Source organism: Hylobates moloch, unplaced genomic scaffold, assembly GCF_009828535.3.
Source record: "Hylobates moloch isolate HMO894 unplaced genomic scaffold, HMol_V3 SCAFFOLD_4, whole genome shotgun sequence".
NCBI classification, from domain to species: domain Eukaryota; kingdom Metazoa; phylum Chordata; class Mammalia; order Primates; family Hylobatidae; genus Hylobates; species Hylobates moloch.
Genome location: NW_026652279.1, coordinates 117,376,477 through 117,664,834, shown reverse-complemented (window position 1 = coordinate 117,664,834; position 288,358 = coordinate 117,376,477). Strand labels below are relative to the sequence as shown.

The 288,358-nt window shown below is 33.7% G+C and overlaps 1 pseudogene; it reads left to right on the top strand.

Moving 5' to 3' along the window:
• The first annotated feature begins 104,525 nt into the window (after positions 1-104,525).
• On the top strand, positions 104,526-258,946 carry LOC116467491 (hepatocyte nuclear factor 4-gamma-like; annotated as a pseudogene).
• The last annotated feature ends 29,412 nt before the right edge of the window (positions 258,947-288,358 follow it).

The window sequence follows — 288,358 nt, the reverse complement described above, 5'->3', positions numbered from 1 at the left end:
ATATATAATCACAACAAACAGGATATGAGAGAGAATAGCGTTTCACTTTTATTAACTAGAAATATCATAATTTGACATATTACTCTAAGCAAGAATCACACTTTTGTTCCTCATACATCAAAGAAAGTATTTTATAATTTGAGTAACCCAGATGCCATTTGAATAAAAGATGATGTAGGGAATAAAAGACACTTCACACAGAAATTAAATAATTTCAGAACCATAGAGGTTATACATGATATCTAATAGAAGCCTCTTAGTATATGGATGAGGGAACCGACTCAGTGAGACTGTGCGGCCTGATTAGACAATTCATCTGCATATTGGCAGAGCCATACTTGAATGGAAGGATTTTTATTCTGAAATTCTATCAAAATATATTTATCATTTATATGTCTAATTAATATGAAAGGTATGAATTACTACATTAAAGGATAAATCTTATTGATGCACTTAACAAATGTATAAATATGCCTGAAGTGGTTTCCTCTGTCTAGCTAATTTAAAAGTTGATATTTTCCATAATCCTATTAATTTTTAAGATAGCTTTTTATTGTTTATTCCCCAATTCTGAACTGGGGATTTATAAAGGCAAAGAAAATTCAGGATCATCTATAACATGATTTTAAATTGCTATTGGGTGCTCGTGGAAATTCATGGAATTTTTTTGTTAAATCTGTTTCAGTGAAATCATCATACCATATGACCTTCTTGTTTTTGAAATCTGGGTACCAAGGAAAATCCAAAGATTGGAACCAACTAGCTAAAAACCAAACTAATTGAGAATACTTTAGCCATAACTTAGTAGTCATTTTTTTCTATCATGCTGTCTTACTAAAATCAAATGTATCTGAGCATGGCGATTTATTCATTCATTTGCCCAATACATTTATTGATTGAACCATCAAGTTTTTCTTGAGTGCATATGATGGTCCTTGCATTGTTCTAAAAAATGGGATCTATAGGGCAGTTTTTCTGACTTTCAAAACCTACATTTCACTAGAATGAATAAGTGATATACAGAAAAAATTAATCAAATATATTGTGATACACGTACACAATGACACATATATAAGCATATATTAAAGTGCAAAAGTAATTCCTTTTTATAATGTAGTGCTTGAGTTGATTCCTTTACAAAAACGTGGACCTGAAAATGCATCAAGTTAAATGATTGTTTCTGAGAGGAAGTTGGAGAAAATCGTATACTGAGGTCTTCAGGAATCAGAGAGCATGCTGTGGTGCAGATGCTGCCTAAAGATATAAACCTAGAAATATGAAGACTTTAAAGACTGTGAGGTAGAATGGAAGATCCAATATACACCTAACATGAGTTTCTAAAGAAGTCAATTTTTACAAATAAGGAGAGTCAGTATACAAAAAGATCATACTAGGCAGAATAATGACATCCCAAAGATGTTCACATTGTACTTCCTGGAACCTGGGACTAGTTACCTGTTATGGCAAAAGAAACTTTGTAGATTTGATAATGGATACAGAAGTTGAAATGATGAAAATATCCTAGATTATCATGGTAGTTACAGTCTAATGACCTAAGTCTTTAAAACTAGAAAACCTTTGCCAACCATGCTCAGAGGAGATGTAATGACAGACAAAGGTTTAAAGAGATGCTACGTTATAAGGACTTGACCCATGCTTGCTGGCACTGAAGATGGAGAAAGGAGGCAATAAACCAAGGTAGGCAGATGCCTCTAGAAACTAGAGAATATTTCCTGAGTTTACAACCAAGAAGAAAATGGGAAACTTGGTCCTACAGTGACCAGGAACTGAATTCTACCAGCAACCTTAAATGCATGAAGAAATGACTTCATATCTAGAGTCTCTAGAAAGGAAAGCAGCTCTACCAACATTTTGATCTTAGGCAATGTCAGACTTCTGACCTAGAGAATTGTAAGATAATATGTTTGTGCTGCTTTAATTTGTGAAATTTATGGTAATTTGTTATGGCAACAATAAAAACCAATACAAAGTTAATACCCCAAAACTAAGGCATAGTGTAGCTAACCAAATGATTATATGGCATAAATTTGTAAAGCAAGAATTTACTCCAGAAACCTCAAAGCAGAGTTCTTTATCTTAATAATTTACACTGTGGTAGCAACTATGTCCCTGAAGAGTATACATTGCTTTTTAATAACTAAAATTATTTTTCAAATGTTATCTACAACTATATTTCCCATGAAAATCTCAATGTGAAAATTGTAAAAGCTGCACTTTTTCTAGAAAACAATAAAAAAAAATTATAATTAAAATACTTTTAAATACCAAATATAAAAAATATACAAATATATTTTCTCAAAGATAATGTTTGGAAAAGTAGTAATCAAAGTTACAATTACATGTAATTAGTGATTTATTACAAGTGATTACCATTGAGGGACCTTATTTGATTGAAAAGGCAGACCTACTCTGCTTTAAAAAAATAAAATTTATAATATTGGTATTAAATAATTTCAATACATAGTGGGCACAAAAACACTTGAATTTTCTCTAAGCCAGAATTGAAATACGAAATTAAGTAAAAGGCTCAATTAGCCTTTTAAGAGCTCTAAGTTGGACTATTAATATCCATGAGGGATAGTCTTTGGCTTTTGGGCTAACATAAGCAGGGCATTTTTATCATCTCCATTTATGTATAAAGGTAGTAAACTAAAATTTTTGACCCTAAAATATCTCTACATCAGTGAAAGGACACTAAAAAACGCCTGTCCAACCGTCCAGAAAATTACAATAAGTTGTGCTGTGTCCTACATACAGGACTTAGATAAAAGGTGATATTCAGTGGTGGCTATGAATTACATATTTGTATGTTCTTGAATAACTCAAGCTGAAAGATAATGCTAAAATGATCCCAGATAAGAAGTATTCCTAGAATGTTGATTAGAATCAATTTATACAACTAAGTACTGGCATTTCTACAACCCAGGACCCAATTAAGTAAGCTTTAGCTGTGTTCATTTAAAAACATAGAATTTACTTTTTAGAGAAGTTTTAGGTTCACAGAAAACTTGAGGGGATAGTACAGAGTTCCCATATACCTCCTATGTCTACACATGCACAGCTGCTACAACTATCAACCACCTGCACGAGCCCTGCATTTATTAAAATTGATGAACCCACATTGACAACTTATTAGTACCCAAAGTTCATAGTTTTTATTGAAATTTATACTTGAAATTTTACATTCTACAGCTCTTGACAAATTTCTCGAGACATAACCACTATTATAGTATTATATGGAATAATTTCTTTGTCCTAAAAATCCTCTTCTCTGCCCATTCATCCCTCTTTCTTCCCAGCTCCTGGAAACCATTGATCTTTTCATTGTCTCCATAGTCTTGTCATTTTCAGAATGCCGTGTAATTGGAATTACATAGTGTATAGTCTTTCTGTGTTGACTTATTTCACTTAGTAACATGCATTTAAGATTCCTCTATGTCTTTTTATGGCTTGATAGCTCATTTATTTTTGGCACTGAATAATATTAAATTCTCTGGATGTGCCATAGTCTATCCATTTTACTTAATGAAGGGTATCTTGGTTGCTTCCTAGTTTGGGCAATTATGACTAAGCAGCTATTAATCTAAACATATTTGTGCAGGTTATTATGTGGACATAAGTTTATAACTCCTGTGGGTAAAAACCAAGGAGCAGAATTGCTGGTTCATTTGGTAAGAGCTTATTTAAATTTTGTGTGAATTCTTCCAACTGTTTTTAAAGTGCCTGTATCATTTTGCATTCCCACCAGCAAAGAATTAGAGATTCTGTTGCTCCACATCCTCCTTAGCATTTGTTGCTGTTTTCAGCATATTGGATTTTAGCCATTAAAATAGATGTGTACCGGTATCCCGCTGTTTTAATTTGCAACTCCCTAATGGCAAATAATATTGAATATCTTTTGTATACTTATATGCCATCTGCATTTTTTTTGATAAAGTGTCTGTTCAGATTGTTTGCTCATTTCTTAGTCAGGTTGTTTGTTTTCTTCTTATTGAGTTTTAAGAGTTCTGTATATATTTTGGATAACAGTTATTTATCAGATGTGTTTTGAAATATTTTATCCCAGTCTGTAGTTGTCTTATCTCTTTTAATAATGTCTTTAACAGAGCAGAAGTTTTTAATTTTAATGAAGTCTACCTTATCAATTGTTTTTTCATAGATCATGACTTTGGTTTTGTCATCAAAGTTTAAAAAATGAAATGCCAAATCCAAGTTTATCTGGGTTTCTCCTATGTCATCTTCCAGAATTTTAAAGTTTTGCCTTTTACATTTTGGTTTATGACCCATTTTGTAGGCAGAATAAGGTCTGTGTCTAGATTCATTTTTTTATTTTTTTGCATGTGGATGTCTTTATTCTAGCATCATTTTGTGAAAATAATATTTTTCCCCCAATGTATTGCTTTCACTCTTTTTTGTCCAAGATCAATTGTCTACATTTTTGTGACTCTATTTCTTGGCTTTCTATTCTGTTCCATTGATGATCTATTCGTCTTTTTTTTTTTAGGTGGAGTCTTGCTGTGTCACCAAGGCTGGAGTGCAATGGTGTGATCTCAGCTCATGGCAACCTCTACCTCCTGGGTTCAAGCATTTCCCCTGCCTCAGCCTCCCAAGTAGCTGGAACTACAGGAACATGCCACCACGCTCAGCTAATTTTTGTATTTTTAGTACAGACATGGTTTCACCATCTTGGCCTGGCTAATTTTTGTTATTCTTAGTAGAGATGAGGTTTTACCATGTTGGCCAAGCTGGTTTCAAACTCCTGACCCCAGGTGATCTGCCTGCCTTGGCCTCCCAAAGTTCTGGGATTACAGGTGGGAGCCACCACACCTGGCCTATTTGTCTATTCATTAGCCAATATCACACTATCTTTAATACTATAGCTTTAAAAGAAGACTTGAAATCAGGTAGTGTAAATTATTCAATTTTATTTGACCAGTTCAATATCGTGTTTACTATTCCAGGATTTTTGCATCTTTCTATAAACTGTATTATCAGTTTATTGATATCCGCAAACAACATTCTGTGATTTTGATTGGAATTAAATTGAATATGTAGATAAAATTAGAAAAAACTGACATCGTGACAATATTGAGATTGCTTATTCATGAACATAGGCTAGCCCTTATATTCAGATCTTCTTCAGTTTTGTTCTCATTAGATTTTAGTAGATTTTCTAATATAAATTTTGTATGCATTTTGGGGATGTTTTACCTAAATATTTTACTTTGGAGATGCTAATATAAATAATATTGTGATTTTAATTTTTAATTCCAATTTCCCATTGCTAGGATATCAATATATTTAGTGCCACTAAAACCCAACAATGACACAATTGATTATTAATGTCAGAAAACATAGTAAACAATGGAAGTACTTCAATGAATGAAGATTAAAATATAATAAAAATTAAATACATATTTGTGCTAGTAATAAAAATACAGAGAAATTTTAAAAATAATAAAACAAAGTTTATAGAAAATATAGTTATTATGATTAAAGGTCAATGTATAGGTCACATAGCACATTTGACATAAGTATATGTAGAATTAATGCTCTAGAAGAAAGATCTAAAGGAGAAAAATTGAAAAAAAATGAAAAAAATGGAAGATAAAATATGAAGAGGAAAATATAAAATAGAAAAGTAGGCTTGAGCATCATGCCCAGCGATCATGTTTTCAACCTGGTAGTCACAAGTGGCTTAAGTGGATGGTAATTGAATGAAAGGTGTAGATTCTAAGATTCAAGCCATGTAATTGATTTACATGTATATAGCGTTACAATCAAAACTACAACACATCATAATAAAACGTTAGAAGAGCAAAGAATACAGAAATCATAAAAAAGTTAAAAAGATAAATAATATTTCTTAAACCCTAAAAATATGTTTCTCATGAACAAAAATAAATATCATAAGTCAATATAATTAGGTTCTTGTAATATTTGAGAGGAGGTAGAAGTGATGATTACATTTAAACATTATCAAGTTAAAATGCACGTTAAATTATTTAGATAATCAGATGTCTGGCTTCACCTCAGGAAGTAGAAAGCTACAAAGAAACATTTTCATATCCTAACATGAAAAAGCTGGATAATCTATAAAGCCATAAGTTTTCTTGAACTCACTGGAGTGTCAAGATTCCAAGGCAGTACACTAGCCTGAAATCTAAGGGAATTCAAGATAGAGCATAAGCAGTGGCTCATTTGTGGCAGTAAAACACAACAGAAGTCTTACTTCAAGTAGGTGAGAAGAATCCCATTAAAATGTTTAACAAATTTGTAAAGACTGAATAGAACCCTTAAAAGCTGCAGACATAAGGGGAACTCACAATCACTTGCAGCCTACAAGTTCCCTGGACCTGACCAGGTATATATGATAAAAACTGGGAGAAGGGAGGGAGACCGGAAGTTTTGGCCAGGAGGAGTGGAGTGGCTACAGATGCTTGAAAAATATATAGTTCTACCTGTGCCCTTGTCCTCTCAGGAACAAAAGTCATGAGCCACTGGAGAAGAACAGCAAACTCTTTTATCCTGATGACACAAATGAAGGTAAGATGACACAAATGAAGGTCTGCAATGGGGGAAGGAACAGGCAAAGTGAGGAAAATGTCCCTCCACCCCTGGGAATGTAGCAGAAACATTTCCTGGGCCCAAACCACAATTTTTAACAGTGAGAGAAGGCCACAACCTAAGACTTGGGGTCATAAAGCCTGCCTGAGGCGGGGCAAACCAAGAGAAGAGAGAACACTTCTACCCCAAAAACTGCAATTGCAACACCTGGGAACTGGAAATAGCAGCCTGTTATTAGACGAAGGAGCAAGGGTATGAAGAGTATTTAGAGAGGTGCTTTCTAAGGTGCAGTTTTAAAACTTAGATTGAAGAAGAGCAGTGATGAAGACCCTCTGGCAAACCAGTGTGTATCCTAAGCCCGAGGTAACACTAGAGGAATAACATCGAATGTTCCACTGAAGCTTGCAACAAGAAAACCTAAAGACAGATCTACTCTGGATTACATTGAATCAAACACCCGTGCCAATGACCTAGTAGTCAAAGATAAGTAACCACTAAAATCCAGAAAGTATTCACTTCTGTCTCTCTTGTTCTATATAAAATGTGTCAAAATCAGTTAAGAATTATGATACATTTAACAGCAATTAACTGAACCAGACTCCAAAGTTACTCAAATATTGAAATTATCAGGCTGGGAATTTAAAATACTGTAATATACAAAAGGCTCTAGTGGAAAAGATGTACAACAAACAATAGGTAGGGAATTTCAGAAAATGAACTATACAAAAGTGTCAAAAGTTAAGCTTAAAACAACAGCAAAAGCAACCTGGTAACAGAAACAAAGATTTATTTTAACAGGCTCATCAGTAGACTTGACAGAGTTGTGGAAAGAGTAAGTGAAAAGTTAATTTAAAAAACAATAAAAGGGCCAGGCACGGTGGCTCACACCTGTATCCCAGCACTTTGGGAGGGCAAAGCCGGTGGATCACTTGACTTCAAGAGTTCAAGACCAGCCTGACCAACATGGTGAAACCCTGTCTCTACTAAAAATACAAAAATTAGCTGGGCATGGTGGCACATGCCTGTAACCCCAGTTACTCGGGAGGCTGAGGCAGGAGAATTGCTTGAACCTAGAAGGTGGAGGTTGCAGTGAGCCGAGAACATGCCACTGCACTCCAGCCTGAGCAACAGAGTGAGACCCTGCCTCAAAAATAAAAACAAACAAAAACAATAAAAAATAGCCAAATTGAAAGACAAAAAGAAATGAGAATAATAAAAAACCCCAGAGCATCCAAGAGATGTGCGGCAATATTAAATGGTCTAAGATATACACAATGGGAATCCCAGAAAAACACAAAAAACATATAGAGTAAATATTTGAAGAAACAAAGGCCATTTTTTAAGAATAATGAAAATCATAAAAAAAAACTCAAGCAGAATAAGTACTTTCAACAAAATGTATCAAGAGACATAACATTCTAAATGTTGAAAATTCAAGATAAATTAAATCTATTGCAAGCAATAAAAAAGAAATAAAGATGGGAAACAGCAGATTATATATACAAATAAATATAAGAAGTACAGCAAATTTCTTACTTTAAAAGTACTGGAAGACAGGGTATTGGAATATATAAAATAAAGCAAACAACACAATAGCAAAAAAACTCTGCTAACCCAAGAGAAAAAAATATATATATATATATATATTTTTTTTTTAATTTGAGACGGAGTCTTGCTCTGTCACCCAGGCTGGAGTGCAGTGGCGCAATCTTGGCTCACTGCCAGCTCTGCCACCTAGGTTCACACCATTCTCCTGCCTCAGCCTCTCGAGTAGCTGGGACTACAGGCACCTGCCACCTGCCCGGATAACTTTTTTGTATTTTTAGCACAGACGGGGTTTCACCGCGTTAGCCAGGATGGTCTCGATCTCCTGAACTCGTGATCAGCCCGACTCAGCCTCCCAAAGTGCTGAGATTACAGGCATGAGCCACCGCACCCCGCCAAGAAAATATATTTCAAACATGAATGAAAAATATATTTTTCTCCTTCAAAAATGAGAAAATTCATTACCAGTAGACCTAGGTTACAAAAAACTTAAAAGAAGGTATCATGGCAGAAGTAACATGATTATAATTAAGAACTTGCTTCTGCAGAAAAAAAGAAAAAAGATAATTCCTGACAATAGGTGAAATAAATGTAAACACAAAAGCTTTTAATAAATTATTGTTTTGAATCTCTAAAAAAATTGAGATTAAAATTTATTTATATCTAATTGATTTTTCTGGAGATTTTAGTGTTTATTCCATAAATGTTTTATGTAATTATTAATATATTTGATTGCTTTGCCTTTAATCCCTTTTTGTTATTTTGTTCTCTTGTTCCTCCTTTTTGAACTCATTTGGATTAATTGAGTATTTTATTAGTATTCTACTTATTTTATTTTTATTTACATGGAAATATTTTAGTTATCTGTAGAACTGCTAATCATGTAGAAACTACTCAGCTATATCAGAAGTAAGATTTACTTGTTAAACTGACAGAAGGTTAAGCCCTCACAGTTTATTATGTTACCTTGTTCCTGTATTCCACTGGAATGTGATTAAGTTAGAAAAAGGCAAAATAAAGAAGTGGTATGTGTGTTTGGAGGGATGAGTGAGAAGGTGGGTGGAGGAGCTGGTGTGAATGTAAGAAGATATTAGTTATAATTGGCTTTAGGGAATAAATGACAATAAAAATGCCCCCATATGCTTGTCCTCCATCCTAAAGACTGCTTACACTTACAGATAAATTATAAAGCCTTACTTATACAAATATTAAAATGTTATTTTCAATTTTTTTTCGAAATCTATGCAATCCTATTATCATAGTAAAAGTGTCACGGCTTGTAAGATTGGTGGTAGAGGAGGATTTTCTAAAATGTAGTGTTTGCTGCATTTTCAAATAATTTACATTCCTTGCTAATGATTCTCTTTTAAAGGTTGTAAAGAGTAGAATGTAAAATGTTTCAGTTTTTAATGAATATACCATACTTCATCTACTCATCGATTCATGAACATTTGAGTTGTTACCATTTTATTCTTAGAAACTTGGATTAAATATGTGTATATGCACTGATTTTTACTGATAAGCTTTTATTCAGCTCTATCAGTGTTCACATGTTTGTTTCAGGCTGTGTTGGTAAAAGCCCATCCTGTTTGCTTATATTATCAGACAGTCCTCCTCATTCTTCCTTTCTTCCCTTTTGCTCACTGCAGGTTAATTTCTCTCATGGGATTGTGGTTGGTTTTTATATTAACAGAAATAACAAGAAGGAAAACTCAATTTCTACTATACTAAATACTGGAGCCTGGAAATGAAGTTGGCGGGGGAATAGAGGGAGGCATGTGTGAAGGAGTCTAATTTCTGGGATGCAGGGAATGCTACAGGGCTTGGTGCCACAAGCACCTTGTGCCCTGAGCCAGTCTCCAGGGTATGCCCAGTGCTCACTGGATCTCAGTACCTTGCATTCTGCCTGGCACTCACGTGAAAAACCTGCACACAATGACCAAGGGCCAAGGAGCTATCTGAGATGCCATGTCCTGTTGGAGAATTGTTTCAAATGAAATCAATGGCCCTTCCCTGCGTTAAAACAATGGTTTGTTTTGTTTTTACTATAGAATATTTTTATTTGTATGAACTTATGGGATACAAGGGTAATTTTGCTACATCGACATATTGCATAGTGACAAAATCAGGGCTTTTAATGTATGCATCACTGGACTAATGTACATTGTACACATTAAGTAATTTATCATCCACTTCCCCCTCACCCCAAAGTCTCTATTGTCTATCAGAATGTAAGAATTTTCTGTGCTTAAGAAGTTTGTTTGAAGTGGAGTACAAAATTATTTTGTCCACAATGATTCATTTATAGAGTTCTGCAAGGAGATTGGAAGAAAATGTGGGGACTGAACCCATAAGAATATTTTTCCTTCTGTTTTCATCAGGGGGCATTTTAACCATCAGCATTTTTATTAACTTGCTCTGGCTTTGGCATGATTTGCTATTGGAGAGATATAACAGTATTGTTTTTCTTCTGATGGAGACAAAATATTCATTTATAATCCTGCCGGTAAGTACAATGCAAATAAATGGAATAGAGGTCAATTAAATTTTGTCCCTTCTTAAACGCCATGAGTAGAGACATATTCAAAGTTCAATAAGTTAATGTTTTGGAGTTCTGTATGTGGGGAGAAACTTATTCCTATAAGAAGTTGTATAGCAATTGCTTTTTAATAAAATTGATGTATACTTTGAATAAGTGAATGTGCTATATTAACTTGTATTTAGCAAATTATATTAAAGGTATTGAAAATACTTTTCTGAAAAGAGGGTATTAAAAATCTAAATACATACCTATAAAAATAAAAAGAGGGTATTTTATTCATTCTTGTTGATACCTTTTTTCTAGCAGCATAAACAAGTGATAACTGAGTGGCTCTGTTCTCTGTTCTCCTTTAAAAATTTATTATTACTTTCTTTGTGGCTTTTCTGATTTCTGACATTTCTTTTTTTCACTTTACAGTGTCAGTTTCTGTCTCGTGGTTTTATATTTGGCCAAATTTAAGCTCCTTTCTATATTATTAATTCTGTACTCCTTAAACTATCTTTGCATTCATCCCTAAGATTTTATTGTTCACTCTTTACCAAAAATTGAAATTTCTATCCCTGTAAGCTAATCCCTGCTCTCAAAATTACCTGTATTTACACTTATTTTAATTCCAGTAATGGGACCATTTTTGAATAAAGTATTCAAAAATATGTATTCTTGATAAAATAACTCTTTTACACTTTTGTTCATTTTCAAACTGAACATAAATGGGACTATATTAAGGTTCAGTAAAAATATGATTAATGTTTTTATTAATTATTTTTCATTTTCATGCTATTTTGAATTTTTTGCTAACATGAAAATGTAGAAATAAAATACCAAGGTATTAAATAAATTTACATCTTTAACACTCATTTTATTTAAGAAAACTACCCATAATCTACTGAAAATACATCTTCAAAAGATTTTACTCTCATTTAGTAATTTCAATATATTTGGAAAGCATAATATTAAGCTTAATACTTTGCATATTTAGGGTATTCATTTGTGTTTCAGAGTTTTTTGTTGTTGTTGTTGTCAAAGGTCTAGATTCAGAAGGCAAAAGACAAAGTTGACATTTCAGTCGCTGTAATTGCCTAGGTGTTACCATTTATATCTGGGTAATAGCTATTGATAAAAGAAATATATACACCTTGGAATCTGCACGAAGTCTGTAAGCGCATTATGCCACCAATACTTTGCCTAGAATTGTGCATCATCAGAGCAGTAACATTTGTAAATTAATGTGTCCTTTTTCAAGGAGCGTTCACAACGTCTCCATGAGGTAGTTAAATTTTGCCAGTCTAAGATTAAAAGGATCTGGGCCTCACCAACCAATATTTACCTTTTATCCACAGCACCCCCCCCTCACGCCCACCAAGTGATCATCCAGCTGACACCTGAGGAACTTTGATGATGGGGAGTTCATCAGGCTTTGGTCAGTCTGTTAAACTTTTCCACAGCTTAGTGAGTTTATCATAGTTTTCTTGATGCATAATTCTGCCTGCTACAGAGATAGTATTACTTAAGGATGTTTGAAATACAGGTATACCTCAGAGATACTGCAGGTTTGGTTCCAGATCACCGTAATAAAATGAATGTAACAATAAAATGAGTCACACAATTTTTTTAGTTTCCCAATACATACATACAAAAGTATGTTTATACTACATTGTAGTCAGTTAGGTATGCAATTGCATTATGTCTATAAAAGAGCACGTTCCTTAATTTAAAAATACTTTATTTCTAAAAAACGTTAACAAACCTCTGAGTCTTTGAAGAGTTGTAATCTTTTTGCTGGGGGAGGCTCTAATTGAGGGGTGCTAACTCTTAAGGTGGTGGTTGCTGAAGGTTGAATGGCTATGGGAATTTTTAAAATGAGCCAACAATAAAATTTAAGACATCAATTGACACTTTTACAAAAATATTTCTGCAGAATGTGATGCTGTTTGATAGGATTTTATTCACTATAAAACATCTTTCAAAATGGGAGTCAATCCTCTCAAAACCTGTTGCTACTTTATGGAATATTCTAAATCCTTTGTTGTCATCTCAACAATGTTTACAGCATCCACACCTGGAGCAAATTTGATCTTAAGAAACCATCTTCTTTAGTCACCCACAAAGAGCAAATCTACATCCATTCAAGTTTATCACAAGATTGTAGAAATTCAGTCACATCTTTAGACTCCAATATCTTACTATTCCCACGACATCTGCATTTCTTCCCTCCACTGAAGTCTTGAACCCCTCAAAGTCATCCATGAGGGTTGGAATCAACTTCTTCTAAACTTCTGTTGATATTGATCTTTTTACCTGCTCCTATGAGTCACAAATGTTTTAATGTCATCTAGCCAATAAGTTAATTCTTTCCAGAGGTTGTACATTTTCTTTGCTCACATCTATCACAAGAATCATTATTTACAGCAGCTAAAATATTGAAAAATGTAAGTCTTAATGACACCTGAAATTTGAAATTAATCTTTGATCCACAGTCTACAGAACGAATATTGTGTTAGTAAACATGAAAGCAATACTAATCTCCTTGTACATCTCCATCAGAGCTCTAGGGTGATTAGGTGCATTGCCAATGATTATAATATTTCAAAAGACTGTTTATAGCAGTAGGTCTCAACAGTGGGCTTAAAATATTCAGGAAACCATATTGTAAACTAATGTGCTGTCATCCAATCTTTGTTATTCCATTATGGAGTACAGGCAAGGTATGTTTAGCATAATTCATAAGGAATCTAGGATTTTCTGAATTGTAAATGATCACTGGCTTCAACTTACAGTCATCAGCTGCATTAGTCCATAATGAGAGAGTTATCCTGTCCTTTGAAGCTCTGAAGCAAGGCATTGATTTTTCTCATTAGCTATGAAAGTCCTCAATAATATCTTCCAATATGAGGCTGTTTCAATCACATTAAAAATTAGTTTTTTAGTGCAGCCTCTTTTCTCAATCACCTTATCTAGATCTTCTGAATGACTTGCTGCAGCTTCTCTATCAGCACTTGCTGATTCACCTTGTACTTTTACGTTATGGAGATGGATTTTTTCCTTAAACATCATGAATCTGTCTCTGCTAGCTTCAAATTATTTTTTTTTCTACAGCTTCCTCATCTCTCTGAGCCTTTATAGAATTAAAGAGTTAGTTCCTTGCTGTGAATTAGACTTTGGATTAAGGGAATGTTGTGTTTAGTTTGATTTTCTATTCAGACCACTAAAACTTCATTATATCTGCAATAAGGCTATTTTGCTTTCTTATCATTTGCATGTTCACTGGGGTAGCACTGTTAATTTCCTTTAAAAACTTTTCCTTTATGTGACTTTTGGACTGTTTCAGCTTTCAACATGCCTTTATCACTAGGTGTATTAGTCAGGGTTCTCACTCTGCTAATAAGAAATACCCAAGACTGGGTAATTTATAAACAAAAAACGTTTAATGAACTTGCAGTTCAGTATGGCTGGGGAGGCCTCACAATCATGGCAGAAGGCGAATGAAGTGGCAGGCAAAAGAGCTTGTGCAGAGTAACTCCTGTTTATAAAACCATCATATCTCGTTAGACTTATTCACTACCACGAGAATAGTATGGGGAAAACTGTCCCCGTGATTCAATTATCTCCACCTGGCCCCACCCTTAACATGTGGGGATTATTACAATTCAAGGTGAGATTTGGGTGGGTACACAGCCAAACCATATCACTAAGCATAATTATTTTTAACATTTATTTTAAAATGAGAGATGTGAAATTTTTCCTTTCGCTTGAACATGAAAGACTCTTGTATAGTTTTCACTGGCTTAGTGGCAATATTATTGTGTTTCAGGGTCAAGGAAGGCCTGAGGATTGGGAGAAAGACGGGTGAATGGCAAGTCAGTAGAGCTGTCAGAACACAAACAACATTTATAGATTAAGCTTGCTGTCTCATATAAGCAGGGTTCATAGAACACCAAAATAATTACAATAGTAACATAAAAGATCAATGCTTACAGATCACCATAACAGATATAATAATAATGAAAAATGGAGAATTTCCAAAATGCGACACGGAGACACAAAGTGAGCACTGTTGAAAAATTGCTATCAGAAAAACGGTGCCCATAGACTTGCTGAACATAGGGGTAAAGTTGCCAGAAACCTTCAATTTGTAAGATATATAATATCTGAGCAGCACAATAAAGTGAATCAAAATATGAGTTATGCCTGTGGTAAAATCTCAGTGGCCAATTTGGCTCCCATTTGAAGAATTTATGATTACAAAGTATATTTGAAATGCTTACTTATTAGTAGTACAGAAAAGTATATGGAAAATTATGAATTTTGGAAATATTTTCATAAAGGAATTCTGTTATAATCTGTGATTCATGAATGCAACTCACATCTAAAAATATAAAACAAAATTAAGAAAGGAAAATAATGGTACACATAATTAGTTGCTATAGAGGTTCTCACATCTCTGATTTTCCTGTTGTTAATATCTTCCACATATTTGCTTAGTTTTCTTAAACTAAACCAGTTTCTGCATATGGGGAGTTACTTGGATGGCTGTTGCCCTAGATTCTCATGTTTAAATACTTGTACGAATAAAAGTTAAAGGAGCAAACTGAAAAATTGACTTTGGCCTGTTTGGCAATAAAGTATTAAAAGTAGATCCAATTAATCTCCATAAGAGCTCTTGAGTCAGGCTTGGAAGCTTGTGGCCAGGCACTGGCCAATCAAGGCCACATTTTTCCACTGATGTCTATAGATCTGCACCAGAGGTGGCAGTTGATACAAAGCAGAGAGATCAGAACTTCTGGCATACCTGTACTTGAAAGCCACACTGCTGTGCTATACCTAAGGCTAGAATATGGCTTCTCTGTGGCAACAGAGTTCTCATAGTGTTTATTTCTAATTGACATGTTTCATACCGTGTTTGACTGGCAAACCTTTAAATGTATTCCTTTGATTTAACACAAGTAAATCTGGATAAGTGAATTCCTAACTACTGCTTTTGGGGAAGTAGTATTTATAAGGCAGGGATTTTTATAATACAAGATTACAAACAAAGCATAAGGTCTCACGCCCATTACTGAACTATTCATTATTGCCCTTATAACGGTGAACTCTGATTAGATCACCTTATGTTAAGAGTCCACTCTGTGACAAGAGTCAGAATTTATGATTGACAGTCTTCAAAACAATAACGTTTTGTTCTAGACGTAATTTTCTCAAATTTTCTATATTTTGTACTGACAATAAACTTTCAAAATGTACTTTGTAACCATAAAATCTTAGAAATAAAAGCCAAATTAGTCACTTTGGTAAATATCTTTTTACTACTTCGTTTTGTTTGCTAGCCTCTAGATTCTACATCATTAAGGATGCAGTCTATTACATTCACTAATGAATCTCCAGCATCTAGTTGCCACATATCATACAGTAAGAATGCAAAAAATTGAATAATGAAAGTATGAATAAGAATAAATAGAGATGTCTCTACTTCCTTCTTTGTTTGCTGCATTCCCAGTAATCAGGAATGTGCCCCCAAAGCTAAGGTGTTTAAAATAATTTAAATCATAGCTGTTATTTATTTTTCTAATTTTTCATTATGACATGTGTCCTGAAAAAAAAACCTGTAGAAAAGTTGGTGATATATAATATTACATTGGTAGTATGACTAGTATTAAAGCAATCATTACATGATTGGATAATATATAATACAGCATACCATATTATGTAATATTATATGGTATATTATATAATTTGTCATACTTTTAACCTAATGAGATATTTCCAAATGTATTAAAATAAATTAGAAATGTATTTTAAAACAGTCCTGCTTATTATTTACACTTTGCCACAGGCAAGAGTGTCTTTAAGTTCTTACTACAAAATACAAGTCAAGTTTTACCATACTGAGCCATCAAAAGTTTTCAATTTTCTCTATACTCACAAATGTTTGCTTCAACTAGCAGTTCAATTATTTAAACAGAATTATTATGGTAGCTTTTTAAATTGTTCTAGCAAAAAGTCTACATTTTCACATTAAAATAAACAAAAGCAAATAATAATCTACATCAGTAATTATCACAATTTACATAGCCCAGATCTTAGTATTTCTGCTTTGGAAATGTCGATATTTATTATTTCAGTACAATATTTGTCAAAGATTATATCTTTACCTAATATATTATTTTACCAGTAAAGGATTAGTTCAAAATTGCATCATTTTACCATTTTAATCATATTGTTCATTTTATTATGTAGATAATAATGTATACTTCTCTACTATTTCAAAAGCTAGCTCACTTAAATGTTATTAAACCTAGAGACTGCTATGTGTCATGTTCAATGGAATGCAAAGGAATCATAGCACATAGAAACATGCCACACATCCTGTAATCCTAGCACTTTGGGACGCAGAGGCTGGTGGATTCCCTGAGGTCAGGAGTTCAAGACCAGCCTGGGCAACACGGTGAAACCCCGTTTCTACTAAAACACATAAAAATACAAAAGCTGCAGATGTATGCCTGTAGTCTCAGCTACTCAGGAGGCTGAGACAGGAGAATTGCTTGAACTCGGGAGGTGGAGGTTGCAGTGAGCCAAGATAGCACCACTGGGCAACAGAGCGAGACTCTGTTGGGCAACAGAGCGAGACTCCAGCCTGGGAAACAGAGCTGTCTCTAGAAAAAAAAAAAAAAAAAAGTAATACATGGAATTGAAGACCTGCTTTGTATCCAGTAGTCTGAGTATGTATTGCTTCATTGCTCTGAAATAAAAAGCAGAAGTTCTAACTATTTAGGAAGTAACAAACTTAACAAACTATTACTTAGAAGGACAAGCTGATTGATAATGAGATTCCAGCTCCAATTATTGAACCACCATATAAACAAACTATAGTATTAGGAATCAGGGAGATTTTGAATCAGAAAAACGAATATTTGTATTACAGAAGCATAATGTATGCCTCAGATAAATGTAATTGCTAAAGGCCTAAAGAGATGAATATGTAGATGAATGAATGCAATTTGGTTTTCCAAAAATTTAAGATTTTTGTAAAAGGGCAAAAATCTCTCCTCTTCCAAAGTATTAAGCAGACATAGCTTAATAATATGAGTGATTTAAAAGATGCTTTAGAAATGCAATTCATCAATCATCTATTGTTTTCTGATTTAATCTTGCAATTGAGAACATTGAAAGTTCACAATGTCCTACTTTTCCAGGAATTTGCTAGTTCCCTGAAAAGATCGTCTTTCATTGTAATCCATTTCAGAAAAAAAGAGATAATTGAACTCAAGAAATATGTGTATGATTAAAACGCTACAACCCAGAACATTTGGATTTTTCATTAAAAACAAATAAAAATGGTAGATTTAGTTCAGCATGATTATTTTATTCTAACATGAATTATAATTTATGTTATTCCCTTAATGATATTTTCAAGTGCCTAAGCAAGTAACAATTATAGTCTCTTTTCACCACTATAACTTTCTGTTTTGTTTTAATAATAATGAATTTGAAAATTAGCTGTATCCTGTCAAATGCCAATGTCTTCAGTTTTTACTTTTAATGAATAATCTCAGTTTAGTACAGGCATAGGAATAATAATATAAAGAACTTATATCAATTACCTTGTTTTCAGAAATTTATGTATAATTTTAGGCTCACTGGTTAGTCCTGAGAGAAGCAGGGAACAAAATTTTTGGTCACAAATACCCATGTAACTGTAGAACTATATCAAAAGGAGAGATGATTTTAAAAAAGGAAGAATTCACATTTTATATGAGGCAATGAAAAGACTCTTTTTGTTTCTTCTTTTAAAGTAAGAAACCTATACAAAAAAAAAGCTGTGTTAGAGTAAAGAGAGAAAATACAAGGGAGTAGTAGAGGAAGTAGTGTTTATTGAAAACATACCTATTTTGGGCTAAGTCCTTCATAGATGCATTCCACTATTTAATTTGATAATAGCCATGTGAGGAAGAAATGTTATACCCATTATGTATATGATGAAATTATGCTGTTAGAAATCACTAAACATTCAGAACATATAAATGACACCCCTGATATTTGAATACATGGTTGTATGAGTTTTAAATTTTGTTTTTCATTATACAACACGTTTTATAATGTATCTAACTGCTTTACTCCTGGAGAATGAGAGATATATATTCTAATAAACGTCACATAAGACACATGTTATCTTAACATTGAAACAAATGGACTTATTTTGCCTTCCTGCAGAGGAAATACAGGGAGGTTTTGTTGGGGATGGGTAGGGAGGATGGTGGTGGATGAGAGAAAACATACATTTTGGAATTAAAAATTAGTACTTTAATAGCCATTTCAAAAAATCTCAGTGTATTTTAATCTGTTAAAAATTTTATTAATTTTGTTTTCATACATAGAATTTTAGAAAAAGTTGTGGCCGTAAGCCACCTTGTTCTCATTTCATTTCCTCCAGTCTGTAGAATTGTATTGATTGAACACTAAAAGGGTTTTAATCTAATTGGACATTAAGGAGACAATTATGTCTCAGCTTTTGTCATTTAGAGGCATGCATGTAGGGGCTACTCAGAAAGTAATTATAACATCAAAGTTTTTTTATAATTAATACTTGGGCACTGTTATTGTTTTGTTATATTCTTCATTCATCAGGGAAAGCACTTAGTGGTATATCACTGAGGTCACTTAAAAAAAGTAAAAATTCAAATGCTGCAACACAGTGTAAAGAAATATTTTTCAAAGGTAAATTGAACCAAAAAAATTAATAATTCATTACTGCTATCACTAAATGAATTTTTTTTTGTCTTCTAGCTTTGAGATTGACAATATGATATGGAAATCTGATACTAAATCTTATTGAGAAAAGGCGCCAATGGTTTTATGTTAAATTACGGGATCTCTGTGATAGATTTACCTGTATTTTCTATATCCTTATATTAAAGGAAACCGTTTCTTGTAAAATGTATCAGACTTTTTAATCCAATTTGACAATCTGCATTGAACTGGAATATTTATTCCATTTACATTTAATGTGATTGGTGATATAATTGATTTTAAACATACTCTTACTATTGGTTTACTATTTGTTTCATATGTGATACATTTTGTTATTCCATTAATCCCTCTATAACTTCAATAATCACATAATTGTTTACTACAATTTTAGTGGAAATTCTAATTTATATTAGTATACTTGACCTTAAAGATTGATATAGATCAGTAATTTTACCACTGCTTGTATAATGCATTAGAACACTTTATGAATATTTTCTGTCTTCACTAATTTTTAATAGTCACATATCTTGAGTTTAAATATATTTTACATGTAACAAGTAACTATTAGTATTATTTTATTACATCAATACTCATTTAGATTTATATTTGTATTTATAGTCTTTTATATTTCTATAAAAATGGAAAATTTGGGAAATCTATTTTTTTTCTATATTTACATACTTCCATTGGGGATTATTCTTGTAGCAAAAGAAATACCATTAGGAAAGATTCTTACATTTTTTGGTTTCTTAGAAAATATTTTTGTTTAGCTTTCTATTTTATTGATATTTATATGAGTATTATATATAAGCACATATAGTTACATATGTTGACATAGGACAATGTCAGCATCTCAGAATATTCCCTCCTATCACTCCCTACTGATTGCCCTCACCATGGAATAGTCTCTCTTCAGGCTTCTGTAACCATGAAAGTTGCTTTGCCTTTTTTTTTAATTGAAATTCCTATAAACATATTTTTATAGGTTGAGATATTTTGAACTGGGTCTTTCAATGTCATGTGGTTTTATGCAAAAGTAGTTCAATTTTAATTATTACTTTGTAGAATTTCAAAATATGAACCTACATAATATTACTCATTTTTTAAGTGTTGATTGACATTTGAGTTGTTTCTAGTTGGGGCTATCTTGACAAAGCTGTTATTGTTATTCTTATACATATATATTCATTTCTATTCAGTATATAAGTAGGCAAACAATTGCTGAATCATAGGAGAGGCATATTTTTAAGTTTAGAGGATACATCCATGTGTCTGTGTTTTTTTAAGACTGTTCAATTCACACTCCTATGAGCAACATGTTATAGTTTCTGTTGCTCTACATCTTCAGTAACACTTTGGGGTATAGTGAGGCTTTTATTATAAAATTTTACCATCTGGTCCTAGAAGACAGTTGATGTGATTTCTATTTTTTTTTATCTTATTGTGATTTGCTTTATGGCTGAGCATATGGTCAATTTTGGAGAATGTTCCATGCACAGATGAGAAGAATGTATATTCTATGCTTGTTGGATAGACTGTTTGGTAAATGTCTTTTAGGACTGTTGCGTCTATTTTCCAGTTTAAGCCAAGATATTCTTTGTAGATTTTTGGCCTTAATGATCTTTCTAGTGATGTCAGTGAAGTGTTGAAGTTTCCCACCATTATTGCATCAATATCAGTCTGTTTTCTTAGGTCTGCTAGTATTTGATTTATGAATCTGAGTACTCTGATATGGGTGCATATATATTTAGGATAGATATATCTTCTTGCTATCTGGATGACAGAGGAGTAAAATTAGAGGTCAATACAACGAAAAAACTCAAAACTCTCAAAACTACACAAATACATGGAAACTAAAAAACTTGCTCCTTAATGAATTTGGATATACAATTAAATAAAGGCAGAAATTTAAAAAAGAAGATCTTTGAAACAAATGAAAATAGACACAAGATACCAGAACTTCTAGGATATAGCAAAAGCAGTACTGAGAAAAAAGTTTACATGTCTACATCAACAAGATGGAACGATCTCAAATTAACAACCTAACATCACACCTCAAGAAACTAGAAAAACAATTACATGTCTACATCAACAAGATGGAATGATCTCAAATTAACAACCTAACATCACACCTCATGAAACTAGAAAAACAATTACATGTCTACATCAAAAAGATGGAACGATCTCAAATTAACAACCTAACATCACACCTCAAGAAACTAGAAAAACAAGAACAAACCAAACTCAAAGCTAGCAGTAGAAAAGAAATAAAAATTCAGAGAACTAAATTAGATTGAGATCCCCCAGAAAAGAAAGATCAATGAAACAAAAAGTTGGTTATTTGAAAGAATAAACAAAATTCACGGACTATTAGCTAGACTAATGATGAAAACAAGAGAGAAGATTCAAATAAACATAATCAGAAATGATAAAGGTGACATTACAACTGATACCACAAAAATACAAAAGATCATCAGAGGATGCTTTGAACATCTCTATGCGCACAATTAAAAAACCTAGAGGAAATGAATACATCCCTGGAAATGTACAATCTCCCAAGATCGAACCAGGAAGAAATAAAAATTCTGAACAGACTAATAATGAGTTGATGAGTAAGAATTAGTAATAAAAAAAAATCAACAAGAAAAATCCCAGGACCAAACAGATTCACAGCCAAACTGGAAAAAGGAGAGAAAAGTGGAAAGGATTTTGTCTTGTGGCTTAAATGCAAGCTTAGCCACAGTAAAATAGTATATCAGGACATTTTCTAACATTTTTAACTCCAATCTATGGTTCCCAGATGGCATTTAAGGATCCACCCAGAGCCTAGGGACATTTGCGGCTCTGAGGGGGAGAACACAAACCTACCTGGTTCACCAACTGCTGATCATGGAGCTCAAGGTCCTGAAGTGAACATAGGTGGCAGCAAGTAGTGATTACAGCAGGCCTTGGACAAGACCCAGTGCTATGCTAGCTTAAGGTCTGACCCAGCACAGCCCCAGTGGTGGTGGCCACAAGGGGTGCTTGTATAACCACATCCCTAGCTCTAGGCAGGTCAGCACAGAGAGACGACTCTCTTGTTTGGCAGAAAATAAGGAAACAGAACAGTCTCTGCCTGATAATCAAGAGAAGTCTGTATAGAGGGAACATCCAGACCAGACCTAGCCAGAGAAGAATCACCCATGCCAGTGGTTGCAAGTTGAGTGAATTTCTCAGCAAGTTTCTCCACCATAGACCAAAGAGCTCTGTGGTTTTAGATAAACTTGAAAGGCAGTCTGGGACACAAGGACTGCAATTACTGGACAACTCAGAGTGCTGAGCTGGGCTTGGCTTAGAGTCAGTGGACTAGGCTTGCATGAGACCTAAGGGTATATCAGCCGGGAAGCTGAGGGAGTGCTGCTATACCCGTCCCCCAGCCCCAGGCAGCACAGCTTGCAGCAACAAAAGTGACTCCTTCTTTCTGCTTAAAGAGAGGAGAGTAAAGAGGAATTTGTCTTGCTTTTTGGATACCAGCTCAGCCACAGTAGGATAGGGCACCAGTCAGAGTCATGAGGCCCCTATTCCAGGTCCTAGCTCTTGGATGACATTTCTAGACACACCCTCAATCAAAACAAAAACCCCTACCTTGAAAGGAAAGACCTAGCCCTGGCAAGATTTATCACCCACTGAATAAAGAGCCCTCATGCTATGAGACATGCTGGCTTCAGGTGTGACCCAGCACATTTCCAGCTGTGGTGTCTGTGGTGAAAGATTTCATGTGCTTGAGAAAAGAAGAGGGAAAAATAAAGGGGACTTTGTCTTGCGCCTTAGTCACGAGCTTAGATATGGTGGGGTAGAGCAACAAGCAGGCAATTGGGATCCCCAAATCCAGGTCTAGGCTCTAGGACAGCAGTTCTGGACCTGCCTTGGGCCAGAGAGGACCTTAGAGACCCGAAAGGTGAGTGCCTGGCTGGAAGCATTTACTACAAGCTGACTGAAGAGCTGAACCTCACATAGAGGAAAGGGGAGGGAAGAGTAGAAAGGACTTTATCTGTGGAAAGGGGAGGGAATGGTAGAAAGGACTTTCTGTGGCTTGAGTTCCAGCTTAGATGCAGTAGAATAGAATATCTTGTTTTCTTTTTGTATATCTGTTTATGCAGTGTTAAGTTGTAACAGTTTAAAATAATGGATTATAAGATAGTATTTACAAGTTTCATGGCAACCTCAAATCAAAAAACTTAACAATGGATACACATATAAAGAAATAAATCAAATCATTCCATCAGAGACAACCACCTTCACTAAAACGAATCAGGACAACAAGAAGGAAGAAGAAGACCACAAAACAACCAGAAAACAAATAACATTCCAGAAGTAAGTCCATACTTACTAATAATAACATCAAATATCGATAGAATAAACTCTTCAATAAATAGATGTAGAGAGGTTCAATGGAAAAAAAAAAAAAAGACACAATTACCTCATACCTATAAGAAACAGACTTCATCTGTAAAGACTGACAGAGACTGGAAATAAACAAGAGATAAAATATATTTCATATGAATGGAAATGAAAAAAGAGCATGAGTAGCTTTACTTCTATCAGACAAACGAGATTGCAAGATAAAAACTACAAGAAGAGACAAAGACAGTCATTATATAATGATAAAAACGTCAATTCATCAGGAGGATATAACTGTTGTAAATATATGCCCCCAATACTGGAGCACCCAGATATATAAAGGAAGAATTATTAGAGCTAAAGTGAGATATAGATTCTAACACAAAAACAGCTGGAGACTTCAACACCTCGTTTTCAGCATTGAACAGATCTCCTAGACAAAAAAAAAAAAAAAAAAGTCAACAAAGAAACATAGAACTTAATTTGCACTGTAGAATAAATGGATCTAATGGATATTTACAGAACCTTTCATCCAATGGCTGCAAAACACACATTCTTCTCCTTAGTACATGGATCATTCTCAAGGACAGACCATATATTAGGTCACAAAGCAAGTCTTAAAACATTCAAAAATTGAAACATCAGACACCTTCTCTGACCATAATAAAATAAAACTATAAATCAATAACAAGATGAATTTTGAAAACTATACAAACACATGGGAATTAAGCAATATACTCCTGAAAAACCAGTAGTCAATGAAAAAATTAGGAAGAAAATTATTTAAAAGTTTATTGAAACAAATAATCATAGAAAAACAACATACTAAAACCTATAGGTTACAATAAATGCAGTACTAAGAAGAAAATTTATAGCTGCAAGTTTTCACATGAAAAAGAAGAAAAACTTCAAATAAATAACCCAATGATGCATCTTAAGCAATAGAAAAGCAAGAGAAAATTAAAACTGAAATTAATAAAAGAAATAATAAGATCAGAACAGAAAGAAACTTGAAATGAAAAAGCAATACAAAAGGTAAATGAAATAAAAAGTTGGTTTTTTGAAAAGATAAACAAGACTGACAAAACTTTAGCTAGAGTAAGGATGAAAAAACTGAGAAGACCAAGATAAACATGATCAGAGGTTGTAAAGGAGACATTACAGTGGATAGTGCAGAAGTTCAAAGGATAATTAATGACCACTATGAGCAATTATACACCAAAAAATTGGAAAATCTACCGAGAATGGATTAATTCTTAGACACATATAACCTACCACGATTGAACTATAAAGAAATCCAAATAAAAAGGCCAATAAAAAGTAATGAGATCAATGCCAAAATGAAAAGTCTCCAAGCAACAAAAGCCTAGGATCTGATGGCTTCACTGCTGAATTCTGCCAAACATTTAAAGAAGAATTAATACCAGTACTACTCAAACTATTCAGAAAAACAGAGGGGGTAGGAATACTTACAGGCTCATTCCACAAGTCTAGTATTACTGTGATACCCAAACCAGACAAAGACACAGGAATATTGATGCAAATATCCTTAACAAAATATTGGCAAACTGAATTCAACAATACATTAAAAAGATCACATTCATGACCAAGTGCACTTATCTTAGGGATGCGAGGACCATTCAACATAAATGAATCAATTAATGTGTTACATCACAGCAACAGAATGAAGGACAAAAATTATATGATAATTTCAATTGATGCTAAAAAAGCATTTGATAAAATTTAACATCCATCCATGATAAAAACCCTCAGAAACTATGTACAGAAGGAACATACCTCAGGATAATAAAAGCCATAATGACAGTCCCACTGTTAGATTCATACATAATGAGGAAATACTGAAAGCCTTTCTTCTAAAATCTGGAACATGACAAGGAGGCCCACTATCACCACTGTTATTCAACAAGGTACTGGAAGTCCTAGCTAAAGCAATCAGATATGAGAAAGAAATTAAGGTCATCCGAATTGGAAAGGAAGACTCCAAAATATCCTTGTTTGTAGACGATATAATCCTATATTTGGAAAATCCTAAATACTCCACAAAAATACTGTTAAAACTAGTAAACAAATTTAGTAAAGTTGCTGAATACAAAATCAACATACAAAAAGCAGTAGCATTTCTATATGGTAAGTGTGAACAATCTTAAATAAAAAAGCAAGCCCATTACATTAGCCACAGATAAAATTAAATACCTAGGAATTAACAAAAGAAGTGAAATATCTACAATGAAAAGTATGAAACATTGATAAAAGAATTTGAAGAGGGCAGCAAAAAATGGAAAGGTAGTCCATGTTGATAGAAAAATCAATATTGTTAAAATTATTGTTTATTACCCAAAGCAATCTACAGATTTTCTGTAATCCCTATGAAAATACCAATGACATTCTTCACATAAATAGAAAAAAACAATTCTAAAATTGATGTGGAATGACAAAAGACCCAGAATAGCCAAAGATATTGTGAGCAAAAATAACATAACTGGAGGAATCCCAATACCTGACTTCAAGTTGTATTAATGTTACAGAGCTGTAGTAACCTAAATGGCACTGCACTGGCATAAAAATCGAAATATAGAAACAATGGAACAGAATAGAGAACCCAGAAATATATCTATGCACCTACCGTGAACTCATTTTTGACAAAGTTGCCAAGAACATACACTGGGGAAAAGAGAGTCTCTTCAATGAATGGTGCTGGGAAAACTGGATATTCACATTCAAAAGAAGGAAAGTAGATCCCTATCTCTCACCATATGCAAAAATTAAATTAAAGTGTATTAAAGAATTAAATCTAAGATCCCATACTATAAAACTACTATAATAAAACATTTGGGAAAATTTCTAGGACATTGGTCTGGGCAAAAAATTAGTAAGCAATATCCCTCAGGGACAGGCAACCCAACAAAAACTGTACAAATTGGATTATGTAAAGTTAAAAAGCCCCCGCACGGCAAAGGAAACCATCAAAAAGTGAAGATATCATCCACAGAATGGGAGAAAATATTTGCAAACTACTCATCTGACAAATGATTAATAAGCATAATAGGAGCACAAACAACTCTATAGGAAAAAATATAAAAATCTGATTTAAAAATTCAGCCAAAGGTCTGAATAGGCATTTCTCAAAAGAAGACATATAGATGGCAAACAGGCATATGAAAAGGGGCTCAATATTATTTATCATCAGAGAAATGTAAATCAAAACTGTAATGAGATATCTCACCCCAGTTACAATGGCTTATATCCAAAAGACAGGCAATAACAAATGCTGGTGACAATGTGGAGAAAAGGGAACCCTCATATACTTGGTGAGAATGTAAATGAGTACAACCGCTATAAAGAACACTATGGAGGTTCATCAAAAAACTAAAAATTGCTGCTGGGAGCAGGGCTCATGCCTGTAATCCCAGTACTTTGGGAGGCCATGGCGGGTGGATCACTTGAGGTTAGGAGTTCGAGACTAGCCTGCCTGGCCAACATGGTGAAACTCCGTCTCTACTAAAAATACAAAAATTTGTCATACATGATGGCATACCTCTGTAGTCCCAGCTACTTGAGAGGCTGAGGCAGGAGAATTGTTTGAACCTGGGAGGCAGAGGTTGCAGTAAACTGAGATAATGCCACTGCATTCCAGCCTAGGTGACAGAATGAGACACCATCTCAAAACAAACAAACAAACAAACAAACACGACAAAACTAAAAATTGAAACTAAAGCTAAAAAACTATAAAAAATGGAAACTAAAACTAAAAAACAAAAAAAAAACCCCAAAAACTAAAAATTGAGCCACCATATAATGCAGCAATTCCACTGCTTGATATATGTCCCAAAGAAAAGATATCTATGTAATAGTGATATCCATACTCCCAAGTTTGTTGTAGCACTGCTTACAATACCCAAGACTTGGAAGCAACTTAAGTGTACATTGACAAATGAATGGATACAAGCAGCACGGTGCATATATTGAATGGAGTACTATTCAGCCATAAAAAAGAATGAGCTCCTGTCATTTGTGACAACATGGATGGAATTGGAAGACATTATGTTAAGTGAAATATGCCAGGCACAGAAATATAAACATCACATGTTCTCACTTATTTGCAGGATCTAAAAATCAAAGCATTTAAACTAATGGAAGTACAGAGTAGAAGGATGGTTACAAGAGGCTAGTAAAGATAGTGGGGAAGTGGAACATGTGAGATGGTTAATGCATACAAAACATTAGGAAAAATGCATAAAACTGATTATTTGATAGCACAACAAAGTGAATATTGCCAATAATAATTAATTGTACATTTTAAAATAACTAAAAGTGTACAATTGGATTGTTTGTAATACAAAGGACAAATGCTTGAGGAGATGGATGCCCCATTCTCTATGATATGATAATTACACATTGCATGCCTGTAGAAAAACACCTCATGTATCTACAAATATATACATCTACTATGTACCCACAAGAATCAAAACAACAACAAAAAAACTTATGAGATAAAAAATTCACATAAAACCCCCACCAACTTTTTATTTTGGAATTTAAACCCCAAGGTGATGATGTAAGTGGTAAGACACTGGAGAGATAATTAGTCCATAGGGGCTACATTCTCAGAAATGGGATAAATGCCCTTATACAAGAGGCTTCCAGGAAGTTCCTGGTCTTTTCTCTCTCTTCTGCCATATGACGATCCAGCAATTGTTCCTTTGGCCCCTTCTGCCATGTAAGGGAGGACGCTTAGCAGCCACCATCTAGAAGGAACAGGCCATCACCAGTCACTGAATATGATAATATTTTGATCTGAGACTTTCATTCCCCAGAACTATGATGAATAAATGTCTGTCTTTATAAATTATCTGACTCATTATTTTGATAAAGCACTAGGAACAGAATAAGACATTGGATATTGTCTTAGTCTATTTGTGTTGCCATAAAGAAATATCTAAAGCTGGGTATTTTATAAAGAGTAAAAGTATATTTGGCTCATTATTTTGATGTTAGAAGGTTCACAATTGAGCATCTGCAACAGGAGAGGGTCACAGGCTACTTCCACTGGTGATGGAAGGCAAAGGGGAACTGGTGTGGGCAGAGATCACATGGCAAGAGAGGAAGTAAAAGAGAGGGGGAAGGTACTAGACTCTTCTTAAAAGCCAGCTCTCATGCGAACTAATAGAATAAGAACTCACTAATCTCCTTCCAAGGAGGACATTAATCTATCTATGAGAAACCTTCTTCCATGTCCCAAACACTACTAGGACCCACTTCCAATATTGGGTACCAAATTTCAACACGACATTTGGCGGGGTAAATAATCTATATCCAAACTCTAGCAGGTTTAGAATCCCAGATAGACAGATGATAGATAGATAGATAGATAGATGATAGATAGATAGATAGATAGATAGATAGATAGATAGATAGATAGATAGATAGATAGATAGATAGATAGATAGATAGATAGATAGATAGATAGATAGATAGGATAGACAGATAGATAACAGATAGGTATATACTGGATATATATAAAACCTTTCAGTTTGTTTAATATATCATATCTTGGCCAGGCACGGTGTCTCACACCTGTAATCCCAGCACTTTGAGAGGCTGAGGCGGGCAGATCACCAGGTCAGGGGATTGAGACCATCCTCGCTAACACAGTGAAACTCCGTCTCTACTAAAAATACAAAAAATTAGCTGGGCTTAGTGGCACGTGCCTGTAGTCCCAGCTACTTGGGAGCCTGAGACAACAGAATTGCTTGAACCTGGGAGGTGGAGGCTGCAGTGAGCCGAGATCACGCTACTGTACTTCAGCCTGGGTGACAGAGCGAGACTCCATCTCAAAATAATAATAATAATAATTATTATTATCGTATCTTAGATGCTATCATTTCTGTTAGGTATTTCTGTTTTACAGCTAAAAATGTCCTTCCACTAATTAATTTTAAAATGTTTTATTTACTTTTGATTTTTAGTACTTTTAGTATGATGTGCTTAGTCTGGTCTTTATGATTATTCTGAATTTGTGTTATAGATCCTTTTAGCAGTTTTGGACATTTCTTATCTATTAACTTTTCAAATATTGCTTGCATTTTATTATCTTTGCCCTCTCATACTAGAACTCTAGTTACAATACACTGGATCTTTTACTGTTTTGTTAGCTCTGATATGCAATTTTCTATTTTCACTCCTTCTTTTGCTCCATGTATCAATCTATTTTCCACTAATCTATTGTTCAGCTTACTAACTTTTTGTTTTTGAGACAGTGTCTTGCTCTTGTCACACAGGCTTGAGTGCAATGGTGGGATCTCAGCTCACTACATCCTCTGCTTCCCAGGGTCAAGTGGTTGCTCCTGCCTTAGCCTCCCAAGGCGCCCACCACCACGCCTGGCTAATTTTTGTATTTTTTTTTGTTAGAGACGAGGTTTCACCATGTTGGCCAGGCTGATCTCAAACTCCTGACCTCAGGTGATCCACCCACCACAGCCTCCCTAAGTGCAGGGATTGCAAGCATGAGTCACTGAGCCTGGCCCTCTTGAGCTGTTTCTAATTTGCTATTGAACACAAACACTGAGGTCTTTTAGTTTTTAAAATTTGACTTCCAGGATATTTATATGATTTCATCATCCCTGTAGCTAGCCTAGCTTTGCCATGCAAAGCTAGTGTTGTTTATCCTGGTGATGATAAAGATAGAGAAATTTCTAGTCCTTTGAAAGATAAAATGGAGCTAAGATGTACCACCAACCAGAACAACTTGCTTACTTCAAATAATTAAAAAAAGAGAAATAAATTTCTGTCATATTTATGCTAATATACCTTGAGGTTTCTTGGTCTGTGTTCTATTTAACACATCAAATTTCATACATTTAGTAGGCTGGTTATATTATATTTTGGGTATTTTAGTCTGATGATAATAGCTAAGTAGATGCTTTTATTTTTCTTTAATGTTGTATTTTTTAAGACAGAGGAAAACGCATTTTTTTTGTTGTTATAACGTTTTTATATATAGTGTCCCATTACACTTTAATACCCAAATTCTTATTTATGTTAACACATTTAAGTGACGGTGATGATAATGATGACATACTTTCTGTAAAGCTATTTTCATCTGTGCCTTGGAGAATTAATGCAAAATGGCACAGGTGGGTGTATGATAAGCCATTCATTGAGGTACAATACCTGAACTGGTTACAGGTCAGGATGAAATCAAAGTGATCTCAAGAGTGAATCTCTATGGTATACCAGGAAAATCCTGGATCATAATTCATTTGCCTTAATATTTATTTCAGATCTCTCCAATAGGTTTATATTGGTATTTCTTAGAATGTAGATATCTTTTAAAAAACAAGTAATTAATTATAGCAATGTATTTGATAAAAGTAGGTAGAGAGGGGAGTGAATCATACCAAATTTACTTATTTCTCAGAAAAATAATCAGCAGAAAATATATTTCAGCATTTGATATAAATACTTATAAAATTTAAATATACCGAGGAGTTGACACATATTGCTTTACATACTTGGCCCAAGTAACTGATTTTATTTAAGTAATCAAGTCAAGCTTAAATATTGAAAAGCAGTATACAGAAAAAAAGAGTCAACATTTCATCTATATTTGCCATTCAAAAGTATCAATAACATTCCCTTTTTTCTGTCTTGTCAGGTTTTTTATTAGAGATTGATTGTCCTATGTTCTAATATTAAATATTGATGTTTTCATTGGTAATCCCTCATGTGGATTTTTCCAAACATTTTGTAAAATGGTATTGTAGTCTTCTATTGGGACTCACACAGAATACAGAATAAAGGAACTTAAATGGATGAATTAACTGATACTCATCATTCTCTACAATCATAATTATTTTTTAATTTTTTCTGCTTTTAAATGTTGTGAATATTATGAGACATTTGATGTACAGAAACTGGTTACTAAATATTTAATCTCAAATTATTACCTGTTTTAATTTGATTGTACCTATGCACAGTCAAAATAAAATTTAAATTTAATGGCTTTATATAACTACTTTCTATTTACAAATATTTAATATATCAATGTCTTTTATCATTCTGATAAAAAACTAATGTAATTCTACTTTGTCAGAAAATATTAAGGTATTCGTTTATTTTTGTTCAAAATAAAAGCATATCTTAATTTTGAATAAACAGTACATTATAGTTTTTTTCTAAAGAGGACTATTAGTATGAGTTGTTATTTAATACATTGTAGATACAACTGGCAGTATACTGGAGTACTTTTTTTAAATTTTTGAATAAAGATATACAGGAAATTATCAGAAAGATCAATCACTTTTTTATAAACGTGTAGAGATGAGCAGAAAAATTAAACTACCAGCATTTTCTCACTAATAAAATTTCTAAATTTCTGTAAGCTATACTAAGGGAAGAAAACATACTTTTTCCATAGACATTAATATAGAAAAAAAGGCAATTTATCTGTAAATCTCATCAAGAAGAGGAGCATTTTTATTTAATAGTTGCATATGATGATACAAAGGAAAATAACATTTTTATTTTTGCTAGCAAGAATGCATTTTTTAATTTTATGAAAATAAAACTATACAAAGAATGAAAGTAGATGAAAACTATAATATAAATCAAAGTATGAAATAATAAAATGTATTAATTATTCCAGTTGTAGAAGCATAAAATATTATACAAAATATATGTTCGAAGATGAATAAGGCTGCACTCTTGACTGATTAGTGGTGAAGGCGAGGATCAAAATAGAATATCCACAATGTGAAGGTTTGAACCAGCAAAAATGATGCCTTCGTTATCTCCCTATATGGAGGAATTCAATTCAGTGGAGAATTCTCTCAGGAGAAAATCTATGACATAATTTTATCCTAGCAGTAGGCAATTAATCTATTTTATTTTTGAAATGCCTTTTGAGAAACTCACATAAAAAAATTTAAACATAAAGTTATTATTGTTAGCTCATCTATTTGCATCTTACAGAAAAGACTGTAATTGTTTCTTATGAAATAAACATAGAATTTTGTAAAATATCTATCATTGGTTTAATGAGAAGTTCCTTTGCCTTAATGAAAATGGCCTCACTATCATAAGATTTTTGTTTATATCCTACTTATTGTTCAGTCATCTACAAACATTTACTGAACAACTGGATTGCATCAGTGAACAAAAGAAGACTTGCTAACAAGGAGTTTACATTCTAATGAGGGAAGACATATTAGAAATTTTATAAATATAACATTATACAGTATGTCTGAAAATTATACAGGCTGTGGGAAAAAATACAATAGGCTAAGGAGGAAGAAAGTATTGAAATAAGAGATGATGATTTGGTACAAGATTAAATATATATCCATTATTTTATCCCCTTTTTTGTTTTGGCTAATCACATAATGCATCTATGTTTGAGTTGGAGTTATCTCTATAACTTGAATGGATTATCACCATCTATTCATCCCATTCTATGAATTATTTATCCTTATTCTTTAGGTCCTTTTGTGTTGGTATGTTGCTCTTTATCTCTTACTATTTTCTAGGAACTCTTTATCCCTAATACAGAGAAAGACCCTTCGATGTGATACATGATGCTAGTGTTTGCTATGAGATAGATATATCTGATTATATTAAGGAAGTGATAGAGACAGGAGACAGACAAATTCCTGGGCAGACAAGATGGGTCCCTGGTGAAACTTGACCTTCAGGCAAAGGAAAGGCTAAAGCCTGAAAACCAAGCTACCAGTTTCAAATAGTATCCATGGATTGGAGTGAGAATTTCTATCTCTTTCTTATCCACTCTCTCTCAATTGGTTCTTTCTAAATAATGCTTTTTAACCAATTGAATGGTGATTTTTCCAAGCTCTCCCACGGACCAATCAGCACACATTCCCCCATTCTAAGCTCATAAAAACCCCAGGCTGACTCTCACAGATGGCAACCCACTTTCAGGTCCACTCTCACAGCTGAGAGCGTACTTTCTGTTGCTCAATAGAATTATAGTCTGCCTTACTCACTCTCCAGTGTCCACGTAACTTCATTGCTCTTGGTCATGTGACAAGGACCCGAAACTCACCAAACTAAGGAGCAAAAGAGCAGTAATGCTCCTGCTTGCTGAGATGTGGGTGAGAGGAGTAAAAGAGCTGTAAGCCTCCCTCCCACTCACAAAGCTATGGAAGTGAAAAAGCTGCAACAGAAGTACCTATCTGTTTTTGTTTTTTGTTTTAATCACAGTTTTTCTTCCAAATATCTTTAAGTATCCGTGGGAATAATCATTACTCTTCTCTCATGTTATATTAAATGATTACCTATTTTGGTAGTTTTCCTAATATAGAAGCATTCTTGCATCTCTTAAATAAAGCTTACTTAGTATTGATGTCTAATTATGTCAATATGCTGCTGATTTATTTTCATTAGTATTTTCTTTAGGATGTTTATCTAGTGTTCATTAAACATTTGATTATACAATTCATTTTGTTTAATACATTTTCCAGTTATTGTACAATTTTTTTAACTTTTAAGTTCAGGGGTACAAGTGCAGGTTTGTTAACATAGGTAAACTTGTGTCATGGGGTTTGTTGTACAGATTATTTCATCAGCCCAATTTTTTGGAAGTGTTTATCACTGGTATCATTTGTCTCAGACATTTAGGTGCAATTACCTTGTAACACCATCTAATACTATTTTTTTAAAGAAGAGGTATGAAAACTCTGACACCTTTCTTAATTCCAGCTAAAGAAATTGCTCTAAATCTCTCTTCTAATGTTATTTTTGAGAATTTGATTTTACAAAAAGTATTCAATTTAACCAGAATTTCATATTAATTTGAATAGACTTGATTAATTTTTAAAAAACATTTTCCTTTCTGGATGAGATTACTTCTATATCAGTTATTTTATAGTTTTGAACATTCTATTTCTAATGTCAATAAAGGAATTAAGCAAGAAGCCTATACACCAACAACCACTGGAGCAATGTTAACAGGGGAAAACTGATGGATACAATGTTGGTGACAAGTTTTCAGTCCAATATTCATTGTAGGCCATCCCACAAATATCATGGAGGGCTGGATTTCAGAGCCAGATAAAGGAACTGAATACTTAGCTGTGAAGTATCAAATTTGCATTCGAGGCACACTAGTTTCTTTGTGGTAGGAATAGGAGCCACCATTCAATAGTATTATTATGTGGAATACACTTTAAATATTTTTAAAATTTCATTTTCTACATTAATACACTAAGACTCCCACTTCATTGCTTAAATGAAAGACTGAAAAAAAAATCATTGTTGTCTCATTCCAGACCCTAGAAGGAAAGCATTTGGCTTTTCACGATTAAGTACTATGTGATATTTTCATAGCTATCTCTGTCAGATTGAAGAGGTATACGTATTTTCCTAGTTTACTGACAGGATTTCTGCTGAATTTTGTTCATGAGGGCAGAGCTTTCAAGACCTAATTATCTCCCAAAAGGCCCCACATCCTGGTACCATCATACTGGGGAGTAGGACTTCAACATGTGAATATTGATGGGACATAAACATTCAGAATATAGCACCCTTCTTCCTTTAAATATCTTTTAAAAAATTATATGTAATTTTAGAATCTTGTTTCCTGATCATGCTCTCTGTGAATATTTTTCATTCTTCCTTTCCAATCTATTTTCCTTTATTTTTTTCTGCATTAATACACTATCAAGAACTCCCAGTACAATGCTGCAATGAAGAGGAGAAAACAGACATTATTGTCCTGCTCCTGACCTTAGAAAAAAAAAAAATTCTTTTTTTTTTTCCTAGTATGTTTTGTGAGGTATTTCAACTTCATACTCTACAATCATCTACCTTTTTTTCCTCTTATTTACCCACAATTCTACAAATTATTTTATTTCTTTCCATGGTTTTAAATAAAACCATTATGGACTCAACTGTGGGCCCCCCAAAATTCATATGTTGAAGTCCTATTGTGACTTTATTTGGGTAGTAGATTCCTTAAGGAGGTAATCAAGTAAAATTAGATCATAAGGGTGAGGGTCTAATTTGATAAGACTGATATCCTTTTAAGAAGAGGGAGAGACACTAGAAATCTTCCTCTCTCTGATGTTGCACAGAGAAAAGACCACGTGAGAATAGAGCAAGGGCAGCAATCTGCAAGCTGGGAAGAGAGCCTCGGCCAGAAATTGAATCTGAGTGCACTTTGCTCTTGGAGTTCTGGCCTTCAGCACTGTGAGAAAATAGGTTTCTGTTTTTTATGATACCCAGTTTGTGGTTTTATTATAGCATCTCAAGCAAACTAATGCAAATATCTGAACACAAAATACTACATTTCCAGGTCAAGGTCTCTTGAAGAGTCTCAGTTACATAGAACCATCTGCCCATTCGACTACTTTCTAAACATCCTCTATTTATTTCCTCCAGATAAATGTTTTCTTCTCCTGCGTTCTCGATTCCTTTTTAACAGTAATACTACCATGCATTAACATATTACAATATTGACATTAGCCTCTGATCAGCCCCTTGTATTTAAGCATCATATTTTTAATTCTTTCTGAGAAATAAGTCTTTGGCCCCTAATTTAACTTCCATTTTTGTTACTGTCAACAAAGATTAGAATCTTTTAAGATACCATTTATTTGCATTTTTAAAGAGCGTTATAAAAATTCCCCTCAACTTTATTGTTTGCTATTTAGTGCTGTGAGATGAATGATACCAATGCACCATTGTCAAAAATATCCACTGGATTCTCATTCAATGTAGAACAAAGTTTTTAAAACTGTTAGCTTCACAGTCAGTGTTTACTGTGATCCTTTCACTGCCTAGTATTTGCCTTCTCTTCTCCTCCCAGTCTATACACATACCTTAATCTTCTCATGAACTACTACTTATTTTGCACACATAATCTAGACTTTTTCTATTTCCCTACATTTGCTTGTACTATTCCTAAGGTCTGGTTTACATTTCACTTTTTACATTCATCACATGTATTTCACATCTTTATAGGCCCAGCTCAAATCTGAACTTTTCTGTGAAAACTTTTCTATCAGCTTCAGTCAGAATCAAAAGTCACTATTTTAAACATGTATATCTTTTAATAATACACATTGTTCTTATTTGTCAGGACAGATACTACATCTAGCATAGTTTTGGAAAGAGTGTTGGGATTCAATAAATAAGTTGTGAGTTGAGTGATGCTTCATATTAGATTATTTATATGCATATTTAAATTCAACTCTAAATTCATGTGGTTGAAATAGATGTTATCTGTGATACTTTGTCAATTTAAATAATTCCAGTATTTAAATAAAAAGAGGTGATTCAAATTATTTTCTTACACATTTTCAAAATGTCTTTCTGTATGTTTACTATTATTAAAGATTGGTCTATTTTATTTAAATAGATAAACTTATACATTTGAAAAAATATATTATTTTCATTATATATGTTTAATGTCTTTATTGCAAGTAAAAATGATAGAAATTATGACATATAAGCAGTGTTTAAGTTATTAAATAAATGAGTTATGATGTCCTTGTCTGAACATTGTATCTAAGCAATCATAATTCAAATATTTAATTTAATATAACCTCAATGCTGTAATAATGCACAAATCAATATTTAGCTTTTATTAATTTAATACATTTCCATTGATCATTAATTTCAACCTAATTAAAATATTAAAATCATCATACAATGAAGACTGCCTTAAATTTTGGTACCAATCTCATTCATAATGTCAAATTTCCTAATAAAATCTTCTAACCAATCTTCATATAACTACAGAAAAACATTTGTTTTAAATTACCACTTTCAAGTAAACATTTGAATAAACAAATGAGTTTTTATGTCTTGCCTTGAAGGTAAAAAAATTTAAGGATACAGAGGATTAAAAAATTTTTAGAATTAAGAATATCCTTCAATCACTGTCCTTCCTCTATTCCTCTAGAGGTTTTATCTTTAATTTATGATGAAGTAAGCTTTTAATTATTTCTGTACTGAAATGTGACAGAAAAAACGATTGAGATAACATTCATGAAAATGAACACATTGCTGATTATCTGTGTATTTTACAACTTATAATTTGAACAAATTTTGCTAGTAAAACACTACGTGGATTTCAATAAACAAATTAGGGGTAAAATTACTAAGCAAACCTCTTGGTAGTAAAGCACCCAATGCATAGGTATATAAAAATATTATAATTGTCTCATTGAAGAGTAAATAAGAACTTCTGCTTGTTTATATTCCACAATAATAACTGACTTTTTGTTGTATTCGATTATTTATTCTATATTGTTTTTATGATTAATTTATACTAATCAAATTTATAATCTTGCTGCCATGCTTTTATTATTAAAATAGATCAAACAAAATGTTAAAATTTTGAATTTATACTCTACATATATTAACTGAGAATAATAAAAGTGTTATTTATAATCTATTCTATAGTTAATAAATCAATTTTATAAGTGAAAAGGGTATAATTACACAGCAGTAGATTTTGTAAATTATGAAACATCTTTCTTTTATTTACTAAATGTTGCTTATTTATTTCTCATCTGTGGCCATCTTTGACTAAAACTTTGCTAACAAGAAAACTATTTTTTTGTTCTGTGAATACTTACAGATTTCATACAACAGCCTGACACAAGACTACATTCTTCTTAAATTAACTAATTTGCATATTTAATTTCAGCTACATGCTTAGGTTTTTTAGGCTAATCTCATTTTTTTCATGTTTTATTTTTCTAAATATTAGCAATACTAGAACTTCAAACTTTTGTTTTAAAATATATATTTAAGTTATTCAAGGTGAATGAAGTTTGCCCAGCAAAGACTATTATATGGCAATTAATTCGATGCAATTGTCAATATTTTAAAGGTAGATGAAAACTAAATTGTATATTGAGCATTCACACGGACTCATTTTTAAACAAAGATTATAATAGAATATTTTTATTCCCCTCAAAAAGTTATGAATATTATATTTCTATAAAGTAGTGACTGTTGTTTTTACCTTTAAACCATTGCTTATAGTAGTTAATGCATAATTCCCTTTCACAGACATATTGCTATCAAAATTGCTTGAGTCATATCCAGTATTAATATAGTAAGTGCCTTTAGTAGTTTCCAAGCTAACATAAAGGTTATTTAAAAATACATATTTTAATATCTTAGATATAACGGGTACAGCATGTAATGTGCAGTACTCTCAATTTGTCGATCCTCTTGCAAACATTTATCATTTTGAAGCACTTTCGGAGCACTGGAAATAATTCATGTCTTATAAATAATAGTTGATTTAATTTTTTGTTCGTTTGTTTTTTGAGATGGAGTCTCCCTCTGTCACCCAGGCTGGAGTGCAGTGACACAATCTTGGCTCACTGCAACTTCCACCTTCCGAGTTCAAGTGATTCTCCTGCCTCAGCCTTCAGAGTAGCCGGGATTACAGGCGTACACCACCACACCTAGCTAATTTTTGTATTTTTAGTAGAGACAGGACTTCACCATGTTGGGCAGGGTGGTCTCAAACTCCTGACCTCAAGTGATTCACTCTCCTTGGCCTCCCAAAGTGCTAGGATTACAGGTGTGAGCCACTGCGCCCGGCCGATTTAATTTCTTTAGCACTATTTTAAACCAAGTACTATTAATTCAAAAATTAGATAATCTGGTGCAAAAAAAAAGAGGAAAACACTAACATAAGGTGGCACAGTAAATAATTGACAAAGAACAACACAAACTTTTCTCCACATGATGAGAAAGCTACTTCTTTCAAGCTCAACATGCATCTTAGAGACAGCCTGAAATAGATAGGCAGATGCCCACTGAGCTGTGCAAGTCTCTGTTGGAAGCTTGTATTCAAGAGAGCCCAGATATTCTATTAATATGTACTGAATTAGTAAATCTACCCATTTTCCCAACTAACAAATATTAGAATATTTAACAAACAAATTTATAAGTGCTCAGAGCAGTTGCAAATTTTTAATTTCAACTTTGTCCAGCACTCTAATAGCTAACCATTTCCTCAATGAAGTCAGCACACACTAGAGATATAACAGATTTTGGAGGGTTGATACAGCAGATAGGGATGGGGAGCTAAAGAACAGAGAAGTAGTAGAGTGTCTGTATCTCCCTGAACTCTGATCATTCCACAGCATTGGTTTGGTAGAGTAGTCCATGCTATCATGGCCAACATCCTGGCTGAAAGGGGCAATAAATATTCTAAGAACAAGAGCTAGCCTCACCCAGACACTACAGTACATATTTATAAGTTAGCGGGCTAATAAAGGCTTAGACAACACCTAGAAACAAAACGTGTAGCACAGGTTCTCTGGCTCAAAAACAGTGCTTTGGTAGTATGCATACTGGGCGTCAGGGAATTCATAGCAAGGTCCTGGCAACAGTCCTACCAGACAAGAATGCTGACATTAGTTCAGCTGGGTCAGCTGTCTAAGTGAACAAAAAAAGAAATGAAGTTCTGGGATCATCAAGTTTGTCTCTCATTATCTATCTTATTCTTGTAGTTGTATATTGCTAATTGTCAATGCTATACATCTACTTTTGTGAATGTAAGACCATTTATTTATTCATTCCTCTGCTAATGGGTATTTGCATATTTGCAATTATTGATTTTTACTAATATTATTGCAAACAACAATTTAGTGCATGTCTTTTGATATTGTCAATGCTATATGTCTACTTCTCTGAATATAAGACTATTTATTTATTCATTCCTCTGCTAATGGGTATTTGGATATCTGCAATTATTGGTTTTTACTAATTATTATTGCAAACAACAATTTAGTGCATGTCTTTTGATTAACACACACATATAATATTTGTATTGCACTCTTTGGAATGTAATTAATAGATCATATGGTATAAACAAATTCAAGTTAGAAAAATAATGCCAGAGAATTTATCCAAATAGTTGTAACAATCAAGACTCCATCAGCAGTAAATAAAAATTTCAGTGGGTCCACATCATTGCTAAAACTTTCTGTTTTCTGTCTTTTTCACTTTATCCATGTGATGACTGTGGAGCATCACTGAGTTATGATTACTAATGAAGTTGATCACCTTCGTGTAAATGTATTGGCAATTTGGGTATTTTGTGAATTTTTTTCTATTTATTTTCTATTATTTTAAATCTTTTTATTGTTGATTTTTAAAGTGTTTAAAATATATTCTGAATGTGATTTCTTTTAGGATATCTACAGTAAATATCTTCTTCAATTTAAAGCTTTTCTTTGTATTTTCTTGAGGATTTACTTTTAACAACCTTAGTATATAATCTTATATATTTTATATATGTATCTATGTAAAATTTAAATTATATGAAACATATACAATGATTCTTCCTTATACCCTTTATTATATTAAGAGTTTCTCTTTTTATAATTTATTGAGAATTCTTATAAATATTTTAATTTTTCAGATACATTTTTTGTACCTATTAGAATGAATGCTGCTACTTTATTCTGTTTGTGTTTTGAATTACAGTTTTTGATTTTCAAATGTTAAATTAATCTTTCATTTTGGCAAAAATCTCATTTAATTATTTAGGCATGGTATATTCACTTATTTGACTGGCTATTTTGTTTAAGATTATTCACTTTTATATCCAAAGGGCCTATAATTTTTCTTTCATAAAATGCTCTAAGGTACATATCAAATTAATGCTGGCTTCATAAAACAATTTAGAAGTGTTCACATTTCTCTTTTTCAGGAAAACTTTTTTTTTAAATGGTTGTTAGTACAACTGTCCCTTGAACAACATGGGTTTGACTATGCAAATTCACTTCTATGCAGTTTCATTCAGTAAAAGTTATAATGAGTGTGCCTCCTTCTCCTACCTTCCCTTCTACCTCTCCCACCTCTTGTGTCTCTGCCATCTCTGAGACAGCAAGACCAACCCCTCTTCTTTGTCCTCTTCAACTCATTCAACGTGAAGACAATGAGGATGGAGACCTTATCATGATCCACTTCTACTTAATATATTCTCTCTTCCTTATGATTTTCTTAATAACATTTCTTTTCTCTACCTTACTTTATTGTAAGAATAAAGTATATAATACATATAACATACAAAATAAGTGTGTTAATCAACTGTTTATGTTATCAGTAAGGCTTCTGGTCAAGAGTAGTTATTAGTAGTTAAGCTTTTGAGGAATTAAAAGTTATAGGTGGATTTTTTATTGTGTTTGGGGTCAGTGCTGCTTCATGCCATTCAAGGGCCAAATGTTTCATTTCCTTTAGTATTGTGAAAAAATACAATTAAAACAGATAGAGTAAATAATTAATCCATTCTATCAATAGGTATTAGACCAGCTCAAGGCAATGTTTCAGTTTCAGTAAGACTCAAACCATCTCTGGTTTTTCCTTGTTTATTGGTATGGCCCTCATCAACTTTTGAAAAGATGTCAGAAAATTATTTGTCTTCTCAGTTCTGAAAGACTTCTGAAGTTATAGTCATTATTTCCAGAATGTCCTTGCTCCTTCAACCTACCACTCCCCTCACCTTAAGTCTGTTAAATACCTATTGAAAGATCAGCAATTGTTTTGTCTGAGGCCCTATTTCAGAAAGGCATTTTTGTTTTGTTTTGTTTTGTTTCTTTTCTCAACATTGTATAATGGAGGAGGCTTTGCTCTTCATTGCAGAAGCTTTCAGCCTACCTTTCCAGCCTACTGAAATTCTTGATTAGCATTATTTTACTTAAGGCTGGTCTGTTTCCTAAAACCAGAAGGAAGTTTTCACATTTGGTTAAATAAGGAATGCATGTGTTATATAAAAGTAAATTCTATGTAGTTTTCATTTTTTATATATAATCCTTCAATTCTATAACAAAGATAACGAACGTTTTTTAGATTTATTAGATTGTTTATAACTGAGGAAATGATCAGTGAACTTCAAGATTGTCAGTAGAAATCATACAAATTAAAAATAGCTGAAAAACACAAAAATATAAAAAAGGAGAAAAAAGATACAAAAAATACAGAAGACAGCATCCAAGAACTGTGGGATAATTTTCAATGGACTAATGCATATGTAATCAAAATTCCAGAAGTCCAGAGAAAGAATGTGGTAAAAGAGTATTTCAGAAAATTATGGATGACAGTTTCTAAAAATTAATGAAGGATGTTAACACCACAGATCCAAAAATCCCAAGGAATTTGAGATGATAAATGATAATAACAACTACAACAAAACTAAAACAAACTGAAATAATAAAGTAACAAAGATAAAAAGAACGTTTTTTTAAAAAGAAAAAACTTTTATTTTAGATACAGGGGATACATGTGCATGTTTGTTACATGAGTATATTTCACACAGGTAATAAGTGTAGTACCAATAGATAGTTTTTTAACCCACTCCCCTCCACTCTCTTCTAGTCTGTAGTGTTAGTGTGTATTTTCCCCATATTTGTTTGCCCAATGTTTAGCTCACACTCATAGGTGTGAACATGTGGTATTTTGTGTTCTGGTCCTGTGTTAATTCATTTAGGATTATGGCCTCCAGCTCCATCTATGTTGCTGCAAAAGACACGATTTTCTCTTTATTATGACTGTGTAATATTACATGGTGTATAAGTACCACATTTTCTTTATCTAATCCATTACTGATGGGCATCTAGGTTGATTCCATGTCTTTTCTATTATGAATAGTGCAGTGATGAACCTATGAGTGGATGTATCTTTTTGGTATAATGATCTATTTCCCTTTGGGTATATACCCAGTAATGGAATTGTTGGATTGCATGGTAATTCTGTTTTAAGTTGTTTGAGAAATCTCCAAGCTGATTTCCATAGTGGCTGAAGAAATTGACGTTATCACAAACAGTGTATATTTATTTGTTCCCTTTTCTTCACACCCTCACTAGCATGCTGTTTTTTAACTTTTTAATAACAGGCATTCTGAATGGTGTGAAATGATATCTCATTGTGGTTTAAATTTGCATTTCTCTTACAATTAGTGATGATGATAATTTTTTCATGTTTCTTGACTGCTTTTATGTCTTTGTTTGAGAAGTGTCTGTTAATGTCCTTTGCCCATTTTAAATAAAATTATTTGGGCTTTTTTTGCTCATTTACATAAGTTTCTAATAGTTTATAGATATAAAGCCTTTCTTGGATGCATAGTTTGTGAATATTTTCACCCTTTTTGTATGTTGTCTGTTTACTCTCTTGGTAGCTTATTTCACTGTGTAGAGCCATTTAGTTTAATTAGGTTCCACTTGTCAATTTTTTTTGTTACAATTACTTTTGGGGACTTAGTCAAAAATTCTTTGCCAAGGTTGATGTCAAGAAGGCTATTTCTTATAATTTTTATAGAGTTTTTATAGTTTTTTAAAGTTTTTTATAGTCTTACATTTAAAACCTTAATCCACCTTCAGTTAATTTTTGTACATGGTGAAATATAAAGGTCCAGTTTCATTCTTCTACATTCAGCAAGGCAGTTATCCCAGCAAAAATTACTGAATAGGGAGTCATTTCTAAACTGCTTGTTTTTATCAGTCTTATAGAAAATTAGACGGTTGCATTGATATAGATTTATTCCTGAGTTTTCTATTTTGTTGCGTTGGTATATGTGTCTGTTATCCTATGAGTATTATGCTGTTTTGGTTACCATGGCCTTATAATGTAGTTTCAAGTTGGGTAGTATGATGCCTCCAGCTTTGTTCTTTTTGCTTCCAGTTGCTTTGGCTATTCAGCTCTTTTTTAGTTACACATGGATTTTAGAATAGTTTTTTTTTTTTTCTAATTCTGTAAAGAGCGACTTTTGTAGTTTGACAGGAATAGCATTGAATCTGTAAATTTCTTTGTGCTTTTGGCCATTTTACCAATATTAATTCTTCTTTTTCAAAAGCATGATTTTTATTTATTTTTTTTCTGTTGTTGCTAATTTATTTCAACTGTGTAATGTAGCTGTCTTTATAGAGATCTCTTACCTCCTTGGTTAGCTGTATTCTTGGATATTTCATTTCCTTTATGGCTGTTGCAGATTGTGTTCTCAATTTAACTCTCAGCCTGGAAATTATTGGTATATAGAATTGGTACTGAGTTTTGTACATCGACTTTGTTTTCTGAAACCTTACTAAAATAGTTTGTCAGTTCTAGTTGCATTTTGGTAGAGTCTTTAGGGTTTTCTAGATATAGAATCTTATCATCAGTGAAGAGAAATAAGTTGACTTCTTTTCCTGTTTGTATGCCTTTTATTTCTTTATCTTCCCTGATTGCTCTTGTTAGGACTTCCAAGTAATATGTTAAATAGGAGTGGTGAGAGTGGGCATCTTGTCTTTTTCCAGTTCTCAAGGGGAACATTTCTAGTTTTTGCCTTTTCAGTATACTGTTGGCTCTGATTTTGTCATAGGTGGCTCTCATTATTTTGAGATATGATTGTTCAATGCCTGGTCTGTTAAAGGATTTTATCATGAAGGGATGTTGGATTTTATTGAAAGTTTTTTCTTTCTATTGAGATAATCATGTGGATTTGCTTTTGTATTCTGTTTATATGGTGAATCACATTTATTGATTTGTGTATGTTGAAACAGCCTGGTATGCCAGGAATAAAGCCTACTTGATTGTGGTGTATTAACTTTTTGATGTGCTACTAAATTCAGTTTGCTAGTATTCTGTTGAGGGTTTTTGTGGATATTTGCCTGAAGTTTTATTTCTTCATCGTGTCTGTGCCACAAGTTGGTATTAAGCTGATACTGGCTTCATATAATGGGTTACGAAGGAACCCTCCTCCTCAATTTATTGGAATAATTTCAATACATTGGCATCAGCTCTTCTTTGTATGTCTGGTGAAATAGAGCTGTGAATTCATCTAGTCCATTGTTATTTTTGTGGTTGTTAGTTTTTTTTTTAATTCAATTTCTGAGCTCGATATTGGTCTATTTAGGGTTTGAATCTCTTCCTGATTCATTCTTGGGATATTATTTGTTTACAGCATTTTATCCATTTTCTCTACATTTTCTAATTTGTGTACATGGTGTTCTTCATAGTATTCTCTGTGGAACTTTTATATTTCTGTGGGATCAGTTGTAATATCACCTTTGTCATTTATGATTGTACTTCTTTGGATCTTCTCAGTTTTTGTTTTGTTTTGTTTTTACCTAGCTAGCAGTCTATTAATCTTGTTTATGTTTTCAAAAAAAAAAAACAAGTCTCAGTTTCATTGATTCTTTGTATGAGTTCTTGCATCTCAATTTCATTCATTTTTCTCTAATTTTAGTTATTTGTTTTTTTCTACTAGCTTGGGGACTGGCTTCTTCTTTCTTTTTCTAGTTCCTTTAGGTGAAAAGTTAGATTGTTAATCTGAGGTCATTCTAAATTCTTGATGAAGGCATTTGGTGCAATAAACTTTCCTCTTAACACTGTGCTAGCTGCATCCCAGAGATTTTGGTAAGTTTTGTCACTGTTTTTTTAATAGGGACAAACTTCTGCTTTAATTTTGGTGTTCTCCCAGGAGTTACGCAGGAGCCAGTTATATAATATCCATGAATGGTCTGAGAGTATGTTTGGTGTGATTTCAATTTTTAAAAATTCATTAAGACTTGCTTAGTACTAAAGTGAAACCCATGTTCTAGTCTTTTATTTCTGTTAACAAGTGTCACTTGATAAACTGTAATTCTTTATTCTAATGTGTAACAAGTTACCATTTTAACTTCAAGGCCATGAAAATAGTCTCATATTTCATTTTCTTTAAGTTTTGTTGTTTTCTTATTCAAACTTAGAACTCTAGTTCTTGAAAATTTGATTTCATTTTTTGTAAGTAAGGTATCAATTTACATAGTTCTTTATGTGAGTATGTTATTAACATAGCAGCATCTACTTAAAAGTTTGTTCTCTCTTTCCTGCTACTTTGCTCTGCTGTGCTCCACTTTTGCAATAAGTTAAGTGCCCATATGATCTATGTCTAACCTAAGATATATTCTTGCAGATTAGTCTAATTGTCTATCCTTTTACTAGTTCCCCTCAGACTTAATTTCTGCACGTATTTAAAGATAATTTATAATATCTAGGAGTGTAAGTCCTTCCACCTTAGCATTATTTATCAAGAGTTTCTGGCTATTCTAGGCCCTTTGCATTTTTTTTTTATATTATAGAATCGGGTTAGTAATATGCACAAAACAAAACAATTTTTTTTTTTTTTTTTTTTTTGAGACGGAGTCTTGCTCTGTCACCCAGGCTGGAGTGCAATGGCCCGATCTTGGCTCACTGCAACCTCTGCCTCCCAGGATCATGCCATTCTCCTGCCTCAGCCTCCGAGTAGCTGGGACTACAGGTGCCAGACACCATGCCCAGCTAATTTTTTGTCTTTTTAGTAGAGACGGTGTTTCACCATGTTAGCCAGGATGGTCTTGATCTCCTAACCTCGTGATCTGCCAGATTATCTCTTATATATTTAGGAGGAAATCAGTGTCCTCTCTATATGTTATAAAACAGGAAGAGATTTGGGGCCAGTATAATGGTGTTGCTAATTCTAGGATGTCAGTCTCCTAGAGTATACTGCCTGTATCAGTTCCATGTTGAAGTTTTTGCTGAGCCAGCTCATTACCAGGATACCTAAGATGGGAAATGATTAAATCAAATAGGCTCATACATAGCCAAAAGTTTTCATTTTTCCAGGTTATTGGAACACCTCATGATTATGAATTTAGTCTTCATATATTTGAGAGAACTAGCCCATATATACAACTTTTCTCCTTTTGTTCTACTCATGACCATACCACTTTATATACCAATAACTGAGTAGGGATGACATAAAAATATTTATGTCTCTTTTCCCTTAAACTGAATGTATAGCTCCTTGGAGATCCAGCTGAATATGCAGATGATATCCTCTAAACTCTTCCAACTTGAATGGGTCCCAAATTTTGATTCATATCTCTTTGTTGTGAAAGGTTGTCACAGTTATCAGGCCTTTGGGGATTCACAAATGCTGTCAGGACTTTTTGTCTGCCTTTTCTGCCTGGCTCTCCTCTTTGGTTTCTATGTTTTTCCTAGTAATCGGTTGGAAATTTTCTCATTTTCTTAATAATATTAAATTATTTTATAAATGTATCTTACTGTATTTTTACACATTTTCAATTAGAGAATGGGTCCAATAGTCCAATCTATCATATTACAGAAACAGAAGTTAAATCAGTACTTTTCTTTAATCTGAATGGCTCAAGATACTTAGAATAATTGCTTTCTATCTTAGATCTTTGATAAACACCTATTAAATGAATAAAAGAAGGCTCTCATCATCTTTCTTGACTTTTTATAGAAAATTTTCTCTTCATTTCATCATGTTATATATATGTGTACAAAAGCAACTCATGTTAAACCAGAGCTGTGAATTTGTTATTGGTATAGTGATAATGTTGCTACCTTATTGTAAATATTTAACTTATTTATGTGAAAATATTATTAATGACTAATAAACCAGGCAGGCTTTATTAAAATTCATTAGTGTGATATGAATTAACAGAAAAAAGAATTATATTTTCCAGGCTATTTTTTCATTTCCCATAAGAAATTATTCTACATTGCTTTTGAAGATGTAGTATATTAAACAGGTATGACATACTGTTTCAGTAACATTTAAACAATTCAGAGGAAATGCTCTTATTTATATTGAACACTGACTACAAAATATAATTAGCCTATTTCAGAATACATAGGAACAATTTGCTAAAGCTAATCTCTAATTATGTGAAAAAAATATTTTGCAAAGCCTTTCCCTTAATTATGTCTACAGTTGATGAGATGAAGAAAATAAACAAAGAGGATTTAGAAGGCACACTAGTATGTTTAGTATTTGCCTATCAACACCTAGGAGATCAAATGATTTAAGTAATAATTTTAATTTAATACTTAGTAAATGTCTTAAATCTAGCTGAGTTCTTACTTGCAGAAAAGAAAGAATGTATACCTTGGGATAAACCCTACTGTGGACACATGATTTGAAGTTGAACTTCAAGTCAAATATTCATTTATTCTCATTGTTGAAATGAAATGAATAGACACCAAATAGCTTAGTATAAAATGGTATTTTTTCCAATGTATTTGAATGGATTTTGCATAATTTAGTCAATTTATAGTTTTCTTTGAAAAACATGGGAGGGTGAGAAGCTGTGCCATAGAGAATTAGTTACAGTATGTTATCTGGGTTCAAACATGGCTAAGTCACAAAATTCATAAGTAAAGCTTATATCAAAATATTGCTTTGTATGATAATGTAAAAGCCAACTAATCATTTAAAAATAAGTGAAAACGTTGTTAACAAGTAGTAAACATAAATTAATTCATTATTTATAAAATTACTTGCCATTTTAAATAGCCTTTTTTTCTGGTTAATTGAAAAATACTCCATATTTGAGCCAAACTTCTGCAGCTAGTCAGCAAATAAACCAGGTCATGCTTTGTTTTGTTATAATCGTATTAATATTTCAGTATCTGAGATGATAGCCCAGGTGGAAATAGAAAAGCTACAAAAGCATAGAAAGCCAGGTCCAAAATAAAATATAAATTATATTCTCTCTTCCTTTCCCAATAAGATTTTAAATGAGAGATTCCAAATTAATACTTGTTGCGGGACATCAGGGACCCCGAATGGAGAGACCAGCTGGAGCCACTGTAGAGGAACATAAATTGTGAAGATTTCATTTTAATATGGACATTTATCAGTTCCCAAATAATACTTTTATAATTTCTTACACCTGTCTTACTTTAATCTCTTAATCCTGTTATCTTTGTAAGCTGAGGATGTACGTCACCTCAGGACCACTGTGATAATTGTGCTAACTGTACAAATTGATTGTAAAATGTGTGTTTGAACAATATGAAATCAGTACACCTTGAAAAAGAACAGAATAACAGCGATTTTTAGGGAACGAGGGAAACAACCATAAGGTCTGACTGGCTGTGGGGTTGGGCAAAAAGAGCCGTATTTTTCTTCTTGCGGAGAGCCTATAAAGCGACGTGCAAGTAGGGAACAGATCACTAAATTATTTTCATAGCAAGGAATATTAATATTAATACACTGGGGAAGGAATGTGTTCCTCGGAGGAGGTCTATAAATGGCCACTCTGGGAATGTCTGTCCTATGTGGTTGAGATAAGGACTGAGATAAGCCCTGGTCTCCTGCAGTACCCTCAGGCTTACTAGGGTGGGGAAAAACCCGGCCCTGGTAAATTTGTGATCAGACCGGTTCTCTGCTCTCAAACCCTGTTTTCTCTTGTTTAAGATGTTTATCAAGACAATATGTGCACCCCTGAACATAGACCCTTATCAGTAGCTCTGCTTTTGCCCTTTGCCTTGTGATTTTTGTTGGACCCTTATCAGTAGTTCTCCTTTTTGCCCTTTGAAACATGTGATCTACTCCCTGTTCTTACACCCTCTCCCCTTTTGAAACCCTTAATAAAAAACTTGCTGGTTTCACGGCTCAGGTGGGCATCACGGTCCTACCAATATGTGATGTCACCCCTGGTGACCCAGCTGTAAAATTCCTCTCTTTGTACTCTTTCTCTTTATTTCTCAGCTGGCAGACACTTATGGAAAATAGAAAGAACCTATGTTGAAATATTGGGGGCAGGTTCCCCTGATAAATGCTAAAATAGTTCTTTACCTTCTTAGGTCCCAAAAGCAAAGGAACCACTTTATTATGTGTGTTCCCTCATTAAAAAGTGTTTATAGTAATAGTTAGGCAGGAAATCTTTCCAAATAGCCTTTTAAAAGGAAACAATTAGAGGAATTAAGAAAAATTACATCAAGAATACACTTTGCTATAGACTTTTCTTGACAAATTTGATACTGACATACCTCTGGAACCTATTTAAATGTCCTGTTGGCATTCAAGAGGGGAAATTTTCAAGCATTTGGCCCTCATGACATATAACTGCAGATAACATCTACACTTTCAATTTAGGCTTATTCCCCAGAAATGGACAATTGAGAATTCTTTTCTATAAAAAAAGGGATTAATCCTCTAGCACCTGAAATAAGAGAGTCTTATTTTGTCATAAATAATAGAGGAATGTTTTGTCGTAAACTGTCAAATTACTGTGAAAAATATCTTATTGTTTATTAAAGACCAATGACATATATTAGTATTATCCTCTATGTTTCAACTGTGGTCATTTGTATTTTTTGCATTTAAAGTCATTTGTACTTAAAAAAAATCTACAAATTAGAAATTCTATGATATTAGAGCACCCTGTCATGACATTTGAGCTGATTAAGTTTTCCTTAACCCCATTTAAACCTAAGCACTTGCACATATCCACTTGCTGGGAGACTATTTCATATCAGTCTACTCTTCATTGAAAGATCAATATTGACTTATCGTCTACTTCAGGTTCTTTTATTTTGATTCCCTTATTATATTTTACCAGGAGGCTTAAATACATCATGCATATTACCTGTCACTACAAGTATTTGTCAGTATTTTCTAAGAATTTGCTCAGATTTTTATAACAGTAAATGTTACACAGCACGAAGTACAGCTGGACATAACTGTGCTTTAAAATTCTCTCCCACTATTTTGACCAATATGAAGAAAATATTCTAGGTTTTAAGTCTCTCATATTATAAACAACAGCTAAATATAAATTGTAAATATAAAATTTCTATCACCAATAAACTGTTATTTTAGTCATTATACTTGAGAATGCTCTGTTATGACATACCAGCTTTTCAAATATACACAGAAATTCCATACGCTAACTCAGCAACAAACCATGCATCATAATTTCAAAGAAGGTACAAATTCAGTCTTATAGATCAATTTTTAGGGGCAAAAATAAAAATGGAGACACTATGGGAATTGAAGAGTCATTCTCCCTCATAAAAATATGAAAAAAATGCCTGTAAAGAGTAAAAACAGTGAAAAAAAGCCAACAATTTGTTTTCCATTGATTGATTATGAACAATCACATACAATGCACACACACTCCCCACACCATGGTCATTATTAGTTGCCATCACACTGTACATACTATTTTAAAGTTTATTTGGGGGTATCTTTTTCAATTTACTTGGAATACTGAACTATAAGATGTATAATTTTTTTTTATTTTCTTTGGTTTCGATGTGTTATTATTGAATTTAGATGTTTGGTAAAGAGCCTTCCTATTTGTCTTGTTTATATATTTTTGCTTTTCTTTCAGAATAGTGCTTGTGGAATTTTATATTTTTCCACATTCTTATGATAATTTTGCATTGTGATACATCAACAATCTTTGCATAGTCACATAAATAAAACAGTTTCTGTTTAACCAGTATTGTCTTGTCATCTAATCACAATACATTACCAATTAGGACAATTAAAGGTAGGCTCCCAGAAATTTAATATCCTGAGTTCCATGTGATCTCTCAATTAGAAGCCAATTTCTCATGAAAACAATCTGGTGGAAAATTAAGTTGCCATATGCACATATACCAAATAAATATTAGAAAATCAATGATCAAATATCCAGGAGAGGGATGTTCAATCTTTCTTATAAAAAGAAAAGATGAGACTATACAAGCAAGGTTGTAATGCAGAAAGTTCTAACAGGCTTAGCTTCAAGTTTAAAATGAGTGATGAAGATCACATTTCAGTAATCATTCTATGCAGAACCATATCTCTATATGGGAGAGTAGAATGCAATTGAGTTGGGCATTAGAATATAGAGCCAAAAATTTAGCCGATAGAAAAATATTGTGCTCGACTGTAATACTACAAAAAATGTAATACTACAAAAATGTACTACAAAAAATGTAATACTACAAAAAAATGTAATACTACAAAAAAGGTAACTACAAAAAATGTTCAAAGATACCGTATAAATTCATTCTCTCACAGGCTATATACAAGATTTCCCTCAGCTCCACATCTCACCAAATCTTGATTTTTACAATCATTTTAACTATTCTGAAGTTATGTAGTCTAATCACATTTCAGTTTTAATTTGCATTTTTCTGATAACAAATGATTATACTTTTTCAAACAACATGTTAAGATTCTTAAATTAAGATCACAGTTCATGTATAGATTAATGTTGAGAATACATCTTTAAAATATTGAGACTTCTGATCTATAAACATGAGTCTTCCATTGGTTTGTGCTTTATGTAATTTATTCCATTAATTTATAATTATTTTAGGAGAGCAATTGATTTAATGGATTTAATAATTGGTATATGATATTTTGCATGCTACGATAATTATTTAATTATATATCTTATTTATTGCTAATATGTAGAAAAACAATGATTTGTTTAAAATGAAAGACCATTTCTAGAGTTATCTCTCAGCAGTTTAGCTTTTGAAAGAGATTAAATGCAAAACATCTGCATTTTAATTAGTGCATATTTATCTCAACCTGAGCAACCTCATACAATCAGATGCACACGAAGAAGAATGGTAGTCATAGCATTTCCTATTCCAGTCCATGAACACATTATTTCCATGTTGAGTGGTACACTGGACTTCTTCGCATGGCATGAATTAGTCGTTCTCCCTTTTTGTTCACTATATAAGTTATTCAGTGTCATGGTTGGTTAAAAGAGTTACTGTAGTGCTACAGTAGCAATCTGGAAATGGAAAACTGAAAACTTGAGCTTTCAGGAGTGGGACAGGCATTACCAGTTTTAAAATATGAAATGGAAGAACATCAAAGATGAATGTTCTGGAATGGGCAGATCTTAGTAAGTGTGGGTGGAATTCAGCTTTAAATACACATTCCATATCTACATGTGATCTATCAGCATATAAAAAATAACCATATAAGTTTTGGAAAGGCTTAAAATCACTCAGCTGAGTTGGAAAAGCATCAGCAAATTCACAGTGGTCTCGGGATTCAGCCAAATTTAAATTTGCTGAAGAGCTGACTGCTTCTTTCTACTGAAAACCCACTGCATGTAAGTTCCTGTAACATTTGGTATATCACAGACACTTATGGTAGATATATTATTTTATTGGTTTACAAAGACACAATTTGACTTTTAAACTCTTGCTCCATTCCCACTTCACACTTCTAGAAGAAAAATCTAGGGGTGAATATTTCACACCAAGAGTTTTAAGGGGTTTTCAGGTTTCAAAACATTTAGGCTCAGCTATGTACTTGAGGACATGTCTCATGGGTGCACATTGATTTCCACGCACTTTCAGCACACAATGTTTGCAAATGTTGTTGTGGTTGAGTCCTAGAAATAGATGAAGAGAATAGAGCTGAGATAGAGTGGTGGTGGTAATCTCAAGTGATCTTCCCTCTGATCTTCCAAGACTCAATAAATTTGGAATGCAACATTCACACTAAGCAAGCACCAAAGACCAGGGCTGCAGTTCGAAAGGGTGAGATCCCTGAATTGTCACCAGGTTATTGCAGTCAGCAGGCACACAGTGTCACCTCTATGCTCCCATAACACTGCTAAGTGCACAATAGAGAAGATGTAAATATTTATTGTAGGAGAGATAGTGGCGCTCTACTAAGGTAAGAAAGAAGGACATAGTCTCAGTTCCTCTCCTGCTCCTAAACTCCGCATTCTACCATTGGGCTGCAATGAGAAGAGGATCCAATATAAAAGACCTAGAAACCCCGCCTTGGAAGACTAACTAACCCAGCCCATTTTTATAAATAGCTACAAAGTTAATATTTAACCACTTTAAAACACATGGCGAGTTAAAGATTTATTTTAAAATAGATCTCAAAAATATCTATTTACAGTATAGAAAGTGGGGCATGTGCAAACATCTGGAAGGGGAAAAAAGTCAGTAAATGAGCTGAGGAAATGATCACAAGACACCAGGAGCTGAACTGAGCTGTGGTGGCCAAAGGATGGCATTCAGCTCATTCTGGACTCAGAGGTAGGGATGTTTGTGTGGAGGGGGTGTAGAGAGGAGTCCATGTCGGTATCCTTGTATTAAAGGAGGTAGTGATGAAGAAAGAAGCCACTAGAAGAGACCCAGTGTGGCAAGATGGCTCATTTCACAAGATCTCTCACTCTCCAGTCCAGGTAGACATTTGGAGATGATCTTCCCAGTCAAGTCGGCTTCGTAGTAGGAGGAGTAGGGGTGGCCAGAGCCTAGAGATCGAAATCCTCTTAGAAAATACAGTTGAATAGGGAGTAGATAGTTGAAAAAAAAATGAATCAATGTTTTTCACTCCCTCCTTTGTCAGATGATAAGCAGCCATCAGGTGATATCCTTGAGTAAATAGTATCTAAGTGGACTCTCATGCAGGTGCAGCTGGCTGCACAATACCTTGACACCTAAATGGTCAAGTGCAGGTCTCTACTTCCAACATCAGTGCATTAATACTTCCACATGAATCTAGAAAGACCAGTGGTGTAGCCCTTGAAGCAGGAAGGTGCAAAGTCGCGTCCACAGACAAGATGGAAGAACTATGTGGACTTGTTCAACTGATTATAGGGCATGAATTTGTGCAACAGACTCTTTTCACAGCTGTATGGTAATGGAAGGTGCTGAAGCAGGTGAGGCTAGAAAATATGAACACTGGATACAGATGTTGGTGGCACCTGGATGGTTCCAGAAAGTTGCCCAAGATGGATGACGTCTTCTCTGAGCATGCCCTATCTCACATCATGGCTGAGAGTATTGTCGATTTTATACCCCAGGTACCACCTGGCTCTCTGAGTGCAAACGCTGAAGGATATTCTGTTCTAGGAGGGACAAAGACAAAGTCTGGATTCTTCCATATAGTTCCTCCTTATTTCAGGACACTGCATTCCCAGAATATTCTACAGTTATTCTGATAACTGCAAGCAAGAGGAGAAAACAGTGTTGGTCAATGCTATCTAGAGACTTGTCCTTCCATACACATAAAACTACATAAGCCAGAGTCAATAAAAGGAATCTACTTGGTGCAGGCTGAACAGAATCAGGGTTATCACCCACATGTACGTTTTACTGACTGTCATCTGCTTGCTGGGGTGGTGCCTACTTTGACTTCACATAATTGCATTAATTTGAGAAATTAGTCTTATAATATTTTGTGCTCACTGAACTGGGCTTCTCCATGAATCCAGGGAGAAAGGCTACCTTAACTCGCTGTGGCTTCTAGGTTAGAGGCATGGATGTTATGAGAAGCACTGACATCTTGCCCTGACTTATGGGAGCAAGAGAGAGGCACAGCTATCTTTGGAGCTAGGCTGTCTGCATTCTCACTGTGCCTGCTGACTCCAGGAGACCAAGACCAGTGCCCACAATTGACTTTTCATGTTCAGCAATCTTGCTAAACTCACTTTTTAAATCCCATAATATCTTATTAGATTGTTTTTAGATATTAAGAAATAAATAATATTATCTCTATAAATGTTTGTTTAGTTTTTTTCCCTTAATACTCATCCTAAATTTTGCCTAATTTCACTAAGATTTCTGGGAAAATTGAATGGATATGATAATACCAGGATTTTTAACTTGTTCCTAGAGAAAGAAGAACATTTTAGAAAATTTTAATATTAAATATAATGCTTACTGTAGACATTTTGTAGCTCCCACTTATCAGAATATGAAATTGCCTTACTATTGGTCTAAGTGTTTAGTCACAAATTAATGTTCAGTTTTAATAAAAGTTTGTTCTTGGTCTATTGAGACCATAATATAGCATATTTCTTTTATTTTCTCAACTGGGTGACTTTTAAATTTATATCAATTTGTATTTTGTATAATTTTTATTTTTATACTATTCTTATCAGACTATGTCATCTATATTATCCAGGATTCTCCAGAGAAACAGAAACAACAGGATGTGTGTGTGTGTGTGTGTGTGTATGCATGCACATGTGTGTATGTGTAATATATAGGCTGGCATGTCTCAATTTGTAGGGTAAGTCAGCAAGCCTGAATCTGAAGTCCTGAGAAAAAGGAGAGTTGATGGTGTGTTTTTACTGCAAAGGCTAACAGAATCAAGTTTCCAAAAAAAAAAAAAAATCTGATGTTTCAATTTGTGTCTGAAGACCAGAAAATCTAATTTCACAGTTTGAAGACCATCAGGCAGGAAGACTTTTCTCTTACTTGGGGGAAGTTGGCCCTTTTATTCTATTCAGCTTCTAACTGGTTGGATGAGTCCCACTCTAATCAATAAATGGCAATCTCCTCTCCAGTCTACCTATTTAAACATTAATCTCATTCAAAGATGTCCTTACAGAAACACATAGAATAATATTTGACCAAATATCTGGGCACCCCATAGTCCAGTAAAGTTGATACATAAAATTACCCATCATAGTACAATTGTTATAATGAACTCAAAAAAATAAGTTAACCAGTATTTATATTTTTCCATTTTCTTTAATTCAGGTTAAGATTGGCATATATATCCACTTTTAACTTTTTGTAAAATTCAACAACGAAGCCATGGGACTGATGTTTTTCCTGTAGAAATCTTTTTGAGAATGAATTGATTTATGCGTCAATTCTGTCGTTAGTGTATTTTTCTAGGAATTTGCTCATTTTATTAAAAAAATTCAAGGTAATGTGAAAAATATGTATATAATCATCTTATGCACTTTGACTGCCATTAGGATTTCTAGCAATGTCAATTTTTTCTCATATATAATGTTAGTTATTTGTGTCTGCACTATTTTTTCCTTGATGAACTTGCCAGCTCTATAACATTAATAAAGAATTTTAAACACTGAAATGTTGGTTTCAATATTTTTTCCATTTCTGATTTGTTCTTACATTTTATAAATTTTTACAAATACTTTTATGTTATTTCTAAATTTTAATTTTCTTTGATTTTGAGAATTTAGTAATTATTTTCTCCTTGATTTTTAACCTTTTTTTCATCTACTCAGCTAAGCCCACAAATTTCCATCTGAGCATGGCTTTAGCTGAATCTCACAAATGTGAGGTATTTTTTTTCTTTCAGTTCAAAATATTTTCCCATATTCACTGTAGTTTTCTCTTCATTATTGTGATATTTGTAAGTGTATTAGTTATTTTTGAAAGACATGGGGATCTTCTTCATATCTTTTTAAATTGGTTTTTAGATTGATTCCATTGTGGTCAAATGATATTCTTTGCATGACTTCAATTCTTTGAATTTTTTGAAAACTCCTTTAAGGTCCATCTTACGGTCAATTTGTGTATATGTTCCACGTGTGCATGATGACAATATGCATTCTGCAGTTGTCAGATACAGTTTCTTATAAGTCCCAGTTATCATGATTTTGTTTATATGGCTTTTAATATAAACTATATCCTCAAAGTTTTTGATCCTATTCGTTCTATCAGTTTCTGGGAAAAGTTTGTTAAAATATCTAATTATTCCTGTGGCATAGTCTGAATATATATAGTACATATGTATGCATATATATGAGATGCATTATACCTATACACACACATGCAAAAGTATATATAGTAGTTTCTTCTTAAAGTCGAATTTGTAGAAATTAATATAGCACGACCTACTTTCTGTTGGGCATTTTTTGCTTAGTATAACTTTACCTTTCCTAAGTCACAGAAACTAAAACATTTAAATTTCCTTTATATATTAAAACTCCATAATATATTGCTAATATATTATATAGTCAATGCTTCAGTGCTCGTTTATATTCACTTACAGAATTTACTGTTTTTACTTTTCAGTCTGTAGCTACTAGTTTCCATCAGTGATAATTTTCTCTCTATCTCAAGAAAGGCATTCAATGCTTCCTTAGTTTAGACATACTCTCACAGTATTTGTCTTCTTTTTTAAATTTCATGTTTAGTCAGTGGATCTAGAATCTAGATTGGCACTTGTTTTAGCCCTTTGAAAATATACCATGATCATTTGACTCCTATTGTTTCCATTGAGAAGTCACATGTTAGACTTATTTTTATTTACCTGAGGATAACGTATCATCTTGCTGCTTCAAAAGCAGCAAGACTTTTCTTGAGACTTTTCTCTTCCACTATGCATGACAAAAGTCTTGCTATGATATTCTGAGTTATTTTCTCATAGGTTTCCTGCTGAAAGTTTATAGTGCTTCTAAAATAATATAAAAAACTTTATGTTTTAGAAAATTATCTGATTCTTTTTCTTAAAAGATTGTTTGTGCCTTATTTTTTTCCTTTTCTCCTTCTGAAGCTCCATTGTTGAAAATTTAAAATTAATTTCACTAATTATATTCTAGTTTTATTTCGTTATTACTATAGGTTTGTTAACTCCTATTCTTAGTTTCACTTATTTTATCATTATATTATTATTTTATATTGAAATTTAATTTAATTTTTTCTGTATAGCTCTTTCTAATCTTAGTTGCTTCTAAATATATGCTGGAAGTTTCAAGTAATAAACACAAATATTTTAGAATTTATTTCTTAAAATCCCAAGATCAATGATCCCACTGATCTGTTTTTTATTTTTACTATGCAATGTGTTAGACATTGAATATGTGCTGATAATTGTGAAAAATTTTAAAGATAATTTGTGACTTAGAGTGTACTTATGATATTACTGTGATATGTATCTATACTTCTGGAAAGTAGGCAGTGGAAGTAATGGTCCTGGCCATATTCTAAAGAGAGTTTGTGATAATTTTATGCTTGATATCAGTTCCTGTGAAAGATAGTCCTTTTTGATTTACCTTTACTCCTGTAGTAGAATCCTTTGGGATTTCTAATCCAAAATATTAGGGTTTATCAAATCCTTTTCTTTTGGACATTAAAATCCAATTTTTATCACTTTAAGCTCCACACATCTGCCAAAACTTTCATTTATACTCATTCCTGTCTGCAGTCTCTTCTCGAAATAGACATTTCTAAGTGAAAGTTATGTAAAGCTATTGTATGTTTTCTTATTTTCTTAAACTTGAGTCATAATTTTCAATGTCTTTTTCTCAAAAAATTTCAAAAGGCCTTTCATTAATATTATAACTAGTCTTATTTTTTTTCTTACTCTACCTATACATCCTTAGGAAGCATGTATTTACCCTGAATCTGGCAATAAATGCAAAGAGAGGACATAGTGAGGGCATATGGTGAAACCAGAATTTTCTCTTACAAGTTTCTGGTCACACTTTCCCTGGAATGCATTTAGTACCACTGGCATATTATGTGTATGTTAGTCCATATTGGCCACACATTAGTCTATATTCTCCGGAGACCATATCATTCCCATATTCCTCACACAGTCCAGATACATCATTATAAGCCTCTTAGAGGACTGGGGTTGGTAAGTGGATAATTTTAGCAGCATTGCCTAATAATGTAGAAATTCCTGACCCAAAAAACTCAGATAATAGAGTCAGACAGTGACACTGGTATTCAGAGTTCTGTTTTGAATGTGTTGAGTTGAGGTGCTTCTTGGATGTCATAGTGGAGATATTCAGTAGGTCATTGAATAGCTGGCTTGAAAACACAATAAAGCCCAAATATTGCAATAGGTACTTCAAAATCATTAGCTAAAAAGTCATAGTATAAAACACGCTAGTGGATATGAAAATACATTTAGAGGTAACTAGAGAAAGATGTTGAAGAGAGAAAATTGAGCTACACTAGTATTTAAGAGATTCTGTGAAAAAAAAAATATGAGTCAATAAGTGAGTGAATAAGAATGGCCCTGATGGGAAGAGGGCAAAATGAAGAGAAAGATCTCTTAGAAAATGGAGGCTGATAATGGTTCTAGGAGAAGTGAGGGATCTGTTTTATGAAGTTCTCTAGACATATGTGCTAATGTTTATGCACACCTGGACATCTTATTTTTGATTGGAAGGATTAGATAAAGTGAGATTGGTTACATCATTTTACTAAAGGCCTCAAGGCAGATGAGCTGTGTTGAGGACTAAGCAAAATGAAAATGATCAAAGAAATCTATATATTGATAGAAATTTTAGTTTTACCCAGGATAAAATGAGTATATGTAATTGCAGTCTCTTTTGAAAGCAAATAAAGCATAGGGATCCCTTATGTATACTTGTTTTTTTTTTTTCCTAGTGTAACCTGTGGAAAAAAATTGTAACTAATTCAAATCATACAAGTAATTTACCAAAATGAAAGACTCGTGTTCAGAGTGATAGTTCTCAGTAGCAAATTTCCTACCTGTCAGGAAATTGTAGAGTTCATTGATTTTTTTAATATTCTCTAAAGTTAAAAGTGAACATATAAAGACAAAATCTTGTCAATAAGAAAAAGCTCTCTAGTTGGAATACTCCTTAGGGAATACCTTATCAGAGTGAAAGATGATGAATTAGAAAACCTGATAAACTATGATGTATACTAGGATTCATAATATTTTTAACACTTAAAATTCTCTTAGATATCCTGCCAGCATGGAAAGGAAAAAAAACTTTAAAATACTAGACATAATATATGCAATTAAAATTTTGTATGCATATGTAATTTAAAAGATTGACAGATAAATCAGTATGACTAAATATATTCATTTCTACATACATGTAAGGGAATCCTAAATATATGATGTAAAAATTATTTTTTAAAGGGTAACTTTCAGAAAAACCTGAAAACTACTGTGCATTTTAACGTATCAAATGAGAGGTAAATAAAATTTATTGAGTAAGTTTAGAAAATGAATGTGAAGAAACAGATGACTTGAATAAAATTTAAAAATCAATATTTAGAAGGTAAAGGGTGTTTTAAATTATTATTTGAACAAACTCATAAAATTATGTGAGGAACTACAAGACTATAATTTATTATCAACATTACTGGCAATCTTAAAAATAAACAAATTGTGGGTAGCCAACCATTGTCTTGATATTTACGTCATAGGTTAATTTGATCCCTTTCACCTAAAACAAAAGGTGACCCAACTTGACCCCAGTGTCATCTGTGGTCAATTTTAGTGTAGGATAAGTAGCTTAAAATGATAATAGCAACATATTTTCCCAAAAAGAGCAACACTTTTTAGACCTGAAGGTATTTATAGTGTGTAACCATTATGACAATTCAAAGTCTAAAAGAAAAGTTTTTACATGCTGATAGAAGATATAAAAACTAGAAATATAGGGTAATAAATTACAAATTGCTCATCATTGATTTTTTCTTCATTGTGTCTTTCTTGCTTATAAAAATGATTTACATTTTTTTTTCACCCAGATTCATAAAGCAAGTCCTGAGTGACCTACAAAGGGACTTAAACCCCCACACAATAATAATGGGAGATTTTAACACCCCACTGTCAACATTAGACAGATCAACGAGACAGAAAGTTAACAAGGATATCCAGGAATTGAACTCAGCTCTGCACAAAGTGGACCTAATAGACAGCTACAGAACTCTCCACCCCAAATCAACAGAATATACATTTTTTTCAGCACCACACCACACCTATTCCAAAATTGACCACATCGTTGGAAGTAAAGCTCTCCTTAGCAAATGTGAAAGAACAAACTATCTCTCAGACCACAGTGCAATCAAACTAGAACTCAGGATTAAGAAACTCACTCAAAACTGCTCAACTACATGGAAACTGAACAACCTGCTCCTGAATGACTACTGGGTACATAATGAAATGAAGGCAGAAATAAAGATGTTCTTTGAAACCAACGAGAACAAAGACACAACATACCAGAATCTCTGGGACACATTCAAAGCAGTGTGTAGAGGGAAATTTATAGCACTAAATGCCCACAAGAGAAAGCAGGAAAGATCCAAAACTGACACCCTAACATCACAATTAAAAGAACTAGAAAAGCAAGAGCAAACACATTCAAAATCTAGCAGAAGGCTAGAAATAACTAAAATCAGAGCAGAACTGAAGGAAATAGAGACACAAAAAAACCTTCAAAAAATTAATGAATCCAGGAGCTGGTTTTTTGAAAAGATCAACAAAATCGATAGACCGCTAGCAAGACTAATAAAGAAGGAAAGAGAAGAATCAAATAGATGCAATAAAAAATGAAAAAGGGGATATCACCACCAAGCCCACAGAAATACAATCTACCATCAGAGAATACTACAAACACCTCTACACAAATAAACTAGAAAATCTAGAAGAAATGGATAAATTCCTCGACAAATACACCCTCCCAAGATTTACATTTTTCAACTGCATTTTAGATTGTTAACTATATATGTATTTTTCCTCTGGATCAAGATGACAGAGTGGAGCAGAAGCTTACCAAAGCCCCACTATAAATACAGTGAGATGAATATGATCACAATTATGCATACAGGGAATCTCACTTCAAAAGACAGCTCAGGAAGCCTGCAGATGTGTAGAGAGGTTTGGAGTTTAGAAATCTTAGGTGAGATTTGAATGAGAGTGGTATTGAGTAGAGCAGAAAACAAGGATTATATTAAAATATAGCTATGAAATAGTAGATCATCCTTGCCAGTTCTTCTTCATTTGCTACCCTTACACCTCAAATAGGCACACAACAGCAATCATAGCTTCTACATCTGTATTCTACCAATAGCTCCCCTCCACTGTAGGGGAATTCTATTAATAGAGTATTCCCCACTCTCTTAATCTAAATTGGATCCTCCAACAAGGTCATCAAACACCTACCAAACTCATAAGCATTTTTTTCAGGATTAAGACTTAAATTTGAAAAATAAACAAGGATTATCTGTGTGGCGAACAGTTTTCAGTCATTTTTACTCTCCAGGATTATAAACGTTTTTTATGGAAATTATATTCTCTCTTGCTCTCTCTCTCTCTGTGTGACAGTTGTTTAGGTGGCCACTGGTTCAATTTTCTGACACATGAGTGTTTGAAATTACACTACCATTGTAAAATTGGAACATCTCATTTCAGGGAACACATATTTTTGGAATCAGCATAGATCTTACATCTTCAGTTCTCAACACTTTTTTTTTATTTCTCAATGTGTGTTTAATGAACCATTTGTTTAATCACACAGAGTGGGTTGTGGTTATTTACAACTAAGATCATTGATATAAAAATGATAAACTGAATTAATGTAGGCAAGAAAATGTTAAGCATGCTATAGGAAGTTGCTATTTATTATCTAGTCTGTTTGTGGCTAAAGGCAGAGCATATTTATGTTGAATTAAAACATAGAATTCCAGCAGCTTGTGGCGTTCAGTGGCAAAATAGCTAATTAAACTATTACCTGTGGTTACCTAGAATAAAATGTGTATTAATGACGAGAATTTGAGAGATTAAGTCACATCTTAGAACAAAATGAAGCATATAAGTAATTCAAAGCTCTAGGGTGGGCTGGTTTCTTTTATTTTTTTCTGTATAACTTGAAGAAAATGCATGACAAGCTCAAGGTCCTAAATTCTCAGCTCAAAACTAAGACAGACAATCAAGGATTTTAAGCATCTCTCATTTCTTTTTGCCTGTAGGCTGAGACAGATGAAAATCAAACTAAAAGGTTTATCCTAAGCGTTTACAATTTATGTAGGTTGAATTAACAATCTGAAAATGCATCAAATGTGACAGAGCTTTGATAAGGAAATAATAAAACAGCAAGTGTAGGTATAAAGACATACTGAAAGATTTGGCTGTTTTAAAATATACCAAATAACAAGACTCCAAGTCAACCCCTATTTTCAGCTAAGGCATGTCTGATGGGACTATTCCTGCCTTACTAAAGAATCCTAAAACTATTTGATCAAAGCAGTTTCTTGCAGAGAATTCAATTCTTCCCATATTCTCTAGTCAAGAACTCTCTTATTGTCTTCAGGCCTGTAACTAAAATCAGATACTAGCAAATGCATGAAATTACATACTCAAACATGGCAGAAGAAAAAAGCTTACAATCAAACAAGAAGACAGAATTTTGCCAATATATGTATAATTTATTTAAAAAATAGAAAATACAAGAGACAATTGGTGAATATATTGTAAGCATGCCAAAGAAAAAAATGACCATAATTTTTGGTAAAGCTTAACCTACAGTTTTGGATTCCCTAACTAGGGAACCTGAGGTTGTTGTTCTAACTCACACATCTACAATCATTTGCTTGGATATTTGCTCAAATCTTGATTCAAAGATGATCTACTTTAATATGAGGGAAGGAATCTAGAAAATTCTTTGCATATGTAGAGTAGGAAAGCAAAGGACTTAAGAATACATTTGTCATGTGTAATATCTAAAGTATTTTTCAAACTAAGAAAGCCCAGAAAACATTGCCTTTACCAAAACACTGGGGACACCTTTACTGAAGAAAGTACATGCATCTATGAAATGGGCAGGAGCAGCAATTGTGAGAATCAGCTTATTGATGGAGATTAATGTACCATTTGAAATTATTATCAGTTGAAAAGTAGACATTACAGGAATGGGACAGAGAGGTAATCAGAATGATTTGATACACAGGAATCTTTGAAGGTGGCTAATTCATCATAAAGTTCCTATGGCAAACATTAAAATTTTTCCAAATAGATTATTCTTTTATTAATAACCAAAAATTATTCTACGTGTGGCAAGCACTACATCGACATATTTTGGAATTGTTTCTACACCTTATTTCAATCTCTAAACCTGAAATACTTTATAGAATTAGACTGCCCAAAATTGAGATGATGGCAGGTGGTATTGAGAAATAACATTCTACATATGTACTATAAATTATTCTGTTATTACTACCAAATTTCACCTGCAAACATTCACCGGGATCATTATACATTGCTGAAAGGGAAATAGTCAACCCGTGGGGTGAACTAATTGGATTCGGCACTGGCTTTATGGTAATGTTAATTTTTGTGGCTCAAAACAACGTTGTTGCCCACTGATGAGAAAAAGGTTATAGATGTCAGGCAATAAATGGAGTTTTGACCTGACACATAATTGGCATGAGAGGTTGTTAAACCTCCAGTTCCTATATTTATAGTTGAAGTAGTTATACAATATTACCAGAATTGGCATTTTGGCTTCCTAACCCACAAATAATGGCATTTCTGTCAGGAAGAACATAGTGAACCCTATGGAACGACACTACTTTTTCCAAAATAGAAAACCAAAAGCAACAACGTATTCCTGGGGGATACTCATTATTACTGTTGAGTTTTAGAAGATCAAAGAAAGGTGATGATTTCTATTTCATCTCCATGTAACTCCTCTGTTTCACTAAGCAGTACATAGATGAGAAAGGTTTTTAGAAACATAGTGGATTATTACAAGCTTAATCAATTCAATTCAATTGCACCTGTTAATTCCGACATCTACTTTTCCTGAGAAAATTACCACAGAGCTTGATTGATATGTACCTATTGATCTAGAATGTCATTTTGTACCTATCCTAATAAGCAAAGTCTTTTGGGAACTGTGTACTTTCACCTGCTGAGACAGAAGTAAACACTCATAGAAGTACACACTCCCATTGGCTCAAGAATAAAATCATCTCCCTAATTTGGGACACAATTTATTTCACAGAGACTTTGATCATCTTACTATCCCTTAGAATATCACAACATTGGTTACATTGTGACATCATTTTATTACTTGAGTAATGAGAAGTAGTAGACATTCTAAATGACACCAAAGTATCCAAAGTTATAAGTCAAATAAAATGAAAAAAAAGATATGTCCCCTAATTCAATGGTGATTTTCCAGTCCAATTATCTTGGGATAGATATATTGTAATAAATTTTCCAAAGGCAAGTATCAGTTGCTTCACTCATCATCTTTTGTTATTGTAAAAGAGAGTCACAACCCGTTGCATATTTTAGGAATTTGGAGACAACATAGATAACATGTAAATATGCTATGCTGACCCATATATTAGAAAACCTGGAATGCTTCTACCTTTAAGTGGGATCTAGAGCAATGGAAGGCTCTCAATCTGCCTCTGCTGCTTCTGAATGCGACATACTTATCTTTTCTACTTAACCATTTGGAGACATCAGATACACCGTGCAGGCTACATAGTTCCATTCATTGTGCAACTCCAGGAACACCATTCAAAGTTGATTAAAATGTGGAAGTTTCCTCTAGGAGTGTTCAACCTTCACAATTATAAAAAATGGTCCTGACAGTATTATTCATGATGGTTCTGGCAATTATACGGTAGCATAAGATTTTCATTAAGTATGTAAGAAACTCTTAAAAAAAGTCCAAAGTAGATTCCACTAGAGTTTTGAAACAAATCTATGGACTCTTTGGAATAAAATAGTGAACTTTACAAAAAATATTATTAGCCTTTCTGGGCACTGATAGATTCCAAATGCTTTACTCTGGGACTTCAAGTGCTTATACTACTTTGTGGTCCATCTTAACTTGGTATTATCATATCCTTAAATACAAGATTACCTAGCAATATTCAGTATTGAATGTTATAATTGAAATTATGTTCAAACAGTTCTTGAAGGGACAAGTAGATTGCATGAGCCTGATATACCTATCTTACCACTCTTCTCTCAACTTGCACTTATGCCTTCATGGACATTACATATATATAGTTGGATCAAGAAAACAATGTTGAGCCAGCTTATTTTAAAGACAGATTTACAAAATTTTCTAGCACCAGCAAGGAATAAAATGTTTGATATTAAAGCTTGAGTGAGAAGATAGTGGAGAAGGGAAACCTTCTGGGTTGGAGAAATTAATGAACATATCTCACTGCTAACTTTATCAGAAAGAAGAGATGGCTAGAGGTAAGAATCTCTACCAATTGGAGATAATAATTTAATTGTATGTTAAGTGGGTTGGCAAGAGTAATACTGGAGTTTTAATGATGAGCTTGGGTAAAGTTTAAGTAAATGGTCTACTCACATGTTCCAGGAGTCTGATAACTGTGTCCTGTGTAAATGCTCAAGACAACCATCAGCTATGGGGAAGGTGTTAATTATCCTTTTTTATTGCCATATTCATTTGTATAAAGGGCTCATGAACCAAGAGATATTGGAGGAAAGGGCCAAAGTTATACATGTGCCCAACAACATTGACTTCTTACCATGGCTGGAAAAGTTAACACCATTTTTGTAGAGGTGCAATTTGTTGGTGACACGAATCAATCCTAAACGGCACCATATTCTCAGGGAATTAGCTAGTATAGTGGAAATATATTTTGTTTATTGAATATTTATCATTATAAAAAGGCCATTATTGGTTTGAAATTAATATTATCATATAGTTAGTTTTACCTTAAGAAAATTAATGATTGTATTGTTTAATATCTAATCTACCCCCAATATTGATTATGAACAAAAAAAGATTTTGAAGATACAGGGTTGTATACTATTGTTCATATGATTCATTGATCTTAATATGTACTCCATCTTTCAGAAGCAGCTGACTTTGGAGTGTATTGGAATTGACATAAAATATTTAATATTCCAACTGGATGACAATAACTTTTAATTTTTATGTCTTATCCTCAAGAATAGCAACTGACTAATACGGGATGTCATTTTTATTCTTTTCAGCCAGGATGCATGGGTTCAGGAGGAAAGAAATGCAAACGGAAGAGGTGCATCTCACTATCACATTCATGACTTATTTGAAAATGCCTTGTGAACTCTGTTCATTCACAGGTCTTATAACAAAAGAAAGATTGTATACATGAGGTAATACAATAATAATTCCTTTGCAATATAACATTTTAACCAACACATGCCTTTAGAGGAGTAGCTTAAAATGGAATATTTCCTAAAAATTAATTGGTATATCTACAGGGGGAAAATATAGCTCCTGCTAAACAATAGGAAAAGGAAGATTATGGATAGTCATGACTCTCAAGAGCCATGTACTTCTGCTATGTCCCATAGTTACATTTAAGGGAATACCACACCCATCCCATGTAGGCAGAACCACCATTGGCTCAGAAAATCAGAGATGAAGACCTAAAATAGCCTCCGGATAAAGAAGTCTGTGGTGCTAGCAGAAAGCAAAGGACCTGTGGAGCAGTTAAATATACTGTCTAAGGCCTCATGGTCAGCTACAGTGTTGAAGTTATAGTGACCAGTTCTTTCCCCTTTTTTTAACATTTAAAATTACTTGTTTGGTGGCTTTAAAGACCATTAAAATATTTTTGATTTCCAAATGCATTTCCTAATTGGAATATTATTATTTAGATACATAATAATTATAATCGTATGCTTAACTACACAAGCGCACAGTAAGTGGAAACTACATGCTTCCAGGTACTCAGGCCAAAAATCTTGGTAACATCACTCATCGTTCTCGTGTCCTGTGGCCAATCTATCAAAAAAAAAAAAAAAGAAAAAAAAAACTGTGAGATTAATCTTTGAAGTATACCCAGAATCATACAACTTCTTAATACCTTTTTTATTACCACCCAAGTCCACTTCACCATCAACACTCACTGAAACAATCACAAGCCTCTAGACTAGTCTCATAGATTGGCAGCGTGTCAGAGTTTCTTTTCAAAATAGCAGCCTGTATGTTTTTTTCAAATGGTAAGCCAGGTATTTTACTCTGTTTAAAGCCCTCCACAGGCTTACTATTTCACAAAGAATTCAACATAAGTCATCTGACTTTCTATGTAAACGTCTTCATCTAAAAATTCTCCACAATTTGCCTTTCTTTTACCAATCTGATCTTTTCTCCTACAATCCTCTTTCTTTCTCATTCAGCTAAGGGAATATTGATCACTTTTTAGAATTAATCTGTCTCCAAATTTTTATTGTTTTACTTGTGGTTAGAAGGAAAAATATTAATGTCTACTCTGAATGTTTTATTTTTAACTTTTTGAAGGCTAGAGGGAAAAAATTAGCGTCACAGATGAGATTTTTTCCTCCATATCAACTCAACATATTTCATTAAATAGATGTCTGTACTCTGAGATTTAATGGAGCCTCCCATATGAGCAAGGCAAAAGGATATTGGAGAGATATTAGTCAAAATGTGATATAGAGAATACTATATTGGAAACAAATATGACTTTGAGTAATGTGCAGAAATTAGGTTAAAAGTAAGAATTTGGAGAGTTTTTCAGGAAACTTAAAAGATTTCAGATTGAATAAGTAAAAATAGTTTATTTATTTTTACATCTGAAATGAATATTAAAGTCCTTTTCCTCAACATGAGGCAAAATAGTATATGAGGACTGTGATAGATTACATTAATGACCTCAATATTTTACCCAACTATATATTCACAGTCTTCGTTATTTGACTTTGCAATTTATTCCATTTAAAATGCTTAACGTTGTTTTCCAAGCATTGGAAAATACGTTAAACATTTTTCCAGTGCTTGGAAAAATACACCAAGCATTTTAGGCAATAACTGGCTTTAGCCATTGGAATGTTAATGGGTATGAGTTGAACAATGGCAACAAAAGTCCATGAAGTTTCCTTTGGAATTTCTATCTTCTACTACAGGCAATACCATGAGAAGAATTGTTCTTGGCTAGCTTACTGGTCCCTGAAGAAGGAAGAAAGACATGTGGAGCATAGCTGAGATCAGCCAAACCTCCTGTAAGAAAATGCCCAGGATTGCTTGTGTGCCCTAGAAAAAGGTATTAAATCATTTTTCCTTACAAAGACAATTCACAATCTTTACAAACGTATTCTGTGATTAAAGATAAGGTGTTAAATGCACAAAAATTTTGTCTCCTATTTTTCATTTTTTAAAAATAGAAAATGAAACAAAACTTACATTTTAAAGGCCATGATACAGATTTCAGAAAGAAATTTTAAGTGAAAAAACCATTGACTATTTTATTGAATAAAAGTCTTAACGTGAAATGAAGCTTTGTGATAACCAAGGATGATAGCATAGGAAACTCTGGTATTCATTCATTGGGATTATGAATGGAAAGGAAGAGAAAGGGACCTACTAGGTAGGCAGATGAAAAGTTCTCCTCAGAAAGATAAAAGAGACCTATTCAGTGTCTCCTAATTTCTTCCTTTATTTATCTGTTCAGAATCCAGTCTGCTTCTAGATTCAAAGTCTTGCTGTCAATGATTCATTTTCCTCCTCCATGAATTCTGTGCCTATCCTTGCTATCAAGACCTAGTTTAAGCTGGTAGAGATCAATTAAAAGAGCTAGTAAGACATGTTGAGGGAAGAGCTGATGGTATCAGTGATTAGGGGAGCCAAGCAGAATTTTGAATTGATGACTACTCTTGCTGAATATAAATATATTTTGTAATAGAAATAAATTATTTCTGGTTGTTTATATTTTAAAGCACTCATGTCACTATTGCTCAAGTTCACTATTGAAGATATTGACTTTGGCAGGCAAAACAATAAAAGTTTCAACTTGTGTCACACATTGTTGCAATTTCTACACAATTTACTTGCTTTAGAATTCGAACTATTCTTATTTAGGAATGATTTGTGTATATAAAAGAATAAATTAAAAACATGAATGGGCTAGATGCATAAAATTGCTAATAAACAAGTTCTGTGGATGAAATGAAAAGAAATATTTTCATAAGACATTTTATATTATTTAATAGTTTGTTCTGATTATTTTAATGTTATAAATTTGATGATTCAAAATTACATAGATAAAAAACACAAAACAGATTAATTTTAAGGAGTTTTACTTGTCACTACAAATTTAGAAATAGAGAAGTATGGAATAGCAATTTATTGTAATTAGCAAACATTAAAATTCAGAGGCAAATATAAATTATACATTTGCAGTGTCAACATAGAAACTAGGTGAGCAGCTATTTACATTTAAATATATTTATTCATTTCAAGTAATCCTAATTTAATTCAAATATTATTTGCATATTCTTTTGCTCCATTATTGAATTTCTATAAAATAACATACTCATTATTTCTTGAGTAGAATAATATAATATCTTGTACTGATTGTTTAGTAAACATATGTCAGCCTTTTCTGCTACATACAGCACACCTGGAAACAAAATCAAGATTTATATTTTATTTGTATTTATCTCAGTGCTCATAATTAAAATATGTCAATTTTTTTCCTAAATGTATATTTTGAATACACAAGTAAGAAATACATGAATCTTGGTGGTGATTTTTACCCAGGTTTAAATTGTGTACATACATGTTTGTGTCTGTGTTTATGTGACATAGTGCATGATTTTGTGATAGTTTTTACTTCGGTCAAGAAATTTAGGGTTTTTGAAGTTGTTAGCTTGAGTTCTCCATTTTAGTTAGCATCTCTTTTTAATAATCATTAGGATCACGCATTTAGACATCAGGATTAAAGTACAAAATAAGTAAAATTGCATGTGAGTGTTTTAAATGAGGTTTACAATGAATGAACTTTGGTATTTGCCAGTGACTATATAAAATGATCCACTTAAATTTTTGCATTTGGATTTCAGAATCCTAAAAAACAAATACAACATATATTTCTTAATTCGGGGAATGAGACATCTGAAATTTTTTAAGATAACAAGAAATATGTAAATCTCAGTTCAGGGATGTTCACACATGATTTTTTAAAATTATTTCTACCATTAACATATTTGACTTTTATATTGTGCTGATTATTTTCGTATTTTAGCACTTTTATTTTGGCATTTCTTTTAGTATTTCTTATGGGAAATGGCAAAATTAAGAGAAAGGAGAAGCTTATGTTATTTAACTCATATTTAGCTGGGATATTTAACTTATATATCAGCCATTCCTCACCAAGTATAAAATCATATCTGCTAAATTTTGTGCCAAAAAAACGGAGCATAATTAAATGGCTGTAGTATCAAGGGATAGGTACATAAGAATACTACGAAATGTGTCCAGCAGGACAATATGGACACACACAAAATTTACCCAGATGCAAAGCCCTTCTCTCCAAGAACAGCCTTGCAGATGATATATGGTTGATGAGGCAGTTACCTCTTAATGTCAATCTGTGTCTAACACAGGATTGCAACAGCTCTGTGACAGTAGGAATTACATTGTATTTGCCCTTGTATCACTAGGTCTCCCAGTGATGAGGTGAACAATAAATGTCACTTGTTGAATGGTGAACATTCAATAAGATTGATCGATAATTGTCTTGTCAGTTTGAACAAGATCCAGGTTAGGATCGTAGATATGGTGACAAGATCAGGTCATAAAAGAGAAAAATTATGATCCCAGCAGAGATTTATTCTCTGTCATTGTTAAGGGCTTCAGCTTTGGTCTCTAAACTGTAAGGACTAACAAATTGACTATTCAAGGAGTAGGAACAGAAACTTAATTCTAGAATTACTGTGCCAAAATGTGAATAAGGTAAAATATAAATTTGTAACAGCATTGAATAAAAGTTTTCCCCTAGATTTACTATATAGTATGTCTGATCATCTAAGGTGACTCAATGGTATAGAAGCTCAGAAAGTCTGAATGTGTCAAAATGTGTATCCCTGATGAATGTAGGTGGAGGAAAACTGAAGCTTTGGGGCATATTTTCTTCCTGTTTCTGTACTGGTTCAGAAACTCACATAAGGATGATTTGAATGCAGCAAATTTAATTTTCATGTCTTTTCAATTAACTATTGTAGCATTCCCTTTGTACAAGATGACTCTAAACCCAAGTTTTCATGTAAACCTGTTGAACTGGCATAAATTATTAATTGCGTCATTTTCACTCTGAAAAGTGTCTCAGTTTGAATAATAAATGACACATTGACTTTTCTTAAGCTTTATTTTGTTTACTTATAAGACTTGTCTTACCTCCTATAAAAGAATCACATTTCTAGACAAGGATTGTGTATCTTTCATGAAAACACATGATATTATTGTTGATTGCATTAGGCTTTTGATTTGTATTTGCCCGTTCTTGCACTTCTATAAGGAGATAACTGATGCTGTGTAATTTATAAAGAAAAGAGGTTTAATTGGCTATAGTTCAGTAGGCTGTACAGGAAGCATGGCAGGATCTACTTCTGGGGAGGCCTCAGGGAGTTTTTACTCATGGTGGATCTCACAATAACTCACTCGCTCACTATCAGGAGAGCAGCACCAAGGGATAGTGGTAACCCATCCATGAGAACTCCACCCCCATGATGCAATTACTTCCCACCAAGCCCCTCTTCCAACACTAGGGATTAGAATCAACATGAGATTTGGGCAGTAACACAGATCCAAACCATATCACAGTTCAAATCTTGACTCTACTGGTATGTAAGTTTGATCAAATTATTTACCTCTAAACTTTAGTTTCTTCATCTATAATATGAAAATAATTATAGTATCTAATATATAGGGTGATAGTTTTTTAAAAAAATATATGCAGAATGTTGAGCACCATGCTTGGAATGTATGTTACTTAGTTTCAAACACATTTTAGTTATTTTAACACAAATTAATATAACATTGTACAGCATATTTTATAAGTCCAGGAGAAAAGTTATATCTTCAGAGAAAGGGGCTAGGGTTGAGTCAATTAAAAATTCATAGATAAAGGAGTTAATTTAACAACTGAATATGTAGACATAATGAAGATATGCCTACTTCACTTTCTAATTAATTAATTCTACTTTATAATTAATTCTACTTTATAATTAATTCTGAGAGAACATCATGATCTTAATATTTGTCTGGTCTGAAAAGCCAGACAAATATTAGGTATCAGCAAGAAAAAAGATACACCAGTCTTACTCAGGAGCACTCATGACAAACCATAGTATAGAAGCCATTGGCCATTCCTCCATTTTGAAGAACGAAAACAAATAACACAATAAGTGTGCTTTTGAAAACAACGTATCTTGAAGTGCTAAACCATGTAGTCAATATTTAAAAATATTAGGCACATGTAGAGCCATGGGAGTGGTTCTTGAAGAAATTTTCATGAGGAAAAGACGGACAAAACTAGGTTTTAAAATAAATCTTATATCTTGTTTTTGTCTTGGAGAGGAGGTAAATATAGGAGTAAAAATAGGAAGCTTGGTGTATGGGGTGAAAAATAAAGAAATCTATATGGATAAATTGGAGTGTATTACTGGGGAAAATAGTGAGGAATGAGGTTAAGAAAGAAACTGGAGACAAATGCTAAATCACAGTCAATAAAGAATGATTTGTTAAGAAAAGGAAAACATTAGTAAAAATATAAAATAAAAATATACTTAATACAGAAAGTAATAGGTGATTGATATGACAGAATTTCAGAATAAATGAAAATGAGTAAAGAACAATGAGACTTAAATGTCAGAAGTAGGAGGTCATACTTGCTTTTCAAGCTGTAAAAGACAACTCCTGCTCCAGTTTGAACCGTATCTTTTTCACTAAGTAGATGTATATTGTTAAGTATATCATGAAGGATGCTGACTAAAGACACAGTGTTCATTTCTGGCACAACCTCTGGCCTGTGACTACGTTCAATGATGATAATGAATGAAGTGGTGACTTTGAAGGATTCTGCGTGTCAAGTGAGAAAAAAAATGATGTCTGACCTCCTTACATATGCAAAAAATATACCTTCAGAGTACTTCAGTAAGCTGAAAGAAGTGTATCTAGAAGTTCTTAGCATCCATAGTGAGTTCTCAATTGTTCATTCATTGGCCAATGGTAAAATAGTTTAATTCTAAATCAAGGTCTATTATTTAGCCATAAAAAGAATAAAACCCTGTCATTTGCAACAACATGGATGGAACTGGACATTATGTTAAGTGAAATAAGCCAGGAAAAGAAAGACAAATATAGCATGTTCTTACTCATATGTGGGAGCTAAAAAAAAGTTAATTCAACAGCGGTGGTGAGCAGAATGGTGGTTGCCAGAGAATGAGAAAGGTAGTGGATGGAGGTGATTAGGAGAGAAGTTAATTAATGGGTACAAAAATACTGTTAGATATAAGGAATAAATTCTAGCGTTTAATAAGACAGTAGGGTAACTATCATTAACAAGAATGTATATTTCTAAATAACTAGCAGAGAAAATTTGGAATGTTCCCAACATAAAGAAATGATAAAAGCTTGAGGTAATTCATATCATAATTACTGATTTTTTCCTTATATATTGTATGTATGTATTAAAAAAACTATGGCTCCTATAAATATGTACAACTACTGTACAACAATAAAAAATTAAAAGTACATTATCATTAATGACAATTAATTTAACATATTACTTAAGGGTCTTAAACAGTACGTGGTGTATAGTCATTGTTTTATAAATAATAATTATTTTTGCCATTGTCATTATTAGAAAACCTTCAAGGGATAGCATGTGTTATGAGAAAACAAAGTGCTTAAGATAAGATCCTGGGGAATGACAGCTTATGATTTCAGACAAAAGTTACATACACACATATTTACAGGTACCCATTAAACAGACTATCCAGACATTCATTTTATTATGTGCTTTATAATTTTAAATACAAAGGCTGTCTTTGATGTTCTTTGGAAGTAGTATTTTTACTGAAGACAAACTAACATCCTATTGCTTTAAAAAGACATTAAATTTAAGCAACAAACAGTATCTAAAATAATTCTACATTGATCATATAGAATGCCCTTCTAAACTTGCAGTGTGATTTATGCCTTTAGATTTTTTTCAGTAATACACTGTGGATGATCTGTGTTCTTGAATATATTTGCAATAACTCTTTTAACATAGACCAGTAAAGGTATCCAACTATACACGTTTGGCATTTTGTTTCTACAACATGAATAATTGTATCTCTCACCAGTTTAGTAAAAAGCAGTAAACACAAAAAGATAGAGGCTCATATGCAGAGGAGAAATTGTTTTCAATTCAGTTGTAAATATTTAAACAGGATAATTTTTGAAGACTTTTTATTGTAATTACAGTAATTATTGATGCTGAATTTTGTTAGGTACATCTCTATTTTAGTGCTAAAAGTAAGAGTAAAATATGAGTTCTGAGTTTAATAGTCTGTTTATCAGATGTCTCATGGACAGTTCTGTAATGTGGTATCCATGAGGAACAATTGAATCAGCAGTCTTCAGAAAGGAATAAACTGATACAGTGATTGAAATGGTTTAGTAGATTAAGCCAGATTTAGATTATTTCAGCTAATAGAATGTGGCTTTAATTAAATATCCTGAAAATCAAGTAGCTTCTTTTAAATTAGAATGTTACTGATTTAAGTCCTACTTAAATCCAATAAAGATGCAATTGAAAATTCAGATATCTTTTCTTTGGAAAATTCCAATGCAAGGGGAAAACGTATGGCTTAAAATCAAACTTCTAAATTTGTAAAACTCTAAAGAGAATTTGAAATTAGGGTAAACATAAAGATTTATTTTTAAAACTCAAAAATATAATTTATAGATATAAAAAAGTAGCAGTATGCATGGCAAAACCAAAACAAAACAGAGTTTAGCAGTAACTCCTTAAATCCACTAGCAGCTTTTTTTTTTAAATTAAATTCAATTGCACAGGTATTTTTTGACAAACTACTACTTGCACATTCCAATTCAGTTAGTAGGCCTTTGAAAACAGTGTTTATATTAATGCAACGGTGTTTTAGCTTCTATGGCATACAATTGATAATGTAAAATTTCACTCAATCTATAATAAAATACTTTTTATTAAATGCTTACAATTAATTGAATAGCACATCAATAATAGAATTTTGAAAGTCCTGTAGTGAAAAATATATTTATTATATGATTTTTGGTTTTTCTTTATTTATAAAGGTAATATAAATTTTGAATTCCTTTTGTACCCCTACTTTCAACCACATTTTTATTTTTATAAATCTATCTATGTATAGTTGACATATTTGTATATGATTGCTGTACAATTATATCATAATGGGAGAATTTTTAAACTGAAATTGCTTTTTACCTGCCTTCTTCCTATTGTATTAACAGATCAATAAACTTGAATTTAGAAAACTATCACCATGGTCATATTAAAGAGATTAACATTAAGAAGAAAAAAAAATATATGTATATATATTAACATATACTTGTGGTTAAAATATACATCTTTAAAACTGGGGCATTTGAGGTCATCAATTATACTAAAAAGCAAACAAAGAAGAATTATTTTTCTCTTATTTTCAAAAGAGAAAATGTGCATCTCATGAAATAAATTATAATCCATTCAAAAGGAGAGCCCTTTAAAACTACTTCAAAATATGTGCTTTTCTTACGACAAATCTGAAGTAGACACTGGGGACACAAATGCAATTTGAGACATTTCATTTCTACATTACTTATGTAGCCTCTGTTATTAAAGCTTCTCTCATAGTTAAAGAAGAAATGGAGTACTAAACTTTGTGTCAAGCAAAGGGAATAGAAAAACAACCCCAAAACTCAATACTGTTTAGTCCAATTTATGAAGTGATTTGAGGCAGGTAATTCAGATACTGGAAAAACGGTCTTTCACTTAAGTACCTAAAAATCTAATTTAATGCAGTTGATATCTTCATTTCAGCCAGGAAAGCTGTTTCATCTTCATTTTAGTCTAGATTGCTACTATATGAAGTGACAGTGAGTTTACATGCTCTGGTTGTATATTTATTTTCTGAAAAGAGTTGAGATGCCATCATTTTTCAAATTTATTTGCCATTTTATTCCTTATTCTAGGAAGACTCAAAGTGTGAAATGGACACAGTGATCTCATTATTTTAAATTCACTCAACTTCAGAAATAGGGAATTGTGATTAAATAATGAGCACGTCTGAAAACTGATGATGTTAACACACTTCACATTATGTCATTTTAAACGATTAAAAAATATTTACTAAAACCAATTGTTTGAAGCCTTTTGCATAACAGCTACCAAGGCTTGAATAGTTTTTCACTCTTCTGCTTTCTATTTTTGTTTTCACTTTAATCTACTTTTTAATCTGTTTATCTCTTTATATCTCTGTCATCATCATCTACATCTCTCATTTAATAGATAATTTATTATTAAATTATCTCATGCAAAAACACACATGAGTAGTAAATCCTAGAAACAAGAAACTTAACTGTAATAAAAGTGACATAGATAAGCAAGTTCTGTCTACACATATCAGAATCAGAAATAAGACTTAATTTGAGCAAAGAAGTCAGACAACTCAAGTAAAAGAATGGTAGGAAAATGAGAAATGGGTTTTTAAAACATGGAGTGTATCAGGAATGTGTCAGGAAAACAGCGATACAATTTTATTGTGATCTGCATTTCTGTCCATGTTAATTCACACATAATTTATTCCTAAGTTATTTTTGAGGGTCTTTTCCAGCACAAAACGCTTCCTTCGTAATACACTCTGTATTTATTTCTTTCAGGTGTAGTCCAGGCCCTCAGTGCCTCAGGGCTAGCCTAGATTCATGTCATATTTTTTGTTGTTGTTGTTAACGCTTCATCTACCCATGATTAACTGATTATTCTTTTCTGGAATAGTTACACTTTACCCTTAAATGATCCTTATCACTATTCCATCACCAGCCCAAAATTGCTTAAAAAAAAAAAGTGAAAACATGCCTAGAATTCAGATCAATCTCCAAGTTAGCCAATTTAGTACTGATTTTCATTTTCAAGATTCTTTTGTCTCTATTTTCAGATATGTTTCAGATCTTTCATATCTTGAAATATAGATGTCAAATATCAAAACCCTATCATTTTAAAAGAAATGTCACAAAAATTTCAGAGAATCTATAAGTATAACAAGGCATCAACTCTCAACATAAACAAGCAAATAAACAAAGACACTAACATCTAGTTCTTTGAATATAACACTCTGATGTTCACTCCCTGTTGTAACATATTTACTGTTTCATATTCATCATTACTAAGTTTTGTTCACCTACTGGGATAATGTAGTTCATTATTTTCTATCTGTTATTGATAATAATTTTGTTGTACTTCTGGACATGTGATTCTCCTTGAATTAGACATTTGTCAATCCATTACCTGGGAGTGTTCAACAAACTCCAGGCTTAGTTTCCTCCATGTCTGCTAAATCATGTTTTAATAAATGATGTTTATGATTTCCAAATAATGAAATTTTTTGGTGTGGCAATTTCGTTCGTTAATAAAATATGCTATACATACTAGTTGTCAAAGAAAAATAGGTGTTATTATCCCAGGAAGTTTTAAGGGTCAGTGAGAAAAAATATGGTTGGATTTAAAATGATTTGCTTCAGACTAAACAACAAAAAGAAATGAAGAAAGGAAGAATCAAGGCTTTGGATATCAGCTTATTATCAGGGTCGAGTACAACATATTGTGACTGTGACTATTCCATGAGCAGGCATATTCTGTTGTGAAATGAGACTAGTACTAACACAGTTTCTCAGACAGAGATTTAATGGGATCCTGTTTTGAGAACTGTGCTATACAGTAAAAATAATTAAAAATTCAAATAAAATAAAAGAAAAATAGGTAGTAGTATTTTTTTGCTGAGAGAGTATTAAGACTGTCAAATTCCTTCTTGTTAATATCTTTATTGGTCCTGAGCACAATATTCATAGCACTATATATTAAGGTTTCAATGAAATATATATATAATATATATCTGAAAATAAATGTATATTTTAATATATGTATATTTTGTATATCAAATATATTTATATTTGAAATATATATTTTTTTAACAAAAATATATTATATATTCAGTGAAATATACACATTTACATATGGGCATGTAAATTATATCTATCTTTTATATCTAATTATATCTATCTTTTGGATTTTTTTTCAGTTAATTTGAGTTACTACCCAAACTTTCACTATCTGAGTTCCCAAATCTATAGATATTCAGATGGCTACCCACTCTCTTAGCTTCATCAGTAATGTTTTCAGGTAGTGTTTGCATGTACCTTTTGCTACCTACTTTAAACAAGATAATACATAAAAGAATGATTTTTTTATTATGAATTTAATTAATCTAGATTATTTTTTGCTTGACAATGCAAATACATTAGTCTTGCTCTTTGGTGTGTTTTTTGGTAGGGGGAGTTTGAGGAGGTGATAAGTCACACTCAATTGAGCCATCAAACACAAGACTTCTACAGTCAAACTATTTATATTTAAATCCTAATTCCAGTTAACCACTAACCTTGAACAAGACCACTAACTTCCTTGAATTTCAGGGTCTTCATGTAAAAAATAGAAATAGTACCTATCAAATATATTTGCTGTAAAGATTAAATGTAAGTTTTTTTTTTCTTTTGCAGTAGTTGTTTAAAATGTTAACTATTTGGGGTTTTGTGTTTTATTTTTTCATCCTCACCTTTTGTTACATGACAGTTTTATTTTTTTATTTTTTTTTAATTAGTTGGTGGTATGGATTCGAACATGACAGTGAAGCAGGATATTTTCCTGATGCCTTCATGAGCGGGAAGTGTTGTGCATGGGTGCCGGCAGGGGTGAACTGCACTCACTCGCTGCTCCACCCCCATGGGAGGGAGAGTGCATGTGAGCAGGTGCAGGAGCTGGGGCAAGCACTTGTGGGCTCTAGCAAGACTGAACTCTACCCACCCTGCAGCAGCAGGGTGCCTGTGACCCCTGAGGCCCCAGAGGAAGTGTTACAGTGCCCTTTTAGCTTTGCCATTCACGGACGGTTTAAATGTTGGCAGCTCAGTGGAGAGTCAGGGTGAGAGCCTTTTGCACCCACACTCGTAGCAACTGAGTCCTTGTCCAGTGTCCAGGAGGAATAAGGTCACACGAACCACTCGAAAATGGTAAATGTGGGGGATTTTAGTGCTGATTAAAGTGGCTCTCAGTGGGAAGGGGAGCTGAAAAGAAAATGGAGGGGACAGGTAATATTCTTCATCTGGACAGCTGGACTCCTCTCTGAAGCTACACCATCAAGCTGTTCTTCCGAAATCAAGCCACTTCTCTCCAACATCCAAGCGTAGTCTCTGACATCCACCTGCTTCTCTTCTCTCTGCTGGCTGAACCTGGGGTTTATATGGGCACAGGATGAGGGGGTGGGGAAAACAGGGATGTAATTTCTAACTTTGGATCGCACTATTAGGCATTTTGGCTTGAGAGTGGGGACCTTGCCAGGAACCTACCCTCTTCTGCCCAGAATTTCCTTACCTCCTGCTCCTATCAGTAGCTATATTGGGCAATAGGTTTCTAATGTGGAACCTTCTCTAATTAATTAAATTCCAGTAACTGCAAATTTAAATGTTATTGAATGCTCAGATTAAGAGGAGTCTTCTCCCTTTCTCATTTTTTGTAAAAATTATGCTTTAAACCTGTATCATATAGCTATTAATCTCATGAAAGCAGTCACCAGAGAGCTTGAACTTTATCCTAGTTCCACAAATTCTTGGGTGTGTTACTCCAAGCAAGTTAGTTAGTCTCATTTGAATCAATTTTTTCCCCTTACAAAATGTAGATAATAATACCTTTTATATAAGAGGTTCATGGCAAAGCTAAGGTAAGATAATTTATTTAAAGCACATGGTTTGGCAACTCGTATGTAGCAAAATTTATAAACATTGACTTCTAAAATTATTCTAATTTTTAATTAGAGGCCATATAAACTTTAAGCAAACACCTCAGTAGTTTGTACAAATGATGCACAGGCGATGAGACTGGATACCAGATATTTTGATTTATTTTATTTTTTATTTTACTTTAAGTTCCAGGATACAAGTGCAGAACATATGGGTTTGTTACATAGGTAATACATGTGCTATGGTGGTTTGCTCCACCTATCAACTCATCATCTAGGTTTTAAGCCCCACATGCATTAGGTGTTTGTCCTAATACTCTCCCTTCCCTTGCCCCCCGTCCCCTGACTGGCCCCAGTGTGTGTTGTTCACCTCCCTGTGTCCATGTGTTCACCTCCCTGTATCCATGTGTTCTCACTGTTCAACCCCCACTTATGAGTGAGAACATGTGGTGTTTGGTTTTCTGTTCCTATGTTAGTTTGCTGAGGATGACGGTGTGTCCGGAATTGGTGGGTTCTTGGTCTTGCTGACTTCAAGAACGAAGCCACGGACCCTCGCTGTGAGTGTTACAGTTCTTAAAGATGGTGTGTCCGGAGTTTATTCCTTCAGATGTTCAGATGTTTCCAGAGTTTCTTCCTTCTGGTGGGTTCGTTTCTTGCTGACTTCAGGAGTGAAGCTACAGACCTTCACGGTGAGTGTTACAGCTCATAAAAGCGGCGCTTCTGGAGTTGTTCGGCCCTCCCAGTGGATTCATGGTCTCGCTGGCCTCAGGAGTGCAGCTGCAGACCTTCATGGTGAGTGTTACAGTTCATAAAGGTGGCGCGTCCGGAGTTGTTCGGCCCTCCCAGTGGGTTCGTGGTCTCATTGGCTTCAGGAATGAAGCTACAGACCTTTGCGGTGAGTGTTACAGCTCATAAAGGCGGGGCGGATCCAAAGAGTGAGCAGCAGCGAGATTTATTGCAAAGAGCGACAAAGAACAAAGCTTCCACAGCGTGGAAGGGGACCCCAGTGGGTTGCTGGCTCGGGTGGCCTGCTTTTATTACCTTATCTGGTCCGTTTTGACAGAGTGCTGACTGTTGCGTTTACAAACCTTTAGCTAGACACAGAGTGCTGATTGGTGCATTTACAAACCTTTAGCCAGACACAGAGTGCTGATTGGTGCATTCACAATCCTAGACAGAAAAGTTCTCCAAGTCCCCACCCAGCCCAGAAACCCAGCCTGCTTCACCTCTCACTGGCACTTGCAGCGGGACTTCGCGGCTCCTAGCCCGGGCACTCCAGCAGCCCAGAGGGAGCTGGTCCCAGACAACCAACAGGAAAAGAGGGGAAGCAAGAAAGAGACGGAGACCCACCATTGTGGCCAATGACCCAGCAAAGAGGGAACTGCGGTCCATGCACGCGACCCAGCCTCTGATCAAGCCCAGCAGGCGCTAGCCAGCCATGCTGAGTTCGGGCCCACCGAGCCTGTGCCCACCCGGAACCCGCTCCAGCCCACGAGCACCGCACACAGCCCCAGCTCCCGCCCATGCCTCCCCCTCTACACCTCCCTGCGAGTAGAGGGAGCCGGCTCCTGCCTCTGCCAGCCCCAGAGAGGGGCCCCCACAGTGTAGTGGCGGGCTGAAGGGTTCCTTGAGCACAGCCAGAGTGGACGCCGAGGCCACGGAGGTGCCGAGAGGGAGCAAGGGCTGCTAGCATGTTGTCACCTCTCAATGGCTTCCAGCTTCATCTATGTTCCTGCAAAGGACATGACCTCATTCTTTTTTATGGCTGCATAGTATTCCATGGTGTATATGTACCACATTTCCTTTATCCAGTCTATCACTGATGGGCATTTGAGTTGGTTCCATGCCTTTGCTATTGTAAACAGTGCTGCAATAAATATACATGAGCATGTATCTTTATAGGAGAATGATTTATATTCCTTTGGATATATACCCAGTAAGGGGACTGCTAGGTCAAATGGTATTTCTGGTTCTAGATCCTTCAGGAATTGCCACACTGTCTTCCACAATGGTTGAACTAACGTACATTCCCACCAACAGTGTGAAAGCGTTCCTATTTCTCCACAGCCTCGCCAGCAACTATTGTTTCTTAACTTTTCAATAATCGCCATTCTGACTGGTGTTAGAAGGTATCTCATTGTGGTTTTGATCTGCATTTCTTTAATGATCAGTGATGTTGAGCTTTTTTTATATATGTTTGTTGGTGACACAATTATCTTCTTTTAAGAAGTATGTGTTCATATCCTTTGCTCACTTTTTGATGGGGTTTTTTTTTTCTTGTAAATTTGTTTAAATTCCTTGTAGATTCTGGATATTAGACCTTTGTAACATGGGTACATTGTAAAAATTTTCTCCCATTCTGTAGGTTGCCTGTTCACTCTGATGATAGTTTCTTTCGCTGTGCAGAGGCTCTTTAGTTTAATTAGACCTCATTTGTCAATTTTGGCTTTTGTTGCAATTGCTTTTGACATTTTCATCTTGAAGTCTTTGCCCATGCCTATGTTTTGAATGGTATTGCCTAGGTTTTCTTCTAGGGTTTTTATGGTTTTGAGTTTTACATTTAAGGCTTTAATTCACCTTGAGTTAATTTTTGTTTAAGGTGTAAGGAAGGGGTCCAGTTTCAGTTCTCTGCAAATGACTAGCCAGTTTTCCCAGCACCATTTATTAAATACGGACTCATTTCAATACTGCTTGTTTTTGTCAGGTTTGTTGAAGATCAGATGGTTGTAGATGTATGGTGTTATTTCTCAGGTCTCTGTTCTGTTCCATTGGTTGATATGTCTGTTTTGGTACCAGTACCATGCTATTTTGCTTACTATAACCTTGCAGTATAGTTTGAAGTCAGGTAACGTGATGCCTCCAGCTTTGTTCTTTTTCCTTAGGATTGTCTTGGCTATACAGGCTCTTTTTTGGTTCCATATGAAATTTAGTTTTTTTCTAATTCTGTGAAGAAAGTCAGTGATAGTTTAATGGGAATAGCATTGAATATATAAATTACTTTGTGCAGTGTGAACATTTTTACAATATTGATTCTTCTTATCCATAAGGATGGAATGTTTTTCCATTTGTTTGTGTCCTCTCTGAATTCCTTCAGCAGTGGTTTGTAGTTCTCCTTTACTACCTGTAGAGGTCCTTTACTGCCTTTGTTGGCTATATTCCTATATATTTCATTCTCTTTGTAGCAATTGTGAATGGGAGTTCATTCATGATTTGTCGCTCTGCTTGTCTATTGGTGTATAGTACTGATTGTGATATTTGCACATTGATTTTATATCCTGGGACTTTGCTGAAGTTGCTTATCAGCTTATGGAGTTTTAGGGCTGAGGTGATGGGGTTTTCTAAATATAGAATCCTATTGTCCGCAAATAGAGACAATTTGACTTCCTCTCTTTCCATTTTTTTTCCTTTATTTCATTCTCTTGCCTTATTGCCCTGGTCAGAACTTCCAATACTGTGTTGAAGAGGAGTAGTGAGAGGAGCCATCCTTATCTTGTGCTGGTTTTCAAAGGGAATGCTTCCAGCTTTTGCCCATTCAGTATGATATTGGCTGTGGGTTTGTAATAAATATATCTTATTATTTTGAGATATGTTGCATCAATTCCTCGTTTATTGAGAGTTTTTAACGTGAAGCCATGTTGAATAACATCGAAGGCCTTTTCTGCATCTATTGAGATGATCATATGGCTTTTGTCATTGGTTCTGTTTATGTGATGGATTACATTTATTGATTTGTGTATGTTGAACCAGCCTTGCATCTCAGGGATGAAGACTACTTGATTGTGATGGATAAGCTTTTTGATGTGCTGCTGGATTCAGTTTGCCTGTATTTTATTGAGGATTTTCCCATTGATGTTCATCAGGGATATTGGCCTGAAGTTTCCTTTTTTGTTGTGTCTCTGCCAGGTTTTTGTACCAAGATAAAGTTGGCCTTATAAAATGTATTAAGGAGAAGTCTCTCCTTTTCAATTGTTTAGAATAGTTTCAGAAGAAATGGTACCAGCTCCTCTTTGTATCTCTGGTAGAATTCAGCTGTGAATCCATCTGGTCCTGGGCTTTCATTGGTTGATTGGCTATTAATTACTACCTCAATTGGAGAACTTGTTGATCTATTCAGGGATATGACTTCTTCCTGTTGTAGTCTTGGGAAGGTTTACGTGTCCAGGAATTTATCCATTTCTTCTAGATTTTTTAGTTTATTTGCATAGAGGTCTTTATAGTATTCTCTGATCATAGTTTGTATTTCTATGGAGTCAGTAGTGATATCTCCTTTATCATTTTTTATTGTGTCTATTTGATTCTTCTCTCTTTTCTTCTTTATTAGTCTAGCTAGTGTTCTATCTATTTTGTTCATTTTTTTCAAAAAATAAAAAAAACAGCTCCTGAATTCATTGATTTTTTTTTGAAGAATTTTTTGTGTCTCTATCTCCTTCAGTTCTGCCCTAATCTTAGTTATTTCTTGTCTTCTGGTAGCTTTTGGATTTGTTTGCTCCTGCTTCTCTAGCTCTTTTAATTATGATGTTGGGGTGTTGATTTGAGATCTTTCTAGCTTTCTGATGTGGGCATTCAGTGCTATCAATTTCCCTTTTAACACTGATTTAGATATGTCCCAGAGATTCTGGTACATTGTCTCTTTGTTCTTATTGGTTTCAAAGAACTTCTTGACTTCTGCCTTAATTTCATTGTTTTTTTTTTTTTTTTTTTTTTTTTTGGAGCACTTGTTAATCCGTTATGATTTATTAGCTGTACAGCAGTAGATCCTCCTCCCCAGCTTTCAACCCCATTACATATTTTATTACAGGTCTCATGTTGGCGTCCTAAAATAATGAAAAATATCACACAGTACAGCTAAGTACAAAATGCATCAACCTAGGGTCTGATATTGTTAACCCAGGAGTCTTTCAGGGGCAGGTTGTTTAATTTCCATGTATTTGTCTGGTTTTGAGTAAGTTTCTTAATCCTGAGTGCTAATTTGATTGCACTGTGGTCTGAAAGATTGTTATGATTTCAGTTCTTTTGCATTTGCTGAGGAGTGTTTTACTTCCAATTACGTGCTCAATTTTAGAATGAGTGTCATGTGACACTGAGAAAAATGTATATTCTGTTGATTTGGGATGGAGAGTTCTGTAGATATCTATTAGGTCCACTTGATCCACAGCTGACTTCAAGACTTTACTATCCTTTTTAATTTTCTGTCTCATTGATCTGTTTAATATTGACTGCGGGTTGTTAACATCTCCCACTATTATTATGTGGGAGTCTAAGTCTCTTTATAGGTCTCTAAGAACTTGATTTATGAATCTAGGTGCTCCTATATTGGGTGCATATTTATTTAGAACAGTTAGCTCTTCTTGTTGAATTAATCTCTTAGCCATTATGTGATATCCTCCTTTTCTTTTTTGTTCTTTTTTGGCTTAAAGTCTGTTTTGTCAGAGGGTAGGATTGCAATCTCTGCTTTTTTTTTGCTTTCCATTCGCTTGCTGAATTTTCCTCCATCCCTTTATGTCGAGCCTATGTGTGTCTTTGCACATGAAATAGGCCTCCTGAATACAGCACACCAATGGGTCTTGACTTTTTATCCAATTTGTCAGTCTGTGTCTTTTACTTGGGGAACTTAGCCCATTTACATTTAAGGTTAATACTATTATGTGTAAATTTGATCCTATCATCATGATGCTATCTGGTATTTTGCATACTAGTTGATGGAGTTTCTTCATAGTGTCATTGGTCTTTATATTTCAGTGTGTTTTTGCAGTGGCTTGTACTGGTTTTTCCTTTTTCCTATTTCCTTATTCCTATCAGGAGCTCTTGCAAGGCAACCCTGGTGGTAATGAATTCCCTCAGCATTTGCTTGTCTAGAAAAGATTTTATTTCTTTTTCACTTATGAAGCTTAGTTTGTCTGGATATGAAATTCTGGGTTGAAAATTATTTTCTTTAAAAATGCAGAATATTGGCCCTCACTCTTTTCTGGCTTATAGGGTTTCTGCTGAGAGCTCTGCTGTTAGTCTGATGGGATTCTTTTTGTAGGTGACCTGGCCGTTCTCTCTGCCTGCCCTTAACATTTTTTCCTTCATTTCAACTTTTAAGAATTTGATGATTATGTGTCTTGAGGTTGATCTTCTCATGAGGTATCTTAGTGGAATTCTATGTATTTCCTGAATTTGAATGTTGTCCTGTCTTGCTAGGTTGGGGAAGTTCTCCTAGATAATATCCTGAAGTGTGTTTTCCAACTTGGTTCCATTCTCCCCATCTCTTTCAGGTACTCTAATCAATCATAGGTACGGTCTTTTTACATAGTCCCATATTTCTCAGAGTTTTGATCATTCCTCTGTATTCTTTTTTTCTCTAATCTAGCAGGAAGAAAGACTAAGTCAGCTTATCTGCAGAGACTGTGGCTATCACTACCCCTAGGGGCTCAGGCAGATCGGAGTTCTGTCCTGAGCCCCTGGCTGGAGTTGTTGGAGTTCTTGAAGGGAGGCCCCACTCAGTGAGGGGGGATGGGTCAAGGTCAGGCCTGAAGAGTCACTCTGTCCTCAGTCCACCACAGCTCAGGTGTGTTGGGCTGAGGAAGATACTTCTTGGGACCAAGCCGTCCAGCCTCCCTGGCTCCAGCAGGGGAAATGTGCAGCCTGGAGCTATAGAGATGGCTGCCACCCTGGGAGCTTAGTATGTTAGGCAGCTATCAGTCCCAGGGTTGGCTGCTGAGGATCTCAAAAGGCTTAGATCTCGAAGGGCTTAGAGAGCTGGCAGCTGCAGCTATGGTGCTGGTCACCCCTCCCTCCAAGAGCTCAGCAGGCTTAAGGTTAGTGGCTGTTGAGAATCTGCAGGGCTCCATGGTTGGGACCCTAGGCCCCAGTTGCATGGACTCACCAGTGGGCTCTTCCAATCTGTGGGTTTCACAGTTCCTTGGAAAGAGCACATTTTCCAAGGCTGAGTAACACACTCACTCCCCGCCTCCTTTGGCTGTGGGCTGCCCTGCCCCATGTGGCTCTCAGGTGGGCTGCCACACAACACTCCTTTCCTCTTTGTGGGTCACTCCAGCCACCTAGTCTGTTCTGATGATAGAACCTGAATACCTCAGTTGCTGGTGCAAGGTTCACATGTGGTTATGGTTGTTTTCAATGGAAACCTCCTATTCCCACTGCTTCTAGTTGGCCATCTTGGCCCTGCTCCCCAATGTTTTGGTTTCTAACATACTATCTTTTCTGTTTTTTCATACTATCTTAATTAATAGGGCCAATGATTAATCAGATGCTAATGGTTAAAGCTGGGGAACTGTCTGTTGTATTGCAGAGAGTGTATGCTTTGCAATAAGTGAGATCTGGGTTTGATTTTCAGTTCTGAAGATTTTTAACATGTATCTTAGGATTGGCTTTCTATCTGCCTGAATCTCAATTTCTTTATAAGTAAAATAGATTGGGGAGGTGGGGAGTACCACACTTCAGGGTTATTGGAAAGATTAAATGCAAAGTACAGTGAATAGTGTTTTAAATGCTATATGTTAAGGATACCTATGATATCATGAATGATTACAGCATGAATGATTACAGCATTTGAGAAACCTAAATATATATTCCAAAGATATGGAAAGCTGACCAAAGATATATCCGGTTTTCCAGAGACTTTTGCAAATGCAATTCTTACAACTTAAAATATTTGTTCATCAATTATAATAAGGAATAATAATTTTGCATTTAACAACTGTGTAGATAATGAAGATAGAGTTGTCATTTATAATGTAGGGCAGTTTGTGACCTTGGGTGCTTTGTAGAAGCAATTGTTTATGTACATTAAAAAAATTAAAGCATAACAATTTGACATTAAGTACAATATCAGCATTCTCAAAGTTGACCTAACAGTAATGTTAAAAAATACAAATTACCTCTATGAATATTTTAATATGCATTTCCTGAAAACCTGAAGAACCTTAATCTTTTGAGAATATCTAGTAAGGGAGCTATTTTATCCACCTAAGATTGTTTAAAATAAACTTTTTTGTTAGTTTAAAATAAAAATAAATAAATAAATATGGTGCTGTATTCTTAAATGATGCTCCTTCTCCAAAATGAATATAAGGGACACGAATAAAGAATATGTGAAGTTTATGTGTGTACGTGATGATAGCAAGCTTTTACTGGTTAGCATATGTCAGTTTTAATTTAAAATATGTGATAAGGAGTAACATTTTCTAGTCAACACTAGTTTCTCTAAAGCTTTATGTTAGTCCTTGAACTGTAACTATTTTCATTTTAAAAGTAAAGAAACTAAGATTCAAATAAATTAGGTAACTTTTCCCTGATCACTCTGGAGGTAAATAGAAAAACTTGAGTTAAACACTACAGGCTTGATTTCACAGTTGTTGTTTCTTCCATAGTATGTTACAGAGTTGATGACACCGTTGTTTTATATTAATCATAGAATATTTTTTAAAAGTACTTTAAGTTACAACTTAATAAAAATAATTGTGTGAATTAATGCTGAAAAGAAAGGTTTTTGTAAAAATATGCTTAGAGAGATTTCATTAATCATGTTAAGCAGAGTGGGTCGATTTTGATATTGAAAATTATTTCTTCATTAGTATGTATTTTGATTTCCTAGTTAACATGTGTTTGAATAAAGATATGTTACAATGTAGCTTTTTAAAAATAATATTTATTTTAATAATTTAAGGATACAAGTGGTTTTTGTTTACAAGAATGAATTGTGTAGTGGGGAAGTCTGGGCTTTTAGTGTACTTGTCATCTAAATAGTGCATGTTGTAAACAATAGGTAATTTTTCATTCCTCACACCCCCATACATAATCTCCAATGTCCATAATACCACACTATATGCCTTTGCATACTCATAGTTTAACTCTTACTTATAAGTGATAATATGTGGTATTTGGTTTTCCATTCACTTTATTTCACTTGGAATAATGGCCTTCAATTCTGTCCAAGTTGCTGCAAAAGAGATTATTTCATTCTCTTTTTATGGCTAAGTGGTATTCCATAGCACATATAAACCATATATTCTTTTTCTACTCATCAGCTGATGGGCACTTAGGTTGATTCCATAGCTTTACAATTGTGAATTGTGCTGTGATAAAAATGCATGTGCAAGTGTCTTTTAATATAATTATTATTTTCATTTGGATAGATGCTCAGTAGTGAGATTGCTGGATAGAATGTTAGGTCTACTTTTAGTTCTTTGAGAAATAGCCATTCTGTTTTCTATAGAGGTCATATGAATTTACATTTGTACCAGCAGTGTAGAAGCATTTCATTTTCAGCACACTTGTGCTAACATCTATTGTATTTTTGTTTGCTTTTTTTTGTTTGTGTGTTTGTCTGTTTGTTTGAGACAGGATCTCACTTCATCACCCAGGGTGGAGTGCAGAGACATGATATTGCCTCACTGAAGCCTTGACTTTCTGGGCTCAGGTGACTCTCCCACCTCAGCCTCCCAAGTAGCTGGGATAAGAGGCATGCCACCACACCTGGCTAATTTTTGTATTTTTTGTAGAGACGGGGTTCTTCCATGTTACCCGGGCTCAAACTTCTGAGCTCAAGCAATCTGCCTGCCTAAGCCTCCCGAAGTGCTGGAATTATATGTATAAGCCACTGTGCATGGTCTATTTTATTTTTGACTTCTTAATAATGGCCATTCTGATTCTGACAAGGTGGTATCTCATTGTGTTTCAATTTGCACTTCTCTGATGATTAGTAATGTTCAACATTTTTTATATGCTTTTTGACCATTTGTGTATCTTCTTTCGAGAAATGTCTATTCATGTTTTTTCTCATTTTTTAAATGTAATCTTTTTTTTCTTGCTAATTTGCTTGAGTTCCTTGTAGATTCTGGATATTAGTACATTGGAGGTATACTTTGCAATATTGTCTGCTGTTCTGTAGGTTGTCTGTTTACTCTCTTGATTATTTCTTTTGTTTTTCAGAAGCTCTTTAATTTAGGTAGGTCCCATTTATTTATCTTTGTTTTTGTTGTATTTTCTTTGGGAGTTACCGTCATAAATTCTTGGCCTAAGTCAATGTCAGGAAGTGTTTTTCCTAGGTTTTCTTCTAAAACTTTTATGATTTCAGGTCTTAGATTTAAGTGTTTAATCCAGTTTCGATTGATTTTTTTTTGTATAGTGAGAGATATGGATCCAGTTTTATTCCTCTACACATGGCTATCCAATTTTCCCAGAACCATTTATTAAATAGGGCAACCATCCTCTAGCACATTCTTGTGTTTAGTTTGTTGAAGATTGGTTGGTTGTACGTATTTGGCTGTATTTTTCTATTATTTTCCATTGGTCTATGTGTCTACTTTTTACCAGTACCATGCTGTTTTGATTACTATAGCCTTGTAGTATAATTTGAACTTGAGTAGTGTGATCCTTCCAGATTGGTTCTTTTTGCTTAGGATTGCTTTGGCTGTTAGGGCTCTTTTTCGGTTTCATATGAATTTTAGGATTATTTTTTCTAATTCTATGGAAAATGATGTTAGTAGTTTTATAGGAATAACATAGAATTTGTAGATTGCTTTGGGCAATATGTTTGTTTTTAAAATATTGATTCTTCTAATCCATGAGCATAGAATTTTTTTTTGTTTATGCCATCTGTGATTTCTTTTTGTGGTGTTTTATAGTTCTCCTTGTAGAAATCTTTCACCTTCTTGGTTAATTATATTTCTAGATATTTTAAATGTTTTGTCACTATTGTCAATGTGTTCAAGCTCTTGATTTAATTCTCAGTGTGATCTTGATTTGATTCTCAGTCTATGGCAATGCTACTGATTTGTATACATTGATTTGGTAACCTGAGGCTTTACTGACTTTATTTATCAAATCTAGGAGACTTTTGGAAGAGTATTTAGGGTTTTCTAGGTATAATATTATATTATAGTTAGAGATAGTTTGACTTTCTCTTTTCTAATTTAGATGTCCTTTGTTTCTTTCTCTTGCCTGATTTCTCTGGCTAGGACTTCCAGTACTATGTAGAATAGAAATGGTAAAAGTGAACATCCTCATTTTGCTCCAGTTCTTAGTGGAAATGCTTTTAACTTTTCCTTGTTTAGTATGATTTTGGCTGTGAGTTTATCATATATGGCTTTGATTATTTTGAGGTATCTTTCTTCTATGTGTAAATTGTTGAGGGATTTTATTGTAAAGGGATGCTGGATTTTATTGAATGTTTTTTATTTGTCTATTTAGGTTATCATAAATAGTCAACAAAATGCTATCAAACCAAACCCAACAGCACATTATAAAGACGATTTCCCATGATTAAGTGAGTTTAATCAAAGGCATGCAGGGATGGTTCAACATACACAAGTCAATAAATATGATTCACATAAGTAGTATTCAGTACAACATAGTTTTGATGAGAAATATACTACTAACTTGAAGTAAATTTAGAAGCCCGTATAGAAATATTTTTCATTTTTCCCACTTGCTTCTACTGTCATATTCATATTCAACTAGAAGCCTGTTAATGACAATGTTTGTGCCTCCAAAATTTATTTGTTGTGGCCTCATTCCCCAATGTAATGGCATTAGGAAGTGCAGCATTTGGGAGTGAATCTGATTCAGATAAAGTCATGAGAGTGAAACCCTCATGATGGGTTTGGTATTCTTACATGAAAAAGAGACATCAGAGATTCCTCTCTTTGACTTGTGAGGCTACAGCAAGTCATCAGAAATCCAGGAATTGAGTCCTCACCAAAACCAAGTCTTAGCATTTTGATCTTCAGCTTCCCAGACTCCAAAACTAAGATACATATATGTTGCTTAAGCCATCCAGTCTATGATATTTTGTTACAGCATTCCCAACTAACTGAGTCAGAAGTCTACTTTTAAAGTCATGTAGGTGGGTAACATTAAAATGCTTGCAGAAGAATAGAATTAAAAGATAAAGATATATACATTTAATTTTTCAACATAAGCTCCGTCAAGATAAAGAAACTTTATATAAGTCATTTACAATCTATTTAGTCTATCCCTAAAGAACTCAGTGACCTGGGAATTAAACTATGCCAATGTAGTCATTTTTGCATTATTAATTGAAGAAAAATAGGTTTATAGATGTTTTAAGTTTAGGAAACAAAAATCAATCAGAATGAGCCAAATCAGTACTATAAAGTGAATGCTTAATGATTTTTTATATAAACTCTGGAAAAATTTCTCCTGATTAAAAAAAAGAATGAGCAGGATCATTGTCATGGTAAAGAAGGACTCTCTGATGAAGCTTTCCCAGCATTTTTCTACTAAAGTTTTGGCTTTCTCAAAACACTCTGATAATAAACAGATATTATCACTCTTTGGGCCTTCAGGAAGTCAAAAGTCAAACTTGGGCATCCAAAAAAAAAACTATTGCCATGACTTTTGCTCTTTACCAGTCAACTTCTGTTTTGAATGGGCCACTTCCACCTCTTTGTAAATTTTTCTTGAGAGACATTCATTTTAACATGCACGTAAGAAGGACCACTTTGAAGAATGTTTGGGTTAATATTTTCTCCTTTTTATTTTCAATAATGCTTATTTTTATCAAAGTCTTATACAGTGCTAGATGTGTTTACTGAATGGGACATACATCAAGCACTAACACCAAAAATGTTTCTTCTACTTACCACATACAAATTCTATAGTTACTATATACAAACTCTATAGTTAGTTTTGAACATAGACAAAAGTTCTAACATAATGTTGTTAAATGTTTGAGTTTGTTTACATGAGGCAATAAATTAATTGTTAATTCCACAAAATGGTCAGCTTTTGTTTGTCAGAAATGAGCATTTCATTTCTTTTCTGTACCTCTGTTCTCAAAACCTCACAAAGCGCTGAATGATTTAGACCTCCTCGTATCTGAAGCTGTCATATATTACCTAGTGTTTCTTTTTTTTTTTTTCAGTTACAAACTCACAGTGCAACCAATAGTATCACTAATGCTAAGATGATTAAATAGAAATCTATACAAATCTAACAAATACATTTCAATTATGAACAAATAATTCCAACAGTGTATACTAGAGTTATGGGACAACATGTGAATTGCTATGAAGGTAGAATGTATGTGTCTGGATGTGCTGTTTAGTGAAGTCACTATTAAGGAGCTGGTCTTTGGAATAATTCTTCAGAACTAAGCCTTTATCATCAGAAAATGAAGTTATCACAGGCATTCTAGTCATAGACTTATGATAGAATAATGTGGGTTGTTTTTAGTATAAGTTGTGTGTAAAATAGGTACAAAGTTGGCAAAAAAAATTTTTTTTGAAGAACAATTACTTCATTGTAACTGGCTAAATATTAAAAAAATGATCTGCTTATTGAAGTATGCTTAGACATAATTGGTATCGTTTCCAGGACACAAAATAAAATAAGAAAAGCTCAATACATTTAAAACATCAGATTCCCTTTGATATACAAAGTAAGTAATCCAGAGGCATAACTTTTCTATCTGACCTATACATCTCAAGAGACACTATTCCTCTGCCTTAATCATCCCAGGGCCAGGTACAAGGCAACTGGAGACAATCCCTGTAACCCAAAGCCCACTGAAATTAATCATTTAATTAGTCATTTAGCCAATCCTAAGCTGTTTATCCTGCCCTACATTTTTTTTTTTCCTAGAAAACACCAATAAAGGCCCTATAGCCTCGGGCTTTCCTTTTTTTTCTTCTACCACCTGACCCAAATCTTGTGCTTCCGAAAATGCTCTGCATCACATGCTGTGGCCCCTTCTCTGTGACCTGTGAGTATAATATATAATTCTTTTGGCCTTTCCTTTAGGGAATTATTTAAAACCTAGTTTGAAGTTTTCTTCTTCCAGAAACAATTTGTAGTTAGTCCTACCAGTCATTTGAGACACTACTAACCTGGGAGTCTGTTAAATTAAATTTTATCCATGAGGTGTTTTTGACTATGTGGAAGTACAGATTTATACCACAAAATTAAGGGAGGGCTGGCTTCATTATAAATTATCCTGGAAGAAGCTCCAGCACCATTCCATAAACAGAGCCACTGAAATGATAACTCATTTTTATCATTGTATTTTGAATTTTTTCACTAACCTTTTTACAAAGGATATAGCCTATTGAATCCCAAAGTCTGAGTAATTTTGAATTAGATATCTAAAGTTGATTGATCCCTACATTTTTCCTTCCATCTTCTGCACCCTATGGAGTCGTGAAAATACAAGATCAACAAATCCAGGGTTTTTCATGCATTATCAAAATAAAAACTGGCTTTTGTGTCGTGTTGTCTCCCTAACTTCACTTTGTTTTTAAACTCTTATAATTTTATTTATCCTGCAAATTTCAGATTCATATTTATTTCAGACTAGCTAATAAAATATATTATTGGAGATTGAAATATGCATTTCAAATAATTATGACCTTAAATAGTTAATGACTTTATCTGGTGTGTATTTGTTTATGACTTCTAATTTGAAGGGAGAATTATAGCTGTTTATCAGTATATAATCTTGTGCTATGTAATCCTTTATACTTTGAACAGGAAATATCTTGTGTATATAAGTGCAATGTGCTTTAATGTGTTTTCTTTATTTGCTTTATTTTAATATTCTCTTGCCTCCTTTATGTCAACATTTCTTTAACATTTTACTTTTCACAAATATTCCAGAGCTGTTTCATTTTACTAGTAGTATCAGACATAAAGAATAGAAACTTCTTATCAGAATTTAACCTTCTCTATTATCCAAGAAGTGTAGAAATCCAGAAGATCTATGATATTCCATTTGGTCAGTTTCAGGCTTATACAGCCATGTTGTTCTGCTATATTGGGCTTTCATCTTCAGGAACGTGATTGGTCCCAAAATTACTGTTGGAGCTCTAGCAATTATATTTACATTCAACCAGTAGGAAATAAGAAAACAACTTCCAATGCTCCTTTTATTTAAAGCCATTCTCCAGAAATTATACATAGACCTAATTACATTCCTTTGACAAACTTTAGTAACACGACCACACCAAGCTGTAAGTTAGTCAGAAGTATTTAATCATATAATCTGCTAAATCTGCTGATTGACAACTACAGCTTATAATGATATAATCTGGGAAACAGAAGCCATTGGATTTTCAACCTGTCAAAGTTCCAAATTGCATGATATTTAGCCACTGAGTGTGCCTCCTTTAGCAGAAAGCTACATCCCCACTTCAAGACTGAGTGTCTAATCTTGGCTAAGTACCTCTCTCTTGAAGGACTCTGGTAGAAGTAGCAAGAAATGGACAACTGAGACCAACACTGTTAATTTTCCACTATTCCCTCTACTGCTGCTTTTTACTGTATCTGAAAATGTAAAGATATAGCTTCCATTATATAACAGACATCATCAGATTGTCAGCCTGCAATATGTGCATACTCGATTCTTGCCGCCCATCTGCTCCTATTATTCCAATGTTACATATTTTTGGCTCTTTCATGTTCAGCATTCTACTTCTAACTTCCAAATTTGTAATCATTAGGATTATAGTAAACTGAGAGTTTCAAAACATACAAAAGAACTAGAATTTAAACAAAATAAACATTTATTTTTCTGTGATATTGCAAAAGGCCGGAAATAGGCATGCTAGCAGTGATATGTCACTCCAAATCTATAGGGACACAGACTCCTTTAATCTTGTTTTTCCTCTTGGAAAAGTTTCTATTCTGAAGGTCACACTCGGGGCCAAAATGGCTGGTACATCTGTATCCAGTACATCCACACTCTAATTGGAAGGAGGAAGAAAGCATGTCTTACAGTGTTAAGGTTACTGCCAGGAATTCAGAGACACTGCAACTGCTTACATGTGTGGGAAGAAGAGTTAAGAATCCAATATGCATTTAAAGAAAGAAAGAAGGCAAGTGACGTGTTTTAATATCCAATATCCCTTTATATGTGTCAATCACAGACTTCCTGGCCAAAAAACAAACAAACAAAAAAAACTAATGATATTGGATAGCAGGAAAGTCTGTATGCCTTGGACACTTTCAGAAGGAAGTACTTGGCAGGCTGTTTAGAATTGTTTATAGGAAACAAAAATAAAATATGTGGATATATGGGCAATGGCTCCCTGCAAAATGTCACTAAAGCTCTATCACTATCTCAATATAAAATGGAAGTGTTTCATAACTGATATGACGCCCTCTTGTGTAAGTACTGTGGTTACACATACCAGTTGGATGCCTTATATGTAAGTCATGACCAAGCATGTCTAATGTAGTGAGAAGGAGCCAAGTAACAACATTAAAAGTCCTGTATCACTCTTTTTAAAGTGCCTTGAGATTACTTGTGTAACTGAAATTACTAGTAAAGTTTAATGCAGGGTAAGATCTCTGATTTGTCTGGGACTAATTTGGCAAACCAGTGCTTCATAACATTTCATGGACTTGGCCAGTACTTACACGTGGATGCAAATTAGGTTAAAGCATACTTTTATTCTAAGGGATCATGTATCCAGTTAAATATCAGGGATTCTGATTTACCTTTTAAAAAGGGACATTATTAATATTGAGGGACAATTAGGAGTCTCTGTAATTCACTTCCATTGTATGTAATGTATCTCATACAAACTCATAAATATGCATCAAAAGACATGTACAAGAATATTCACATATTGGAACTGATAACATACTGGGTATGCCAAATGGTTGTGAAAATGGTTGCCTTTGTTCCTTTCTCTCCTTGCTTGCAAAGTTCCATCAACAGCAGCCTTAGAGGTAGAGAGAGCAAAACCTGATCCACAGCCCTAGAATCACTGGAATCAGAGATGTCAGATCTTTCCAGAAAGGTTTACTCTGGCCAGAGCAGCTCTATTTCTTAGTTATCTTCAAGAACCTAAATATCTCCAGAAAATGCCATCTTACTCTTGTTTCAGGGTTTTTCACAGCTGGTTGTTACGTTTGATCCCTTGGTGCCAACTGTCTCCTCCCAGCTTATAGCACAGTCCTCAACTTCACTCACCTCATGATGAAGTATATGAATGGACACTGAAACTCAGGATCACAGTAGGCTAGGAAGGGCAGCAAGCATGCATTCACAATGCCAAGACTGTCCTTCAACAACCATTCCCTCTCTCCATCATTTTAAAATTAAGAGTATAGCCTACATAATATGGTCCTGTCTTCATAAAAGCTTTCTGTTAGTCTATCCAAATAAATGTATAAAATATACCTGGCTGACAATGACATCTACTCTTATTTTTGAGAGTTAGAATTAAGGCAGACTTTAAAAACCTATTCTGTAAGTTCCTGACATTGTCTTAATTATTAAAATAATCACATAACTTAAAAAGTAACGTTTTCTTCAAGTACCTTAAAAAATAAAAGTATATTTTCTCTAAAAACACAGATTTAAGATAATTCTCTTGTAGATAACCTTAAACCCATATGTACAAGATATGGAGATACAATAGTTCACCTTATAATTTCTTAGAAATTTGACAGAATTAAACATTATTTTCAAAGATTTTATGTTAAAACACTCTATCTTATGTACATCATGCATTTCTATGCAAAGAACTCATCAGCAAAATGAACTGCATTTCAAATTAAGCATAGCATGAACCTCTTTTGTAAAAAAAACACTTTTATATAAAAAAGTTAAAATCTAATGCTGCTAAGTTTCTGTTTAACTCACAACATATCTAAAGTCAAAGCAATCCATATTATCTACTAAATCAGTTTTTTCCATTCAGCATGAACCTTCATAATCGCTTTACAATATATACTTTTGGAAGGAGGTAAATTTTTTGCTAATTAACTACAGATTCTATATGCCTGAAAGATCAAGGGCTTATCTACATTTGCACCTATATAAAAAAACAACTTTTTTTCCTTTATAAACGGTATTTGCTCTTCATGCTTAATCAGTGCACATATAAAACGGCATGAAGTATCCAATTCTCTGCACACAATTTTCAGTAGCTAAGGTGAATTGGCTGTCCTGTTTCTTTGACTCAAATCAATAACTAAGAAAGTTCTTCAAAATAAAATATGTTTAGTTATCTTTAATCAAGGGAATAAATTGACTGATAAGAAGCGCCCAGTGATCACTCTCTGGAGAAATACATTAATTCATGTATACACTTGAGCCTTTCACCCAGAGAGAGGCCATTTATACTAGCTGCACTGACTGCCATGTTAAGTGCATTTTGAGCTGGGTAAACATTCAACTTGCTTCATGAAATGATGGTTTAGGTCCCTGGATAACTGTTAAGATTGCAAACACCAAATGAGTATGTGAGAGACTTTCTATTTTAAAGCCAAATAAGCAGGTTATGAAATGCTTAGCATTTTTTTCTAGTTCAGGATGTGAGTTTATTGACATGAAGTTTTCCTTTCAAAAGCAACAGACATAACATAAAAAAAATACATTTTATTATATTCCTTTTGATTTAAGCATTTTATAATTTACAACAATATGCATAATAAAATCTACACAAAGAGTTTTAGACAGGCAATCATGTAATGTGTCAGAGTTAGACTACAGAAAATTCTCTATAAAAGGGAAAAAAGATGTTTTACTTTTTTTGATTATTTGTCATAATATAACAATTTTATAAAAGTGGTGCATTCAAACTTAAAAGCTATAAGATTCAAATCCATTCAAATTAAACAAAGAGAAAAGAATATAAATCTTGAACAAACTACTTAGATGTGTGTTAAAACCACAATGCCCTAGGGACAACTCAAATGAAAAACATAACACTGTACTTCTCAGTGCTACATCTCAAGTCACAGTCACAGGCTGCATATAGGATAAGTTTTGCTCTCATTCTACAATCTACTTAATAATCCAACACTTAGTCTTTGCACTTTCTAAACAATACATTCCACAGGATCTTGGGATGTGAAAGCCAACTTTCCACAAGACTGTGAGGCAGGCTTGAGGCACATTTTTTGCATTTTTAAAGTTGATATGAAAAAAAGACAATTTATATTTGTATTTTTTATGAAAAATTCCTATTTCTCACAAATAGGAAAAATGAGTTGTAATGACGGAACCTAACTTACTTAGGTTCATGCAAGTGGTATGGTACAAGAATATTCAGCTTTAAAGTTTGTGCCCTTATAACCAATTACAAGTGGAACTGAACAATATGTGAGTGTAATTAGTATGCCATGACTACATATGTCCATACTGGGACACACTGTTTCAGTTATCTCTGTATCAGATAGAAGTTTTATTTCATATGAACCCAAGATATGAGTCTTTTAATTTCAGAAGTTGAAGTAGAGGACAAATTTTATATTATTCACATTGAGGTAATATTTACATTCTACGAACAGCTGAGAAGATTGAGAGAGAGTATGTGAATACAGAAAAAAAAGGAGCATAAAGTATAACCTTAGTAAATGTCCATGTATGAAGGTAACAGAAAGAGTTGTAAATATCCAAGTTAGAAGAAAATCAAAGCAGAAAACTAGGTGCCACAGAACCAAATCAAGGAAAATTGAAGCATTAAAAATTCATTAATGATGAAAAAAGAGATAATGATTGGCAATCAAAAGACAGAGTATGGATTCCTCAAGATGAGGATACAGAGCAAGTACAGAGCCGAGCAGAAATTCTTCTGGACAGCAGAGAAGCAAGGGATAATATGAGAAAATTTACTCACATTTGCTATTTGCAAAAAATATTCCAGGTAGAAAATGTGATGGAAATAATGATGAAAAGTGTCTTAGGGTAGATCTATCTAATAGGAAATGATGCCAATCATTAATTTAAGAGACAATGAAGATCTAAATAAAACAATGTGTGTAAAATAGGAAAGCTTGATGTTATGAAGTAAATCAGATTTCTGGATAGGAGATTTAGTTTTGTTGTTTACTAAATAATATCTCAAATTTTGAAATTAAGAGACATGGCTCTTTCCTCCCATCTAATTCTCAAAAATTGATGTAAATACTGCTACAACAAAAGTTATGCATGTTAGTAGCATGATAACCTTGTAGACTTAAAAATTAACTTATATGGATAGCACAATTAAGATTCTAAAGCAAATATGTGAGGAGAGATATATAAAAAATAGGTGATATGGAAGAGATGAAACTTATGCTTGGTTCATTCCTATATTTAAAAACTGTTCATATGCATATGTGTATACTTTTTCAATTTATACAAATTTAATCTCTACTGTAACACCTGTAACTCAATGGGACCAGAAGTAGACCTAAGGAGAGATAAACAATACAGTAAAAGTCTCATAGCAGAATCCAAGTAAATTTCTCCCTCCTCTGTCACTTTCAGCTTCGATTATAGTTATACATGAGGCAGTAATGCTATTATTCCACTCAAATTAAGATCCACATCCTTTATTGGATGAAATATTTTCAATCTGGTTAAATAGATCAATAAACATAAGATTCACAACTTCAGCAGGTATAAAAAAGCAGAAATTGAAATCACATTCGGATACCATTACACATACATCAGAACCACTGAAATTGAAAGTTCTGGCAATGCCAAGTGCAGACAAGGTGGTGCAACCTGGGAGCTTTCCTACAGAGAGAAAGAGGGAATGCAAATTGGCTCATCCAATGTGGAAGACTTTTTTGGCAGCATCCTAACACTGAATATATGAACCCAGTAATTTTATTTCTAGTTATATACCCAATAGAAATGTGTGCATATGTTCAGTTAAGAAATATATAAGAATGTTCATAGAAGTAACATTTATAATTGCCCCAAACTAAAAACTACCCAAATGCTCATAAGCAGGAGAATAAATAATTGAACTGTGTTATATTCATCCAAGGGGTGATGCAAAGTAATGGCAATGAGTGGACTGCAAATATGTGCAACAAAACAAATGAATTTCAGAAGCTAATGTTGAGCTAAATAAGCCAGTGACAAAAATGCAGTTATTGCATCTCTCTCTCTGTGAGACACACAGAGAGAGAGAGTTAGTGTAAGAACAATGTAAGCAAATGGTTGCCTTCAGTGTGGTGTAAATGGAAGAATGCTGATATGATTTGGATCTGTATCTCCACCCAAATCTCATGTTGAAATGTACTTCCCAATGCTGGAGGTGGGGCCTGGTGGGAAGTGATTGAATCATGGGGTCATGAAAAATTCTCTGGCAATGTAAAATGAGCCTGCTTTCCCTTTGCATTCTGCCATGATTGTAAGTTTCCTGAAGCCTCCCCAGAAGCCGAGCAGATGCGAGTATCATGCTTCCTATACAGCCTGCAGAACTGTGATCCAATTAAAACCACTTTACCTTTTTTTTTTTTTTTGAGTTGGAGTCTCACTCTATCCCCCAGACTGGAGAGCAATGGTGCGATCTCAGCTCACTGCAAACACTGCTTCCTGGGTTCAAGCAATTCTCCTGCCTCAGCCTCCCTAGTAGCTGAGATTACAGGCGCACATCACCACGCCCAGCTAATTTTTGTATTTTTAGTAGAGATAGGGTTTCACCATGTTGACCAGGATTGTCTCGATCTCTTGACCTCGTGATCCACCTGCCTCAGCCTCCCAAAGAAACCCACTTTTCTTTATAAATTATCTAGTCTCAGTTATTTCTTTATAGCAATGTGCATTCTAACACAGAAAATTGGTACTGAGGGGTAGGGCATTGCTATAAAGATATATGAAAATGTGGAAGTGACTTTGGAACAGGGTAACAAGCAGAGGCTGGAGGAGTTTGGAGAACTCAGAGAACAGGAAAATGAGGGCAAACTTTGATCTTCCTAGAGATTGGTTAAATTGCTTGACCAAAATGCTGATAGTGATATGGACAATGAAATGCAGGCTGAGAAGGTCTCAAATGGAAATAAGGAACTTAGTGGGAACTGGAGCAAAGGTCATTTTTGTTATGTATTAGCAAAGAGATTGGCTGCTGTGGCCCTGCTCTAGGGAATGTGTAGAACTTTTGACTTGAGAATGATGATTTAAGGTATCCAGAGGAAAAAATTTCTAAGAAGCAAAATATTCAAGGGCTGCTTCTAACAACCTATGCTCATATGTATGAACATAGAAATGAACTGAAACTGGAATTTATATTTAAAAGGGAACCAAAGCATAAAGCTTTGGAAAATGTGCAGCCTGGCAATGTAGTAGAAAAGAAAAACCTGTTTTCAAGGGAGGAACTCAAGCAGGCTGCAGACATTTGCATAACTAAAAGAAAGGCAAGTGCTGATAACCAAGACAATAGGAAAAAGACCTTAAAGGCATTTCAGAGACCTTTGCAGCAGCCCATTTTATCAACAAGCCTAGAAGCCTAGGAGAGAAGAATGGTGTTTTGTGGGCCAGGCCCTGGGCCCCACCACTCTGTGCAGCCTAAAGACACCACTCCCTGCAGCCCAGCCACGCCAGGTCCAGCTGAGGTTAAAAGGGGCCCAGGTACAACTCAGGCCACTGCTTTAGCGAGTATAAGCCATAAACCTTGGTGGCATCCATGTGGTGTTAGTCTTGTGGGTGCACAGAGTGCAAGAGTTGAGGCTTGGGTGCCTCCACTTAGATTTTAGAGGACATATGCAAAAGCTTGGGTGTCCAGGCAGAAGCCTGCTGAAGGGGCAGAGCCCTCGTGGAGAACCTCTAAAAGGCAGCGTAGAGGGAAAATGTGGAGTTGGAGCCCCCACACAGAGTCCCCACTGGGCCATGGCCTAGTGGGGCTGTGAGAAGAGGGCCACTGTCCTCCAGACCCAAGAATGATGGATCTTTTGACAGTTTGCACCCATGTGCCTGGAAAAGCCACAGGAACTCAGTGTCATCCCTTGAGAGAAGCCATGGAGGCTGAGCCCTGCAGAGCTATAAAGAGTGAGCTGCCCAAAGATTTGGAAGCCTACTCATTGCATCGATATGACCTGGGTATGGGGCATGATGTCAAAAGAGATTACTTTGGACTTTTAACATTAAATGACTACCTTGCTGGGTTTCAGGCTTGCATGAGTGCTTTAGCCTCTTTCTTTTGGCCAATTTCTCTCTTTTGGAAGGTTCGTACTTATCCAGTGCCTGTATCCCCTTGTATCTTGGAAGTAACTAACTTTTTTATTTATTTATTTATTTCTATTTTTTAAAAATTTTACAGGCTCATAGGCAGAAGGGACTATCCTTGCCTCAGATGAGACTTTTGACTATGGACTTGAGAGTTAATGCCATAATGAGGTAAGATTTGGGGGGACTATTAAGAAGGCATGATTGTATTTCAAAATGTGAGAAAGGAGATTTGGGAGAGAACAGGGGCTGAATAATATGGTTTGGATTTGAGTCCCAACCCAAATCTTATGTAGAAATGTAATCCCCAATGCTAGAAGTGGAGCCTGGTGGGAGGTGATTGGATCATGGTGGTTTCTTACAGTTTAGCACCATCCCTCTAGTGCTGTTCTTGTGACAGTTATCATGAGATCTGATTGTTTAAAAGTGTGTAGCACCTCCCCACTCCATCTCTTTTTCCTGCTTCGGCCATGTAAGAGGAGCCTGCTTCCCCTTTGCCTTCTGCCATAATTGTACGTTTCCTGAGGCCTTCTCAGAAACCAAGAAAATGCCGGAGTCGTACTTCCTGTAAAGTCTGTGGGTCTGTGAGCCACTTAAACCTTTTTTCTTCATAAACAATCTGGTCTCAGGTGTTTCTTTATAGCAATGCAAGAACGGAGTAATACATCTGTCTAATGGAACTCCTAAAATTGGCAGCAAACATATATTGTAGTGTGTAAACTAAATTAATGGGTTATGTTCTATGTGAAAATCATCAAACAATGCTTATAATTTATGCACTTTTCTGTATGTGTATATTATATATTAATTATATTAGTATGCTAGAACTGCCATAACAAAGCACCATAGACCAGTAATTTATTTTCTTTAACTACTGGAGGTTGAAAGTCCCAGATCAAGATACCAGCAAGATTTATTTCTTCTGAGATCTCTATCCTTGACTTACAGATGGGCATTGTCTCACTTTGTCCTCAAATGGCCTTTGCTCTGTGAATGCACATCTTTGGTATCTCTTCTTATAAAGATACCAGTCATACAGGGCTCCACCCTTAAGACATCATTTAACTTCAACTGCCTTCTTAAAAGTACCTTTGCCTGGCCAGACACAGTGGCTCATACTTGCAATCCCAGCAATTTGGGAGGTCAAGGCGGGAGGATCACCTGAGGTCAGGTGTTCGAGAACAGCCTGATCAACATGGGGAAACCCCGTCTCTACTAAAAATACAAAAATTAGCCGGGCATGGTGGTGTGTGCCTGTATTCCCAGCTATTCAGGAGGCTGAGACAAGAGAATTGCTTGAACCTGGGAGGCGGGGGTTGCACTGAGCTGAGATCATGCCACTGCACTACAGCCTGGGTGACAGAGCAAGACTCCGTCTCAAAAACAAAAACAAAACAAAACAAACAAACAAAGTATCTTTGCCTATCTCCAAATGAGAACATCACCAAATCAATTTTGGGGATACCATTTAGCCTATAACACCAATAAAAATATAACAAAAATGAAAGAAAAATAAAGAAACAACATCTAAAATCTGAAATATATCTTACATGGCAATCATCTACCCTCACTCCTTCCTTTGCTACCCTTGTATTTCCATTACACATCTCAGTATAACAGATTTTAGTAGCCTCTTCCTTCCTTGCTTCTATGTCTGCATCAACCATATTGTGCATCTGCCATTAATCTAGCATCATTTCTCCTGTTATCATTGGGAAGAGTTGGGAATGTTTATTCTCAAAACTTTAAGCAAAATATTGAAAATATAATTATATTTGGATTTTATTGAGAACAAGAAGCTTCCCTTTGCCTTAAAGAAATAAAATTGCATTAAGAAATGTATCAAATCCTATTTTTTTTCAAACCACTTTCAAATGTAGATCATATTTGGAAACTCAAGTAAAAATGTAGCATCATGTTAATTAATACATACTTGCTATGGAAGTAATTAGTAAGTAATTTAAGTGGCAGGAACTTTATAAGCCTAAACAATTTTAAAGATCAAATTAGAAAATGATTCTTAAGAGTAAATATTGCTTTTAATGACTAAATGTGTTATAAATCTGAATTGTACTTAAATATGTTTGTGCTAGGACTTAGTTATTTTACCAGTATTCCACACTATCCAATTCTGTTGCTGAATAATACACAGGAGCAGTGCCTGACCTGGGATTGTACAGTTGGTTCTTGGAACTTGGCAAAGAATTTTAGAAATTTTAGATACCCATGATAACAACTTTGAAGTTGGATGAACTATAATCCTTGAATGAAATCAATGTCACATTCAAGATTTTCAATACAAATCATACACAATACATTTTAAAAGTATACCCAAAGTAAAGGACTGAAATACATAGCAACTAATCCAGCCCCAGGGGAGTATGAACAGCTGGCTTATTTTTCACTGCTCATAAGCCTTTGAATTTAGCTGTACTGTTTACTGCATTTAAACATGTAGTGCTTATAATATCCTTAATAAGGAAAACAGGATTGCTTTCATAAGCACAAACTCTTAGTTACATCATATGAAACACATAAATAATAATATTAAATACACTCAGCTATTCAATAATATGGAATACCTTGCAAATTATGTTATATGCTAAAAACATGATACTTTGAATATCTGTCATTTTTCTTGTACAACTGTATTCTACATCTATTTTTCTATTTGGTAGCTAAAATTAGAATAAAGGCATGCCCTGAATATAGCATACATAAAAATGTGTTACATTTACTCTAAACTAGTCAAATGGAAGAAACTCATTTGATAGTTTTACATGTCAGTTCAATTTTCTGAGTTACAGAAAATAGGACAATTTACAGATTATTCTGTAAGCCTAACGCACATGCTTATGTATACTGTAATAAAGTTAAAAGGCTATAAACTGTGTCTTAACCAAATAATTTTATATAGAGAGATGTTGACATATGTATACAATCCTTCAGAAGGTAGACATAAATATTTGGTGTATTTACTGATTTCTTTATTGATTTAATAGTGAAGTTAATAGTAAATGCTTAAAAAATTCTAATTTCTTCTGTTTTATTTTTTAAACTGCTTTGTTAAGACATAATTAACATATCATCATACAATTCACCCATTTAAAGTGTACAATCTAATGATTTTTAGTATGTTCGCAGAGTTGTGCAACCATCACCACACTCAATTTTAGTACATTTTCACCTCCCAAGAAACTCCCTAACGTTGGCAGTCATTCCCAGTTTCTCCCCTATTCCTCATCTATCCTTTGTCCCCCACCCCACATATTTGCTATGAAAGTAATTAGTAAGAAATTTAAGTGGCAGAAACTTTATTAAGCCTAAACAATTTTAAAGATCAAATTAGAAAAGAATTATTAAAAGTAAATATTGCTTTTAATTACTAAATGTGTTATAAATCTGAATTGTACTTAAATATGTTTGTGCTAGGACTTAGTTATTTTACCAATATTCCACACTATCCAATTCTGTTGTTGAATAGTACACAAGAGCAGTGCCTGATCTGGGATTATACTGTTGGTTCTTGGAACTTGGCAAAGAATTTTAGAAATTTTAGATACCCATGATAACAACTTTGAAGTTGGATAAACTATAATCCTTGAATGAAATCAATGTCACATTCAAGATTTTCAATACAAATCATACGAAATACATTTTAAAAGTATACCCAAAGTAAAGGACTGAAATACATAGCAACTAATCCAGCCCCAGGAAGCCACTTATTTATTTCTGTCTCTATATATTTGCCTATTCTAAACTTGTTTTCCTCCTATATAACTGTAATTATACATGCTTGGAGAAAATCAAACATCTCCACCTCTCTCACTCCCCACCCAACCACCTCAGCCTCTGGTAACCACCATTTTACTCCACCCTTCTATGAGATCAGTGTTTTAAGATTCCACATGTAAGAGAGGTCTTGTGGTATTTTTCTTTCTGCACCTAAATTATTTTACTCAAAATATATTTTCCATGTTGATCCACATTTGTCACAAATGACAGGATTACATTCTAATTATGTTTAAGTAGTATTCCAGTATGTATATATACCACATTTATTTCCATTCCTCTGTTCATGGACACTTCTGTTGACGCCATATCTTAGCTATTGTGAATAGTTCTGCAATAGACATGAGAGTGCAGATAGTGCAGGAGCAGATAGCTCCTCAACATACTTATTTCATTTCCTTTGGATACATACTCAGTAGCAAAATTTTTAGATCATATGGTAGTTGACCTTTTAATATTTTGAAGAAATTCCACAATGTTTTAAATTATGGCTACACTAAGTTACTTACATTCCCATCAAGAGTGTATAAGGATTCTCTTTTCTTCACATCCTCACCAATACTTGTTCTCTTCTGTTTTTTTGATAATGACCATTCTAACAGGTGTGAAGTGATGTCTCATTATGGTTTTGATTTGTATTTTTATAATTATTAGTGATGTTAAGCATTTTCTTCAAATACCTGTTGGTCATTTGTATGTCTTCTCTGAGGAATGCCTATATGGGTCTTTTGCCTATTTTGTAATATGGCTAATTGTTTCCTTGTCAGTGGGTTGTTTGAGTTTCTTGTATATTTTGAATATTAACTCCTTATAAGATGCATTAGGTGATTTCTCTAAATCTGTAGATTTTCTCCTTACTCCATTTATTGTTTCCTTTGCTGTGCAAAAACTTTTTAGTTTGAGGTAATCCCGTTTATATTTTGGCTTTTGTTGCCTATGCTTTTCAGGTCATTTTCAAAAAAAAAAAATCACTGGCAAGACTAGTGTTATGGATGTTTTTATCCCTAAGATTTCCTCCTGTAGTTCCACAGTTTCAGGTCTAACATTTAAATTAGGTTCAACATGAAATTCAAACATTTATTGAATTGGTTTAGAATTAATTTTTGTATATGGTTTGAGTCACAGTTTAGCTTCCTTCTGCATGTGTATATCCCGTTTTCCTAATATCTTTTACAGAAGATATTTCCCTTTCTTCGTTATGTGTTTTCAGCACCTTTGTCAAAAACCAGTTAGTTTTAAACGCAAGGATTTATATTGTAACTCTATTCTGTTCCATTGGGCTGTTTGTCTGCTTTTATGCCAGTACCATGCTGTTTTGCTTATTACAGCTTTGAAGTATACTTAGGAGCCAGGTAGGGTGATACCTTCAGCTTTGTTTTTGTTTATGATTGCTTTAGCTGTTTGGGCCTTTTATGGGTTCCATACAAATTTTAAGATTTTTTTTGTGAATAATGTCATTAGTATTTACATAAGGATTGCATTTAACTTATAAATTGCTTTGGGTAGTATGGTATGAATATTTTAACAATATTCATTCCTCTAACACATGAACGTGAGGTAGCTTCCCTCTCCTTTGTAGCTTCCTCACTTCCTTTTATCAACGTTTTATAGTTTTGAGTGTTGAGATTTTTACTTACTTGGTTAAATTTATTACTAAATATTTTAATTTTTGTAGCTATTGGGAATGGGATTAATTTTTGATTTCTTTTACAGATAGTTCAATTTTGGCATATGAAAACACTAGTAATTTCATATGTTAACCTTGTACCTTGCAACGCTACTAAATTTGTTTATTAGAGCTAACAGATTTTTTGTGAAGTCCTTAAAGTTTTCTACATATAAAATCCTATCATGTGCAAACAGAAACAATTTAAGTTTATCCTTTCTAATTTTGATACCTTTTATTTTTTTCTCTTACTTAATTGTTCTGGCCAGGACATCAAGTACTATGTTGAGTAGAAGTGATAAAAAAAATAGGTATCTTTATCTTGTTTTGGATCTTAGAAAAAAAACCTTTCAGTTTCCTCATTCAGTATGATGTTAGTTATGGGTTGTCATATATGGCCTTTATTATATTAAGGTACATTCTTTCTATACTTTCGGTAAAAGTTTTTATTATGAAGGGATGCTGAATTTTCTCAAATACTTTTTCTGCAATTATTGAAATGATTGTATAACTTTTGTAATTCATTCTGTTAATGTGATATATAATATTTATTGCTTTGTATATGTTGAACCATTCTTGCATCCCTGGGATTAATTGCACTTGATTATGGCAAATGATATTTTTAACATGCTATTGAATTCAGTTTGCTAGTATTTTGTTAAGAATATGTGCATCTATGTTCATCAGGAATATTGCCCTGTATTATCCTTTTTATATTGTGTCCTTGTGTAGTTTTAGTATCAGGGTGATGCATGCCTTGCAGAATGGGGTTGGAAGGATTCCCCCCTCCCTCCTTAATTTTTTTAAATAGTTATAGAAAAATTGGTATTAGGTTTTTTTTAACATTTTATAAAATTCGGCAATGAATCCATCAGTTTCTGTACTCTTCATTGATGAGAGACTTTTATCACTGATTCAATTTTCTCACTCATATTGGTCTGTTCAGGTTTTCTGTTTATTCATGGTTTAATCTTGGCAGATTGTATGCATCCAGGAGTTTATTCATTCATTCTAAGTTATCCAATATGCTGGCATATAATTGTTCATAACAGTATTTTATGAACGTTTGTAAATCTGTGCTATCATTTTTAATGTCTCCTTTTTCTTACCTGATTTTTTTGAGTCTCCTCCCTTTTTTTCTTAATCTAGCTAAAGGTTTGTCAATTTTGCTTATCTTTATAAAAAACCAATTCTTCTTTTTTTAATTATTTGTAATGTTTTTACAGTCTATTTCATTTATTTCACCTCTAATGTTTATTATTTTCTTCCTTCTATAAATTTGGGGTTGAGTTTGTTTTTGTTTTTCCAATTCCTTGAGATACAACATTAGGTTTTTTACTTGAGATCTTTCTGTTTTGTTTTCTCTTCAATTTGTATAAATTTGTGGCATACATGTGCATAGTTGCGGAGTTGTCAAGTCAGGGCTCTTTTAATATATCAATCACTTGAGTAATGTACATTGTACCCATTAAGTAATTCCCCATTATCCACCATCATGACAACTCCTTCAGCCTTCTGAGACTCCCTTGTCCATTATTCTACTCTCTACATCCATGTGTACACACTGGTTAACTCTGGCTTATGAATGGGAACATGTAATATTTGTCTTTCTTTTTTCTTTTTTTTGAGACAGTCTCACTCGCTCAGACTAGAATGCAGTGGCCCAATCTCGGCTTACCACAACCTCCGCCTCCAGGACTCAAGGGATTCTCCCGCCTCAGCCTCCCAAGTAGCTGGAATTACAGGAGCATGCCACTACCACCCGGCTAATTTTTGTATTTCTAGTAGAGACGAGGTTTCACCATGTTGGCCAGGCTGGTCTAGAACTCCTGACCTCAAATGATCCACCCATATTTGTCTTTCTGTTACTGACTTGTTTCACTTAAGATAATGGTCATTTGTTCTATCCACGTTGCTGCAAAAGACATGATTTTATTATTTCTTATGACTGAATAGTATTCTATTGTGTATATACACCACATTTTTTAAAATTCAATCATTCATTGATGGACACTAACACTGATTCCATAACTTTGCTAATACTGCTATAAACTTCCCTTTTAGAACTGCTTTTGCTGTATCCTGCAGGTTTGGAACTGTGACGTGTCTTTCCTATTTGTCTCAATAATTTTAAATTTCTCTTTTAATTTCTTCATTAAATCATTGGTTATTCAGAAGTATATTGTTTAATTTTGAAGTATTTGTAAAGTTTCTGAGGTTCTTCCTGTTGTTGATTACTATTTTTATACCATTGTGGTCATAAAAGAGATTTTATATTATTTCCACCTTTTCAAATTTGTTAAGATTTGTTTTGTGGCATGTTATATAATCTATGTTGCAGAATATTTTATTGTTCCATGTATAGTTGAGAAGAATGTGTATTCTGCAGTTGTTGGAATGCTCTATATGTGTCCATTAGGTCCATTTGTTCTAAAGTGCAGTTTAAATTTGATATTTATTTGTTGATTTTCTATCTGGATGATATTTCCATTGCTAAAAGTGAAGCCTTGAAGTCTTCAACTATAATTGTATTGCTTTCTATCTCTCCCATTAGATCTAATAATATTTGCTTTACATATTGGGGAGCTGTGTTGTTGGATGCAGGTATATTTACAACTTTTATATCCTCTAACTGAATTAACCTATTTACAATTATATAATGACCTTTTCTGTCCTTTTTTTTTAACAGATTTTTACTTAAAGTCTATTTTTTCTATTGTAAGTATAGCTATTTCTATTGTCCTTTTGTTTCCATTTTCATGGAATATCTTGAATATCTTTGTCCATCCTTTCACTTTCAGTCTACTTGTGTACTAACAGTTGTAAACTGTACTAACAGTTTCAGTCTACTTGTGTACTAACAGAGCGGAATAAGTGGTAAGCACCTCAGTAGGCCATCTTGTTGATGTCACCTTCTGAAGTTTTTAAAACTATATACATTCACTAAACTGATGTAAATATTAATTTGATAAAGTTTACTGGGCACTTTCTACAGAGCTGTAATTGCCAAGTCCTTGTTATATGTAACGGTCGGCAAACTATGGCTTATGGACCAAATCTGGCCTGTCATGTAGGTTTTCTTGTTGTTGTTTGTTTTTTTTATTTTATTTTATTTGTTTATTTATTTTTGAGACAGAGTCTTGCTCTATCATCCAGGCTGGAGTGCAGTGGCCCCGTCTCAGCTCACTGCAGCCTCCACCACCTGGGTTCCAATGAGTCTCTTGCCTCAGCCTCAGGGGTAGCTGGGATTACAGGCGTGTGCCACCATGCGCAGCTATTTTTTGTATTTTTAGTAGAGACGGGATTTCACCGTGTTGGCCAGGCTGGTCTCGAACTCCTGATCTCAGGTGATCTGCCCTCCTTAGCCTCCCAGAGTGCTAGGATTACAGGTGTGAGCCACTGCTCCCAGCCTGTTTTTTGTTTGGTTTGGTTTTGTTTTGTTTTGTTTTGAGATGGAGTCTCCCTTTGTCACGCCCAGGCTGTTGTGCAGTGGCGCAATCTCAGCTCATCGCGACCTCCACCTCCCAGATTCAAGCTATTCTCCCGCCTCAGTCTCCCAGGCAGCTGAGATTACAGGTGCCCACCACGAAGCCTGGGTAATTTTTTTTTTTTTTTGTATTTTTATCAGAGACTGGGTTTTACCGTATTTGCCAGGCTGGTCTCTAACTCCCCACCTCAGGTGATCTGCCCACCTTGGCCTCCCAAAGTGCTGGGATTACAGGCATGAGCCACTGTGCCTGGCCCATGTGTGTTTAGAAATAAAGATTTTGGAACACACTGCTCATTCATTTCTTTCTTATGATTCTCTAAAATTCCAGAATTACAATAGTTGTAGTAGATATTGCATGATCAGCAAAATAAAAATATTTACTATGTGTCTGTTTACCAGGAAAGGTTTGTTAAACCTTCATGTAGAGGATTTTGTATGCATGTAAAAAAGGTAAGGTACTAGCTACGGTTTTTATGATATCCAAATAATGTCAATAATAAGTGATACCAAAGTCACAGGTTCTCTTTACCTTTCTCAGTATCTTTACATGCAATCAGGGGGATAGAGCACTGGCAATTCTTAGGCAATTTTTGTGTGAATCAGAAGAAACATTATGTGTAAGCATCCTAGTGCTAATATTAGCACACATTTAAATATTTTATAGATATTTATAAAGAAATTGAGCTAAAACCTATCTAGTAACATGCACTGAGCACATATCAAATGCAAATCAGTCGAGTGCTTATACAAACGTGAAAAAGAGATATTATGAGTTTCATTTACTATCTTACTTAAAATATAGCAATAAAAACCATAATAAATTTAACAACTGAGTCAACTCTTCATAGTCTGAATAGTCTTAAAAATTAGACTTTACTTTTATATCCTGCTCTGGTCAGGTCTCTTGTTTTTAAATTCACAGCTCCACTCCTTCCTATCTGTAAGGTTTTGCTCAGCTTAGGATCTTTAGCATGCTAACAGAGTGGTAGTGATGAAAATATGTGATCATATTAATTGGTGGGAAGAGGTTGGATTCTGGATATAGAGTTCGTCCTTTATATTCACAGGTTCCACATCCACTAATCTGACTAACCGAAGATCATAATGTTTTTTTAATCCAGAAAATTCTTTGTTTTTTTTCTGGAATGTTCTGTGTTTTTGAGCCTATGATGGTTATATAGGTACTGAACAAGTAAAGACTTTTCTTTTCCTTGTCATTATTTTCTAAACAATAGAGTTTATCAATTATATTTTCTTATTTTGTTATTTTAGATAAATACCCAGTATTGAGGTTGCTGGATGATATGGTAGTTCTGTTTTTAGTTTTTATCTCAATTATTGTAAGTAATCCAGAGATTGCTTAACATATACAGGAGGTTGTGCATAGGTGATTTGCATATATTATACTATTTATATAATGGACTAGAGCACCCATGAATTTTAGTATCCACAGGGTTTCTGAAACCAAGCCCCTGTGGAGACCAAGGAATGACTGTATTTCTAAGGTAAAGTCAATACAGTTTACTGACTCATAATGTGAAATGTGAGAGGAAAAGAGTCAAGGATAATTTATATATTCACTGTTTTTCCTGAAAATCTAAGATGATAGAGCAGCTATTGATTGACATGGCAAAGAATGTGTGGGATCAATTTTAAAGGAATAGATCAGGAGTTTATTTTCAAACACGTTAACACTAACTGCTTAAACTTTAGGTGATTTTATGTCCTAGGTACTTAACGCCTTAAAGTACATGGGCAAATAACACCTAGACTTTTCTCAAATAAATGTCTGCATAAGTGCATTTAAACAGGACAGGAAAGGTAGGATGACAGAAAGGTGCTTATTTTCCCACACCTTAAAAAAAGTCATGAAAATAAATATCAGAAGCAAAATTAAACATATGTGATAGTTTCATGATGCCTCAGTTTTCTATATTAGAACATAAACTAATTTGAATATTTCCTGAGAATATCAGAATGACAGTAAAATGATGTATATTAGAATAAATTGCTTTTATTATATGTGTAGAGACATGAGATGAATATTTCTGGAAATGCATACATAAATTTAAATATATTTTCAAAACAGTAAGTATGTAGCGTTTTCCACTATTTCACTATCGTATTTTAAGTCAATTTGATTTCCCAACTGAATGAGCATTCTCACACCCTTTTACTCATGCAATGAAGAGGTGAAAGGACTGTAATTTATGGTTACATTGTGTAGTTTTCACTGGGAGAAGGAAAGGTGTTATATAGAAATGTGTACATTTTTTATTTCCTTAAAATTTCATCTCAGTCACCTTCAATGAATATTATTCGTTCCATATTACTGTTTTTTTGGACTAAATTAGAAGACTGTAAAGCTGCATTAGGTTTTTCATAAATGGTAAAACAAAACTTCCTTTAAAATAAAATTAAATCAACAAATCAGAGTTCAAGGAAAGTAATAGAAAAGAAGGGTCTGTTCTTTCAGGTTAAATAATAAACTAACGCATTATCTTAAGGAACAAAGTGTTCCAATAAATATTATTTGAAATGAAAGTTTACAAGCTATCCATTTGCAACTTAAATATAATCTGAAGTAATAAAATCAGTGGGATTGTATGTTTATTACCATCAGGCTAGAAATAGAAGAGAATATCTCCCATGAAAAAACTTCTCAGAAAAGCATCACAAACTTCAATTCCTGTCTGGTAGGTGATCACTTAATATATTTAAATTTTAGATTATAATCTCAAAAACAAAACAGAACAAAACTATCCCCTGACCAGGCAAAAGTAAGAAAATGTACACAAAGAACTGTAAAACTTCTATCATTTTATTTGGGCATAAACTGGAGTCTAGAATTATGAGTATTTTGTCATGGTCATTGGACAAAATTATTTGGTTTATAAATACACTTTTTTCATATTTAAAGCACTCAAGTCCAGAAAACGTTCAGTTTCTAATAGGATAATATTGTGAGAGAGAGACAGAGTCCTAGAAGCAGCAAACTGTGGGTCTGTTGTACTGTTACTACCTCTCCAAACTCTCAATTCTTACATTCATATAATCCACTGATTCTTGGCCTTCTCTACCTCAGCAGTCCTCAAGCTTTTTGGCACCAGGGACCAATTTTGGGGAAAACAATTTGAAACTATTCCACCTCGGATCATCAACCATTAGTTAGATCTCATCAGGAGCGTGCAACCTAGCTCCCTCACATGCGCAGTTCACAATAGCGTTGTTGGCACTTCAGTGAGAATCTAATGCTGCTGCTGATCTGACAGGAGGCAGAGCTCAGGAAATAATACTCTCTTATCGGACACTCACCTCCCGCAGTGGCACCCATTTCCTAACAGGTCATAGACCAGTACCCGTGTGTCACAGGGCTTAGGGGCCCCTGCTCTATCTCAACACTTCCAGGCAGCTACAAACCAATGATTACCAAATAGTTATGTAATTCCACCTGAAAACATAAATATTTTAACATATGGCAATTTGACATCATAATAAAATGCACAAAACAATATTAAAATATATTGTATTATAAAATTTTTGCATTTTGCCACATAAAAATAATATATTTCTTATATTAATGGTAATCTAATAATTATTTGCCTCAAATTGTTTATTTATGTCTATTTTTAATTTGCAGACTTGACAGCTGTTCAGGATTGTATTTTTTAGGATTATTAAATATTCTAAAGTTTTAATTTACACTAATGCAAAAATGTACCTTTGATAAGAAAGTAATAAATATATTAAAATGGGTAGAAAATTAATTTTAAAATAAATTTTAGGGCAAGTGGAAGTTGAAGACACTTTTTTCACTTTTGCCTGAATTTTGTTTAGTTTTAGATTTCCCAAAGAAAACAAAATAATTAATCTGCTGCTTACTTTCTCCAATAATTAGCCAAGATTCATAGGTCACAGTATTTTTACTCACCTTAAAACAAAAATATCTACACTGTGATTTTGTGGCCAGAATACTCTTTATTCTGCTAATTTGACAGAAATAAATTATTTATCTGTAATAATAGAATAGTAAAATATAATAGCATTTCATTTATTAAAAAATCCAACTATCTGGAAATCTCCACATCATAGAGTTAACAATTATAAATATCATTTAAAAGGCTTAATGTGCTCTAACATAGTAAAGGTATTTCTCCTTATTTGTTTTTTATTGTTTTGTTTTTGCATAGCCAACCTCAACTTATTTTGTAGTTTGAAGATATTTTGTTATCGGAAGTATTATATGTCATATATGATCCATAAATGGCAAAAAAAATTGTTCTTTTAAAATTCTTTCCCTGCCAAATCTCATTTGTGTGTTGTAAGTCACAAAATAAGAGTTTTTTTAAATTTTTTTTCCATGATTCTTCATGTTTTTGCTCTTGTGTTTCATTTGTTGGTTTCTGTTGGAGGTGTAAATGTTTTTCTCTGTTTGATATGCTTTCTGATAACTGAATGTTTGGAAAATTAATAATCAATAACCTATAAATAATTTCAACAATTTATTGAATAATTGAAATGAAAATTGATCTTACTTTCAAACATTTGTTTTGTAAATTATTTTTTTGCACAAAGAAGTAAAATTCCCCATTGCTTTTTGGTGGATAATTTTAGTGATTTAATTATGTTCACAGGAATATTTCAAAGGATCAATTTTACAAAAAATGTTTAAAAAGAACCTTTCATCTATCTGTTTTTGTGGTTTATATAGAGTTCACCTATAATAAAATTAATAATGTTTTATTATTGCAATCAAAGATAAACACTTCTTTTTTATCATTCTGTGGTTAATAACAATATATTTCACAAATGTTACATAATTATGAGCAGTTATTTTATACCATGTTGTTTCATTGTTCTTCACAAACCCACAAGAAAATATCAAGATATTTCACCTTCTTAATTTTATTAGAAACAAAAGTGCTTATTGTGAAAAAGAGAATTCAAATATTACAGTGCAAATACATCATTTGTGTTTACAAATACATCATTTGTGTTTACCAGTATATGTGACTGAGTTGCAGTTTAAAAAAGTCCATTTCCATTATTAGTGACAAAATATAAAAGTATACTTATAGAAAATAGTCAAAGTAGTGTTATATTTGTTTTCAAATAGTAAAATGGTATAATTGTACTGACACTTTCCATCAAGACAATCTAATAAGTATCCAATCGTTTATCCTATAAGTAGGTTTATATATATATATGTATACGTATTATATATATTCTTTCTTTCACATGTTGTGATGCTTATTTTAATGTGTCACCTTGGCTAGGCTACAGTATTCAGTTATTCAACTGAACACCAATATAGGTGTTGCTCTGAAAATATTTTGCGGATGTGTCTAACATTTATCGTTAGGTGACTTTGAGTGAACAAGATTAACCTTGATAATCTGGGTTGGCCTCATCTAATCAATTGAAAGACCTTAAGAGCAAAAACTGAGGTTTCCCTGAGGAAGAAGTTATGCAAGCTGACTGCAGCTTTAGCTCCTAACCCAGAGTTTCCAGTTTTCCAGTCTGTGGCTGGCCCACCCCACAGATTTGCCTAAATGGACCCCAACAATTGTATAAAATAATTTCTTGAAAAAAACCTCGCAACTCTCTCTCTCACTTTCTCTACAAACACGCACACACACACACACACACACACACACACACACACACACAAAATGTTAGTTTAGTATAACCCAAACTGATACACATGTTTTCTACCCTTATTTGGTAATAATTAGAAAAATGCAATCTGTCAGTCATCATTTCTTTATGATTCTGATGGCTGAAAAAAGTGTTTTAATATGGCACAGACAGGAACCAAGCTCATAAAAGTCACAACTAAAATCATGCAAACTCATTTGTAAATGTTTGTATGCATTGGGAGCTAGTAAGCTATGTCTTCATTAAATGAAACAAATAAGTCAATTATTCATATAAATAATGTTCCCCTATATTTTAATTACCAAATCCAATTTAAAAATTCACTTCAGTGATTTGGAGATGGAACAATAAAAATACTTAACACAGAATGGAGATATTAAGTAGTTTTACCGCAAACATTGCAAAAAGATTTTTCTTATCTAATTATCAACCTGTAAAAACATATTATTGTAAATAATTACAAATTAAAACTGTATCTGTTCTTTACATCCTCAATTTATTATAATACTGTGTGTTAGTTGTATATAATACCTACTATCTTGATAATGTTTAATTATAAGACAACAAAGTAGGAGGTAGAATTATCAACTTTGGGTTATATAATTCTTTAAAATAAATGAATGTAAGATGTCTGCTGGTCATCAGTTACATAATCAGCAAATATAAACATTCAACTACATAACAAAATTAAAATATGTTATAAAATTTACTATGTTTTTCATCCATATATTAGATTACAATATTGCTTCTTCTTGATTTCTTGATCATTATAGAAACCCATAGGAGGCCAAATTATTACAGATTGAATGGAATGAAATAGAATTATACTTCCCTTGGTAAGTATTTAAACACGGTAACAAACTAACAAAATAGTTATTCTCAGACAATACCTTTTGCTGTCTTCACATATCACAATACATTTTTAATTACAGACATACATTATTGACTCTGAAGAGATAATTCCACATATGAAAGTATTCAAGAAAACTAAAATATATAATGGGAAGTTTGTATGTAAGAAAAAGTACAATAACTGATTATAGAAATTTTACTTCAGTTTTTGGGGAAAAAATCAGATATTACCCAGTATTTAGGCATTTTAAGATAGTTTATATTAGTATGATGACTCTTTAAATGGTTCTGTTTCCATTGGCCATAATATACATGATGATGATGAAATCTCACTCTCAATCATGAATCATTTTTTTCCTTTTAATAAAATTAATGAGGAAAATACTTATGGTGATATCTAATATTAATAAATACAACTAGTATAACATGTATATATTGCAGTACAAGATAGTGAAAACATATCCAATGCAGTAATAGAGTAGTATTACTACATTATATATACATACATACATATAATTCCATATATATTATATATAATGTGTATATATATATGTAATGTTATATTTGCAAATAATGGAAATACGACAAAGAGTTGATTTTAAAAGGTCTAAAGAGCATTCTTAATTATGAAACTAAAGATTCTGGAGAGTAGAAAATAATTTTGATCCTTAAATTTTCTTTCATGTTTAGAAAGCATGTTGAAAAACCTTAGATTATCTAATTTTTATGTCAGAATTATATCCTACCTCCAACAGACTTTCTTCCTTAAATTATTTAAATAATATTTTACTTTCTGGATATTCATGTGTGTTTTTACCATCATTGTAAGATAGCTATCTCCAGCATTAAGTGAAATTTTGCAACCTTTCTTTTTGCAGTTTTTATTTATTCAATAAATATTTCTTAAAGGACTACCATGTCTGAGGGAATATTTCTAGAAAAGCAGTGATGAAAAATTTAAAGTGCTTATTCCTATTCAGCTTAAGTTTTTGTAGAAATCTGTAAGAACTAATAATCAATGAACCAACTGATCAATAATCTAAAATGGTGGCAAGTGCATCATGGTAAGAGAATAAGAGAGTTACTAAACAAGTGGAGGCATATTTACTCTAGAAGGGGAGATTTGTGAAAATCTTCACCAAAGAAGAGATATGTGACCTGTAAGATTGGATATAGCATAAATATGTCTTTTAGATCAAGAGAAGAATATTTTGAAAAAGGGAAACATCATGTGCTTGCCACAATCATTTTGTTGCTTTTGCGGCTAATACTTTCATTTCTTCTTTGACCTTGATTTTAATGCATATCCACTGAGTCACAATTATACAGTTTGAAATAATTAATAAAGTGTTGAAAAAGAAACTATTATACAATAGTTACACTTTATACTTTTTTATGATATTATGACACTAAATATATCAATATATTTTTCATCATGTGAAAAATAAAAGACTCTTGAAAGGATGGCACACCGATTTCTAAATTAATTTCTTATTGTACCCCTAAAGAGACAGAATGGTCATAGCAGCTTGTTTCTTTAAGGTTAACAGCAGACTCTTTCAAAATAGTCAGCTATGACAGAATCTTAAGCAATGCAAAGTACTCATAAGAGTGACAGCCTGTCTGCTTTTCTATGTTCTATTGGTTGCAAGAAATTCACAGTGTCCACCTTCACTCAAGATGAGGGTGCTGAACAAAGGAGTGAATCATCAGAGTTATATCCTAGCACCTTTTATTTCCTCGTCAATCATGTAAATTCATTCATTCTTTAATTTTGCGAAAAAAGTTAGCTTTTGTTAAATTTAAGCAGAGAATCTATAGCTATCTCATATTGCATTTCATATTTTCAAGTGCTTAAATTTTTCATAGGTAAATATTTTTTAACGTATAATCAATATCTATAGTCAGGATATTTTCTTATTTCATCAGATGAACTTAATCACTTGTTGTTTTCTGTCTTCCATTATTTAAAGATAGGATATTACAAAGACACTGTGTGTTCATGTGTGTTTATACACATATTTGTGTATATATACATTCTATTTCCTTTTGCTATACATTTTTCTTTTGTTTATCATCAACATTGTAACAGAAAGGGTTGAAATTAACTTACAAAGATATTCAAATATAAAAGATTAATTGCCACATTTACTACCAGCTGAAGTTCTCACAAGTTGGAAGTCACCCCAATTTGTGTATCAGCAGTGCTTAGTGCGCAGACAGCATTGAAGGTTTATTTGTTGAACTGAACTACAAAGACAAAAGGTAAGTGAGATTTTCTTTCAAAAGTTTAAAAGGATGAAATACTGTTTATTTGGGCACACTATATTCTCACTGATTAGAATGCTGGATAAGCAATTTTAAGTAAGAAGAAAATTTGTTTACTCATAAATCATTTGTCTTATGTTTTCACGAGTGTGGTGTGTGTTTTTAAATGACAGGAAACCAGTGTTTCTCAAAATGTAGTTTGTTCTTTAAACCTACATCACTAAATGTACTTAATCAGAAACATCATGGTTTGGCATATAGAAGCTGGCACTACAACAAATTTACAATCTTCCAAATGATTAATGTAAACAATATTTTGAAGGACATTTATGGGACTAAATTATATGCACTGCACAAACTATGTCATATAAATAAAATTGATTTTCATTATTCTCACTATATTGACAGGGGCAGAAAATCTACATTGAAGACATGGTCTGAGGAAAGGGAGAAAAGACATAACTATTGATTCTGTGCTCAACATTCCCAACATGGTATGACTCTACAGTGCATAACATTCTTAAACCAGACTAATTTATAATGACGTAAAAGAATATAATTAAAATTCACACTGCTTTATCTACATACAAAAACTAGAAGATGCATTTCTTACCATTCTAGTTAATAATGTTTGCTGGGGGATATGTTAAAAGACACTATTGTCAATGAGTCTTTCATTTTTAGCTGTCACCAAAAATAAAAAAAAAAAGTGAATAAAATAATATGTATATTTCTAAAATGTACACTGACATTTCATATTGAATCTATTATGATGGTCTATTTAATACTTCATTTTTCTCAAAACATGTTTATATTCTAGAATTAAATGTCACACAATAGCTCTTCTGGAAGTCTTTTACTGAGTAACTTGTAAACAAGCTAAGTTTATCTGAAATTGAACATCTCTGAAATTTAGGTAGAAGAAGCAGCCAGCTTTCAACATAGCAAAAAAGCAACATAGCTTTATCTGTTATTAATATGTGGGCTTTATTTACCAAAATAGCAATTTTCATTGTATTTTATATCTGCGTGTCTGTGTGATGAAGATTAATGTTAGCATATAGATTAGAATTAGATTTTCAGTTTGGTGTAGAAAAAAAAACCTTAAAGTTTTCTAATGAAAATTTACAAAGGCATTACAAAGAAACCTTCATAGGTATGTCCTGTCCTCTGATAGATACCATTCAGATTTAATATGTTTTAAATAAAGACTCAGGAGTTGGCTTCTGCGACATTCTTCCTTTTGTGGTATGAAACTCTTAAGTGGGATATTCAGCCAATGGCATTAAACTTTGTGCTTGTATTGTTAAGACATTGAAATATTCTTTACTCATTGATATCAGACACTGTCTTTAGTCTCTTGAGTGCCTCTTCTGCTACTCTATCTGTCCTATTTTCTAATAACTCTATCTGTCCTATTTTCTGATAACCTCCCAGTTTTCCCCATGATCCATTAACATTTGAGCCGTCAGAGAATCCCCATGACTGTATTTCAGAAGTTCTGACGACTCAGTACTTCAGGCTTCATTCATTTTAAATGACAAAAGTCAATGCAATTATTTTCTTAAATTTTAGGCTACTTTGACTATCCAGGGAGACCTAAGACAGCCAACTTCATTTCCAAGGACCCTACCCTCAGAGCTTGGGCAGCCCACTTTCGACATTGGTAAAGAAGAACATTTATAAATACTACCTTTCTTCTTCAATTTCCCTAGTCAGAGCAGGCTCAGATGCCAGCAACAATGATGGAATCCCTTTAGGCAAATACCTAACACTAGGTATTTAACAATACCTTGTTAAACTTACGCTAATTTTAATTTTTTAAAAAACTTTTGCTTGTGCAAATAAATTATTATTAGATCATTTATTCTGTTACAATATAATCTTTACCTCCCTTTCATTTCCATCATGTCTTTTTATACTTTTTTTTTTTTTTGAGATGGAGTCTCACTCTGTCACCCAGACTGGAGTGCAGTCATGCAATCTTGGCTCACTGCAACCTCCACCTCCTGGGTTCAAGTGATTCTCCTACCTCAGCCTCCCCAGTAAGCGAGATTACAGGCATGTGCCACTTATTCCTGGCTAATTTGGTATTTTTAGTAGAGGTGAGATTTTGCCATGTTGGCTGGGCTGGTTTCAAACTCCTGACCTCAAGTGATCCACCCACTTCAGCCTCTCGAAGTGCTGGGATTACAGGCGTGAGCCACCATGCCCGCCCTTCCTTTTATACTTCTTCATCTTTGAACTCAATACCTTATATCTTCCCTAATTTGTTGTGTATATATCTGATTCTGCTCTTGGATTGTAAGTCTCTCTAGAACAGATGAACTTTAATTATAATTTCACTAAAGCTATAGCTCTTAGATGCTCAGCATATGCTTTCAGAATAAAAATAAACTAATTGAATAATTGTGTCTTTAACACTGGGTAAATATAATGTCTCACTTTTAAGTATTTTAATTTTAAAAACTGCAATTGAATTCCCAAATCTCTCTACTATGTGCTGCTACATTGACCAAGATAGAAGCATATGGATATATTTTCAAAATGCATCATTCATTATGAGGTTATATTTACAGCAATTCAACAATGTGACGGGCTTCTTACTCTCTTCAGCTTCTTGTTGATTTTTATTAGCTAATGTGACATTCAAAAATCAGAACGCAATATCAAAGAAATAGACCAAGGAGAAAGAATCAAATGTATCAAAAAAGAAGAATCTTGTTAATTGAATTGCATTTCCATCCTCTTGTTGTGTGATTTAATTAGAGTTTGAGTACTAGTTCAGAAATCTTAGATGCTACACAAGCAAACATTTATATTACAATTTAGACTACAATTTATTATCATAAAAATTTCATTATTTTCAACAGTGGTCTACTTTTTTCACATTTTATCTTACTTTATATGGATCCTTTGTGATTGGCACTTGCCCATAATCTGGACTACTAGGGAGGTTGAGGCAGGAAGATTGCTTGAGCCGAGGAGTTCAAGGCCAGCCTGGACAACACAGTGAAAATCCATTTAAAAAAATTAAAAATTATCAAATTGAATCTACAGTGATCACAAGTACATGATATTAATTAGATTAAAATTACATTCTGTCTTTAGTTGTTTGCATATGTAAAATCCCTATCATTTATACAATATTTTCTTTCTTGACTATTTTTAATGTGATGTAATTTGCCAAACTAAAATATGTGTGTGTTATGAATATACACACACATACACACATATATATACACATATTTATCTATATCTATATACATATATAATACACATATACAAATTTTTACCTATTTTAAATCTTTTAACTATAAGTAAGATATATTCTCATTTCATAAGTACATATTTATATAATTTTAATTAGGTAAAATTCAAATATCTGAGCAAAATATTTGTACTACCAAATGTAAATGGATATACTCTAATTCAATATACTTGCTAAATCAACTTTTTATGGAGGTAATTTGTTAAATAAACATAAATTTACCAAAGTCTTCTTATGTTCTTCGCATGGTGTTAGGCATGGATGATGTGTCCAGGAACAAGACAAATGTGGTACCTGCCCTGGTATTGTTTCTAATCCAGGAAGTTCTCTTTAATTTCAAGGCCTCCATCCAACTCAATTATTCAACAATTAGTAAGGATTATGTTAGATGCAAGGGATAGAACAGGGAATAAAGCAAGTAAATGTGCTATATTTCGTAAGTGTTGTAGTGTGAGAGGAGACAGAAAATAAATAATTACATTAGGTAGTATATTTAAAAGATAAACATGCTATGGGAAAAAAATGTAATAGAGTAAGTGGGGAGGATTATACCGACAGTCTTGTGATTTTAAAAGTAGTCAGATGAAACTACGCTGATTAGGTGAAAGATGAGCAAAAATGGAAGGAAATGAAGCAATGTGTCATGGGCATTTGGAAGAGTCAACAGCCAGTACAAAGACGGAGAGCCATGGGGAACCCTGGAGCACTGGAAAACTAGTGAAGCCCACCTAAACAGAAATGGATAATCAAGGAAGATGGTAGTATACAATAATGTCACAGACAGAAATTAACCCTACATATTATAGATTTTACAGACTATTTTATAGACTTTTATTTTACTCTAAGTAAAATGAGAAGATGACGTGGATGAACATACATTTATAAATGATAACTTTGGCAACTATGCTAAGAACTGACTGTAGCAAGAAAAGAATTTAGTAGGTAGACTAGTTAGCAGATCACTATAACTACTCAAGTTAAAGATAATAGCTTTTTCTAGGACAAAAACAGTGGTGGAAGTGGGAGGTAGATTCATCCTGCTATATTTTTCAAGGAAGAGTCAGGCAGATTTGTTGATATATTAGATTTAAAATGTGACAGAAAGAGAAGACCAGAGGCAATTTAAAGATGCTTAATCACAAACTGAAATGATGGAGCTACCACAGTCTAAGGTGGAGAAAAGGGAGCATGGAACAGGTTGACCTGCCTGATTGGAAATTTAGATTTTGACATCTTAATTTTGAGATAACCAAGCGACTAAAGTTGACACTTTTAACAATAAGAGATTTGGGGCACTGACCTACTAAATAGTTGAAAATTTGCGTTATTTTTGACTTTCCAAAAACTTAACTAATGATTGCGTACATTTGACCAGAAGCCTTACCAATAACAAATAGTAGATGGACACATATATTGTATGTTATGCATACTATATACTGTATACTTTCAAAAAAATTAAGCTGGAGCAAAGGAAATGTTACAAAAATCATAAGGAGGAAAAATATATTTGCAATTTATTAAGTAAAATGGATCATCACAAAGGTCTTCATTCTCATCATCTTCAAGTTAAATATGCTGAGGAGTAGGAAGAGACAGGGTTGGTCATACTGTCTCAGGAGTGACAGAGGGAGAAGGAAATTTATGTGTAAGTGGATACACATAGTTCAAACCTGTGCTGTTCAAGGATCAACTGCATATTGAATATTATCTGGGTAAACAAGGTGAATTTTAAGGGACAACTATGAGCCTAAGATATTTATTTTAGAGTCAGATAAATTTACCAAGTGAGTGAATGTGGCTGGAGAAGTCTATGATCTCAGATCAGAATCCTACTCCTGTGTTAAGCAAAGAGGCAGATAAAAAGGTGAGAATGAAGTAGAAAGGGGCAGGTACTAAGAAAAAAAAGAAGAGGAGCAAGAAAGTGTGGATTCTTGAAAGCAGGGCCAAGAAAGTGTTTCTAAAAGAGAGTGATAAAATATTAAATAATGTTTAGAAGGTGAGATGGTTAATATTGAGTGTCAACTTGATTGGATTGAGGGATGCAAAGTATTGTTTCTGGATGTGTCTGTAAGAGTGTTGCCAAAGGAGAATAACATTTGAGTCAGTGAACTGGGAGAGGTAGACCCACCCTCAGTCTGGGTGGGCACCACCTAATCAGCTGCCAGCATGGCTAGATAAAGCAGGCAGAAGAAGTTGTAAAGAGCAGGCTTGCTGAGTCTTCTGACCTTCATCTTTCTCCCTTGTTGGATGCTTCCTGCCGTTGGACATTGGACTCCAAGTTCTTCAGCTTTTGGACTCGTGCACTTACACCAGTGGTTTGCCACGACCTCTTGGGCCTTTGGCCACAGACTGAAGGCTACACTGTTGGCTTCCCTACTTTTGACGTTTTGAGACTCAGACTGGCTTCCTTAATCCTCAGCTTGTAGATGGTCAATTGTGGAACTTCACCTTGTGATCCTGTGAGTCAATACTCCTTAATAAATTCTCCTTCATATATGCATCTATCCTTTTAGTTCTGTCCCTCTAGAGAACCCTGACTAATAGAGAAGGCAAATGAGATGAAGACCATGAACAGAACATTGAACTTAGCATGTAGAAGTCAGTTCAGATTTTCACAAGAGCAATAAACCTGGAGTAGGATGAGTACAGAGCAATTCAGTGGTTTAGTAGAGAATGAGAGGAGGGAAATTAGAGAAAAGTGACAATTATTTTAAGGATTTGAAAAATGATGGGCCATTCTTCCCAATTCTGTACTCAATAGTAGGTAAACAACAGCTGTCTCACATATTCAAAACATATGAATATTAAGTGTGTAAACCTTTTTGGGAGCAACTGAGAATTTTGTGAGTAAAGTCTACAAAGTCATTTCATCTCAACCTCCACCACTTACATATTAAAAGATTGTGTGTCTTCACCTGGAGCTTCACTTACCTTTTAAAAACACAAAATTTTTTCAGCTAATATTGCATGTAGTCACATTTGTCAATATCTACCTACTTAATTCTCAGGATAAATTCTTTCACTGAGTTCCAGAATGACTCAGAATAAATGTTCCTATATTTCTTTTGTTGTTCTCATCCTCTTTACTGAGTTCCAGTTACACTTTGGAATCATTTTCTTTGAAGACTATTATCCAGTTAGCAGTAGAGGTGATTTTTTATTGGCTTTATCTCTATGGAAAGTTCATCATTGGACATCAATATGGTGTGAGTTATGGTTCTGTAATTTTTGTGTTTTTTTTTCTGAATGTTTTCCCTGTCTATATATTTTGAAAGAAACCTGGAATATGTGCCTGGATCTACATATACCCAGGGAATTGAACTTTATTATATGCATTTCAAAATACAATTAAAAAATTCTCCACTTGGAGAATTTAGAAAAGTATTTAAAACAGCATAATTACTTCAGAGGAAAGTGGAGGAAGAGGAGCAAAGAAACATGCATGTATATAATAGAATAGTGGTTAAGAATAAAACAACAATGGATTACAACAATTCTCAGAAAACACAAGAGGATTACCCAATGTCATATTTATGGTCATGAAATATATGACGTAAGTATATTTTATACATTTTAGTAAGGTAGATGTTATTGGCAAACACAATGAGATCAATTTTGTCTGACTGGTGGAGAGAAAAATATGCAGTAAAAAAAAGGTAATTAAAGAATAAACAGAGTTTAATTAGAGAAGTCAAATAGGCAGCTTTGAGGTAAACTTTGTATTAATATGTTTTCATACTGCTGACAGATTCATACCTGAGACTGAGCAATTTAAAAAAGACAGAGTTTTAATGGATTTAATTTGATTGTCTGGGGATGCTCGAAATCATGGTGGAAGGTGAAAGGCACATCTCACATGGTGGCAGACAAGAGAAGAGAACTTGTGCAGGGAAACTCCCATCTATAAAACCATCCGATCTCATGAACCATTCATTATCATGAGAATAGCATGGGAAAGACCCAATCCCATGATTCAATTACCTCCCACTGGGTCCCTCCCACAACACGTGGGAATTGTGGGAGCTACAATTCAAAATGAGATTTGGATGGGGACACCACCAAACTGTATCATTCCACCCCATCCCCTCCCAAATCTCATGTCCTCACATTTCAAAACAAATCATGCCTTCCCAACAGCCCCCCAAAGTCTTAACTGATTTCATCATTAACTGAAAAGTCCACAGTCCAAAGTCTCATTTGAGACAAGGCAATTATCTTCCACCTATAAGCCTGTAAAATCAAAAGCAAGTTAGTTTCTTCCTAGAGGCAATGGGGGTACAGGCATTGGGTAAATACAACCATTTCAAATGGGAGAAATTGGCCAAAACAAGGAGTTTGCAGGCCCCTTGCAAGTCTGGAATCCAGCAGGTCAGTCAAATCTTAAAGCTCCAAAATGATCTCCTTTGACCCCACATCTCACATCCCCATCACACTGATGCAAGAGGGTGGGTTCCCATGGTCTTAGGCAGTTCCATCCCTGTGGCTTTGCAAGGTACAACTTCCCTCCTGGCTGCTTTCATGAACTGGTATTGAGTGTCTGTGGCTTTTCTAGATGCATGGTGTAAGCTGTCAGTGGACCTACCTTTCTGGGGTCTGGAGGTTTAATGGACTCAGTTCTATGTAGCTGGGGGGGCCTCACAATCATGATAGAAGGAGAAAGGTATGTCTCACATGGTGGCAGACAAGAGAGGAGAACTTGTGCAGGGAAACTCCCCTTTATAAAACCTTCAGATCTCATGAGACTTATTCACTATCATGAGAATAGCATGGGAAAAACCTGCCCCTATGATTCAATTACCTCTCAGCAACTCCCTGCCACAACATGTGGGATTAGTAAGAGCTACAATTCAAGATTAGATTTGGGTGGGGCATAGCCAAACCATATCAGCTTCATCTAAGCAGCAACTATCTATACTTTATTCACTATATATCCCCAGTACATATCACCAAGACTAGTAAAGTAGAAGCACATTAATATTTGTTGATTAAAAGAGTAAGAGAAAGAAGACTTTCTCAGGAACTTTATGCAGTAATTATCATTTTTATTTAATAACCTGAGAAATTCCAGGGCTCTTAAGTCCTTGTCTACATTTAGAAATAAATAACTCTTCTGGCAATCACTGATTGTGTGTTTGAGAGATCAAATATAACTTGATGTTTTATATCAGAAAGGCATCTTTGATAATATAGCAATTTAACAAATATTATATGACAGATGATAAAGAGAAGTAAAAATAACCAATCAAAATAAATACTGTTAATGTTAATATATTTTAGCCTTAAATATTTTAACTCATAAAGGATATTTTCATTTTTTAAGACTAAGTAAATAAAATAAAACGAAATAATTTTTCTATCCATTTATAAATTCTAGTCATGTTTTAAAGCAATATACAGTTAATATTAACATAATGTTTGTAATTAATTTAGATATGCTATTAATCAAAAACAGCCTGTGTCATTAATATGTGTTTTCTTTGTTGTTAATTAAACCCCTATCAAGCACTAATTGCAATTACTCTAGAGAATCCTCAACATATTTATACTTGTGTTCTACTAGAGAAAATGTGTCTGAGTAGCAAAATTACTTAAAATAAAAGTACTAATACCATAAAATATATTTAGTAGGCAAAAATACTTTTGAATAAATTCTCTTGAGCCATTTTAGTAACAAGTTTTGGTCTTTTCTAGATTTATCAAGCTTGTTTCTGAATTTTGTAGCCACTAAAAATAAAACAACATGATTATTTTGAAATAAAAATATTTTCATTCATATAATTTATCTGCTTTTTGGAGACAGATTATGCTCATCTCTATTGACCAGTATGCTTCTTAAATTTAGGTTTTTTAGCAGTGAATAACTCATCTAACCAGAATTATATTTTAATACTAAAATTTTGAAAATCTACTCATTGATTGCAAACTATAAAAATGTAGTCCCTATGTAAAGTAGACATATTTACTTGGATTATTATGTGGAAAAAATTTAAATAATATTGTCATCATTTCATTGTATTTCTACATAAAGTATAATATGGATAATAAAATTATCCACCTGTGGGACTCTTATCTCAGTCACATAGAGCAGATGGAAGAATAGAAATTCTCTGACCATCCATAGGTAATACTGCTGCTTTTATCAACTCTTTCAGAGTTATATATTACATTAGATTCAATGACATTCAAATCTTTGGACACTGATTCTAAAATAATACCAACTCCTTGATATTCCAGAAGGTACCTATTGTCCATGGATCAGAGTGAACATTATGGAATGAGGTGATAAGTGGGGTTTGGATCAAAACGTGGTAGGCTAGATCATATCTATCACCCATGGTATATTTATTTCCCCATACCTTGGGTTTATTATTATGATAAATATTTTTACCAACTGGAAGAACATCTACAATGTTATCCTGACACAGAGATAATGGTTATGGTGGTAGAAAAAGTCAAGACGAAAAATTTGGAACTCTCACTAACTACCAAAATAACAGATAGCGAATCAATTCCAATGCTCTAACTTCAAGGGAATTATAAGAATTAGTGTCATGTTGAAGGACCATAAGGCTCAAGGCTATTGAGTCTTCTCAGATCCACATTTCCACTGTCTAGGGATAGATTATTTCAGAATGGCAGTGAATTGTTTTAAGATTAATCATCTGCAAATGCAATTATAGCTATTATTTGTGAGGTGAATTTATTTGCTTGAACAAATCAAACAGTCCTTGGCAATCAGTATGCAGTTTTTAGGATGGAAAATACTGTCATATTTAGTGCAAGAAATGGAGAATATTATAAGAGTATTATGACATGCTGGCTTTTATCTGGAATAGATAGCAATACATGTTTTCTACCATGCCTCAAAGTTCACTTGGCTGTATCCTATTATAAGTTCAATGTGCCTTTGTCATATCAAGGTTAAATAAGACATTACTACAATTCATTATTTAGTTTAAATAATGTTATTTGGAACTGTATATCAGTTCTTAATTTCTTTTACAAGATATATGCATGCTAAAGGTCTGCTACAAACATTATGACCTGCTACGTTGATGAATTTAGTTGTTTCTTTGCTTAAGAGATGCTAGATATCCCCTCCAAAGTGAACAGCTCTGCACCTTGAATCTTCTATCATTACAAAGTTGGGATATAGGAGGTGATTTCCTTGGATTCTTGAAGACAAAATATTTCTAATGCTCTCATTTATCCCCTAAATGGCCTAAAAGATTGGCTGCTTTGAGTGGGTTTTAGAGCAAGACAAGATTTTCCAGCTGGTTTGGGCAATACTGAAAGCATCATTGCCATGCAGTACTTATGGCTCAGAATATCACAATGTCTGTAATGGAAAAGGAAGTTGTAAAGAGGCCATAAAAATCCCTGATAACATAATTACAGTGAAGTTCCCTAGGTTTTGGAGTCAAGCATCTAAAAAATAACTTCAAAAAAAACAAAACAAAACAGATTTTGTCCTAGCCAAGACTAAAGACTGAGTGAATAACCATGGAACATTAGGGGATATGGCATCTGACCTGCTTGAGTGCTATATGATCTATCTAATATGCTTTGTACCTCTACCTGCATTCTAACATCTGGTTGATGCATATTCAGTCACATAAGCAGCATCCTTACTCTCTCCCATGTGATGTCAAGTTCAATTGCTTAAGACTAGTTTATCAATTTTTTTAATTTAAGAATTTTTAATACAAACTATTTAAAAATAAAATTTAAAAGACTATAATCTGGTTTACAGATTATTCGTCATGGCATTCTGAAACTAGTTGGAAGAACAGTATGTCTATGGTTCAACTCAATGCAAAGGTGATCTCAAACCTAAAGGGAATAAATTTGTGAAGAATACATTATTGCTAATTTGTGTGGAATAAAGAGGTTGAGAAAAAAACTGGGATAAATTCCCATATATATTCCGTGTAAATAGATTCTTTAACCAAAACATTCATAGAGAAAAGATAAAATCTATAAATAAACTGATTCATATTTTTTAAAAAAAGAGATTAAGGTAAACATCTGCACTAATGCATCAGAAGTAACTAAAGGCTGTGAAGCAAGAACTTGGAAGAAATAATAACTGGAAGGCTGGTGAGAAAGACACTGGAATTTTTTGAGTGACAACTACTCAAAACAGTCTTAATTTGTAAGAATATTTTTTTCCCACATGAATTCTCTCCATAGAGCCTTGCTATGGAACTAGATCACTGTAAAGATGATGTCAGTAACTCTCGGCTTCCAGCTTGTGTGATAGGCATATGCACAAAAATAGGTAGAATGGTGACAATGGAGACTGTGAATTGAGTAAACAATAGAGATTGTCCATATCCAGGCCAATCAAGTTACAAGTTCTTCCTAGCGCCCGAGTTGCCAATGGCAGGGAACAACCTGAGCACCTGATATGGTACCATAAACTAGAGGGGACAAACCAACTCTTCGGTATCAAATTGATTATACTGAATCTTTTCTTCAATAAAGGGTCAGTAATATGTTCTCATGGAGAGAGATACTATGTTTGGATTGGATTCTTTTATCTATCATAATTCCAATTATCTATGTAACAAAATCTCCTAAACTGGGCAGTTCATTTCTAAGTCATGTGGTGTCTGCTTGGGTGGGCTTGACTGGAGTATCCACTACAAAGTTGGCTTCCTTATTCACATATCTGTTTCCTTGGTGTTCCTTAGTGTCTCTCTCCCTCTCTCCCTCGCTCTCTCTCTCCCTCTCCCCCTCTCTCCCTTTCAATCTCTTTCCCTCCATGTAAAACAATCTAGAGAATAGATGCCATATGGAGAGAGGCATCTATTCTCTAGATCCTTTCTACATGCTTTGGGCTTTTCACAGTTCAACAGTTTTAGGGTTGTCAATCTTCTTAAAGGTGGTTGATTTCCTAGATAAATTGTTTCAGTGTTCCAAAAGCATAAACTCCATGAATTCTAAGCAGAAGCCATGAGGTTTATTATGAATAAGTCTCAGGCATGCAAGATATAACTTCAGCTGATTCTCCTGGAGAATCAAGTTCCTATGGACAAAAAGTGGAAGGAAAGGATAAACCCCTTCTCTCAATTGCAAAATTGCATCCACATACCAGAAGGGAAGAAATTATTTGTGGCTGTCTTACAGATGAGCTACCATAACCTTTTTTCTGCCAACAATAGCATATGTTATTCAACATAACAGTACCCACACAATCAATCAGTGAAAAAATACTATTTTTGTTATGTACAAAATATGCAGAAGATAACCTTATTGAAAAGAGAAATGGCTTATTGAAGATGCAGCTATGGTTTTAGATGGATTTTTTTTTCAAAATTGAGATTATATGCCTGTTTTTTTTTTCAAAATTGAGGTTAAAGCACCCCCACTATTTATCAATAGTGAGCTTCCTTATATAACTAGAATATATGTATTTATATATCAAGAGACAAAAATTAGAATGGAATCTCTTACTACTGCACCCATTGAGCCTTTCATGAACACTTTGTTTCCTTTTCCTAAAATTCTGCATTCTGCATTTGTGAAGATACAATATTCAAAAGAGAAATGCCCTGTCCAGAGATATACAATAATTCCACTTAAATGGAAATAAAACTACCTCCCAGACTTTTGGTTCCCTTCCATCTCTGAGTGAGAAGAAATCAATGGAGGTTATAGTTTTTGACTGGGGAGATTGATCTTAATCATCTAAATCAAATAAAGTTGTTTTTATACAACAAAGGGAGGAAAAGAAATATAACAAAGGAATCTCCTAACGAAAGTTAACTTTAGTTTTGTACAAGTGTGACCTCTAAAGGTTTATAATTGCTGAAAAATCAAAACTTCCATATTCAACACAAATTCTCTTTTTTTTTGTGATCTCAACATTTTTCTCTACATGCTGAAGAATATAATGATGGTACCAGAACTAAAACCAGAGATGAGGTATCACCTAGAGCTCCTGAACCTCAACCTGAATGCAGCAAGATATATATTTGTGTACTGTTTGTTTGCTTGCCTATCTTTCCTTCCTTCCTCCCTCCCTTCTCCCTCCCTCCCTCCCTCCCTCCCTCCCTCCCTCCTTCCTTCCTTCCTTCCTTCCTTCCTTCCTTCCTTCCTTCTCTTTAGAAAGGGAGTTAATTCTTATTCAGTTTTGTGAGGAATCGTTTCAAAGAGATTATTCTCTTTTTTTTCTTGTAATTGACAAATGTACATTGCATATATTTATGGGGCACAAAGTGATATTAAGATTTATGAATACAATGTAGACTATATCAAGCTAATTAACATATCCATCACCTCAAATACTTACCATTTTTTTAATGGTGAGAACATTTGAAATTTACTGTTTTAGTTATTTTGAAATGTACAACAGACTGTTATTTATTATATTCACCGTGCTGTGCAATAGATCTCAAAAAAAACAATCCAAAGTATACCTCCTTTCTGAGGCTTTGTGCCCTTTGGCCATCCCTCCATTTCTCTGTCGACCACCACCCCCTCCCTCAGCCTCTGCCTCTAGCAACCACCATTCTATTCTTGCCTTCTAAGAGTTTGATTGTTTTAGATCCCACATATTTGAAGACTTGTACTATTTATCTTTCTGTTCCTGGCTGATTTGACATAACATATTGTTCTCCAATTCCATCCATATTGTTGTAAATGGCAAAACTTCTTGTTCAAAGCTAAATAGTATTTCATTGTGTATACATAGTACATTTTCTTAACCCATTTGTCTGTTGATGGACACTTGATTTCATAACTTGGCTATTGTTGAGAGTGCCGTGTTTTATTAGGAATGTATTTTGTTTGCTTTTATAAATGGAATTGAAACCTAGAAAGAATGGTGGAAATTGGTTTTGGCATCCCATAATATGGAACAGACTGGATATTTCTCTTCATTTTGGTGCAAAACAACTGAATCCTCTTCTTATGTATGGAGACTCTCCCTACTATAGAAGTTTTTGTCAGACATAAATGTTCACATGGAGCTTTGAATCTTTCTTAGTGATTAAAATAAGCAGGCAAACCTGCACATATACACAATGAATCTAAAATAGTAATTAAAATTATAAAAATAAAATAAAACAAGCAGGGACAATGAAGATATTCAACAGCGGCAATGATGGCAGCCATATCAATTTTGAGGGACATCTGTAGCAAAGGTACCAGCATAGGCAATTATGCTTGGTGATATTTGTAGTGGTGATGAAAGCTGAGGCAACCTGTGTATATTTGTGGTGAGATGGTACTCATATGATTGTGACAGCAGCTCTTATTCTTTAGAATCTCCATTTCCTTCCTCTTTTTCTAAGCCTTGTCTTCCCGTTTTACTGGCGACTTTATTAGCTATCCTATTATCAATCAGCATATTAACAATCAGCATAACCTCCTAATGTTTACATTAGTCCGAAACCATTTCTGTTGTGTGCAACAGAGAATCCTATCTTGTAAACATACATTCACAAAGACATACATTTTTTAATGTACATTCTATATCTAAGATCAATAAAGTAAATGCACATTAAGAATTTTTGGTGTATTTAAAAACTTTTTATACATCAGTGTGATTGTTGTTTATCTCACACAAGATATGCAATCAATCCCATGTATATAAATCAGAAAGAATTACATTTGACTGAGGATGATGAAATTATATCAGTTTTTAACAAGACATAATAAAACATTTTTCCATTGTGGAAAAATAGACATTCACTGGTATTTTCTGTGAAAGAAATGCAGGTGTTTCCTAGAATCCCAAACAAGTACTGATCTCTAGCAGTAATATGAAGAATGCAAGAACTGGGATCATATCAGTGTTGCTTTACTCTGCAGTATTGGCAGCATATTTAGCCATAAAAAAATTAGATCGCTTTGAGTTGTCATTTTCTTGTTATTCAAGGATAATGATATCTTTTGAACACTTATATGCACAAATTGATAAAGATTTGCCTTAAGATGATATAGTGGCCAAAATGTTTTACAAGTACTTGGTTTAGTATAATCCTTATATTGATAATTTTACCCTTTACAGCTCAGAGGAAGTTCGCTTTATTTTAAGGTTATGTTAACTGGAAATTGCTTTTTATTTTTTTTAATTACTTAAACTAGAAAAAAAATCTGTATTGTAATACAACTAAAAATAGAATTCAAAGTTGGCAATAAAAATACCTCAACTCAAGTGTATTACTTTCTAAATCTCAAATTTTGTCTGTATGTAAGAACTTTACATATTTTTGTATCTGTGGTCCAAAATATAGGATAATATTTAGAACTCTGTTGCAATAAAAATTTAGCTCGATTTAGCCATTCCACAATATATATATTTCAAAACAACATGCTATATGTAAAAAAAATATGTAATTTATATTTATATATTAAAATATACAAAATAATACAGTTAAACATTACTGAAATACTATGTCAAATAAGTTAATTTCATGAATTTAATGTAAAATAACTTATTAAGAAAATGATCCAAAAAGAATGTGCCATTGTTTCGGCACGGATTAGAAAGAAACTTTGTAAAAATAAACGACGCACACTTAGCATAATGACTAAAGTTTTAATGATGGTAAAACCCTCCACACTGAGGGGTGGATAACTAATTCCTACCAAGTAAAATTTTGTGACTTGTAGTTTTGTTTTTTAATATATGAAATATGTCATATAAGGGTGTTTGCCTTCATAACAATTTGTAGTCACTGGAAATAGGCATATTTCAATATCTCTATCATTATCTATCTATATCTACTCAGATATTATATATTATACTAACAATCATGTTAAACAAAATGATGCACTTGTGATTGCAAACATTTATTAAGAGCAAAAGCCTTTTAAAGACAATCAGAAAATAAAATGACTAACAGAATCTCAATATCTAACATGACCATAGTTTTTATATATAGATATTATATCCTTAAATATATCTTATTCAGCTACCCTATGCTCTTTGCTGTAGCAAAGCATTGGGATAAGAGTTCAAAATTTTGTTTAGTATTTCTATTTTTCTTTAGGTACTCATAATTTATGGTGACATCAAACTTTCACCAGTGTAGTACTCATTTTATTGACAGCAGATGACATATAGCATTCTTTATTCCTTTGAATGTTTATAAGCTTCAAAGGGACAGAAATATGCTATGATAACTAACATTTATTGGATAATAACTATGTGCCAGATACTGAATATTCTACTGATAATAACCCATCTAATCAATAAAACAGTGCTATTATTGCTCAAGATTGTTATTCTGTGTGTTTAAATATTAGGAAAGTAGGACTCAGAGTGTAAATAGCTTAGAAAAGATCATAGAGTTAGTGTTTAAGCTGGAATTTACTAGGCAGTCTGACTGTGGAGTTAATATTTGTAGTTGATACCTTTAAATGATGAAGGATGCTGGCTTCACTTGGTAGATCAGGAAAATTGACTTTTCATTATTTTGCCTTAGTTGTTCCTGATAACTTTAAAAAGTAGCCTTAAAAAATTAAAATTATGATGCTTTCCAGCAATCTCCATTTTTCTTTTATCTTTGTCCCATTTTCTTCTCTCCACCAGACAAACTATCAGCGTAACCACAAAACAAGGGTCTTACCAAGATAGATCCAGTAGCTCCTCATAAGCAAAGTCTGCTTATTTAATAGGAGTGGTATATGTCCCAGCTAGAGGTGTTTTACTCATCTTGGAATAAAAGGTACAAAATAACTCTTCTTGGACCACTCACCTCCCCCAAAAAAGCTATATATGGTATTGAGTGCTGAAAGTCTCAGAAACCTGAGCAAGAAAGACAGCAGGAATTGAAATACTGAAACTCAGACTTAAAACTGGAACAGTTGTCAGCAAATACATCGTTATCTGCCTTTAATGAACTGAACTGAAGGTCAGATACTGTGTCCGGAATTGGTGGGTTCTTGGTCTCACTGACTTCAAGAATGAAGCCGCAGACCCTAAAGGTGAGTGTTACATTTCTTAAAGTCGGCGTGTCCAGAGTTTGTTCCTTCTGATTTTCGGATGTGTTCAGAGTTTCTTCCTTCTGGTGAGTTCGTGGTCTCACTTGCTCAGGAGTGAAGCTGCAGATCTTTGCGGTAAGTGTTACAGCTCTTAAGGTGGCATGTGTCTGGAGTTGTTTGTTCCTCCCGGTGGTTTCGTGATCTCGCTGGCTCAAAAGTTAAGCTGTGGACCTTCGCGGCGGGTGTTAGACAGCTCATAAAGGCGGGGTGGACCCAAAGAGTGAGCAGCAGCAAGATTTATTGCAAAGAGCAAAAGAACAAAACTCCCACAGTCTGGAAGGGGACCCGAGCAGGTTGCCACTGCTGGCTAGGGCAGCCTGCTTTTATTCTCTTATCTGGCCCCACCCACATCCTGCTGATTGGTAGAGCTGAGTGGTCTGTTTTGACAGGGCACTGATTGGTGCATTTACAATCCCTGTGCTAGACACAAAGGTTCTCCTCCTCCCCGCCAGATTAGCTAGAAACAGAGTGTCCACACAAAGGTTCTCCAAGTCCCCACCAGAGTACTAGATACAGAGTGTTGATTGCTGCATTCACAAACCCTGAGCTAGACACAGGGTGCTGATTGGTGTGTTTACAAACCTTGAGGTAGATACAGAGTGCTGATAGGTGTATTTACAATCCCTGAGCTAGACATAAAGGTTCTCCACGTCCCCACCAGACTCAGGAGCCCAGCTGGCTTCACCCAGTGGATCCCGCACAGGGCTGCAGGTGGAGCTGCCTGCCAGTCCTGGCTGCACGCTGGCTCTCCTCAACCCTTGGGTGGTCGATGGGACTGGGCGCCGTGGAGCAGGGGGCGACACTCGTTTGGGGAAGCTCTGGGAGCACAGGAGCCCACGGGGGCGGGGGGGCAGGCTTAGGCATGGCGGGCTGCAGGTCCCGAGCCCTGCCCCTCGGGAAGGCAGCTAAGGGCTGGTGAGACATTGAGCACAGCAGCTGCTGGCCCAGGTGCTAAGCCCCTCACTGCCTGGGGCCAGTGGGGCCAGCCGGCCGCTCGGAGTGTGGGGTCTGCCGAGCCCACGCCCACCCGGAACTCGCGCTGGCCCACAAGCACCGTGCGCAGCCCCGGTTCCCGCCAGCGCCTCTCCCTCTACACCTCCCTGCAAGCTGAGAGAGCCAGCTCCGGCCTTGACCAGCCCAGAAAGGGGTTCCCACAGTGTAGAGGCGGGCTGAAGGGCTCCTCAAGTGCCGCCAAAGTGGGAGCCCAGGCAGAGGAGGCGCCGAGAGCAAGCGAGGGCTGTGAGGACTGCCAGCATGCTGTCACCTCTCAATACTACAGTTTATCATGAGCCATTTAGCTATGTTTTTTCTTAAAAATATTATATTTAGTAACCATTCAAGGGCAAATAAAATATATGTTTAATCAAATGAAATAAATTTCCCCGTGTACCTCAACAGTTGACTAATGGCAAGTCTTTGTTGTACTGAGAAACACACAACCAAAGGAGTTCAATCAAAGCTAAAAGATACATAGAGGGAAATATATTCTAAACCTATTGAAACTTAAGAAATAAAAGCAAAATATTATGCAAAATGTGCAAAAGTAAATGAATACATCATTTTCCATGACTTAAATATATTATTATTTTACATATTACAATAAAGAGTATTCCCCTAAGGAAGAAAACAATTTTCCTATCTTGTAGGAATTAAGTGTCTCTTATATTTTTAACCAAGCAAATATTCATATCTAGATGCTCTGAGAATATTATTTTTAGAAACCCATGCTTCATACATAGTAGAAAAATTAGGATGACTATAAAATACATATTATAATGTTGTATACCATAATAACATTATGTACCATAATATTAACTATATATTTGAATTGTTATAGGTAATAGACAAATGTATAAAATAATAGTATAAAATTTAGAGGCTGAATGCTTCCATTAGCACAGTATTCAAATATTTTTGGGCATATTTTTCTCAGGTAAACAGCTTCAAAATATGTAAACAAAATATACACTTTTTAGTTTCTTAGTTAGACTTTTATTATTTGCTGCTTTGCAATAAGTTCCAGCTCTTTATGATTTTATAATGTTTTCAGTAATCTCATAATGAGAAGTATATTAACTACAGACATGCTTAGATGCCTTTGCTGAATGCCAGAAATAAGCCTAGATATATCTAGCCACTGAGATAAAACTCTCTTTATGCCATTCATCAGAAGCATAGGAAATGTAAGCAATAAATAATTTGCCGTTTATGTAACAATAGGTCTTCCCAGTGGATTATCTAGGACTTATTAGACAATGTGTTATTTCTTCATCTAATATGACTCATTTTGATATGGATTTTGTGTCTGAGAAGAGCTAATGAATACATCTGAGTCTCCATTTAGAGATAAATGTGATGGACAATGAATATCAGTATTTCAATGTTATGTGTTAGCATCAGTGAATTGAACTGGTTGGTGAATATGTTTGTTTTTCATATGCTTTATGTATATATATATGCTTATAAAAATCTCAGATATATGTATATATGTATGTGTATGTATGTGTGTGTATATATATATATATATAAAATCTCAAACTCTGAAAAGAGGTGTGAAGGTGTGGATAACAGCAAAGTAGCATATACAGAAATTCCCTCTGTATAGTTTCCCTTATTTCATGGTTATTGGACTATTTATTTATCATTATAGGGGATCTTCAAGAAGAATCCATTTTGTATTATCTGCTACATTGTCTTTTCAGACTTACATTGAAATATCAGAAAAGAAATAACCATAGACAGCCTTGGAAGTTAAATATTAATGAAAACAAAAAATAAAAATTTGAAAACTCACCGTGCAATTTTAGAAAATATAAAGTTTACCCACTGAATATACATTAACTAAAATATAGATTAATTGTTAAGAGTAGATAAAACACACTTAAATTTTATTAAGTTAAAAACATATTTCACTGATGATGTGGTTAGGCTTTGTGTCTCCATCGAAATCTCATCTTGAGTTTTAATCTGCATAATTCCCCTGTGTTTAGGCAGAAACCTAGTGCGAGGTGATTGAATCATGGAGGCAGTTTCTCCCATGCTGTTCTTGTGATAATGAGTGAGTTCCCATGAGAGCTGATGGTTTTATAAGGGGCTCTCCTTTCCCTCTCACTCTTCTCTCCTGCTGCCTTCTGAAGAAGGACGTGTTTGCTCCCCCTTCTTCCATGATTGTAAGTTTCCTGAGGCCTCCCCAGCCATGCAAAACTGTGACTCAATTAAACCTTTTTTCTTATAAATTACCCAGTCTCAGGTATTTCTTTATAGTAGTGTGAAAACTGACTAGTACAACTGACAACTGTTCAAAAGAATGCAAACAAAAAACAAAAAGGAGAGGATGAAAATGAGTAAATATCTGTCCATATAACAGATTAACAAACATGAATTAAACTAAATAAATAGACTTTTTTATGAAGAAGAAATCCTACTACATTAACAAATCTAAATAGTGTAGAATAATTTGGTGCTAATTTTTCAAATGAAAATGTGTTTTCCACCTCCATGTTCTGTAATGTGGTTGCAAATATCAACAGACTTGAATTATCACTTGGCAGTTTTGTTTAAGGGTATGCGATATTTTGTGACCAGTTTGAATTCTTACCTGTGCAGGGATAGAAATGGTGACCTAGGTGTACAGGCGTCCAGTCCCCAAACTGAATCCTGAGTGGTGTTTCATTTGAAAGCAAGCAACGTTCATGCTACATAGGATGATTGTTTCTATATTCTTAGAAAAAAATGACATTCAACTATTTCAGAAACTAAAAGTAATTACAGTTGAATAAACAGCTAAATTGTCCCTTAGACTTCTTGATGACTTTTGTTTCCCCCTCTATGTCATCTCTTTCTGAAGTATTTAGAAAAGACTCTGGTTAATTAATATATACAAATGAAAAACAAAGTGTGATTCATCTTTAAAGTTTTTCCATTATAATTGAGGTGAAGTTCTAAGCTTAGGACTCAATGAAAAGAATAGCAAAATATATTTAATATTATGAGCAACTTTTGGAATCTCAGAAAATATCTCAAAGCAGCTGGGTACACCAAGACCAGAGGAAGAAGTTCCCAAAGATGAGACAAAGGGCCACCAATAGATGAAGTTTGCAGAATATGTGGTTTGTTCAAAATCTAAGACAAGAATGCAGGAAACAGGAAAGAAGGGATTAATTTATTTTACATGTCCGGGGTGAAATTATATTGAAAAATAATCTTTGAAAACAGGAAAATAGCATGAAGTAGTCCCAATAATTTCAACCCATTCTTCATTCACAGAGTCATTTATTGACCATATTCTAAATGGAGCATCTGCTGTGATTTGGGCATTCTGCCATTCCTAGATACACAGATATGAATACATTATAACCAGCCCCTGCCCTCGTGGTGGTGATGGCATACCTTACTGTGGAAGACAAATAATAATGCTGCCTTTAGTCTGCATAACTTATATTTGAATCTTTTTATACCACTTGTTTTCACAGAATGCTCGTTAAATCTAAGATCTACTGTTATTATTTAGAGCAACCCACCATAATTCTCCTATGAAAAGAAAGTCTAAACACCTAATCTCATTTTAAAGGTATTTTCTAACTGTTCTCATTTGTAAGGAATGTATTAGTCAAATATAAAAATCTTTCCTTCACTACTAACATTTCACTCTTTTCTGACCTATGCTTTAGATGTTAAGTAGCTTCTAATTATTCTCCAGCAGTTACATCTAAACCTACAAAGTATGCTTTTTCGAGTGCAAAGTGTGGGCATCTTAAGTTATTGCACTTCTTAGGAAGTTGTTGTTGGCATTTAGTTGGATCGAAGCTGATAAAGCCAGGCGATATGCAATATAAGACAGTCAAAACAGTAAAGGATTTTTTCTCTTCTTAAGGAGGCAAAGAAAAATTAAATAAAAATAGGCATATAGCAAAGAATCGTCATATCCAGAAGGCTAATAGTGCCTCTGTAGAAAATCACATGCAAGTTCTCCCTTCTCAAAGAGTTCCCTTTTTCTCTCCCTTGGGAAGTAATCCCTGGAGATGCCCCACTTTCCAGAGAGATTTCCTCCTCTTTCACCTGTCAACACATCAACAAATCCATGCGCTTTATAACAATTATATTAGATATAATACATCTTAGGAGAAATGTTTAAATTAATTAAATTATTCTCACTCATTTCTAATTATTCTCACTCATAGGCATAATTCTCAAATCCTACCATATATGTAAATCATCTATGGGTATAATTTTCCTTGCCTGCTAATATTTTAGCAAAATACATTTTAATATCTTAGTTGAATTGAGCATATATTTTCAGAATTGATGTCTCATAAAAAGCATTAAGATAGGTTGTGAAGACCCAAAGTTTATCCCCAAGGACTCATTAAAAACTTATTAACAAAACCACAGTAAGATACCATTTCACTCTTACTAGGATAGTTATAATAAATAAAACAGCAAATGACACGTGATAGCAAGAATATGGAGAAATTGGAACCCTGGAGAGTTGCTAATGGGAATGGAAAATGGTGTTTCTCCTGTGGAAAACAGTTTGGCTGTTCCTCATAACACTAAATATAAAACTGAAATATGACCCAGCAATTCTAGGTACATAACCCAAAGACCTCAAAACACGAACTTGAACACGTACATGTACGCCTATCTTCATTGCAGCATTTTTCATAATACTCAAAAGGTAAAAACAACTTTAGTATCAATCAATAGATGAATGAATAAACAAAATATGGTACATACATACAGTGGAATATTATTTTATTTGGCTAGGAGTGAAGTTTAGAGACATGCAATAACAAGAGTGAACCTTGAAGACATATGATAAAATAAGCCAGACACAAAAGGAAAAATAATGTATGATTTCACCTACATGAAATTTCTACAATAGATAAATTTATAGAGATAAAAAATGTAGATTAGAATTGACCAGGGGCTAGCGGGAGAGAAAGGAGAATGGGGAATTATTTCTTAACAGTTATAGAATTCCTGTTTAGGGTGATGAAAAAGTTGGAAATAGATAGTGGTGATGGTTGCATAACATTGTGAATGTAATTAACGCCATGGGATTGCATGCTAAAAAATGGTTAAAATGGAAAAATGTATGTTATATATCTCTTACCACATCTTTTAAAAAAAGTAATTGACAGATTCAATAACAGTTTACCATATGTTGTGACAAATATATCATTTACTTATAAATCATTTAAAGTGTTTGAAAATGAGTTGAAACATGCTTCTTATCTTCTTGTGTGACTTTGCATAAGTTGCTTACCATCTCTATCTACTAAAAAGTGTTTAAAAAGAATTATGTAAAATTACCTAAGAAAATGTTTAGGGAATAATTGTTTGGTAAATTATACTTATTGTGTTTAAGATTATCTGAATATTAAAACAAAACAGTCTCAGATGATTTTCCACCTGCCCTACATAATAATCATAATTGAATTGTGAAGATGAATATAGCCTGGGGTTTCCTGGCATCTCTATCACACCACACTACTGTCAAACAAAATTTTAGGTGATGAGAAATACTAGATGGGACATTCTATTATAGAATGCTATCTGATATTTTTCAAAACACATTGACAGTTAGGTTTCTAACTTCCTGGCTGGGAAGGTCAGGCTTACATAATACAATTCTTAAAGTAAGGACAAGTAAAATTTCCAGAGTGTGTTGCAATTTAAATTTAACAGATTTAAGAATAATGACCATGGAATACTGCCATCACTACTGATAATAATAATATAAATAGTAATAACAGAGAAAAACAGACATAGGCAGAAAGAGAGACAGAGAAACACAGGCAGACAAAGAGGCTGAGTGAAGGGCACATGGGAACTAATGCCAATCATTCCTAGTAGAATGGCACAGGTCCAAGTTTGCTGTTTGGGACTCTGCAGAAAAGGGCTATGGAATAAGAGAGAAAACATGACAAAACACACTTTCTCACATTTAAAGAACGGAGAAAAATGACAACTGTTGAAGTGACCCATTGCTTTTGGTCTTCCTTTAGTTTTATATTAAATATTCTTAGAGTCTCAAATTAGGTAAATGAATGTAAACCATACATAAAATCCCAAGAAAAATTAGGAGTAAAAAATACAATCAACTTCTAACAGCTTATGAATTTTGTCCTTCTACATTAGAAAATTCAGTGGGAACCAAGATCTTTATAATAATATCAGTTGGGATAAATTTAGAAGCCTTTTCTTATGCACATTGATAAATGTAAAAGTTAAGAAACTAATTATGATGTGCACTAGGCTAAGTGTATTAATTGAAAAGATCCTCTTATATAGATGCTATTTTATCTACATGTTACAGTCATGGAAATAAAAAATTATATTGAAAAGCATAAAATACATTGCAAAGGTGCCTTTAGTCTCTAAGAATAGCAAAATACTTTATTTCACTTGATGGCTAAATATATAGATCAAAGAAACACTTCATTATATTTACTTTTGATGCACTTTTTTTCATGGGATTCTGAAGTTCCTGCAGATGTGTGTTTCCTTGAGCTTTTAGAAATTCATGAAATCACCCTTGCCATTGAGTTAAGTCAGCAACAGAGAGCGACTGTCTTCAAGAAAGCTCATTTTTACCATACCATCTTTAAACAGGCCCTTACCTTGTATCTCCTCATTAACTCCCCTGTTAACTCCACACTTAACTTTATTTATAACCAGCTTGCAAAATAACACTGAAGGTTAGCAATGTACTTCGTAAGCATCTTCATGAACACTTAGAATAAGTTTAGGGCCAGGTAAGGTGGTTCAGGCCTGTAATTCCAGAACTTTGGGAAGCCTAGACAGGAGTTCAAGGCCAGCCTTGGCAAGATGATGAGATACCCCCATCTCTACAGAAAAATTAAAAATCAGCCAGGCATGATGGTGTAGATCTATAGTCCCAGATACTTGGGAGGCTGAAGTCAGAGGATACCTTGAGCCCAAGGGTTTGAGGCTACAGAAAGCTATGATAGTGCCACTGCACTCCAACCTGGGAGATAGAGACCCTATCTCTAAAAATATATAGTAATAAGTCCAGTAAAATTTACCATAAATGGCACTTGTATCTCACATTTATTGTATTGAGAGCCCTACAATTACAACACATATCAAACATGAGTTAATTACATAAGAGAACAAAACTACCTAGAATATTACCTGTAAATTATGATATAAAGTCATCCTTTCTGTTTTATTTTATGAGTAAAAACACAGTTGGTTATGAAAAATGTTGCATATATTTATATTATCAACTGTCCACAGGAAATTTCCATCAAGAAATAAAACCAACTGCACAAATACAGTTTGCTTTCTGCCTACTTTAACATAACATTACTATTTCACTGTGCTCATTGATACAACTTCATTATTTCTAAAAGCATTAGCACAAAAGATTAACATTTTAAATGACTTTGTTTTACCAAAAACTTCTGGGAAGAATAAAAAAACACATTTAAATATACATGAAACCTTCAACTTCTTTACAAATAACATCAAAGGACTGTTTTCTTACCAAGAGTTTTTCAACCTCTTGATCAGAACAAAAAAGTGAAAAAAATATCCTACCAAAGATGTGCATTCGTATTTGTTTGAGAATATGTCCAGAAGAGATTCAGGCTTAAAAGTTATTGTCTTAAGCTATTCCTTCACCAACTCAAAGGGAAACTAAACAAAACAAAACAAGACAAACAAACAAAATATCTCTGTTTTAAATCATCTATATAATAATTAACAGCTACATTTCTTTATTTTATTAAAATTTTTCCCCATTCTTTGCTTGTACATTTCCCTCTGCCCCGGTCCTCCCTCTGAACTGGTCTCCTTCCCTTTTGACCTAGCAAAAACCCCAAAACACTTGATTGCTCAGTAAAGTTAAAACATGATAAGAATAAGGAAGAACCATTTTAAGACTTGGTCTTGTTCTGAACTGGAAGCCATAAACAAATATTTTTAAAAACCTACAAAAGATAGAAATTATTCAGAGAAATATAAATTAGTTATAACAATATATAACCCAAGGCTCTTGGATATATATCTGTTAATTCATATGTTAATAGAAATCTCAGTTGCAAAAATTGAATGGAAAATATAGAGGATTCTAGGAGTGGCTTTAAAAGGCTACGAACTGAATAGAACGTCAGAAGTGGTTAAGAAAAAAACTGATAATGTTAGATATGTTATTTCAGATGTTATCTCCAAAGTCTTTCCCATGAGGCAGTTTTGCCATGATTAAGTCCTATAAGCAATAAAAGGTTAAATATGCTGAAGACTTTAGGGGAAGGTCTTTACCATTTTTGAATAAACACTGCTCAGGTGTAAATCCTAAAATATGTATGATCTGGTGCTTTTCTCAAGTTTTAATGGTTTTAAGTAAGAAATAGAAAATTAAATATGGAAGAAAAACTGAAATCAGAAGTCATCTCATTACCAATCTTCCAATACCTTTCGAACTTTTTGAGAGTCCTAGAACCAAAACAGGATAGAATTCAGATAGACTGATGGCTTTACAGATAAAAACAAAACAAAAATAAAATAAAATTTTTCACCCTAGTCAATAAACATTTTCTCTAGATACTGTAAATGGGATATTGATTTTAAAAATAGTGTAAAGTACTGCCAAAGAATATAAGAGAATTCATGGCCAATGAGGATGGTAATAAGGAAATTAAACACCATGCTTTCCTGTTCTCTTAAACTTGAAAAGACAATCTTCTCAAAATATTTAAGGACAACATTAAAAAATTAACTTCCAGAATGGCTGAATGAGAACCTCAGTGAACTTGCAATTTTGCTACAACAACAAAAATGTGGGAAAGGGAATTAAATTAATCGTATCACAATTCTAGCAATTAATCAAAGCTATAGAATGAGCTGAAAATTATGTGTGCACTAAAAATTACTAAATCTCTGTAAAAGAGTAGGTTCTGTAAAATTTCTTTTTGGGCTTTCCCCAGATATTCTCCCTCCCCAACTCAATGACGTCATAGCCAAAATCCAGTAGCATTGCAGAAAAGAAATAGAATTTTTTTTTTTTTTTTAGAACTTCGTTAAATACTGTCAATATTTTGTCTGAACTTACAACCCTCAGGAAAATCTCTGCCTTGAGAATGTTGTAGCTATTTGATCTGACTCTGAGCTCAGCACAGGGGTAGTAGGAAGGTGGGGCAGAGGTAATTACGGTCTCTGGGTATTACCTAAAATCATAGCAAATTTACCTGCATAAGGCTGTGATTTCATTTGAGGAAAACAAGAATCTGTGCAGAAATTTAAAAGGAAATCCTGATGACAATAGGGAACCTTGAAAATCTCTGACATATTTCTGGGGGTCCCAGGTTAAGTTGTTTTTTTTTTTTTTTTGAGATGGAGTCCCGTTGCCAGGCTGGATCGTGGCCCAACTTGCCTCACTGCAATCCACCTTTCTGTTTAACCCATTCTCTTCCCAGCCTCGGTAGTGGGATACAGGACTACACCACCATCCTTGCTAATTTTGTTGTTTTGTAAGACGAGGTTTCACCATGTTGCCAGGATGGTCTCGAATCTGAATCGTGATACGCCCACCTCAGCCTCCAAAGTGTGGATTTGGCCGTTAAGTTGTATTCTCTTTTTTTTCTTTTTTTTTTTCTTTTTTTTGAGACGGAGTCTTGCTCTGTCGCCCAGGCTGGAGTGCAGTGGCGCACTCTCGGCTCACTGCAAGCTCCGCCTCCCGGGTTCACGCCATTCTCCTGCCTCAGCCTCCGAGTAGCTGGGACTACAGGCGCCCACCACCACGCCCGGCTAATTTTTTTTTTGTATTTTTAGTAGAGACGGGGTTTCACTGTGGTCTTGATCTCCTGACCTTGTGATCCGCTCGCCTCGGCCTCCCAAAGTGCTGGGATTACAAGCGTGAGCCACAGCGCCCGGCCTAAGTTGTATTCTCACCCAAATAAGACCTGGGAAAGGAAAAGGCACCACTCAATCACCTCTAGTTGGCTTCAAAGTGTTGCAAAAACTGCAAGTAAAAGCTAAGACTATCTTGTAAACTGCCTGAAGTTTGAAGAGGTATCTTTACACATGGATCACCACTGCGAAGAGAGTAAAGCACATAGTCATTTAAGAAAGATTTGATCAATCATTGGCTGATCATTGATCAAGCCAGCCTTAACATTTCCTTCATCTTAGCCACACTAAGATAGACTTCTTTTTAAACAGCCTCTTGTCAGTTTCATAACCACAACTGTTTTGCAATGACCTGGGAGCTACCTCTTTGGAAGTAGTCATCAAGAAAGATAGCGCTATTTATCAGTTTCTATGGAACAGTAGAAGCCTAACTTCAATAGATACCTTGATCAAAGCTGTAAAACTACCCACTCCCATAAAGATATGAGAAAGTTTGCTTTACCTTTGTGTAAGACCAATTATCAAATACAGCCTGTGGTCCACCTCATCCCCAGCTCTTAAAACTCCTCCTGCCTCTTATTTTATCAGAGTTGAGTTTAGACAACATTCTGGTCTCTTGCTCCTATTATGGTAGCCTTGAATGAAGTATTTCTTACCTGTTTTACTTTTTCCGAGACAAAAGAAACAAACAGAAAGTGCTGCTGGGGAGGTAATATTTTGGACTCAATAAAAAAAGACTTTAAATCAGCTGTTATGGATATGTCAAAGAACTAAAAACTGTGTCTATGGAATGTATAATTACAATATCTTACAAATAGAAAAATAGTTTAAAATTTAAAAAGTCAAACCATTTAAGAAAAATCAAATAGAAATTATAAAGCAGAAAAGTAAAATAATGGAAATGAAAACAAAATGAATGAAGTTTAACAACAAATTTTTAATAGTCAAGGAAAGAACCTGGAAACTGAAGATTGTCAGTAGAGAATATCCAGTCTGAGAAGCAGAAAGAAAAAACAGCAAAGTAAAATGAATACAGACTCAGAGAACTGTGGGACACCATCAAATAGAACAATGGAACAGAATAGAGAACCCAGAAATAAATCCACACATTACAGTTAACTTATTTTCAAAAAAGTTACCAAGAGCATACATTGGGGAAAGGACAGTCTCTTTAACAAATGATTCCAAGAAAACTGGATATCCATATGTAGAAGACTAAAACTAGACCCCCATCTCTCACATATATATAAATCAAATCAAAAGGATTCAAGACTGAAACTTAAGACCTCAAACTATGAAACTACTAAAAGAAAACATTGCAGAAACTCTCCAGGACATTAGTCTGGGCAAAGATTTCTTGAGTAATGCCTCAAAAGCATAGGCAACAAAAGACAAATGGGCAAATCAGATCATATCAAGATAAAAAGCATCCGCACAGCAAAGGAAACAATCAACAAAGTGAAGAGACAAACCACAGAATGGGGGGAAATATTTTCAAACTATCTATCTGACAAAAGATTCATAACCAGCATATATAAGAAGCTCAAACAACTAATAAGAAAAAATTAATTAACCTGAATTAAAAATGGGTAAAAGATCTCAATAGATATTTCTCAAAAGAAGCCATACAAATGGCCAGCAAGTATACAAAAAAAATTTTTCAACATTATTGAGCATCAGATAAATACAAATTAAACGACAATGAGGTATCATCAGAACTCATTAAAATGGCTTTTATCCAAAATACGCGCTATAATGAATGCTGACAAGGGTGTGGAGAGAGGGGAGTTTTCATACGCTGTTAGTGAGAATGTAAATTAGGATAGCTATTGTGTAGAACAGTATAGAAGCTTCCAAAACAATGCAAATACAACTACTATTCGACCCAGCAATCCTGCTGCTAGGTATACATCCAAAAGAAAAGAAATCAGTATATCGAAGAGATAGCTGTGCTCTTATGTTTATAGCAGGATTGTTCACAAAATCCAAGATCTGGAATCAGCCTAAGTCCATAAACAGATGAAAGGTAAAGAAAAGGTGTTATAGAAAATGGAATATGATTCAGCCATGAAAAATAAAATTCTGTGATTTACAACAGCATTAGGGGACTGGATGACATTATATTAAGTGAAATAAGCCAGACAAATTTGCATGTTCTCATTCATATGCAGAACTAAAAATTAAAACAATTTATTTCATGGACATAGAGAGTAGAACGACAGCAGACGCTGAAAGAGGTAGGGGTGTGGTGGGGGTCAGGGAGGGAGTGGTGATGGATAATGGGTGTAAAAATATGGTAAGATAGAATGAATAAAATTTAGTATGACAGCTAAACAGGGTGACCTTAGTCAACAATATTATATTATATATTTTTAAATGACTAAAAGAGTGTAATTGGAATGTTCCTAACACAAAGAAATAATAAATGCTTGAGTTGATGGATACCTCAATTACCCTGATAAAACTATTACACATTATATGCTTATATCAAAACATCACGTGCTACCCCATTAATATATACATCTATTATGTACCAATTATAATTAGAAAATTTTAAAAGTTAAAATGCAAAAAAATAAAGTAATTGCTGAACTTAAAGTATTGGCCGGGCGCGGTGGCTCACGCCTGTAATCCCAGCACGTTGGGAGGCCGAGGTGGGCAGATCACGAGGTCAGGAGATCGAGATCATCCTGGCTAACACAGTGAAACCCCGTCTCTACTAAAAATACAAAAAAATTAGCCGGGCGAGGTGGCAGGCGCCTGTAGTCCCAGCTACGCGGGAGGCTGAGGCAGGAGAATGGCGTGAACCCCGGGGGGCGGAGCCTGCAGTGAGCCGAGATCGCGCCACTGCACTCCAGCCTGGGTGAGAGAGCGAGACTCCGTCTCAAAAAAAAAAAAATAAAAAATGTATCAACAAATACATATTGGAATTCTCGGAAGGAGAAAAGAAAGAGGGACATAAAACCTATTTGAAAAAAAATGATGAAAATTTTCTAAATATGATGACGAATATTAATCTACACATAAACTCATCAACCTCATAGTAAAATAAACTGAGGCCAGGTGCAATAATTCATGCCTGTAATTGAGACAGCCAAGGCAGGAGGATTGCTTCAGGCCAAGAAATCAAGGCAAGACTGGGCAACACAATGAGATGCTGTCTCTAGTGAAAAAAGCAAACAAAAAACAAAACAAACAAACAAAAACTGACAGAGTGTTTCACATAGTGTCATAATACTCGCATTAACAATAAAGACAAAGGAAAGTCTTGCAAGCTGTAAAACGAATGATTTTTCATGAATAAGATCTCCAGTCAAAAATTCTAAATTCAACTGAAATCTCCTTCAAAAATAAAAGGTAGATTGAAATATTTCCAGATAAACAAAACATGGGATAAATATTTGCTGGTAGATCTGTCCTACAAAAAATACTGAAAATAATTCTTTAGGTTACAGGAAAAGTCACTATACAGTAAGTCAAATCCACATGGAGAAACAAAGATCTCCAGTAAAGGTAACTATAAAGAATTTACAAAAGAAAATATAGACATATTTATAGTTTTAATGATTTCCTTTTCTTTCTATTTTAAAAAACAACTACATAAACTTCATAAAACTGCACTGTAGTCTTAAAATTTATGCATATTCAACTTATATGGCAATAAAGAAAAAGAAGAGGGAGAGAATGATAAAATATTTAAGCAAAGTCCTTCTATACTATTGAAATTATGTTAATATCATTCCAAAATGGATTGTTTTAAGATGCTAATTTTAATTTTCAAGGCAACCACTAAGAAAATAATTCAAAAAGATAAAGGAAAGAGAAGCAAAATAAAAGGGTGCACTTGAAAATATCTATTTCACACACACACAGAAAGAAGGGATCGAGAAATAAAGGAACAAAGATGACAGAAGACATATTGAAATCATTAACAGAATAAGAGACATAAAACCTACCTTTTCAGTAATTAAATTAAATGGAAATGGACTGGCCACTAAAATAAAAATATAGAGCTTATCAGGAATAGAATGAATAAAAGAATGAAAGAATGTATAACTATGGAAAGAGTATTTAAAAAAGAACTGGGACAATTATACTAAAATCAGATAAACTAGACTTTAAGTGTTAAAGTTCCCTTAAGTAACTAAAAGTGTTATTTAAGTAGTTACAGAAAGTGTTACTAGACACACAAAAAAGGATATTTTATAATAATAATAATAAGGTCAATTGATCAAGAATATACAACAATAAATTATGCAAGCCTCTAACACAAAGACTCAAAATATGTAAAGTAAAACCAGACAGAATTAAAGGAATAAGAAAACAATTCAAATATAATAGTTGGAGACTTAAATGCCTAGTTTAAATAAGAGAACAACCAGACAGAAGATCAAAAAGCAAATGGAAGACTGGAACACTATAAACCAACTAAACCTAACAAACATCTTCAGAACACCGCACCCAGCAGCAGCAGAATATATATTCTTCTCATGTATTTATGAAACATTCTCCAGAATAGACCATATAAGGTACTGTAAAACAAGCCTCAATGAACTAAAACACATTAAAATCATATTTATTATGTGTTCCGACCACAATAAAATTAAGTAAAACTTCAAATGACAGGTAAACTTAGGTAATTCACAATACAGTCATGTATCACTTAATGATAGGAGTATGCACTGAAAAATGGCTCATTAGGTGATTTTGTAGTTGTGCAAACATCATAGAGTGTACTCAGAGAAACCTAATTAATACAGGCTGCTGTACAACTAGGTTATATGGTATAGCCTATTGCTCCTAGGCTGCAAACCTATATAGCATGATACTGCACTAAATACTGTAGCAATTATAACATAATGCTATTTATGGACCAAATATCTAAACATTATAACACAATGGCATTCATGTACTAAATATCTAAACACAGAAAGATAAGTATATTATATGCTACAACATTATGACAACTACAACATCCCTAGGGAATAGAATTTTTTCAACTTCATTTTAATCTTATGGGACAACAGTAATATATGAAGTCCCGTGTCAACCAAAACATTCTTATGTGACAAGTGACTGTATATAAAAATTAAAAATATCCTCTCAAATTGTCGGTGAGTCAAAGAATCTGTCATAAGGGAAATTTAAAAATACTTTGACATTAAAAAAATAAAACCACAACATACGAAACCTTATGCAAAAAAATAGTCATGCTTACAGGAAAATTTATAAATATAAATTCCTATGTTAAAAAATAAGGACAAAAAAATTAATAATTATGCTTCCACCACAAAAACTAGAAAAAGAAGAGAAATTTAAACCTAAAACAATCAAAAAGAAATAAAAAAGTTTAAAATTGATATTATTAAAATTGAGAATGGTTAAAAAACTTGAGAAAATTAATAAAGCAAAAATGTATTTTTTGAAAAACTAAAATAAATAAAAACCTTTAGCTAGACTAAGGGGGAAAAAAAACAGAAGACTTGAACCAAAGTCAAGAATTAAAATAGACATTTTATTGCCTTTAGAAAAATACAAAAATTATAGTAAAATAATACTATCCATAATTCTATATTAACAAGTTATAACTTTGATGCTGTGGCCAAATTCCTAGACAGATTCAAACTACCAAGTCTTCCGAAGAATAGATAGGTAATATGAATAGATTTAAAACAAGTAAAAGGTTGATATAATAATTTTAAAACTTCCAACAACAAAATAAAATTTCAGGGTCAGATGGCTTCAATGTTGAAATCTACAAAACATTTCAAGAATAATTAGTACTAACATTTCACATTTTCTTTCAAAGTATAGAAGAGGAGGGAACACTCTACAATTCATCCTATGAGGTTATTATTACCCTGATACCAAAACCCAGTAAAGACTTCACAAGAAAAATACAGACCAATATCATTCATGAATATAGACATAAAAATCCTCAACTAAATGCTAGCAAACTTAAATCAGCAACAATTTTAAAAAGAATACATATAATAATGAAGTGGCAATTCTTCTTGGCATCTAAAGGTACATTTAACATCCCAAAATAAATTAATTTAATACATAATATATAGAATTAAGGACAAAAATAGACATGATCATTTCAATAGACACAAATATTGCACAAAATCCATCACCCTTTTATGATTACAAAAATTTAGGAATAGGAACAGAAGGGGATTATCCCAACCTAATAAAAGGGCATCTACAAATAAGCCACAACTAAAATTAAATTATACTTAATAGTGAAAGACCGAATGCTTTATACTTAGAACACGCATCAAGCAAAAATATCCAATCTTACCATTTCTATTCTGCAATAAACCTGAAGTGCCGATTCAACACTAGGCCTATCATACTTTCCCTAGTTCTTATAGTATTTCTGCTCTCCCTGTCAAACACACAATGGGAAGAGCAGAGATATAGGTTTGTTTATGACCCGAGGGTCATAAATCAATATAATAGTCATTTTGTTTTTCTATACTACAAAGCCAGAATTTGAATATTGTCAGTACCTCCTGACTGTGACTCTGCATATTTTGCAGTTGTAGATCTCTGTGCTGCTTTTTGGGGTTATCTCTTTAGAATTAGATCAAAATAACCAATATTTCTTTGCCTTCTCCTGGGGCTGGGCAGGGGTTGGGGGTAGGAAACTAAAGTAAACTATTATGCCCCATGAGTATAATAAGAAATCCTCTCTTTCACAATTCCTCAAATAAGAAATAATAATTTCCCTGTGTTTCTGCCCTTATTCCATAGGTGTATGACTATTTGTTGTGTTTTAAAGATAATGATAGCTCTGCAACTGATTTTATATATGTATTTAATAGTTTAGAAAGATCATAAGATTTTTTTTAAATCCTAATTTTTCTAAGTAAAGTTTATAACCTAGGCATGATTTATTCCAAGGAGGTAAGTCAGTTTCTTAGACTATAAGCTATTCATAACTTCCTCAAGTCAATAAGAGGGACAGTTAAACAAATCCTAGGTTTTATTTTCTACAGCAGGGAGTGGGTCTAAATTTTTCTCAATCACCAAAACCTGTGTGACTTATCCAAGTCCTTGGTATCTGAGATTCTTCCTTGAAAATCTAAAGAGAGACAGATTGTATATATATATGAAAGAGAGCTAAAATTAGTTCTTCAAAACATTGGATATGGACTTACCTAATCATTGTAAACTATTCTATGTATTCATACATGAGAGTTTCTTTGGATGAGCCCTTAGTGTTCTGGATTAATGATTTGGGAATGACCAAAAGCAAACTATAGTCTCTTTCTTGACTCTGTGGCAAAAGCCAACCAATTGTGTTTAAGGGTAATAATCATGGCAGACAAATTAGCAAAGGCTTCTGACAATATTATTCCAGAATCTTCTTTATACTTGATTGTCCTTTATATTTTACATTTGTTGATTGCTGAAAATACACATTTATCAACAAGTAGGCTTACCTCCTATAAAATTCGATTATTTTATTTTCTCACACATTTTCATTCCTTATTGTAATACTCAAAGCTCCTGTTACTTTTATTCCATTATAAGAAGAAAAGGAAACTCAAGATTATTATCTAACCTTTATCCATGAACTATGATTCAGGTAGATTTATTAGAAAAGCCTTTACAATGTTTATATTATTGGTTAGTTAATCATAAGTTAAGACTTAAAAAAAAATCAGTGGGTACATCCTTTGACAGATCCTCCTTTATCCCTAAAATATGACTCTCTGCCAGAGGCAAAATCTGCTCAGAAAGCTGAAATCGACACATTCGCCAAAGCTTGCCAATTAGCTGGAGACAGAAGGCTTACTGTACACAAAAATAATAGATCAACTTTTTGATTGGACAATAATTTTAGAATTGCTTTAAAATCAAGGCAGGTTGTTGATCTCATGTAAGAACAGTCAATGCATTAAAGGACTTTGTGTGCTCTAACGCTTCATTAAGAGGTGAGTATAAGAAAACAACATGAGGTCAGGCCTGGTGGCTCACACTTGTAATCCCAGCACTTTGGGAGGCCAAGGCAGGCAGATTACCTGAGGTCAGGAGTTCAAGACCAGGCTAGCCAACCTGGTGAAACCCCCATCTCTACTAAAAATACAAAAATTAGCCAGGCGTGGTGGCAGGTGCCTGTAATCCCAGCTATTCAGGAGGCTGAGGCAGGAGAATCACTTGAACCTGGGAAGCGGAAGTTGCAGTGAGCCGAGATCGCACCATTGCATTCTAGCCTGGGCAACAGAGCAAGACACCATCTAAAAAAAAAAAAAAAAAAAAAAAAAGGAAAAAGAAAATAACATGAAGAGTAAAAGAGTAGTGGAGTAGTCTTGCCAGACACCCTTCATCACCAAAATCCTAGCCCTCCTGATACCTAACAAGGAAAATCCTTGAAAAGCTCAGTTATAGTTATAGTTGATATGGTTTTGCTCTGTGTCCCCATCCAAATATCACCTTGAATTGTAACCCCCATAATCCTCAGATGTCCAGGGTGGGACCAGGTAGAGGTAATTGGATCGTGAGGGTGGTTTCCCCCATACTTTTGTTGTGATAGTGAGTGAGTCTCATGAGCTCTGATGGTTTTATAAGCATTTGGCCTTTCCCCTGCGTGCCCTAATTCTCTCTCCTGCTGCCTTGTGCAGAGGTGTTTTCCATCGTGATTGTAAGTTTCCTGAGGCCACCCAAGCCAAGTGGAACTGTGGGTCAATTAAATCTCTTTTCTTTATAAATTACCCAGTCTTACGTATTTCTTCTTAGCAGTGTGAGACTGGGCTAACACATTAATATACCAGCATTTGGCTCCAGAGTCATAAAATGGATACTGGGAAAAATATAAAGGCAGGTCACATAAGAATAATCTTCAAAGATGGCTGCTTAAAAACCCAGGAATATCAAAAATGAAAGTGTACAACTCTAAACAAAATTGCTCACAACAGACAAAGTAGCTATTGCACTCAGTAAACATTGGTGGAAACACTTTGATATGAGGCTGTGTATGTTGGATATTGCATTAGTCACTAACACAATTTGGTAAAACTGTAAAGGTGGGATGTAGAAAAGTCTCGAACTTCAGTTCCCCCTTGATCACCTTCAAATAGATTTCATGTAAGTATCTTGAATGGCTTTTGTACATGTGCCTGTCATTGTTTCCTTATTCTTAGGATAAATTGAAGCCTTTCATTGCCTGAGAGTTCTAAAGTGATAAACAATTACAGTTGTCTCTGTATCCATGGGTTCTGCATCTGCAGATTCAAACAACCATGGATCAAAAATATTTGGCACAAAATTCTACAAAGCTTTAAAATGGAAAACCTGAATTTTCCATGTGCCAAATATTATGCTAAATTCATGTAAATGAAATGATGTGTAGGCATTGTATTAGGTATTGTAAATAATCTAGAAATAATTTAATGCATACAGGGGGATATGAATAGAATGTATGCAAATACTACACCGTTTTATATCAGGAACTTGAGCATCCATGGATTTTGGTATCCACTGAGGGTATTGGAACAAATTTGCCATGGGTATACCAAGGCTTGGCTATACTTGATACTTTGTTACCAGCCCAAGGATTTCAACCTGTCCCTTGGGTGCCTCTAGTGAAAGTTACCCTTTTTTTATTGAAATGATGTAATAAAAGCTTTGCAATTTTGAGAGAAGTAGAAAGATCAAATATAACTCTACAATGAAAATAGCAAAACTCTCAGAGATTTTCCAAATTTCACGCATTAAATTATCATTGGATTAATAATAACGAGAGCAGCTACTTCTGGGTTTCATCAGTTCTCTCCTTTGGAGATAGTAACAGGCATGATCATATGTCTTGTGACAACATCTCAATTTTTATACACCACATTACTGCAAGACCTGGCTAAAATTTGTAGGGTACTCAAGCCATGTACTCAGGGCTGTTATCAACAGATATGAGAAGACTTTTCTAAATAACCTTTCATGACTTAAAACCTGGAGACCTCTCTTACTGAATGAGGCATCAGAAATGGACAGATCTTACCCTCTGATGGAAAAACTCCATTATATACAATTGACAATAAATACAGTAGTAAGTTTTCAAGGCATTATCATCTCCCAATCAAAAGGGCTTAAACCTTCTTTGAATCATTGGAAGATAATTTCTTCTGGAGTCTTCAAGCTGAGGTTGATTCAAAAAACTCTAGAATTATATGGTCTTCATAAAGAGATACACTCCATCCAAGACCCCTGGACCAAGTCAAAAACTATATGAGATGTAGATGGCTTCAACTTAAGATTCACAAAATAAAACTACCAATTGTCACATTTTATTCTGCATTCTTTTGTTTTTTATTTACCTGTTTTTCTCCTTTCCTTTCTTGTTGTGTTAAGGGAAACTTTAATTTTGTTAACTGTAAAGCAAGCCTATATTCTTAATATTGGCTTTTTTGCCTCTTTAAACACTCTTTGATATGAATTCAATACTTGGCTACAGCTGGCATGTGAGCTAGCTATCTCATGCAAAAAACTGTTGAGTTTGTACACATGTTTTTGAGAAACACCAGCTTTCTTTAAAAGTAGTTAGTTGTAATAAATCAGTTGATGTCCTGGTTAACTGGATTCAACCTATGCATAAGTTTACAGATGGGAAAAACAATAGGTTAACCATCCATATATCTAAAAATTTTATCACATCACTTATAGAAAAGTGGATTACTTTCCTCAATAAAATATGACTTGAGGACCTCATGTGTGAACTAGCTTTTGTAACTGAACTTTTAAGAAATAGAACTTGGAAGAGAAAGAGAGAACAGATGGTGTATATTTGGAGCCTGTCTCATTTTCTCACAGATCTCACAAGTAAGACTTCTCTTTGGCTTTAGATCTTCCTAATGATCTCTCTATTACAAGTTTAATTGCCTGGCACAGGAACATTTTGAATAAGTGGTACCATAACATAACAACACTATTTAACAATTCTACAGGGAGTATTTGACCAATTACAGATCATTGTATGACTTCAGATGCCCAATACTAGATTTGTGGCACAAAAGCCAACCGGTCCCTACTTCTTTTTGGACACAAACTTGGGGATCTAATTTCTTTCCTCAGACATTCCTTGATATCAACCAGGGTACATTTTGCACCATCCGTTTACACTCTTATTAAAAAGAAATTATTAAATAACTTATTTAGAAAGAAAAACATGGGTCTTGATTTGAGAATCAATATCCAACAATTCAAGGGAGATTTTGGATTATTTTTTGTTCTAATCAAGCTCATTATTCATGCTTTGCAAGAGGCTCACAAGGTAGGATGAAACCTATATGTTATGGTTTAGAGAAGATCAATGCCCCCAAGACTATAAAATACCTTTTCCGGGAGATTCATGAAGTTGAAGAAGCAGTAGTTCATAGGAGAGTCACTTTAGGTAAAATTTCAAAAAGATCTAAAAGGTAGATCTTCAGTATCTTCATTTGTGCTGAGCAGCACCTGTCACAGTAATGCAACTAAATAAATAATTGTGTGCGTGTGTATACGTACACAATGAGGAAACCTGGCACATGAAAATTTAAATAATCGCACCAAGAAATTTGATGTGACAGCAGGACATTTCATGTAGTAATTATCTGGATAACTCATGTTGCTATATGTTAATGATACATAATTTGGTTCAGGTTCTAGGATGATCACAAGGGAAGACAATAAGGTCTGGATCTATCCAAAAGCAAAGATCTTTTTGTATTAACATAACTTTTCTTTTCCACCATCTCTATCAACATGACTGTAATATTGCCAGAAACTCATACCAAGAGTGAAAAAACGTTGAGAATAGTTTTACTGTTTGTTCTACAAATTCTGTCTTCCTACGTAATCAAACTGTTCAACTCTGAAAAATGTATTATCAAATCAATGTTTTCTTTCTGAGACTATTTTAAGCCATCAAAATAAAATTCTTCCTGTGCTGTACTCTGTTAATTCTAAACCATTATATCATGATTCTTCCACAAACTCCTAGAGTGAACAATTCACTTTAAGTCAAACCACAAAACCTCATAAATATCCCAACTTTATTCTCCCTCTCTCGGAGATGCTACTAAAATCTTAAAAAGTAGTCCTGTTCCCTAACTCAATAATAATAAACTCAGTGTTCTCCTATCATTTGTCTATTGTGCTTGTATTATCATAACTGGTATTCAGCAGTATTTAGATGCCCCATAATGAAAACAAACACGTTCATCATCAGTGCTAATTTGTGATAAATTCTTTATTTTACGTTTAACTAATTTAGACCAATTGTCTTATATATGGAGTAACAGAAATAAAAAACCTAACAAGTTGAGCACTTACTACATTCAAGACTCTGTGTTAAGCACTGTGTAACACATTTGTTGTATATCTCAGAAACACTTTTGTAATGTAGCTATTACTTTACTCATTTACAAGTACACTAACTGAGGCTTTGGATTAAGTGAGTAGATCAAAGTTAGTGAGATCATAAGTAGAGGGGTTGGAATTTGAATTCTTTCACCTCTAAATTTCCATGGATCTATAATTTAAATATACTGAATAGAAAATAAATACACAATGGCACTCAGTGTGTTTTTTTTTATTCATCAGGGAGGAGGAAAAATTGAGAAGCCCCTCAGGGAACACTTTTTTGAAGAGAGATTGTGTTTGAAAAGAAGGGCCAGAACTTAATGTGAGAAATTTCATGTATCATCTTTTAAATATCATACCTGCTATAGTTTGGATATTTCTCCCTTCCCTAATCTCATGTGGAAAGGTAATCCCCAGTGTTGGAGGTAGTGCCAGGCATATGGTATTTGTGTCATGGGAGGAGATCTCTCATACCTTGGTGTTTTCCTTTCAATAGTGAGCAAGTTCTCATAAGATCTGTCTGTTTAAATGTATGCAGTATCTTCTCCCACTCTTCCTGTCCCCATTCCTGCCATATGAGATGCCTTCTCACCCTTTATCTTCGACATAATTTAAAGCTTCTTGAGGCCCTTACCATATACCAGACAGATGCCAGCACCACACTTCCTGTACAGAATTCAGAAACAGGAGCTAATTAATATCTTTTCTTTATAAATTACCTGGCTTCAGGTATTTCTCTGTAGCAATTCAAGAACAGCCTCACATAGAAAATTGATACTGAGGAGTGGGACATTGCTATAAGATACCTGAAAATGTGGAAGCAACTTTGGACCTGGGTAATGCGTACAGGTTAGAAGAGTGTGGCGGGTTCAGAAGATAGAAAGATGAGGGAAAGTTTAAAACTTCTTACAGACTGGTTAAATGATCATGACCAAAATGCTGATAGTGATATTCAGAGTGAAGGCAAGGCTGATGAGGTTTAAGATGGAAATGAGGAATTTATGGGGAACTAGAGCAAAGGTCATGTGTATTATGCTTTAGTAAAGAATTCTGCTGCATTGTGTTCATGCCTCAGGGATCTGTGAAAGTTTGAACTTAAGAGCAATGACTTAGGGTATTGGGAGAAAAAAATATCTAAGCAGTAAAGTGTTCCAGAAGTGATGTAACTGCTTCTAACAAGCTATGCTCAGATATGGGAGCAAATAAATGATTTAACATTGTTTAATATTTAAAGAAGCATAAAAATTTGGAAAATTTGCAGCCTAGCCATGAAGCAGAGTCAAAGAAACCATTATCAGGAGAAAACTCCAAATGGGCTGTGGAACATTTGCTATATATATTGACATGACTAAAAAGGAGCCATGGGCTAATATCCAAGACAATGGGGGAAAGACCTAAAAGACATTTCACAGAACTTCTAGGCAGCCCTTGCCATCACAGACCCAGAGGCCCAGGAGGAAGCCAGGTCTGGGGCTCTGACGTCTGATGCAATCTGATGACACTGCTCCCTACATACAGGCTTCTTTGGCACCAGCCTTGGCTCAAGGGGTCCCAGGTACAGCTCAGGCCACTGCTCCGGAGGGTGCAAACCTTAAATCTTGGGAGTGTCTATGTGGTGTTAACCTTGCAACTGCACAGAGTGCAAGGGTGAAGGAAGCTTGTCAGTCTCTACCTAGATTTCAGAGGATGTATGAGAAAGCCTGGGTGCCCAGGCAGAAATCTACTGCAGAAGTGGAGCTCTCACAGAGAGGCTCTACTAGAGTAGTTCTAAGAGGAAATGTGGGGTTGGAGTCCCCAAACAGAGTCTTCTCTATAGCACTGTCTAGTGGAGCTATGGGAGGGGTTCACTGTCCTTCAGACCACAGAATGATAGAGCCAGCAGCTTTCAACCTCAGTATGAAAAATCCAGAGGCAAAGCTGCCCAAGGGCCTAGGAGTGCAACCTTTATGCCAGCATGCCCTGGATTGAGACATGGAGTCAAAAGGAGATTACTTTAGAGCTTTAAAGTTTAATGACTACCCTCCTGGGTGTTGAACCTGCATAGGGCCTGTAGCCCCTTTCTTTGGCCAAATTATCCCTTTTAGAACACTCATGTTTACCCAATACCTGTAGTCCCCATTGTATATTGGAAGTAAATAATTTGTTTTTATTTTACTGGCTCATAGATGTAAGGAACTTATCTCTAGATGAGACTTTGGACTTGGTTTGGTATTTTGAATTAATGTTAGAATGAGTTAGGACTCATTCAATTTGGGAGAAAAATAAGGGACTCCTCTGGGGGACCATCGGAAATGTATGTTTGTATTTTGCAGTGTGAGAAGAACCAGGAGCCAAATCATGTAGTTTGGATATTTATCCCCACCAAAATCTCAGATTGAAATGTAATCCCCAATGTTGGAGGTGGGGCCTGGTAGGAGGTGTTTGGATAACAGGGGTGACTCTCCCATGGCTTAATGCTGTCCTCATGATAGGAGTGAGTTCTCATGATTTCTGATTGTTTAAAAGTGTGAGGTGCTTCCACCTTCTCATGCTTGCTTCCATTCCTGCCATGTGAGATGTCAGTTCATCCTTTGCCTTCTCTCATGGTTGGAAGCTGCCTGAGGTCCTCACCACAACCTGAGCAGATGCCAGTGCCATGTTTCCTGTGCAGATTACAAAGCCATGAGCCAATTAAAATTTTTTTCTTTCTAAATTACCCAGCCTCAGGTACTTCTTTGTAGAAATACAAGAATGGACTGATGCAATACCCAAAGCAAAGCATACCACAAAGCATTTTATATGCAAATGTTAAGTGGTCAGGATTCCTTCTTTTAAATCTATGGACATATAAAATTGAATGTTAGACATATATATATATATATATATATATCTCCATGTAATGCCATATATATATATATATAGAGAGAGAGAGAGAAGAGAGAGAAAGAGAGAGAGAGAGAGAAAGCATATAACCACTGGCTAAACAGAAAAATGTTTGTGTCTATCATGGCAATTAGTTTAGTATAATTCATTATATAAAATTTAGCCACATTTAATGTTCTTAAATGGTTAACTGGAAAATATTTGCTAGCAATCTAAATATATACATATTTATTTGACCTTTAAAGACATCACAGTGTCAAACAAATGGGTCCAGAACAGTGTTTGTTCTTCCAATCTATCATAGGATGATGAATTTTATATTAATATGCTCACTTTTATCAGATGGAATAGTGCAAGCATGGGTCAAAAAACAATGCTGATAGCTTTGGCCTGGGGGTAGGAGAAGGAGACATAGACTACAAAGTAAGTGTTAAATAAAATACTAATTGATTGCCTAAATCAGGATAACTTTTAATGAATCTTCCAAATGATTTAGAATATAAGACATGAAACTGGAAAGTGATGAATTGCCATAGGAGAGTATATGTAAAATGTAATATGACTAAATATAAAAATAGCATTGATAGTTATATACAAACTATAAATATTAAAAATAGTATACACCTAAAAGTGTGATAAGCTTGCTCCACGGTTTCCTGGTAAAAATTGGTACCTGCAAATACTCTTCTAGGATTTGTTAACTGAGAGGATTGAAACCATCCAAACACTGAGCAGGGACAGCATTTATCACACTCTTTCAGGCTCCCCAGATAGGAGAAAGCCAGGAAAAAGTTCAACAGCCAAATGGAGTTGTTCTCTAGTATGTGCTCAAGTCAATACTGTCAAACCTCTCCTAACTCATCCCCACTTCCTGCAACACCAGAAGATCTCAAGCACATTTGAAGAAAGGTGAAAGTCCTTCTTATCTAGGTGCCAGCATAGGTGGATGTAGCTCTAACTGAAGGAGATTAGACTCTTCATAACTGGAAAGATATCCAGGGAATGACATCTCCAAAAAAATGAGTTACTCATATTTATGTTCTTAAATATCGATTTGTTAAGTATCATTCACTGAAAATCAAGTTTTTGTATTTTCTGTGACCTTCTTTAAAGTTTACAATTGCAAAGCACACATAAAAATAAATTTTTAAACTTGAAAATTAACAATAAAGTGGATTTCATATGCTGTAATATATGACAAGAGCCAAGCAAACAGATGGAATAAACAGTAGGCAGATAGAAGTTTAAAAATCTTATTTGATTAGCCCAAGTAATGCCATCTGACATCCAGTAGTGAAACTTTAGAACATTATATTTTCTGAATATCTCCATAGCAAAATTATTGGTAAAATAAAGCAATAACATATTGAACAATGAGGTTTTCTTTCTGATTCTGTCAGTTCTATGACACTTTGGTTGATACCTACTTCTCTTCCTCAGAAATTAAGCCCAGTAATGTAAACAAAATGTCATACATGACAACCCCTTGTTAAAATTATGCTTAGGAAAATAAGGCTAATGTGTTGGCACAAATCAACTGTAAAAAGAGTAAAAAGTGAAACCCCCATATGGTTACACAGACAATAGTAAAACCATGTCATGTTATGAATTTTTTAGAATGGTTTCAATCTGATACTAATCATTAAAAGAATCCTAATTATCAAATCACTTTTGCAATTCCAACTGAATATCAAAGTTTAAAGCAAAACATGTGCGTATTTCCAGTGCTGTGTTAATTGTTCTCCTTAGATTTAGTAGTAAAAACCAAAGAGACGGAATATTGTATCTTAGGAGTAATTTTAATTATATGTGTTCTGTGATATGCTAAAATAATATGGTTAATTTAGTAAGGATATATGAGTTATTTTAAGGATTTCATAATGTCTAGCTCTAGATTATAATAATTCTACACTACTTAAAAAATATATCCACTGTAACTTACTTGAGTCTCCAACTTTATAAAATTCAGTCTTTAGCCTGATATTCAAGGTTGATTAACATTTCATCTCACGTTTATCCTCCAAACACAATTTTAAATATTCTGTCCCTTAAATCTGGCAGTGAAAAAACCTACGAATATTAAAAAAATACTGAGCTTGCTATATATTTTTAATTAATAGAGGATATGATTATCATAGTAGTTATAAGGGTGATCCATGGTATCTAATCTTTAGCTTCATGTATGATATAATCTTACCAATCCATAAAAGACTAATTTATTCAGAAGTTACTTATAAGAAACCTACAAGATCTTTATCTCCTACCTGACTCCCACCCACCAAACTTGAATTTTCTGCTTTAAGTCCCTGGATTTCAGTATGACTTTTACATGTTTTCTTTATAGCATTTTAAATAGCACATTAAAATTATTTGTTCATATATCTATGCCTCAAAAGCCTATGAACTCCTTGAGATTTATACTTCTTTTAAACCCAGCGTAATATAATGCTGCATTTTGCAGATTTCTAATAAAATTAATTTTATTTTTCTACTTCCATATTCAGGTAGTATTGAAATGTTATATAAAGTAAGAATATTAGATAAGAATCAGCCACATAGCTCCTACAAGTTTTGTATAAATGTACATCTTTAGTAGCCTAATAGAAATAAATTTTAGCTTAAGCTACTATCTACCAACTCTCAGTCTGTTAGACACATTTTACTGAAATGAATTTTTGGAAAGTTTGTATTAAAAGGGCAAGAATAAATATCTTCAGAGTTAGGAAGAAAAAGAAGGAAGACTAATAAAGACAAAAATTACCTGAGCCTATTCTCTGGATACGCATAATTATCCTGCAAGTCTTTTAGAGAAAGGGTTACTAATAAGTTTTTCATACTGCAGCCAATTATATATTTTAAGCACAAATTTTTTCATGTTTGTCCCTAGATAAAATCTCCCTGTTAAGAAAACCTCCTTGAAGTGGAACAAGGTCAATAAAATAAAATGTTTAGAAAAAGAGACCAAAAAACATTAGAGAAGAAAAAATTTACCAAAGAAATAATATAGAATAATTTTAATGAACCCAAAAATAAAATTCTATATATCGAAAGGGACCAACGGGCACATAGAACACAAAGACACACACATACAGCCACATTAAAAAACTACTCATATATAGTGACATTTCAGCACACAAATCAATGATTATAAAAGCTTTTTTAAGGAAAACATTCTTAAAAATCCTAACAAAATTAATGATTCTACTACTAGATTACTACAAAATTAAATGCTGACCAGACTTGAATTATACTTCTCATGAACTACACTGTATGCTGCAAATCAGCAGTAAACAGGAAAAAAGAAAAAAATCATAAAAATTTTCAATGTAGAATTATAAAATTAAACTAAATTACTAAATAATAATGAGGACAATATGAAGACATTTTATGTACATTAAAAAGTCCTCAAAGACTCAAATTTTCACAGTCTGTTTCTTGGTATGTTATTCATAATATGCTTAAGCAAAATGAGGCTTTACTTATGGAATTGAGTTATTAAAAGGTTCCCAAGTCAGGAAAGCAGTGTAATGTATGTACCACAGACACATCTCTGCTGCTCTGCTATTAAGAAGGCAGTTAAGATTACACCAGTTTAATCAAAGATTTACAGGAGAAATACATCCAAAGGAAAGGATATTATATTCAGAATTTGAAATAGGTTAAGAAGGTTTTAAAAAATATGAGAACAAAAGAAGACATTTTAATCAGTATTTTAAATAACTTTGCATTAACCATATTTACATTGACATAATATTTATATGATTTCTATTTTCAAATGTAAGATTTAATCTACAGGTTTAACAACATCAGGAATAAGACAAAGAATATTTTATAAAATCTATGAGTTAATTCAATCATAACATACACCATTATTTCATTTACCACAAAGAAAGAACACTAACAGCTATAATATGATTAACAATCCATAGTGAAAGAATGTGTATTAGAATTGATGAATAAAAAAATTAATAATAATACTAATTAAGAATTTACATGCCAATTTCTTCTAAGTTTTTTCTTAAAATATTAATTCTAATATTCACTCTATAAGTAATGTTCTATTCTTTATTGAGTGATTTGTGTGTACTGAATTGTGTTAAAATAAGCTAAACTCTTATTTATTATAACAGACAGAATCTCCAATGGTTTAACCATATTTTTTAGTAAAATGGAGGTAATGAAAAAATACGGCATAAAAAAATCTAAAACGCTTTTCTCTGTAGAGCAGAGGTAAGATAGATGGGGTAGAATACCATTGATTCTCATTATAAAGCTCTTTATTAAACCTTTATTAATTTTCTAATATTTTTGGGTATCAATTTCATAACAACTAAAATATATCAATTTTAAAATATATTTATTATAATTAAAAACAAAATAGTTAACACTCTTTTAGAAGTCTCATTTATCATCGAAACTTAATATAATTACCTAGCCTTTTATTATTTGATTCTTATTTCTTTTTCTTATTTTTTATTTATTTTTGGAAATAATGTTTTAATGTTTCACCCAGGCTGGAGTGCAACAGCTAGGTCATAGCTCACTGCAATCATGAACTCCTGGATGTGACCAATCTTCCCGCCTCAGCCTTCCACCACCTAGTTAGGACCGGGACTACAGGCCAGCACCACCATGCCCAGTTAATTAAAAAAAAAAACTGTAGAGATGGGGTCACCCTGTGTTGCATTTGATATTATTAATTCTCCACCCTCATTATTTTGTTGATAATAAACCAAATTCCTAATGAACAAATGCTTAAACAAGGTTGATAAAGCTATGGTAAGAATTAGTTACAATAATATCAATTCCATCACTCCCCTAAAGAATTTTCAAATCTTGTATACTGCTCTGCTACTTATATCTCCTTGTGAAAATTCCTCACCTTGGGTCTTTAAATTTGTTAAAATTATTTTATAACAGATTGCCTCCTTGATTTGATGAATGTTTATTCATCTGTAATTTAATTTCATTTTTCCTTTGTCTCTTAAACCCTGTCTCATTCTCAGCTTATGTTTTTTCCCAAGGTTAGCTGGGCATGGTGGCACATGCCTGTAATCCCAGCTACTCGGGAGGCTGAGGCAGGAGGATCACTTGAACGCGGGAGGCGAAGATCGCAGTGAGCTGAGATCGTGCCATTGCACTCTAGCCTGGTCAACAAGAGCAAAACTCTGTCTCAAAAAGAAAGAAACAGACAACAGTTATAGTTTTAAAATTGCCAACTCACCAATCATTAGGGAAATGAAAATCAAAACTATAATGAGATATCATCTCTCTCTAGTCAGCATGGCTAGTATCAAATAGCCAGAAGAGCTGGTTATATAAATGTTGCTAACAAAAAACAAATGATAAGCATCTCAGGTGATAGATATGCTAATTACCCTAATTTGATCCTTACACATTGCATGCATGTATCAAAATATCACCCTAGACCCCATAAATATATACAATTATTATTTGTCAATTAACAATAATAAATACAATAATAAAAATAAGAAGACTTGTTTGAAATAACGCTAAATATGCTAACTGATAACTTTAAAATCTACCAAGTGATCACATTATTTCCAGCTTTAAATTCTATCTCAGTTCTTATATCAATTTAAGAGAAAATTATTTATTTTGTCCAATCAGTAATTCAATTTGAATACTCTCAGCTGTTAAAAAAATTGTGAGTGTCTGACATGAAGATGTGAGGACGTAAGGTGCTTTTATTGAAACTGAGTATGTTATGTATGGTCATTATTCTTTACACGTATCACCCACTTACTTATGTGTAACTGGATAGTCCTAAATCTGCTTTGTTGAAATCATTTAAAAATATATATTAAATAAAAAAGCCTCGTTTTAGGGTGTAAATAAATAGCAAACACTGCTGCCTTTCCTGAGGGAAAATAGTATCTTTTTACTCGTTATATTTAATATTAAGTATAATAGAAAAGGTAAGCAAAAAAAAATTACTTTACTTTTAAAGTAAATGCAGTGCATCATAACATACTTAAAATAGTTATCTTCTTATTGCTTTATTTCATGAGATCTGAACTGCTTCACTTTGCCTCTATGGGCAACAAAAAATAGAAATTGTTTATTATGTTCTCAGCCAAGAAAAATTATGACTTGTGGGATCTAAATAACAATTGCACTTTATATTTTTATTTATGTCATATGAAACAAAATATGTTTCTTTTGAAGAAAGAAAAGTTGTACTAATTTAGTAAAAGTTTCCACATCTCTCTATAAGTCAAGTATTCAAAAATGTTGAAACATAAAATATGAAAGTGATAAACAAGCTATTGAGACTCATGACTTCATTATTTAATTTACCAATTGACAAAACTTAATCCATATTTTGAACCATGTCTAAAAAGCATGTATAATTGCTGTACAGTCTCACTTTTTTAAAATAACAACTTCAAGTTTTAATTGGTAATAAACATAATAGTTGCAGTGCTTACTTGCTTTTTATAGCCTATATAGTTTCTATAGTCTATATAGGATAGTTTTATATGTTAATGTGTATTTGGAAGTTGTATAAAGAATAATATGATGAAATCCATACTTCACGTAACAGGAAATTTCAAATATCCATAAACCTGTCTATGATTGTAGTCCCTGGATCAGCTGGTATCAGCCTATACCAAATACATTAGCAAAATTTTCCAAAGATACTTCATGTTTTGCTATAACAAATGATATTTCCCACAAATACTGACATTACTCACATGTATGTAATTGAATAAATTACCAGTTGTTGGTGTAAAATAATTGGTGAAGCGTTTCTTACTTTTTATTATTTTTATTTTTATATGAGCTAATATACGCAATGTTATAGGATAAACTATGTGAAAGAAAAGTTCTGATTTTAGTGTTAGATATGTTAACAATTCTGTGTGTGACTTTGTCAAACTCATGGCACTTTTCTGGGATTCAGTTATATAACGAACTCCAAGGACTCTTTTATATCTAAAGGTAAAATACAGCTTTAATAGAAACAAATCTTTCTTCTAAAAATTTTACTCAACTAAACTTGTTTTGTAAAACTGATTTCAAATTTTTTAGAAAGATATGATTTAAATATAATTTGAAAATAGAAAAATAGGAAATAAATTACCTTGCAAATAATATGAATTTACTTCTAATTGATCAGCACTTAAGAATATATTACCATAAAGAAAAAGAAGAATTTATTCAATTCAAATTCAATAGCTTTTATGGAATGAATAACAAAATAATCTACCAAAATAACAAATGCTGGTAAGGATGGCGACAAAAGAGAACTCTCATGCACTGTTTAGTGGGAATGTAAGTTAGTATAACATTTATGAAAAACATTATGAATATTTCTTACATAAGTAAATATAGAACTATCATATAATCCAGCAATCCTACTGCTTCGTATTTATGGAAAAGAATGAAAATCAGTATATCAAAGGGACATCTGCACTCCCACGTTTATTGTGGCACTATTCACGATAATCAAGACACAGAATCAACCTTAGTGTTCATCAATGGACCGATACATAAAAATAATAGTATGTCATTGTGTGTGTATGTATAGATAGATAGTATACAGATAGATAGATAGTATATATATATATACACACACATCTATATCTATCTATGTCTATATCTATATACATATAGTTAGTTTCTTGTCATTTGTAGCAACATGGATGGACTGGAGGTCATTATGTTAAGCAAAAGGAGCCAGGCACAGGAAGGCACAGGAAAACAAATATCGCATTCTTATTCATATGTGGGAGCTAAAAATGTTGGCCTCTGAAGTCAGAGAGTAAAATGGCTGCTACTAGAGGCTGGGAAGTGTGTGGAAAAGGGAATTAAAAGAGATTGGTTAATGGATATGAACAGACAGAAGGAAAAAGTTCTAGCGCTTGATAGTTTAGTAGGGTCACTATAGTTAACAACAATATATTGTACATTTTAAAATAATAGTTAACAACAACATATTGTACATTTTAAAATAACAAGGAGATTTGAAATGTTCCCAAAATAAATGATTAATTTTTGAGGTGATAGATATCCTGTATACCCTGATGTGATCATTACATATTGTATACAGGCATCAAAATACCACAGTTACCCCATAAAATGTACAAATATTATATATTAATTAAAAAAATTAAGTGTTAATTTGATGTTGACTTTGGGAAACCCATTGATTTATTGTCAACCTAGCTGTGCAATTTAAATAAGAATATAGGAGTTTTAGGTTAGTTTCAGACATCAATTTGTTTTATGTAAAAATAGAAACATGACATGAAGACTGCAGATAGTGAATATAGATCAGGCTTGTGAATAAGAGCTCTAACTCAGAGCAAATGGGTAATTCCTCCCTTGCTACCATACCTTAATTATAATTGTCACATGTGACAACAAACTGTAGTCTCACTGTTTTTGTCTTGCCTGTTTTTTAATTTAAGTATCCCCAAGGTTTTTTTTTTTTGCCTCACCTGAGTTATATTAAACACTAGGTAGATTCTGATTGAATAAAATAATTAAATAGGATTAGGCTTTTTTTTTTTTTTAGACAGATACTTGCTGTTGTCAGCCTGGCCTAGAATGCAGTGTCATGATCTTGGCTCACTGCAACCTCCGCCTCCTGGGTTCTAGCAATTCTCCTGCCTCAGCCTCCTGAGTACCTGATATTACTGGTGCCTGCCACCACTCCCAGCTAATTTTTGTATTTTTAGTGCAGATGGGGTTTCACCGTGTTGGCCAGGCTGGTCTTGAACTCCTGACCTCAGGTGATCCACCTGCCTCAGCCTCCTAAAGTGCTGGGATTACAGGCGTGAGCCACCGTGCCTGGCCCACAATTTTTTTTTTTTTATCATGGCTAATTGGATTTATGATGCATTTAAAATTATATCAGATTTTGGCCAAAAACAAAAAGCTAAAGAGGACAAAACCTTTATAGGTGCACCTAAATTAAAATATTCATATTTGTTCTGATAAAAACATTCAGAAAAATCTTAATCTGCTCTGAGATTTTACCATCAAATAGAAAAAAAGAAGTTTAATTGGCTTACAGTCCTATAGGTTGTACAGGTAGCATGGCTGGGCAGGACTCAGGAAAATTACAATTATGGCAGAAGGCAAAGAGGAAGCAGGCACATCTTACATGGACAGAACAGGAGGAAGAGAGGGGGTAGATGCTACACACCTTTAAACAACCAGATCTAGCGAGAACTCACTCACTATCATGAGAACAGCATGTGGGAAATCTGTCCCCATGATCTAATCACATCCCACCAGGCGCCGCCTCCAGCACTGGGCTTTATGATTTGACGTGAGATTTGTGTGGGGAAACAAATTCAAGCCATATCATTCTGCCCTTGGTCTCTCCCAAATTTCATGTCCTTCTCACATTGTAAAATACAATCATCCCTTTTTAATAGTTTCCAAAATCTTAACTCTTTTCAGTGTTAACTCAAAGTCCATAGTCCAAAGTCTCATCTGAGACAAGGCAGGTCCCTTCCACCTATGAGCCTGTAAAACAAAAAACAAGTTAGTTACTTTCAAGATACAATCAGAGTACAGGCATTGGGTAATTGCTTCCTTTCCAAAAGGGAGTATTGACCAAAATAAAGGGGCTAAAGACCCCAGACAAGTCTAAAACCCAGAAGGGCAGCCATTTAATCTTAAAGCTCCAAAATAATCTGCTTTGACTCTATGTCTCACATCCAAGCCACACTGATGCAAGTGGTGGGCTCACAGGGCCTTGAGCATCTGCACCCCTGTGGCTCTGCAGGATATAGCCCCCATGGCTGCCTTCGTGGGCTGGCATTAAGTACCTGTGGGTTTTCCAGGTGCATGGTGCAAGCTGCTGGTGCATCTACCATTCTGGGGTCTGGAGGATGATGACTTTCTTATCAAAGCTCCATTAGGTAGTTCCCTAGGTGGGGGACTCTGTCTGGGGACTCCAACCTCATATTTTCCCTCTGTACTGCCTTAGTAGAGTTTCTCCATGAGGGCTCTGCCCTTCCAACAGACTTCTATCTAGACTCCAGAGACTTCCATACATCCTCTGAAATCTGGGCAGATGCTCCCAAGCCTCAACTCAAGCCTCAACTCTTGCCCTCTGTGCACCTGCAGGCTTAAACCCATGTGGAAGCCATTAAGGCTTACAACTTGAAACCTCTGCAGCAGTGGTCTGAGATGTATCTGGGGCCCTTTTAGTCGTGGCAAGAGCTTGAGCTATTGGGACGCAAGAAGCAGTGTCCTGAGGTTGCACAGGGCAGCAGAGCCCTGGGCTCTACTTTTCCTCCTAGCCCTTTGGACCTGTGATGGAAGGGGCTGCTGCAAATGTTTCTGAACTTTCAGAAACCTTTCAAGGCATTTTTCTAATTGTCTTGGTTGTTATCATTTGGCTCCTCTTTACTCATGCATATTTCTGTAGCCAGCCTGAATTCCTACCCAGAAAAGGGTTTTTCATTTCTACCACAGAGCTGGGCTGCAAAATTTGCAAACATTTACACTTTGCTTCCCTTTTAAATATAAGTTCCAGTTGCTGGCCATTTCTTTGCTCATGAATATAAGAACAGGTTTCTTGAAGGAGCCAGGTCACATCTTGAATTTTTTTCTTGCTTAAAAATTTCTTCCACCAGACACTCTAAATCATCACTCTCAAACTCAAAGTTCCACAGATTTCCAGGGCAGGCGGGGTTGCAAAATGCCTCCAAGCTCTATTCTAATGTGTAACAAAAGTGACCTTTGCTTCAGTTTCCAGTAAGTTTCTAATCTCCATCTAAGACCTCCTCAGCCTGAACTTCATTGACCATATCACTATCAGCATTTTGGTCATAACAATTTAACAAGTCTCCAGGAAGTTCCAAATATTCCCTCATCTTCTCATCTTATTCTGAGCCCTCCACACTTCCAGTCCCTGCCTGTTACCCAGTTCCAAAGTCGCTTCCACATTTTCAGGTATCTGTATAGCAATGCCCCACAGCTGGTACCAATTTTCTGTATTAGTCCATTCGCGCATTGCTATGGGTAATGTATAAAGAAAAGAGGTTTAATTGGTTCATGATTCCACAGGCTGTACAGGAAGCATGGTTGGGGAGGTCTCAAGAATCTTATAATTACGGCAGAAAGCAAAGAGAAAGGAGGTACATCTTATATTGCCAGAGCTGGAGGAAGAGAGAGAGGGGGAAAGTCCCATACACTTTTTTTTTTTTTTTTTTGAGACGGAGTCTCTCTCTGTCACCCAGGCTGGAGTGCAGTGGCGTGATCTTGGCTCACTGCAAGCTCCGCCTCCCGGGTTCACGCCATTCTCCTGCCTCAGCCTCTCCGAGTAGCTGGGACTACAGGCGCCCGCCACCACGCCCGGCTAAATTTTTTGTATTTTTAGTAGAGACAGGGTTTCACCATGGTCTCGATCTCCTAACCTCGTGATCCGCCCGCCTCAGCCTCCCAAAGTGCTGGGATTACAAGCGTGAGCCACCGCGCCCAGCCTCCACTTTTTAAACAACTAGATCTTCTGAGAACTCATTCACTATCATGAGAACAGCAAGGGAGAAATCTGCCCCGATGATCTATTCACCTCCCTCCAGTCCCCTATTCCAACACTGGGGATAATAATTGCACATCAAATTTGGGTAGGGACAAAAATCCATACTGTTTCAGGGCTCATTTTACTATAAAAAGTTATCGAAGTTAACTTGACAGCTTGATAAAACAGAAATGATTGAAATTTCATTTCTTATGTTGGGAGTTAACCAAAATTAGCCAAACTGCAAAGATTGATGGCACACTACCACATAAAATCAATCTCACTTATGAGATTTATGACACTATTTGCAAGTTTGAGGGGTTTCCAAAGCCACTCTCAGGTTTAATAATTCACTAGAAGTTCTCACAGAATTTGCTGAAAGCTGTTATAATCATGATTACAGTCTATTATGGAGAAATGACAAAAATTAATTTTAGCCACGAGAATAAATGCATAGGGCAGTCCAGGAAGGGTCCAAATGCACTTTCCAGTCATCCTTTTCCTCTGGAGCGATGGAGGTGATACTTCCTCCTGGTCATGATGTGTCACAATACTCACAGAATATTGACAACCAGAAAAGCTCACTGAAATCATTTGTATTAAGATATTTTACTGGGGATCAGTCATACATCAGATGCCCGTATGAATGATCGTTAGTCTCCATACCCTTCCAGAGATCAGGCAAATATACCCAGTCATTAGTTTCTTTGAGAGTCAGAACTCTCTGGTGGCCCTATGTCTCCAACATAAATCATGATCTTAGACTATGTAGTAACCAGCACCCCCAGGCAAACAAAGAACCTTATATCAGAGAGATTGGAGAGGACACTCCATGGGCCTACAGATCCCTTCAGAGTGACCAGTGGTAAAGACCAAATTTATCCTTGTGTAAGGCTAATTAGTCACTACACAAGAGTCAAAATTGTTTCTGTCATGATAGAATATTATTAGATTAATTACTGTTAAACAATTTTATACTTATTAGTAGCAAGAAAAAAAAATCAATGAGCATTTTAACAACATACTCCCAATAGAAAGAAAAAGATGTGTTTAGATGTGATATGTCATCAACTACTGCCAAGAAAGAATTTAGAAATGGATGAAATGATCAATATAAATCAAGAAAATAGTTGAGCTGAGCTGAATTTATTTTATGAAATTTCAGGAATTTTCCCACAATCATCTGAGCACTTTTGAAATTCTAATTGTAGTTGTACACATGTAACATTCCAAATATCGTGCCTAAAAATATGATAGCCAATAAAAGACATTATCTCATGTGTAAAATGATGTGCAAACCTTGCACTGCTCAGAGCCATTCAAAATCAGGGGAAGCCTGTTCTTCAATCATTCCTTAGTACCTAAATATGCAGTTCACTTCTCTGGACATCAGGATGCTAATTTCAGAAATATGGCATCAAATGATTTGTATATAGAAATATCAATGTCTATGATAAATGGTTATTGCATAATTCGTAGTATAAATTTGAATAGCTACTTTCTGATAAATTTTTAAATTCATTTTTTATATAAAATCTTATTGTTTATTTAGACAATGAGTAAAAGCTACTATAAGAAATAAATATCTAAATTTTATATAAAATTGAATTAAATTTGTTTCTGCCTAAAAAGCAAAAATGTGAATTTGAATGATCAGATATTAGTTACTGATTGCTAATAGCTGAGCATACAGAAGTAAGTAAAACTTTCTAAGCCTCACTTATGTTCATTTTTTAAACCATTACTTTAAAACTAATAACATTATTGTTGGGAAGACTAACTGAGATTGTACTCCTCATTTATTCTATCAGAGCCTCAGTTGAGACCCTGAACATTTTTTTTTTCACCAAGATTGACAAGTCTCTTAATTTGTTTTTCTTTCTCCCAACTCAGTTCTTTTCTCTGACCATTACTGATATTAGAGTAGTATTATTTCACTGCTTTCACATTGTTTTCAGGTTAAATTTCAAAACTATTGGCTTAGTTTCCTGGTAGCTTTAATATCTTGCGCTCAACTACTCTCCAATTTACAAACCAATCTGCATCTCTCATGGGAAAAATCTCACTCATGGAAACTATCTAGATCTAGTCCATGTTTTTTTGTTTGACTCTTTCTCCATCTAGGTTATAGGTTTCTTCAGGACTATGGTCTATTAGTCAGTATGTTTTTGCACTTGGTATACAGTTATTGAAATATAAATTCTTCATATGTATTAAAGTAATTAGCTTTTATGTATCTAGCATAGTTCCTAATACGTATTACAGTCTCAAAGCCTTCAATCTAGGAAGATTCAAGTGGCCACTGTAAGTGGATCAAGAGGTTAGGAATTACAGTAAAGTAATTTCTCTTGTTTGATCTTTCTAGCAGTCTTGTAGGGGGAAAAAAGATGTTTGCTCCTTTGACTCTGGACCATAGAACACACTATTTCCTTTGCTAAAGCTGCTTGTTCAACTCCATCTCTCTCTCTCTCTCTCTGTTCTTTCTTCACTACTTTTCTGTCTCTTCCTTTGTCTTTTCTTTTTCCTTCCTTTATTCCTTCATTCTTCCTTCTTTCTTCTTTCCTTTCTCCCTTTCTTCTTTTCTTGTTTCTTTCCTTTCTTTTTTTTTTTTTTTTTTCTGTAGGGGAGAAAATATTTGTTTTCTCACCCATCACTAGATTCATGGCTGAGACCCCTAAAACAAAAGACAGATTAACAACAACAACAAAAAGCATACAAATGTATTTAAGTTTTATGTGACGTAGGAGCTTTATGAAATAAAAACCCAAAGAAACAGGAGAACCTGTGTTTTAATGGAGTCTCAGGCAGTAGTAGTATGATTGCTGTAAAACAGAGTTTCATCTAATGGTAATTAATGGGGAACTTAGCAAGTCCTGTTTGTTCAGATTCTTTTTTGGGTCTCTGTGTCTCTGCCATAAGAGATAAGGACATTCCTTCCCACCTGGGAGAAGGAAGACTACTCTGCAATGAGAGTCTTATGATATACTTCAGGGGAAAGTCAGCCAGGTTTTATTACTCATTTCAGGGGAAAGGGGGTAAAGGGAATTCTTTCTAGTTCCTATGTACATTCTGTTTCAGGGGAGAAGGGCAGGAGAAGGTCAGAACAACCACCCTCCTTCTGCTATTTTCTCAGATACCAATGAGCTGTATTTTGGGTTAGCATATCCTGAGTTCCATCGCTTTATTCTTTTCTTTCTTTCTTTTTTCCTTTTTCCTTCCTTCAATCCTTCTTTGCTTCCTTTCTTCCTTCCTGACTTCCTGTCTTTCTCTTCTTCCTCTGTTGCCAATTTTATCTTTTCTATTATACCAAAAGATGTTACCTTATCTAGGAAATTACCTCTGACTCTTCAAACTGGTAGTGCATGCCCTTTTTATGTAGTCCTATAGTTGTCCCCAAATCACAATGGTTCATGTTACAATTTTTCAACTTTTCAATGATGCAAAAGCAACAAGAATTTAGTAGAAACCGTATTTCAAATTTTGGATTTTGACATTTTCCCAACTGTAGACTAATATGTGTGTTCTGAACATGTTTAATGTAGGCTATGCAAATGTTCAGTAGGTTGGTTGCATTTTCAGTTACAAGATTTTCAACTTACATTGAGTTTATCAGGATGTAATTCCATCATAAGTCAAGGAGCATCTGTATTTTTAATTAACTTGTACTTTTTCTTATTTGTTTTGTATTTATTTTTCCTTATTAGAATGTAAATTTCTTCCAATATGAATTATTTACCACAAAATCCACACTCTTCCCCATGACTTCATGAGCTACCATCAGTCTCTCCAACATCGTCTTGATCCACTGATTCCCCTGAGCTCCACACTCTAGCCACACTTACCTTCCATTTATTACTGAAAAGTGATAGGCTTGTTCTAGCCTCCAAGTCATTGGCTTTTTGGATGACTTTTTTCTTAAGTTGTCCTTTGAGCCCTCATTCTTACCTTTACTTTTTTTTTTTTTTTTCCCCGAGACAGAGTCTTGCTCTGCCATCCAGGCTGGAGTGCAGTGGTGTGATCTCGGCTCACTGCAACCTCCACCTCCTGGGTTCAAGCAATTCTCCTGTTTCAGCCTCCCAAGTAACTGGGATTACAGGCACATGCCACCATGCCCAGCACTTACCTTTACTTCTTACTTCAAACTTCACCTCCTCTTACAGGCTTTGCTAGATGACTAAAGTAGCAGCTTCTTTAACACTTCACCTAACTTGTTTCATATTTTTTCAAATTCCTGTGTTTCTCTTCTTCTAGTCATATATTTACTTTTTAATTTTTTCATATATTTGCAACCAGGAATTTTCCTCAGAGCGTGAACTTATTTGTCTTACTTGAAATCATAACTTCAGTGTCAAGGCAATGCTTAATTACAACTTCTATTATGACAACATTTTTCTGAATACATAAATTAATCTCTGTGTAATTCTAAATAAATAATAATATGTTAGCCCATTTTCTGTTGCTATAACAGAACACAAAAGGCTGGGTAATTTATAAAGAAAGAAGTTTGTTTTAGTGCACAGTTCTGGAGACTGGGAAGTCTAAGAACATGGCACTGGCATTTGGTGAGGTCTTTCTTGCTGTGTCATACATAACACGGAAGAAAACATCACATAATGAGAGGGTAAGAGCTTGCCAGCTCAGGTTTCTCTTTCTCTTCTTATAAAGCCACAAGTCCCATCATGAGGGCCCTAGCCTGATGACATTATCTACCTCCCAAAGACTCCACTTCTAAATAGCACAAACATATAAATTTGAAGATTAAGTTTTCAATATGTAAAATTTGGGGAACACATTAAAACCATAGCAAATACAGGGACTAAAAGAAATGTAAAATTGAAAACAAGTTTATATGTATACCTTATTTCTATGAACATGATATCACTATTGCAATTCTGTAGTAATGACGTAATCTGCATTATTGGGACTTACATACTTTATTATAGAATAATGGAATTATAATTAGAAATCATTTAGAGAAATGTTCAGTATAGTTCCTAATGAAATTAATCTTGTTTATAAATCCACAATTAGCAAGGCCAACATTATAACTCAGGCTTTCTGCCTTTTATGTTTGTGATCCAACAATGATGTTTATAATACCAACTGAAAAATGGTAGAGTAAAAAATGTAGTTCTTACCATCATCTTATTTCTGTTCTCTGAAATTGTGGATGAAGAACCAAAGGGTTAGGCAGTAGCCCACCAGTTCCAGATATTTTAAATTATGCTGCTGCCCTCATAACGTTTAGGCCACTTTTCCATAGTAGCATATTTTTTATTTCATTTCCATTTTTCATTTCTTTGTCTGTTGTAAACGTCAAACACAAAAGGAATGCATAATCCTTAATAGAAACAGAGAGTGGGAAAGTATTACAAATTTATCTTTACAAGGATCACTCTCCATTCTTTCCCTTCTTTGTATTGTTGGCAGTTTATGAACTGTAGTGCTGGTGATTAGCAATATACAATCTAGATTCATGTGAATGTTTTGCTCTCTTGATAGCCTATATGCCACTTTTATTTTAATTTCATTCCCTGAGAAAATCCTTTTTATCTGACCCAATGAAATGTACTTTGTACATGTACTATAATCCTTTAAATCATATGTCAAATGCAAAATATGAACATTCACTTATCAATTGTTCATGTACACAATGATTATGGAATCAACTGAAAAACATTTTGTGTATTAGCTTTATGGTACTGCAAGTCAGTAACGTATGTGTTATGACACTGTTGGTAGAGTAGTGAGTTACTGTGAAATTCTTTGTGTATTTTACTGCATTTTGTTCTTTAACTGTTACTAAGTAGTAGAAAAACATTCTAAAAGTTTAAGCAGTGATGACAAAAATACTAGAGTAAATCCACAAACTAAAAAGATTTGTCAGAAAATATAAATAATGAACTTTAATGATTTGGGCAATCTTTTAGTCTTAATTTAGCTTTCCTTTTAAGCTAGTCCACTGTGTGTCTTAAAGTAAAAAGGAAAAAGAAGAAAAGCTAAAAACATATATGATATTCCAAAATAATATTGAAGTAAAAATGAGTATATGCTCTCTCTCTCTCTCTCTCTCTCTCCCTAAGAACAGGACAATGATCTGTCTCCCACCCCACTCCAACCATAGGAAAAGGCTTTGTTTGGCTCATTTTTCTATCATTAGTGTTTTAGAAATGTGTTGTGCAGAGAAGTAGCAGATTGCTGGTAATCTAATCACAAAGAAGGTTATAGCAACCTGCTAGAACTCAAAGACTGCCTGCAGGCAGCCCTCTCCCTAGATAAGGGAAAATGCAGAACTCAAAGAAAGGTATTCTCCATTACAGAGGCCTTTAACAAAGAGTACAAAGAAAAGAAAAAGGTCTATTAGGCTTTAGATATAGAAATGTTGCCTTAGAGAAAGTATTATTCATTTCAGAGGATGCTGGAAAAGAGAAAGAAGGAAAAAGAAACACTTAAAAAAGCAGGTTTGAACCCAGAAATCATCACTCTACAACAAAGTAGTTTAAATCACTTTTGACCATTTAAACTAGAAAAATGTTAATTTGGGATATGATTATATAAAACTAACAACATATAAATATTATTTACTGTTAATATAAATCTTATTTCACTAGGAATAGTGATTGTTCTTAGTGTCATTTCAAAAAACAGTGTTTTTTTCTGCTTTAAGATTAATACAAAGAAGGTGTTAAAAAAAAAGTGGACTGAGGTTCAGGCGGTAAAGAGGGCTAACAGCATACAGTGCTGAAGATGTGCCCAGAGAAGAATAAACTGAGCATTTCACACTTTCAATTCTCATAGCACTCCCATGTAGAAGGTATGTTGCTATAATATCCATGTGTAGAAACTGAGGCATAAGGAGGTTAAGTAAAACTGGTGTAAAATTATGGTAGGGAATACTTTATCCTATAAGTAGAGTCAGAATTCAAATTCCAGCAGATTGCCTCCTCGCATTCACTATACTCTGGAAATGCACTTGTGTTGGCCTTTAGCTAGCTGTGCTGTCTGGCAGCAAGTCTCATCATTTTTTTGCTTGCATTTCTTCATGCATAAAATTATAGGGTTTAAATTAACATCTCTTTTTCTTAAATTCTGTTTCTCTCTTTTTGCTCTATTTCCTACTCCCCTTTTTCTCTGTGTCTCTAAAATATCCCTGTGTAATTCCAATTAAATCACTCCCTCAATATACATCTATGCTATATGCATATGCATGCAAGTATACATTTATATGCCTATATCCAATCCATGTCAAAAACTTACATTTATATCATCTGTATCTATATCAACAGCATTATATATTTTGTGCTTTAGTTACAGAAATCCCTAACAAACAGATGTTATTTCATCTGATCCCTCTCTACCTTTTCCTGTTCTCCACCGCGAACAGAGGCTGAATGTTCCATCAGTGTAAATTTAATGAACATGATGTTTTATTTATTCTGTTTAAAGGCAGACTTAACTTGACCTTTGTGTTACTAAACCTTTTTAAAAAAGAAAGTTGCCATTTTAACTGTTTCCAAATGACCCCAAAAGATTTCCAGTGGTAGGGCAGAGGAATTTGGCTTTTCAAAGGAAAAGGTATACTATGGCATGTCTTGACCTATAGGTAGGGTACCTGCATGTACCCCCCAGAAACGTCATGTTACCCTATGTGCACCACATAAAGAAACTTAATGAACTAAGTATTTTGGAGAAAGGAACTTTAATAAATTTTATATTAATACTAATAATCAAAAGTATTAGCAGCTCTTCTCTAAAAAGTGAATATAATTCCTTGGAAATGATTAAGATTATAAAATAATCTGGAAGACAAGGCTGCTAGTGACTGTAAAGCATTGTTTCATTCTTCTGAATAAAGAAGATAAAAATCTAATCCATTAATATGACTGTGGAGAGGGAACAGGAAAGGAACAGAGAAGTCTAGATATAATAAGTCATTATAGCATTTTAAATTGGAAGGTAGGAAAGGAACTCATGGGGGAAGATGAGATAGGTAGAAATAATCACCCAGGAGGCCTTAACATTCAGACTGACCAATTCAAATCTGATTTTAAGGGAGAATACAAGTCACTTTAAAGATGTGTGTAACACAGTCAGTGTGATATGCAATAATGATTAATTTACCCTTTTTGAATGGTTGGGTGGGGGGTGAAAAGCCTGCAGGGTAGAAGGCTAATGAGAGGAGAGCTGCTGGTTCACAAGTTGAGTGCCTCGGGATCAATTGGTTAGGAGTGTCACAACCTTCTGAACATCAGGAAACAGTCACCCAGGGAGTGCGCAGAAATCAAACTCTCTGATCATTATCTGTACTACCTATAAAGCACTTTTTAGACAAAGAACAGTATATGTGAAAACACTTGTCAGTGCATTTTCTTAAATGGCTGATTTTGTGTGTCTGTGTAATATGAAAAAAATGTGAAAAATAACTAAGTTGTTTTTGGAATAAAATTGAAATCTTCTGTAATTATAAGTAAAAATCGATGTTCATTGGCACCTTTCTCAGTCATAGACATGAACAAGTCACTTGTGAGGAAGGTGTTGATAAGACTGCCCTGGATCCATAAGACATTCCTCTCCAAGGATGTTTATCTTGCATCTATCGTATAACCAGTGCTTTGAAAATTTCTTGATCTGATCTGGGCTCTTGCCCAGATTAAGAAAAGGCCCAGGAAAGGGAAAGATTGAGGTGCACAGTTAAGGTAAGAATAAGCTACATGTTCCCGGTTAACTGCCATAAATATTGTAAAGACAGAATGAAAATAAGTTAATATCAAATATAAATATTTATCTACCTAATAATTACGAAGTTATAAACTAATATATGTGTTACATATATAACCTGAATAATTTACACATATGCATATGATAAAAGTAGATAACTGATTGTACTTGGAAGAATCCAAGTATCTCTTAACTAGAATTGACTGGATGTTTGTCTTTAAGTTCTAATGTATAATTTATTTCTGGTTTCTTGCCATTTTCACCTTACTTATATTTTGCTAAACAAAAACAAAATAACAACAACACTACCTGCACAAATAAACAAAAAACCCTGAGTTTATTTTAATATGATTTTTGAGGAAAAATATTATTACAACAACTTTGTCTATTCTTGCTGTGTATGAAAAGGCTAGAAGCAATGCACTTTATTTTACTCCAGGAGATAAAGGCAAAATAATAAATAACACAGAAAATGACAAAACACCCAACTTGTTATCTAAAACTGCCTAGGACTTCTAGGCATACATAATGCCAAGGAAAATTGTGATCCTGAATGGATGGATTTCGTTATAAAAATAAAGTGTACTAGACAAAGAAGAAAAAAGAATAAAAGTAATGGATAGATGTTACTAAGGAAATTACAGTTTGTTAGTAATTTTTTCAAGTCACCTATGACCTGAAAGAATATAGTATTTCCTTTCCATTATCAATGGCATTTTAAAAAGTTTGTAGCAAGATTTTGAAGCAAGGCAATTTATATATGTATTTATTGTTTTCCCAAACCTCATCACTTTTATAGAGATAAAATTAGATTTTTTTTGCCAAACCAAACAAAAACTACAACATCAGAATATGTTGGCTCTAAAGGGTGTTTGGTGGAAGTAAGGAAAATAAATTTAATGCATTTTTAAAAGTCTAATAATATCTTAAAACAGAGGAGAGGTTATGAATTTAATGTTTATATTTATATGCATTTTAGATCTTTTTGTTATTTTAATTAATTTCGTGTATTCATTTATTTATTTAGGTGCATCGCAGGAAGTAACACAGTTGTATTACTCTCTTCTAGATGGTTGTTTGGACAGTGCAGTAAAATGAAACATCCCAAAGCAGCTCCAGAACACAGAGCTCCTTGTGTTAACCCCTAATATCCAAGCTCCTTCTGCCTCCACTTCCCTTTGTTACTTCTTCCTCTTACTATAATTAACATGGCTATAAGTTTTATGATTGTTTTCTGAGGACACTTCCTAGCATACAGAAAAGCAGAAATACTAACCTGGAACCTTATCCACCATTGCACCATCCCAGATATTTAGTAGAAATTTTTGGTAACAGTAATTATGATAATAACATTTTACCAAAAAGTGTAAAGGAAATACAACTAGTTTAACAATTTATAAAGTTTTTATACTAAAAATATATCATGAAATTCCACTTAAAATTTTGCTTCAAATTTTTACAAAAATGCTTCTTGTTCTACTCTAGCCTAATGAGTATATATTACTGCATTGACATTTTTGATAATTTAAAGGCCATAAAGAAGAGAGTTTAAAAAACATCATCAAATGGGCTACCGTGAATGATATGGTTTGGATTTGTGTCCCCACACAAAACTCATGTCAAATTGGAGGAGGCGTCCTGTGGGAGGTGGTTGGATCCTGGGAGAGGATTTCCCCCTTGCTTATCTTATGATAGTGAGTGAGTTCTCATGAGATCTGATGGTTTAAAAGTGTGTGACACTTCCCCCTTTGCTCTCTCTCCTGATATCATGTGAAGAAGGCGCTTGCTTCCCCTTCACTTTCTGCCATGAATGTAAGTTTCCTGAGGCATTTCAGTCATGCTTCCTGTCAAACCTGTGGAACTGTGAATCAATTAAGCCTCTTTTCTTCGTAAACTACCCAATCTCATGTAGTTCTTTATAGCAGCGTGAGAACAAATTAATACAATTATAATGCACATTTTCAGTTAATTTTTAAATTTTAGTTTTCTGTAATTTTTGGTATGTATTTCTTTGTTTTTGTATTGATTTCAAGAATCCTTGGTAAATTGAAGGTTTCAATATCTTATCTGTCATATTTGGTTAAACTCTGCTTCCCATGGTGATTTGTGCCTTTTGAGTATGAATGTGGTTGTCTAAGTTCCTTTTTTATACATTCCATAAGTTTTCCCTTTATAATCCATCCAACAATTGGTAGTTTTAGAACATTCCGCTCCATCTCCAGTGTTACAAATATATTCCTGTATGGTTCTAATTATTTTTTTTTTCCCCACACAATACTTTTCTGGTGTTTTTTGAGATTTTACATGATGTAACGACCTGGCTTATATTATTTTGTTCTACGGAAGGGTAACTTGCTCAATCATTTATTTCAATACTCTACATTTCTTCAATGGTTTTAAAATCCAACTCTTGTATACTTTAAATATTATATACTATACCATGATCATGTTCTTGAGAATTTATAGCAGGCAGAATAATGTCTCTATGAAAGATGTCTACAGTCTAATCCCCAGAACTTGGGGGTATGCTAGGTTTCATGGCAAAGGAGAATTAAGACTGCAGATATAATTAAGCTTGCTAATAGGGATACTACCTTGTGTTATTCAGGTGGGCCCAATGTCATCACAAGGGAAGCAGAAAGGGAGGTGGAAAAGAGAATAAGGGAAATTGTGACTACAGAATAATAATAAAAGAAATGCGATGTTGATGGACTTGAAGATGAAGAAAGAGGGCCATAAGCCAAGGAATGTGGGTGCCCTCGAGAACCTTGAAAGAACAAGGAAACAGATGCTCCCCTAAAGCCTCCAAGAAAACGTAGTAATACCTCATTTTATTTCAATGAAACCTATTTTAGACTTCTATCCTATAGAGCTACAAGACTTAAATAATGTGGTCTTGAAGCTGCTAAATGTGTGATAATTTGTAATATCAGTATAGAAAACTGATACAGTATTGCATTCAATTAATCTTTGTGTTGTGACAACGTCATTAGTATTATTTACTCTCATTCTCTTTCACTTATTCGTTCACTGAGAAATGTGAACCAGGCTATCTTCTAGGTCCTGTGGTACAGGGGAGGTGGGTAAACCAACACACATGCTTGTTACTTCAGGTGACAACAGCTCTGAAGAACAAAACAAAATAACTGAAAGTGCATAAGGTTATATTTACTCAGTTATATATGAGTGATATATAAACAGTAAAGGCAGGATTTGGGGGGTAGGGAATAAGGATTTCAGTTGGAGATATTAAAATGGAGATGAGATTATTCAGAAGCAAAATCTGGTCTGGAGATATATTAATACATTTTTGAATCATTAGTGTATTAGGAAGTGTCATAGGTCTGGGTTAGTCCTAGGGAGTAAAAAAATCCTGGAGCACTCTTGAATTTAGAGTTCCAGAAAAGAAAGAATAGTTGACAAAAAGAGAAGCAAGTGAAAGCAGAGGTAGAAGGGGAACTGAAATTTTACCACAGTAGCAGTGGATAATACAAGTAAAATTGTTCATTGTGATTGCTGTGAAAAACATGTCCAAGTTTCTTACTTTGTTGGAGCTATTGAATGGTTGGATACAGTAATAAAAAACACAGGAACAACTGGTAATCCCTTTTCTTTCTATATCCATCTCTCAAAATTTTTGGCTCATTTTTTAGAAAAAGTACTATTGTTGTTTTCATGACCCAGAGCATTAATGTGATAGCTTTTCTTTTAAATTTATTTTTGTATAGTAATAGCATTCATAGAATCCAAAATGCCAGTGCTAATTCATACTATAAAATCTAAATTAATCCTGAGGTGTGCCTTTATTTTGATAACCTATATACATCGATGTACATGTTAGCTTTATGTCCCTATATTTTAGTTCAGCTTGATATGTTAGTTTCAATAGATTAGTAATGATAATTTCATATGTACATATAAAATGTACTAATATGTCCAATGGCCCATGTGATACTATGCTTGAATTTTCCACAAATAGTTATTTTGTGTTTTCAGAACTATTCCACAATATAATTTGTTGGAAGTGTATTTTTTGCCAATATTGAATACGGTGAAATCTGACAAGCAGAATCCTTACTGTTTACACACACACACACGCGCACACACACACACACACATATGTGCGTGTATAATTAAAATACAGAATTATTTCTAGAAAATAACACCAGCCTGTGATGCTGAGACTATATTTTAGTGCCACAAAATAGTTTCATAAAATTAAAGTTCTGAACTGGGGTGTTAAATATTTATTTATTATTAATAAAAATTAAGATATTACAAAGAAACTTGCAATTTTAAGAGGGTTAAAGCAGATGGCTTATCTTTTTAAAGAAAATTGAAAAGCAAGAAGGGCGAAGAATATACTTAGTTTCATGATTTCCCATTGAGGGTCTTAATGATAGCATCTGTTAGTGCTGCTATAAAAGTGGTTGAACAGAGGAGGACAGGAAGTTACATTTGTCCAGTAATTGAGCAATGCAGACAGCATGCTGACTGGGACAAGGAGAGAGAAAGAAAATGAGAGAAAGATAGACAGAGAAGCCTTGAAGTCAGTTTTAATAATATCCAGAAGCAAAGAGTAAGAGACATCTGGCATTTTGACAGAATGGATCAACTGCTCTGCAGTAACATTTTATTTTCTTCAATATTTTTCTTATAATCTTTAATGTTAACTGTTGGTTTGCCATATAGATGGTACACTTATATATTTAGAAAACTGACATGCATGAGAGGTCAAAAACAATGTGTGTGTGTGTGTGTGTGTGTGTGTGTGTAACATGTATTGGAGAGCTTCATTTAGAATTTATTCTGTCAGGAGACTTTCATTTAACATTCAGCCAAATGCCACCTATATGCCAGGAACTAGTTTTGAAGAGAAAAATAAATGCTCTGCTTCTTGGTTGGGAAAATAGTAATCCTATACAGTCATAATATACTTAGAAATTTACAAAGCATTTTCATTTATATTGTCAGTTTACTTCTTAGTAAAACTTTGTGAATTAGGTGTTATTTTATTCTTTTCTAGGTCAAGAAGATGCAGCTCAATGAGGTGCAAAATGTCATTAATAAGCAATGGAGATAACCCCTTGAATTCAGATTTCCAAATTCTAATGCTATTTTTGCTCAGACTTAATTTTGAGAAATACAGAGATCTTACAATGTAAAATTTACTCATTCAGATATTCTTTAGGTATTTCATTAAGAGCTCATAATAATCAGTGCAATGTTAGGTTTATGAAAGTGTAGTATATTATATGAACTGTAATCCTACCATGAATTTTCTTACATGGTAGTAGAATATGTTGAGCACATATTTAAATATGAAGAGTCTTTTTTTAATTAAAAACACACTTGACAGTTAAGTTTAAAATGGTAACCATGACAATAAAGCACTGAGAAGCATTTATTTAGATTTCACTAACTGAGAAGTAAGTGATAATTTAAACAGCATCTGGCTGAAGTTTCTTTAGTTAGCTAAACAGGCTTTTGTGGTTTCACCAAATAAAGTAAGTTTGCCAGACAAGATTCTGATATTTAAGGTAAATATATTTTGAAGATTCTAATTGTTTTGATTGTGCTTATAAAATCATTATGTGCTAATTTATTGTTAACAGTTTTTAGTGTATATAATCAAGAGGTTCTCTCAGGTATTATACTTTGAGAAAGTTACAAAAGAACATTCATATAATTCAGATTTTATTTTTGTTATGTCAATTTGTGTTTTCCTAGGCCAAATGCATTTTCTTTAATAAATAAATGGTGTAATATTTTTATAGTCCCCAAATAAATTAAATTATTAATTCATTTCTTAATTCATTAGATAGTATGGCAGTTTGAAAAAAATACCATTTTTTTCTTTACAGAGGGAAACAAAATAATGCCTTTTTCCTTCTATCAGTAGAATTCCAGCAATGAAAAAATAAGTAAAACTCACATTTCTCCTTTTTCTATCCAGCGTGCTAACATTTAATCTGAGTTTATTTAAACAGTTCAAATCTTACTCACCTCTATGTAAATGTTAAATGGGATTTTTATTTTTCTATGTGTACTACTATCTAAATTCATGGTGATTATTTTCCAGTTCAGATTTTCAAAAGACTTGTTCTGATGCTTGTGTTGATAAAATAAAATGAGTTAAACATTTAACTGCAGAGTAAAATGAAACTATTAAATTAGCTTTGAAAAAGCAAGGTTAAGAAAACTCTTTTTTAATAAGCATTGACAATTTCAAGGCAATTATTGATGAAGGCTAGATGTTCATTTTGGTAGATCCTATGTGATGCTACTGCTTGTGTTCCCTTCTCTTACCACCTGTGTGCCTTATTGCCTTTACCCTAGTTTTGGCCAATGCACTTACTATATTCCTTACTCAAAGAACTTTGGTCCTAAGGACCAAAGCAGTACTTAGCTCTTAGGAGCTCAGTTTGTATTTTTGAATAAAAGATTAAATGAATCTAGTAATATTCTACAAAACAATACATACTCTGCTTTCCTTCTCTTGGTTTATAGATAGAGAGGCCAGAATACTACTTTTCTTCTCAGGAGGCCTCATACTGGAGAGATAGGTCAAGGAGAAAGTTTCAGGCTTCCAAACTGGGAGATCCACATTTATGTAGTCATTGAATAAACACATATTCACATACAGTATGCCAGATGAAATTATAAGCACTGAGCATACAGATTTTAGGAAGCACAGTTCTTGTTTTGAGGAACTAAAAATGTGATGTGCTATTTAGTTAAGAACATGGCATTTGGAATCAAATTATACTGCGAATCTTCAGTCTTGCTTCTAGTAGCTGTGAACTTTGGCAAGTTAATAAAACTAAGTTTCAGTCTGCCCCATTCATTACATGGGGGTAATAAAATTGATCTCATTGCTTTTCTGTTTAAAATTGGATGAGATGAAGTCTATAATACACTGGACACAGCAGAAATGCTCAAAAAATATCAGTGAATTATAATAGTAACTGTCCTTGTAGTAAAATTTGTTGATTAGAGATTCAATGGTTGCAATAGATTACTTCTTATTTAATTTTAATTTTTTTCATACATTATCAGACCTACTTGGTCTATCAGTATCTTCTGTAGGATATGGGTTTGTGATTCTCAAATATTGTCTCTTGCATTTGAAGCACTTACTTACTTACTATTTTCCCCTGGGAACCATTGCCTTAAGTGACTATGAACTGCACAAAGTTAGCATTTGCCCAGGATTTCTTCTTTTAGAGCATTCTGCCTTTTCTATTTGTAGACCTGGTGGAGCATCATTCAGACTACTGTGTTCTTAAATACATTCAGTGAGTGAGCACTTAACTCATACTATCTAATCATGGTTTCATATGTATTTGATCACAGTGATTTGTTCAGATAAAGACACCTAACTATTGCCAGGCTAATGAAAATTCCTTCCAATCGGTTCTGCTGGATCCAATTAATAAGACATCAATTGTATTTGAGGACCTATTATTATAAACATGTATTGACTTCATCTAGAGAATCTTCAAGTAACTATCTCCATTACAATGTAGATGAAGACGCTTACAACACAAAAACATGAAACTGATATGCAGAAAAAGGCAGAACCAAAAGATGACAAAAAAGCAATGGCAAGAAAGTCCTCATCATATCATTTGTTCCCTACGGTTGAACAATGCCTGAAGCCTTCGTTAGGCATCCTATTTAATAGTTGTATGAGGCAATCTTGACGTGGATTTCTGCTACAGAGATTTCTATGACAGCACTGAAATTGTCCTGAAATTTTCTAAGAAATCACTTCTCTCCAGGGTCTTGCCCTTCAGTTGATAACTCTATCAATGTTCATTCTACCTCTCTTCTGCTTTAATACCTAAACAACATAGGCCTGCTGAAAATACCCGCAGCTCGGGATGTCTTTTCCTCAGAAGATTACGATATAAAGATATTCCACCATTAGTCTCTCTTGAAAGTGCTCAAAAGTAGTCATTGAGTGTATTTTCCCTCAGTCACTGAGGTATTATTAAACAATGAGTTTTTATGGATAATTCTAACATTTCCCTGGGATAATTACAAAATGTAGAAACTCCTTGTAGACCATCACAAATAAAATGGAAAGTTCTTTTCCAAATTCACAGTTTGTTTTCTGCAGATAAGTTTTAAGGAAATTTTGCCCTGCTTCCCTTTTTTGCTTTGAATGCTTTTCTATTTAATATTCATTAGTAAGATATGTACTTTAATACTTATGTCAAATTCAGGAGACATTAACAAGAAAACCTATTTTCATTATATGAACTGCACACATACATAAGCATAGAGAGAGAGCTGTATATTTCTCTCATTTTGTTCAGGAAAAAAATGCTTAAATTTTTCTTGAACATTCTCACAATGAGAAACAATTATGCAAGTCTCTGGAAATTCTTGCGATTATACCCATGAGATCTACTGAGTGATTCAGGACCATTTAGTCTTGTGCAAGATTATCTGATTGCTGCTTTTTTGTGTTTTTGTGCTCTCCTATTTTTGTTGTCAATGATCACATTCATGGTATGGTTTATTTTGTACTAACATTTCTTACTTTTTTAAAAGATGTTCCTATCATGCTTATGTGATTGGAAATCAAATTATTAAACTTATTAGAATTCTCTTCAAATTAAAAAGAAAAACTTTCAAGTGAATGATGGAGGAATAGTGTACAAGAAGATTGTTTATGTTGTAGTAAAGGGATATTAAAACAATTATTTTCACTGTCTAGAATTATTTTTTAAGCTAAATTTATGTGAGTGATGTGTTGCTGTATTTAATTTCTCATGTAACTATACACATTCAAATATATCCATAGACATGACTATAGACATGACTCCTTGCTTATTGTCCCAGGAAATATTTCTCTCAATGCTAGTGTAAATTATTGTTTGGCTTCTAGCATGAAAAAAAAATAGATTTTTAGGAATGCTTACATTTACCCGTCCTTTCATTACTGAGATCAAGGATCCATTAAGAGTGCTGTCAGTATTTGGATTTATTTTTGGATGCACAGCAAAATCTGCAGGAGTATTAAAACTCAATTCTGTTGGGAAACACAGGAAAAAGCCACAGGTTCAAACCTTTTAAAGGTGTTTCGCCCTTTAGTTTCATCATCCCCTTAAAATGCATAAAAATTATGAAGGGATTATTTGTCCATCATGAATCTTAAAGATAAGTTGTATGCTTAATGAGGGGTAGGGGAAATGAAGACTCATGGATCTCATCATGTTTGGGTATTACCATTTACATGACAGTCTGAATTCTGACAGTCATGTGTAATATTAAAAATAAAAAACAAGCACCAGCAAAAATCAAAAGTTAATGCTGCTACAGGCATACTGCCAGTTTGCGCCAGATACTGCTGAGCCATTCGTCTCTGAGGTTTTGAATGACTGTAGTGTAAGGCATTGCTTGAAGGAAAGTACATCTAGGATAGATCTTTACTCTCCACTGATTTACTTAGAACTGGAGATATTGATATTCAACACAGGATTATTGTCATTCACTGATACATAGGGAATTATCTAGCTGTGATGGCTCTGAGAAATGTAACAGAAACATTAGAGCACTACCAGTCTGAAGAAAGACTTTCATTACAAATTAGGTTCTACAGAAAAATAAGGATAAATCTAGATATGTAACTATTAATAATTATATTTCTGACATTGATTTAAGAGATGTACTTATATCTATAATGTCTGTTTTATTTAAGAATGAGTTAAATATTTCAAATCAAACTGCAGGTTAGAATGCAAACTGACAAATTAGAGAATAAGTTTAACATAGAAGTGTTTGTAAGTGATTGATTTACATTGTTAACTAGCCAAAATTTATATTTTAATAAGCTCATTTAAATTTTCTACACTTTTAGTATTTTCTTCAAAATCTAAAAATATATTTTTAAAAATTTTCAAAAAGCTGAGAGATACTTATTTTAAAACAAAGCCATGGTTGCTTCATAATTGTTAATTTGTGTAATTATGTCTTTAAAGAACGTACTACATATATGATCATTTGATTTTTATCAAACATCATTATTTGTAAACATATATTTTAAAATAATTATGTGAGAAAGGTCTTTGTTCATGGGCAATTTTCAAGCTCATTCTTTTGCCGCTTGATGAAAGTGCTTTATATGAACAAGTTCTTATCTTTTGTCACTACCTTTCTTAGCCTCTTGGGATGGAAAGCAAATACCACCTCCCATCACTTTTTTTTTGTTTGTTTGTTTTTGGTGAGATGGAGTCTCACTCTGTCGCCCAGGCTGGAGTACAATGGCATGATGTCAGCTCACGACAATCTCTGCCTCCCAGGTTCAAGAATTCCTCTTGGCTCAGCTTCCCATCTCTACTGAAAAAAAAAAAAAAAAAAACTATTGTTGTTTTATCCAACCTTAGATGTCACTTTAAAAATGTATAATTATCTTTTATGAAGATATTTTGGTTATGATCAGTCTTGAAATATTATTGGTATTTCCCACAATTCGGATCATTGCATACTAAAAAAATCCCATTTATAACAAACATCACTGAAGATGAGATGCTACATTAGTGTACTCGCTCACCACCACATTTAACCTACTGCTTTTCTCATTCTCTAAGCATTAGAGTAAGTCCTTTATATTCTCAGGAGGTAAAAATAGAATATCTTCTATATAGCCACACTTGAAGTTATTGCCATGCAACAGTCTCTAAAACTTTCTTATGAGTCAAGTTTTTCTTCTTTTCTTTTAGAGCACAGAGTAGGCATAGTCATAATATGCCATACTTCTACCAAATTAGAGATTCTATCCTTTAATTTTTCTATCATGTGCTCATCATGTTCATGATCAACATTAATAATGGACTTTCTTTGGGAGAATATGTCTTAACTAAAAAAAACTCAATTGTGCTCACTCTTAAAAGATCAATGTGAATGTAAAAATAAATACACTTCATTGCATTATATGAGCTCTATAAATAGCTGGTTACACAAAACTCACATTCATCTGTCAGTAATATTCCAAATGACTATAAGCCATAAACATGTGGGGGCATTAAAACTGAATGTCCAATCCCAAACTGCCAAGATATCACTATATCTTTTTTTAAAAAATTATACTACCATAATCATAAAAGGAAAATTATATTAGTATTAGCTTGCAAGAATCTGAATTAGATCTTATTATTCCCCATTGACTACTTACAAATTGTATTTTCTACTGAAAGTATAATGGCTCTTGGAGAGAGCTAACAGCAAAAGAAGCCCAAGAGTGAGTGCTCATTTCAGCCGACTGTGAGCCATGGACCAGTGAGTTTTGGGACTTGCGCTTTATACTGACTCTACTCTGCTTTGAGAATTATATTCTTGCCATCTTCTCAGTGGTTGCAGAAGATTAAAAGAGCTCCTATGAGATTTGGCTCCAGTACAACAGCTGAGCTACATGAGCTGGAAAATTTGTAAAACAGCATCAATTGTAAATTTGGAACAGCCTTTGTTGGTTTTAAGGCCTTATTTTTTATAACTCAGAATAAGAAACAAATAACAGTTCCCTATTTTATTTCTTCCCTGGTTCATGCAGCATTATAGACATGTTTATATTATATAAAATAGTTAATATCTTATGTAATATTTTATAATTTAATATTTTAAACATTTACTAATAATCATTGATTTTAAGTCACAGTAATACATTTTTTAAAAACACGTTAATAAAGGATACAGCAGACCAATCTTTACTCTCTGAATTGAAACAACCCAAAATGGATTTTTTCATTATGCCAACCTTTTCATCAAATTGCAAAGATTAAATCTTATTACTATTAAACAATTCTTATTGCCTAAATGTACAGAAAATATTCTCTAGGAGTTGAATGTAAGAAATTTTCCCCATTGGAATATGTCCAGAAAATATATTAATAAAATTGATGAAATAAAATCTAGTCCTAATATTGTAGACACTTCCTCTCTAGAACAATCCCATTTGGAAGTAAACCTGGTTTAAGCAATAGAAGATTTTCTTGATAGGATTAAGCAACAAACTTAATTAGTTTTAATCAGTAAAGCAAGTGAAACAGATTTTAACTTAATTAAAACTAGCAGAAGTAAAATGCCTTGTAAGATAATGGGAGATAATGGAATTTGAATTCCCTTTCTTGGCAATATTGTTACTAGGATTGTCTATTTGGAAGAAGACCAGTACAAAGGCTTTAATAGTTACTTGGATAGTATCACTGATTAAAAGAAAATAGGTACAATGAACATGTTAAAGAAATATATAGCTACCTTCTAGTTAGTACTTAAAAATCATCAAATTAATCTGATTGCTCTTGTCACATTTTTACTAAAAAAAATACCTTTTGTAACTAAAATATTATAATATTAAACACAATATGCTATTAAACATATCTTTACTTGTAGATATGGTTAGGTAAAACCACAGCAGTTTTGGATATGTTATCATTTTCCATAAAAAATGTGATAAAGACTTAATTCTCCTATACTTATTTATGAAAATAAAGTAATATATAAATAACTTACAGTCAGCAGTAATTGATCATCAATGAGATAAATAATATAAATATCTTACAGTTATTTGACAGATTACAGCTTTCAAACTTCAAGGACACAGAATTGATGTATATGTCTTCATTTTACATATAACAAAATGAGAGTCTTTGAGAGTTTGATTCAAATTCTATCTAAAAATAGAACAAATAAGCATGGAAAATGAAATTCATAGCTTATTTTTTACTTGCACTTTATTTTTTAATTTATCTCCTCTACTCCTGCTTTGACTGCCCCCACCCCCAAAAAAGTAGGGCTGGTAAATTGAAGCAAAAAAAAGATATTAGGCATTGATATGATTATTTTGGTGTGTGGGTGAGATGTGGTACATAGCAATCACTTTCCTTAATCCAGAGATAAATCAAAGTAAGTATTTGAAGATTATTTTGAGAGGATAACAGTGATTTTTTTAAATTGGACTAAGAGTATGAAAAACCATATTTTGTGAGTATGTAAGACCCAATAATTCAGTAATATGTAATGAGCTAGTTTCCTCACCTCAGATAGAGATTTATAGCACTTAGAGAAAAATGGAATAAACTATCTCTATAGTTCAATATAATATACTAAAACATGAATAAAAGAGTAAGTACATTTGCCCCAGTATAAATGAAACTTCTGCATTGTTTCAAACAATTCTCTGTTCCATTATACTCAGTGACTTTGTGAATATCTATAGCATAGACTGAATCAGTCAGGGCCATTCTCTGCGACAGTTTTATTCTATCTGCATAGTGAAGTAAAACAAATTTTCTCAAAGAGAGAAATAGGAAATAAACCTATCCCTTGTTGCCTCAGACAGATGGAAAGCATAATTACAAATGAAAGGTTATGTTGATTGTTTAAGAAAAAAAATAATAGAAAAACAAGTATTCTTTTACACAACTCTTTCTCTTCCTATCTTGGTTCTTGACTTTCTTCCCATTTCTTGGTTCAGGATCTTGTGTAACCGACTGTTCCTTTTGTCACTGATTTGGGTTCTGTGAAACATCCAGGTATGTTTCCAATATAATCTTTTGTCTTTTGTTCGATTCCTTTCACCTATGTTAGTCTGGTTTAAATATGTTTCTATTTCTTGTTTCAGACTGATTACATGTCTATGTAATAAAATGGACAATAATGTAAATAAAGTCAATAATTTGTGTATAATTTAATTTTTTTTTTTTTCTGAGAAGAGGTCTTGCTCTGTCGCCCAGGCTGGAGTGCAGTGGGGAGATCTCAGCTCACTGCAACCTCTGCCTCCCTGACTCAAGCAATTCTCGTACCCCAGCCTCCAGACCAGCTGGGATTACAAGCACCATCACACATGGCTAATTTTTGTATTTCTAGTAGAGACAGGGTTTCACCATGTTGGTCGGGCTGATCTTGAACCCCTGACCTCAGGTGGTCTGCCCGCCTCAGCCTCTCAAAGTGCTGGGACTACAGGCATCAGCCACTGAGCCCTCTAATTACATCTTTTTTTAAAAAAAATCCCATGTCCCCATATACTATACAATACCTTTATATACTTTACTATAATTCTATTTATTATATATGTATATTTAATGCATTTGTTTATGCATATATTATGTATATAATGTATGTACGTGTAATGTCATATGCGTATAATGTATGTATATGTATGTGTATGTTTATATATATTTAATTTTATGTACTTTTTTGCAGCATTATTTATCATTAACACAATTACACAGCAGTTATTTGTCATTGAATTTTTCCCACAATATTGAGGTATGAATTTCTCTCCCTTTCTTCCGTCCTTCTTTCCTTCCTTCCTTCTTTCCTTCCTTTCTTTTCCACCCTTTTTGCCTGCCTTCCTTCCTTCCTTCTTTCCTCAAATATTTATTGAATTTCCTCTACTTGCTAGCCACTTTTAAAGTCATTGGAGGAACAGGAGGACCAATAAACATAAGAACCAAATTATCTGCTCTCATTGACCTTTCACTTTTAAGTTGAGGAAGGACTGACAAAATAAATAAACTCAGAAATGATTATCTAATATTTCAAATGGAAAAAAGTGTTATGAAGAAAAATAAATGGAAAGGATTACAAATAATGGAGTGTGATACATGGTGCTGTATTAATACTTTTAAGCAAACTTGAGTGATATAATTAAAAGAGCCATGTGGGAATCACCAGAAGAGAATTCCAGAGACACCTGAAATTGAAATGCCCTAATCATAAATGGATAACTGGTAACAAACTTGTATGTGGTAATTAATAAAATGGACAATTCTAATGAATAGATTAATATTAATTAGCTGAAGATTTGGTGTTTAAGGATATTAACGTGTAAAAACAACAGATATTTATGACACCATGACTAAGCACAACTAACCTTTGTTTTGCAGGTTGAGGGCACCTTACAGATCATATTAGGAACAACTTCAACAATAACAGTTTTAATGAGTATAATTCATGTTCTTAGGTGCTATGCTTATTATTTATCTAAATAAAGATTAAAACTGAGAATCTTAAGGAAAAGACATCTCAAGTTCATAGTGGTTGGAGATGAACAGAAAATACTTTGCTACATATGGAGAAATAAGAACACAGATTACAATTTAAGCAAAAAAAAAAAAATCTTGCCACAATTCCTTTGTGAGTTAAAACTAAAATTTGATTCTGAATTGATTATTGAATTGAGCTTCTTATATAAATGTACACTTAAGTCAATGTCTACTATGTATGTAAAATTTACAACTCATTATATGTTTCGAATTCACTATGAATTAACTTTTTGTATTTCTCTTCAAACACCAAGTGAAAGGACAGCCCTAGAGACTGTTTTATTCATAAAAATTGTCTTTCCACTGAAATTAAACCCAAAATTATTATTTTCTAGTTGTTTAGAGCTGTGGGGTTCTATTTCCTGTAAGCAACTTGTGGTCTACATTTGGTTCATGTGGTAATTTATTATCCTTTTTGATTGGAAAATTACTTAGAAGACGAGTAAAGTGTCCATTGAACAGAAAGTGGATGAATTGTCCTTCTATAGCCAGTAGCAAACACTATCGGCTATAGCAAGTTAAGATTTTTATAGTCTAGCTGCTGCATGCTCATCATGTAAGATATTTTTTCAAGGATTTTCTACATACAAGAAAAAGGAAAAAAAAAGTCACACACCTGTTGAGTGATTCTGGTCAAAAGAATTATGCATTTTGGGAAAAGCTTTTCCTAAACAAAAAGGGAAGAAAAAATGTTATGTCTTCAGAATCTCAAAAATTTTATTACTTATATCAATAAAAATAGCATATTTTAGTACACTTAGTTAAAATATGAGAAAATCTAGGAATATGTCCCATGATCAACATTAAAAGCATTATCATATAAACAAATCTGTTGTTATTATAGGCATTTATTTTAATGGTAGAATCTCTTTTCAAATTTTCCCTTAACTGTAATCTTTATGGCTGTACCAAGTGCTCTAGTGTTCATACACATTTCAAAAAACTTTTAATATATTAATCATTCACTTTTGTTATAAACATTGCTATTTTATAGTAATATTTGTTCTTATTAGTTTATCATTTTTCAAATTGTACTAGTGTGATATAAAATACTGCTGCTTCCCAAACAATAAATGTAGCAGATTTTATTTTCCAAAGTGCCCACTGCAATATTTCTGGTCCCTTGTGCTCTTCCAGAACTTTGCCACCCAGTATTCAAGAGGTGAATATGATTGCTCTTCTCTTGCCCGAGTGAGACAACTCATTCTCCGTTCAGAGGAAGCGACACAGTGTGACTTCCACGGATAGGTTATAAAAGACAATGTGGATTTTATGTAGTTCTCTCCCTCTTGACATGCTTACTTTTGAAACACAGCTACCATGTTGTAAGGAAGCTCAGGCCAAATGGAGAGACTGCATATAGGTCGCCAGCCAAGAGTCCCAGCTGACAGCCAGCATCAAACATTAAACACATGCGTAAACAAATCTTCAAATAATTCCAAACCCTAATCTTCAAATCTTGCAGCTGAGGCCTCAGATATCATAGCTCAGAGACAATCTATCCCCAGAGCAGCCTGTCAGAACTCCAGACCCAAAGAATCTGTGAGCCTAACAATGGATTGTTTTTACACCTATAAGTTTTAGGGTGATTTAATCAATAGCCCTAATAAAAAGAACCACAAATTTGTATTAATTTGTAGACGTGGAGAACTTTTCACCTGCTCATATTTTTATTTCTTCTTTTGACATTAGACAACTGACAGAAATGTGTAACATCCTTTGTGTTAATGGTGCACTTCAGTTTCTTCCATGTGTTAATCCTTCCCGTCAATGTGTCTGCCTACTTTATATTCCCTTTATTTATGTCTCTCAAATATGTGCTGTGGGAGGCAACATTTTAAAATTCACCTGCTCCTGAATTCTATGCTCAGACCCTGAAAACCTGTCAATATGATGACATATAACTTTCATGGTTGTTATGTTAAACACTACAGTTGACCTTAAAATAGAGAGATTATCTTGGTGGGTGTAATCCAGTCACATAAATCCTATGAAGCAGAAAACTTTTTATAGCTGGTGAAATGAGGAAGGCAGAAGAAGGCAGAGAGATTCAAAGCATGAGAAGGGCTTCACACAACTCTGCTGGTTTCAAGATGGCCACATAAGAAAAGATGCAGGTGGTCACTAAGAGCAGCTCCTGGCTGACAGTGAGCAAGAAATTGGGGAACTCACTCCTGCATCAGTAAGGAACTGGATTCTCACAACCTGAGTAAACCAGGAAGTGGATTCTTACCCAGAGTATCAACATAAGAGCTTATGCAGCCAAAAGCTTGATTTTGGTCTTAGGAAATAGTGAATAAAGAATCCCGCTAGCTGTGCCGAACTTCTTACTCACAAACTTATTCCTTGTGAAATAATACAAGGATATGGTTTTAAACCACTAATTCTCTGGAAAATTATTATACTGCGATAGAAAAATAGTACATGCATTTTATTTTTTCAATTGTTAAAATTTCTGTAAATTTGCTAGAGAATTCCATTACTGGTTTTACTGATTTACTCCACTTCTTGAAACAGAGTATGTAAAGTACAACCATGAGCAAACTACTGACTGCTCCCTATTTTTGTATGGTCAATGAACTAAGGGTGATTTTTGCTTTCATATGGTTAAAAAAATACCAAAAAAGGAATAAAATATGGTAAATGTGAAAATTACATAAATTTATATGGTAAATGTGAAAATTATATAAATGTAAAATTTCAGGGTCTATAAACAAAATGTCATTGGAACATCGCCATGCTTATTGGTTTACAAGTCATCTATTAATTTTGTGCCAGACATCCCTTATAGTTTCCTGCCTCTGCACATTCTTACATTTTAAAAATTCAATGCTTCTTTTCGATTCTACCCTTCATTTGACTCAGCTTAAATTCTAATACCTTCATATATCTTTCCTGCGCATCTTATCCATCTGAAATTGCAAGTTAAATGTCAGTCTTGATACCATCGAGTACCATCACTTGATAGTTAGCTTATTTTTAATATGATAATTACTGTTTTCTTGTCTTATCTCCTGAGATGCTTAATACTTGGCGTCAAGTGTATATATATGTATATATGTGTGTATATATGTACATGCATACATATATACATATATACATACATACATATACACATATATAATACATACGTATATATACATATATACATATGTATGTATGTATACATCTAATGGAAAAGATATATATGTATATATGTATATACATATATGTACATACACGTATATATAATATACGTGTATATATACGTATAGAATAGATATACATGTATATATATACGTATATATACACGTATATTATATATACCCCCTATTATATATACGTGTATATATACATATGTATGTATATATGTGTATATATACGTGTATATATACACGTATATATATACACGTATACATGTACGTATACACGTATATACGTGTATATATACATGTATGTATATGTAAATCAGTAAAACTAGTAATGCAATTCTCTAGCAAATTTACAGAAATTTTAACAATTGAAAAAATAAAATGTATATATACATATGTATGTATATGTACATGTATATACGTATATACATATATACATATATATATATATTCCATTAGTTCTGTCCCTCTAGAGAACCCTGACTAATACAACCCCTCAACCAAAATACAAATTTTGGGAAATCAAGGACTATGCCCCAATTTTTTAGAATAATTATAGTGTCTAGCAATGTGTTATGTACATAATGTTGGTAATGATAAAATGTTCAATTTAGTTGTTAAAACTTCTTAAGTTAGCACCAAATCATTTTAATTTCTGTCTCTTTATGAAAGAGATAGTAATTTAATATCTGAGCTTTTACAAATTTTTTTTATTGAGTAAGTAAAAGATAAAACATATTTTCTCCCAAATGAAGAGTCTTTCTATTTTATATACGTATGCCTGGTGTTCCTCAACAGTTCTGCAGAAATAAATTGATTATTCTTAAACAGGAACCTAGGTAAACAAATGAAATTTATTTGTCATGTAACAGTTTAGATACTACTGTTCCTATATTTTAGGTGCAGTTAGCTTGTGCTATGTATGTGAATATATGGTGAGGCATTAGCGTAAAATCAAGTTAAGGTTATAATTTTTAAAATGCATCATTTCTCAGTGTAAAAACTATTTTCTACCTAATTGAAGAAAAAAATGGTACTTTAAAACAGCAATATTTGGAACTGGAATAAGTTGATAGCAATACTTTGGTCACTGAAATGTACAACACACCCTGATTCTTCGAGAATGCCAAATATTCTCCCTCCACTATCCTCAATTTTCTCCCTAGATTTAAGCTTTTGATCCACCCTGAAATATAATGTAACAAAATGGTCAATGCAATTTTCCTCTCTTCTTCAGAGGTCTGAAGAAGGCTCCAAAAATGAAAATATGAGTACCACATGCCAACTTTTTCAAAAAAAAAGGAGGGGGGCTGCACCCATCTCCATCTCTGAAGGATTTGCTCAGAGACAGCCTAACTGAACTTTCACCCATTCACCTTGTGGCCTTTTCTCTCATCCTGTCTCTACATGTAAGGGGAAGCAAGTGGTTCATTTAGAAGGAAGAATTTTTTTTTTTTTTTTTTTAATAGGAAACTTGTAGAAAGAGAGAGCTCCCTGCTAGGGACAATGTGTTTCCTCTTTATTTAAGCCAGAGGATGCTGTTAGGAAAATCCTTTAAAGAAAGCAATGGGAATGATCTGCAAGAGGGACTGGCTCCTTTTTCCAGGAAGCGGTCCCACTGGGGCTGGGCAGGAAGATGCCACAGAGTCAAGAAGAGACCAACTGGGAAAGTGTGAAGCTGTTTTCTGATTTTGCCCTGTATAGTTCAATCTATTCAGCAGACTAGTTAGTGAAAGCAGAAATGTTAATAGGAAGTGGTAATATTTAGTAATTAACTTACAGATTCCAGAGGCTTTATTTCATCTGTTGAATAATACTTCTGTGTTTCAAGAGTGATTGACTATGTGGGTTTTATATTTTGACATTAAGCCTCAAATAAGATGCAGTCATATCTTTACTAAGAGTTTATTTCTGATTACATATTTCAAGAGTGAGCCTTGATTAGGTTCCTTTCCATCCTTGCCTAAGAAAGTTGATTAGAAAACAATATATTTTCCCTCACTCTCTGAGTTAGTATCTTGGTAAATGGAGAATGGGTTTCTTATTTATAGCTGGTGATATAATAAGCAGTTTCTATCTTTCCATGTATGTATTGGCCAGTGCAATATGTCTGCAGGAATAGTTAATTATTTGTTGAAAAAAGAGAAAAGCACACATATACATTCTCTGTTATTTTATTTGCTTCATTCACAGTCAGTGCTATATTGGTCATTTATGAAAAAATTAAAACCAGGTTTAAGATCCCCTGGTACAATACAGGAAAAACGCTGTATTATTGATAACACAGAATCTATCTTATTTTTAAATAAGCCTACATCAGACAACACATTTACAGAATAGTCAAATCAACTCAAATCCAGGTTTATGGACAGTTAGGATTTTTAGTAGAGTTCTTTTTTTTCTTTTAAGTAACTAAAATATTGCAGAGAAGAGAGCCTTAAGTAAATAATATTTTTAAGTTTTTCATGAGGCAGATCTTGTTCAAATTCCTTTTAAATGTCAAAATGACAATACGTGGTGTAGAAAAGGTGCGTAAATGATAAAAGATGACATTATTGTGTTTAGTGCAAAGGTACAAAAATCTTGGAACTGTAAATGGCCTGTTCTTCACAGTATTCAGAGGTCTGCAGAATAGTTCTACTTATTTCTTCATCCAAAGAGAAGTGTTATAATGGCTAATTAGTTTGAGTGAATTTCTGGCGGTAAATAATAACAATAATAATTCACACCTCTACGTACTGTTCTTAGAATACAATGGCCACTATTTTCTCAAGAAAATGTGCAATAGTTTGCTTAGAGACCAGTACATTTATTAGTGTAGCAGATACTCTCTCAGTTTTACTTTTGGAAGTCTGAGAATAAGATTGAGTATAGATTTCTTGAAATTATAATAGATTTAATAGCTATATTTGTATTTTTGAAAACTATGTTTGTTGGTAAAGAGTCTTGAGAGAAAAAAAAATACCAATTCTTTAAAATAATAAATTCTAAAAGGAAAACAAATACAAACTTAACTCTATATTATATCACTGTGTCAAATCAGATAGTGTGCATATTAAATATTCTATACATTATTATTCCATTTTATAGTTACTCTCCTAAATCAGGAGTTTGGTACTTGTCACTGGTTCTATACTTGGTACAAATAGAATACAACTTAAAACAATTGGGTAAACTGTTATTAGAGAGAATTTAAAAATAATTAGTAGTTTGTCAGATTTATTAATCCTTGGTCACGACTTTGGTGTCCTTTGTAGAAATTATATGGTCTATAACATTAAACAATTTGAAGATTTAATATGATGATTCAAATGTATTTGTTTCTGGGTTCATTATTTTGCATTCTTTTAAAATATGTTTACAATAAATTTTAAAATGCGAAAGTTTGTATGAAAACTATTAAATGTTTCTTTTAGTAAGGAACCACATATAAAAACCTCTGAAAAGCACATTGTATTGTCAAGATGATATAGGTTATAGATAAACTAACTCTCAAATAAAGCTAAACCAATCTTTCAAAATAAACATCAATTATACAAAAGACAAGAGAGATATTTCAATGTTTTTTCTATATAATTTTTAGAAAATTGCAATGCTTTTAAATAAAAAGAAATTTTACTTTTGCCCTAATATTAATTCAAATGCATATAAATAAGATCTTTGCCATTTCTAATTTTTGTTAAATCATTTGCCATTTCATTAACATTACTGTTGTTAACATTGCTTGTTATTTCGGCAATACCATGTGCTGTTCTCATAACAGCAATAGAAGGGAATTTTTATCAGTGTAAAATACAATTGCTTTGAAGCAAAATGATTACAAAAATATAAAATACCTAGCCATGTAAAAATTATCTGAAAATAAGGCTGAAATTGCTTGAAAGTTTTTTTCTTTCTTTTTTTTTTTCTTTTTTGAGACAGGGTCTTACTCTGTCATTCAGGCTAGAGTACAATGGAACAATTACAGCTCACTGCATCCTCAAAATCCTAAGCTCAAGCAATCCCCCCACCTCAGCCTCCCAGGTACCTAGGGCAATAGGGGTGCACCACCATGTCTGGCTAATTTTTAAGGGTTTTATAAAGATGGGGTCTCACTATGTTGCCCAGGCTGGTGTAGAATCTCTGGCCTCAGATGGTTCTCCTGCCTCAGCCTCCCAAAGCAAAGGCGTTCCAGATGTGAGCACCTAGCTGCTACTTGAAAGTTTCAATAGCAATTGCCTCAGATATCTACTACAGAGCAATGAATCCTCCCATCATTTTTTTTTGTTGTTGCTACATTTCAATTTCCTCAGGTTTATTGTGCTCTGCTAGTGAGTTTCCCCTTAGTGTTTAGAAATTTAAAGTTTAGAGTCAGTGAGAGCATTATATGTTACATGTATACATACACACGTGTGTATACATACATACATATATACACATAATAATATACACACACATATATGTGTAGATAAAAATGTGGCTCCCGCTTTTACTGACTCTAACTTTTAATACTGGTAAGAAGACACTTTGTACATTTTGTAAAATCCATCTACCAGATATATTTTACATCTAAAAACAGAGATAAAATAGCAGTTTGGCAAAATGGGCCATTAAAAAAGCAGATGAGATTTCATGAAAGACAGAACTTGAAATTAATCTGCATCTTAAAGGAATTTTATATTTTAACAAATATCAAAAGAGAGTAAACAAAAATAAAATAAAACGAAATGTGACCAGGATGAACTCGATGTATCCAGAGAAAATTTGCCTACAGAATACCTGGTATGGAGTGACAGAATGTAGATTTATTTCAGTGTTTAAGAGCTGTCTTTTGAAAGTGTTCAAATCAGGATAAGAATGTTGGAAAAAGTCTTGACAGCAGTGTATGCCAGAAAATAAGTACCGAGAAGCAGGCAAGAGATCAGGAAGATGAAGCAGCATTTCATTAATTAAAGACAGCTCCCCCTACATCCCAGCTTTGCTGACACTCACAGTACCAAAGCCGCGCAAAATGAGAGCTCTCTGTATATTTTTAAAAGGGGTTCACAGTTGTTTTTACTGTTGCTGCTTTCTAGAGTGATAGTTCTTTCTTTAGTTGGGTTTGGTACATCTATTTCATGATGCAGATTTTCCTGAAATATTTTGTTAATCTGGACTATGTGTACAGCCAAATATTTCCCATTAATTTTTTAATTTTCTCCAAATGTTTATATTTACTTCTACCAATAATCTGGGAATAAGAATGAGTAAGCAGCCAGGTCTATTATTCCAGCAGCTCACCTGCCCTTTCAGAGTAAGGGGTAGGTAAGTTTAAATCTGTTTGAAAAGATACAATCTCTTATTCATGTCTTAGAGATATAAGAGTCAGACAATGTTTTGTGTGTTGTTTTCATCTTTAAAAAATTGAACATTTCAGTTTATCCTTCTTTATATTAGATTTAAATAAAATCATTTGGCTTTCAATAGACATTTTATTACTGAAATTCTTTTTAAAAGAACATAATCAAAAATTGATTTAATTACCTTCTTGAGATTAGCAATGTTTTGCTTTTATATTAGAAGCCTTGAAAAACAGAGCATCAATAATAATATGTTTTTCTTCAAGATACTATAGTTTTCAAGATACAGTTCAAAAGTTCATTACCATTGTTAACAAAACTGACTTTTACATATTTAATCATTTAACCAAGCATAAATTAACCAATGAAATAAAGGAGGGTATTTTTTCTGACAGTTTTGTTTTATACTCTTAATCATTCAGTAGAAAAAAAATCATCATCATTTAGCTCTCATAAAAATTAGCTCTTTTTTCAGATAAAATAAGAGGTTGTTGATATAAGATTGCCTTAGATCTAATGTTTATTAACTTTTTGATTAAGCCCTTGTTTTTTCTCTGTTATCAGATTACTTTTATTATTGTCATTAAGGAAATTCAACTGATTAAAAATATTAAAATCTGTCATTAATATACAAGGATAAATGAAAATGAATAAACTCTGTAGTGCCTTTGCATTCTTCTTTATCATCATTATCACCATCAGTACTTCTTGTTCCTTTTCGGCATGCTCAGAAAGCATGTAGAGTTTTTAGAGCACATGGGATAAACTTCCTAGCTATCATTCATTTTGTCTTATTAATGATATAAGGATATAATTTTCTTTATGATGCCATGAAAAATAATATGTTTGGAATACTCATGGTGAATTCAACCAGTTTCTATGCTCAATGCATATAATTTACTCCTTCACGGACCTTGTTTTTTCTGTTCCTTTAACCATCTTTCCTTCCAATAGGTTTGAATAACTAGATGACAACAAGATTCATATTACTTTTGCTTGTATAAATGAAATAGAGTGTGACTGACTATACTGACACAAAATGACACAATCATTATAAGAAAATTCAAAGCTGGGTTGGCATGACTTTTGATAAATAGTCGTCTATTTTATTTATGCAATAATACAAAAATGCTATGCCTTTTTAAATAACTTTTTGTAGAGCTAGAATTTTTCAAACATATTTATAATCACATAAGTTTTATGGCTGAATTTCTAAAGAATTAATGTATTTAAGATTACAAATAATTTAATAAAAACATAATTAGTCTCTTCTAATTAATGCTACATGTTAAGACCCCAGGAAATATTTTCTGGGTATTATCTGTGCTATTTTAAATTATTCATCAATTTCTACTTTATCCTCAACTCTATAAGAAATTTTTCATAAATTCATTATTAGAATGATGGAGTTTATAATGACATTAAAGATTACTGAAGTCAATATACTTATATTACAGAGTAGGGAAAAACTCTCAAATTTAATGACTATTAAGATAGTAGCAGTAAGTCTCAAACGGAGTCAAGTTCTAGTACCACTCTTAGTTTTTCTCTATCCCTTTGTTTGCCTGAAACTTTACAGAAATAAATACTCAGTTACTTTGTTTTGTACAGAGGGGCTGAATAAATAAAATATTTGACAACAAGGTATGCAGTCATTACTTTAGAATGACACCATTTTATATGAAACAATGTCTGTCTATCACAAATTTAAGACAAATATTCAGCTAAAGTCAGTGATTTTATTAATTAAATTTCATCTGAAAATGGAGACAGATGTCAGAACAAAATGTAACGGCATTTTTGTAAATAAAGAAATATGGCAACATGCAAATGTCTTACAAACAGAAGATTAAATGAAGTTTTATATGTAATTATTGAAGATTCAGGGCTACAATGCATTAGAGATACCATTACGTTTTTAGAATTTTAATATCTAGAAAAACTTTTATATAATATCATTGAAATAACTCATTTTTAATCTCAAAATAGGGAACACATTTTTATAAGACGTAGTACAAATGTAAACTTAACAAGGTTCCTGCTTTTCTGCTTACTGTTTAGTCCTGTTATTTAAGGAACTTCGTCTTCAGTTTTATCATAAAGGATTTTAATTACTACTCAACAGAAAGTATCTGAGTAAATAAAATTATCTTAGCAAGGAAATGTTTCCTGGATGACTGTTAATTAGAGTTGCACAGGCTTCAACTCCAGTTCATATTTATTAGTAAACTCTAAAACAAAAGGTTATTTGTATGACAAATAAAAAGTGCTGATGAATAAAGGGATTCAGGATTACTCTTTTGATATTAAGAAAATGTGGGTAAATTTTTTGTGCTTCCACATTTGTTATTTTAGGAAAAAAATTATATGGATAATATTTTTTCCCAAATGATTTTGGCTTTTTTCTCTGATATTTACATTTATTTTACTGACATAAAGTAAAAGCAAGCAAACAAACAAAACTCAGCAAGAAAAACTCTAGTTTATATAGAAAAGAAAAGGGAGAAAAGACAAACATCCAACATTTTGATGTATATTGGAATGTTTCTTTCTCTATGCCTATTTATATAACAAAATGGAACACAACCTACAATATTATATATGTGTGAAATTACAAAATTGTATGCTAGATCTGTTTATATTTATTTGCCCCCAAATATAATAGGAACCTATTTTCGTATGTGGAACTTTAGAGAAAATATTTCATATTTTTACATGTAGGATTTCTGAAGAAAAAATTGCTGGAACCAGGATTAACTTAAGAAGGCAACACACAGAATTAATTGAGGATTTGGATTTCTCACTATTCTGAAGGCAATAGCAGCATTATTACTTATAAAAATAGCGTGTATATTTGTTGGGAGATGTTGGGGATAATCTCTTGTATGCAGTAGCATTATAATTATGGAAGTTTTAATCAGTGGTAAATTGGTTTGAGGTACAGTTAGTTGGAAGGTGAAGTAGTCACGTACATACTGGGTATGACACTTATTTGGTAAAGGTACAATAATAATGATACAAATTGTGATGTGAGCTTGTTGCACTGAAAATCTTTGTAATAATAAGATTAGAGGTCACTCAGGGAATTTAACCATCAACTTGAAGCATGCTATGATAGGCAGAGATCCTATGTAGCATCTTGATAGAGATTCTTATTTCTCGAAGCCACATTGTAAACTATGCACAAAGTTAGGACTATGACGTAAGTTTGAAAGTGGGAAAATGACAAAGGAGAGGGTGTGTTTAACAGAAACAGGTCCTAAAGAGCAAAGGCTAATGTCAGGTTCCAAGAGACAAAAATAGAACATAGCAATGTGAAATAAGGAATTGTCAATTGATGAACTTAAGAATGAGAACCACTAAATTTCCTCGATCCCTCGATGTATCTGTTTCTCAGATCTCCTTGTCACCTCAATTTTGTCTATCTAGAAAACCCATTTGTCATCATTTATGAATTAGTAAAGATTCATACCACTATGTGAATAAAGCCATTCACAAAAATGGCAACCAAGAGTATTTCCCAAAGTTATGCCCAATGAGATAGTTCCCCTTTATGTCCTTTATTATTTATTATCTTCATGGCCATTGGTACGTGGAACTGTAAGGTAGCCTACATTATTTTAATACCTGAGTCAAGGTCGAGGATTTTATTAACAAATATGGAGCTAATTAGTGGAAGGTTGAAGGCCATATCTAGAGGTAGACAGGTTAAGAGTCAATTTTCTGTTTTCATGTATATTTCAACTCTTCAGTGAATGGGTCTTCTCTCTCGTAAGAGATGTAGTTAGGAAGAGGTGGGATAAAGTTTGTATTTAATAAATCTATTTTATCAATCTTATTATTATAAATCTTTAAATTTAAATGTCTACATTTTACCAGAAAAGTTATAGCATGTATACCTCATTAATAAGCCACTATTTTCAGGCTTTGTTCATCTGATCAAGGAATGTATGTGATCAATTTTAAGATATGCAAGGTAGCTGATATTAATTCCTGAATCAAGGATAGTGGATTTTATCAATAAATGTGGAGCTAATTAGTGGAAGGTTGAAGACCATATCTGAAGGTAGACAGGATAAAAGCCAATTTTCTGTTTTTATGTATTTTTATCTTGCTGTCCAATTAATGGATTAGGTCAAAGAGTAAGGCCACCACTCCCCAGGTCTTCCAGTTGCAAGTTAGCCATAGTTCTATGTAAGTTCACCTTTTTTCATTTCTAAACTAGATATCATTTTTGTTATCTTCTCAAACACATTATTCAAGCAATTTTCCTTTTTACCTTTCTTTTTTTTCTCTAACTTTTGCATTTTTCTCCCATTAAAGAAAATAAAAACCTTTTTGTGGCCTCACAAATTCTCTTAAAATCTCTTTGCTCTTTATGTCAAAACTCTTCCAAAAGGTCATTGCTTTCTCTGTGTCTAATTTATCTTATTTATTCCATAAGCTCACTTCAGTCTGGATCTCACTCCTTCCCACTCAATGCCTTTAAGAGCAGCAGTCTCCTTTTTGTATATGGAACATGATATAATGGCTCTTACTAAACCTTTCAATATATTTGTGACTTGCATCTCATCTCTTTCATGCCTTTACTCAATGTTATCTTCTTATTGAAGGCTTCCTTGACCACTCTTTTAAAATATTAATTCATTGTTCTTTCTCCAAAAATGCTACATAATTTCCTTAATTTTTATACTGTCTGTTTTTGCTTGTTAAGAAAACATGTTCTATTAAAACAAAGGTTTTTATCAATTTTGTTTATTGCTATATCTCTAACACTTAGAATAGTTTTGGCACATAATAAATTATCAGCAAATGTTTGTTGAATCAACTTCAAAATGGTATATTTCTAATGATAAAATTGTGTTAATATATCATAAGAAAGTTCTAATATTATTTTAAAAATTGTAACTATTTCAATGGCTTCACAATATTCTGTTATATATGTATCCTATTAGATATTTGAGTACACAATAATTGTTTGATATTAATTTTACTATTTTATCTTATTATAAAATATTTTTTTTGCGTGTGGTCTGTGCTTTGACATTTAAGATTTGTAGAAATCTACATAACCATGTAGAATTATTTTAAAATTTAATAAATATTGAAAACTTTGGATTACTAACAGAATACTCAAGAAAAACTAATCAATTGAAAATAATAAAACAAAATGTTGATATAGATTTTATATCTTGAGATTTTTTTCTTCCTAGTATGATCTAAAATTTTTTTAATGTTAAAAGTAAACTTGTGATGTTTTGGTACAATATCTATATTAATAATTGACCAGAGTTTTCAGTTTCTTTTTTGTGTTGTTTAATGTTTGCGTCTCATAATCACACCAAGAGCTTGGAGTTCAGTAAAAATAGAAGGTAGTGAAAAAAGCCATTATATTCCACACATTTTACCATTCGTAAAGGCCTTTCAAAATCAATTTATCTAATTTGCATAATGGCACTTAAAATTAGGATTATATACTCTTTCTTGTAGTTGATCAAATAAAACTCTAAGATGATAAATAAAATTAGTACAAAACATAGTCGTACTCCATTACAGAGTACAAATACACTGATTGTAATTCAAGTATTGTTTGAGTTCACTTTTGAGAGTAGTATTTCATATCTAGGGACCAATATTTCATATGCATGATGTAATATTCTATGTTAGAAAGAAAAACTACAATTCTTTCTGTTCACAAATATAGAAATCAGTGACTTAATTTTTCACTTTCAGTCATTTAAGTTTATGAACATTGCTTATTTTGTGATAAGCCGTTCCCCATCAAAATATTTTGTGCTATGTGAGGTGATGCATTTGTAATTAGCTAAATTTAATCATCCTACAATGTATATGTACTTTAAAACATCATGTTGTGCATGATAAAAACATGCAATGTTACCTGTCAATTTTTTAAAAATTAATTTTGTGTTCCAAATTTATGTTTTTGCTTAGGGCTTATAGTATGATGTGGCTTTGTAACAATTAGGTGTTGAGTCTATTTTTGCAGTTTAAAGAGCTAGTCTGTTATGATATTCGTAATATATTTTATTTGTATTATTTTGTCTAAGAAACAATTTATCATGAATTTTAAAACATTATATAATGGAAATCACATAGTCAAAGTGTTAAAGGGGTCATTTTTGATACAAATTAGCAAAAGATATAGAAAATAAAAATAGTAAGTTGTGGTGCTTTAGCTAAATGAACAACTGCTACTCTCCTCAAATGGATTCTTACTCACTGAGATTGTGAGCCTATTTTTGCCAAGTATTCTGAATTTTGGAGAGAAACAAAAAAGCATGCTTTTATATGAAATAGCATATTTTTATGTGTGTTAATTAAGTTTCTTTTTTAAAATACTAAATGCCAAATAGATTACTTAGTGAAGTGCCAGTCTGGTTCTGTTCACTGGCAACCAACTTGCAAAACTGTCATATAAGAAATTAGGATGTTTGTTCCAGCCTATGTCATTTCTACAAGTATGGTAACAACATTTAAAACATCTGCCAAATGATAAGAGCATATCTAGTAATTTTAAATTGAATGATATAGTAATTGCAATGTTATCTCAAAAAGATAGGATACTCTGTTAAGGATCTCACTAAACATGATGGAGATTTAATTATGGCCAAGTGCTGTAAATACAAAGTCACAAGGCTTGACCCTGGATTTCTTCAGAAATTCAAGTAATCTTTTACTCTTCTTGAATAGTAGTCTTATTTGAGGAGGGTTAAAATAAGTAATGTTTAATATTTCTAAAAGACAAACTGAATAGTATTTTTGTAGCTCATAATTTAAAAAAAATTTTCTATTATATATATATACATGATAGTGTAAAATGTTTTTTAGAAATATTCAAAACAGTCTCACAAAACTGTTGTTCAGTTAATGCTCAATTCTCAGTGTTTTGTCTTTTTCTTTATTTCTCTTTCTTCTCTTTCTTCCTTTCTTCCTTTCTTTCTCTCCTTTTTTTTTTTTCTCTCTCTCTGTGTCTGTTTAATTATGTTCATTCTATAAGGGTAGTAGAAATTACACCAAAAGAATACCATTGATATTGATAGTCAAAAAAAATCAAACTTTTGGGGGTTAAATAATTATTCTGAAAATATAATCTCTAAAATGGAAAAATATAATTTAATATTACAGGCTTTCTTTGATTCTCAATCAGTTGTTTTGATACAGCCAAAGTTTATGCTTTACTCAAATAAGAATTATGTTTAGACTGAATCATGATGGAGTGATCGTGTCCTATTGAGAGATAGGAGTAGCTGGATTTCCTAGGCCGACTAAGAATTCCTAAGCCTAGCAGGGGAAGGTGACCACACCCACCTTTAAACAGGGGGCTTGTAACTCTGCTCACACCCGACCAATCAGGTAGTGAAGAGGGCTCACTAAATTACAAATTAGGCTAAAACCAGGAGGTAAAGAAATACTCAAATCATATATCACTGAGCGTACAGGGGGAGGGGCAATGATCGGGATATAAACCCAGGCATTCGAGCAGGGAGTGGCAAACCCCTTTGTATGGGAGCTTCCCATTGTATGGGAGCTCTGTTTTCACTCTATTAAATCTTGCAGCTGCACACTCTTCTGGTCCGTGTTTGTTATGGCTTGAGCTGAGTTTTGGCTTGCTGTCCACCATTGCTGTTTGCTGCCTTCGCAGACCCGCCGTTGACTCCACTGCTCCGGATCCGGCAGGGTGTCCTCTGTGCTTCTGATCCAGCAAGGCGCCCATTGCCGCTCCCGAACCGGCTGGAGGCTTGCCGTTGTTCCTGCACGGCTAAGTGCCCAGATTCATTCTAATAGAGCTGAACACTAGTTGCTGGGTTCCACGGTTCTCTGCCGTGACCCACGGCTTCTAATAGAGCTATAACACTCACTGCATAGCCCAAGGTTCCATTCCTTTGAATCCATGAGGCCAAGAACCTCAGGTCAGAGAACAAAAAGCTTGCTGCCATCTTGGGAGCAGCCTGCCCCATCTTTGGAGCTCTAAGAACAAAGACCCACCCGTAACACTATTTATTTATTTATTTATTCATTCATTTATTCTGAAACAGGATCTCACTCTGTCTCCCAGACTGGAGTGCAGTGACGTGATCTCGGCTCAATTGATCTACCTCCTGGACTCAAGTGATCCTCCCACCTCAACCTCCCAAAGTGCTGGGATTACAGACATGAGCCACCACACCCAGACCCTATATATATATATATGTTTTTTATATTTTTATAATTCAAACAGTCCTTTTAGATCACACAAAGGAAATACTCTGAATGTTTTCTATTGACTCAATAGCTTGATTCTAAACCTACTGTTCACTACAATCCTCGTCTTTACTTCTAGGATTATAATAAGAAATTAATACATAAACAAGCACTTTGTTCTATAGAGTTGCTATAAATCCTAATTTTTTAATAATTATCTTCAACATTTTCAAGTTATAGCTACATAAATACCAGGCATGTCAAGTGTCACTTAACAGTCTACACACCAGACATACGAGAGCAGTGCAATCTAGGGTAATGATACCATACAAGAGCTTTAGCGCATTTCTAAATATCTGAAATATTATCATATATTGATTTGACAGTGGTTTATATAGTTAAGACATACCAGAACATTTTTAATTTCGTACATAGAATATATTATTTATTATGTGAAAGCATAGACTAGAATATAACCGTTATAAAAAATAATCCAAAATTATGGTTGCAATTTTATTAACTAGCTAATTCAAAGGATGTCTAGTACCTAATGAAATATGCTATATACTTCATGTAAATGATACCCCTTTTAAAAGTTGCAAATCATTTGTACAAAATGGCATTTGCATGATCGTTTACTTTAAGCTTAAAATTCCAAGTGAAAACACCTTGTGCATAAAAGGGAATTCAATGACCCATAGTCAGAGATTACCGTAGATTACCCCAATGTTGTGTGTTTAACCCAATACACACACAGGATTGACATCAAGAATCTCCCTCTTCTTTCTCTTTTAATGCTTCTTTTCTGAATGTTGGTTTCCATCCCAGCCAGATTTTATCTTTTAACCAATGACAGTCTTTGAGGTGTGAATCTAACATATAGCAAATATAGATAAAATTTTTTTTCTCCCAATTCCAGTTTAACGAAAATAATTCCTAAGACGGGAAACTGACATGAGTCAGTTTGAGTAGGATAAAATTTATGAGTTACTAGGCCACTGGTTCTATCCATCTTATACTTTATGATGCTTCAAGATACGAGATTTAGTATTTCCGGGAAGTCCCACTTGTTGTCATGAATATACTTGCCCATTTCACTGAGAGATACAACAGTATTTTGTCTCTTAGGAGTAGTGACCTAATATGCTAACCACACTGGCCTCCTCTACACATGAACCTATTGTTCCTGAAATCACTATAAAAAGCATATTTGAAAGAGAAAAAAGGAGAAAATAAAAATACCTTAGAGCTGCTTTTTTTTTTTTTTTTTTTTTTTTTTTTTTGAGACGGAGTGGAGTGCAGTGGCGCAATCTCGGCTCACTGCAGGCTCCGCCTCCCGGATTCACACCATTCTCCTGCCTCAGCCTCTCCGAGTAGCTGGGACTACAGGCACCTGCCACAACGCCTGGCTAATTTTTTTGTATTTTTAGTAGAGACGGGGTTTCACTGTGGTCTCGATCTCCTGACCTCGTGATCCGCCCGCCTCGGCCTCCCAAAGTGCTGGGATTACAAGCGTGAGCCACCTCGCCCGGCTAGAGCTGCTTTGTTAAAATGAATACAGGTTGGTTTGCAATATCTGATATTTCAATCAGATGCAGTTGGATAAAAAAATTGAATATATTTTGAATCTATAAGAAACATGTAGAAATCATAATAACCTACCTGCTAATTCACACTTAAGTGTGAATCATGGAGCAATCTTCATGTAGCCTCTTTTCCTTACTACCAACATCCCTCAACAGTTTCATTGTTTTGCTTCCTAAATCTCTTCCTAATTTAGCTATTGTTATTCAATTTGCATTGAAATAATCACTTTTATTTTTCTTGAATACAGTAAACATTTAATTTGTCTTTTTATGTCTCTTTCAACTTAGTCTCCGTGTTGCTACTAAGGTGATCTTTGCAGAAAGGAAATTTGACCAGGACAGCTTGTTGATGTATTTTCTTTAAATTAGACCACATTCTATGATGACCAAATTAATAATCCCAGCCTAGTTGTATTCAGGGGCCTCAGATTAAATATACTCTACTTCTAATATTTCTCTCCCTTTAAATATCATTTTGACATTTCTGAGTTAACACAAACTTTCTAACACACTTTTGTAGAAGATTTCCCTTTGGAATAATTTGGAACATGCCTAATTTTCAAAATACTTCAAAACGTATAACGGTAGGTGTTTATTCCAATTACATAGGACCTTGCTAATCACAACTTGTCAATAATAAATTGGAACATACAGATCTATTGTTGTATTAATGTAGGAGAAAAAGTTATTAGTTACAATAAAAATGATTATGGAAGGTTCTACTTTCAAACGATCAACACATGATTTTGTTTGTGGGAAAATAAATATGTTTTTTTGCTCACTTTCATCTACCAGAATCTAAAAGGGGAGGAAATATTTATATTGCCAAATTTTACAGTTCTTTTACACATGAAGTGATGACTCTGATTAACTGATTCTGTTCAGCAGATCCCAATATAATGTCTGTAATCAGAAACCCACAGTTGAAGAGTACAGGGGTATTTTATTTTATTTTTTTAACTTATAAGTTCAGGGATACATGTACAAATTTGTTACATAGGTAAGCGTGTGTCATGGAGGTTTGTTGGAAAAATTTTTTCATCACCAGGTATTAAGCCTGGTATCCATTAGTTATTTTTCCAGATTCTCTCCCTCCTCCCACCCTCTACCCTGCAACAGGGCCCAATGTGTGTTGTTCTCCCTCATGAGTCCATGTGTTCTCATCATTCACTCCCACTTATAAGTGAGAACATGCAGTATTTGATTTTCTGTTCCTGCATTAGTTTGCTAAAGACAGTGTCCCCAAGCTGTATCTATATCCTTGCAAAGCACATGATTGCATTCTTTTTATGGCTGTATAGTATTCTATGGTGTATATGTACCACATTTTCTTTATCCAGTCTATCATTGATGGGCATTTAGGTTGATTTCATGTCTTTGCTATTGTGAATAGTGCTGCAATAAACATATGCGTGCATATATCTTTAAAATAGAATAATTTATGTTCCTTTGGGTGTATAACTGGTAATGAAATTGCTGGATTGAATGGTGTTTCTGTCTTTTGGTCTTTATGGAATTGCCACAATGTCTTCTGTAATGGTTGAACTAATTTACACTCCCACCAACAATGTATAAGCATTTCTTTTTCTCCACAGCCTCACCAGCATTTGTTATTTTTTGACTTTTTAATAATACTCAGTCTGAGTGGTGTGAGATTGTATCTCACTGTGGCTTTGGTTAGCATTTCTCTAATGGTCAGTGATTTTAAGCTTTTTTCATATGTTTGTTGGCTGCAGGTGTGTCTTCTTTTGAGAATTGTCTGTTCATATCCTTTACCCACATTTTAATGGGGTTGTTTGTATATATATAAATTTGTTTAAGTTCCTTGTAGATGTTGGATATTAGACCTTTTTCAGGTGCATAGTTCACAAATTTTTTCTCCCATTCTCTAGGTTGTCTGTTTACTCCGTTGATAGTTTCTTTTGCTGTACAGAAGCTCTTTAGTTCAATTAGATCACATTTGTCAATCTTTGCTTTTGTTGCAATTGCTTTTGGCATCTTCATTGTGAAATCTTTACTCATACCTGTGTCTTCAATGGTATTACCTAGGTTGTCTTCTAGATTTTTAAATTCACCTATATGATAAATTAGAAAGAGGAATGAAAGCCACAGAGGAATGGAGAATGTAGAAGCAGATTAATTTCTTGTTCAATGGCACAGCCACTTCAGAAGGGAAAGCACTAGGAAAATAGATAATGAGAACTTCATGGTAAGATGGCTGAAGGACTTGACAATAGTTTCACTTTTTTTTTTTTTTTTTTTGAGACGGAGTCTCGCTCTGTCGCCCAGGCTAGAGTGCAGTGGCGCAATCTCGGCTCACTGCAATCTCCGCCTCCCGGGTTCACGCCATTCTCCTGCCTCAGCCTCTCCGAGTAGCTGGGACTACAGGCGCCCGCCACCACACCCGGCTAATTTTTTTGTATTTTTAGTAGAGACAGGGTTTCACCGTGGTCTCGATCTCCTAACCTCGTGATCCGCCCGCCTCAGCCTCCCAAAGTGCTGGGATTACAAGCGTGAGCCACCGCGCCCGGCCAATAGTTTCACTTTTAAGAATTTTGATATGGAAACCATTATGATCCTTTATATTTCTCCCAAACCTTTGGTAATATCTAATACATACAAATAAACATTTTGTATGAGTGTTGTGTGGGAAAACACGATTACAGGGGTTATGTTCTTTGCCTAGTTTTGAGTGGTTAGTTCAATTAGTACAATTAATTACTGGCATAAAATTACTGATTAAAAACAACCACAGAATCTCAGTGGCATACATAATTTAATATTTGCTTCTTGTGCATAAGCAGTGCTTAGTTGATGCAGACTTACTTGTTTGTATTTGAAGTGTGTTTCATCCTTCTGGATCAGTGAGCTAGCTTGGGCACATGTTTTTAAAGATGATAGTGAAAATGTGAAAAAGCGAAGAAAAACATGTCATAATTCTTAAGGTGTAGGGTTGAAACTGGCATACCATCACTATTACCTATTCATTATTTTAGGGGCCAAAGCAAGTAAAAAGCATGATCCCAGATTTAATAGGCAGATATCTTCACCATTTTAGGAAAAACTACAATGTCCTATGGAAAAAGCCATAGGGAAAAGGATATTAGAAAGAAAGATTATATAATCTGTTTCACATTCAACTCTTGTCTCCACATGGGAATGAAAGTAGATATACTTTGTTCCAAGTTCTTCTCCCTTGTCTCCCCCTAGAATGTGCAGTGGCCCTGGAAAAGGACCAGGCTTCAGAGCAAGGGATAATAAGGAGTCTAGATGGTTTTAAAATAAATCTCAAAGATGAAAGTGACCAGGAATTTCATTTTAAATTACATCTGAAGAATAGATTTCAAGTGCTTATGAGTTTATGTACATCCCAATCTGTGTCTTGAACCAATGATTTTCTTAATAATTGAAGCAGCCATGCATGCATCTTCAAAATACCTATTTGTAAAAGAATGGTGCAGGGTATTAAAACCTGGCTCTTGATTTAACATTACATTATATTCATAGATAGCTATCTGAAATCATTTTGACTCTGAGATTGCATTTTTAACCCTTATCTTTTAGACAAGAAGAGAATACCAAAATTATGGCATAAACTTTTAACAGTACATATATTCTTTTTTTAATATTACAGGCAAATAATGGTCTATATGTTTTTACGTAATTCAACATCAAAAAGATATGCCCAAATATATGAGTGGTTACAAGCTTGTTTTAGCTAAGAGTGATTCTGAAAGAGAGCAGTCTCATATGTTGGGACATTTCAGTATAGTAGAGACTACATCTAAAAGAATTACTGGAAGTAGTTCAACAAATGCCAGAGAGTGAATGGGAACTGTAGATTTACAATAGTAGTCAGTTTACCATAGCAAGATGTAGAAATTTTTAAAAAGAACATGAAAGGTGTCAGACACATAGAAATCAAGTATATTATTTGAAATTTCTGAGGCTATTCTCTAAAAGTCGTTAATAGCTTACAATTTCAAGTGTTTCAGAGTATGTTACCATTTGTGTAACAACTCTTAAATATGTATGAGCTTGTAGGTTGAGAAAAGGAGAATCAGATTTCAGATTTCTGAATGTTTAAGCGGTAAGAAGAAGGTGCAGATGTTGCTTCATGGATATTAATATAATGTGTACTGCAAAAAAAAGAATGGAGATGCATACCATTAAATGAAGAAAGGAAAAACAGGAAGGATCTGAGTAAGTTACCACAGAAGCTCTGAAGAGTGTCATTTTGGGAAAAGCATAATATAATAAAGCACTTTCTTTCAGGAAGTTAATTGAGGAAGAAGAGAGACAGTAAGCCATTATTGCTCTCTTTAAGAAACAGCACAGGAATGAAGTATGCTGGAAATTGCAGCTCAGAATAGGAGAGCTCATGAAAGATGACTCAACTATATAAGGTAGTGTCCCCGAATCTCAAGGAGAAGGCATTTACTTACCCCTAATTAAGTTATCTTCAAGTCAGGTGGCTACTTGATGAAGATATTCACTTATTCGCTACTACTTTCCAGGGACTGTCACAAGTTAAGAGATTTGTAAGCAATACCTGCACCTCTAGCATTTAGATAAATTTAGCATATACTAGGTGAATCTAAGGCACAATACCTTTGAGTCACATACTGCCAGAAATTGAAATCTCTGGTTCAGAGATGGCAAAGAATTTTCAACACCATGAAAACGATAATGTAGAAATCCAGATAAATTAATCCACACGGCAGGAAGCTGGAGCCTTCAGAAAGCTTCTCAGTGAGAAACTCTGGATGGCAAAGTGCAAGACAACTTTAAGAGGAGAGATTCTAATAAGACACTTTTGCTTTATTTGACAGTTACTTTGAAAAACATAATGAAAATGAGTTTGGCTTTTGTCTGATTCAAAGCCTGAGTAAGGAGATTAAAAGCCATGGGATATTAGATATTAGGAGGTGGACTGGGAACAGGAAATTGGATGGAGAGGTGACCATGATTTTGTAAATTTGTGGCAATTAACAAATATCTTGCAGAAGACATCCATTTCATTCTGATTGTGAGATAAAGGGAATTGAGCCAATTATGTTCCTACCTTGAAAGTCAGGGCAAACTCAGCTAATATTTGCTTTACAGAGCTTAATGTAATATATGTTAACTCCTTAAATATTAATGCGAAGAAGAAGTATATTATGTGTTAAATTACATCTCAATTACATAGTGCTTGAAATATATTTTTAAAACTGCAGTAGTTTTTTTTTAATATATACCTTGTTTAATATTGTTTTTGAGTACTCAAACGGCACTCAGTAACCAGAGTTTTACAGCTAAAGACACTCTCAGTATTCTAAATGCCTAGATTCATTTCATAAATAAAAAAATGCTTATAGACATTTAGAGCTTTTTCAACCATCATGTTGAAGATTTTATAATGTTTTTGAATTAAAAACCACTAAAAATGAATAGGAAAAAATTATAGAATTCGTGAATTCAGGTGGAAAGATTAAAAATTATATATATTGTATTTGCACTTGACTGCTTGTTTGATGAGGTTCTTACTTGAAAAAGATAATTGTTTAGACGTAAGCTAGCAGTCATCTATTATACCATATTCAGATAGTATTTAGTGTAGAAAGGCCAAATGGGCAGTAAAGGAATTTTTTTTTTTTTTTGAGACGAAGTCTCGCTCTGTCGCCCAGGCTGGAGTGCAGTGGCGCGATCTCCGCTCACTGCAAGTTCTGCCTCCCGGGTTCATGCCATTCTTCTGCCTCAGCCTCCCTAGTAGCTGGGACTACAGGCGCCCACCACGACGCCCTGCAATTTTTTTGTATTTTTAGTGGAGACGGGGTTTTACCGTGTTAGCTAGGATGGTCTGGATCTCCTGACCTTGTGATCCCTTCGCGCCCGGCCAAGGCGATATTTTTAAAATGATGTATTACGAAGTTCTCTGCATTTTTATATTTAAGAGTAATAATGTGCTCATAATAGATAATTTCTGATCATCCATGTTGTTCTGTAAGTATAGTAATATTCTAATCGACGAGCATAATGGTTGAATTAGACCCTCATTTTAAAAAGAAAAATTATTAACATACACTAAACTACATACATTTAAAATGCACAATCTGATAAGTTTTGACAAATATATGCACGCCTGAAACCAGCTAGCTACAAAGTTAGATAATAAACACATCCATTACTCGTCAAAATTTTCATGTTCCTTTCCATTCCCTCCCCCCATTTACTACTGCTTCCACCCAAACTGCCCTCAGTAAACTACTAATTTTCTCTCTGTTATTACATATTAATTTAAATTTCCTAGAACATAAAAAAAATTATACAGTGCATGCTCTTTTTTGTCTTGTTACTTTCACATATAAATATACTAATTTTGAGAATTCATCAGTGTTCCCATGTATTTGAATAGTTTATTCCGTTCTATTGCTGAGTAGCATTCTACTGTGTAAATATAACAAGCTTGTTGATAAACCTGTTCTGGACTACGCCTTGGCTATTGATGGGCATTTAGATAGTTTTTTCTTCTTCTTTTTTTTTTTACTATGATAAATTAAGCTGTTATGAACATTGGTACACAGCTCATTGTATGGATAGATACGTTTCATTTCTTTTGGGTAAATGTCTGGGGTAGAATGCTTAGACCATATAATACATTTGTTTAACTTTTTCAGAAACTGACAAGTTGGCTTTCAAAGTTGATGTTCTAATTTACACTCCCTGCAGCACTGTAAAAACTTTGAGTCCTCCTTCAGTCTCACCAGGTCTATCTAACTTTACACGTTTTAATGGATAGGTAATGATATTTCATTGTGGTCTTAATTTGCATTTCCCTAATGACTAATGATATTGAACATCATATCATGTGCTTACTTGCTATATCTGTATCTTCTTTGGCTATATGCCTATTACTTCTTTGGCTATGTGCCTGTTAAAATGTTTTGCCAGACATTTACTGGTTTATTTTCTTTTTTGTTGAGTTTCTTTTAATATAACAGCTGTGTTGAGATATAATTCACATATCATACAACCCACCCTCTTAAGCTTTACAATTGAATTTTTTTTGTATATTCACTAAGTTGGGCAACCATCACTAGAGCTGACTTTAGAATATTTTCATCACCCGCAAAACAAACCCCATATTCATTGGTAGTCACTTCCAAAAACTAGTTAAATCATTATTAAATAATACATTTTTGAGACAGGGTCTTGCTTTGTCTTCCAGGCTAGACTACAGTAAAACAATCATAGCTCACTGTGCCCTTAAAATCCTAAGCTAAAGTAATCCCTCCTTCTCAGCCTCCCAGGTAAATCATTATGAAAATAATGATCACTATTTATCATCACTTATTTTCATTTTATAATTGAAAATATTCCATTGTAATGATATACCACATTTTACTAATCCATTAGTCAATTGATGAACATTTATTTTGTTTGCACATTGGTGCTATTATAACTAGAGCTACTATGAACTTCCATGTACAAGTTTTTATGTGAACATATGTTTTCACTTCTCTTGGGCCTAAATTGCTAGAACATATGATAGCTCTCTAAGTTTTTGAGAAACTGTCAGACTGTTTTCCAAATTAGCTCCACCAATATATATTTCCAGTAGCAGTTTATGAGGAGTTCAAGTGTTCCTCATATTCACCAATACTCGTTTTAACTGACTTTTTTATTTTAGCCATTCTAGTGAGACTAAAGTGATATCTCACTGTGGTTTTGAGTTGTATTTCACTAAAGGCAAATTGTGTAGAAAATATTTTATTTGTTACAGAACAGTCCAATTTTATATCTGCTTTGGAGAAATATCTAACACCCTTTTTGTTCATTTTACTGGATTATTTGTGTTTTTATTATGGAGTTGTGAGAATCTTACACATTCTTTCTATGGACAGAAAGTTTGTGTCTCTCAAAAGTCATGTGTTAATATTCTAACCACCAATGGTATTGAATGATATCAGAAAGTAGAGTCTTTGGGAGGTAATTAGGTCATAAAGTTTGTAAATGGGATTTTGGATCATATAAGTAGACATGTGAGAGCTCTCTCACTATGCCATGTAAAGGTTCATGGAGCAAAGAACCATCTACACATTAGGAAACAGAAGTGCAGGCACTTAAACCTTGGACTTCCAGCTTCCAGAATTGTGAAAAATAAAATTTTGTTGTTAAAGTCACTCAGTCTATGGCATTTTCATTATAATAGGTCCAATTGACTAAAGCATACCATTTGCTTATATAATGTGCAAATACTTTCTCCCATTCTATGTTGTCTCTTCCTTTTCTTGATAGTGTGTATTGAAGCAAAATACTTTTTAATCCTGATGAAGTCCAATTTATTTTTCCTTTTATTGCTGTGCTTTTGGTGTCATATCTAAGAAACCATTGTGTAACCCAAGTTAAGAAAGTTACTCAAATGTGTTTTTCAAAGATTTTTATAGTTTTACTTCTTACAATTATGCTATGATTTACTTTGAATTAATTTTCTGTATAATGTGAGGAATAGGCCTAACTTTACTCTTTGGCATGTGAATATTAATGGAGTTGTCTCTGCCCAATTTTGCATAAGACATTTGCATCTATATGCATAAGATATATTAGTTTATAGTTTTCTTTTCTTATGATGTCTGTTTCTCTATTCTTATTTTGTTTTGTTGTTGTTGTTGTTGTTGTTAGAAATGGGGACTGTGTTCATCTGCCAATATTTTTGAAAGGTAATTTTGGTTGACTTGTTGTTGCTTTTTCTTTTTTTTTTTTCACTACTTTGAGTATGTCAAGTTACTGCCTTCTTGCCTCTATTTTTTTATGAGAACTTTGTTATTAATCTTACTAGGTTTTTCTCATATATAAAGTGTTTTTCTCTAATGAATTCAAGATTTTCTCTTTTGTCCATGTCTTCAACATTTTTACTGCAGTGTGGCTGGGTGTGAATCTACTGGTGTTTATCCTATAACAAGTTTATTGAAGTTTTTGGATTCTTAATGTTTTTTATTAAATTTGGGAAGTTTTCAGCCATTATTTCTTCAAGTATGTTTTCTAATCCTCTTTTTCTCTTTTCTCCTCATATACTCCTTTTTCACTTTGTTGGAGTGATCAATGATGCCTCACATATTACTGAGGATTTCTTCCTTATTAGTTTTTTCTCTCTGTTCTTTTGCTACCATAGTTTCTATTTTCATGTTTGCTGATTCTTTCTTCTGCCAATGAAATTTACTGTTGATACTCTTTATTGAAAATTTAAATTTTAGCTAATATAGTTTTAATTCAAAATTTCCATGTGTTTCCTTTTTAATAATCATTTTTTGTTAATATTCTACATTTAATGAGATATTTTCATCACACCCTCCTTTAATTCTTTAAGTATGGTTTGCTTTAGTTCTTTGAAAATATTTAAACTGGCTGTTTAAAGACCTTTGATAAGTCTGATAATTAGGCTCTCTCACCAAAAAAAATTCTGTTACCTGCTTTAATTCCTGGCTATAGATTCCACTTTTCTATTTCTTTGCATGCCTAATAATTTGTGAAAAATTGACATTTAATTAAATATTTAGCACCTCTGAGTACTGATTCCACTCTTTCTTCCATGGGTTGTTGCTGTGTTACTTGCATGCCTATTTCTTTAGTGACTTTGCTGGTATTTTAGTAACATCTAAATCCTAAACAGTGTGAAGCCTCTGATAGTTATTCCTCAGAAGGCTCAGTTTCTGAGATTTTGAGAATGATCTTAGGCTTGAATTTCCTCACATGCTGTTTTAAATAAATTCAGTTCCTGGCCAGGCTTGGTGGCTCATGACTGTAATCCCAGCACTTTTGGAGGCTGAGGTGAGTGGATTACTGGAGGTCAGGAGTTCAAGACCAGCCTGGCCAACATGATGAAACCCCATCTCTACTAAAAATATGAAATTAGTCAGCTGTGGTGGTGTGTGCCTATAATCCCAGCTACTTGGGAGGCTGTAGCAGGAGAATCACTTGAACCCCGGAGGAGGAGGTTGTGATGAGCCGAGATCACGCCATTTCACTCCAGCCTGGGCAAAAAGAGTGAAACTCCATCTCAAACAAACAAACAAACAATCTCAGTTACTGTGGGGATAGTTTGGGAGGTGTCTGGTCTTAAAGTTTGCCTTTTCTCTAGGACAAAATTTTTTAGCAGATGCTCTAGAACTGAGTACACAGACAGTGGATCACTTCTCTTTGACTGACACCCATATTTTACAAGCAGGGTCTTGGGAGCACATAGTAACCAATGGCCTCCTTGATTGGCCTCTCCTGGCATTGAGCCTCCACCCCAGCAGTGAGCTGGGGCAAGCACAATCAGGACCCAAGTATACTCTGCCTGTCACACCCAACAAAAGGGAACTGAATGGATCCCTTGATGTTTTGACTGCACTAATCTAGACATTGGCCTTTGCAGCATCAAGCTGGGAGAAGGAGGGTGAAAACAATTTGTGGTCTACCACCCTTAAGGAGATATCATGGCACTGGACAGAAATCTAAGCAGAAAGAAAATCCTGTCTTCCCAACCACATCCACCTATAATAGAGTTTACTCCACACTGAGCTTGGTGATGAGGGTAAAAGGAGCACGTCATGGCTTGAATGGCACATTGTAGATATTCTTACTGAGTTTTAAAATGTTTTGTTGAATAAATGTTTCCTCATTTGGTGTTTGCCCTTATGACAATTTCCAGTGATTATTAAATGATTGGGTTTTTTAATATAATATATCTCAGTCATGGTTGTTTTATTGGGGAATAGATCCTCAGAGTTCCTCTCAGCACACTTCCAGTAGTTACCCATTGTTGAGAGTTCATCCTCCTCTGCATAAATTGATAATCAGATAATGATTTCACTTTTTTTTTCTCAGATTGTGGCTTATCTTTTCCATCTCCTAATAGTATTTTTAAAGACTACATTTTAAAAATGTTAATAAAACCCCATTGGTCATATACTGTTTTTATAAATTGTGCTTTTGATGTCATATGGAAGAATCATTGTCTAATTTAAGTTGAAGAAAAAAAGATTTTCTGTGTTTTCCTCTAACATTTTTATAGTTTGAATTTTTATAATCAGGTCTATGATTTATTATGAGTTAACTGTTTTTGTTTGTTTTTTAGTAGAATTTGACAAAATATACTGTTCTAAAACTATTTGGTAAAAGCTGTCTTTCTTTATTAAATTTTCTTTGCACATGATTTGCAAAACATGTGTCCATATATGTGTAGGTCTATTTTGAGCATTAGTCCTTTTCATTAATCTGTATTCTCAAGTTAGCTCTGATATCTTGTTCTCTTAATTATTGGAGCTTTATAGTAAAAGCCAAAATCAGGAATTTTGATGTTGATTTTATCGAATCTATCACACACACACACACACACACACACACACAAGCAACATTTAATCTTTGACCCTTTAACATGATTTTTTCCATTTAATTGTATCTTAATTGCTATTAACATTGTTATACAGATGGCAACGTCCTAGTCTTTCATTTCTTTTGTTAAATTTATTTCTAAGTAATTTATACTTTACATCATTAAAAATGGCTTTATAGGTTGGGCGCAGTGGCTCAGGCCTGTAATCTTAGCACTTTGGGAAGCCAAGGCAGGAGGATCACCTGAGGCCAGGTGTTCAAGACCAGCCAGGCCAACATGGCAATACCCCATCTCTACTAAAAATACAAAAATTAACCTGTCGTGGTGGCACATGCCTGTAGTCCCAGCTACTTGGGAGGCTGAGGCAGGAGAATCACTTGAACCCAGGAGGCAGAAGTTGTAGTGAGCCGAGATCCCCCCACTGTGCTCCAGCTTGGTTGACAGAGTGAGATCCCATCTCAAAAAAAAAAAAAAAGCATTGTATCTTTAACTTGAATTGCTTATCTTTGTTACTACCATATTGACGTTACTAAACACTAGTTCTTGAAGCTTTGTATATATTTATTTTTCTACATTGCTAAATATTTTCTTCAAGAAAAGAAAGTATTAGATTTTCCTTTCCCATTTGGATGCATTACTGTAGATAGGTGCTATACTTTCTTTCTAGTGCACTGTATAGAATCTCTGGTGCAACATTAAACAGTGAGAGCTGACATCCTGAAGTTATTCTTGACCTTATGAAGAAGCTTATAGATTTGCATCTTTAAGCATGATTTTAGACTAAATGTTTCAGTGATGCCCATTTTCATCTCTGAGGGAATATTATTTTATTCCTACTTCCCAACAGAAGAAGATATTGGATCTTTTCAAATGCTTTCACAGGATTATTGAGATAATTATAATGATTTTCTTTTGCGGTTTGTTAATATAACAAATTCCTCTGATTATTTTTGAAAGTTAATGCAACTTACATTCGTGGGACGAACCCTGCTCAGTGTTGAGATTATATATATAAAGATAATATTATATATATATAATATTACATATAGAAATATATATAATATTACATATAGAAAGAGATATTACATATGTAATATATGAAGAGAGATAGATTATATTATATATAGATATATATAATATATAGAGATATAATATAATATTATATATATAATATAGAGAGAGATTCTTAGAATTTTGTTTACATTACTTGCATCTATGCTCATATGGGATAAATAAGTTTTACTTTTCTTATAATGTCTTTCTCTGGTATCACATCATGGTAATTCTGGCATCAGAGAATAATTTGTATTATATTCTCTTTATATTGTTTATATTCTCTTTAATTTTCTGGAAGAGTTTGTCTAAATTTATATTATTCCTCCCTAAATGTTAGGTAGTATTCACCAGTAAAACCATCTTGACCTACAATTTTCCTTGTGGGAAGGCCTTCAATGAAATGTTTTAGTCTTTTTTATGCTGCTATAACAAAATAATTATAATAAATATAATATAACTATAATTAGCATACATTTATTTCTCACAGTTCTGGAGTGCAGGAAGTCCAAGATCAAGAGGATGGAATCTGCAAGGGTCATTTTGCTACATCAGAATATGACAGAAGGCATCGCATAATAAAAAAAAAAATAGAGAGAGCAAGAGAGACAGAGAAAGGGTGTGCAAACCCACTTTTGCAATAACTGTATCAACCTGCTCATGAAGGTGAAACCCTCATCGCCTAAACTCCTCTTAGAGGTCCCACCTCATAATACCATCACAATGGCAATTAAATTTCAACATAAGTTTTGGAGGAGACAAACCATGGCACCATGAATTTGATGTCTGAATAGATACATTTGTATTCAAGTTATCTACTTATTGATTGAGTTTAGTAGTTTGTGTCTTTAAGAATTTATCAATTTAATGTAAGTTTTCTGGGATTTTTTATATAAAATTATGATCATTATATATTATCCTCTTAATATCCATAGAATGTGTAGTAATGTAAATTATTTCATTTCCAATATTGTTAAATTGTGTATACTCTATTTTATTAGCCTGGTTAAATTATTATTTGTTTAAAAAAAATCTCAAAAACTAGGTTTTGGTCTCACTGATTTTTCCCGGTAATTCTCTTTGGTTTTTCCAATTGACTGGTAAAGTCTACTGTTTTATTTTCCTTTATTCTGTTTACTTGGGAACTAATTTATCCTTCCTTTTAATTTATACTTACTTTATAGTTTCTTAAAGTGGAATTCGAGTTTGAGACCTTTCTTTTATTTCAAGATATGTGTTTATATCTACAAAATTTCCCCCTAGGGTTGCATTAGCAGCATCTCACAAATTTTCATACACTTCATTTTAATTTTCATTAATTTCATTTCTAATTTTTTGGTTAGATTTCTGTTTTGATGTTTCAGTCATTTGGAAGTCTGTAAATTTACTTTCACATATTTCAGGATTTTTCAGAGATATTTCCATTATTGATTTCTATTTTAATGCCATTATATTTGATAATAGACTTTGTATGATGAGAATACATTTAAATCTAATGACTTATATTATTCCCCCAAATATGTATGTCCACAAATTATATTTTGAGGTGACTTAAATAAGTTATCATTTCGAATTGCATTATTTTTAAATTATCTGATCAAAATTTATATGAAAGCTAAAAGGCGTTATTATATGTCCCAATCTTTATAAAGGTACTAATTTTATTTATTTCTTGTGAAAATTGTCTATGGAAATAACATTGCGTGTTTTCATTATTCCTGCAATACAGATTTGTTATTCCCATTTACTTAAAGAAACACATGAATACATTTCCTAAATAAAGCCTTCATTCTAGAAGAAAATCCTAACTATATCCCATTTCTTTTAAGGTACTTGCTGCAAGTGAAGTTATCTCTCCGTCTTTCAGAGAATTTCTTTCTTTCTTTTTTTTTTTTGAGATGGAGTCTTGCTTTTTCACTCAGGCTGGAGTGCAGTGACGTGATCTCGGCTCACTGCAAGCTCTGCCTCCCCCGTTCACGCCATTCTCCTGGCTCAGCCTCCCAAGTAGTTGGGACTACAGGTGCCCGCCACAACGCCCGGCTAATTTTTTTATTTTTTTGTATTTTTTAGTAGAGATGGGGTTTCACCGTGTTAGCCACGGTGGTCTCGATCTCCTGACCTCGTGATCCGCCTGCCTTGGACTCCCAAAGTGCTGGGATTACAGGCGTGAGCCACTGCGCCCTGCCTCAGAGAATTTCTTGAATGTTATTCATGAAGGAGTAGAAAAATTTTTGTTGTCAACCAATATACTTCTGGTAGTTGAGTACAGTTTAATCTCTCTCAATTGCTACCAAGTTGACCCTGGTTTACTGCAAAAACCGTCTATACGCTCTCCCTACTTATGTTCTTGGCCTTACAATGTTTCCTGTATACAGCAGACAGACTAATCATTTAATAACACAACTCACATTACATTATTCCTCTGCTTTAAACTCTTTATTGGCTTCCCTTGCCCTCAGAGTAAAATATAAATTTTTAACCTGAATGTACAATCAAAAAAGCCAATTTATGTCACTCTACATTCAAATATGTTATTTTACTTACTTTATATCATTTGTCACGATCAGAACTTATTTATATACATGCATATGTTATTTACTCATTTGAACATTTTTCTATTGCTATACACAAGAACATATCTCTTTGTCTAGCTTGTTTACTTCTGTATCATGTGCACCCACCACTGTCACATAGTATAATATGATTTATGTATGCTGAATGAATGAAGAATGATGGACACAAGACAAGAGAGAAAAATACACTGAAGAGATGGTAAGAAATTCACCCAAGACATGAGATAACAGAGTTTTGTTTCTACTGCCTTGAGATTATTACAGGAATCAAAGTTGTAATTTTTCTACTTAAACATAAAATTCATATGTAGTAGAGATTAGGTAATTAGATTGTATATTGGGTTAGATGATTAATTAGATTTTATAATTAGATTTGATTGGTCTATATTTATCTGATATAAATAGATTATAGTGCATTATTGGATTATTAGATAATAGGATTTATATAAAATTATTCCATCAACTAACTGCCATTTTATAATTATTCCTAACATATAAAAATGTACTTCAGGCTGCACATGATGGCTCACGCCTGTAATTTCTGCTACTTGGGAGGCTGAGGGAGGAGGATTATTTAAGGCCAGAAGTTTGAGGTGAGGTTAGCCTCAGTAACATTGCAAGACTCTGTTTCTAAAAAAAAAAAAAAAAAAAGGAAAAATACATTTCATCCAAGTTTTGGAAAATCATATTAAATATAATTTAAGTATAATCCTTTGGAACATAAATTGGAACTTGTCAGATGACTCTATAGTGTTCAATTTCTGTTTCCTATTATTTCCTAACACAGTTCCTAATACTTAATAAAACATGAACGCTGACTAGTGAAGAAAAAAAAGACAAAGATTTGTGTATTATGTCTCACAACAATTTTAAACATTCCACTAAAAAACAATAAACATGACAGTTTGTGACTGTTTCTTTTTTAGATGGTTAACAGGTGTTATGAAAGTGAATGTATCCAATCTTAACTTTTTAGGAGTCAATAATGTATAGAATGCTCTCACATGTGGTATTAAATGACTTTTAGGTGCAAAATGGAGTCACCAATGTTCTGGCTAAGAAGTTCAAAAGCTATCTGTTACAAATAAAACAATGAGGTTGCTTCCTTTGTATTTAACTTTTAAAACATACTTTGGAAAATTTCAACTAACAATACTCTGTACGCTCAATCTTATCCACTTAAATTTTCTTTGGTCCTGTAAAAAAATTAGCTGCAAACATACACATATACACAAACACATATACACTTATTCCAGTAGTTTCAGTAATGAAGACTTGTCTGTTTCTCTTCAGTGTTTCAAACAGCATATAGCACATCACTTTTGAGACTACCCTATAACTTAGGCTGCATATTCAGTAATATTTAGTGGAATCTCTCTAACTTACTGTTTACAGTGCTTCATAGATCCTTTCTTTTTAACATAAAGTGGATGATACAGAACTGTCACCTTTCACTTAAAGATGTCACTTAAAAATGTCACCTCATACATTTACAATATTTCTAAAACCTCCCAGTTTAACTGTGAACATGAATTCTAATAACTTCAATTTAAAATGTTAATTTTGTTTGTTTACAACATTGTAATTTACTCTAGTGGATATCCACTTCTCTTTTGTTCCTTGGCAAAGTATATATATGTTTTTTAAGGCAAAGGCTTCTGTCCTGTTGAATCTCATATTTTTTTATAAAGAGATGACATTTTTTAACCTCAACTGTTATGCTGTTAAATGGAACTTTAAAAATTGTCTTTCGAACTTTCAATTTTTTATATAGGTTTCATTTTACTTTGTATGGTGTGCAATAAGTAACATATTTGCTGAGATCAGAGCTAAAGAGAAGTCAAACTGAGATTATAATGCATATTAAAAATGACAACCTGTGTTGACTTAGTACTAGCATAAAGCAGTAAACTAATCAAATATTAATTCCATTCAACAAATATTTACAGCAATATTTTAGTAATTTTGAAAAGGTATCTGATGATGTTTAGCCTTATTGTCTATTTATAGACACAAAAATGTAAATTGTTAATGAAAATATTAGTAATATGGGCATGAGTCCATAACATAAATTAAATCAAATAGATATAAATTCAAATAAATTAGATTAATTTTGATATCAGTTTTGGAAAAAAAAAGTATCACAGGTGAAGGAGCATTTAAGTTAGCACATAAAGTAGGGGCAGAATGTTGATAAATCAAGGAGTGGAAGAAAAGAACTTCAACCAAGCAGATCGCATGATCAAAGAGGTGGTGTCCAGTTTTAAATGATAATTAAAGTTTTGATAATTATATTTTCGAGGTGTGAATGTGATGCTAAGATACTAACACATTTTGACTTACTTCTTTTATTGCTTCTTATAATTATTTTGTTAGAGGAAAGATATTTGAGAGATTATATGATTAGAGTTGAGCTTTTTGCCGCTATTCCTTGTTGCAATGTGAAAGATGGAATGGAAAGAAAAGAGGTTGGTGCAGGGAGGACAATTCTAGTGTTACTATTATTATTAATGATAGAAATCATGAAGCCATATTTTGAACTAAGAATAACAGATTTATTAATGCTATTACATTTGTATTCAGAATAGAGAGCAAAATAATGTATCTATAAGTCATGTAAGATATGTAAAATTTGATAAAGAATTACAATAGTATTTATTTCCAGTGATAGATACTATTTCTTCACTTACTATATTAATACATGTTTTGGTTGCAAGTGACAGAAATGCAAATCTAACTAACTAGCAGGCCAATGAGAAATGTATTAGCTGATATATACCAATTGCAGGAAGGACAATAATGGGGTTAAACTTGGACATGGTTGATCAGGGATTGAATATCATCAATACTTTTTATTTGTAATTTTTCACTTGCTCATTTCTGTGTTTTGGATTCATCTTTTCAAACTACAATGCTAAAACTATAGCTATTAGCTAGTTTAGTTTAATGATGTCATTGTTTCAAATTAATGAGAAAAGAGCACACCATCACATGTTGCATTTTAAACTAGAATGACTGCCTCAGCATGGGTCACAGTCACGTGACCAGGGACATGGAGTAATGTATAAGGAAAGAAGCTCTCATATGATCATATATATAAAGCAAGGGAGACAGTATTTTCATAAAGAAAGATGTATTTCTTCTCTATTATTGTTGTAACAGACTTTCAAGGTTTTCTTTAAGAAATTTATATCAGGCATATGGACATAAGAAAAATGTTCGAGTAGGACTCTCCATACTGACACCACCACAAAAACATCAATTTGAATAACTATCCATGCATGAGAGTATCTTCATAAAGTCTAAGGAAACCAAATGAGAGATCACAGTATCATACTGGAGTGTAGCACAGAAATAAAAAAAGATGCATTGAAGAAGACAGAAAGGGCAGGTTTACATTACCCATGTCACACCTCTGCTAACCCAGGCAGTACAGTGTAAAGAGAGATACCCTGCACATGTGGGGAGAAAAAGGAAATAAACATAGAACTTCATTTCAAACCCCCAAACTGAGACACCCACAGTAAAACCCAGCACTAAGCAGGTCCTCATAACCCCAACTCCAGTTTAGTACTCATAGACTGAACCCCTGGACCTGCCCTAGAATGAGGTCAAATTTTGAAGCCCCATGCTCCAGGACTGCTTGGCAGTCAGTCTCTGTGCTGACCCACTGCCAGGCTGACCTCAGTAGTCCAAAGCTCAGGACCACTTTCAGCTTCAGGCTAGTCCTAGTGCCTTCTGTCTCCCTTTGCCTTCTGCCTCAGTCTCTGGAATGCCCCCACTGCCTGCCCAACCTCAGTGACCCTAGGCTCAAGACTGCTCCTAGTACCCAGTTGGACCCCATGGTCTCAGGATCCAGGCCAGCATCAGTGATTGCAGGTATCAGGCCAGTACTCATGACCTTAAGCTCCATACCAGATTCAGAGGCCAACGTTCTATGTTAGCCCCAGCACTGGGCTGGCCCCATGCACCAGAGAGGTGTCCATGGCCCCAGGCTGCAGAGGACCCAGGTTACGACTTGCTCAAGTAGACCCAGGGTCTAGACCTTGGTACCAGGCCAGCCTCTGTGACCTGAGACTCCAAGACCACCATTGCAGACCTAGGCTCTAAGCTAGACTCTGCAAACTCAGGAGATATATACATATGCAGATTCAGGCTCCAGGCCTGCTCCAGTGTCAGGTCAGTGTCCATGGACTCAGGCTCCAGGCACATTCCAGTAGACCTACAAACCAGGCTCATTCTGATGCTTGGCCAATCCCTACAGACTCATGTTCAAGTGCAGCCCCAGCACCAACTCAACCCCTGTGGTTGCAAACTTCGGGCTAACCTCATGGGCTGATATAGTTTGCATATGTGTTCCCACCCAAATTTCATGTTTAACTGTAATCCCTAATATTGGGATTACAATATTAGGTAATCCCTAATATTGGGATTACAATATTAGGTAATCCCTAATATTGGGATTACCCAGTAGGAGGTAATTGGATTATGAGGGTGGATTTCTCATGAATGGTTTAGCACCATCTCTGTGATGCTATTCTTGTGATAGTGAGTTCTCATGAGATCTGGCTATTTAAAAGTGTGTGATACCTCCCCACCCCCACTACTCTTGCTTCTGCTTTTGCCATGTGATGTCTCTGACTCTCTTTGCCTTCTGCCAAGATTGCAAACTTCCTGAAACCTCCCAAGAACTCAAGCAGACATCAGCACCATGCTTCCTGTAAATCATGCAGAATGATGAGCCAGTGAAACTTCTTTTCATTATAAAATACCCAATCTCAGTTATTTCTTTATAGGAATGCAAGACTGGCCTAATACATGGACACAGGCTCCAGCTCCAAGCTTGTGCACCTAGACTCAAGGGCCATTCTGTAGACCCAATCAACTGGTCTAAACCAGTGGATCAGGCTCCAGGCCCAATGCCATGGAATTAGCATCAGACCTACTGTTCTGCTGACTCAGGGATCAGGCCAACCTGCCCAAGGACCCCAGCAGCAAAACTGTCCTTGTACCACAACAAACAGCCTTCCCAGAATCTCTGGATCGTCTGACTGGTGAAGAGTTTTCCCAGAAAAAACTATTTTACAAACATTTGAATAAGTCCCTTCTGCAAATATGCACACATCAAAATAAGGCAATAAGGAATACAAAAAGAAAAAAAACTAATGAGACATAGTACCACCAAAAGAACACAATAATCTCCCACTAGCTAACACCAAATACATAGATATGTTAGAACTGTCAAAGAATTTAAAATAATTTATTTATGTAAGCTCAGCAAATGTGAAGAAAATACAGAGAAAAAATTCAATGTAATCAGACAAACAATAAATTATAAAAGCTAGAAATTAAATAGAGATTGAAATTATATTTTAAAAAATCAAACACATTCTGGAGCAAAAAAATATAAAAATGAAATATAAAATGCAATAAAGAATACCAACGAAAATTGATCAAGCAAAAGAAAGACTAAATTAAGACATTATGAGAGGAGAAAAAAGAAAAAAAGAATCAAAATGAATGATTGGCTTGATGAAATGGCATAAAAAGAACAAATGTTCCAGTTATAGAACTTCCTGAGGAAAAACAGAAAGATATAGGAGTAGAACACATTTAAAGAAATAATGGAAAACGTTCCAAATCTGGGGAAATATATAAATATGAAGATACAGGAAGGTCAAAATTCTCCAATCAGAATCAATACAAACAAGACTACACTACGACATAGTAGAATCAAACTGTCAAAAATCAAAGACAAAGAGAGGATCTTGAAAGCAGCAAGATACAAGAAACCAATAAAGTAAGAGAGTTCCCATATGGCTAGCAGTAGATTTCTCAGCAGAAATCTTACAGGGCAGAAGAAAGTGATATGATATATTTAAAGAAAACTTGTCCAACCTGTGGCCCATAGACCGCCTGTGGCCCGTGGCCCAGGTTGGTTTTGAATGCGGTGCAACACAAATTCGAAAACTCTCTTACAACATTATGATTGTTTTGGGGGGGCAATTTTTTTTTTTTTTTTTTTTTTTTTTTTAGCTCATCAGCTATTGTTAGTGTTTGTTAATGTATTTTATGTGTGGCCCAAGACAATTCTTGTTCTTCTAATGCGGCCGAGGGAAGCCAAAATATTGGACACCTCTCATCTAAAGTGTCGAAGGAAAAACACCAGCAACAACTGCCGACCAAGCATACTGTCCTTGGTAACCTAGCAAAGCTGTCCTTCAGAAATGAAGGAGTGTTAAAGACTTTTTCGGCTGAGGGAGTTTGTCACCATCATACCTCTCTAAAAAGAAATGGTAAAGAGACTTCTTCAATCCCAAAGAAAAGAATGCTAATTAGTAACACAAAAACATATAAAGGTATAAAACACACTGGTAAAGGTAGTACACAGTCAAATCTTTCTGTCTGTTTTTTCCTTTTTGATATTTACAGTAGCTTGGCTGCAACCACGTTGTCTTTTATTAGGTGAATAAATAACTGTGATACATACAGTAAATGGAATATTATTCAGTGCTAAAAAGAAATGAGCTGTCAATCTCTGAAAAGACATGGCAAAACCATAAATGCATATTACTAAGTAAGAGAAGCACATATAAAAAGACCACATTTTGTATGAACTAGACTATATGGCATTCTGCATAAATGCAAAACCAAAGGGACAATAAACAGATCAGTAGTTGCCAGGGTGAGGCTGAGAGAGGAGGAATAAATAGGCAGAGCACAGAGAATTTGTAAGGTAGTAAAAATACTTTATATAATACTATAAGGGTGAATACAGGTCAATGATGAATGTAGGTCTTGAATGTATATATTTATGTCTCTCAGCAAATTTGAAAAGTCTTCAGGCGTTACTTCTTCAAACATTCTCTTTGACACTTTCTATCATTCCCCTCCTTCAGTTTCTCTTGCAAATCTGCTATCAGACTTTTTGAAAGACATTTTCTCTTGATTTATTTTTATCCTTTGACTGTACCATATGTTCCTGTTTCTTTATATTTCTTGCTATTTTGTGGTTGTTGTTTTGCTGAAAACCAGACAATGGAATCTAATAATGTGATAATTAGATTCTGAAAATTCAGTTCTCCTTCTTCCCCTGAGTTTTCTGGTTTTTATTATTGTTTCTGTTTTTAATTGTTTTAGGCTGTCTCTGTACTAAGGATCAGACTGAGATGTAAACTTAAGGTTTTCTCCTATCTTTTCTGAGACATTGGGCACGAATGCTCACTTTCAATTTTCCAGTATATGTAATTGTTTTTGAATGTTTTATTGCTTAATGTCTGGCACCCAAAAGGGAAAAAAAAATGAAATGGAAGAGGACATCTGGCATTTAAATCTCTTGGAAGTCACATTAGCCAGAGAAGAGGCTTGCGACAATGGGAGGAGGTGCATCAATGGTTGCCTGATTTTGTGTCTGTGCCTTTGTGATCAGAAACAGCAATCAGCAATCAGATCACAGATCTCAATATTTGAAGGACAGAGTTCTTTTTTGCCTACTCTGGCTCCCACAAGCTGTGTTCAAGCTGTTCGAGAAATAGGGGTATAGCTGTCTATCCTGTGGTTGAAGACTGGGGGATGGGTGGCTCTTAGCCACTGTGCTAACAGATGAAACTGACTAAAAATAATGACAATTTATCATCTAAGTCTTCACCTGGAAGTTGCAAGCCTTCATTAGCCTCTAGAGTTCAAAATAGTTTCATCAGACAAATTATGCTGTGGAATTGTTGCCTAGGTAGAAACAAATTCCTGGTGCTTCTTATTCTTCGCATCTTCCCAGAAACCTCAGTGATTTACATATTTTGAAGCTACATCCTTTTCTAGATGTATGCTTTTATTTTTGTCATTTTAAATGGTGTTATGTTAAATTTTTATGTTTCAATTGTTTATTGCCAATGCCTAGAAACATAATTGAAAAGGTCAAAATATATTGACCTTTTATCCTAAAACTTGTCAAAGTTATTCAGTTTGAGTAGCTTCTTTGCATATATCTTGAGATTCTTAAATGTATCTGAATATGTCAACTCTGAATAATGGGAGTTTCGCATTTTTTGTTTCTAACATGACACATAAAAATTTTATTTTCTTGACTTAAGAGACTGACCATTCTTGCCTTACCCTCAATTTGGGGAGAAGAAATTGATACTTCAACCTTCTGCTTGATATTAACTATACATTTTTTGTGGCTGCTTCTTTTTCTTGCTCAAGTTTCCTTTTATTTCTAATTTAATGAGAATTTTTACCATGAATGGGGTTGATTGTTTTTGCAATTGTTTTCCTGAATTTTTGAGATAATCATATGTTTTTCTCCTTTATTCTGTTGTTAATTATATTGGATCATTTAAGTATGACTCTACCTTTCATTCCTGGTATAATACTCCCTTGGTCATAGTGGGTTTTCATTTTTATATACTGAATTAGATTTGCTGATATTGTTAATGATTCCATCTGTGTTCATGAGGGATGTTGATATATTGCATTTCTATTTGAAAGATCTTTGATCTTGGCATAAAATAATTTTGACCTTACAAATGTGTTGGAAAATATGTCCTCTTACTCTCATTTTGTGCAGTATTGGTTGTATTTAATTATAAAGCATTTCATAAAATTCCCTGGTGAAGCCATCTTTAGCTGAAGGCTAGTATGACAGCTTGTCTGGGGAGTTATATGCACTTGTGGGTTCTGAGCTCTTGTCCGGTGTCCAGGAAAAATGAAGTGAATGAGGAGGATTTTATTGAACAATGAAAGTGGCTGTCAGCGGGAAGAAGAGCTGGAAGAGGGGATAGAACAGGCAGGTAATCTTCCCCTCCAGTCCAGCCATCTCTGGCCGGACTCTTCTCCGAAGTCAAGCCATTGATCTGTCCCTCTGAAGTCACATTGCTTCTCTCTGATGTCCAGCTGCTTCTCCTCTCCGACTGAGTCTGAGGTCTTCATAGGTACAGGAATAGGGGTGGGGTGGGCCATGGGTAGTTTAGAAAAAGGCAACATTCAAGAGGGAAAACAGGGATAGAGGTTGTCACATTGGGCCTCGGGTTTCAGGCTTTTTGGCTTGAAGGTGAGGTTTTGTCAGGGACCCACCCTTGTCTGCCTAGAATTTCTTTGCCTCCTGCCTCTAACATTGTATCAAAATAATCTGCTAGTTTTTTTTCTGTGTTGAAAATTTGATTCGTAGTATACAGTTATTTAAGTTTTTACGGGGAACCTTTTTTAGATGCATCTAATTATGTGTTTTTACGGGTTATATTTTATTTACTTTGATGAAGGTGCATTATACTTCAGTATCTGAGAATTCTTGTCTTTCATCAATACAGGGAATTCAAAAATAATTGTCATTTGCACATGGCCTCCTTCACCAATTCTTGTTTTATGAAAATTGTACTAGCTGTGACTGTATACATGTTTTTTCTCTCATTTATGCTTTTTCTTTGTTAATGGTCCCTAGAAATTCCTTTATTTTATATCTGTGTCTTTAAATATGTGTTTATTTTATTTTAGTAGTTATTTGCTTTGGGGAAGTTTTTATGTCATCTAGACTGCCATTTGGGCAAGGCTGCTATTCAAAATTTTATGTTCATGTATATTTTTGTTTGAAAAACATACAATATTTTCATAATAGACAAATGTTTGATTATATTCAAATGTTTTTGCATTCTTGTCGTTTTCTTAAAAAAGTAAATATAATCAAAACATTCTAGAGGTATAAAAAGTTTGAAACTTTGAAAGTGAGCAATTGTTTCAATCAATCCATATATGGAATCTTTAACCACATAGTTTAAGAAATTAGAAGAAAATTAAAATTTATTAATCAGTTTGCAATTACTCAAAAACACTTTTCCATCTACTGTGTATAATACACTTTGGTTATTGATATAAATATTTCAAATGTTTTAACACTAAATCCTTGCCCTCTTTCTCAGCGAGATAATGATTAAAATGAATTAATAAAGTAAATACATACCTACTCCCCTCCCACACTTATGCACACAAACAGCAATCTGTGAATGGCAGTCACATAAAAAAAACTGATAGTAAAATATATTCAGTAATAATTTATAAACATTTTCTTATCATTCACTCTATATATTAATATACATTTAGGAAATTAAAGATTACTTGGTTTGCATTTCTACAGTCATACTTCTTTATCATGAGAAAATAATTTTTAGTTCACTTAGCAAATATGTAGGGAATGACAACTTTGCATGAATTTCTAATATAAGATTGTAATAGTAAGGAGAAAAACAACAAGCATAATAACTATATATTATATTTCTTTTTCCAAAACTAGTAAATTAGGGCAGATTTTACCAAAAGTAAAGAGACACAAATGATTTTATCATATGCACTTACATTATAAAAATTTAATATCATGCTATATAATTTTACTTTTAATTGTAGATGGCATAAAGTTTTGCTAGATTTTAAACTAAATACAATATAAACCTTTATTCCGATAAAAGACCTTTATAAAAGGACAAAAAAATTTCTATATAGAGTTTTAGGCTTGTCAGGAAAAGATTTTAATATTGTAACAAATCAGATAACAGGTAGAGATTTATTGTCCCAGGGGACCTGTAGCCTTTTTAGGTGACTTTTAAAGGTCTTTTTTGAGTGGAAGATGTAGAAGAATAAGGAATAAAGAAATGACTGACTGCTCATGATTCATAATAATAAAATAGTAGAGTTGGAATACATACACACATTACAAATGCACAAAAAGCAGCTCAGCTAATTCCTCCAAGGTGAAATTTACACATTTCTTTGCTGCAGAAGTACAGCTAAGAGAGTGATAAATTGCAATGCTCCTGGAAATGAGAATAGAGTCCTGGTTCCACAGTCTACTGCCAGATCTTTTAAGATGTGTAGGGATTAGTGAAGGCCCCTGAGCATTTTTCTGTGAGTGGATTTCCCCTTTATAATGATTAACTATAAATCTCAGAAACAGACAGTGCTGTAGTTGAATATTCTGTATAGATCCCTATAACTGACAACTAAAACCTAAGCAGAATCTTGCATTTTGGAGGATAGTTATGAATGGATGTTCAATCCCCTCACCACATCCTCAGACCTCATGCACATCCTAATTGACAGGAAGCAAATTGAGTAGCCCAAAGAAGAAATTACACAAATGTCATTAGGTCCCTAATTTTTAGGGTATTGGTTGAGTTACTGACTAAGATGAGTTGATATTGTCAAATATGGTGCTAAAATAATTTTTATATAAGCATTTTCAGTTTAATAATCTAATGTTTAATAAATTTACACTGAGAACTACAAAAATAGTGTACAGAAAATTATTGCTATAACTTTGCTTCAAATGATAATTAAGTGCAGGGAAATTAAATAGATCAGTAGTTCTCAAAATTCTCAAAATTTTGATTGCAGGGATATTTAACTTCTTTTAGTAGTTGGAAATGATAAATCAATGCTGTTTCTTTGGGTTTCAGTTCTTGAAAAGATGGTCAAAATTCCAGAAAAGTGCATTTAAGGAATTAATAATTTTAAGTCCTCAAAAGATAATCTAGGGTTAAGTAAGTTCAGAAAAAGGACATTGCAGTTTTGCATTTATCTGTCAGTTTAGGTCAGTCAATGAAAAATGCATTCTCTTGTGTCTTTGTTACATGACAGTTGCGAAAAGGTCTTAGCTCCTTCCACTCATAAATTTTAGTTTTTGCCCATTATTTCTACAACTTTTTTTCTATACTAGTGTTTTTCTTCTTTCCTTGTGGCAATCAAATGACCAGACTAGTAGATCTTTTTGATATTTTTCCACTGTTTCCAAGGCTCTGTTTATTTTCTAAAATATTTTATTTTTTCTCTGTTTTTCAGGTAGGATAATTCCTACTGTCAAAGTTTAGTGACTGATTTCTCTGTCATCTTCATTATTCAATTGAGCCCATCCAGTGAATTTTTAAGTCAGACGTTACAGTTTTCAGTTTTGAAATTCATTTTTTTTAACAGCAGTTGGATTATCCTCTTCCCAGAGAGGATTTATTTACCTTCTCAAATCAAGGTTTGTTTATTTGTTTGCTTATTTTTCTCTCTCCATCTCCCTGAAAGGGATGATGGACAGATGGGCTGCTGCCCTATGTAAACTCTGGGTCTGAACTTCAGTGTTCCTCCCTCTAATGCTAACTCTGCTGCACACACAGGCATGTCTGGCCTTCATTACATTGCCTCATGAGGAATCTGCATGTGGGAAGCTGGCACTGCTAAGATGTTCCATAAGTAAACACAAGTTCTGTTATCTTCTCTAGAGAGCTCTTGTTTCCTGTCCCAATAAATAAATACGGATGTAAAAACTTAGCAAGAGGTTCTAACCTATGAATCTAGGTTACTATTGTAGGAATTGCCAAATGTTAGCTTCAAAAACAATATTCTCTGCCAAAACTCTAAATTTGAAGTGAGAAGGGTGGATATTAGAGAATGCCTATGGAATTATTTTAAACCCAACCTGGTAGACATTAAAGTGCATTATTGTTCTACCCAGCTTCTGGCATCTCCTTGAGCAAATTTTGTTTGTTTTCTTGTTTTTTGTTGTTGTTGTTTTTTAATCTGCCACAGTGTTTCCATAAAATTACTGGTAGTGTTCGTTTATCAGTAGCAGTGTAACTCGTCTGTCTTATATCAGGGCCATGTCAACACTCTGACTCTCTCCTCATGTAGTTTGCAAAGATTTTCGTAAATGGACTTCCTACAAGTCCCCTACATTGGTGATATTTTGGTAAACCAGAGATGGAAATTTCTCTAAATCTTCACTTCTCAGAGTTTGGCCACTGACCAGTAGCCTCAGCCTCTCTTGAAAGGTTGTTAGAAATGCAGAATTTGAGGCCCCACCACAGAATTTCTGAATCAGAATCTGTATTTCAATAAAATCATCACATTACTAATATACCTATAAGATTTGAAAAAGCATTGACTTAGATGACCCAAATGTCAGAGTGTAAAGATAATTTAAAGTTACAAATCATTAAATTTTAACAATTTTAATGCACAAACCAGATGTATGATTACCCTATCTATGGCCAAATGGCCAGTTGAAGGAAAAAGAGAAGTATATGGGTAATGGTTACTCTAAAAGCCCAGACTTCACTACCACACACTGTATGAGTGTTACAAAACTGCACTTGTACCCCCTAAATCTATAGAAATACAATAAAATAAAGATAAAATATGATTTACATATAGTTCTACTTGATGTTTCTTTTTTTTTTTTTTGAGAAGGAGTCTCACTCTTTCACCCAGGCTGGAGTGCAGTGGCGCGATCTCGGCTCACTGCAGGCTCCGCCCCCCGGGGTTCACGCCATTCTCCTGCCTCAGCCTCCCGCGTAGCTGGGACTACAGGCGCCTGCCACCTCGCCCGGCTAATTTTTTGTAGAGACAGGGTTTCACCGTGTTAGCCAGGATGGTCTCGATCTCCTGACCTCGTGATCCGCCCGCCTCGGCCTCCCAAAGTGCTGGGATTACAGGAGTGAGCCACTGCGCCCGGCCGATATGTTTCTTTTACCTGGAAGCAGATGGGTGTTGCATTACAGCCCAACTCAGGGTTAGCTCAGAAAGAAATAGAAATATTGGTAAAATTTCAAGAAGCACATTTGATTATCTTCCTTGTGTAAAGAAAAAAGCCACCTGAGATAAAGATCTACATTTCCTAGATTAGAGATTAGGAAAGAACAAGATTAAAATATCTGTCACATGGAGCTCTGGGGAAGAGTTAAGTGTATGGAACCGTAAGCATAGGCACAGGATGTGAGGATATCGGTTTTTCATGTAACTTCTCATCTACTACCAGGGAAACTTTCAATAGTCAAGTGGACAAAATGACACATCCTATGGATATTATTCCTCCTTTGTGCTCAGCTTCCTCAATCCTTTGATCGTTTGGCCCATGTACAAAATCGCTCAGTGACAGGGTTTGAATGTTGAGGCCTTTAATGTCTTTAAAATAAGATTAATTTATTATTTAATTTTCTAGTTATTCTTGGGGTTGTTCTGCCATGCCATCCTACTCAGCAGCCAAAGTCTTATCCACCTCTATTATTTATTATATAAATATTAGAAGCATATTTTCTTATCTGATGAAAAGCCTGATTACCATCTGGAGATCCTGAACTTTGAAATGGTTAATAATTGATTGAGAACGTGTCTTCTCTTTCTGAAGAAGATACGAATGTCTTTATATGTTGAATAGTTGTTTCATGTTAGATGGAAGGATGAAAGATAATTCTATTTGCATATATAGGGAAATTGTTATATTAATGATAAATAACAATATAGGTGGATTGAGCTAGTAATGTCCCAGTGTCTATTCCTTGCCTCCCTAAGGCACTGTACCAGAATATGCTAACAGTGCAAATTACGTTTCCCAGGATTTCTTGTGAATATGCTTCCAGCTAGATTCAGCCACAGGGAAATCTTACCAGAAAATTAGAGTATATTAAAAGAAAAAATATGGCATATTTCTTTGCTTATTCTGCTTTGGATGGTGTTTCTAAGCAAGGCTGTACCTCTTCCAAAGTATCGAATAATGATTTTCAAGGGCACTATGCACTTTTGCTTCTGTGCACCCCTTTGTCCATAAGAAAAATAAATAAATAAATAACGATTATATTTTCTGGCCAGGTTTGTTGGCTCACACCCATAATTCCAGCACTTTGGGGGGCCAAGGCAGGAAGATTGCTTTATGCCAGGAGTTCAAGGACAGCGTGGGCAACATAGCAAGACTCTGTCTCTACAGAAAATAAAATAAAGAATTAGCTGGGCATGGTGCCATTCACCTGTGGACCCATCCACTCCAGATGCTGAGGCAGGAAGACTGTTGGAGGCCAGAAGGTTGTCTCTCTCTATAAAGGTATCTCTCTGTCAAAGACAGAGAGAGAGAGCTCTATATATCTCTATCTATCATCTATCTATCTATCTATCTATCTATCTATCTATCTATCTATCTATCTATCTATGTATCTATCTATCTATGTATCTATCTATCCATCCATCCATCTACAGTGAACATGTTGGTATAAAAATGATTATAATTCAAACTGCATTTATTATAATATATTTGCAAATATTGTATTCATTTTTTTCTTTCAATTTTAAAGAAATTAAAATTAAAATTTTTTTGTATCTCTAAGTGATCCCAAGACCAAGACGTGGTACCTTAAGAACAAAATGAATAAGGTGACCCTATTTCTTTATAATTCCACTTTCCACCAAACCATACCTTATGAAGAGCAGCCCTGTCATAATTCCAGCATCTATACTATGGTCATAGCTTCCAGGATCTAGTAATACAATTTTCTCTCCAGCCTTGAGTTAATTAGTGCTATTTTAAAAATGACAGACACAAGAAATGAACAAACATAAGAAAAAATTTAAAACAACAGTAAAAATAAATTTAGAAGGTTTTTTTTGGAACTTAAGCCAAATCTTCTCAGATATACTAACTGAAGAAAAACATATAAAACTTTAAATACAGCATAGTCCTTTTTTAGTTTATCTACCAAACACATCTACCAGTGCAGGATTGAGGTTAAGTATTTTTTTCTAAAAAGTATTTACAAATTTTTAAACATTTGTTTTAAATATTCTACCATTCAGTTAAATATATTAAATGAACCAAGATTTGTGGAACTGCAGGTCTCTTAGTTAAAGATATGACACCCTGCAATTTTATTCAAATTATTGACTTACTCTTTGAATGATCTTAAGACTGCCACTATCCTCTATAAAACCATTTGCATCTGGGAAATCTAGGCAAATGATATTTTCGCTTGTAATTGTGATCATTTGTTAGTGTTTTCCAAAGTACTTTATAATGTAAAATTTCATTTATTATTATAAGAAGACAGACCCATAAGTAAATTTTAAACATAATTCTTCACCCCAATGGGAGATTTAAAAGACTCAGAGATTAAATTGTCTGATGTCACACAAATAATGGTACTAGCTTTTAATTTGGATCCATGTCACCAATATTTGTTGTATTTAAAGGATAAATTTTATTTAACTGTAATATTGTATTTCATTGCTTGGAAACGAAAGCAAATTGTGGGAGAGCACTATGTTCCAGTGACTAGATGAATGAGCCCTGGTAGGAAAGAAGAATTATTCTATGGTAGGCACTCCGTAATAAATTTGAATAAGCAATTGAGTATATATATATCCACTTATAATCCATGAATAACCAGAAATTCTCTTGAGTGATGCCATCTATTATGTTAACTTCCTGATTGTTTTAGCCTTATCCAAACCTAGATGCCTGTTACACACACAAATTTATTTTTTACAAATTTTAGTTGGTATTCCAACCACTAGCAGCACTGCAACTGGATCCAAGAATTCTTAAAAATATAAAGAATTCCAGTGCTCAGTTGAGCTGTGCAAGTGTTATGGACTTCCTATATATTTGGTTGATTGGTTGTTATGAACTCTCTATATTTGGTTGGTTGGTTGTCAAATTATTGGCTCTTCTTTTTTTTCCTTGCAATTTCATGTTCAATAAAATTACTTTAATGGCTTTGGTATAACTCAGATGATGTTGGAGTGTCTAGTATTATAAATGACCACCTCTCACTTCTACTGTTTATTGCTAACTGAAGTCTTTCATTCATCACTTGTATTAATTAAGATCATAATTGCCAGGTTTTAAAACTTTTTCATCTGATAAAGGGATAACAATTTTTTCTTCATGTTTTTAGAGAGGAAACATTGGTTGTACTTTAGTATATATTTTCAGTTTATTTTATTTTTTAATAAAAAGCTGAAATCAAAAACTTAGATTAACTTATTGATAACGTGTGCATTTGTTGTTGGCATTGTTGTTTGTTTCCTATAAATAGATAATAGATATCCTGATGAATTTTTAAAGTTTATACTAAAATGTGGATTTCTGTCTGGGGAGTTTATATTGCCACAACTCTCCACAGTCTCCTTCTTTCTCTCTATCTTTAACTAATTCTTTCTTCCCTTTTTCCTGTGTTCACCTTTCTTTTTGTATATCTCAGTACTGGAACTTCTGCTCAAAATTGTCTGTCAGCTAAGGATTTTTCTTCTTTGTTATCTAGAATTATTATTATATATACTGTATCTTAATAGATTTATCCTATCAAATATTCAAATTATTCTGTATGTATATAGAGTATGAAATGTCTATCATATTTTTCATATTTGGTGAATTAAAAAGAAAAATAAAATTATAAAATTATTGAACATGTTCAAATTAGTTTCTTATTAAAAGTGAACAACCAAAATGTGAAAATTTGCTCATGAAAATATGTAAAATTTTTCATTAGAATGAATAAGAGAAAATAAAATACATATTTAATACCAGTTAATTACCCCCAGCGAGCAAACCCATCATAAAATTAATAGCATTGTGTTTGGGGCTTTTAGTTTTAGGTAATTCATGAGAGAAATTTCCATTTTATAGAATAACGTTTTATCTTCTATCAGATCTTTGTTCCTTAGAATAGCTCTTGTCCTTGAAATAAATGTTCTAAGACCCCCATTGGATGCATGAAACCACAGATGGTAAAGAACCTGATTGCCATCAATCAGAACACTTTTCTGTTCATATCTTCCATTCCCAAATTTACTGCCTTTTCCTTCTTAACTAAGCACTTGTCACACATTGTGGCTGTAACTTTTGCAGTTTGAGGTGTGACAGCAAAACCAACATAATTTTTTCCTCCTTCTCAATTTTACAAATAGAATATTTATTTTTACCCTACATCTTAGCAAAAAGTACAACCTTTTTTCTTTTTTTATTAAGTTGAGAACTTTCACTTTCAACTTTATGTACTTTAAGCACCTTATGGCCTCTCTTTGGCATAGCCAAATTTCTGGTATCATTGTTCTTGCACTTTGGAGCTATTGTGAAGTAAAATGGAACTACTTGAATGCAAGCACTGTGATACTGCCACAGTTGATCTGATAATCGAGATGGCTAAGTGACTCATGGGCAGGTAGCATATATACCATGGATGCATTGGACAAAGGAAGGATTCACATCCCAGGGTATGAGATTTCATCATGCTACTCAGAATGGTGCCCAATTTAAAACTTATACAGTTTACTTCTGGAATTTTCCATTTAATATTTTCACACCATATTTGACTGTGGGTGACTGAAACTGAGGAAAGCAAAAACGTGCTGAAGGGGTCTTCTGTACTTACATTTCACAGCATTACACCAGTTAACTGGATGAGGATATTTATGAAATAAGGAATCTTCTCCTTTAGTTTGAATGATTGAAGATGAAAAAATTTCATCTATTCTCGTGCCTTTTTAACATTTAATTATATCTGTAACGATAGAGACTTTTGGGCTTATATCATTTAGAGGCTTTTCACTTATTTGCAGCTAGAATACTATAAACTTAAATAGGAAATGTGATTGCTGTAGTTTTAGTAAAGTGCCTACGGTTTAGGTGGTGTCATTAGTAATGGCCTTTGCATGCATTTGTTCATTGCTTCATAAGATCAAAAATAGTGTGTCCATGATTATTTATTCTTTCTCCATAATATGGATTAAATAGATTAGTGAGTGCTCCAGAAATACGTTTATTACAGAATTATTACAAAAATGACCAGGCATCACATTTTCAAATTCAATTGTTCTCCATTACTTGGAAATTAATTTACTTTCTATTTATAGTAAGCACACACTTGTTTTTGCTTTTGTGTTTGATTGTGTGTGTGTTTTAATCATTAGGAAGTGTACAGGGCTGAAAGCAATCATATTTGCTTTCAGTGGTTAATCAACTTCTGAAAATTTTTAAAGATTTGATGTTTTATTCTCCTCACCCATTACACATTTGATTATGCACATTTTCTTTGGCTTTCCATTCAGTCCAGGCTCATCTTGTATAAATCCTGCCCTGGGTCCAGAATCAGCAATTTTGCCAAGCAGCACTGGTTCCTTTTAATGAAGAATGGTAGTCAAAACCAAGAACTAAGAGCCACTTCTGCTGATTTCTCTTATTCATTCTCAGCTATCACAGCAAGAAAATAGCTTATACACATCTGTGTATAAGCTAACACATGTATATACTCATGTCTATATATATAATTCTGATATATATCAGAATTGTTTACCCACACTCCCATAGGAAACAATTTTATCAACTACAGTACAGTGTTTATGTGCAGTTCCTTTTGTATTTTATCTTATAGGCCTCACTCATTTTCAAGTTACTTAGGTCAGCAGCTTTTTCTCCCACTCCATCACTAAGGTTTTTTCATACATTTGCAATACAGTTAGATTCTGTTTTTACAGTCTGCATTCCTTCTTTGGATCTCTAGGTCTCCTAAATGATTTTTTTAAAATTTGCACACATTATTGTTTATTTTCTGTGATGTAAAGTTTTAGGGCTATTGTCAAATACACAGTGCCAGGTATCCACAATTATAGGACCATATACACTATTTTTACTGCCTTAAAAATCCTTATACCTCTTAATCAATCCTACTCTCATCCTCATAATCCCTGATAACTACCAATCTTTTACCTGTATATAGATTTGCTTTTTCCACAATATCATGTAATTGAAATCAAAAAGTATGCAAGATTTTCAGACTAGCTTCTGTCCTTTAGTGATATGGTTTGACTGTGTCCCCATCCAAATCTCATCTTGAATTGTAGCTCCCATAATTCCCACATGTTGTGGGAGAGACCCAGTGGGAGATAATTAAATCTTGGTGATGGTTTCCCCCATACTCTTCTCGTGGCAGTAAAGAAGTCTCATGAGATCTGATGTTTTTATAAGAGATTTCGCCTTTTGCTTGGCTCTCTCATTCTCTCTTGTCTGCTGCCAGGTAAGATGTGACTTTCACCTTCCACCATGATTGTGAGGCCTCCCCAGCCACGTGGAACTGTGTGTCCATTAAACGTCTTTTATAAATTACCCAGTTTCACGTATAACGTTATCATCAGTGTGAAAACATACACTTATACAGTAAATTGGTATCAGGAGTGGGGTGCTACTGTAAAGATACCCAAAAATGTGAAAGTGACTTTGGGACTGGGTAAGAGGCAGAGGTAGGAACAGTTTGGAGGGATCTGAAGATAACAGGATAATGTGGAAAAGTTTGGAACTTCCTAGAGACTTATGAAATTGCTTTGACCAAAATGCCGATAATGATATGGACAATGAAATCCAGGCTGAGGTGATTTCAGATGGAGATGAGGAACTTGTTGCAGATTGAAGTAAAGTTGACTCTTGCTATGTTTTAGCAAAGAGAATGGCAGCATTTTGCCCCTGCCTCAGAGATTTGTGAAACTTTAAACTTGAAGGAGATGATTTAGGGCATATGATGGAAGAAATTTCTAACCACCAAAGCATTGAAGAGGTGAGTTGAGTGTTGCTAAAAACATTCAGTTTTAAAAGGGAAATGGAGCATAAAAGTTTAGAAAATTTTCAGCCTGACAATACAATAGAAAAGAAAAAAACCATTTTCTAAGGAGAAATTCAAGCTGGCTGCAGAAATTTGCATGAGCAACAAGGAGCCAAATGTTAATCACCAATACAATGGGGAAAATGTCTGCAGAGTATGTCAAAGACTTTTCTGGCAGCTCCTCCCATGACAGACCTGGAGGCCTAGGAGAAAAAAATGGCTTCATGGGCTGGGCCCAGAGCCCCACTGCTCTGTGCAGTGGCTGCTTGGTGCTCTGTATCGCAGCTGCTTCAGCCATGGCTAAAAGAGGTAAGGTACAGCTTGGACCATGGCTTCAGAGGGTGCAATCCTCAAGCCTTAGTAGCTTCTATGCACAGCAGTCAAGAACTGAGTTTTGGGAACCTCCACCTAGATTTCAGAAGATGTATGGAAAAGCCTGGATGTCCAGGCAAAATTTTGCTGCAGGGACAGGACCATCACGGAGAACCTCTGCTAGGGCAGTGCTGAAGGGAAATGTAAGGTTGAAGCCCCCACACAGAGTCCCCATTGGGGCACTGCCTAGTGGAGCTGTGAGAAGAAGGCCCCATCTTCCAGACCCCAGAATGGTAAATCCACCTATAACTTGCACTGTGTGCCTGGAAAAGCCACAGGCAATGCAAGCCTGAAAGGAGCCAGGAGGGGAGCCTGCAAAGCCACAGAGGCACAGCTGCCCAAGACCATGGGAACCCACATCTTGCCTGGATGTGACACACAGAGTCAAAGGAGATCATTTTGGAGCATTAACATTTTACTGCCCCATTGGATTTCAGACGTGCATGGGGCTTTTAGTCCCTTCATTTTGGCCAATTTCTCCTATTTGGAATGGGTGTATTTATCCAACCAATGCCTGTACCTCATTGTATCTTGGAAGTAACTAACTTGCTTTTGATTTCACAGGGTCATAGGTGGAATGGAATTGCCTTGTCTCAGACGAGACTTTGGATTGTGGACTTTGGAGTTTATGATGAAATGAATTAAGACTTTGGGGGACTGTTAGGAAGGCATGATTGATTTCAAAATGTGAGGACATGAGATTTGGGAGGAGTCAGGGGCAAAATGATATGGTTTGGCTCTGTCCCTACCCAAATCTCATCTTGAATGGTAGCTCCCATAAATCTCACGTGTTGTGGGAGGGACTCAGTGGGAGATAATTGCATCATGGGGGTGGTTTCCCACATACTGTTCTCATGGTAGTGATAAGTCTTATGAGATCTGATGTTTTCTATGGGGGTTCCCCTTTTGCTTGGGTCTCTCATTCTCTCTTATCTTGCTGCCACATAAGATATGCCTTTTGCCTTCTGCCATGATTGTGTGCCTTCCTCAGCCACGTGGAACTGTGGAGTCCATGAAACCTTTTTTTCTTTATAAATTACCCAGTCTTGGTTGTGTCTTTATCAGCAGTGTGAAAACAGACTAATACACTTAGCAATGTACATTTTCATTTCCTTTATATTTATCAAGCCATAAAAAATAGAAAGGAAATGTCAATTACTTATTTTGATCACTGAATGACATTTCATTGAATGGATATTCTGGAGTCTGATTATTTGTTCACCTATTGTAGACTTTACTTACTTGCAGTTTTTTGGGATTATGAATAAAGCTTCTATAAGCATTTATGTGCAGGTTTTTGTTTGAACATAAGTTTTGAAGTTAATTTGTCTAATATCTATGAGCACAATTACAGGATCTTATGGTAAGACTATATTTAGCTTTGTAAGAAACTGCCAAATTGTCTTCCAAGATGACTGTACCATTTGCATTCTTATCAGTAATGAAAGAGATTTCCTATTGCTTTGATTTATTCCCAGAATTTGGTATTGTCAGATTTTTGGGTTACAGCCATCATAATAGATATGTAGTGCTATCTTATTATCGCAGTTTTAATATGCAATTCCATCATGGCACGTGATGTGTAGTAGTTTCATATACCTGTTTGCCATCTGTATATATTAATTTGTGAAGTGTCTAATTAGATGTTTTGTCTATTTCTCAATTGGATTATTTATTTTTATTATTGAGTTATAAAAGCATTTTGTATATTTTTATACAAATCCTTTATATGTGTTTGCAATTTTTTTCTACCAGGGTGTGACTAGCCTATTAATTGTCATTACAGTGTCTATCACAGAGCAGAATATTTCAACTTCAATAACTCTTCACATCATCTCTTTTTCTTTCATAGACTGTGACTTCAGTTTTGTATTTAACATCACATCAGCTAAACAAAAATTACATATTTTTGCCTAAGTTTTCTTCTGGGAGCTTTATAGTGTTGTGTTTTACAATTAGTTCTATGATGTACTTTGGACTATTGTTTCTGAAAGGTATGAGATCTTTCATCTATCCCTAGGTTTACTTTTTGGCAGGTGATGTCTGATTTTTCCTGACCATTTGGTAAAATGACATTCATTTCTCCATTGGATTGCCCTTGCTTCTTTGCCAATGATCAGTTCACTACATTTGTGTGATTCTAGTTAAGGGCTTGCTTCCATTAATCTATGTGTCTATTCCTTGCATCAAAACCATAGTATCTCGAATACAATAGATTTACAGTAATTCTAGAAATCAGGTAGTGTCAGTTCTACAGCTTTGCTTTTTTTTTTTTTTTGGTTTATTGTGGATTATTCTGGGGCTCCTGTCTTTTCATGTAAATATTTGAACCAGTTTGTCAATATGCACAGGATAACTCACTTGGATTTCTACTGGAACTGGAATTATATTAAATCTGTAAATCAATTGAAAAATAATTGTAAAAATTGTGGTGCCAGATACCGCTGTTGAGGTGGATGGAAAAGACCTGCTGCAGGGAGATGAGGCGGCTGCAGGGCAGTGACTGCAGCTCCAGAGCTCCGGGAGTGGCTCTGCACAAGCACTTCTGCCCCAGAAAGGACAAATATGAATACCCAGACAACAGTCTCATCTGTCTTTGTGCTGTATGCGGGTCGAGGCAACAGGAAAACACTGTGGGGCATCGAGCTGTGGTGGGTGCAAGGGCTTCTTCAGATGCAGCATATGCAAGAGTCATGTTTATTCTTGCAGGTTCTGTCGGTAATGTTTTGTTGACAAGGCCAAAAAGAATCAATGTAGATACTGTCGATTAAGAAAGTGTTTTAGAGCATGAATGAAAAAAGAAGTTGTGCATAACGAATGCAATAGAACAAGCACCAGAAGAAGCGCATGTGATGGCAGCAATATCCCCTCCATTAACACACTGGCACAAGCTGAAGTTCTGTCTTGCCAGACCTCAGTCTCAAGCCTTGGGGCAAGTACCGATATACATGTTTAAAAAAAAAAAAAAATGAAAGTGTTGGTCATGTCTGTGAATTTCTGAAACAGCTGCTCTTAGTCTTGGTGGAATGGGCTAAATATATTCCTGCCTTCTGTCAGTTACCATTGGATGATAAGGTGGCACTGTTGAGATCTCATGCAGGGGAACACTTAACTGCCTGGAGCTATAAAGAGATCCACGATATATAAAGATATTTTGCTTTTGGGAAACAACTACATTATTCATTGCAACAGCTGTGAATTTGAGATTAGCTGTGTAATCAGTCGGGTTCTAGATGAGCTGGTTCAACCATTTCAAGAAAGCCAAAAGGCAATTGTATTTTTTGGCTCAGATGTGAAAGGACTACACTTAAATGGGCTACGTAGATCCAATAAACATTAAGAACATGCAATTCCAAGGGCTGATGGGTTTGGAGAACTCCATCAACGATCCACACGCAGTGTGGCTCCCTGGGGGAGGTTTGGAGAGTTGCTTCTGCTGCTGCCCACATTGCTGCGCATCATTTGGCAAATGATTGAGCAAATACAGTTCGTTTAAAAAACTTTTGCCGATGACTTAAATTAGCCACCTACTTCAGGAAATGTTAAATGGGGCTTCCAATGATAGTAGTCATCTCCATCATCCAATACATCCACATTTATCTCAAGATCCATTAACTGGACAAACTGTACTTTTAGGTCCCATGTACATACTGGTTCTGATACAGACCACATTTGAACTCCTGAAACCCCACTCCCTTCCCCACCACAAGGCTCTGCACAAGAAGATTACAGAACAGCTACAAATCAAGCTTCAGTCATTTCACCAGCCTTTCTTCAAACAAAAACAATTGTGAAAATGTGTTTATTTCTGAATAGCACTGCATAAATGTGAAAAGCTGTTTGTCTTGAAACATCTCATGATAATACTTTTGGCAAACTCTGATCCAAGGCTTCTTCATGGAACTGTTATAAGACAGTATCCTATGTTCATTCTGCTTGTTGTCGCTACTGTGTGAAACTTTCACATGAAACCAATGTATATTTGAGTTTGAATATGTTTATATAGTGTATTTGTTCCATCTGCCCTTGCATTCTGCCTGAATCTGTTAAGCCTAATAACACCTTTGATTTGTTTCCTTAATATTGATTGAAATGCATAAGTAATTGCTTTATTGTGATGTGATGCAGAACAAAATGTACTTTTTAAACCTCGAATAGTGGATCAGAAATCTCAGTTTAATATAAACTGAAGGTTTTTTTAAAAATAAATTAAGAACTTGTTGATTAGAAAAATAAAGCAATTGCTGTAGAATAAGGTATACCTTTTTGAAGAATCTCCTATGGGTGCTCTGTGGCAAAGAAGCATCTCTTTGGTCTACAGTTAAATATGCCTATCCTAAGTTTAGGAAATTATAAAAAGCCATTCCAAGAAAGAATGGATATTTTTTGAAATGTGACTGTCTTTGAAGATTTATGTTAAGCTAAGACATGTTAGTTAAGATACAGGCTAAACAGTAACAAAGAGTCTAAAAGATTGACTCCAATTAGACAGACATTTATTTCTTTCTCCTGAAACAATCTAGAAATAATTCTCCTTTGACTAGAAATCAGCACATGCCTGCAGCTGGGTCCCAGGGCGGCCAGGAGAATCATCTATAGGTGCAATTTCTGTGTCAGCCAAAGCCATGACACTCCAAGAAAGCTGATCCTGGGGACAAATTAGCTATCTACCACCAATGTGCCTTATTTAGTCCTTACAACAACACTTTAGGAGAGAGAGTATTATCTCTCTTTTATAAATAAAATAAACTTAATATGAGGGTTTAAGAACATAACCGAAGTTCATAAATGTAAATCTAGGTCCGGTTGGCTTTACTGATTATACATTTTTTTTTGTGGAATAAAAAATGCAAACTTCTTACTCACAATGTGTTTTTTAAATATATGCAATTGAGTGGTTATTGGATATTATCTATTATGTTGCCTATAATATATTGACATGTAAGCAATGAGTATAAAATTGTTGCAGTTTTAATAAGAAACAACTTTTGTAGTTTTAACTAGACTTTCTTCTAAAAAAATTAAAGAAAATAAAATATTCACCAAGTAGATTTGATGAAAACAAAAACAGATTCAAATAATTGACTTAGAAGACATTTTGAAATCTAGCAGCTGAGGGATGTACCATTGTCTAATTCCAGACTGAGGAATATACTTCATTGAAGCCTTAAACTACTTGATACCATCTCAAAGCTAGAGCTTATTTTAAAACAAATTAATCATGGGCTGCCTCATGAGTCAGTGGTTCCTCTCTGCTTGATAAGAGGGAAAACTGGCTGTGTAATTATTAATATCAATGATATATTTTAGAAAAACTATTCCAAGCTGTAAAAGATTGAATTAAATAATCTTTCTCAAGGTCTTTAAGCAATACTAAGATTATGATGTCATAAATCCCACTTACCCTACAAGTAAAAAGATTATATTAATGTTAACTTATTGGCTGCTGAGGTAAAATTAAACTCAACGTAGAAAAATGGTTACTTAAAAGCTATAATTGGTTTAACAAAACCAGTAAAATTTCTCCGAGACCTGCTACCCTTGTGAAACCGTAAAAGATATCATTGTTTGATGGGGGTTAAATCTTATTTTTTGAAAACTTACTGTAGTGTCTGCTTCACGAATAATAATTTTTTTTATTTATATACATACAAATATCCTTTTGCAGGTTTTTGTTAAGTTTGCCGGGCTTTCTCTTAGAAGATATAAAAAATGTCATCTTGTTCCATGCAGACTGCTATAACAAAATACCATAACTTGGGAAGCTTATAAACAACCAAAATTTATTTCTTATTGTTGTCAAAGCTGGGAAGTCCAAGATCAAGGAATTAGAGGAATTGGCAAATTTGATCTCCAACTCATACCTGCCATTTTCTAGCTTTGCCCTGATACATGCAAGAAACAAGGCAGCTTTGCTGGGGTGTCTATTATGAAGACACTAATCCTCATGACTTAATCACTTCCCAAAGGCCCCTAATCACCTTCCAAAGACCTCCTAATAGCATCACCCCGAGGAATAGATTTCAACATATGAAATTTAAAAAAACACAAACATTCAGAACATAGCAAATAACTTTAAATTACAAAACATAAAGTTGATTCTTAATGAAACCTCTAATTTATCCATATATGTTTAGCAAACAGCTATGTTTTAGAAATTTTTTGTAATGATTTGGCTTCAATAACTATAATTAGAAAATTTGTAATATAATATTTTGTATACTGAACTGTCAAAAATGCTGGACAAAAAAGAACTAATTTTTTGACATATTTTCAAAATATTGATAAGGAAATTTATTCCTTTTATGTAGCATACAACTGTTTTCAGGTAATATGAATGAATAACCTGTTGTGAAATAATGATTCATTTTATAAATGTAAAATTATTTTTATAATTTTGTTGTTGAATATCAAAAATTAGATTTTTAAATGTTAAATAATAGTGAGATTAAAGTATTTCTAAGTTGTGATGCCATATTGTTCACTGAACTTTGTAAATAAAAACAAAAAAATCAAAAATAATGATTTTCTTATAGTTAACAGTTTTATCTATAAACATAAGAATTAATATCTATTTAGATGCTTTTTGGTTTATTTTATGGTTCTAAAATATTCTACATATATATTCTTTACCTATTTCATTAAAGACATACCTACAATTTTTTGTGCTGTTGTATTGGTATACCATGATATACCATGGTAATGATAATACAAGTCTAAAATTGCTATATTAATTTCAGATAGAGTAAACCTCAGAACAAAAAAAATTATGAGGGATGCAGAGGGAAATTACTAAATGATAAAGGAGTCAAGTCAATGATCTGCAGTGTGGCATGATATTTTAAGGACATAATATTTTAACCCATATTTTCTTGGAGGCTACCTTTTCCAGTTTAAACTACTACAGATTGTATTCTGGAACACTAACATGGTATATGAAGATTACCAAAGGATGAGTATATTGATAATTTAATCTAATTTATTATCTATATCATATTATTAATCAAATAACTAACATATAGTCTTAAATAATAGTGTGGGGAGCTAAGCTTACTGAACAGAATTTTAATGTAATATTTATAAATAGGAGACATTAGAATCCTTGAAACTTATTAAATTGCCCATTGAATAAGTAAAAAATTCATAAAATCACTTCATTTTAAATGTTATAGATACAGCCACAAATATAGTAATTTTGAAAATGTGTGTTGTATTCTACCTAATTCAATTGTAGTTAAAAAATGTCAAGATATATCTATATTCATATGAAAATTATTTTTGTGAAAATTTGGTGGGATAACAATAAAAATTACTTAGCAGAGTGCCTGATGCTACAGAATAAAAATTTTTTTAAATAAATGATGTGTTTTTTTTTTCTTAAGATGCCAGTTGATATACAGTTACAATTGTAACTGTATTCACAGTATTATTTACAGTATCAGTATTAACTCTATTTGGACCACTCTCTGAATTATGCATGGGTACAACCAGGCTCATTGAGAAACACACTTAGTTGTTTCTACACTTCCCTTTCTCTGGTTCTAGATGTTTTTTCAGATTGTTGATTAAATAAAAAATAAATGGACAACTAAAATAATAGTAACAGGAGTTATTAGTACAGGTTGCCTTCAAACCAGGAAAGGTATATAAAGCTTAATATTCAAATTGAAAATCACAGTACAAATCCAGTTATATCACAGGAGTAAAGAACACATTTTACTTAAAAAATATTGGAACATAACATAGTTATGAAAATACAGTAGCTGTTGTGCCAAAAGTTACCTCCTACAATTGCAATTAAATTGAGCTATAGTGACATTTGTGATCCCAAATGAACATATAAACATTTTACAATTTCCTACTATGTCTGTTGTGTATTTCACAATGTACATTTTAGAAATGTCAGGGAAACCTTCTAAGTTTGAAAACTGGAAGTACACATTGACCAGCTCCACCTACAAGAAAGCAAACATATTGTCAAATTGAGTTACTATCTTGCATGTAATGTTTCCACAGAGTGAGTCTTTGATGAAAGGCTTGAATTTTTTCCTGCACACCTACTACAGAATAATGCATTAAAAATCACAAAAGGGTGCACACAACAAAGGCTCCATTGCCCTACACACAACAGGTACAGACAGTCCTGTGTGAGAGATTCAGATTATAATGAGATAATGAAAAACCCTATAAAATGTAGCTCTAATTGTACTCTTTACTTTGTATAAATGAATTTGGAAAACTTCCCAGACAATTATTGCTTTTATAAGGCAACATCTGTTTGAAGGGAGTGGCTGAATAAAATAGCTTAGTCTCATCACCAACACAAAGGCTGAGGACAATGATTTTTTCTAGGGTTGCCGAAGTATTTTCAAATTTTTTGCACATTTTGTTAGTCCACCTGAAAAACTCTTTGCCTGAGATCTTACTCAAAATGGACACCTAAAGGATTCATGATTTCAAAACAGTTTATTAAGAAAAATAATCTCGCCGGGCGTGGTGGCTCACGCTTGTAATCCCAGCACTTTGGGAGGCCGAGGCGGGCGGATCACAAGGTCAGGAAATCGAGACCACGGTGAAACCCCGTCTCTACTAAAAATACAAAAAAAAAATTAGCCGGGCGTGGTGGTGGGCGCCTGTAGTCCCAGCTACTCGGGGAGGCTGAGGCAGGAGAATGGCGTGAACCCGGGAGGCAGAGCTTGCAGTGAGCCGAGATCGTGCCACTGCACTCCAGCCTGGGCAACAGAGAGAGACTCCGTCTCAAAAAAAAAAAAAAAAGAAAAATAATCTCTCATTCAAATCTAAAAATAATGAAATAAATTTTATGACATAGAGTTAAATAATTCTTCAAAGTTTTGCAATTACATAAATTAAAAGGAACATTATCTCACTGGTCTTTGACCCTAAATTAGACTTCATTTTTTTTTGCCTTGATTCTTGAACATCAGCAAGAAAATGATCAAATCATCTGATAATGTGTTTTTGTAGTTTGTATCATCCACATAAAATTTAATTTATACATAAAAATAAGCATAAAAATTTAGGAACAAACGCAATTGTTTGGCATATTTAAATTTAGCCTAAGTTTTATAAAACAAAACCTTAAGATCATGATAATACTTTCTGGTCAGTTTTGCATTTTTGGCTAGGTTACATTACAAATATTGGATGATCCTTGTAAATATTGGTGATGAGTAGTAATTTTTTTAATTATCAAATTTAGCCCCATATAATTCCTAGATAAGAAAAAAATATTTACTGTGCCAAAAATATGGAATGCGTTTTTTTGTTTTTTGGGGTTTTTTTGCTTAAAAATATTGGTCAGAGTTGCCTGAATTTTCTTCATTTTTAAGTATTAAAGGAAGTATTTTCCTTCCTAAAGTGGTTCAGAGACCTGAAAATGAAATGTCGGTTATTTTACACTACTAAGTGAGACTCAAGAATTATGCTGGCTTCAGGCAAGTCAGAGAATAGGAGGTTTGCCTTGAGCATAGGTAATAATTTAGGCTTAGCTCCTGTGGTCAGTGGTTTACTCCCTCTTGACAGAAAATCTATGGGAAGCTTCCAGGAAGACAAACTCTTTGAATTAAGATCGGAATCCAGACTTTTCACTGAAGACCAGATATACAATTAAATTAAAATGAAAGATACATCAGACCCATAGATATAAAAGATATTAAAAGATACATATATTAAAGATATATGGAGAGAGAAGGCTTTAGAATCATGGTACAGAGTGACTAATTTATTTAAATAAATTGTTCAGTATATACCTCTAATAAAGTAATTTTATGAAATATTATTTTAATTTATAAAGTTCAAATTTATTTATAAATTGTTTAAAACTTAAAGTGCTATTTTTATGGTACTCAGAAATAGATGTTACTGAAACTAACTGTTATTTCAAATTTTGAAAGAAAACATAAATTTTCCAAAGTGAAACTTTTAGGAAAATATGTTACATGAGAAATGTATTATGTTACAGTCATGCAAAGAAATGTTGCCAACAATATATAATTTTGCATTATCCACCTATAGAAAAATGCAATGGTTTGTATTAAAAATAAATGGTATTGTGTATATTTAATATATACAACATGATGCTATAAAATACACACACATACACACACACACATATATATATAGTAAAATGGTTACTATATTGTTACAAATTAAATTATCCATCATCTCTCGTAGTTACTAATTTCCCACCCTTTGGCAATAGCAGCTATAGTCTACTAATTCAGCAAAAATTCTGAATACAACTCTCCATTATTAATTATAGTCCTCATTTTGTACATTAGATCTTTTGACTTGGTCACACTAGGTATTTACTGCTTTTTGTTCTTTGACCCCATTCTTGACACCTCAGCTTAAATGGCAGTCTTTCCTGATCAACCTAAAACACACTCAAAAACACATAGAAAATATTGAGTAGTGCTTCTCTTCTGCATGTATTCTCATGATATTCCCTACCACCCCATCACTAGCTCTAATTGCTTCATTATTATTTCCTGTTTACTCATCTGGAACCTTCTCTAGTATCTGAATGTAATGAGGCAAGGAGAGTTTTGGCCCTGTTCATCATTATACATAATGTATGCAGCAATGGTGATTAGCACATAGAACAAAATGTATTTTTTTAAACTTTTAAGTTCAGGGGTACTTGTGCAGATTTGTTACATAGGTAAATGTGAATCGTAAGGGTCTGTGTTGCAGAAAAAATAATTTGATTGAAAAATAATAGCATTTCAAATTTGAAAGTAAATACTAAATATCTATTTCTACTAAGTATTTTTAAAGAACCCTGGTGTTTAATCTTGCTCATTTCTGGTATCACATTTTGGTAATCATGATAAATATGTGAATGTTTAACCTTACTTATTTATTCTCTTTTAAAATTACCCTATTTGGAAGAATGATATTTTAAGTAATGATATCATTGTATCAGCTAATAATGATTAACCAACATTTTGACATTATTCCCAGAAATTCTATTTTTAGTGTTAATTCTTCCAGGAAATATGAAGATAATGTTCACATATTTATTGGAATAAAACATTTGGTAAGTATTTCAAGGTCTCAGCCAACAAAAGCAGGAAATCAAAAACAGAGTACCCTACTTATAACATCCAAACAATTATATCTTAATATTTAGCAGTAAACAAAATAAAACTATAAGAAAGAAAATAAGCTCACTAAAAACATCAAATACCTGTATTTTATAATAAAATTTTGAGCATTCTATTTTTGGGATAACATAATATAAGTTGCATTATGGAATTCCATTTTCCAATGCATGCAATATCATCTTTACCTTAAATATGTCTAAATAATACAGATAGTTTGAAAGAACAGGGAAATAAGCAAATGAAGGAAAGGAAATATATTAAAAATTATGATAACATTTTGAAGAAATCCCCAAAACAGGCTCCATATGTTACCAGCTGGGAAACTACTTATCTCTTATAATTTTTTTTTGTTTATAGTAGGAACATTTGTGTTCTTTGTGAATTTTGTTTGTGAATAGAACATTTTAGCCTTAAATCTATGCAGGCTGGGGAAAAAGACCGAATCTGTTTAACAACAACAACAAAAAAATCCATCACATTGTTACTCAATTATATTTTTATCTTAATAGGACTCCATTACTTATTGCCAATGGCTTGAGTATTAGGCTTTAACAATATGCCTTCAGTTTTCCATTGCATTTTTCTTTTTTCTTTCATTCTTCATTAATTAATTAATTAATTAATTGTATATTTTATCATACTTTAAGTTCTAGGGTACATAATCTAAAAATTACCATTTCATTATTTAACTTCTAATTTTCTCATAAAGATTTTTGTTTTAAACTTTCTGGAATTAAACCTAAACCTCCCTTCTTCAATTTATTATCTGTTAGTATATACTAAGCTTGGAGTTTTACAACAGATTCATATATATTTGGTTTTTGACTCTATAACAACCCTTCATTACTAAAGACACATTTCTTATTAATGATTTTGTATTATGCGTCTTGTATCTAGAACCAGAAATACCATTTTACCCAGCAATCCTATTACAGGGTATATACCCAAAGGATTATAAATCATTCTACTATAAAGACACATGCACATGTATGTTTATTGCAGCACTATTTACAATAGCAAAGACTTGGAACTAACCCAAATGCCCATCGGTGACAGAATGGATAAAGAAAATGTGGCAAATATACACCATGGAATACTATGCAGCCATAAAAAAGAATGAGTTTATATCTTTTGCAGGGACATGGATGAAGCTGGAAACCATCATCTTCAGCAAACTAACACAGGAACAGAAAACCAAACACCGCATGTTCTTACTCATAAGTGAGAATTGAACGATGAGAACAGGGAGGAGAACATCACACACCAGGGCCTGTCAAGGGGTGGGGCCAAGGGGAAGGAGAGCATTAGGACAAATACCTAATGCATGCGGGGTTTAAAACCCAGATGACTGGTTGATGGGTGCAACAAACCACTATGGCACATGTATACCTATGTAACAAACCTGCACACTCAGCACATTTCCCAGAACTTAAAAAAAAAAAAAAGGAGACCCATGATAAAAAGCAAAACTGCTTTTTATTAAAGTGTAAAGGCACTTCCAATATGCTGTGTAGATATAGAATTGTAGAATAGATGAGTGAGATACTAAAAGAGAAAGTAGTAAATCATGAGAAAGATTTGGAGAAAGTACATATAATTCCATATAGAAGGAATAAAAAGCAATGTGAAAGAAAAGGTAGACTGCCCATTTAAATGAAGTATTATGAAGAAAGTCTTGAGATAATGGAGAAAATGTTGTATTTAAAGAGAACTTGACAAAGACTTCTCTAGAAAAATCAGAAGTTCTGGTGTCTCAGATGATTAAAATTCAGTAAGTTAAGGATAGGATGAATAAAAGTAAAATCTTAAATAGACACTTTGTAAAAATCTTGCATTAAAGATCAAAATAAATAATAAAAAAACTGCAGAGAAAATACAGAATAAGTATGAAGTATTTACACTGTTATTTACAGCAAACTAGAAAACAGAAAAGTAGAAGTTAGGAGGTAATGGAATGAGGGAATATAACCGTCAAACAAGAAAATAAGCAGAATAGTTTTTAAAAATTAATGATATATTCTTGCTGAAAGAACTGCTATAGGGCTGTCTCCAGGAATAAAATTAATTCCCAACACAAAGAATTGATAAAAGCTTGAGGTGACAGATACCCCACTTACTCTGATTTGAACATTATACATTATATTCCTATATCAAAACATCATGCATACCTTACAAATACATACAATTATTATGTACCTATAGAAATTTAAAACTAAAAAATAAAAAATAGAACCTTGTAGAAATCAATGTGGTGTAGGAAAAAATTCTGAGCAATTAAATTGATGAGCATATGTACGAACCTGACTAAACATCATTTTTTAAAACAATAATAATATCTGCGTTTCTGGTTATAAGAATTCTAAAGTGCTACATGGCTCTGCCTAATAGTATATATATTGAATAATGTTCTATTTAGTTAAATCAAGTATATATTGTAAATATTGATAAATAGTACTATCCATAAATAACACTAAACATTTATAAACGATTATAGAAATGTCAAATTGACAAATAAATAAAGGCAACTTTAAAAATTCAATAGAGTGTGTAAAAGATAGAAAGTAACTTGGTAAGTAGAAAGCACAAAAAGATGGGAAAAATAAATCACAATGCATTAGTTTATAATAAATGTTAAGAGCTTACACAGGATTAAAAACAAAAATTACCAGATAAGTTTACAAAATACAAAAATGAAGTTTTTACACTTGATCTTAGCCAAAAGGCCGAGAAGCGATCAAAAATGAAGTTTTTAAAATAAATTCATAAATATAATGTCTAGATAGATTGAAAGTAAAAATGAAGGTGGGAAATATATATCAGAAAAATTTGAATCAAAATAGTTTTCAAAGATTTAGTGTATAGTATTAAAAGACAAAATAGGCCTTGAGCAAAACAGATATTATAGACAAAGAAAGATATTGAACAATGATAAAATACAGGATTTCTTCAAGTAGAAGGGCCTCAACTTGGGAAAAAGATACAAAGTCTACAATCCCTAAAGTTGATTCTATTTCAACTATATCAGTAGTTGGTAGCCTAGAACAAGCAAAAATAATTATAAGTAAACTCATTACTTATGTGATAAAATTAGTATGCATAACAATAAGTCTAGTTGCAGTATAAGTGTATAAAACACTTGACAAATAATTTATCAATTCTAGCTCATTATATAGATTATATACACACTGAAGAAAAGAATATCCATCCCATTTTTCCATGTTTATTTAGGTATATGTGACAAAGATTGTCTATGCTGAAAGTATACAAGTGACATTTTGGTTTACATACACATTGTGAAATGATTACCACAATGAAGCCCATTAGCATATCTATGACTTCACACAGTTATCTGTTTTTGTATGTGTGTGTAAGAACACTTAAGATGTAATGCATTAGTAAATTTCAAGTATAGAATGCATTATTGTTAAGTATAGTCATCATGCTGTATATTAAGTTCCCAGAATCTGTTCATCTTATAAGCAAAAATTTATGCACTTTGACCAGTTTCTTCCCATTTCCACCAACCTTCGGCCTCCGGTTATCACCATTCTAATCTCTATTTGTATGAGTTCAACTTTTTTAGATGGTGCACGTAAATGAGACCATCCAGTATGTGTTTTTCTGTATCTGGCTTATTTCATTTATCATAATGTTTTCCAGGATCATCGATTTTTTTGTAAATGATATTTTTAAGGCTATATGCTATTCTATTTTATATCTAATATAAATATATTTTTGCATTTTCTTTATTTATCTTTCTGCAGACACTTGGCTGTTTCTCTATCTTGGATAATGTGAATAGTGCTGCAATATGTCTTAAAGATGGTTACTTTATTTCTTTGGATATATACCCAGAAGTAGGATTATTGAATTATATGGCAGTATTTCTTTTAATTTTTTGAGGAACTTCCATACTGTTTTCTGTGGTGCTACACCAATTTACCTTATCACCAACAGTGAATAAGACTTCTCTTTTTTCTACATCCTCACCAATACCTCTACATCTTGGGCATTTTGATAACAGCCATTCTAACAGATGTGAGGCAATATCTCATATTTCATTGTGGGTTTGATTTGCATTTCCTTGATGATTAGTGGTACTGTACATATACCTGATGGCCATTTGTATGTCTTCTTTGAGTAATATATTCAGGTTCCTTGCCCATTTTTAAAAACTAGATTGCTTGGGCTGGGCATGGTGGCTCATGCCTATAATCCCAGCACTTTGGGAGGACAAAGTGGATGGATCACGAGGTCCACTGAATTATATGGATGGATAGAGAGGTCCCCGTCTCTACTAAAAATACAAAAAAATTAGCCAGGTGTGGTGGTGGGCACCTGTAATCCCCAGCTGCTTGGGAGGCTGAGGCAGGAGAATGGAGTGAACCTGGGAGGCGGAGCTTGCAGTGAGCCTAGATTGTGCCACTGCACTCCAGCCTGGGCGACAGAGCAAGACTCCATCTCAAAAACAAAACAAAACAAAACAAAAAAAACCTAAAAACCTAGTTTGTTGTTGTTGTTTTTTTTGCTTCTGAGTTGTTTGATTTCCTTATGTATTTCTGATATTTATACCTTAAAGCATTTGACAAAATTAAATGTCCATTTGTGACTAAAGCTCTCAGCAAATTAGGTATACAAAGAAAGAATGTACCTCAACACAATAAATGGCACCTATGACAAGTCCACAGTTAAAATCACATTTAATTTAGAAAAGATAAAAGCATTTTCTCAAGGATCAGAAATAAAATATGAATGCCCCCTTTTACTACTTCCATGCGACATAGTATGTAAAGTCTTAGCCAGAAAAAATTAAGCAAGATAAAAAAATTAAAGCCATCCAAATCAGACAGAAAAAAACAAATACTGTCTCTGTCTCCAGATGACATAACCTTATGTGTAGAAAAATCCTAAAGACTCCATCAAAAAACTGTTAGAATAAACTCAATAAAGTTGCTATATACATGACCAATGCAAAAAAAAGCAGTTACATTTCTATACACTAACAACAAATAGTCTGAAAATAATTTTAAAAATATTACTTTTAAAAAAATATTTAGGAATGAATTTAAGCAAGGCAGTGAATAATTTGCACACTGAAGATGATAAAACATTGATGAAAGAAATTGGCCAGGTGCGGTGGCTCATGCCTGTAATCCCAGCACTTTGGGAAGCTGAGGTGGGTGGATCACGTGGTCAGGAGATTGAGACCATCCTGGCTAACATGGTGAAACCCCATCTCTACTAAAAATACAAAAAAATTAGCCAGGTGTGGTGGCAGGTCCCTGTAGTCCCAGCTACTCGGGAGGCTAGGCAGGAGAATGGCATGAACCTGGGAGGCGGAGCTTGCAGTGAACCAAGATGGAGCCACTGCACTCCAGCCTCAGCAACAGAGCGAGACCCCATCTCAAAAAAAAAAAAAAAAAAAAACAAAGAAATTGCAGAAGACACAAATAAATGGAAAGATATGTTCATAAACTGGAAAAATTAATATGTCAAAATGTCCCTACTACCAAAAGCAATCTACAGATTCAATACAATCCTCATCAAAATTTCAATATGTTTTCTTAAAAAATTACAAAAGACCACAAATAACTCAAGCAATTTTGAGCAAGAAGAATAAAGATGATGGCATCACACTTTGATTTCAAATTATAATACAAAGCTATTTTAACTAAAACAATATGGCAAAAGCGTAAAAGCAGACACATAAGCTACTGGAACAGAATAACGAACTCAGAAACAAATATGACACTTATAGGATCATCTATTTATTGACAGATTTTCCAAGAATACACAATGAGAAAACTGTAGTCTTTCACACATGGTGCTGAAAAAAACTGGACATCTACATGCAAACAAATACTAATTTTTCCATTATTTTCTGACACAAATTTAGCATTTATATAGCATGTTCACTTTTTATTTGTATTTATGTAAAAATAAAAATTGCATGATATCAGAGATACCTATTCTGAATAAAATACAATAATAATGAAATTTTTAAAGTAGAATAATGTTAGTTTCTAAAAAACTATTAATTGAGAGGTTAAGTCTCTAATAAAAATGAGATAATTTTTAGATCAGAGTGACAAAAATGTCACTAAATATTAAAACTTCCCATTGTCACTAAGAAAATAATTATTTTGAATGTTTAGGGATCAAATCGTATAAAAAGAGATAAAAAACTGAAAGTCAATAATTCACACATAAAGCTCAAGAATATTAAGAAAAATATATTAATCCCAAATAAAGACAAAGTATGAGAAAAATGTTGAAGAAAACAAAACAAACAAAAATAAATCCAAAAGCTTATGCTTTAAACAGATTAATACAATAGGAAACACATCAATTAAGAAAAGAAACAAGGCCAAAACAAATATTTTTTAAAAGTTTATACTGGAAAATGATAATAACACATGATACAAAAATATGAATATCTTTCTGTATATTCATTCAGGAATATTTTATATACATACATATATATGTATTTACAAAATATATATAACTAAATACATTTACAAAATGTGAAAATGTGAATGCTTTGAAGAAATAGAAAATTTTCTAGTAAGATATAACTATAGTCATATTTAGTTCATTGAAATTTGAACACATAACTTTCATTGCCAGTAATTAGAATTTACCTACTCTCCAAAATACAAAAACAAACTAATATACTACTTTTTGATAGGTTTAAAATAGCCTTTTATTGCAAGAAAAGGTAATCATAATTTTTACAACATTCTAAGGAATTCTAAAGAATGTTTAAAAACACTAAAAATCACATCAATGTCACAGTGCCTATATAGCAAATCAAAATCTAAGTATTTGCACAGTACTTAGTGTAAAAACACAGTACAATTTGTGATTGTTTCAGAAATACAAATGTTATTAAACTTTAGAACAACTTTTAATATAGTTATCAATTAAATACCTTAAGAAAATAAAAGTTTTAAAACATCTCAAAGCACAAAGATTATTTTACAAAACTCCACTTCAATTTATGATTATATCTCTGGGAAAACAAAGAATATTATAGTAAACCTACCCAAACTTTTATAATGTGGTATCATGAATGGTAAATTCTTAAAATTTTCTTTATATTTAAAGCAAATGCCAAAAATGTGCTCCATGACGATTCTAACTGAAATGTAGTTTCTTACTAGCACTATATAAGAGAGAATAGTAATCAACTTTTAAATGTGTTTTTTTCACTATGTTGAGAGGAATAAAAATTAATATTCATAAATTTATTATATTGTACATTGACTATCAAACATAGATTTAAGGATTAGAATGTCTAAGAGAATCCAGCAGGGTTTCTAGGTGCAGTATGAATGAACAACATTTAATGAGTTCTATAGATGAGTAAATAATCAAATACTTATATTTTATGGGATCCAATTTACAATAGCACATAACAAGACACACTGTATGGTAGGAGTAAGTACAGAACATTCTATATTTGTAAAAAGAAATTCAATATATTAAATATGGCAACATCATTCATATGTTTTTAGAATAACAATATAATCTTTCATAAGGATTCTACAGGGTTCTTCGCAAACGTTTTTTTTATTCCACATGAGTATATTTTCCAAAAAAGCCAGGATAATTTTGAAAATTAAAAGCAATAAATGTGTGACGTGCACACAGATAACATGCTATAATGATTTAGTAATTTGTATGTGTTCCGTTGGTTTAGTGATACAGCCTATACCAAAGACATAGAAGACAGAGACAGGGGACAGACCCTTATTAACTTGGTACATAAGATATCAGTGGAGAAAGGTTGACTTTTAATAAATAGTTCTTAATAAATAGTTTCAGGTCAAATAGCAATCATAATAAGAATATATATAGAGAGAGACCACATGTCAGATGGATAAAAATGCTAATATATTGAAATGGAAATATAAACAATAAAATCAATTCAACAGAAATAGAGATCATGTACTCCATTAATTGAAATATATATGCCCTAAAACATACACAAATATCAGGCAGTTAAAGAAAATGCACATCTTAATTCATTCTATATAGCAATATTATTTATTTATTTATTTTTATTTTTATATTTTATTTTATTTTATTTTATTTTATTTTATTTTATTTTATTTTATTTTTGAGACAGAGTCTCTCTCTGTCACCCAAGCTGGAGTGCAGTGGCACAAGCTCAGCTCATTGCAACCTCCACTTCCCAGGTTCAAGCAATTCTCCTGCCTCAGCCTCCCAAGCAGCTGGGATTATAGGTGCCCGCCAACACGACTGGCTAATTTTTGTATTTTTAGTAGAGACGGGGTTTCACCATGTTGACCAGGCTGGTATCGAACTCCTGACCTCAGGCAATCCACCTGCCTTGGCTTCCCAAAGTGCTGGGATTACAGGTGTGAGCCACCTTGTCTGGCCCTATATAGCAACACTATAAAGAATGTTCAAGACAAACCTTTGACTGAGTCAATGTGTTCGAAAAAATTTCAATCACAAAAATACTAACGATGGTATAGACTGTAGCATTTTGAATAATCAAGAAAACCTGCTGGACATAGTGGCACGTGCCTCTAATCCCAACTACTCGGAAGGCTGAGGCCTGAGCATCACTAGGACCACATGGGTGGAGGTTGCAGTGAGCCAAGATTGAGCCACTGCCTTCCAGCCTGCGCAGCAGAGCAAGACTGTATCTCGAAAAAGAACAACAACAACAAAAAAAACAGAAAACCACAACCATTTGAAATATAGACACTAAATTGGAGGAGGTGATTTTAAATTTGAATTCCAAAGTACTAATACAGTTATGAAATCATGCATAAAATAATAAAATCTCAAATAATTAGTGAAATGGAAATTCTAAAAGAATGAAATTCAAGTTTTACATCCAAGAGACTGGAAAAAGTAAGGAATTGTGACATTAATTGTTGGTGATTACTGTTGAGAATGTCAACTGTTACGCCTACTTAGCCATTTGGCAATTCCTAGAAAATTTGAAGATAGTTATCTTACATGATCTATTAATTTTACATCTGATAACTGCACAATGGAGAAACTCTCATGCATATATAAGGATACATGTAAAAGTGCTTTCTGTATTCTTAAAAGAAAAAGTGCTAGGAAAAAAAGTCCTTAGTATATGATGAAACATAGCAGTTATTAACATGTTCCTTTTATGATACACAATTTTTAAATCAGTGGTGTATATATACATGTATCAATATGAGTTTTATTTCATAATAATTTTGAACAATAAATGAAATTTATAAAATGGCTATAAAATATAATACAGTATAATAGAAGTGTTATAAATTTTACAACACAGTAAACAGTAGAACATACTGGAGACATAATTTTTGTATTTATAAAGAACTAATGTTAATTAGAAGAAAAAACTTACACTTCAGAATAATAGTAACTTGTAATGGAAAAATAAAGGGGAGTGATAGGTCTGTTCATAGCTGTATCTGTTACAATTTATTCTTTGAAAATTACAGTACTGTAGCAAATGTGGCAAAATGTTAACATCAACTATATATCTACACATATATACATATATATATAAAGAGAATACATTTATCTGTTACATATCTTTTGAGCGTTCCACATATTCAGTACATTTCACAACTTGAAAAAGGTGGAATATGATGGAACACATCTTCAGGTTGTTGTATTCCTTGAATATAATCTTGTGTACTGTTCAACTAAAATAAAATAAAAGAAATATACAATAAAATCCAACCCATCAATGAATTTATTCCACAATATTAAATTTGATACTGAAAGCATAAATTCCTAGACCCCAGAAAAATTAATGTGAAAAGTCCAAACATATTAATTTTAAAAATTAATTTGAAACTCATCCCCCATTCCCCAGTTCAAAGACATTCTCAGAGCATTGAAATCACCTTAATTGCAATTTTCAGATATGAACTAAATGAATTACAGTGTATCAAAATGATATAATACTATGCAGCTTCCTCGCCCCGAATAGAAAAAAACCTTCTCACATTGTAATAATTTTCACAATATGCTGAAAATTTTTTTTAAAAAAGGCAAGGTGCAAAGTAATATTTTGGATATGTTATTACTTTAAGTAATTTCATATTGCCTGAGAAATAAACTATAAAAAATAGGTATGCAACTTGGTTTATTTTATTAACATTTTATTGAAGCCTGACTACTTGAGTATGAAAAAAATATGAGGTATGTTGAAGCATGCAACCATCTGCCATTGAAAATCTATCTTTTCTTAGTAATTTCCTGGTGTCAATGTCTCTGGTGATATACTAAATTATAGGAGATCTGAAGTATGGCGATTTAACAACTCTCTAATTAAAACTGCAGCATTTGTGAAACAGATGAAGACTATTTCAGAATAAATTAATATCAATAAAAACCAAGAAACTAGCCGGGGTGTTTTGTTGGAAGCTGCCAGAGCAGTCATGAGGGGTAGAATAATTTGTTTCATGGCAATAGCACCACAAAAAGTATACAATGACTACCAGTGTCAATTAGAAGAAGTTAATGAGATGTAAAAAGCAACATAAAAAAACAGGTATCCTAGGACCCTCCAACTTTTGATTAAACAGAGAAACTAAATTCTTTGTGGTGAATAACACAGACAATGTGTTAAAGCTTAATGAACAAAGGCACCATCAAAGGGAAATAAATGTAACAACTTATTTGCATATGATTAGAATGCAAACAGCAGGGAAAATGTATCTAATAAGGACAGCCTTTTTACTTCTTAAATGCTGAATATCGATAAATATTTTGGAAATTTGGCATGTAGTAAATCCATGCATGCTGAAAATTATTCACAACGGAAGTTCGTGTATGAATGCACATATATTAAAAGATAATTTGTTTCATCTCAGACTTTGTGAAATATAATGAAATACTGAATTATGTACTTGTTTCAAAAACATTACTATGAATTGCATATGTAGATTTAAAAAAATTGCTTGTAGTAAAGTGATACCTTGGAAACTAAACATGAATCTTGCACTATACTTTAAAACATTTAAAATTGATGATGGGCTGATAAATTTAATTTTCTCAGTGCTTTGTTTCCTGAGTGACATTTCATGAATAAATATATTAAAACGAATACATGCACTTAAAATGAGCAATTAATACATTAGGTAATAGCAGAATTTTAAAGATTGCCTATGAAAACTGTTATAGAAAAGCATTACGACAAGGAATTTAACATAGCTTCTTTTCATAATGTAACTGAAAACCTCTTAGTGTTTATAAAAAGTGGTGAAACAACGTGGATGGGACTGAAGGATATGGTGTTAAACGAAATAAGCCAGGCACAGAAAGGCAAACTTTGCATGTTCTCATTCATTTGTGAGATCTAAAAATAAAAACAATTGAATTAATAGAGATGGAGAATAGAATGATGATTATAAGAGGCTGAGAAGGCTAGTGGGGGATGGAGGTTGGGGGAGTGGGGATTGTTAGTGGATACAAAAATACACTAGACAGAATGAGTAGGATCTGAACAGGGTAAATACAGTTAACAAAAATTTATTGTACATTTAAAAATAACTAAGTGGGACAGGCACGGTGGCTCACGCCTGCAATTTCAGCAATTTGGGAGGCCGAAGCAGGAGGATTGCTTGAGACCAGGAGTTCAAAACCAGCCTGGCCAACATGCTGAAACCCCGTCTCTACTAAAAATAAAAAAAATTAGCCTGGGTGTGGTGGTGCAGGCCTATAATCCCAGTTGCTCAAGAGGCTGAGGCAGGAGAATCACTTGAACTTGGATGCAAAGGTTGCAGTGAGCTGAGACCACACCACTGCAGTCCAGCCTGGGTGACAGAGTGAGACTCTGTCTCAAAATAATAATAATAATAATAATAATAATAAAATAAGGGTATAATTGAGATGTTTGTAACACAAAGAAAGGCTAAATGCTTGATGCCCCATTTATCTAGATTTAATTATTAAATATTATATGTCTATATCAAAATATCTTATATATCTCATAAATATATACACCTACTATTACCTACAAAAATTAAAAATTAAATTTAAAAAATATTAGATATAATATGGAGGATCTAGTGCTCTCTCACATTCTTTAACTAAAAGGTAAATTCCTTTAAAATAGCACTCAAGAGACTTTGTCTTTTGGCAACAGCAGGCAAAGACACAGAGAGTTATCATGGCAATGAATAATTATGAGGCCAGTCAACTGAGTAAAAATGGACAACTAATTGGTTGAAATATTCTAATATGTGAGACAGTGGCATTTATATTTAAACATTGCTTGCAAGTTATCAAGTTTTGCAAAAATATATATCCTTCACATTAGCAGATATGAAATAGTTGAAAAAAGTACATAAAACACATGCAAAATAAAATAATCTATAACCCGTGGGAATTAAGCACAGCTAAAAGACCAGAAAAGTTTTATTAGAAATTAGAATGAGAAAAAATAATAAGACATTAGAGACTTTATGAAGCAAAAGTTTCCATTTTTGTTTTCTTTTTCTTATTTGTATTTTTACAGGGGATGGCGGACATCTTATGCATTCAGTACTTGATTTTGGACTAATAAATTAATGAAAAGCAACTTGGTATAGTAACAAAGAAAACAAGCATCAAAGACACTGCACAAAGTAATTGCATGACCTTGGAAAGATTACTTAATTTCTCTGTGACTCCACGAATTGGGCTCACCGACAAAAGAATAAAGCAAACATGGACAAATGCTTTTAGTTTTTTTCTTATAATTAAAGGAATAACTCATTTCAGGAAGTTGAGTTTACCAGATAAAATACATTGTTTAATATTAATTCTTTTATTGACTCATTATCTGTTTTCCATTCATACTTCCAGCATATTAAAATTATATCTTTGGGAGAGAAATTTTCTGAATGCTGCTTCTGTCAAAATTCATTGTTTTAAATTACAGTCATTTTTTTTCTTCTTACCTCGAACAGCACCCATTGCCATACAGGGTCTGGAACTGAGATTTGGTTCTGAGTGATATAGAGAATTAAGAGAGATAGGACTTTAGTGATGATAAAAGTTTCAGGTAAACTATTGAATTTTAAATAAATAGCTTAACACAAATTGTTTTTAGCAGTAATTCTCATCAATTTTATAAAAAAAGAAACAAAAACCACCACTCTATTGTTTGTCTTATTACAAATTATCCAATAATTTTGTTCTTCTCTCTTTTTATGAAAAGAGTAAATTTTATAGCTGTTTTTCTAAACCACTTACAGGTTTTTAACAACTCTTGAAATTTTCTGCTTAATCTTTAGGACATTTAATTAGTAAAAAGAAAATCTGCTTCTTAAGACTAAAATCTTTTGACTTCGCATTAAAAAAATTTCCCTCAATTTCCAATTTGTTTATACTTTTAAAAGTCAACTTGCTTTTCATTATAAAATGCTTATTTTTTATGTATCTTACAAGTGTGTTTTAAAATTATTACTTTGTTGAAAACCAGATTAAGTATATTTTTAAATAAACTTTAAAAAAATTTTGGAAGGCTTATATATACAGATAATTTATGAAGCTAGTACAGAGAGTTTCCATAACTCCTACACGCATTTTCCCTTATTATAAACATCTTCCATTAGTTTGGTACATTTATCACAATTGACAACTGATTAGCTAAAATCTATAATCAGTTTTCCATAGTTTCTACATACCTTTGTTTTTTTGTTTATTTATTTCAAAATTCCATCTGGGATGTCACATTACAGTTTAGATGTCATGTGTGCTTAGGATTCTCTTGGCTGTGACAGTTTCTCGACTTTCATTGGTTTTGTTAAACTCAACACTTTTGATGAGTACTGGTCACTGTTTTATAGGATATTCCTTAACTGAAAGTTTTTTGGATGTGTTTTTGGCACAGGATACTTTTGGTGCCTCTTTCCCAGTCAGAAATCTCTGCGGCCCCCAGGACCTCTTCTGGAGCTTTGCTCAGGCCCACTGGGCTTGCTCTGCCCACTCAGCTGGGCAGGCTGTGCTCAGCTCGTGCTACCTGCCCGGATCCCATGCCCATCAGGCTTCAGTTCTCAGCCCCAGTCCAGGTGTGCTGCCTTGAACATCTTCTGTCTACCTTGAGTATTGGCGTCTGGACTAGGGGGGACACAGTGGTGCCCAAAAACTCAGAGACGCCAGTAACTGCGGGGCCCCAAGGGGTGTTACAGCTTTTGTTCAGGGAGTCCGAAGGTCTGAGCCCCAGAGAAGTGTTACAGCATATGTTCATTCCTTCTGCCTGCAGCTTCAGAGGACAGGGATGTGTCATAACTCCTTTAGTCCCACCGCCCAAAGCTTGGTGAATGGGAGCATGTGGCACCCAGTGGCTTTGTCTCCCAAGTTGCTCATTGAGTGGGAGGGAGGATTACAGTGTTACAGCTCTTTTTGCACAGGCTGTTCAGAGGGTTCCAGGTTCTTGTCCCACATCCAAGAGGAATGAGGTACTTGGACACCAGAGAGGGAGTAAAGTGAAGAAGTGTTTTATTGAGTGACAGACATAAGAGCTCTCCACATGAGAACGGACCCAAAGTGGATAGCCCTCTGTGAGAGAGGGGGATCAGAAAGCGGGTCACCCAAGATGTGGCTGAGTCAAGGTTTTTACGGGCTCAGAATGGGAGAGTTTATGCTGATCGGTCCATGGGCAGGCTTGGAAAAAGCACTATTTGATTGGTTAAAAGGCATCGAGGAAGTTCTCATTCCAGTGGTGGACTCTACAGAGAAGGGGCAGTTCAGTTTTCAGGCTTCAGGATTTAAATTGTCTTTGGTTTGAAGGTCAGGTCTCACCGGGGACTAGCCCTTGTCTGCCTAGGAATTTGTCTGCCTCCTGCTGCTATTATTTTCACATGATTGAACTGGAATTAGAGATATTTGGAAGGAAGACTGCAGACAAAATGTGTCATTCTCATCACATCATATTATCTCAAGGGTATATACAATCAACATAATTTATTATATTTATCAGGTTTCTCCACTAGAAAGCTATATTTCCCCCTCTTTCTATATGGCACTGTTTTTTCAGAGAAGATAACAACTGCAGGCCACACTTAAGAGTGGTAGTTATGTACCACTTTCTTGAGAGCAGAATACCTGCATGTTATTCAGAAATCTTCTGCAAGAGAGATTTGTCTCGTGTCCTCTATTTATTTATTTAATCAGCTATCAATATCAGTATTGACATGGATGCATGGGTATTTTGTACATTAGGCTGTTACCTTGTTCCGCAAAATATTTCAACTTTGTAAATCCTCTCAGTTGGCTCCTGTGTTCCTTTGCTCTAACCCTCATCTCTGAGAGTTGTTTGGTTTATTTGTTTGATTGTTTTTAACACTTCTTTCTGGCAGCATGTGATGCCTCAGATTTCTGCTGTATATATCCTGCTCCAGAACTATAATCATTTATTTATCTAAGGAGCTTTGGTTGTTTATATTGAGGAAGGGTATTAGAAACCAAGATTTGTGCACAAAATGTAATTTTATTATCTTATCCGAGTTAATTTCTTTTGCCTCTAGTGACCTTTTTCATTCTGTTCTCTGTGACTTCAATTATTTAATATTCAGTTGTTATTATCTATTGAGATTATAAACATTTGAATCAGTAAAACAATAATCTTATATTTACTAAGTACTGCTGCATGCAACTGAAGAAACTGTGCTTTATTTAAATGAGCTTCAAGTACAATTAAGAGCTTAAGACAAATTCCTTCTCTTCATTTTAATAGATTCAATGTTTTACAGTGAGCCTCTATTTTCTTACTTACACATGTATATCAAAAAACTTTAAGCGCTAGTATTTTTGTTCCCAAATTTTCTGCCCTGAATGCAACCAGAACTCTACTGTTGAGTCCAGATTCCTAAAGTATTATGATTAATGTGTAACTTTAATCAAAGTTTAAAAGTGACTTCTAGTTTAAGTAGTATCTTATTAACATCTGTTGCTTTAACGTCTACCAATTTCCTACTAAAATAAAAAATAAATTGCTGAAATATAAGCAATATAAAAACTCACAGATAAACCTGAATAATTAAAATGTATGTACAATGTTAAAATACAAGATGAATTTTCACTAAGTATTAAGGCATGGAAGAGAAGTTAAAAATAAAACAATTTTTTATTTTGTATTCAAATAAAAGATATATAATAACTTTACAATTTTCTCCCTCCTTAGTAAGACAAAAATTATAATGTGTCCATGGAAGGTCTATTGTTTCTTCATCAATTGCACTCATATTTCTTTCTAAACCTTTTTTTAAATTTTATCTGCTTTAATTCATTTATTGTTTCTATTTTAATTAACAGCTCAAATTGTGTTTCCTTGAGGAGATTTGCCAGAGTATTTTCCCTAAAAGAATAAGCTAAATATTTTGTACTATATTATTCTAAATATTTCCTTAAATATATATAATACAATCCAAAATTATCATGCTTACTTAGTACCTTTATTCTACTAGATTGCAAATTCACTGAAGAAAGAGCATCTATCTTATTCACTATTATATTCCTTGTATATCAATGTATCCCTGGTGTAACTAATAAGTGAATAAACAAAGTAAAATATAAGAATATAAATATTAAACAGCATTCAAAAATAATTAAAATTACTTAGGCATTAATATCAGAGACCAGTTATAAGGTACTCACTGTGATCAGTTTAATGTGTGCAAATTTACCCTTAGTAGGATCTCTTTGACTAAAAATTTCAATCGCTTTCTACAGTTCCAGCAATGGTTAAGCTTTGAAACAAAAAAATTGATCCCAGAAAATGCTTCATTGTGAAAGGTAGATTTCATACTTCAAATGATTTTTAACTTTTACTTAATGTCATTCCCCTATATAGATTTACAGTTGATATTATCAAAAGCAAATTTGAGACTTCATTTAATACGTACATTTATTTAATTTTGTGTTTCCTAAGAGTTCTCAAATATATTCAATCACAAACTGTTTCTTGCTTTAAGTATTGACTGTAATTCTCACCGAAAAAATGTATTCCAGAATATGAAGGAGACTCCTTAAGATGAAGGCTTTGTACTTACATAGTGATTTTTTTAATTCAATGTAATTTTTTGCATCTGTTTCTTTTAAAATTTACCTTATAGTTTCAAGTAGTCCTGTTTATTAACATTTTTAATTTTGTAATCCATTATACATTGCTATCCTTCTCAAATCTATACATCAAGCAAAATTGACCAGTATATTCCATTTAGCTTATTGATAATATTATTGAGTGGGAAGCTACAAACGACAACAACAAAACAACGGTCAAAAGGCATACCAATAGAGAGTTTCCTCCAGGCCTAATTAATTTATTAATAATGAGGAAATTGTTTTCTCAGGTCCAGAAACAGCTTTTTTTTTTTTTTTTTTTTTTGTAATAAGGCCCTGGTTTTCAATCAATGGACCCTGTCATAAAATTGGAAATAGCTTTTTTCTTTGACGTATTTTTCATAAACCATAGTAATTTTTTTTTTTTTTTTTTTTTTTTTTTTACGGAGTCACTCTGTCGCCCAGGCTGGAGCGCAGTGGCACTGTCTTGGCTCACTGAAAGCTCCGCCTCCCGGGTTCACGCCATTCTCCTGCCTCAGCCTCCTGAGTAGCTGGGACTACAGGTGCCCGCTGCCATGCCCGACTAATTTTTATTTTGTATTTTTAGTAGAGATGGGGTTTCACCGTGTTAGCCAGGATGGTCTCAATCTCCTGATCTCGTGATGCGCCTGCCTCGGCCTCCCAAAGTGCTGGGATTACAGGCGTGAGCCACCGCGCCCAGCTGAACCATAGCAATTTTTAACCCTAGTGATATTTTCTTTTTCTAGATACTCAGTTACCATCGTTTTAGAAACAATATAGTTAAAACTTTTCTATTCACGAATATCAGTTTCAAGGCCACACTCACCGGATGTCTACTTGAGTGCAGCATTTAATTGAGAATTTCATTTCTGTAAATAGCACCGTCATTCACTTAGTTAGAAACTGTGCTTCATTATACCTTATTCCCTTTGAATTATGTTCTATATGATTTTGCTTATTTCTTCACTTGTTCAAGTCATGATTTTTCTTCAAGTTTCTGCTTAAGTATCACCTCCTTGCTGATTTTCCAACTTTATCTAGGTAAGTAAGTAAACACTACTCTGTATTCATTTCATCTTTGCCTATCTTTATCTGAACTGATATTGTATTTTAAAGATTTACATATCTTCTTTCTTATTAAACTATGAATTTCTTTTGGGCCAAGCTTGGGATCTCAGTTTTATGAGAACTAACTTTATGCAAACTATTTTACTCAGCATTTTATCTAGTTTACATTATTTGACACAATGATAAATGACATTTTACCTCCATACAGGTGAGGTACAGGATTATTGGGGTAATAAATTTGCTCAAAGACTTGGTGGCTTGGCACTACTATTTGACCCACAACATGTGGCTCTAGAGATCACATTGTTTATCATTCAGCTGCATTATTTTACATATAAGGCAAAAAATATTTACATAGGAAATTAGAAGAGAATTAAAGTATCGAATCAAGTGATATGAGGCCAAGAATGGTTATTCTACTTTATCCAAAATAATTCTACTTCATTCAAAAGACAATATGTTCTAGGTGTTTTGTAGGCTCTTTTATTTTTAGAATGAAGGAATAAAGAAAATGTTAGAAGACAGTGTAGAAATGTATACAGGTAGTAGGCAATACATTTAAGATTTAACAATATATGCATTTGATCCAAAGAAACATTATTTTACACTTAATTTATTCAGTTTATCAGGTGTGAAGCATATACTTTGTCAATCCCACCTGTTCCAAAAACATTAGATTTATCACTAGTTCTGTCTACTGACCCTACATGCTATTAATTACTCTATGAATAATCTGATTTGCACATCTGTTAACAGTAACAAATATTGAATTCACAAGGTCCTAAACAATTCTTTAGTCATTTTTACAAATTAAGCCAGATTATTTAACAATACTTAATTATTGTTTACCCTGTATTAGCTCTCTATAGGTAGTGATGAAATAGTGGTGAACAAAGAGTTAGGGTGGTATCTGACTGCCTGAAGCCTGTATTTTAATAAAACTTAGATATTAAATATATAAAAATAAATATAAGGCCAAAGAGGTATCATAAGGTATTTTTTAATAAATAATTTTAACTTTTATTTAGATTCAGGGGGTACCTGTGCAGGATTTTTTACCTAGTATGTTAGGCTATTCTTGTATTGCTATAAAGAATTACTTGAGACTGAGTAATTTATAAAGAAAAGAGGTTTAACTGGCTCCTGGTTCTGCAGGCTACACAAGCATGACACTGGCATCTGCTTGGCTTCTGGGAAGGCCTGAGGGAGCTTTTAGTCATGTTGGAAGTCAAAGCAGGAGGATGCAAATCACATGTCAGGAGCAAGAAGAGAGTGTGGGGGAAGTGCCACACACTTTTCAGTAACCAGATCTTACAAGAACTCACTCACTTTTAGGAGGACAGCAAGCAATGAGGGATCTGCCCCCATCACTCAAACCCTCTCTCCAGACCCAATTTCAACATTGGGACTACGATTCAACAGGAGATTTGGTGGGAACACAGATCCAAATCATATCACTTGAGTATATTTTGTGATGCTGAGGTTTGGAGTATGATTAATTGGATCACCTGAGTAGTGAGCATAGTACCCAGTAGGTAGTTTTTTTTTTTTTTAACCCTTGCTCCCCTCCCATCCTCTTCCCAAGTATTTTTCACTGATGGAATGTGTAGATTGACGATTCATACATGATACATAAGGTTATGCCATGGTAATATCAATAATAAAAACAAACTCATTAACTTAAAAAATAAAGGTTCAATTTTTATATAAACATCTGTCAATTTCAAGCTGGCTGGGCATTCTACTTTGTATTACCTTTACTCTCAGACCCAGGCAGATGGAGCAGCCACTATTGAGAACTTGTCTGTTCTGTTTGGCTGATTAAAAAAAGAGAGAGAGATTGGTGGAGGATGATAAATTGAGTACTGGCCATTATCACTCATATTCCATTGTCCAAAGTAAGTTTCATGACAACACCTAATGTAAAATCAGTTGCAAAGAAAATTTTAAGATGTGCATCAAAGAGAATCAGACCATTCTTGAAGAGCATTAATGCCTATCATAAAGGTTTTTAATCTGAGCACATGTAAATGATGGGATAGATGAAGTTACAGAGACATTCTAAATGAGAACAAGCTTTGGAACTCAGATCAAAGTTCTGATTCATTTTCCTGGTGAAATTTTGAAAATTTTCTATTTCCCATAACATAAGATAGTAGTTTGCAAAAATAAATCAATAAAATAGAGAAAAGAACTTAAGTTTTCTTTGAAGTATTTTTTTCTCCTATCTTTTATTTTAGTCCAGGAGTCCCAGATAGATCAGTCATGATATTGAACACTAAATATGTTCTGAGTCACCAAATGTTCTTGGCAACATGTGAGAAACTTATAGCCAATCAATTTGTAGAAGATAAGTTTATAGAAGATATAAGAAGGGTTTCCAAGAGATCATCTGTGAAAAACTAATATATTTTACTATTTAATTTTTCAAACATTTATGACTTTGATTCATCTTCTATTCTGTGCCTATGAATTTTTGATAAATAAAAATTATATTACTGGGATACAAATAAGACACACTTTAAAATATTTTGCAAGAAAAGAAATAATGAACACAGCCATTCCTAGTGGATGGATTTGCCTTATAAATAGAGGTAAACCATTATCACAGAACCCAAACATGAATTAAAATTAACAAACAAAACAAAAAATAACCTTACAAACAAAAAGTACATGAGCTTCTGAGGAAAATAGTAGCCTTAATGTAATTAAGAATCATTAATCTGATTCAGAAATAGGTTAGAAGAGCAGTTTTATATGTGTCACACACAGAAAAATAACTACATGGCATTCTCCCCTTTATTGTGATTTATATAATTTCACAAGTTAGTTTCATCTCTATTATTAAGGACTTACCACGATCTGTATGGGAAAGTACTATTCTCCCATTTTATTACGAAGATTCTTACAAATATTTGCATATTGTAAGGACAGAGTTATAGAGATGTGCAATTTTAGTTTAATTAGTTGAGTTTCGTTTTAATTCAGTTTTGTTAAAGAACAAAACTAATGTTTTGCTACTTTTATGTGGAATGGCATGTGTGGGCTTTCGGATTGTGGTGATATTTCCCTTGGAATTATTTTTTTCTTTTTTGTTTGTTTTTGATGCTCCCTCATTTGGACTAAATCTCCTTGGAATTCTTTAGGAATAGATTACTGAAAAGGTCCTGAGGCTGCTTTTGATTTGAGACAGGTTTCGTTGACTGATATATTTATATAACTGGATATATAAACTTTTCAAAATTTGTATAAATGTAAGGGTCTCAAGTGCAATTTTGTTGCATGGATATATTGTGCAGTGGTGATGTCTAGGCATTTAGTGTATCCATCACCCAAATAATGTGCCTTGTACCCATTAAATAATTTCCATCACTCATCTCTCTCTCACCTCCCCTAACCCTTTGAGTCTTCATTGTCTATCATTCCACAGTCTATGTTCATGTATACACATTATTTAGCTCCCACTTATAAGTGAAAGCATGCGGTATTTGTCTTCCTGTGTTTGAGTCTCACTTAAGATAATGGCCTCCAGTTCCAAACGTATTGCTGCAAAATACATGATTCTATTGTTTTTTATGGCTTAATATCATTCCATTGTGTATATACACCATATTTTATCTAATTATCTGTTGATGGACACTTGGCTTCCTTTCGCATCTTTGCTTTTGTGAGTAGTGCTACAATAAACATATGAGTGCAGTTATCTTTTAGTTGGAATGACTTATTTTCTTATGGGTAGATACCCACTAGATTGAATGGTAGGTCTCTTATGGTGGAGCAAAAGTAATTTCGGTTTTTGCCATTACTTTCGATGGCAAAAACCGCAATTACTTTTGCAGCAACCTAATATTTTGAGTTCTTTGAAAAATCTCCATTCTGTTTTCCATAGAGGTTATCTCAATTTACATTCTCACCAATAGTGAATTAGAGTTCCTTTTTCTCCACATT